The sequence below is a fragment of the Lates calcarifer genome, linkage group LG17 (genome assembly GCF_001640805.2).
Source record: "Lates calcarifer isolate ASB-BC8 linkage group LG17, TLL_Latcal_v3, whole genome shotgun sequence".
NCBI classification, from domain to species: Eukaryota; Metazoa; Chordata; class Actinopteri; family Centropomidae; genus Lates; species Lates calcarifer.
This window is the reverse complement of record NC_066849.1, coordinates 8965575-9223134: the sequence shown is the minus strand read 5'-3', so window position 1 is coordinate 9223134 and position 257560 is coordinate 8965575. Positions and strand designations below refer to the sequence as shown.

At 40.1% G+C, this 257560-nt stretch overlaps 15 protein-coding genes and 2 long non-coding RNA genes across 21 annotated transcripts; 3 read left to right on the top strand and 14 right to left on the bottom strand.

Moving 5' to 3' along the window:
• Window positions 1-26227: 26227 nt before the first annotated feature.
• Window positions 26228-31649, bottom strand: hsd11b1la (hydroxysteroid (11-beta) dehydrogenase 1-like a). The gene is given in 8 exon segments (XM_051077341.1): window positions 26228-27445; window positions 27563-27728; window positions 28562-28655; window positions 28748-28951; window positions 29149-29220; window positions 29222-29280; window positions 31092-31194; window positions 31500-31649. Coding segments are annotated over 8 exon segments (888 nt in total). The 5' UTR covers window positions 31506-31649; the 3' UTR covers window positions 26228-27261.
• Window positions 31650-31971: 322 nt separating this feature from the next.
• Window positions 31972-34744, top strand: micos13 (mitochondrial contact site and cristae organizing system subunit 13). Its single transcript, XM_018667316.2, has 4 exons — window positions 31972-32139; window positions 32586-32742; window positions 33973-34030; window positions 34263-34744. The coding sequence occupies exons 1-4, from the start codon at window positions 32111-32113 to the stop codon at window positions 34358-34360; spliced, it is 342 nt and encodes a 113-aa protein (XP_018522832.1). The 5' UTR covers window positions 31972-32110; the 3' UTR covers window positions 34361-34744.
• A 73-nt stretch (window positions 34745-34817) lies between these two features.
• LOC108877313 (spindlin-1) lies at window positions 34818-40748 on the bottom strand. 2 transcript variants are annotated; one of them, XM_018667314.2, is made up of 5 exons: window positions 39787-40748; window positions 39040-39082; window positions 38426-38673; window positions 38043-38276; window positions 34818-37036 (listed from the first exon to the last, which is right to left on the bottom strand). In XM_018667314.2, exons 2-5 carry the CDS (start codon window positions 39057-39059, stop codon window positions 36831-36833), a joined length of 708 nt encoding a protein of 235 aa, XP_018522830.1. In that variant the 5' UTR covers window positions 39060-39082; window positions 39787-40748; the 3' UTR covers window positions 34818-36830. The 2 variants fall into 2 exon arrangements, with proteins under 2 accessions (XP_018522830.1, XP_018522831.1); XM_018667315.2 differs by lacking the exon at window positions 39787-40748 and adding an exon at window positions 39573-39705.
• A 152-nt stretch (window positions 40749-40900) lies between these two features.
• Window positions 40901-42765, bottom strand: LOC108877312 (mast cell protease 1A). Its single transcript, XM_018667313.2, has 5 exons — window positions 42601-42765; window positions 42316-42469; window positions 41690-41819; window positions 41332-41586; window positions 40901-41216 (listed from the first exon to the last, which is right to left on the bottom strand). The coding sequence occupies exons 1-5, from the start codon at window positions 42641-42643 to the stop codon at window positions 41064-41066; spliced, it is 735 nt and encodes a 244-aa protein (XP_018522829.1). The 5' UTR covers window positions 42644-42765; the 3' UTR covers window positions 40901-41063.
• A 1747-nt stretch (window positions 42766-44512) lies between these two features.
• LOC108877276 (duodenase-1) lies at window positions 44513-84837 on the bottom strand. 2 transcript variants are annotated; one of them, XM_051077154.1, is made up of 4 exons: window positions 84288-84493; window positions 84064-84199; window positions 44910-45164; window positions 44513-44798 (listed from the first exon to the last, which is right to left on the bottom strand). In XM_051077154.1, the coding sequence occupies exons 1-4, from the start codon at window positions 84476-84478 to the stop codon at window positions 44640-44642; spliced, it is 741 nt and encodes a 246-aa protein (XP_050933111.1). In that variant the 5' UTR covers window positions 84479-84493; the 3' UTR covers window positions 44513-44639. The 2 variants fall into 2 exon arrangements, with proteins under 2 accessions (XP_050933111.1, XP_050933112.1); XM_051077155.1 differs by lacking the exons at window positions 44513-44798; window positions 44910-45164 and adding exons at window positions 82148-83036; window positions 83132-83395 and having other exon boundaries at window positions 84288-84837.
• LOC127143454 (granzyme F) lies at window positions 45105-46114 on the bottom strand. Its single transcript, XM_051077158.1, has 3 exons — window positions 45952-46114; window positions 45716-45860; window positions 45105-45558 (listed from the first exon to the last, which is right to left on the bottom strand). The coding sequence occupies exons 1-3, from the start codon at window positions 46007-46009 to the stop codon at window positions 45408-45410; spliced, it is 354 nt and encodes a 117-aa protein (XP_050933115.1). The 5' UTR covers window positions 46010-46114; the 3' UTR covers window positions 45105-45407.
• On the bottom strand, window positions 50992-52476 carry LOC108877322 (mast cell protease 2). The gene is made up of 5 exons (XM_018667324.2): window positions 52344-52476; window positions 52108-52252; window positions 51855-51981; window positions 51390-51644; window positions 50992-51286 (listed from the first exon to the last, which is right to left on the bottom strand). Exons 1-5 carry the CDS (start codon window positions 52384-52386, stop codon window positions 51128-51130), a joined length of 729 nt encoding a protein of 242 aa, XP_018522840.1. The 5' UTR covers window positions 52387-52476; the 3' UTR covers window positions 50992-51127.
• LOC108877281 (granzyme B) lies at window positions 55334-64883 on the bottom strand. 2 transcript variants are annotated; one of them, XM_051077157.1, is made up of 5 exons: window positions 64740-64883; window positions 64504-64648; window positions 64260-64386; window positions 63795-64049; window positions 63029-63691 (listed from the first exon to the last, which is right to left on the bottom strand). In XM_051077157.1, the coding sequence occupies exons 1-5, from the start codon at window positions 64780-64782 to the stop codon at window positions 63536-63538; spliced, it is 726 nt and encodes a 241-aa protein (XP_050933114.1). In that variant the 5' UTR covers window positions 64783-64883; the 3' UTR covers window positions 63029-63535. The 2 variants fall into 2 exon arrangements, with proteins under 2 accessions (XP_050933113.1, XP_050933114.1); XM_051077156.1 differs by lacking the exons at window positions 63029-63691; window positions 64260-64386 and adding an exon at window positions 55334-55637 and having other exon boundaries at window positions 63795-63996.
• On the top strand, window positions 58829-79038 carry LOC127143455 (uncharacterized). Its single transcript, XR_007814880.1, has 3 exons — window positions 58829-59359; window positions 75725-75809; window positions 77164-79038. It is a non-coding gene; the product is annotated as an uncharacterized LOC127143455 (long non-coding RNA).
• On the bottom strand, window positions 69216-70687 carry LOC108877280 (duodenase-1). The gene is made up of 5 exons (XM_018667253.2): window positions 70546-70687; window positions 70317-70464; window positions 70001-70136; window positions 69593-69847; window positions 69216-69490 (listed from the first exon to the last, which is right to left on the bottom strand). The coding sequence occupies exons 1-5, from the start codon at window positions 70601-70603 to the stop codon at window positions 69326-69328; spliced, it is 762 nt and encodes a 253-aa protein (XP_018522769.2). The 5' UTR covers window positions 70604-70687; the 3' UTR covers window positions 69216-69325.
• On the bottom strand, window positions 79174-79606 carry LOC127143456 (uncharacterized). The gene is made up of 2 exons (XR_007814881.1): window positions 79543-79606; window positions 79174-79459 (listed from the first exon to the last, which is right to left on the bottom strand). It is a non-coding gene; the product is annotated as an uncharacterized LOC127143456 (long non-coding RNA).
• Window positions 84838-92744: 7907 nt separating the features above from the next.
• On the bottom strand, window positions 92745-120841 carry fgf22 (fibroblast growth factor 22). The gene is made up of 3 exons (XM_018667281.2): window positions 119617-120841; window positions 96300-96403; window positions 92745-94797 (listed from the first exon to the last, which is right to left on the bottom strand). The coding sequence occupies exons 1-3, from the start codon at window positions 119987-119989 to the stop codon at window positions 94603-94605; spliced, it is 672 nt and encodes a 223-aa protein (XP_018522797.1). The 5' UTR covers window positions 119990-120841; the 3' UTR covers window positions 92745-94602.
• A 7331-nt stretch (window positions 120842-128172) lies between these two features.
• polrmt (polymerase (RNA) mitochondrial (DNA directed)) lies at window positions 128173-169169 on the top strand. The gene is given in 22 exon segments (XM_018667276.2): window positions 128173-128419; window positions 129162-129260; window positions 129673-130541; window positions 131039-131172; window positions 135707-135893; window positions 138490-138639; window positions 140580-140747; window positions 141248-141418; window positions 143307-143546; window positions 145047-145832; window positions 146149-146271; window positions 148185-148307; window positions 149463-149618; window positions 149620-149643; window positions 150675-150761; window positions 152228-152341; window positions 159916-159968; window positions 163268-163366; window positions 163680-163752; window positions 165277-165368; window positions 166799-166872; window positions 168761-169169. Coding segments are annotated over 22 exon segments (4014 nt in total). The 5' UTR covers window positions 128173-128277; the 3' UTR covers window positions 168811-169169.
• A 6545-nt stretch (window positions 169170-175714) lies between these two features.
• Window positions 175715-222235, bottom strand: hcn2b (hyperpolarization activated cyclic nucleotide-gated potassium channel 2b). Its single transcript, XM_018667277.2, has 8 exons — window positions 219704-222235; window positions 217314-217737; window positions 211873-212034; window positions 201796-202014; window positions 190729-190875; window positions 189839-190079; window positions 185319-185483; window positions 175715-181190 (listed from the first exon to the last, which is right to left on the bottom strand). Exons 1-8 carry the CDS (start codon window positions 220570-220572, stop codon window positions 180220-180222), a joined length of 3198 nt encoding a protein of 1065 aa, XP_018522793.1. The 5' UTR covers window positions 220573-222235; the 3' UTR covers window positions 175715-180219.
• Window positions 222236-222387: 152 nt separating this feature from the next.
• On the bottom strand, window positions 222388-234548 carry bsg (basigin). 2 transcript variants are annotated; one of them, XM_018667280.2, is made up of 8 exons: window positions 234309-234548; window positions 228189-228357; window positions 227091-227179; window positions 226264-226400; window positions 225767-226043; window positions 223895-223907; window positions 223726-223798; window positions 222388-223582 (listed from the first exon to the last, which is right to left on the bottom strand). In XM_018667280.2, the coding sequence occupies exons 1-7, from the start codon at window positions 234370-234372 to the stop codon at window positions 223738-223740; spliced, it is 810 nt and encodes a 269-aa protein (XP_018522796.1). In that variant the 5' UTR covers window positions 234373-234548; the 3' UTR covers window positions 222388-223582; window positions 223726-223737. The 2 variants fall into 2 exon arrangements, with proteins under 2 accessions (XP_018522796.1, XP_018522795.1); XM_018667279.2 differs by having other exon boundaries at window positions 223895-223919; window positions 234309-234547.
• Window positions 234549-236386: 1838 nt separating this feature from the next.
• On the bottom strand, window positions 236387-242453 carry LOC108877324 (E3 ubiquitin-protein ligase RNF126). The gene is made up of 9 exons (XM_018667330.2): window positions 242291-242453; window positions 240793-240851; window positions 240112-240172; window positions 239362-239597; window positions 239126-239194; window positions 238944-239013; window positions 238671-238764; window positions 237664-237779; window positions 236387-237526 (listed from the first exon to the last, which is right to left on the bottom strand). Exons 1-9 carry the CDS (start codon window positions 242363-242365, stop codon window positions 237356-237358), a joined length of 951 nt encoding a protein of 316 aa, XP_018522846.1. The 5' UTR covers window positions 242366-242453; the 3' UTR covers window positions 236387-237355.
• An 8024-nt stretch (window positions 242454-250477) lies between these two features.
• Window positions 250478-255325, bottom strand: fstl3 (follistatin-like 3 (secreted glycoprotein)). Its single transcript, XM_018667319.2, has 5 exons — window positions 255070-255325; window positions 254417-254602; window positions 252356-252571; window positions 252026-252253; window positions 250478-251916 (listed from the first exon to the last, which is right to left on the bottom strand). Exons 1-5 carry the CDS (start codon window positions 255137-255139, stop codon window positions 251864-251866), a joined length of 753 nt encoding a protein of 250 aa, XP_018522835.1. The 5' UTR covers window positions 255140-255325; the 3' UTR covers window positions 250478-251863.
• Window positions 255326-257560: the final 2235 nt, after the last annotated feature.

Genomic DNA, 257560 nt, shown 5'->3' with positions numbered 1-257560 from the left:
GATGCCATCACGTTGTCAGTGCAGTGCATAATTGTCGCTAACCAAAGAGATGATCCACATGATTTATTTGTAATGGATGGCGCACAGACAGACCATTATGTACATTGAATGGCAGGCTTTAACCAGCTGTGGACTCACTGTTTCCACACACACACACTGAATATTTTTAAAAGCACTCGTCCTATATTCTGGGAAGACGGGAAGTATGGATCATATGGGATGGTGATTTCTGACTTCCTCTGGAGTCTTGTCTAATGATTACTGGGGATAAAGGGGCCATCATCTTTCCTGTTCTCCCCCTCTTCTCTCCCCCTCCATTCCCAAGTGCTTCCTGTCTGCCACATGTGTGCTACAGCATCCAGACGTCCGTATACTTTATTCTTTTCTTTCTCAGTGGTTGAGTGAGAAAGCTGTCAATCACAGTGTTACAGGCCAAGATGAATTCTCCTAATGTTCTCTGTAGTTCTCTGTATTGCAATAAAATATTAAAGGTTTGTGGTGTTATATCAAATCAAACACTGCACTTCCATATTTTCCCTCTTTCTTTTTTTTTTCTCTGCTGCCTCCCCCTCCTCCTACTCTTCATCTTTCTTCTCCTCCACCTCCTCCTCTTCCTCCCTCTCCAGACAGGAGCATTACAGAGTAATAACAGTCGGCTAGGAGCGCTTTCGTAATTGCCTGGGCTCATGTGCTGTGGAAAGCCAGGGCAGGGGCCAGCGGCATCAAAGACTGACTGATCATTCCTCAGCCTCCCTCCACTGAAACAGGGGGGACAGAGGAAAAGAAGGGGGAAGAAACACAAATACAGATGGACAAACAAACCAGGGGAAGTCAAAACTGAAGCAGATGTGGTGATAGCAGTCGATGGACAGATAGACGGACGGACTAGGAACAGAAGAGCCTCAGCCGAATGTATCGCTTTCTCCTCCTCCTCCACTGCTCCAACACCTGTTAATATTTAACAAACAATGGGGGTGGCACCAGCAGCAGGGATGAAAAAAAAAATCAAGAAAAACCAAAAAAAGTGATGTTGAGGTGACATCATGGATTATTAAGGTGGGGGTGGGTCTAATAAGGGCCTGGTTTGGCCTGGTCGGTGAGGAGGGCAGGAAACTGAGGCAGAAGCAATTTGAGAAGCTGAGGCCTCAGTCTGCAGCTGTGCACTCAGTTTCTCTCTCCCAGCCACACAGCTGCAGGATTGACAATACTGCAAGTATTTACCCATGACCTCTCCTCTACTTCACAGTCCAATGCATGTTTATTTGACACATGTGACAAGACTATATATATATATATATATATATATATATATATATATATACACACACATACATACATACATACATATATATATATATATATATATATATAAGATACAAGATATACAAGATGTATACAAGAATATTTAATCAATCTAAGCTTGGAGAGATGAGATTTTAAAAAAGAACAAATCCTTCTTTAGCTGAGAAAAATCTCTTCTTTGCTGCTTGATGCAAAATTTAGAACAAAAATGTGTCAAATATCATCTAAAGTCTTTTTTTTTTAAAAGTTATGCTTGGCATCTTTTTCCAGAGAAGTTTGAGTCAGTGGAGCAGCTTACTTTTTATTCATGTCATGTGTTTTTCCGTGGAGACATTATAACACGAGCAGTGCTAACATGGAAAACACGCAGTCATCCCAACAGATGTTGTCCAGAGCGCAGAGATTAGCAAAGACTACAGTAAAACAATGAGGTGAAGATTTATCAGACACTGTTGCATGATGCTGCTGCACCACACACTGTGATCAGTCGCATGCCGAGAGATAGATCTCTGCAGACTGTGATGCTCTACTTTTGAACTACTAATCATGTGTGTGTGAAGAGGCGTGTGCACTTCATTGTGCCAAACACTGAGAATTTATCTCTGCGATCTTTTTATTGGCTGTGTTTAAAGTTGCCAGATTGTGAGCAGCTTTCCCCTTTGAAACTATGCGCTGCTTGCAGTGTCACAGTGCTGCATTCATCTTTGCAGACGCCTCAATTACAACCCACTGATAGCCTTAAAGTCAGAGAGGAGCTCAGGAATGCTCCGATGGGACAACTGCCAAGCATCACTACACAACACCATCAGCTCCTACAGAGAGAGAGGGAGAGAGAAAGAGAGGAGAGGGGGGAGAGAGTGGGATGCACATCAGTATGTTTGCAGACCAAACCAGGAGAGAGAAGGAGGAGGAGAAGGAGAAGGAGGGGATAATATGTGGCACCACTCTGAGAGCTGAGCCCTCTGCCACGGCGCTTTTGTTGCCAGATCACAACCAGATGTGCCAAGTGTGTCCAAACAGGAATGACTGTGTGAAGGCAATTTTCAGCAATTTGTCAGATTTTAGAGTTGCCGCCCCCTCCCCAACCTCCCTTCCCCCCTTTTACCCCATGCCTCCAGAAAGACAAATACAAATGTTCGAGGAGCACAACAATCATTTCAAACAGGCTCCCACGAATGCTTGCTCCACTCTTTCCCTCTAGCACAGTCATGTGCTGAGAGATATATACAGTGTAACGTCTGAGCGCAGAGGGGCAAGACAAGGCCTGTAGTATTGACAAATAACCACCCACCTAACTTTCATGTATCAGCATTACTGAATCTACTGATCCAAATGTGCATTTATTTACTCTTTGCTTGTAGAGTCAAAATCCCTGACAACATTTGCACACCCTAAATCCATCATCTTAATTCACTTTGGACAACACAACCAAAACAAAGAGAGAGATAAATAGAAAAAAGGGTTGTTAATCTCTCTCTAGACACCTCATAAATTACAGCTTCACTCTCCAGGTTATGCAAGCAGTCTAACCTCATGCTGGCAGCTTCATTTCCAGAACTTTCCTATTGTGGCTTTCAGGAGGAATTCCGATTTTACACAACAAAGTCTGTTTACAGGTCTTTTGGAGTACTGCTGCATACGTGATAAAAGTTGTATAAAGCCTTTTGTGAGTTCAGAGGGGGCTGTGTGAAATCTGATAAATTGCCTCAAGTGATGTCACTTGAGGCCAAAGAAGTTTGAAAGTGACAAAAATCAGGCGTGTTGAGTTAAAAAGAGGTGAGCTTACCGAACCTCTGTAGCCTGTTTCTCGTCTCTGCTTGAGGTTACATTAGCTGCTACTGTCAGAGCACACCTGAATGAACCAGATGAACTATCAGTGGTCAGGTTGCATTATGTTGACACCAGGTTTTGAAAAGGAAAGACAACATGTAAAATGTTTAAAAAAATATACATGGATATATCTATTTTTATTCTGCTGATTTTTTTGTTTACTTTTTTTAACTGTCCATTGTTTGTTATGAAGTGCAATGCTACTTTAAATCTATGGAGTTTAAGTTTCTTAACAATAGTCAACAATAATCACTTCCTAGACACTGGGAAAGAAAGTATGCTTTGTAGACCCTATTTAGGTTTCTTTCTTAAGAAATTGAGGGTAGTGTCTCGTCTTTATGGAAACCAGGCAGGCATAGGGGTGAGTATGGTAGGTATGAAGATAGACCCCATTTCCTCTCCACTTCCTCCCTCTCCATCTTGACAAAGTGCACAAACAACACAGTCCCTGGCTCTCACCTATGTAGAGGATCTTATGAACCCCGTGATCAGCCCCTCTGGGTCATGCTCTCTTGTTTTGCTTTTCATCAGATCAATCTGAAGAAATGGATTCTGTGCCATTAAAAACCTTTGCATGAAAGCAAGCAATCTACTGACAGAGGTAAGGAGGTATGGCCTGATGAGACCCACAACTGCATTTTTAGCTCTGATTGGTGGTCACAAAGGCCTCGTTGCAAACACACAACAAACCAGAGGCATCAGGCTGCACTGATTGTGTTTAGTGCAGTGAGAAAACACATGACACTCTTTCATGCTAATAAGCAAACATGTGGAGGTAGTTGGAAGCTCTTATAAAGCTACAGAGGGGTGACAAATTTAAGGAAACGTAATGTCTTGAGTAAAGTGTTGAACCACCACATGCTGCCAGAACAGCTTCACTGTGCCTTGGCATTGATTCTCCAAGTCTCTGGAACTCTGCTGGAGGGATGGAGCACCATTCTTCCCAAAGATATTCTCTTATTTGGTGTTTTGATCAGAGTGTTCAACTGGTTTAAGATCTGGTGCCTGCAAAGGCCATAGCATATAATCCACATCATTTTCATACTCATCAAACCGTTCAGTGACCTTTTGTGCCCTGTATGTGGGCATTGTCATCTTGGTAGAATCAGGATAGAAATGTTTCATCATGGGATAAAGGTGATCTCGAAAAAAATTGTATTGATTTGTAGTGAATCTTTCCTGTAAGGGGACAAGTGGACCCAAAACTTTCCAGCAAAATGCCCCCCAAAGCATAACAGAGCCACCAGATCCCGTCATTGTAGGTGTAACGGAGTTAATATATATAGCATGTGTGATTCCACTTGCCACCCCTCACACTGTTTATTTTATTAATTACAGTTTTATTTTATCGTCTTAAACGCAGCACCCCTGCTGTCTAGGGTCGTGCACCCCGGGGAGATAGCAACAGTTTTCCTGCGCTGTCTCCGTGGTGAGTACACTCTATGTTAGCTCTGTAATTATTTTGGATCATTCATCTTAATTTCATATGTAAGTGGTTGTTTTATGTTATTATATTTTTGTAACGCTTTAGCTCCCTATCGGACGAGCATGCTCCTTTGAGCATGCTACGAACTTATTCTTAATTGTTCGTAGCGTGATTAGCATGAGGTGTGTTAGCTAACATTTTAAAAAAAAATATTTTAGCTTCACAGTGTGAGAGCATGTTTGGTGTTTCTGATGAGACTGACTGTATACTTTCCTGCCAGGAATAAACGGCCAGTGGCCGCAGTGGTTTGGTCTCCGTTTGGTCATAATAACACTACCGCTACATAGGGATCAAACAGTCAGGCCTGTACTGTTCTCTTGATGTACGCCACACATGCATTTGCCCATTTGTTGAGAATATAGTGAAGGATGACTGATCCACATCTCTGTAGACCAGTGTCTATGATTGTTGCACCACTGAACTCTCACATGTTCATTCATCTTTGTAATTAGATGTGTATCCACTACAACCAGACTATAACATCCTTCTACCGACACTAGCCAAGTTGAGCAGTGACTGAAGTTCCTGCCACCTGTGTCCCAAAAACAAATGCTCTTTCAAAGTCACATAAACTTTGTTCAGACCGCAGGCAAATCAGATTTGTTACCGCAAATCAAATCTTTAGTACAGACTGTCTGCATTATTATTTGCAAGTGATAAGAACGGATTTGTGTGTCCAGACAACACCAACTGATCTGCATGGGTTGTTGTAGTAATGACGTAGGCATCAGTAACTAAGTGGCTACCTTCACTCGGGATTTGATGTCTGCGTTGTGTGCCAAGACACTTGTCTTTTTAGTTACTTTCAATTTGAGCAGCCCACCTGTTGCAACAATTGCATTTCACTCTCTAAAACCAATCTAGATATAATTTGGTTATGCCAAAAAATGGGCTGGCAGTCTGGGTAAGGTCTTATACCTATTGCTCTTGTCATCATGATATAAAATCAGAAGCCATACCACAGAGCATGATTAGATGTTAACTACATAACTGTACCACACAGTGCATCCTATGTGGAAGCATCTGCATTTGAGATGTCTATTCAGGTTTTCCTTTATGTCTGTGCATCACATCTCAGATGTTGCATCTCAGGAGTTTTGCTATGGAGTAAATTTTGCTGTCTGCTGTTTTTTCTCCTTTTTTTAATGAATCCCACCCACCTAGTCATAGCTCTCTCTCCCTCTTTCCTTGAGTCACACGTTTGGAAGGCAACAAGTCTGAATCCTGGGACCAATGAAAGGGACAATTGTGGGAGGGTTTGCATAACGTTTCTGTCAGTCATGTGTCTTGTTACTCTGTAAGAGAGCTCAAATTTACCCCTAATGCCTGTTTTAATTTGTTGCCTCATTGCTCTGGAATCCAGGATAAACTGCTGCTGTTGTTCTTCTTACTTACAAAATGGTCTTGCTTGGAAAGTTAGTGAGTGTTTACCATATTTATTAGAGTTTTTTGTTCTGGCTTATATAAAAGAGGGAATTTTACACAGGCAGGAAAAAAACAAATTTCAAACTAAACTCCTCCATATTTCAACATAATTGCATTTGCAATATACTGTATGCACTGTAACCCCTTGGAAATCTAACTCCATGTAATTAGATAAGTGAAGAAATGTACTGTTTTGGTATTACACCAGTGAAAAAGTAGTAAAATTCAGGATATATTCAGGATATGTGGGCTTCACTTTTTTTTATCAAAACTGAAATTGCCGGAGAGAAAAGCATGTCGACTGTTGCGGTGCAGACTGTTATAGCCCAGAAATTGAGTCAATTCCATCCTGTAAAACTGTTAAGTTGCGGGTTTTCCCTCCTTGGGGTGTGTGTCTAGCATTACAGCTGAAAGATGGACAGCAGCATTGGAGTTTCCTTACAGGAATCTGTGTGGGTGTGAGAATGGGTGCACATGAGCATACTGTACACTTTTTTTTGAGAGAGAGAGACAGAGGTACATTTTTCCCCTTTTCTTTTTCAAGTTTGAGTGTGTTAGTGTGTGTGTGTGTGTGGCTTGCAGCTGATGTGCAGTGTGTGCACATGTTTGTTTATAACATAGTGGGAATCTTTTTTTTTTCACTCCTTTGGTTTTGAGCGACAGGCAGGCTTTGTGCTGACATGTGTGCAGACCAGATGTGGGCAGAATATTTAAAATAATAGACTGGCGTGAGAGTGTTTGTGTACTGTATGCATCATTTGGCTTAGCAGTGGATTATGTTTGTGCAGGGAATATCTGTGTGAGTACTTGGGTGTATCTCTGTATGTGTGTACATGCAGTATATATTGGATATGTACGAGCAATGTCTCCTTATCTTGCAGTATCAGTCATGTATGTGTGTGTGTGCATACTGTGCCATGCATTTACATACCTGTGGTTCTATTTACGAGTCTTCCTTTGACACAATTATGTAGGCATGCACTGTATGCACTTATATGCATACAGTGTGCTGGTATTTGTGTGTGCGATAGAGTATGTTCAGAGAATGTGCATTAGTGCAAACGGCGTGTGTTTGTGTATGTAGACACATAGCAGCTGGTGGACACCACCTGTGGCCAAGCCCTCCCTCAGGCCTGTTGTGGCTCCAAATAGTCCCTCTGGGCTCACAGGAACTCAGCCTGTGGATGTCAGAGATGGCCAGGCACAGGCAGAGCCCTGCCAGTCTGGACTGATCCCTTTGTTCTGTCTGTATCCCCTTAGACTATTGTTATTTCTGTGCTCTAATGCAAAAGAAATTCACTCTTAATAGTCACTTTTTCTTCTTCTCTTTCCCTCTCTTTTTGTCAGTCTTGCAGGTTTGTTTCTTCCTCACCTCATCTTGCTGTGGCTGGCTGACAGATGTCAGTCAGCTCCATTGTTTACCCCCACCACAGTGTAGCTCCAGGCCCCACAGCATGACAAGAAACTGGCAGTAACGCCTCTATGAAACACAGCCCTATAAATGGACACCAACTATTCTGGCTGTCAAGATGTTCATGACATTTAAAAAGCCACTTTTTCCCAGCATAACATATTTGTTATAATTGTGATGATCTGAATAATAAACTTAGTAACCATAATCCCTCTGTCAGCAGTCGGAAAATTGTTTATTGTCCCAGTTTATTCCACGTGATCTCTTATTTACTCTTCCCTCACTGACTTGTTTTTAGCTGTGGTAAATACAACTGTACAACGTGATCAGAAACTTTCTAAACATGAATGCATTTAATGAAGCAATTTTGTGCTCCTGATTGTAAAAAGTTTACAGGCTCAGTTTTCATTCATTATCTCCCTAACTCAATTTCTGATAGTTACAGCCCATAACCTTTAGGTAAGATAACTAATAACCTGTAATTACTTTTATTTTAGGGAGAGGAGAGAAGAGAAGAGAGAAAAGGAATGTGACAAATAAGTTTAATCCTCCAGCTGCGTGATGGAATGCTAAACTGAATAACAAACATTTGTCTCTCCAAAAGAACAATCTTGTTTGTTTCTCTTATCTTTGTTTTTTGTTACAATAGCTTGCACTGTCTCCATTTGGTAAACAGATAAGAATAAGAGCACCTCGATAAGCAGTTGTTAAATACCTGAAATTGGACTTGTTGTGTTGGTAAGTCATACATTAGTGAGGTCTTCATGGGCCATTTTAAGCGAGATAAAAAGAAAAATAGGTGATGTTATCTTATTTTGTACTGAGAATTACATTCACTAAAATAAAAAAGTGCAGTCATTTTCTCCATTACTCAGTGCATTGATCCTTAATCTACATGTGCCTTACTAGTATCATGACACATTACACATTCCCATTTTACATCCATATTTGTCATTTTTCCAATGCTGAAATTGCAGACAGGTTGGAGAATGTATGTGTTAGTAATTTGGAAACTTAGTTGTGGGGGTTACTAGTGTCATATCCCACAATGCACTGCTGAATTCCTTTAACATGTGGTGAGTCAGGAAAGGGGTGGTTGACCTCTGCCTTCCCATGAGCCCCTTGGGAGCAGCTTTGCTCCGTTGCTCGAGAAATCTAGGATCACTGCACAAACTGCCTGTGCTAGTTGTGACTGGAATTGTAATCACTTTATTCTCCTTCTTCCCCTCCAAAGTGAACTCCTGCTGTTCTTTTTTCTTTTCTCTGTTTTGCTTTCTTTCACCACTGAACATTTTCTTATTTGTACCTGTACTTTTCTTTTTCTGCCATGTGTCTGTTATAATCCTCTTAGTATTCAGTGCAACACCAGCTCCGCACATGCAATCCATTACGGTATGCAGAAGAGGGAGAAAGTACAGGAAGCTGAAGGTGAAACGCGTTGCTCTACTTTATACTGTTTCTTGTCTGAACACACTTCTACTTTCTGGGGCTTCTCATAGTATAATATCATTGCCATATTGTTTAGCAGTGACTGCAGAGATGTGTTTTATTCTAAAATAGGTTCCTACTTAGTGATCCACTATACTGTAAAATAAGTAAAGGAACATCCACCATAATATATTCTTTTTCAACAATTTTGCACTCAGTTGGTTTAATCAGAGTATTTAGGAGACACAGTGAATAATCTCAAAATGTACTGTGCTTACTGTCAGAACAGTACTGAGGTACATTTCCCTTTTCTTCCACTTTATACTTTTACTTTATATTCCACTACACATCACAGGGCAATAACTGTAATTCCACTTATTCCACTACATTTTAAATACACTATATATTGACAGCTGTACTAGTTGCTTTGCAGGTTCAAATTTTACGTACAAAACAGTTTTTATAATATGATTCATTGTTGCATATAAAATCCCACCATTGTATGTATAAGTGCTTCAGATTAGCTCCACCCTGAATTGTCTTGTAATCTTGTATATATGATGTGTGATTTGTTCTGAGGTCTCTCTTGTAAACAAGAACTTGAAATAAACAAAGCTTACGTAACATTCATAATAATATAGAGCTGACAGGACCATTCTGCTGTGTAATGAGTACTTTTATTTACACCTGTTTTGTTTTTAATATTGCTATCTTTAAGCAAGATTCTGAATGCAGGACTTTTACTTGAAATGGAGTACTTTTAGGGATAGAAATTTTGGTCATTCATTCCACCACTTAAATACATCTACAAAAATCTTCCATTCATGGTCCCCAGAGGATGAACCCCACTAACTCTGGTAATCCCCAGACTTTCCTGTATCACCATCATAAGGTTCTTCTGATTTTGAGTGAAATATCTTAACAACTATTGGATGCATTGTCATAACATTTGGTTTCATCTAGCTTTCATCTAAATTTTTAATTTGTTCAGTATTTTGGTTTATGACCAAGTAGCTGAAAAATTGATGGCGTGCATCAGTCAGTATTTTGTGCTAATTGACAAATATTAGCATAGTAAAATGACTAAACTCAGATGTTGAACATGGTAAGCATTATATCTGTTTAACATCAGCGTGTTATCATTGCCATTGTGAACATGTTGGCATGCCAATATTGGCAATTATCCCAAGGTTGGCTTTTCCTAAGTACACCCTTTGGAGCCGCTAGCATGACTGTAGAGTCTTACTTTTGTTACATTGTTGTATGGATACTTAGTAAGGTTTCTTTATACTCCTTCCACCACTGAATATGCTCATGAATTAATGACCTGTTGCTACAGAATTATAGTTGTTGTATAATTAGGTCTTTGTCAGTTGCTTATAATCAGTGTGTATAATCAATACTAATGATATTGTGTGTAATGGATTTACTCTCTGCAGCATTCAAAGGGCCTGGTAAGGTTAAGATTAATTCAACATAGACTTGTGACTCCTGTCACATGCAGGTCTGTGTGGAGAAAGAGAGAAATCTAACTCTGCTCTCCCATTGTGTTTTTGTAGGAGCTTATAGCCAATAATTTAATGTAAACCTATTGAGTGCATCAATTTCATGGGCTGAATTAATATAACCCTATATACTGTACATGGAGGTAGGAGAAGCATAGTATCCAGTCTGTTCTTGCTCATTAATTAAATGCTCTTGGCCATAAAATCATAATGAATTTTTGGATGATGATCTTTTAGATGATGAAAATGCTATAGACAGCAGTCCACAGCATGTTGCTGCATTCTCTGAGCTTGAAAAATAAAAGTTTATTGAACTTTCAGTCACTCTCCAGTCATTATTTGTATTCCCATGACTGTGGACAAAAAAAGGAAGTATCATTATCAATGATACTTATTGATAATAATAATAATAATTTTAAAATAATTATTTTTATGTGTCAGCCTGCTGCCAGAAGTTTGATTTGATCCCACACTTCCTTCTATTAGTTGGAATATCATCAATAATCTATTGTTAATGACTGAAACAGTAGTAATTTTGATGGCTCCGTTCTGCTGCCATTAATGCACTGTCCAAGCAAGCAGACGTGAGTAGTTCCTTCTTCATACAGTAGATTATACTAGCACAAACCCATATCAAAAAAAGATTTACACTGTGTCATCATGGACAAGATCCTGGTTGTGAAAACACTTATTACACTACAGGTGCATTAATCTAGGCCAGTGGATCCCTAATTAGTGGAACAGCTTTTATCAAAGGGAACCGGTTAACAGACTCAAAGGTCTCGTAGATGTCACAGAGGCCTTGGGGCGTAAGGAGGCTAGAACGAGGCTTTGGGTCAGGGTCATGAGAGGCATGTGTCCTGATGGCTTTATTGTGGAAGTGAAAGGGGCTGTGTTTTGGGGCTGTGTTTTGGGGATGAGGAGCGGCTCAGCTCTGGTCCAATGGTGGTGGTGGTGGTGGGGGGGGAACCGTTGGAGGGGACGCAACTAGTGGGGAGCAGAGATGGGAGAATGGGAAGTAGACAGCTGCGCAGGGGTGAATAGGAGGTCCCTTTGTGTCCTGCCAACAAAAATCTGTGACCAATTATCTGTGTCTGTCTCTCAAGGGGGAATTCTTGAACACTTTGGGTGGGAGAGGATGCAGGGGCAGTTGTGGGAGACAGAGAGAGAAAAAGAGCTGGGGTGCACTGTTGATGGTTGTGGAACAGGGTGCTGCATTGGTTAGTTTCAGATCTTGTCTTTTTCCTGGAATTTTTCAGAGGAATAACAGGGAACATGCAGCATTTCTGTTTGCATATTGGGTTGCTAATTAACAAAAAAAGGTGCATACAAGTCAAGAAAATGTTTTGCTTTAAGTTCAGTCCAAAGGTAAACCCAATAAGAAAGCATCTACTGCATGTCTATTTTAAGCACAGGAAAATAACAATTTGTCCCACAATTGCTGAATTACACCGGCCTGTACCCCCCCACCCCCACCCCCCACCCCACTGAGAGAGCTTCCTATTTGTGTGGTTAGATTTCCAGCTATGTGAAAAGTGTGTCCTACAGAGAGACGGGGAAAGTGGTTGAGAGAAGGGAAGTTGGGCCCATGGATGGCTTGTAAGCCATGTGTTAAACATTAAAGGGCTAATTACAGTTTTAAAAGCCCCGTGTTTACCGCTGAGAAAAGCCTTGTTAGGTATATTTTACTGTCTCCCCTGAAATTATTCATCCTTGACAAGCTCAATTGACATTATCATAATTGCAAATGTGATTGCTGCTTAATCGCTCCAACTGCCGTTTTTTAAGTGTCTGCAGCGGAAGTCAGTAATGCTCAACTGTTCCTCTCTGACCATTCATCAAAACAGGAAAACAGGATACAGGATGGTTGTCTTCTTGTAATGGCACACTTGAAAGGAAAACTAACACAGTAAATTAACACAGGTACTTATATGGCTGACATTCATCATTTCTTGTTGACAGGAGAGAAGAATCAACACAGTTAGCAAATAAGTAGTGGTTCTCTTGTTTGATGTCTTTGGAGTTAAATCTGAAATAGTGCTGCAGTGTGTTTGGAGGAAGAGGATAAAGGCATGTTGTGAACTCTGCCCCAGTCGGGTGTGTTATTGCATAGGTATAGAGTAACTCTGCTGCTGCTGACCCCATGGCCACCTCTCCCCTCCAATCCCACACGGTTGCCAATAGCGATGACTCTGGTTGATCTTCACCTGTCAAAGCAAAGCTCTGACTAAAGACTTGCAGCTTGAGTGGAAGAAAGGAAAACAAGAGGAAAAGGACAAACAAGCCAACAAACAGCTTTGTGTTTGACTCAGATGGGATTTTTTTCCTACAAAAAGGGTTTGAAAGTATTGGCAAATGGCGAAAAAAAGATTTGCTTAAAAAGCTGTGGTTAGGAAAGATTTATTTCATGGTAATATTAACATGCATCACAGACTTCTAAATTATAACTTACACAATTTCAACTCTGTTTAAGTTAGAATTATTAATATATTTTATCTTGTTTCAAGAATTCTGGCAGCTGCGCATCCACACGTCAAGTGAAAATACCTTATTGCATTGGCAGCCAAATTTGCTTGTTTGTTTTGACCCCGCCACTAACAATAATATCAGTATGTAAAGATAATAATAATAGAATAAATCAGTATATAGAGAAGTAATTACTGGATGGAAATAGAGTACATTTAATGACTTGCTGATAAAATGACAATCAGGTTTGATTTCATAAAAATCTTAAGGATTATAACTTCATACTTTCTGTTTTGTCTTTATGTGAATTAACCCAGAAGTCTTAACTTACCCTTTCAATGCCTTGAGCAGTTTGAAAAGAAGACAAATGCGACAAGTCCTAATCAATCAATCGACAGGCAGCAGGAGGTTGGCATTGTTTTGCATTTCTTCAGTTTGTTTCTTCCTGGGATTTTTCTTCTCTTGACAGGAGGTGCCGCGAGCATACCAACAGTTGAAAGAGGAGTCACATTCCTTCGGCACAGATTCCTCTGTCCTTCCTTTGTTCAAAGTTTGTGTTTGTTTGAGGGGCTTTCCTCACCTTGAACTCTTTTTGTAGGATAAGTAGATTTAACCAACCACAGACAGGGTGGAGGCTCAATAACTACCAGGCTTGTTGGCCTCTGTGGCACGGAGGCCCTGCATTCATCCACAGGTCATTGTTACAGTAGAAAGTAGCATGGGGGCAATCACAATGGAGCTGTAGGGTGAACTGACTTTCTTCTTCTCCTTTCTGGGTCTGTTCACAGTGAGAGATCTACAGAATACCTTTTTTCTACAAAGCTGTGGGGGTGAATGTGGAAATTGAGGCTACCTGTTGCATGAAACAGCTCAGGCATTATGCATGCTGCCGGCCTGCCACCCTCAGGGGAAGGAGAGTGCAGGCTGCTGATGGAGACTTGGCTGTTGAGCCTAAAAGCACATCTGGTACACGTTGTGTGGACTACTTTTTTTGTCTTAAAAGTGCAGATGGTCTTGAATTGCTTAAAAAAATCTCTCCATTCTACAAAAAAATAATACTAAAAAATAGAACCTTGGGGAATTTTGACCTTCCCTTTGTGGTTTCTTTCTTGCTGGTTCAGTTCCTAAGCTGTTCCTGGACACAGAGAACCTGAACAGAAATACAGCTGCAGAGCTAAAGTCTGTAGAATAAAAACCTGTAGAAGTAACAGAACCACATTCAACTAGTTGTTCTCCAAAGAGGTTATATAATGAGCCCCAAACAGGTGATGTATGTGTGGGCAGGCGCACCAAGCTGTGGCCTGGCTCCTGTTGACATTGGCCATGTTCTTCAGGGTCTGTCTACAGGAACGAAATAAACCTGTGTTTAGGCCTCTCACCTCTTCTTTGCTGTTTCCCACTCTTGAAACTGATATATACTGCTATATATATAAAGCTTTACACAAACAAGCCATGAAACATATTATAATCTAATAAGAATGTACAATTAAGATTTGTAAAAGAAATTAAATGAAGAAAAGCAGAGTGCGCAGGCTAGAACAAACACCCTGACTTACTTGCCTCTGCATTAGTCCACAGAACATGGAGCTTTTCTGGCAGTGCCCAGTGTCTGTTGACTCACCAAGGTGCACCTTGCCAGCTATTCATACCTTCCTCCCACTCTCATTTTATTTCTCCAGCAAATCAGTCAGTTAGCCAGCTAACCAGGCCATTAGCCAGCCAGCCAGAAACCCAGATGGGAAGACTAAAACAAGAGCTTCGACTTCAGTCTCCCAAAAACTATAGATAATCTCTTTGTCTTCTTCTAGTAGTCAGAACCAGTAACTTCAACTATATGGCATGAATGATCATGTACAATATGTCCTACATCTTTAGCTAGCTGACTATCTAGCAATCCAGTCTTTAGAAAGACAAAACTTAATACTAACATCAATACTAACAATACTAACATCAGTAAGACAAGGTAGGTACCCTGGGCATTCTTCAGAGAAATGTAAAAGTCTTGAATAAAGGACATACCTTATTAGCTATGTCAGTTATTTGTCTTATTGATAGAATCATCTGATTTTGTTAAAAGGACATTATGGTTTATTACAACTTGGGTCTCACAGATTTGACCATCTTTTCTATCAGTTATAATACTCACCAAAGTAATTTCTGGTGATACTGGCAACAAAAGATAAATGAGGGTTCACACATCCAAGATCCAGATTATCTAAACTAATTTATTTGGGGATAAAATGTCCACAATAATTCTTCATTGCATGGGTAAGTGTGTATGCTAGATTAAAGGTGAAACAGGAAGTCACTATGTAAACAATGATTAATGCTTGTAACTGATAGATTGGGTAATAGTTTTAAATACTGCACATAGCTATAATGCATAAATACACAGGTACTGCCACCAAACACTAGAGAGTAATCTTTGGTTGTGACCTAATACTGCACACAGCTCATGGAAAAACAAAGTGCTGTGCTGTTCCAGAATGGACAGACTGTCCATAGACGTCTGTTCCAGTGATGAAGGCCATGATGGTGATGGTGGTGGTGATGATGATGATGATAGTCGTGCAGAGAGGTTTGTACATCCGTTTCCCTGGAGAACCATTGTAGAGCAAAGATGGGCTCTCCCCCACTGCCCCAGACTGAAGGCCCTGTCTGGAATGCAATCTGCCTGCCATCTGCAGGCCTCCACGGCTCTGTTTGATATTCAAACAAACACCTGTCAAAAGTCCATGTCTCATCTCACATAGCTCTTGGAAATTGGCAAAAATCTCAACTTCTTCCTTGCACCAAAAACAGAGGGGAGAAGGGGCAAATGTGGGTTTTTATTCCAACCATCTGTGCATGTGTTAAATATAGATTTTTATGGAAGGCTCAAAGGACTAGTTCTACTTTCCTCTAAAATGTCAAAGAATAATAGGCCATTCAAGGTGCTACATTCAGCGAGGTGTTTGCACAATAAATTATTTCAAATTCAATTTGTTTTTTTCTTCTTAACATCAGTTGGCACTACTGATTGAACTGTGGGTGTGCAGTCACGGTGTGATGATGCCAAGAGCTTTAGAGGATGTTCTCAGATGGAGGAATAGTCATGGAGCCTTTGTACAAAATCTATCCATGTCGCCCCTTCCTCCTCCTACTCCCTGCTGTTTTCCACATCTCTCTCTCTCTCTCTCTCTTTCTTTCTCCCTCTCTTTCTCTCTCCCTTACTCACATTGAGATGAAGGGTCTGCTGTAGGATGACAGGGCGCTGTTTGGCAGCCATCCAGGCCCCACATCTGCCTCACTGCTGTTCCTCTCTTTCTTTTCCCCCAGCAGCCCCCAACAGTATTGGTTCAGTTGTCAGCCCATTTCAGGGTCTGTCTCAAGGTCTGCAGATGTGTTTCTTAGAGCAGCAATGATGGACTCTTGCAGAGATCTCTAGTGTGAGTGACTAATGGCGCGGAGACATCTCTGAAGGCATTGAGGAATGGATTTATCCAATGTCATTTATCACACTGCCTGTCAGTGCCAATATAAATGCCTGATGGAAACACACACGTTCACCTCTTGAGTGGAACTGAGTCAGTTGCTCTTCAGAACTGGAGTGAAAACCTGCAGTGAATCACAAGATACAGTATGTATACAACATTTGACAGAGAAAGATTTGTATCGATTTTAATATTCAGAACAAATTTAGATAACAGGAACTGATTAAAGCACTTAAAGTATGATGATCATCACTTAAAGTACTTATTTTGGTTCAAAGACATAAACACATATGGACAAGAATACGACAGCTTCAAGGCCACCTGGTTTTCCCATGTCAGTGACTGCGGCCCATACAGACCATCTGTGGAGGCAATATAACTTTAGTTCTCCTCATCTCTTCTCTCTGGAAGGATTTTATAGCCTGCTTCATGCATCTGCCATCAGTGGGGTTTCGGGAGTCATCCTTCTATGAGGACAACCTTGAATTAGTCACTTACACATTTAAATTTATCATAAAAAGCAATGGGACGTAAAACAGCATTCATTAATCATCTGCTCTGAGTCTAGAAGAAAAGATTTCCAACTATTTGAATTTACCTGTGAGTGTCAGTGACAGACGGGCTCTGTGTGTTCTTGATCAGAGTTATGGGATATATGAATGTGTGAGCCAGAAAAAGGACATTTGCTATTTGTGAGAGAAATTATAAAATGTTGCAAGATTGATGCCAAAGAACAGTGAACCAGAAAGAAACACAGCCGAGCGCATTTTTTGGCTCGAGTTTTATGTAAAGATGTCCTAACTGGTAACAGGGAGAGAGACAGGGAGAGGGAGAGAAAGGTAAAAAGGACCTGACAATTAGGGACAACTAATCACCAAGTGTTTAGCCAAGCGCATCCCCCCACGCTGGTGCCAGCGCATGCACTGTGCTTGAACCTGTGCTGAATGCCAACGGCAGATAATTATAAACCCGCAGGGCAGGCCTCCTCTGTGCAGAGGGAGGGATGGAGCCTCAGCCAAGCCTGAACTCCTGACCTTCTTCACACACCAAGCGTCTGTTGTGGGCTTCGGGAGGTGCAAGATGGGTCACAGCAAGCCGTGAGGCAACGGGGAGAGAGCGAACGAGAGAGAGAGAGAGAGAGAGAGAGGGTAGAGGGAGGGGAGAGAGGTGGTAGAGGAGTGGTTGGGGAAGGGGAGCTGGTAGAAGGAAAGGGGGGATGGGTGAGGGACACAGAGCAGGGTGGAGGGTGAGGTGGGGGATGGAGGGATTTGAGGGAGGAGGTGCTCACTGGAGGGTCACTTTTTTGTTGGCATTCTTTGGTGAGTGCTCCTGACCAATCAGAGGGGAGAAGGAACCACTTGACAAATCAGAGTGAAACCCTCAGTGAGAGAAATCCCTTTTGTTATGCCTGTTTGGTTATCTCCTCTCACTTTATCAGCATTCATTAGGTGGGGAAATGTGGTCTGTTCAATTCCTTTGAATACAAAGAGGAGCCTTTGTTTGAGCTTGAGCATCTTTTAAAGTTTCCTTAACTTATCATCACACTTTCACACTTATCAGCAGTTAATTATTTAAATGCTCAACTCTTGATAGTTTTAATGTCCTGATCTCACTTATCACTGACCCATTGAACAAGAGGTCAAGTTTATAGTATCAGTCAGCAGAATATTTTAATGGTGGTGTTGGCCATGTTACTTAATTATTCAACAGCAAAAGCAATTATTACTTTACTTTTGTTGTTCAGCCAGCTCCATACCCACAAGTGACAACTTATATTTACATCTTATATATAACTTGGTTATTGCAGAATGTAGTGTTACCCAAAGACACATTCTGTAATTAGTAAAACACCTGTGGAGTTACCAGGATGTGTATTTCTCCTATTTTGGTGATGGCTCACTACATCGCCACAACTCCAGCCCCTGCATGTAGCTACTGTGTTTACGACTGTAGTTTACTACTGTAAACTGAACGCACAGAGATCAAACTGATATTAAACCTCCATCAAATTATGAGAAAGACAAACACTGAGCCCTAAATTGTTTACAGCAAAGGAGCATTACTGGTCTTTTATCGATGTCTAAGTGATGATGAAAAATAGATAGCATATTGTTTGTGATGTGGTGTGCATGGACGACATGGATCGAATCAACGACTCTAATCCACCTTTTATCATATTTTCTATTTTGCTTCAGTTCATGCTTTTATTACATAAATGATTACCTGATTTGTCAGGTTTTATCAACTGTTATCCATTCAGTGTGTTTTTCTTCTGCAGATACCATCATGTTTGACATTGGCAACACAGCCATTCTGTGATGTTCTTGTCATCTATCCTTAGTCAAACTATGAAAAAATTAGAATGAAAATAAAATAGGAGTGATTTCAGTCACACTGTGAACCACAACACACGGAGACAAGAAAAAAAAAAAAAAAAAAAAAAAAATAATAATAATACAAAAAATCGCAACTAGAGTCCCAATCTCCATTTTCCCGTCATCTCTGTGAAGTCAGAAATGTCGACGGACCACCTCGGCTCATCTGGCCTCCTGCTCTCATCATGAAGATCTCTCTCGCTTTGCACTTTGCCAATTTCCCATGATTGAATGTAATTGGGACCAGATAACCCCCTCTCTCTCTCTCTCATTCTCTCCCTCTCTCTCTTCTCAGGAGTCTTTGATCACTCCTGACCTGGCTCCAGCTCAGCTCTGACACACTGGCAACCATTTCTTGGGTGGTTTGTGATTGCTCGCAGACAGACAGCGAAATATATTGAGTATTGATGTGTGAGCCTCAAAATCCACCATACTGCAGGGAACATTACAGCTTTATTCTCTGAGATTGTTAGAGTTTGTGCAACATGCTATCTTCTAGCCGTGAATACATCTGGCCAATGGAACAGTGTGAGTTATTTGTGTGGAGCTATTTATGCATGTGTGTGTGCATTTCATGAGTGATTGTCTTGGGGGAATAGAACAAGATGTGCACAAAGATTCCCAAATTCGATTCAGGAGATTTGTAAATCCTGTGCAAATTACTGTTGCCTCGTTCTTTTTCTCCCCGCCGTACTCCTCTTTGAAACTTGTCTTCTGAGGCAATCACTCCCAGATGGAGAATATTAGATGTAATCACTTCCATTTGCTGGCTCTTTTACTCTCACTGCGAGGTGACATGCCGTCTCCCTCTGACATCTCCTCACAATGGACAATTACCAAGCACTCATCAATCACTTTCAGAGAAGAACTCTGACACCCAAAATCTGGCAGAAATCATCTCATTTGATAACCTGGAGAACTCTACAAATCTGCTTATGTGCATGATAGGTTCATATTCTCTCCATTGTGTGTGAGTGCCCCTATCATTGCTATTCTGTGCGGGCACTTCAAAACTGTCAAGTGCACGCAATATAACTTTCATGAACCCCTCACTTACAGTGTAGAACACATACACACTGGAGGAGTTGCTTTTGATCTACTGCTTGATACAAATGCTGTGTCAAGGGTATTGGTTCGGCTTTAAACATAGCTATGTGCTTACAGCCATTCTGTTGATGGGGAGCTGTCTTTCAGCCTGCCATATGGAAAGGCTGAAAATACAGATGAGGGAGACTTACATATGGAATCAGAGGTGTCCACCTCTCTACCTTTACACGTTAAACATTTTTTAATCAATCTCCCTTCATGTCAAATCATCTTCTAACCTAATTTTTAATTCCTTCTTTTTCCTCCCTGCTTTGCTCCTCTCTTGCCCCAACCACTGACCTCCCTCCTCTCTCATCCACCCTCACCTCCTACCATCCCTCTCTCTCCCTCTCTTCCCCCTATCCTTCATTCTCTGAGACAGACAATAAAGCAAGCTTTTCCATGGCTGACCTGCAATTCACCCCCTACCTCCACACCATCCCAAGCCACAGACAGAGGGGTGAGTTACAGCCCAAGATCCAATGTGGTGCAGAATGGTCCTGGATCCTGAGCCAGAATTTGGGTCCCACAGGGTTTTTTTCGGCCCCCGTGGCCAGTCTGCTCCGTTCTTCCCAGCTTTGCGCTCAGCGCTGATGGGGTCACACAGACTCCAGACATGCACACACACAACTCACATCATGGTCCCATTGGAGGAAATTCCTATGGGTTCGGAAGGAATAAAGAAAGAGAGATTGAGGGAAAAGAGAGAAGAATGTTGAAATGAAGGAAAGAGGAAATTCTGTTTCGCCGAGAGAGACCTGCAATTGCACTTAGGCCAAAGTGACTCTTCTTGCATCTGTCCGTTCTTGAGAGAGAAGCACAGAAAATTTTGACATTCACCTAATTCTAGGCACGTGCTCTTCCCCGCTTTTCTCACGACCCTCATTTGACACAGCCACATCACTGACCTTTGGATCTGTCATTTGGCAAGCAGAAATTATAGTTCATGTGAATCAGATGTTACAGAGAGGAGACTGAGTGGTTCTTTGCTGCCTGGCAGCTCGGCCAGAGGAGGAGCACCTGTTTCCAAATAAATCTTCAGATAAAAATGATATACTGTAGCTTGATCATATGTCTTGAAATATGTGGAAATATGATTCCTTGTGCATGCATACTGTTTTTTCACTCCCATGTTAATTCTTCATCTATCGCCTCAAGTTATAAGTTCCCATTTTGCGCTCCCCTTATCTAAAGTAAATCCTAGAATTCAGGATTTAAAGCAGAGGCCAGAGTCACATGTTTCTCCAGCCGCCTTCATCCTGCAGAGACTGCAGAGCCTTTTGACCCCAGGGTCTTAGGCTTGAGGTGGAGGCCCAGCCAACCCTACTAGTGGGACCATGAACCGTGTCAGGTCATGTCAGCTCCCCTTACTTGAATGTAAATAAAGGACAGTCTGGCTTGCTTCCACTCCAGGAGCACTCTTCACCCTCTTTTGTCAGGACCAACACATGACATCCTTTAGTCAAAATCTCTTGTTCCTCTTTGATTATAATAATTCATATCCTTGATGGAGAGGTAGGTTAGCTTTTAGACGCAACACTTAGAACATAAGTTCGACATTTTGAGAAATGCACTTATTCACTGTTTGGTGGAGAGTTAGATGAGAAAAAAATAATACCACCATATTGTCTGTATAGTAAGTATGTAGCTGTATCAAACAGCTATCTAGCTAGCTTAGCTTAGCATCAAGACTGGAGACAGTTTGAAGTTTAAATCCACCTACCAGCACCTCTAAAGCTCCCCTGCCTTTGGTCCTTTTGTAAGCTAACGTAACCAGCAGTTAACTGTGTTAACCTTATATCTAACACACAGACATAAAAGAGGTATCAATGTTCTTATTTAACTCTCCTGTGAATAAACAAATCTCCCAAAATACTGAACTATTCCTTTAAGTGGAACTTAAACATTTTCTCTATATTATATTGTGATCTAACAGGACTCATGAGGCCTTTTCTCAACAAAAGCAAAACCCAATTCAAGCTTTGCTCCATCCCCAAGAATAACCCATTTTAAGTGGGGACCTTATCCCAAAGTAAAGAAAGAGGAGAGAATAGACCTGGTCCCAAGAGGTCATAAATTGTTGAGGCAGACCCAGTTTGGGCAGGGAATTGAGTTCAGGCAGAAGCTCCCTTAAAGAGTCTAACGGTCTCAGTTTCTCCCTAGAGTTTAACCCTCTCACCTCTTCTCATTGGCCACTCTTTTATTCAGTTGGCTGATTTATTGGAGTTCACAAGAGAGAAAAACAAGCATAGTGCAGCCATCAGCCTTGCCTGTGATAAATGACCCACGTTGCTATCTTCATCTCAAGTGGGACCTACAGTTGCAACGGGTGAGAAAGGGTATGTTTCTGTGCATATATGCATACATGTGTGAGTGTTGACTTGTGTGTAAACTGGGGTCATGTTTGTATTTTTATTTTATTCATTTATATGTGTATAGACTGTGCTAATGATAGAGGAAGAAATGACAACCTGAGTCTATAGGTATAACCCATAACTTCAGTGACGGAGATTAGAGTGAAATATCATTTTGTACTTGTAAAAGAGGAACAAAGGTGTCATCAACACATGATACCAATATTTTGATACAAATCTTTTCACTATTAATTACTAGTTGTCTCTCTTTCTCTTTCTCTGTCTCACCAGGGTCCCCCCCACCCCCATCCCTGGCCCTGCCCCTGGCTGCCCCAATGCAACACAGCCCCTCTTCTCCCTAAATGAAATTCTTTGGAAAGTCATTTTATATCACCCTTTGACTGTGCATTGAACTGTAAAACCACCCCATTGGAAACAAAATAAAAGGATAGGAGAGGGAGAGAAGGGGGGATGGGGCAAGGAGGAGAATTATAATTCTTTGCAGGCCTTTGGTATTAACCCAAACACCAGAGCTGTCAGCAGTTCAGAGAGGGAGGTGCGAGGGGCAAACATTCAGTGTTAATTGGCACTTTGTAAGCTCTGAGCCTTCCTTTTGTGAGGGAAGTGGAAGAGAGAGTGAGTGAGCAAGAGGGGGGGGGGGGTCAGCAAGGGGAGTGAGGGAGAAAGAGAAAGAGATGGAGAGAGGGAGAGAGAGAGAGAGAGAGACAGCTCTTGTTCTTGTAGGTTTGTTGGGCCTTGTTGAGGGTGTTTACGGTTCACTTCTTATCCTTTGTTAATTGGGCTTTCTCTTCCCCAGTGAAAAAAAAAAAAGAATTCATGTAACCCCCAGCCTGCCACCCATGCTCCCTGTGACTCTCCCCACCAGCCTGATCAGCTAGAGAGGGATAAATGACATGAACATAACGAATGGATTGTCCTGTGAACGTCATTAAAGGCTTACGTACATACACATCTCTGCATAAGGCTCTGTATTTTATCAAATGAGATCCAACTGAAACTGTTCTATGTTAGGTAGAAATAAACACGCTAAATTTGGGGAAAAACATGCATAAAACCTATAATTTTATCATTTTTTGATGTTGATTTTGGAAAATTACAGCTGCCAATTATTCTTTCTTGTTTCTGCAGGTGCCAAAATATCAAAGGAGGAATCCTATTTTTCATTATTTCGGCAAACAAATGTGTGCATGAAGATTCTCAACCCTCCACACCCCTTAACTTTATCTGATGCCCTCTGTGTTAATAGCGATACAGATGAGCAGGAATAGAGCAATGTCAGACCATTAGGTACAGGATGTAAAAACACCCTGTCTGTCCTTTTTGTGGATCCTCTCCTTCCGCTGACATGTTTGGAGTTATCTAAAATAATTAGAGAGAAGAAATTGGCAGACGGGTGGGGGGGGGGGGGGGGGGGGGGGGGGGGGGGGGGGGGCACCTGTCTTTGAAAGAGACAAGGGAAGGTTGGGGGATTGGCATGAGGCTGGTGCACCCTGCTTCACAGCACCTCTGGCCTCTTTCTGTCTTTCCCTCTCTCTCCCACTGACTGATGTAAATAATAATAGTGCCAGTACTGAAAGGACACAGGTGTCAACCATTGTGCTGCTCTCAATGGACTTGGGGGGAGGAGGTCAAGGGTCACAGGGCCACCTCAGCCACCTCTCACACCCACAGTTTTTATTCACACTGACGCTCCCTTTCATAGGTTTTCACCCCCCCCAGGAAAAAAAAAAAAAAACCTTTCTCTGTCTCTCTCCCTCACTCTCTCCTTTTGTTATCATAGCTCAATGTTTTGTGAAAACTTTTCAGAGGTCATGCACAAGCTCGGTATTCAGGAAAATTAACATTCTTTTCAAAATTTATTGGCTCAGCAGATCAATGGCTGGTTTCAACTTGGAGAGCTAATGAACAGATGAAATTAGATTTTTGGTCATATTTACACCACAGACATCATGTAAAATATTTATGGCTTAATTTTATCAGTAGCTTACATTTACATTTACCTGCATTGTACAGTATGTTCACATTTTTGTTTTTATTCAGCAAAATCATGTTACAAGCTACTATAGCATGCTTGCTAGTGCATGCTTTTTGCAACTCAGAAGGTACTGCATCTTCAAAATAATCAAATAATTGTGAAATGATTTACAGCATATTGTGGAAGCATTTAGAGGAAAAGTTTGACATTTTGAGAAATACACCGATTGTTACCAAAGGTTAGGTAAGAGGATTGATACCGCTCTCATACCTGTCATTTGAATACGTTGCTGGAGCCACTAGCCCATTAGCTTGGTTTAGCACAGCAGAAGATTAGAAGATTAGAAACAGCTAGTCTGGCTCTTTCATATATTACAATATCAGTGTGCCAACACCTCTAAAGCTCACTAATTAATACTTAATATCTCATTTGTTCATTTGAAGTGAAGTGTAAACATGATAATTTGCTACTTTAATGGGAGTTATGTGGCTGACAATTTCTTAGCTAGGACCATTTGTTAGCAGAGACCACAGGAAGTTACTAGTCTTTATGCTAAGCTAAGCTAACTTTTACTGTACAAACATGAAAGTGGTGTCAATTCTCCCATCTAACTCTTGACAAGAAAACATATTATCAAAATGTCGAACTATTCCTTTGATGATCAAACTTCTTTATAAGAGAACAGTGCAGTTGAGAGACCAATAAAATTAAAACAGTATTGTTTTGTGTGAAACTGTGTTACACATGTGGACTCACAACATCATACAGATATGATACATTCTCTGTTTTACCTCCTGAATATGGTTTACTTTGTCATCCTTTTGTCCACCCTCACACAGGAGGCTCACGAATCTCACCAGCCGGCCACTCATTCTCTTGTCAGTAGGTGATAAATGTCTCTCTCACACACACACACACACACACACACATTATACACACTTACCAGCAAACATGCATGACACGATGCATGTGCATGCACCAAGGCCATCCTTTCTGTGGTGTTCAAAGTAACTGATGGATGAAGCTGGACTGAGATTTGTGGAGCAGTGTCCTTTGTGCTCAAAGAGGCAGGACAAGGAAGAATCATAAATTGGGATGGGTGCATGATGGTTGAGGTCCACCGTGCCATTTCCATGGATAGATAACTATTTATGGTCTGAAACGTGACATTTCTGCTGCATCAGCAAACTCTGCGGGCAAATATAAAACTGAGGACATACCGTATGCTACTTGGAAAAAGGTTATAGACATATTTTACATGTCATTTGATTTAACTACTGTAACACACACACAGATTGTCTTTCTTTATCTGTCGACATAGAGGTGAAATAATATGCTGTATCACGGATTTTAAAGCAGAATTCAACCTCCATTACAAACCTCTGTAAGCAAGAATCCAATTGGCCAATCAGTCTGCCACCTTTCAAATTTTATGTGTAGTCAGTAAAGCAGCCAACCTCAGCTTTGGTCTTGGCCTTGACTGTTTGCAGTCATAATGAAAATGTTTGATCTTGATATAGAGCCCAGTCTAAACCCTGGGGAAAACCTCTATGATACTAAAGCAATAGTGTAGCTATAATATAAGAGTAGTAGTTTAATTTGTAGCATGCATGGCAGTGAATAACAAGTGAGAGGGACAATATACAGTAAATACACCCATGGATGCATCAAGGTTTCACTATATTTTATCTGTGTGTGTGTTCTAGTCAGTGTTGTGGGTGGATGCTCCTCAGCCTATAAGATCCATGCTTGGTAGAGATGGAGATGCTAGAGAAGGGTGAGAGGATTTATTACCTAGCATTAGGAGCACTAATCTGTTGCAGGTGTTTCTGGCTGTTCTCCCAGGCCATGCCGGCTCTCTTCCCCAGGAGGCCCCACCATTTGTGTGTGTGTGTGTGTGTGTGTGACAGAAACAGAGACAGAAGGAGCGAGGGGAAGGGAGAGATTTTTTTCTTCTTTCCACAGCATCTGCAGGGCGATTATACCATCCTCTCAAATCATCAAGTGTGTCAAGATAAGGATGAAGAGAAGATATATTCCAATGACTTCTCCCCATCAGTCAAATCAACTGAAAGACTGTAAGAAAACGGTAGTTTGCAAACTTTTATTACAGATTCAAGGCCATTTATTCTTGGTCTTGGAGAATAATTCATGATTCCAGAAGAAATTGCTCTTCTTTTTGTTTCTAAAGTTTTCAAATCATACTGTAAGATTGAGTGAGGCTTTTTTGTCTCTTTCTCTTTTTCTTTTTGACAATGGCACCTCACTCCAGGTATACAGTAGAAAACTACTCTATCAGCAGGGTACAACCTATAGGGTGTATTACAATAAAGAAAAGACCACCAGGATGGATTGAGCCAACAGCTTCACAGGAAGCCTGTGGTGCCTTTGGGGATGATGAACAAAGGCACAAAGGAACCCACTGAGAAAGTCCTGCTCTGTAGGAAGTCTGCAACGCCTACTGTGGCCAGCTTTGGAAAGATGAAACTAAATGAAATAGAGAAGAATGGAGATGGGGAGGAATCCAGGGGTGGAGAACAGTGAAGACAGGAAAATGAATGGGGAGGGTGAGAATTGAAATGGTGATGGGGGGTTAAAATCCATGAAATAAATTAATAAAAATTAGACAAATCTTTAACCACAGGGGGGCCACTTATTTATTTAGTTTTTAAATGAAGACTTGAGCATTTGAGAATTTTTTTTTTTTTTTTAAATCAACCCTGTCTGCTACATGACCCTCAAATACATGATGGTCTGCCATTTAGAATTTTTTCACAATGGGGGAAAGGAGTTGGTTACTGTATTGTAAGGGATTTCACTTCACTACTTTAGTACTACTGCCCTCATGTGGATGTTCAAAGTACTACTCTATTCAGATTAATACCTCTCAACAGGTATTAGATATTGAATATATACTTCTTTGTTTTAAGTGTGCATGATTTAATGTTTTATTAAATTAAATCAGGGAACTGGACTATACCAATTATAGAGCTGTCCCCAGTGTCTTCATGCCCAGTGTACATCCCTATAGTATGTGTATGTCAAGCTGTCAAAGCTCTATCCTTCTTATATGTCCAAGTATTGACTCTGGAACATGTATAACAGTACTACAGATAAATGTTTTTCATGGAATGTAACTGTAGGAGTTCTGGATGAAATAGTTTGTGAAAGAAGGGAACCAGTCTTTGCTTAGAGTCACGATGTGGGTGAACCAAGGGTAGAAGAGCTCTTGCTGTCTCGTAGCTCCTGTAATGATGATGTTCAAGGCTGCATCTGTGGCAGGGTATGCTGGCACGCTAGTGATTCCCCTGGGATACAGAAAAATACCAACCTTAACCACTGTAGATAGCACACAGTAAAATCTACACAAAAAATATTAACAAAGCAAGATATTTTTGCAATTTTTACATATAAGTTTAACTAACCTGACTTTCTCCATAGCTGAGTCAGTGTCAATGAGCCCAAGTGTACATACAGAAATGGACACATTGCTCTTCTTCATAGACAGCTCATGGTAAAGGGCCCCAAAGAAACCATTCAAGGCAAATTTTGTTGAGGTATATGGTGCCACGAAGGGACTGGGCATTTTACCTGTGGAGCATCAGTAACTATTAGAGTCAGGTTTTCCAACACAGTTTACCTCTGTGTCCACATTAGCAGGTGTTCTTCAGCTTTCAATCATATCACATGACCTTCCTCAGAGGATAGTTTCAGTATACTGGACCAGTGGTTTAAAAAGTCAGTGCTGTGCTCCAGTGCAAGGTGGTGAAAGCAGACCCTGCCCATCTCATTGTATCATAGGCACACTTGCACATTTTTGATCTTCAAATTGTCTAATAATCCTTATTCAAACTTAGTTTAGAATTGTTACATAGAGGTATGAGTCAATAAACTCCATGCTTGTATAACTGATTTTTTATTGCATTGTTATTTATTTGCTAAATGAATGATATCAACCATGGTACAGATGACTTGGCTCACACAGCACTATAAATACTTATTATTCATGCTTATTATTCAAGTGTAGTTGCCCCATTAATGCTATTGACTCAGTGTTGTACAGATGCTTGAGGTCTTTTGATAGAATAGTGGCAAGATAAAATTAATTGATAAAGAAGGGTCTGTCTGTGCAGGTACTGAACCGTTGCATGCCCAAATACAGCTGCATAACCTATGGATATGGCAGTAATGCTCCTGTGGATTTTTTGAGAGCACTTTATGAACTAGTCGAAAAAGCGCCATTAGTCCTTATAGCACTCAAAGAGATAGCATGTCTGCTACTGAAGATCATGTGATTTGATCAAAAGCTCCAGAGCAATTAATAATATAATACAATCAATACATACATACATGTGAGTGTATGAATATGTGTATGTGTCAGAGTTTGCTGTCATCACCATGTAAAGATGCTGTGACAAACATACCTAAAAGTGATGAAACAATCACCAGTGATCCTTTACTTTGCTCAAGGGCGTCCAGAGCTTTCCAAGCCATCTGAACATAACTGAAGAAATTGACCTTTGAAAAGTACACACAAACACACACATATACAGAAATCACTGCATTGCCTTGATTTTATGTGTTGATGGACCATCAAAATGCTGCAATACCTTCATCAACCACCTGACGTGTTCTATATCTCCCTTCCACATGGTGAAGGGGCTTGGGCCAATGTGGTTGAGAACCAGGTAATCCAGCCCTCCAAGCTTTTCCAGAGCAAACTCTACCACGTTGTCAGGGTCTGACTCACTGGCCATGTCTGCTGCTACATAAAGCGCTTTCTGGGCTCCCAAACTCAAGCACTTCTCTACCACCTGTAAACAAGGATCATAAGGAATTGGTTAACTGTTGAATGCAGCAGTAGAAAAGAGTGTAGAAAACACCTATAACCCTATACTCATACTTCAACCAACCAAAGAATATTCTTTATAAACCTGATGTAATTTTCTGTCCTACTAAATTTCAATAAATACGATGTCCATTAATAGTGTTAGTTGTCAAGGTCACTGACCTGCTGTAACATTTTCTCCCTCCTTGCTGTAATAACTATCTGTGCTCCGAAGCGGGCATAATGATATGCCATTGTGTTCACCAATGCCTGTACTGGCCCCAGTCACCAAAACTCTGGCACCACGGAGAGATTCTGAAACAAATTCATTCAGTTTTAATTCAGTGCGTATACACAAAACACACAAAAAGCAAAGACATATTCAGTATACTTATGGTATAATGACAGCGGTATAACAGTATTGATATTAGGTATTTGTGTAAGTAGCTATATAACATGGACATGGTAACTATTACTGTGCATATATTCACTTTAATTAAACTTACTAAATTAAAGTTTTGAACTGAATTGAGTATAAAAACTGAGTTTAAGCCACTTGTTACATATTTGAACAAGACATCTAAGTTCAAATCTGCAAAATAATAACCCACATTTGACTGAGAATCACTCAGGACAAAGACTTTTACCATACCAAGATAAAGCAATCAAAGTCCTCCATATGTGTCCATAGGTGTGAGGACATTTAAGCACTTCTCAGCTTTTATCATCAAAACCTCATAAGTGGGAGGAGCTGGTATGTATACCCACAATTCTCTGTGCACACACACACACCACACACACACACAGTGTTAATAAAGTAGTTTACTATCACTGTGTGTGGTAGTAAAACAGTCAGATATAGTGTTTATTTATTAACCAAACACTGAACTCTTTTCATTTTCAAGAAACTTTTCAAGTATTCAATACCGTCCTTTTGGTGCTTTAACTCTTTGTTTGCTACTTTTAGAAATGCTCTATTCCCCCTAAACCTTCTCTGAATGTGGAGGCACATATCTGCACCCTTTTCCCCTTCATAAATACAGAGGTTATAGGCAAAACTGTAGCTTTAGGATAAGGTAGGCAAATCAAATGTCAAAATATTATCTTCATTAATCTGCAGCATCAGGTGTGGCAGCAGATTTTTTTTTATAAGGTGATATAATGCTGCAGTTGTTGGCAACTTTACAACATGTGTTGACACTACGCCATTGACTCAAACCGTATCATTTTATTACTTGTGGAAACTTAAATGTACGCCGTGTCCTCACAGTGTGAATAAATGCTGTGCTGTCCCTCTCTCTCTGATAAAGCCTCAGTCACAAGCGCAAAGCATGTCAGATTATCACCAATTACTCGCTCAGTTTGTGCTTCCTTTCCTATATTTCTCCAGGGGGACATTCAACTTTCACAAACCTCTTTATTATACAGAGATATTTTCTTCATTGTAGAGCTATAGGCATGTAGCGCATCCCATCACTCCCCACAGTTACAAGATAAATTTACATGGTCCATATTGCCGTGTGGACCATATAGTTGAGGCCTCACTGCAGTGTGTGTAGCCTGTAGCCCATTATCTGATGAGTGGGGTAGATGGAGCAGCAGAGATTGCTGATAAAAGATGAACATCCTACATTTTAGGATTTAGAATAATTTTCTTAAAACAATTTTTTTTCACACTTTAGTTTGTTGTATAAAATATAAATAAAAACCTGTAGAATTAATACAACAACACTAAATTGTGAATTTTTTTCTCTCCTACATGCCAGCAATGCAATTACAACAACATTATCTTGTGATATAAGGTCAGATATGATGAGGGATTCTAGTCAATATTTTATAAATTGGCATGTTTTATGGTTTCATTGTTTGGTCATCATATCCATGACTTCTTGTTCAAATTAGTTAAATACCCCCACCCACACACACAAAAAAAACCCTCTGTAAGTAGGCTTAAAATCAAATAATGCTAACCCAATTCAAACATTTGCGTAACTGTTCTAGAGGGTTGCATGCACAAAAGAAAAAAAATCCTGAATGTCAGTTACTGTGCCACACCACCTCACTGTATGTCAAAACCTCTATCTGTTACCTGTCCATTATTTTATGGTTAAGTTTCATTTTCTTACCTTCATTTTTTTCCTGACCAAAATTCCACATGATGTCTAATCCCAAGATCAAGACTTGGTTGTAGACAGCCTCTTGGATTTTGGGTGAAATGTCTTCAAATATCTACAAATATCTACAATCAGCTAACTCTTCAAATAATACATCAGATACTGTCAAATAATACATTATGACTATTGGCATGACAGGTTATTTCATTGTAGAAGATCTCTTGTGGTGATCCCCGCCCCCCCACGCATGGCCTGCATCTGCATGTCTGCTGATATTTAAGTGACCAAAAATAAAAATTCAGGATACAGAATGAAATACAGGCTATTAAAAACTACAGTGACAGACGTACCTACACTTCACAACAGCACAAAATCCACTAACTTTTGCACTGCAGTTCATCTGCAGTGTATCTGTCTTACCTGCATCAAATCTAGGTGCAGTCCATTTGGCAGCTAGGAAAGCAACACATATACTTGCAACCAGGATTTTTGTGAAAGTTCCCATTTTGTAAACTTGCTGTCTACAAACGTTTTTCGGAGTAAGCCCAGGCTTCTGCAATTCCACTTCAGGACTAACACAGGAAATATATGAGATCAAATGCCATTTATGTAACCCCCACCCCCCCCACCCCCAGTGTGAAGGGGGCGTGTTGTTCAAGAGGAGAGGTACTTTGAACTTGAATTATATACAGTCTATTATAACACCTGCCCAACGTCCCAAACAGAAATAGCTAAATTTTATTTATTTGATAACTAGAAAAACTCAATTTAAATAATTTCTTTTTTTAAGTTAAGGCATCAAAACTCTAATATTGCCTTTAAACGCAAAAACGACACGAAGTACGAATCTGCGGTTCTTAAATAACTTTAACGCTAGCTTTTGAAATAGCAACTTTATTGACACATTCCTTGTGAGCAGGGATCAAGCAGGGTTGTCCTTCAGTACAGCTAACCAGACAGCCTTCACCCTGGCTCATTCTTAGCCTACCTGGAATAACTGTACTCAAAAGGAAGTTATACCGCTGTGGACTATGGCGGCAAGGATTTTGCCCGTAGTGAAGTTAGTATTTTTTAATTTCGCCTAGGATTCCCCTTAATTTATTGCTGCTGTGGAGTGATGCTAGCTGCTCAATTAGCGAGTTAGCTAAAATGCTAAGTCCGTTGCCAGTCTGCCTAGTAGCTCTCCAGCTGTCATCTTTAGAAACTTACTGACCGGATAGTTATTTGGTTCAATATATTGCCTGTAACGTTATTGTATTCTGTACATATCCATTTGATTTGGACATTAGGCCCATGTAATCGAGTTTTTCGTAAGCTAACATTAGCTAATAGTTTACAGTGACTACTAGCTGATAATGTCTACCACGAAGAGACACTGTCTATTGGTGCACTGTAATAATAGTAACGTGTAACCGTGCTCTCTATTAGTTTGACATGTTTTTGTCTGGACACAGGGGTGAGTACTTCTGACAGACTTCCTGACATTCTGTGTACTTTCGTTTCCAGACTGGCCACCAAGGTGACCATTGCAGGAGGAGCTCTGTACGTTGCCTGTGACTCTGGTCTGTTGGGAAGCAGTGAGCAGGGCTCAGAGGCCCTGGAGAAGGCCAAGGCTGCAATACCCCCTGCTATTCAGGAATGGATGAAGTACTTTGGCCTGGAGGTACAGATAACACACACTGCTTAGACATCTCGCTTTCATGCAGGGTGACCCTGGATCACAGCTAGCAAGCATCACAATTCAACACAGGGAAGAAAATACGTGAGGTAGACACATTCTGTATCTTACAGAAGACAAATAGGTCAGTGCTATTGACACTTACTAGAAATTACTAGAAAGTATAAGTCATTAAATTGAAAAAGAGGCAATATTATTATTATTCTTATATAATAACATTAGATTTTACTGATATTATATTTTCTTCATTAACTCCCATGGATTCACTAAACAAGTTGCCAAACTGAAGATCAGTTTTTCAAACAGCCATTACAGATGACACAAATCATTCATGTCCAGCAACTCATTAGTAACCCTGATGTAATGAAACACAAATAAATCTTGAAATTTCCAGAACAAAGGATAGTAACAAAACAGCTCATGTTCTGTTTCACAAGGATCACACACTGGAAAAATTTGACTTTTTTCTTCAAAAATAACATGTTAACACCTCTCAGTATAAAAAGGTACACCAATCCAGCAGTCAGCAATCAATAAAGTACATCCGTTCATCCTATTCGTCTGTCCATCCTATTGTTTTTTTCTTTGATAGATTACACTCTGTGGCATCTCTGTGCAGTGTACTTGTACACTCTGAAGGCAATCCAATACAATCCCTCTGCCACATTCTAAATCTACAAGGCTTATAATGGCCAAAGTGTTAAGTCAACTATATGTTTATAAGTGAAGGCATAATTAGTGGTAGTGTTGTACTGAAATCATTTGTATTTAAATGTGTTCAGTATGACTACAATAACAAACATAGTTAAATTAATGCCTTTCTGCCACTGTCAAAACTGAACATTATTATCTTTGTAAAGGTAGAATTATTCATGACTGAGCTGTCATATTGAGTTGTATTAGATTTTATAGCTGTGCCTAATAAAGTAGTCACTGATTGTATAAAGAATATTTTCAGTAAACAACAATTTTCGGTAATTTTAATAATTGGTATAATTCAGAGCTAACTTGTCCTCTCATGTCTTGACAACAGAAGGTATCTTAGTGTAACTTAAGTAGTCAATAATCAAGTGATGGTATGTTTTCCTACTAAATATCCCAGTGATATTTCATAATGCTGTAACTATCAGTGTTGAGTTTACTTTGCAGTGTGAATGTGGTATATTGTACACTGTACTGTGCTGTTTCAAACTAATGGATCGTCCCTCTCCTCAGGCTCAGCTTCCAACCATGCCTAAGATTGAATTCTCCCCTGTTCAGTCATGGAACTCTGGTAAGAACTGAAAGGAAAGCTTGTTTTTTTTTTTTTTTTTTTTGGTTGTTGTTTTTTTTTAAATGTCATGAGATTGGGTTTTTAAATGGTACACAGATTTGAAAATCTTAGTTGTTTACTTCACTTGTTGGATGCAGTGATAGCGTTTCATTGGTGAAATCATCAGTTTCATCATAAACATCTTTTTGAGATTACTCACAAACCCAAACCATTGATTTTTATTTCAATGCAGGAGTGCGGTGGACAATTTCAACTCTTTCAGAGGCTCCTACAAAGGCAACTGAATACTCAAATCAGGGTCTGCAGTACCTGAAAGACCTCACTAAGTAAACAGGAACTCTCTGGGCAACCTGACATTTATTGACTTTTGCACTTGAGAAACAACATTTCTTCTTCAAAAGTTATAGCCCCTCGCAAGAAAGAAGAAACTCTCAACACAAAAGAAAACTGCTATATGAAATTCAGCTGCAAGGAGTGTAGTCTCCTGACTGGTACTGTGGTTCTCTAAATGATAGCGGTATTGGTTGGTAGTTGAACATAATGCAAAAAAGTAAAAAGTTTTTTTGTTTTGTGTATACCACAATTTTGTGTGTGCAGACTGATTCACTTCCCCTTTTTTTTCAAACCATCCAAATAATGTAATGAAGAGAGTGTCTGTTGTATATATGCAGTTTCACCACTTGTGACTAAGTAATACATCAATCTTAAAACCTGTCCAGTCTTTAGTTTGATTTATTGAGTCAATAAGATATACTTCATGTGGTGTGTTCAAAAAATGAGACCGAACAAATGTGCAAAAATCTTTATTACTCATGACAGAATAATAATGACACAAACTGCCTGTTGATGGTGCTACAACGTCAGAACAGGAGTAGGTGATTGAAAGCATGAAGAGGAGCGCGCAGTCATTCGTGATTCCTCTCTACACAAGGCAAACACTCTACAGCACCAGTAGTGGTGATGTACAGTGTTTAACCTGTTTTTTGATTGTTTTATATTGAAATGTGGCTTAAACAAACAGCACTGACTCTGGCACACATTGTCACCTCTCTACTTTCAACATAAGGTTCGAAAATCTGCAGGCACTCTGTTCAGATGATGCATGCAGAGTTTTGACAGCTAAAAATAACAGTAACAGTACACCTACTGATTGACTAGTTTACTGAGGGATACACTGAATGACCTGGAGTAGGCTGAGAAGGGCAAGACCATTTCAGTAGCTAGGAAGTGGTGGCAAAGTTAGGACTAAATCCATACTGCAAGCATACATGTCATTTTTGCAAGACTATGACACAGTTACAACAAACTAGAACCAAAGTTAGTTACTGTTGACAGAGTGGTTTGTCGGCTGGTTATACCTGTTAAATATTCAGTCTATAATTTATGTATATTAATGAACCTTTCACTAAAAGCTGGTGGTGTTTTGATGAGATACTCATATTAATGTGAGTAATCACAACAGGCAACGTCACAAGGCATTTTACACAAGCTCAGAATAAATACTGTCATCTGAATGTATTGCAACAATTTTTTTAAAAACTTTTTTTCTTTATCCATGTGATATAAAGCGCGTTATGCTGCCATGTTTGGCTCTTAAGGAAAAACCATTTTGGGGAAACTATACATAGCATACCATAACCTAAACATGTAAACTTTATACAAGTTAAAGTGCTCCCCACAATATCAACAGTGAAATTATACAACCAATGATGATGTGTGTTATATGTAAAGAACTTTTTCATTCTGCATTCAGAGCAAAACACAGCACTAATATAAACTGATGGTTGCGGGAACTTTCCTCAAGCTGTCAGTGTCGCCACTTCTGAATGAAAACCTAATAGCAGCCTTCATACACAGAGATTCATTAAGAGCGTAAATAGTCAGAGATAAAGTATGTACAATATTGCAAAATGACAAAGCCAGAAGGCACTTGATGATTTGTGTGGGATCAAATTCAAATGGGAATTTAGCATCTTAATTACCAGTACAAAGAATCTGATGTTCCTGTTAAACTCCGATCTAGAGCCTGTGCAGAAACCTTCCATCAAGGTTGAAAAAAAGATATCTAGCATGAAGATGTGGCCAGTTTAAATGAGTACAGCCATACATGGATACCACAATACTAAATATGGTGCAAAGGTGCATAAGTATTTCCACATGAGCATAATTCATCTGAATTGCTCTTGAAAATATAAGAGCCTCATTAGGGTGATTTTACAAATGCTGCTTTTATTCATCCCTTCTAGTACTAACACTGATTGATTTGACATTCTTGTTAGATAAATGCAGTACACATATCTGCTCATTACATATAATAAATGTCTCTATGGAAGGCATCAATGCAGAGGAAAATGTGTATACCAAGCATATTTCCTATGAAGTAAATCCAAAGAAATGTAACTTTAAAAGGATATTTCAAGCTGCTTTTTTAGTCACACTAGGAATTTAATTAATATAATTACTTTAGGACAGATCAGTGAGTATCTCAGGGACAACAATGCAAATGCAGTATCAACTGCACTTTGCAGCTATTGGGCAGTGCAATCTTGGACTGTTCAAACATAAAAGTATAAAGTAGAGCAGCAACAATAAAACAAGGTGACTCCCTCTCCTTGAAATAGCAAAGCATAGCGGTGCTACAGTTCTGCTGTGCATACAAAAAAAAAGATTGCACTTTCTGAACAATAAAGCATATTAACTATTTAACCCTGCCATGGCTTCAGATAACAGATCATAACAATGAGTGGAACAGAAGCAGATGGAGGGAGGCTGGAGATTGAGATAAAAGTGTCCACTAGCTCTAGGTGGTTTTGACCAGGTCATAGACATGGATATGAAAGTCATCATCATATTTGATGTAGTAGACAGAGGGCTTGGCTGGGACCTGGTAGATGACCAGGCCTGTTCTCTTCACACCCTTGTCAGTAACATACTCCACTTGTTTCCCCACCAGACTCTCCGTCTCTTCTCCTGGCTTCCTGTCTGCAGGCAACAGGTGCTTGTTTTCTGAGGAATGAAACATCACCACATTAGTATTACAATTGACATCTGAGTTAGGTCCAAACTCACCAAACTGCCACCTATTGAAGTATCTCAGAGTGACTATAACATAATGTCTGATTTGGTTTCTGAGCAAAACATGGATGAGAAGTATTAAAAACAATTTAATATTATTCTTTCACTATATTACAAAACGAAGGAATTGTGTTCTCTCTTGCTCACTAGTAGTATACAACCTAATACGGATTAATAAGCGATTTCTTTTCTCCATTACTGTCCTCTAAGTTTCCCCAATAACTTCTATAATATTACAGAGCTAGACATGAAGAAAAAACATTCTCCTAACAAAGTGTAAGAATCCTTAATACCTTCTTAATCACAACCTGAACATGATCACAGACGCAAATCTTTAATAGACTGAAATAAAAAGTATGAGTTCTTAGAAGCTCTGTATTTATGATTTCATAATCTTATTTAAGATTTCTCACTATCTGGATTAGACTGTGAATGTTCATGTGTGCCAAATCATTTCAATATTCTCAAATTATAGGTAGCAATTTGTGCATGTTGAAACATGCCCATTATTGTTGTCACTCAACTGTGAGAGAAATATTTTCATGGCCATTAGTAACTAATCTTTCAAGGGCAGCACTGCCCGATCAAACGCAAAAGATTTACCATGCTTTTGTGAAAAACTTTGTCTTGACAGCATATGTCAAGAATGATTGTGTTAAAATACATTTTTTGCCCACGTGCTACTGGGAGTCAAAGCCCCATGACTTGTGATGAATACAGACTTTTATGACCACCGTGACTGCTGATGAACTCACATGCTTTCCATGCCCACCCCCCACAAAAAATTATCCGAAATGGAAAAAAAAAAGTGGAAAACTGATTTACGTCACAAGTGGTCCCTCTTGATCTTATCCATGACGCCTCAGGACAAGATTGAAAACTTAGAAAACCTTTGTCAAATATCAATCCGTCTTTGTCATATGCAAATTAGGAGTACCTGCTTCAGGCAGAATCCTGAGGTCTCCGTCAGCATAGTCGTCCCACAGCTGGTACATATAAAGAACTGGGTCCTTTTCATAAGTGATGTAATACCAGTTGGTCATGATTGGAGCTCTGGAGAGGACCATGCCTCTCCACTCATTCTTCTCTCCATCCTCCTTTTCAAACAGATGCTCCACAGCTTTGCCAACCAGCTCCTCAGCTCCTGGAGGTATCTTGATTTTGTTGTTTACTGCAGAGACACAGACACAGTAGATGAATAATCTAACTGTTGCAAAAAGTGAATATCACCTTTATTATCTGAAGAATGCTTGTCTTCATTCACTTCAGAATCCAAAACATGAATTGACCAAAGTAGAGCAGAAGCTTCTCCTAACTCACCAACTTTTTCTGAGAGGACTTGCAGGTTGGACACTCTTTCATCCTTGAACAGCTCGATGCCATAGACGCAGTCAAAGCCATCATACTTCACCATGAAGAGAGAAGGATTTACACTAAGCCTGTCCAATACTGTTCCCTTCCATTTGCTCTGGTTCCCCTTCTCACGCCAGTTATGTTGAATACGGACTCCCAGAATGCTGTTGGGGTCTGGGCTCACTGTGTCACTCAGTTCCCCGCTACTCCGCTTTCTGGTAAAACAGGATGAATATGCAGGTCTGTGTGTCTGTGGCTAAGGTTTAAAGTACGCATCTTTCACAAATACAAAAAGCTTTATGATATCAGACTATCTGACTTGTGTCCATTATATGACCACATATGCATATTTGCAATTGAGACATTTCTGGAAAATTATGTTAAACTGAGACCATTTCAAATAACCAATGTGACTTACTCAGGTATATTTTGGCATGATTTTTAAAACCATAATGCAATATGATGTTTTGTCATTCATTCCAGCCTTTGGTACAACATTCATTCCAGTGGCTTATACACTTTTCCATGTAGGTGTTTGTGACATTATAGTTTTTGCTATTACATAATTTGTGTCTACATACCTGCCCCTTTTCTTGGACATGCCTCCAGCAATTCAAAGGCTGACTGATAAAGAGAAAGAGGGGGCAATGTTCAGTTATTACATGAGTGAGCATGACAGCTGCCAAACTTCACATGTAAAATGTGCTACACCATAAGAATGGTCCGTCCTGTCGCTGAGAGGCTCGCCTGTCAGAGCAGACTTGTGACAGGCTACAGCCTGCTCAGCAGAGACTGACAACTCCAGCAGCCAATGAATTAGCATGATGGAATAACTTCCTGGGTATTTACTTTAACTACACAGCCATGGAGGTCAGTGTTTGTAATACACAGCACTCTACGGCGAGATCGTGTAGTTTGTCATATGCCTTGTATTAAGATTTCAAAAGGCAATTTAAAAAATGGCAACTTCAAGAGAATACGTCAGCCATTTCACTGAGTCTGACAGATTACAGCATGTAAACGTAATTTCACTGACAATAACTCACACATTAGCAACATACACATAAATAATGATGAAATGATAAACTACGCGGTAGGTCATGCCGAAGCCCACCTGTCCTGGACTAAATCCAACACACCTACACCTCACTCAGCGGGTTGTCAGTAACACTCGTCTGTCTTGGCTATACCTCAATGCAGATGTGACTGTAGGTAAGTGGAGGCGGCTAGCTACATCCGCTCGTCAGTGTCCCCAAAGGCAGCTAACAAACATCAGCAACAACTGAGTGTTTACAGCCTTGTTCTCCCTTATATGTATATATTATTACCTTTACGCAGATTTCATATCAGTATTGTTCAGTTCGTCTGGCGGAGAAAAGCTCTCTCACACATACACCAATCCGTCAACGAAAATCTCGCGAAACCTGTGGAAAATGGGAAAGAGTGGGGAGAGAAGACTCTAGTTCCCAGCGAGCCTTCGGCTATCGTGGCCGTAGAGAGAGACACGAACGGGGCGCAATGAATAGTGGGAATTGGTGTTTTAATGACAAAGAGCTAGACTTTCAACCTTAGGAGTTTATCAGTTGTTGAAGACAGTGATGCGTGCTACATTCGAGTGTTTTCGGAAATAGCGTAATTGGGGTATTAGTGCACATGAGCGACATGAAAAGGAGGACAATACAACCACCCACAGCAGCATAACAACTCTTGTGACGCAAGAATTGCCTAAATTTAACTTAAAGGGGCAGGCGGCATAAGATAGGTATTAAAGTTAAAGCAATATCATCACCGAATATTGACTATTTGTCTATGTTCTCCTATTTTTAACATTTAGATGCTAACGTTTGGCCCGTGACAACATTTAATATCTTAAGTTTCAGGAAATACAATAACACTGAAATTCTGCTGCAGAACAAATTACACCTGATATCTAAAATAACATTAAATCCTCACCTTTCGCTCTAGTTTCACAATATCAACCAAAACCATAAGAAATGCACGACCTATTTGCATGATTCAAACCCTCAAGTATAGTTGCAAGTAGAGGGACTCAAAGGCAGCATACCGTTGGTGACGACCATGGATGGCGATTATCAAATGACTTCATCTGTAACACCAGTCTTCCATAGTGAGGCCGTCAAATCTCATCCCAGGTGATAACTTATAGAAATATTAGCAGTGTGTTTTGGTGGTTTGAAATGCCATTTGCTCAGCTTTAACAAACACACCGATGCACCGTACAGCTGCAGCCTACAAGTTAGAGAGTATATTCGCACAACCAAATATGCAAATGTGTGCACTGGAATTTACTTAACATTTTCATTTTTTGCTTGTTTTCTGCATTCACCTGAGTATACTTTTCAAACTTAAGAATGAGAAGAATTTTTCCCAACCCATTTCTAATGCAAACTCTGTAAACAAAAACAAAACATGACACCAGAGAAAAGAGCAGAATAATCTATTTCATCTCAACAGCCACAGCACTGCATTGTTAAACAGATGTTAAACAAAATAACAGCACATGTTTGTATATTAATAAAAGCCTTGCCTTGAAGTATACAATCAAGTCAAACACACTAACACATTATCAGCTGATCAAATTTGCCTAATTGTTGTTTAACACACTCCTAATCCATTCCCTGAAGGATGATATGCGTGTGTAGACATCGGGGGTCTTGGAGTCTCCGCATTTACGGCCAGAGAAGGAGACAACGCCTGCTGTAGCTCCATCACACACCAAAGGACCACCTGAATCCCCCTTTAAGAAAGAAGATACAAGGCACTTAACAGTAGGCGTTCTTTGTTTAAAACTCCCTGATATTTTTTTACGTTCAACATTGCTAGATCAATGTCCAGCCAGTGTACTTTCTCACCGAGCAGAAGCCTTGAAAGGAATGTGACCCAATGCCACAAATCATTGTCCTGGTGATGGGAACCCCCCTCCATCTGAGACGACATACCGGCTGTGACAGGGTGGTTACGTTGACTTCCTGAAGCGTCCTAGCTAAGGTGTTGTTATCCCCTATATCCCCCCAGCCAACTGTGAGGCACTGAGTGGCTACATTGATCCTGCCAGTTTTCAGAGCGATCAGCTGCACCGCTTCAGTCAGTTGGACCTTGCTGTTGAGCTGAGATGAGGAGAAAAATGGAGAAAACGTTAATCGTGTTAGATTCTTTGTAATAGTAACATCATGCTATGTTGTTTTTGTGAAAGCCAGAAACATTCCTCACCTTTAGGAGCATGATATCATTTGCATGTCCATCGTAGTTGGGATGTGGAAAGGATCTGACCGCAGTGAGTTCCTGCTTTGTAGCCTCATTACCTGACAGGGAATTAACTCCAACCACAACTGTGTATTGGCTAGAAATCACAATTGAAGGAAGACTGGACATTAGACATGATGTTAAGGCAGCTCTAGACAGAAATAATTTTTCCACATTGGCCTGTGTCTGTATTTATAGCTGAGAGAAAACATGACCATTCTCAAAACACAAAATACAAGTTTTTAAATCAGTTTCATATCTTCATGAGTAGTGTTCTTCATTCATTTCAGTGCAGCACAACAATCACCTTTCAGAGACTAGAAACATGTACAGTAATTCAATGGATTACTCATGGATGTCTGTACAAAAATTATTGTAGACAATGAGTAGGGATAAAGTTATTGTATACTTTGAGAAATGGTCATCATGTTATCTCTGAGAATCTCACAAAGACAATGTCATTACAATGTGGGGAAACATTCTACGTCAAGGGTGGCTTATTCAGCTATAAAATGATTTCAAATCCTAAGTCATCAGTTGTTGAAGTAATTATGTTATTGCTGACAACAAAGCAAAAGTTTTTGAGTTCTTACAGAGGTACCGCACAATGTGCTGCTGTGAGCACAAAGTCTTCTCTCACCAGCACACCCCCGCAGTTAGGGCGACCTTGGATTTGCAGTGAGGCCATGTAGGGGCGCGAGTGGGGAGCAGAATCTCTGCCTCCAACAATATGAGAACCATCAGCTCCTGAAACACAAAATCGTTCATGATTTACCCATGTTAATCCTATGTAATTTAGATTTGTACTAAATGTAGAAAGAATTAAAAAACACAACATGAAGAAAATAATGCTGGTTGTTTGGCTGCTGTGGGATTACCATTTAGGACAAAGAACAGCATGAGTATGAAGATGTCTGCCATGGTTTCTGGTCAAATCTGCTTCTCAGGCTTGGTCTTCTAATTTTTAGGGAAGAAAAAAACCTTGCTTACTTTGTGGTCTTTATTGCTTCAGTGAATTTGTTAACATGCTGTTGGGTTTTTTTGTTGTTATTGGTGGGATTACAAAAGACATCGGTTTTAGATTTTCAAAACAGGGTTTCATAATTGATGAAACTGAGGGGCGGTTGAAGTTAAACCATAGCTTTACCACATAATGTTCATCCGTGTTTGTCCCCCAGAATTAGTGTCACGATGAATCAGTCTAGTAATGAACTACTGACTAACAGTCGTACACTTGTTCAGCAAAGGTCAACATTTTCTATGGGAGTTCCACATTGTCAGAAAAACTAATATATCCAAATGACTAACAAGTAGAACCGGAGACAGAATCTGACACGTGTTTGTACATGTCTACTTGTGTGAGATGCTTACAAAATTGTGATTTATTCTACAGCGTTATTGCTTAGATTTAAATATTGCAAAGTGTTATGAGTTATTTCACTTTGCTCTTTTCATTTGGGTTATATCACCTTTGTTTTAAAGGTGTTCTTAAGGAAGAATCTGGTTTTGTGTCATCCAACATACTGTAGCCTGTGACTGAGTCTCTCAACTGTGTGAGACTGAAAGTAGAATTATTACATTCCCTGGTAAACATCAGCATGTTTGAATTGTCACTGTGAACATGTTAGCATGCCGATATTAGCAATAAGCTCAAACCACTGCTGTGTAAGTATAGCCTCACAGAGCCATTAGCATAGCTGTTGACCATTAACCTTATCTCTATTTTACTTAGTCAGGATTTTCGATAAGGTATTTGTCTTTTTGGTTTGTTTTTTGTTTAATCAGATATCAGGCTGTATTTATTGACCTCAGTTTTGTTTATTAATATATTAATTACTTGCAGATTTGTGTTCTACTATACTGTGTAACTGCTTATATTTTATTGTCTTTGCATCCAGTCCTGCTGTCTTTTTTCTGGTCTTTCTCTCTTAGTGTTTGTGGATATTTTTCAGCCATGTTTGAGACAGCCCACTCAAACATTTCTTTGCGTTGTGTGACAAATGAACTTAAGAAACCACAGTTTCCAACCGCAACTTTTTGAGTGTTAGCACTCACTCACACACACACACACACACACACACACACACACACACCACACACACACACACACACACACACACTTCTATCTTTGTGAGGACACATAATGCACTCCTTAGCCCCTTACCCTAACCTTAACCATCACAACACATGGTAACTCTATCCTAAACCTAATTCTAAACCTAACCCTAAAATCAAATCTTAACCCTTGAACACGCCTTACAAGTTGTGAGGACAGGCCAAAATGAAAATGTCCTCAGTCTGTTTGAAAAATACTTTTTTTGGTCCTCATTATGCAGCATTTACAAGTAAACACACAGACTTCATTTCTTCAAGTGTCATGACAGTTGAATCCCACTTAAGCCCTTTATAGTAATTTAAACATTATTTGTGTCTTCTGATAAGGAATTTGGATTTTTATTTGAAACATTTAAAAAATCTTTTTCCTTTTCCTGAATGAGGATGTGATTGTAATTGCAAAAGAGAAAAATAGCTCTGTCCGTTTTCCTGTTAGATTAACAGTTTTCTTTCTAATCAGTGTTTTCAACACACTGCTTTACCTCCTAACCTGAGGGAGTCCTCACTAACCAGTTCTCTGAACTAAAGCTACATTAAATGAAAATTTAACACAAATAGTGCTATTTTCAAGTACTCTACTGCATACTGCATCAAATTTACTTTACAAGAGGTTGTGGATATGCTGCTGGAAAGGGGCGTGGCAATTTTTAAAGTAATTCAATCAGCATCTGTGTCTTCTGATGAAAGATTTTTTTTATTTGAAATATTTTGTGTTGAAGAGCAAACACTGACAGAGCAACATCACTTTACTAATACAGTTCAAGTATGCTGAAGCAAAGCTTTGTGCAAGAATTTTACATTTTCAATCTTTACTTCTCAGAATCTGGTTGATCCAGGGAAGGTATTTGGAGATGTCCGTGTAGCCGTTGGGAAAATCTGGGTAGTCACAGATGGCATTACGGTTGAAAGACACAATACCAACAACTATCCCATTGCACTCCAGAGGGCCACCAGAATCACCCTGTGAAGACGAAAGAACATTTTAATTCGTTCAAGACAATGTTTTAAACAAGCATGTTTATACATTTTTTAGACTAGAAACTAGGTGACATGGAATGGATAGAAAACATACCTGACAGAATCCTTTGTTTGTGCCATATCCACCTGCACAGATGATATTGGCAGGAAGACGACCCCATCTGCTCCGACAGACTTGTTGGTTAATGATGGACACATCCACCATTCTCAGGTCATTAGGAGCCCCATTACCAGTTCTGGTGAAACCCCATCCAGCTACACGGCACTTTTGATTGTCCTTTACGTTCGCTGCAGACCTGGGAATTTTGGCAAGTTGCATCCTGTTGCCCAGTTGAACTTCTTTAGACAGCTGGAGACACACAAAATCAGGAGGTAGAAATTAAAAACAGTCTCTCTGAGCATGATTTTATCTTAAGACTTTAGTTAAGCAGAAGCTATAATTTGGAGCTGATGAATCATTTAAAGGAAGGTTTGTTTGTTGTTTGTTGTTTGTAGTGTTGCAAATATTACACTTAAGGAGCATTTTAGCTTAAAGACAAATAATTTGTATTTGATCTACTGGGTTGAATAAATATTTACTCACTTATCTCCATCAGACTTTAGTTAACACTTGCTTTGAGCTGAAGCTGATGTCCTTCCCATTTCCAACACTGTCATAACCTGGGTATCTGTACTTCCTTGCAATTCCTCTCACTGCTCTTTGATTGCTTCTGAGATTGTGGGCGCCGAGAACAACACTGTTCCTGAATAAATTAATATTGAGAGATTGTCAGTAGATTTTATAAATTTGTGCCAGCAACAAAACAAAATAAAATAAAACAAAATTCAAAATAACTATAATAATTTTCCATTTCAAATTACATTTAAAAAAATATTGCTGGAAGAGGAACTGTAACTCACCCATTACAGTGTGCAGCAGTCATTACAAAGTCTTTGCTGACAAGGAATCCTCCACAATTATGACGGCCATTTACCTGCAGGGATGCCATGTACAGCAGTGTGTTCTCAGGGGCTTTATTCCCATTAATGATTTCACTCCCGAGTGCTAAAAACATAACAAGAAAATTAAAAGAAAATAAAATGAGTTAATATACTTGTTTCAGGCTTGACAAAAGTAGTCAGATTGTGCAACTTACCCTGCTGTCCAAGACATGCCAGCACATAAATAAGCAGAAAGCTGTGCAGACCGTGCATGATGGCAGCTGTCTGCTCAACCTAGCATCCTGGGAATATCATGTCCACTCTTTTATACAAAGTGTCATCTGTATGATTTGGTTGCCATGTAATTTGGTTTATTGCCGCACCCATTGGCCAATACTGTTTTGCAACCTGTGATTAGTATGTGTTAACATAGTCTGTTACATTGTACTTTACACCTGGTCTTTCATGTGATTCACCAGTCATTTTTGTATTTCAGTTTGTATTTAGAGCACCAGCTTCTAGTGCCGCTATTTACTGAAAAGTCCTCTCTGCATTACTTCCCCTGTGTGAGCAGGATATGGCATATAAACTGGGGAGATGAAAGAAACAAAGTCAAACTGTAGGGCTTGTGTAGTGCTTTTTCTTCCTTGCATTTGAGTCCTTGGACAGACTGCGAACACAGGGGATATGTTTACCGATACTTTTGCCAATGTCTCTTCTATCATAAAAATCTATTCCCCACATTGTTTCTGTGTCATTGTAGCTGTGCAGTTGCCTTAGGTTAAGTTCTGCAGCTTTATTGCTATTGCTATTGCTAAGCCAAATGAGTAGTTTGACATGGGTAATTTCTTTCTTACTAAGAGGGTACCCCAAATTAATAGCTAATAAATCATTTATCAATGCTCAGTTTTAAGTTATTGATTAAATGTTTGGGTGGCCAGGATGCAAAAATCTTGTTGTCTGGTGCAAGACAAATGCATGACACCTTTTAATTATCTTTTTAGTAGTTTTTTTCATTCAAGAGTTTTAGATCATTAGACATGGATTCTCTGACCACTTACCTTAGTGCAGCAAAGCCTTTTGATCACAATCTTAAGAGATTTAAGGTCTGGATATGTTGGATCTAGTTGACCACCCAGACAAGACATGCTCCTTTATAGTATTCAGACCCTTTACTCAGTACGTAGCTGAAGTAATTTTGTCAGTGATTACAGCCTCCAGTCTTCTTTGGGTATGATGGGACAAGATTTGCACACCTGGATTTAGGGATTTTCTGCGAGTCTTCTCTACAGATCCTCTGAAGCTGTCTAAATTTAAGTCTGTCAGTGGACAAACATTGTTGATGGACAAATACTTTCATCTCTCCTGAGATGTTCAGTTGGGTTCAGGTCAGGGCTCTGGCTGGGCCACTCAAGGACATTTGCAGAGTTGACCCTAAGCCACTCCTGCATTGTCTTGTCTGTGTGCTTAGGGTGATTGTCCTTTTGGAAGGTGAACCTTCACCAGTGGGGTGTTGCAGTGATGGCTGTCCTTCTAGAAGTTTCCCCCATCTCCAAACAGGATCTCTGGAGCTCAGCCAGAGTGTGCACTGGGTTCTTGGTCACCTCTCTTGTCCCCTGATTGCACAGTTTGGCTTTGTGACCAGCTCTGGGAGGAGTCCTGGTTGTTGTTCTGTGTAAGAATTATGGAGCCCACTGTGCTCTTGGGAACTTTCAATGTAACAGAAATCTTTTTGTAGCCTTCTCCAGATCTTTACCTTGAGACAATCCTGTCTCTGAACTGTATAAGCAGTTCTCTTGACCTCATGGCTTGGATTTTGCTCCAGTATGCATTCTCAGCTGTGGGACCTTGTATTGACAGGTGTGTACCTTTCCAAATCACATCCAGTCAATTGCATTTACCACAGATGGACTCTAAGTATGGTATAGAAACATCTCAAAGATTATCATGAGAAATGGAGGTACCTGAGCAAAATTTCAGGTGTCATAGCAAAGGTTCTAAATACTCATGTCAATGTTAAGTTTTTCCTTTTTAATAATTTGATACTTTAATCTGAATGCACAGCATCTGTGTTGTATAAAGGTTTTTATAAGATAATCACACTAGAATGTGACACAGCATGTGCAGGAGACTCAGTGACAGTTTTAAATGTGTTAATAGCTGGACTCGGATATATGAGAATTTAGATGATTTAGTAGCATAGGTACAGTAATTCACTTAATTCAGTATGCAATGCATTATTGTAATTATTGTAAACAACCATAAAAAACGCTTTTTTAACTTTTCCAATGATGTTTTAAAAAGGAATTATCAATTATTTCAAAAGGTTACCAGTAACACATGATTTGGATCAAGTCTGGGAAAAATTCAGGATTAAATGGATTATTAAAGTCCATGCGTGTCAGAAAAACAAATATATCCAAGTGATTAACAAGTAGAATAGCAGACAGAATGTGACACGTTTGCATGCATCTGTGTATTTGTGTGAGATACTTAAAAAAATATGGTTTATTCCTCAATGTTATTGCTTAGATTTAAATCTTGCAAAGTGTTAAAAGTTATTTCACTTCTTTTTTCCACTTAGGTTTCATCATATTTGTTTTAAAGGTGTTCTGAGGAAAGAATGCGGTTTTGTGTCATGCAACATACCACAGCCTGAAACTGAGTTTCTCAACTGTGTGAGACTGAAAGTAAAATTATTACATTCACTGGTAAATGCATATGTAAGACTGATCATTTTTTAGATTTATAGAATATGAAGTATATCAATTACAGAACAATCAGCAGGAAAGAATGGCCTTTTAGAAACACTGTTGATTTTAAATTGAGTTTAACTAAACTTTGGATTTATTTTTGTGTTTTTGTAACATTAGACACAAAAATATCTCCACATTAAATGAAATATGATGAAGCCAAACTTTTTGTAAGATTATTAGATTTACTGGTTCAAAATGTCAGTTTGTGATCTGCAAAACTGATGATTCTCCCATCAGCCTCAGCTGTACTTTAAATTTAGTGCCAATCAGCAAATGTTAGCATGTTTACATGCTACACTGACATAGTGAAGATGGTAAACATTATACCTGGTAAACATCAGCATGTTTGAATTGTCACTGTGAACATGTTAGCATGCCGATATTAGCACTAAGCTCAAACCACTGTTGTGTAAGTATAGCCTCACAGAGCCATTAGCATAGCTGTTGACCATTAACCTTATCTCTATTTTACTTAGTCAGGATTTTCGATAAGGTATTTGTCTTTTTGGTTTGTTTTTTGCTTAATCAGATATCAGGCTGTATTTATTGACCTCAGTTTTGTTTATTAATATATTAATTACTTGCAGATTTGTGTTCTATTATACTGTGTAACTGCAATATGAAATGCTTATATTTTATTGTCTTTGCATCCAGTCCTGCTGTCATCTGGGTCAACTACGACTTAATTTCTTAGTAGAAAAAAAAGGTCAACAGTTTTCATCCAGACCAAGAATGAGCATTTCAGTCAAACTTCAGCAAACTGCTTTCAAAGATTTAATCCAACTGATTTGTACAATTAAGTCTGGAAACACACATCATTACAACAAATCCAATGCAGTCTAACTCTTGCAATGGTGTTTATAAAGAAGTTGTGTACTACCGTTTAAATAGATTTGTCAAGAAAATATTTGGAACCTCTTTGCAGAAGCAGAAAACTAAGCACTGGATGGCCAATTACTGTGCAACAGAATTTAGTCAGGACCAAAACAATCTTCTGTATTATATGCTGTGCATTATAATAACCAGTAGATGTCACAAATAGGCTACTTTTTGCTCTCACTGACAGTGACTGTGACACTCACCTCTTGTTTCTTACATCTGACACATATTATTTTCTGTATATGTTCATGTTGCTTTAAATTACCATTGCTATTGTAACAGTGCATGACTTAGTATCTCAGCTTTCTTTGTGTTAGCAGTAAGCTACAGTTCACATCAAAGCACATGAGCAGGCAAAAGCAAATATGTATCCATAAGTTAGTTTCAGTTACCTTCAGTTATGAGACTATTGCTTCAGGAGTTGGCTGCTCAGCATTTCCTGACTTTTATGATATTGGTGATCTCATGGTCGACATCACTGGGCCAAACCAAGTGGAGGGTTTTGATTTTTCCTGTTGGTTTATTTAATGCATTCTAAATTAAGGTCTTGTCTTACCTTTATAGAGGACATTTAGCAATGTAAATGAGCTGTTAATGAGTCTGAGGATGTTTCTTGATTTCCTATGTGGGTCAACCTGTGTTGTTATGGTTCTGGCTGAAGCAATGTAGGTGTGAGTTGAACAACCCATGTAGGCAGCTGGATTTATTATTTTTGTTCCTGAGGAGGAGAGGTAAGGCCCTACTGTCAAAACATGCAAAACATGTGCCATCCATCTACTTTGCCATTAATGTTTTTAGTAAGTTAGTAGTTTGGGTAATGGAGAGCACAGGACATAGAATATTCAAATCAAGTCTGTCTCTCTACCATCTTCCTTGACCATCAAGTCATAGTCAGTTATGGCAATTAGGTTCTGTGTGTTAAACATGGAAAGCATGTTCATCAAAATAAATAAACTTGTCTAAGTTGGCAAACTTAGCTGACTGGACTACTGACTTTCAGTGAGACTAAATCCCCATCTGCCAGCAGTGTAGCAATGTCCCATTGTTATGACATGCTGAATGGTTAGTTACACCACTTTCTCTGGGAGTTGACTTAATGTGGTTTTAAATGTAAAGTAATGTTATCATCTTAATGTTAATTTCTGTATTTTTCTGGTTCTTTCTCTCTTAGTGTTTGTGGATATTTCTCAGCCATATTTAATCACCTTCATTTGGATGAATTTAATACGTGAATAACAGATAGATTGAAAGACTGAAAGACATGAAACATGAAAGATTCTTTGATGGGGATCTACTTGAGACAGCCCATTCAAACATTTCTTTGCAATGTGCGACAAACTAGATGAACTTAAGAAACCACAGTTTCCAACCTCAACTCTTTGAGTGTCACCACGTTCACACACACACACACACACACACACAGAGAGAGAGAGAGAGAGAGAGACTTCATCATATGTTCAAGTAAAGTGTCAATTAGTTTTTGTATACCACACAGTGTATTTACAGTAATACTAGTGCTGCTGTTTACATCTTTTTCCTTCTCCTGAATACTTTACAACAGGTTGTGGATATGCTGCTGGAAAGGGACGTGGCATGTTTTAAAGTAATTCAATCAGCATCTGTGTCTTCTGATGAAAGATTTTTTTTTTTATTTGAAATATTTTGTGTTGAAGAGCAAACACTGACAGAGCAACATCACTTTACTAATACAGTTCAAGTATGCTGAAGCAAAGCTTTGTGCAAGAATTTTACATTTTCAATCTTTACTCCTCAGAATCTGGTTGATCCAGGGAAGGTATTTGGAGATGTCTGTGTAGATGTTGGGAAAATCTGGGTAGTCACAGATGTAGGCATTGTTGAAAGACACAATACCAACAACTATCCCGTTGCACTCCAGAGGGCCACCAGAATCACCCTGTGAAGAGGAAAGAACATTTTAATTCATTCATTTAAGGTGATGTAGCATGCATATACATTTAGACTAGAAACTAGGTGACATGAATGGATAGAAAACATACCTGACAGAATCCTTTGTTTGTGCCATATCCACCTGCACAGATGACATTGGCAGGAAGTCTAGGCCATTCCCTCTTACAGACTTGTGGGTTAATGATGGACACATCAACCACTCTCAGGTCATCAACAACATTACCATTGGTTCTAGTGTAACCCCATCCAGCTACACGGCACTGCTCATTGTCCTTTATGTTTATTGCAGACCTGGGAAGTTTAGCAAGTTGCATACTGTTGCCCAGTTGTACTTCTCTAGACAGCTGGAGACACACAAAATCACAGGGCATAAATTAATTTCTCAGAACCCTGTCTTATCTCCATCAGACTTTAGTTAAACACTTGCTTTGAGCTGAAGCTGATGAATTATTTAAATGAAGAGTAGTTATTTGTAGTGTTGCAGATAGGGACCTTTTAGCTTAGAGACAAATAATTAGTATTTGATCAACTGGGTTGAATGAATATTTACTCACTTTGAGGAGCATGATGTCCTTCCCATTTCCTGCACCATCATAACCTGGGTATCTGTACCTCTTTACAATGTGTCTCACTGTTTTACCAGACTTGTGGAGATTGTGGGTGCCAAGAACAACCCTATCCCTGAATAAGTTATTATTGAGAGATTGTCAGTAGATCATTTTAGATTCTTTTTCTTTTTCTAATCACATGTTTAAAAAAAAAAAAAAAAAAAAAAAAACGAATGCTAGAAGAGGAACTGTAACTCACCCATCACAGTGCGCAGCAGTCATTACAAAGTCTTTCCTGACGAGGAATCCTCCACATTTATGACGGCCATTTACCTGCAGGGATGCCATGTACAGCAGTGTGTTCTCAGGGGCTTCATTCCCATTTATGATTTCACTCCCAAGTGCTAAAAACATAAGAGGAAAATCAAAAGAGACTAAGATGAGTTCATGTCCTATTTTCCAGCTTGACAAAAGTTGTCAGATTGTGCAACTTACCCTGTTGTCCAAGCACATAAAAAAGCAGAAAGCTGTGCAGCATTGTGGCAACAGTCTGCTCAACCTAGCTCACCCTGGCATATCAAGTCCACCCTTTTATATGCTTGCTTCTCAGTCTGTTTTGCACTGACCTCTATGGCCACATCCTGTCTGCAATGGAAGATTGTGGCTTGTGATATCTTGATTAATTGTGGCCATCTAAAACTGTGGTTCTGTTGCCTCAGCTGATTAGTATATGAGAATTTAACAATTTAACACAGCCTGTTAACCAATTTTTCTTCCTTCATTTCATGAAATATTGAATTAAAACATTCACAAATGTCAAAAAAATATCAGAAGAGTAAAAGTCTTTCAGAGTAATGAGTGGAAGCCAGTATTCTCCAGGTCAGAGAAGAATGTGCATAAACATCTATAATGTTTTTGTCTATTGATTTATTTAGGTTATTTGTCTTGTTTTAGCTCCGGATACCCACAGTAAGATTAATAATACACATCACAAAACATTAATAGCAGGAGATTTGTGTGAACTAAATGGCTGCCTGTGATATCTGCCAGCTGATATCTATGTTGTGTTGTGGCTACGAAGTGCATTGGTAGATGTAGGCTATTTGTTACAGCAGTTCATAAACCCCAGCTCTGATCCTAGTTTGTCTAGGCAGGGTTTAATGATTTGATCATTTAAACTTGATTTAAACTTGATTAAGTCTTTGTGTCTCACCTACCTGACACATACTGTAGAGACTGAACCTCTGTTAGCCAGCAGAGGTGAGGCACAGACAAGCTTGTAGGTAGTGTACATTGTTGCTACTACCAGGTGAGTGGGACTATTTCTCCAGTCAGTCAGACAGGTTAAAGACACATAGGGAGGCCAATCAGTTACCAGGGAATAGGACTGGTCACCCTGGCCACCACTCTGGCTCCACCTCTGGTTCACTGGCACCAAATATGTCATTTGAACCTCATGGATATATAGCAAATTACTAAAATTATGATGATGATGATGATGATATTTGGGTGGATAGTCAAGTTCAGTAGAATTCATATGGCCATCACAAAATGGCAAAATCAAGCTGTATCACTGTGATGCACAGAAACATGTGGACTAAATGCTAAAAACTGAGACACAACTTGATACAGGTAGGGCTGGCTGATGTGCATGAGCTAGTATCCATAAAAATGAAAAATAATAATTGAATTCATTTCTAAATTAACCGTCTATGGTACAGTTCTAGCTTTTAAGAATAAAATGAGACATCTATTTAATTGGTCATTGCTATCTTAATGGAGGGGAACTGAAATACTAACCAATTAAACTGAGAAAAGGTGGTCAGGTGACCCACAGGGGTCCATTTTCTTTCCTTGTCACACAGCCCCATATTTACTCTAGTGAATTGTGAATTTTTCATTTTTGTTGTTTTCATCCAGATAATTACCCACAAAAACATGAGTCAACTTAATTTGTAAATAAAGAAGTATTTTCAAAAACTTTACATGAGATATAAAATGTTTCTTTGGAAATTACAAAAAACTGCATGTTGCCTAGAGGCAACACTGTATTGTAATAGAATCACATAAGGCCATACTAGGCATAGGTTGAAATACAAACAGGGTGCAAAATTAGCATACAGTATAGAAGTATATTTTATTTGTAAGGAAAAGAGTTTGAATTATCTAAATGAATTTGCCATGAATAAGATTTTGTAATGCATTTATAAGAATATGTAATTTACATATTATATTGCTAAATATTAGGAGATTAATCTGCATGTTCTTCAAAGAGGTATAAAGCACAGGGGGCACTGCCATCTTATGAGTGGGATTAGATGTCATATACAGTGTATATATCACTGTATAATGATGAGGAAGATGAGGTCATAATGACAATCCAGCAGTACTGTGCAAAAGTTCGAGGCACCATAGATGTTTTTACTCTTCTCCTTCATCAGTATCATCAGGGAGGTGTCTGATCAAGAACTATCCTCAGAGCCAAGAAGAATAAGGAATCCTGCAACAGATGTTCTGGGGGTCGTAGGAAATACTGATCTGATTTAGGTTTTTTCTGTTTACTGCACTTTGCATGAGGTTTATTTAATATTTATTTATTTTTCTGCATTAGAATATCAAATATTTCAATTAGTCAATTATGGTACAATGTTGCCTTCAGTAAAAAAAATAAAAAAATAAAAAAATAATGAAAATGTTTATTGATATTGTTAAAGTGTCCAATTTTAAGCAGGAAAAACATCACAATGAACATCTCCCCATATAGGTAACTATTAACCATATCAGATATTTCTTTAAAGAGATTATCCATGAAACATAAACACAAAATATCTCTAATAGTTTCAAGCTCTTAAAAACAGAAACAACAGCTGTCGGACTCAATTCATAATCCTCTGTTTATACTTTATGTGGCTGGATTTAATCTAGTGATGATTTTAAACTTTGATTCTTTAACCTTGGAAGAAATTGGCTATTTTAAATATTTATCCCTAATTGTTATACTGTTGTCATGTACTCAGATTTTTGTGTTATCAGGAAAAGATTCACATTTTGAAATTTCTCCATAAATCTGTAATCACACTTCTTATCACTCATGATCAGCTGACCAATTTGTAAATCTGCAGGAACTATACGTTTACTTTAATGGGTGAGTGTTCTGTATCAGGTGCATCAGTGGTATTGTTTCATATATTCGGCTGGATTCCCTGTACAAGCATTTTATATCACACTTTTCATTAAAGATGTTCAAGTGCAAGAAAACCGTCATGGCCATCTGTCCAATCAGTAAGAAAGATCTTTTGTTTTGTTTCATACCAGTTTTGATTGAAGGTTTTCCTATTAATTGTAATAGTTCTATTATTCCTCAAGGTGGAGTACTGTGGAGAGTAAAGGGGAAAAATCATCACCCACTAGTGTAGTATTTGTTAATGAAATTCTGACAACTTCACCACTTCTTCTTTTAATTACTTTTTATTTCAGTATTACAAAGATGAATAAATGCAGGATCTCTCATACATCAGGTCTTTTATATGTAGGGGGACAGTAAAGTGTGAGAAGACTGATTAAGAGAGGAAGGTTTTATCATTCTATGACACAAACCATGGGATATTGTGTGATTTTGAGTGTGTGTGGATGATCAAGATGATCACTGACGCTGTTGATCCACACAAGGTATTTGGAGATGTCTGTATAGACGTTGGGTACATCTGGGTAGTTGCAGTTCCTGTACTTGTTGAAAGACACAACACCAACAGCTTTCCCACTGCACACCAGAGGCCCACCAGAATCACCCTGTGAAGAGGAAAAACATTCATTTATGATTTCATTTCAGATGTTTATATCACTTCTATTGATAAAACTGGGTGACATTTTTAATGAAAGAACAGAAAACATACCTGACAGAATCCTTTGTTTGTGCCATATCCACCTGCACAGATGACATTGGCAGGAAGTCTAGGCCATTTCCTCTTACAGACTTGTGGGTTAATGATGGACACCACTCTCAGGTCATCAACAACATTACCATTGGTTCTAGTGTAACCCCATCCAGCTACATGGCACTGCTCATTGTCATTAATGTGCATCTCAGAACTGGGAAGATGAATTGTTTGAGCACTGTTGTCCAGTTGAACTTTTTTAGACAGCTGGAGACACAAAATCAAAAATTTAAAACGGGCAAAGTCTAATTTCATAACATCTTTTCATTTACCAGACTTCAAGTTAAAGACAGTGATTGTTATACTGATATTTGTATATTGTGTTTTTGTAAATCTCCTTAATAAAACCATGATGCAGTGTATATTATGGGACATTTTGGTATTGCTAGGTTGTCAAGATGTCATCTGAGAATATGTACTTACTTTGAGCAGCATGATGTCATTACCAGTTCCTTCAGACATAAAATGTGGGTGTTTGTATCTCCTCTCAATATTTATGTTTTCCATTATATATAAACTAACTAACGTCTTTGTAAAGAAAGAAGTTAGTTAGTTTATTTAACAATTTTAACAAATTTCTTACAGATTGATTCCTTAATTACATTAATTGAAAGTAACTCACTCTCTGTTACAGTGTGCAGCAGTGACCATAAAATCCTCTCTGACAAGAAATCCTCCACAGATATGACCTCTGTTGTTCTGTACAGAGACCATGTACAGCATTGAGTTCTCTGGAGCTATTTTCCCATGAATCACACATGCTGTAAAGATGAGTAAAAATCTAAATGAAATTATTGTCACATGAACTGGTTGGTTGGAGAGTAATATTCAAATTCTGTCCGCTTCGTCCGAGACATGTCAGAAGATGAAAAAACAGAATTTTGTACAGAACATGCATGATGCCAGACAGACAACGAACTTGTCTTCTTGGGGATATTGAGTCAACCCTTTCATACAGCAGTTTCCTTTTGCTTTTTGGCACTTATGATTATTATCTTTCTTATCTCGATTTATAACCACATCCTGTGTACAATGCTAGTATGATGATTTTCCGCATCTTTCAGTCTCTTGATTATGTTCACTCTGGGCCATTTTAGACCTACTTCTCCTCATTGTTTATAGTTCACAATAAGCAAATTTGAAAAAACTCTATTTTTACTGTTTGACACTGATGTACACTATTTGATTAAAGAAGAACCATAGATGAACCATAGATGCCAGTTTCCTTCTTCAGTTTTGAGTGACACAGACCATTTAAATTCACAAAACTAATTAAGTAATTTAAAGAAATAAAGAAAAAAGATAAATAACTGTAAACATTTCTGATCATATTGTAAGAAAATTACATTTGGTTAAAGCAGCTACAATCAAAATTTTATAATAACAATGTATGAAATGACAATGAGAAAATAATTAGTGAAAGGGGTCACTCACAGTGATGAACCTACAGAGAATTATCACCAGAATCTACAGCCTGGCTTTACAGAGTGTTATATTCAGTGTCACCCTTTTTAATTTTTAGTCAATTTTTAGTAGAAAAAAGGTCAACATTTTAGTCTAGTTTTCATCCAGACCAAGAATGAGTATTTCAGTCAAACTTCAGCAAACTGCTTTCAAAGATTTAATCCAACTGATTTGTACAATTAAGTCTGGAAACACACATCATTACAACAAATCCAATGCAGTCTAACTCTTGCAATGGTGTTTATAAAGAAGTTGTGTACTACCGTTTAAATAGATTTGTCAAGAAAATATTTGGAACCTCTTTGCAGAAGCAGAAAACTAAGCACTGGATGGCCAATTACTGTGCAACAGAATTTAGTCAGGACCAAAACAATCTTCTGTATTATATGCTGTGCATTATAATAACCAGTAGATGTCACAAATAGGCTACTTTTTGCTCTCACTGACAGTGACTGTGACACTCACCTCTTGTTTCTTACATCTGACACATATTATTTTCTGTATATGTTCATGTTGCTTTAAATTACCATTGCTATTGTAACAGTGCATGACTTTGTATCTCAGCTTTCTTTGTGTTAGCAGTAAGCTACAGTTCACATCAAAGCACATGAGCAGGCAAAAGCAAATATGTATCCATAAGTTAGTTTCAGTTACCTTCAGTTATGAGACTATTGCTTCAGGAGTTGGCTGCTCAGCATTTCCTGACTTTTATGATATTGGTGAGGTAAGGCCCTACTGTCAAAACATGCAAAACATGTGCCATCCATCTACTTTGTCATGAATGTTTTTAGTAAGTTAGTAGTTTGGGTAATGGAGAGCACAGGACATAGAATATTCAAATCAAGTCTGTCTCTCTACCATCTTCCTTGACCATCAAGTCATACTATTCTAAATGTGGACCCATTCAAAATCAACTGAAATGTGTGGGTTATGGCAATTAGGTTCTGTGTGTTAAACATGGAAAGCATGTTCATCAAAATAAATAAACTTGTCTAAGTTGGCAAACTTAGCTGACTGGACTACTGACTTTCAGTGAGACTAAATCCCCATCTGCCAGCAGTGTAGCAATGTCCCATTGTTATGACATGCTGATGGTTAGTTACACCACTTTCTCTGGGAGTTGACTTAATGTGGTTTTAAATGTAAAGTAACGTTATCATCTTAATGTTAAGTTACCTCAGTTTCTGTGTGGTGTGTCTCAAGGTGTCTCCTCATGTTTGTGGTTTTGTAGCTGCTTCTCTCCTGACCAGTGGTGGGCTGTCAGGGCCAGCGAGGCCTTCAGTGCTGGCCCAAACATTGTCACAATCACTGAGTTAGATTTTAATATAGCCTCTTCTATTAATAGTACATTGTAATGTACTTTAATTCAAGATCTCCATTTATACTTTTTTTGGTCCGGTGTCAGAGGTAAGAGAATATACACCACAAGACAAAAGCGTACCATACAAATAGAATTGCTTTTATTGACAACCAGTTCATTAAAAGTGTTCACCCTGATAAGAGCAGCACCATAAAGGTCAGCATGGAGGATACAAGCGGCCGCCCTTGTACCCTACAACACAGCACACATGTGGGTTAGAATAACGTTCACACACCTGAGGAAGAACACTGCAGGCAAGTAAAACACCGCAGTAAAACCGCACACTAGTGAAATACAGCATGCAATAAGAGCAGTCCAAACCATACACAGGTCAAGACCCTTTCAAACACTTGAGGGCAGTAGAGGGCCCCTTGACAACCAGCGTTCCCGAAAGGGAGCCCGTCACTAAAATCTACTTTTAAAAATAGCCTAACTTACATAACAACATAGGACAAAAACAATCTCAACAAGACAACATATAACACTAAGCATTAAATTATTTTAAAGTTCGTTAAAGTTTACTTGACTCGCTAAGGATGGTGTGAGGTGAAGAGTGCAGGATTGATGTCAATAGCCCCGTGAGCACCGGCCACAGCACAACTACTCCCCGGTCTCTCGCTACCTAACGGAGGCACCCAGCCTCCCCTCCTGACACAGGAACGGCTCCCCTACTCAACTATCTTCGCTGCATTAAAAGTTGGAGCAGCACCCTCCCGTCCCAGTGCTGCCGACACAGAGCCGGACGATAACAGGTACGTCTCTCTCACACACCACGCTGGCGGTCACTTCTTCTCTGCCTTCACCTGCCACCTCTCTCCACACATGGTAGTCATCTGTCATCAGTATTCAGTCCCTGCCGGGAAGCAGGAACCCCATAGCATCCACCAGGGGGAAGAGACCCTCCGCCTTATTCCCTCATTACAATATGTATTCAATTCCCAATAGTCTATTCTTTTCATCTCATAGCTTTCCTCCTGGTCGCGCTGCTTCCAATATAAGCTGTTTATGTTAGAGCTTTTATCCAATCAGATTTCAGCCCTGTGATGCCAAGTTAAAACACATCTGCCTTGGGGCCTTCAGAATCAACAGTGCATGCTCCGGTAAATTAAAATAAATGGCAATGAAACTGTTGCCTCGTGGATCCTTTAACCAATCAGATTTCGAGTTGGTGAGATCAGCTCTAGCATACCTACGCTAACATGTGATTTGATTGGATGCTCAGAGAGCGTCCAGGTCAGAGCCGGAAAACCGCATGTAAAGCTACTCGCGCAAGCTAAAACATTTTAGTATAGATTTAATAGCTGTTTTCTCAACCCACAATGGCTGAAGGAAGGAGTAGAGTTCAAAGACTGTTTCAGAGACATGTGCGTCTCAGTTCCAACAGTGAGTCCTTTTCTATCGCGATGGAGGCTAACGCTGAAAGTCGAGTCTGCCCAACTGTACTTCTCGGATAAGTTCTAACTCGCTTAAGGATGTCCGCAAATGTCTACAAATAATCAGCAGTTTCGGTGAGTAAAATGCATTTGATCCATATTTTATTGTTTACGTCTTTGTCATTTTCTAGTTAATATTGATGCTTCTGCTGGAGATGATGTGTGTGGCTCAGCTGCGGCTGCAGTGTTTGGAGACCTATTGAATTGTGTTAATTGGGGTTATAGCATTGCTTTAGTAATGGCATTTATTCTGGTTACATTACATGCCTGTCTGTGATGCAAAGCTCTGGTAAACTGCGTTTCTGTATATTGTTGATGGTTTCTATATCTGTGACATTAAAGTATGAAGGTAGCCTATTAAGAGGTGGGGTAGAACACCAGTGAAGGCCTCACTTTTCTTTTATATTTGAAGTGGGGCCAAATGTCAAACCATCTTGTTTCCATCATGTTCTTTCCTCATTGTATGTTATCTGATAACATCAGCCATTCAAGTGCATAGTCAGGTCCAGTTTAGCACTGTTGGCAGTGCATTCATGGTTGTGCTGCCGGCTAGTAGAATCACCAGAAAGATGATTCAAGTGTGCAGGAAAACAGATGTGCAGCCCGGCCATCAAAGGAAGGGCATTTAGATTCCTCCTCTTTTTCCTCAACGAAAGTATAGCAATATAAAGTATAGCATTTTATTCTTGTATTTTTTGTTGACGATATTGCTCAGTGATATAGTCCCAAGTAGTGTTTGATGACATCTGTGTTGTCTCGCCATCGTCTCATTGTAGTCATGGAAAAATGCCACCCCAAAGTAATTGTAACTTTGTTGTAGTGCTGTTTGTTGTGTTTCAGAAGGTCTAATGAAGAAATGCTGAGTCAGGGTTTGCCCTGAGTTACCGAAGCAAGTGGAATAGGAACTAGCTTGGATGTGATGTCATGACTTTGGCTCTTTACACATAATTTGCCTTAACAACCGGTTCTCAACACGTACAACAGCCAGGCAGAATGAGGCGTTGCAATGACAGCAGAAGGGTGTTCAGAGACAACATTAATGTCTCTGAAAAATGTACAACAGTGTAACACCCACAGCTTGATTGAACAATGCAGCAGGTGCTGTGATTAAAAATGGAAGGTCACTGCCGGGGTTGTGCCAAACAGCTATTGTCTGCCAGAAAGTGACTCCTTTGGAACATGTGTGGCCTGTTAAAGTTGTAATGCTTGTGGCTGTTTTTATTAGTAATCAAATGGTCATAAAGTGCTGAAAAAAGACACAACTTTTGTCCTGTAAGTAATAGCAAAGTCCCTCTAGGCAAGTCTTGCCACTCGGCAGCCATCTTGGCAATGCCCTCAGGCAGTTATTCCCTGACTAACAAGACCAGGCTCCTATCTAAATGATTTTGGAGAGAGTTATGACTCCACTTTTGATGGTCACTGGTGCATAAAAACTATAAAAACTACATGTGTAGAATCATAAGCAGTCATATCTGACTTTACAAAGTTTTAAAAGTGCATACTCCATCAGTGCAACTAAATATGTTTCCTGGTTCAGCAGACAGTAGGTTGGTGTTACAGACTATTCTATTCAGGATTCTTTTTGTGGTTTGTCTCTCCTTCAACAGCTAACATCTCTGGTAATTGTAAAACTATGGCTCAGTGAAGTGTCATCATTAGAGGAAATTGTAACTGAGTAATTATATTTACAGCTTAAAGAGTGCAGAATTTGAAATGTAAATTCAGGCTCCCCTCAGTTCAGTTCTTTGAACTTTTCTAAACAGCTGGAGACACAGCTAAAGACAAATAACTAAAAACTGTTTTTCTGTCTTTTAGTTCTCTTGATTTTGATTATGTGACAAAAATTAGTTAACTACTTAAATCCCTTTGATCAGCAGCAAGAAATATTATTATTGAGTCTGGCAGTAACCAGAATAGAGCTTGTGTTTAACCCATTAAATCCAGCATTTTTCTTAGATATGTAAATATCCAAGTATCCAAATCACATGTCAATAGTAACCCTAAGAATTTAAAATCAATCTTTTTTATTTTTTCATGGAAAGGCAGGTTAAAAGTGTATTTTATGGTCAGTCACACTTGTGATGGTGGGATAATGTGTTGTATTCTGAATTAACATATTTCTCCTATGCAGTCATCAAAATTCTCATATATTCCAGCCCAGTTATTAATGCATTAAAACTCTGTCACTGACAGTCTCCGGCAAATGCTCAAGCATGTTGTAGTGTGATTATTTTATATATCAAAAACCCTTATACTACGTCAATACAGTGCATTCAGTTTTTCACATTTTGTCATGCTGCAGCCTCAGGCTAAAATTCATTTTCCCTCTGTCAATCACACAATACTGCATAACAACAAGTGAAATCAAAATTTTGTGATTTATTTATTTATTTGGCTAATTTGTTAATAAAGAAAAACTGAAATATCACATTGACATAAGTATCAGATCCTTTGATGTCATGGTCAACATCACTGGGCCAAACCAAGTGGAGGGTTTTCTTTTTTCTTTTGGTTTGTTTAATGCATTCTAAAGTACGGTCTTTCCCTTATAGAGTCGTTTAGTAATGTAAATGAGCTTTTAACGAGTCTGAGGATGTTCCTCTTTTCTGCAAGGAGGTCTTTAAGTCAGTGAAAGGCTTTGTCATCAGTTTTGTCAGTCCAAGTCAGTTTGTCATGTCCACTGAGATTTTTTTACCATGAATCATGGACGAGAGGTGTGCCTCTTTTTCTTAATAGTATGTGTATGCAGTATGATGTCATTCCTAGGAAACTCATCAGTTGTTTCTTAGTGGTTGGTTTTGGCATTGATTGAACTGCCTGAATATGTTAGTGGAGAGGCATTTGCCCTCTGCTGTGATTACATGTCCATGATAAGCAGCAACACGAGTGTATCTGTTTTCCATCAAAGGAAATGACAAGTAATCCTACCTGTGAAATATTATTTGTGTCTTCTAATGAGGTTGTTTAAGAAAGAACATAAACATGGTATTTGAAATGCATTTTTTATTTTCAGCTCCAGTCACAGACAGAATAGTCTGAAACACTACAATACACAATACACACTGCATGCTGAGGCAAAACAAGAAGATTTGTACTGATAACATTTTAGGGATTTGATGATGCTGTTGGTTAGAATAATTCATATGTATTTCTTTTTTATCAGTGTTTTCAACACCCTGCTTTACCTCCTAACCTGAGGGAGTTCTCACTAATCCACTGCTCTGAACTAAAGCTACATTTATGAAAATTTAACATAAATTGTGCTATTTTCTAGTGCTCCACTACATACTGTATGAAATTTACCCTAAGAAATGTTGTGGATATTCTGCTGGAAAGGGACCATTGTATTTTTTGCATAAATTTAAACAGCATTCATGTCTTCTGATAAAGGAATTTATTTTTTATTTGCAACATTTGTTAGTGACAGAGCAACATCACTTTTCTAAAACAGTTCCGGTATGCTGAAGCAAAGCTTTGTGCAAGAATTTTACATTTTCAATTCTTATTCAGTGTCTGCTTGATCCAGGTAAGGTATTTTGATATGTCTGTATAGACGTTGGGTACATCTGGGTAGTTGCAGTTCCTGTACTTGTTGAAAGACACAACACCAACAGCTATCCCATTGCACACCAGAGGCCCACCAGAATCACCCTGTGAAGAGGAAAAAACATTTTAATTCATTCATTTAAGGTGATGTAGCATGCATATACATTTAGACTAGAAACTAGGTGACATGAATGGATAGAAAACATACCTGACAGAATCCTTTGTTTGTGCCATATCCACCTGCACAGATGACATTGGCAGGAAGACCATCCCATTCCTTCTTACAGACTTGTGGGTTAATGATGGACACATCAACCACTCTCAGGTTATCTTCAGTCCAACCACCAGTTCTAGTGTAACCCCATCCAGCTACACGGCACTGCTCATTGTCCTTTATGTTTATTGCAGACCTGGGAAGTTTAGCAAGTCGCATACAGTTGCCCAGTTGTACTTTTCTAGACAGCTGGAGACACACAAAATCACAGGGCATAAATTAATTTCTCAGAACCCTGTCTTATCTCCATCAGACTTTAGTTAAACACTTGCTTTGAGCTGAAGCTGATGAATTATTTAAATGAAGAGTAGTTATTTGTAGTGTTGCAGATAGGGACCTTTTAGCTTAGAGACAAATAATTAGTATTTGATCAACTGGGTTGAATGAATATTTACTCACTTTGAGGAGCATGATGTCCTTCCCATTTCCTACACCGTCATAACCTGGGTATCTGTACCTCTTTACAATGTGTCTCACTGTTTTACCAGACTTGTGGAGATTGTGGGTGCCAAGAACAACCCTATCCCTGAATAAGTTATTATTGAGTGATTGTCAGTAGATCATTTTTAGATTCATTTTCTTTTTCTAATCACGTTTAAAAAAAAAAAAAAAAACGAATGCTAGAAGAGGAACTGTAACTCACCCATCACAGTGCGCAGCAGTCATTACAAAGTCTTTCCTGATGAGGAATCCTCCACAATTATGACTGCCATTTACCTGCAGGGATGCCATGTACAGCAGTGTGTTCTCAGGGGCTTCATTCCCATTTATGATTTCACTCCCAAGTGCTAAAAACATAAGAGAAAAATCAAAAGAGACTAAGATGAGTTCATGTCCTATTTTCCAGCTTGACAAAAGTTGTCAGATTGTGCAACTTACCCTGTTGTCCGAGCACATAAAAAAGCAGAAAGCTGTGCAGCATTGTGGCAACAGTCTGCTCAACCTAGCTCACCCCGACATATCAAGTCCACCCTTTTATATGCTTGCTTCTCAGTCTGTTTTGCACTGACTTCTATGGCCACATCCTGTCTGCAATGGAAAATTGTGGCTTGTGATATATTGATTAATTGTGGCATCTAAAACTATTGTTCTGTTGCCTCAGCAGATTAGTATATGAGAATGTAACAATTTAACACAGCCTGTTAACCAATTTTTCTTCCTTCATTTCATGAAATATTGAATTAAAACATTCACAAATGTCAAAAAAATATCAGAAGAGTAAAAGTCTTTCAGAGTAATGAGTGGAAACCAGTATTCTCCAGGTCAGAGAAGAATGTGCATAAACATCTATAATGTTTTTGTCTATTGATTTATTTAGGTTATTTGTCTTGTTGTAGCTCTGAATACCCACAGTAAGATTAATAATACACATCACAAAACATTAATAGCAGGAGATTTGTGTGAACTAAATGGCTGCCTGTGATATCTGCCAGCTGATATCTATGTTGTGTTGTGGCTACGAAGTGCATTGGTAGATGTAGGCTATTTGTTACAGCAGTTCATAAACCCCAGCTCTGATCCTAGTTTGTCTAGGCAGGGTTTAATGATTTGATCATTTAAACTTGATTTAAACTTGATTAAGTCTTTGTGTCTCACCTACCTGACACATACTGTAGAGACTGAACCTCTGTTAGCCAGCAGAGGTGAGGCACAGACAAGCTTGTAGGTAGTGTACATTGTTGCTACTACCAGGTGAGTGGGACTATTTCTCCAGTCAGTCAGACAGGTTAAAGACAGTGCACACAGTTACCAGGGAATAGGACTGGTCACCCTGGCCACCACTCTGGCACCAAATATGTCATTTGAACCTCATGGATATATAGCAAATTACTAAAATTATGATGATGATTATGATGACATATGGGTGGATAGTCAAGTTCAGCTGGATTTATTTTTGTTCCTGAAGAGGAGAGGTAAGACCCTACTGTCAAAACATGCAAAACATGTGCCATCCATCTACTTTGCCGTGAATGTTTTTTTTTGTTAGTAGTTTGGGTAATGGAGAGCACAGGACATAGAATATTCAAATCAAGATGTCTACAGAGTCTGCCTACCTACCGCCTTCCTTGACCATCAAGTCATACTATTCTACATGTGGACCCATGTTTAAGGATATTGTTGATATCATGGTTGACATCACTGGGCCAAAGCAAGGGGATTTTTTAATTCCATGAAAATTCATGGAAATGTTTGTTTTGGTTTGTTTAATGTTGCTTATACTGAACGTGAGCAGTTCCTCTTTTCTGCTTCTTCATTTGTCACTCAGTTGTAGCTGGAAAACCACACTCTGCACAGATAATTTCTAAGAAAAGTTACACCCAGTTCAGAATTTCATAAAGTTTGTCAGAGATTGTGCATCTGTAGTTACTCCCTGATCTTAACAGTGTTCCTGCTTTCAAAGGGGAAACAGGAACTAAATCTAAACATAAACTAAACATAGAAGATAGAGGGTGCTAAACTCATATACCTGGAACCAAACCACATATGTCTTACTTATTAAGAGCGCACTAGAGGTCAATAATTCAATGATAAAAGTTGTCACAATAACATCCATAAGTCTGTTTCAGTTACCTTTATTATCTGGCAGGTTTGTTTAATTGTTTGTTCCTTTGTTCAGACCCACCATACAGGACTGATGTTTGGGAGGGGGCTGCTCTGCATTTCCTGACTTTTATAGTACTGGTGATATCATTGTTGACATCATTGGGCCAAACCAAGTGGGGGGGTTATTATTTTTTGTGGGAATGTTTCTTTTGGTTTGTTTAACGTGTTCTTAAGTATGGTCTTACTATTATGGTTCTGATTGAAGTAATGTAGGTGTGAACTGAACAACCCATATAGGCTGTTTGATTTATTTTTGTTCCTGAGGAGTAAGGCCGTACTGGTTTTTGTTAGTTTTTGTTGTTGGTGCTGTTATTTATTTATTTTTTTATAGTTTGTGTAATGGAGAGCACTGCAAATATCTAGAGATGTCTACAGAGTCTGCCTACCTACCGTCTTCCTTGACCATCAGGTCATATTATTCTACATGTGGACCCATTCAAAATCAACTGAAATGTGTGTGTTAAACATGGAAAGCATGTTCAATATATCAAAACAAATAAACTTGTGTCAAGGAAAAGGTTGGCAAACTTAGCAGTGTAGCAATGTCCCGTTGTTATGACATGCTGATGGTTAGTTACACCACTTTCTCTAGAAGTTGACTTAATGTGGCTTTAAATGTAAAGTAACATTATCATCTTAATGTTAAGTTACCTCAGTTTCTGGGTGGTGTGTTTGTGGTTTTCTCCCCAGTTTTGTAGCTGCTTCTCTCCTGACAATACCACACACTCACTTTTCTTTTATATTTGAAGTGGGGCCAAATGTCAAACCATCTTGTTTCCATCATGTTCTTTCCTCATTGGATGTTGTCTGATAACATCAGCCATTCAAGTGCATAGTCAGGTCCAGTTTAGCACTGTTGGCAGTGCATTCATGGTTGTGCTGCCGGCTAGTAGAATCACCAGAAAGATGATTCAAGTGTGCAGGAAAACAGATGTGCAGCCCGGCCATCAAAGGAAGGGCATTTAGATTCCTCCTCTTTTTCCTCAACGAAAGCATATGGAGATGTTTATGAAGTTTTTATTTTTCACCACATTTTATTCTTGTATTTTTTGCTGCACAGTGATATAGTCCCATGACGTCTGTGTTGTCTCGCCATCGTCTCATTGTAGTCGTGGAAAAATGTTGTGGATGAACATATTCAGTCATAGTTTTCATGAACAAAATGTACACAGTTTTCAGCTTTAACAAGCAGCTGTCCTGAGCAAATAAGAAACAGAATTTCTCAAAAGTATGTTGTGTGGATCTTAGTTCATGGAAAAAAGACACAGCGTTATTGTTTATTCAATATTGATGTTTTTCAGTTGCCTATAATGAACACCATTTCATGTAAGTCCTGGGTGTTTGCAGGCTAAATGTCATGACTGAAGTACCTGTGCTGCCGAACTTGTAGTGATTTTTTTTTATGTGTTCACAAAGTAATTGTAATTTTGTCGTAGTGTTGTTTATTGTGTTTCAGAAAGTCTAATGAAGAAATGCTGAATCAGCGTTTGCACTGAGTTATTGAAGCAAGTGCAATAGGAGCTAGCTTGGGTGTTACATCATGACTTTGGCTACTTTGGCTACACTAGGGCAGCACGATTCTGGAAAAAATGAGAATCGCAATTTTTTTGCTTAGAATAGAGATCATGATTCTCTCAATCTCACAATTTTTTTTTCAACATGTTTTTTGCACTCATTTACCCAATACAAATGGACCCGCCACAGGAATATTACTGTCACTGCTAAAATATTATAAAGTTGCAGAATACCTGGTTTGAATCTGAATCACATGGTGTAATGACACATTGTAATTGGCTAAAGGAGATAGAAGCGTTTGTTTTGATGCAGCGGGTGTCGCAATTTCAATATGAATAATTGTGCAGCACAGGGGTAAAGGTGAGGGTGACTAGATGGTAAATTTGCAACAACATACAACAGTGTAACACTGACAGCTAGGGCTTGGTTGAACGAAACAGCAGCAAAAACAGGTGCTGCCGACATTGTGTCAAAAATACAATAGAATAGAACTGAATCCGTTATTGTCATTGTTTGTAAAACAACAAAAGAAAATTTGGCAGCTCCTGAATTGACAGTGCAAATAAAGATAAAAAAGCTATTGTCTGCCAGAAAGTGACTCCTTTGGAACATGTGTGGCCTGTTAAAGTTGTAATGCTTGTGGCTGTTTTTATTAGTAATCAAATGGTCATAAAGTGCTGAAAAGAGACACAACTTTTGTCCTGTAAGTAATAGCAAAGTCCCTCTAGGCAAGTCTTGCCACTCGGCAGCCATCTTGGCAATGCCCTCAGGCAGTTATTCCCTGGCTAACAAGACCAGGCTCCTATCTAAATGAATCGGGAGTTATGACTCCACTTTTGATGCCGGTACACAAAAACTATAAAAACTACATGTGTAGAATCATAGGGGGAAATTCTTTTTTTAAAGTTTGGTGACTTTTCCTCAAAATGTTGAAAATTGCTTTTTTCCACAGGTTATATATCTACAACACATCCACATATGGATGCATCATGCATGCGCCATCAGTGCAACAACATGATTGGCTAAATATGTTTCCTGGTTCAGCAGACGGTAGGTTGGCTGTTTCAGGGGAGAGGTGGGACATGTGTCATGCAACTACCAACTTTGGTGTTACAGACTATTCTATTCAGGATTCTTTATATGGTTTGTCTCTCCCTCAACATCTAACATAACACCTCTGATAACTGTAAAGATATGGCTCAGTGAGGTTGTTAAAGAAAGAACTTAAACATGGTATTTGAAAATACAGTTTTATTTTCAGTTCCAGTCACACTGACAGAGCAGTATGAGATACTATGATACACAATAGTCTACTGGATGCTGAAACAAAACAACAAGATTTTTACTCATAATGTTTCAGGGAGGCTGATGATGCTGTCGATCCACACAAGGTATTTTGATATGTCTGTGTAGACGTTGGGTACATCTGGGTAGTTGCAGTTCCTGTACTTGTTGAAAGACACAACACCAACAGCTATCCCATTGCACACCAGAGGCCCACCAGAATCACCCTGTGAAGAGGAAAAACATTCATTTATTTATGATTTCATTTCAGATGTTTGTACTACTTCTATAACCATTTGACATTTTTTATGAAAGAACAGAAAACATACCTGACAGAATCCTTTGTTTGTGCCATATCCACCTGCACAGATGACATTGGCAGGAAGTCTAGGCCATTCCCTCTTACAGACTTGTGGGTTAATGATGGACACATCAACCACTCTCAGGTCATCAACAACATTACCATTGGTTCTAGTGTAACCCCATCCAGCTACACGGCACTGCTCATTGTCCCTTATGTTTATTGCAGACGTGGGAAGATGAATTGTTTGAGCACTGTTGTCCAGTTGAACTTTTTTAGACAGCTGGAGACACAAAATTGAAGAAGAAGATTGAAAACTAGCAAAGTCTAATCATTACATACTTATTTTCATTCACCAAACTTCAAGTTAACAAACAATTGCTGTAATACGGATTGGTGCCAAAAAACATGATGTCATCTGAGAATATGTACTTACTTTGAGCAGCATGATGTCATTACCAGTTCCTTCAGACATAAATTGTGGGTGTTTGTATCTCGTCTCAATATTTATTCGTTTTCCATTATCAGTATTCTTGAGATTATGGGTCCCGAAAACAACACTTGTAGGTTCACTGAATGAGGGATCATTGAGAGACTGTCAGTGCATTTTTTTTTAAGTGCTGACAAAACAAATAAAAGAAATAAAGCTGCAAAAAATTATACATCCCTTTGCAAAATAGTGGATTCTTTTGGTTTGATTTCCTATCACATTAAATGAATCAAAGATTGCTTGATAAGGAGAGGTAACTCACTCTCTGTTACAGTGTGCAGCAGTGACAACAAAGTCTTCACGGACAAGGAATCCGCCACAGATATGACCTCTGTTGTTCTGCACAGAGACCATGTACAGCATTGAGTTCGCTGAGACTTTATTTCCATGTATGATTCTACTCCCAACTGCTGAAAAAATGAATGGAAAAAAGCATGAATTAATTTCCCATTTATCCAACAGAAAAATATATCCAGATTTTGTAATCTTACCACTTCGTCCAAGACACATTAGAAGAGGGAAAAGCAGAAATTTGTGAAGACCATGCATGATGCCAGGAAGACAGTTAACTTGACTTATTGGTTGATGTCAAGTCGACCCTTTTATTCAGCTGTTTGCTTTGTTGAAATGTATGATTATCATCTGTTTTATCTTTACTCATAACCACATCCTTTGTGCTAGTTTGCAAATTTGAAACTGAAATTATCTTTGTGTCATCTTGTTCGTTATCTGGTTTTTCATCAGCCTGACACGCATGATGTTTATCAGCTTGAGCTTAGTTTAACACAGTCTGTCACATTCATTTATTCTTCCTTCTCTTACATTTTATGTCATATTCTTTATCTAAATGCCACCGTTTGATCATTTTGGGCTATGATACAGCCAGTTCAAACATTTTTTAGAATTTTCCCATTCATTCCCATTTGCACTTATGAAACTAATCCACTATTGCTGCCCACAATTTTACTCTTTGATGTATTTGAATGGTATATTTTTCTAGATAAATGTGTGTTCAATTATGTTACATTTACACATACACACACAATATATTGAGAGTGAGATGAACATACAGCAGGGTCAAAACAGGCCCACAGCTCATTTTTGCCTCGGGGGCCCCATAGTGGCTTTATCCAGCCCTCACCTTCACAAAGTCTGTCCCTAAGTCTTCAGTGACTAGTGCATGACCTCTGCTGTTACCCTAATCTCTGGGGCTCTTATCCCGCGCATGATGTCCCATTTTTCTTCTCAAAACAAGAAGCAGAAATTTGTGCAGGCCATGCATTACATTGGTAAGACACACTGACACCCATCTTCCTGTTGGTGGCAAACAGGTCGTTACCATCTATTTTATTTTGACGTCTAAGGCCACAACCCATCGGCAGTGTAAATTTGCAGCTTAAGATATCTATCTCAATTATCAAAGTATAACATTGCTTGCGGTTCTGCTGCCTCAGCAGCTTGGTGCACATGTTGTAGACAATGCGATCAGTATATTATGAGCTTAGCAGGGACTGTCACATTGATCCAGTCTTCATCTCTTATTTAATTCAATATTTGGATTATACATTATGTATTAATTTCACTTCTAGTCCCTGTTTTGTTCAGTCTCAGCCTTTGTGGATCTTCTTCTCTTCGCTGTTTGTGGATATTTCAATTATCATTTGAAGTGAAGTTAAGTTAGATTAAAAGTGCAGTTGCAGAAAATCTAATTTTCCAGTATACATGGACACCTGTGTCAAGTATGATATCTGACTTTCTCTTGTGTGCAACAGTGATGTTGACATGAATTTGGGTAATATCACTTAAGGTGGTGAGTGTAATAGCCATGTTGAGTAATGTCTTTTTTTCTTTCTCATTTCAGGGCTGCTGCTCACTGAGCAATAATGTTGATTTTGTCCTCCCTGAACTGGTTGGAATTCATTTTGTTTCTTACTCACTGATACAGTACCAGTGTAATGACGGTGGAAGAGTTTGATGTAATACATACAGGATATACTGGATATATGTGGATTCTCAGGATTTTGAGTTAAACTAATTTTTATAACATTATTCAAATCCTCTGGCCAGGGTCACCCTCCAAATTCTCTCTGAAGTATTTTGTTTAGGGAATTTTGGAGGTTTGTACTCTACTATAACATATAATCTGTAATATATCAGATTTTTTTCATGAATCTTTTCTCCTCTCTCACATTTATTTATTTCTTTTATTTCTTACTTTTGACAGTTTCATTTTGGTAATTCTGAGCTTTTTTTTTTTAATCACACATCAACACATGATGAACACAGACGAGAAACCAAGATTTTTTGGTGTAGAAATACTTGACACATCCCACTGAAGCATGCCTTTGAATTCTGTAGAAAACTAGTCAAACCACGGGCACCACAGCTTCCACAATCACATTTGAACATCAGTGTTCTATTTCCGGTTATGAAACTAACACCTTAGTTGATACACATAGGAGAGCACAAACACACACAAATCCAGGCAGGGGAATCATCACCTAGCTTTACATATAGCAATATATAATAAGCAGTAAAATGCATTCTTCCTGTCATGATTTGTTTTTGATAACTTGACTTTGGTGAGATGATGTGTCATGTAGTAAGTCACACAGTTGCATTTGTTGTATCAGTATCTGCACATGTAATTATCTGCACATTAATTGAGTGCACCTGAATATAAGCCGCACCCACTAAATTTAAAAAGAAAAAAAAAAGTACATATACAGGCCGCACTTGTCTATAAGTCGCAGGTGTCTACAGAGTAACATGAGATATTTACACATTCACGCTGCCGTCTCCAACATCTCACCATCGATTCACTGATGCCAAGCTTACACGCAGCAGCTCTATTTCCTTTTTCGACAGCCAGATCGATTGCCTTTGACTCAAAAGCTGCATCATATGCATTTCTTAGTGTGTTTTCCATGATCAGGGTGTGTGCATTAAGCGCAAAATGACTGATCTGACGAATTTAGTGTGAGTGCGTTTGATCTAATTCAAACAGTTTCCTTGGTCCACTGTGACCTGTTCGGTAATTTCATTGGTCTGATGTGACAAGGCTAAATGTTTTTGTGGCATTACGTTAGCCCGTAAAAATCTATAAATTAGCTGCATCATTGTTTAAGCCGCAAGGTTCAAAGAGTGTGAAAAAAGTAGCTGCTTATAGTCCAGAAATTACGCTAGCTAGTTCCGGGCCTTTTTATCTTGATTTTCGTGCCTACAACTCAGTCACATCAAACTTTAGTGGCTTTAATCTAACATGACAAACAGATGCAAAACCAAGATTCTTCGGTGTAGAACTACTTGACACAGCCCACTAAAATGTTTTTGAATTCTGCAGAAAACACAAACCACAGAAACCACAATCACATCTGAGCATCAATGTTCTATTTTCAGTTATTAAACAATTGCCTTAGGAGAGCACAAACACACACAAATCCAGGCAGGGGAATCATCACCTAGCTTTACATATAGCAATATATAATAAGCAGTAAAATGCATTCTTCCTGTCATGATTTGTTTTTGATAACTTGACTTTGGTGAGATGATGTGTCATGTAGTAAGTCACACAGTTGCATTTGTTGTATCAGTGTCTGCACATGTGTACAAATCTGACAACATTATTCAGTGTTTATCTCCTCCACATGCCATATCAACAAATGTTCAGATGTACAGAAATGCAAACTTTGCATCTCATTACGTGTGCTAAGTATGAGTTTCATAGTTTGTCTGCTTTTTGACCATTAGAGGGTGCCACTCTTAACTTAAAGTCTAATCCAAACTAAAGGTCTGTTGTCCCTCTACAAGTCATTCATTGTCCTTGTCATCCATACCTGCCATCTTGTAGTCAAATAACTTGCAATGTTTCCCTAACGCAGATAGATTTCTCTGAGTCAAGTGTGTTACAGAGTGAGCCTGTTACTTTAATAGAGAGTTGGACTATTGTGCTCTTCATTGTAGCCTTAGCTTTAGCCCTGTCAGAACATCATGTCTCCTTTCCTCTGTTCAGTGTTGTTTGAAAACCCTACAGTACAGTCATTCTGAAAAGAACAAAACATCATTTACCAGCAGATACCATACACTGAACTCACCCTAAGAACTTTTATGTCTGATTTAACACTTCTTTTCCTTGAAAAACATTGTGATCCAGGGCAGGTATTTTAATACAGTTATAGACACACCGGGTGTGTCTGGGTACTCACAGTTTAAGTTTGTGTCACCCTTCAAGAGGGAAATTTCTTAATGTGTTCATTCATTATTTAATTGTATAATAATATTTTAATAATAATATAATAATATTTTATATTTTTACGGTTTCCCCTCCTGGAAACAACAGATTTTATTAATTTCACTGACCACTTGACTTTGGTGAGATGATGTGTCATGTAGTAAGTCACACAGTTGCATTTGTTGTATCAGTGTCTGCATGTGTGTACAAATCTGACAACATTATTCAGTGTTGATCTCCTCCAAAATCTATATCCACATGCCATATCAACAAATGTTCAGATGTACAGAAATGCAAACTTTGCATCTCATTACTGTGTACTGAGCAGAGAGTCTGAGCTGAGGGCCCGAATAAGAGTTTCATAGTTATCTGCTTTTTAACCACTACAGGGTGTCACTCTTAACTTGAAGTTTAATCCAAACAAAGGGTCTACAAATCATTCATTGTCCTTGTCACATACACATTGGGTGCATCTGGGTAGTCACAGTTTAAGTTTGTATTGAAAGACATGACACCAACTGCTGTCTCATTGCACACCAGAGTCAACCTGCAAGAGGGACATTTCTTAATTTGTTCAGTCATGATATAATAGTTTAATAATGTTTGGAGGATGTCATGATGTTCATTGTGAGTATAAGGACTAAGAATACATTTTTTTACTTTTACCCCATCCTGGAAACAACAGACTTTTTTTAATTTTATTGAACCTAGTAGAGTTTAACAGGACAGGCAACTGTCAACTGGACAGTTAGGTTAAATGAATGTATATTTAGTCTCAGGATTTTTGCTTTTACTTATATTTACTTTTTGTTGTGCAATATACTTGTAAAATTAATAGCAGTCAATGTGCAAAGGCTGACAAATGTTAGCAAAAGCTAACATGCTAAATTGAGATGGTGAACATGGTAAACATTATACCTGCATAACATCAGCATGTTAGCAGTGAGCATGTTAGCATGCTGACAATAGTGAGAACCAAGTGGCTAGCATGGTTAAAGACTCTTGTTTTCATCAGTGCTAATGTCACATCAGATGAACTTTATTTGGTAACTGCAGTTGCAGATCATCAAAATGGTGGAAAATCTGTGATGGGATTTATTGATGATACTTGATGAATGGACTTGATGAGGACACAGATGAGCACATGCACAAACCTGGAAACACTGGAGTGGTGTCTGAAGATGTGTGTGTGTGTGTGTGTGTGTGTGTGTGTGTTAGTAACATGGTTGGATTTTGCAATTTTTTCTAAAGGTCAAAGGTACCTCCACCCAGCTGGTTCAAAGCTAACCGGCAGGCTAGGCACTTAACAATTTCTTTCTGATAAGCAGGTGATTCACAAATGATTTTTAGTTTTCATTTTACTTCATGAAATATTTAGAATATTTTGTATGCATCTGTAAACCTGCTAACTAGTAGCATGGACTTGTTTGTCTGTGCAGTGACGTGTGCTGTGATGGAGAAAACAGGAGCAGGAGGAGGACCTCACACAACAGACCCCTGTTTTCTGGGACACTGCCATGGACGGTAATGACACATACATACTACACAATATCTTTCACCAGGAGGAATCCCCAATAAGTCTGTCTACATCATACAACTCATCACTGTTGCTATGATTACGCCTGGTGTCCTGTGTTTTAGTCTGGATGGGAAACAATGACACAGACGCCCACGTTCACTTCCTGATTGAGTCTTACCTGTTGTGACGTATCCCTCCCTGATTGTTACTATGGATTCTGTTTGAATGAAAACTCTGATGTTTATTACAGTAGTGATGACTGTAGCACATTTTCAGTACATATTGTCAGTTTTTACAGTTTTAAAGAAATTTTCGGAAAATTACCCTCAAAATCATATCGGGCTAAGACCATGTCCAGATTTAATCATGAGAACAGAGAGAGGTGCAGTCTATTTTTTGGATTTTGTTCCAAGACTGAGGTCAAATGCTTCAGTTGTTGCCGCTCTAAAACTGATTTACATGTGGTTTTGTTGACATTTCAGTTATGGAATAATTTGAGTTAGGTTTGTACGTGAGAAAAATGAGTCTCAAGATAGAACTGAAAGGTTATCTCTGTTGCTGTGTGTATGCATCTGGTATTGTATGCATCTGGTAAATTTCTGAGACCTCGTGAGCGAGGGACTGTCGACCTCTGATCTGTCTGATAGATCCCTGAGTACAAAATGTTTATCAACCATGATTATCTAATAGTGAAATTTTGTTTTAAGATCAAATCTCTTTGATGTTTAAGAGAAGTTTAGTCAGAATTCACTCTTTGCAGTGAATAATTTACTTCAGTATTATATTGTTAATATTTCTTTAGGAACAGTGGTCACTATTCCAGTGATTCTAACTGCGGAGATCAGTATGACTGCTGATAGAGCTCACACACACATAAATATACTTAAAAATACAACTGCAATGACATTGATATGCACCCCTGGAGGAAGGAGTTCATGCATCATTCATGAACAGAAATGTTGTGGGGAAATGTCTTCTACTGCACACTGCAGGTCCAAAATCAACAAATGTCATAAAAACAGACAGAACAAACAGAATACGTCCACCTATCTGCTGCACAAACCCTCAGCCAGCTGCATCTTTTACCTTCTCAAGTCTCACCAGGGTGAGACAGAGAACAGACCTTCCTTTTGTTTTGTTTTTTTTTTGGTTCCCCACCAGCCCAAGGAAAAACTCCCCCAATGGGAAGAAACCTGGGAGGGGCAGTTCAAAGAGAAATCCTCCCTCCACGGATGGCTTGGTGTTAAGAACTTCAATCTTCCTACTCTTGTACGGCTCCTCCTCCTTGGCCTCCTGTTTTTCATTTCTGTAAGCCTGAAATTCAGCTCTTCAGGTCTACTCTTCTTCCTTGTTTTCCAGGACTGCTCTTGATTCTCGTTGTTGGACCTGCAGCTGTTCCTCGGTTTCCTTCAGAGCAGCCTGGAGCATGGCGATCACTGCTGCTCTGTCTCTGCAGCTCGGCATTTTTCTCCCCCATGATCTGCCTGACTGCAGTGTCTATGATTTCCTGTAAATCACTCATCCTGAAGAAGACCATTTTCTCCTCCTCTTTTTTTTTCTTCATTGTTAACATGGGGGTCTGATTTCACCCTCATTATCAAACTGAAGACGTTCTCTGTTCCCCTCCTCTGGGATCAGCAGCTCGGGCTCTGAAGCAAGTGTTTCTTCAATCTGCTGCTGCAGCTGTTGCAGCTGTTTCTGGGCCTCCTCCAGCTTGGAAGTGAGATCCACACTGATTGCAGTTTCCAGACTCAGTCTGGTGGCAGATCTCACCTGGACTTCCGTCAGTTGACAACGGAGATCCTGGATTGTCATCTCTGCTGCTTCTGTAATCTGGTTCTGCCTCTGGTGACTTTCATAAAGTTCAATTTTAAGGTCATTGACCATTTTCATGTGGGAGTGAAGGCTGTTTTCAGCCATCATGTACCAGACCCGAGAATCATGCAATATGAATGTCTTTCAAGAATGACTTATAAACTCTGTTATTCACTTGGTTAGCTCACAATACCACCCACCAAAATAACCTTTGCTAGCAAAGATTGCTGTTTACCACACGTACATCCACATTTTGATTTCAAGCTTGTGATTTGTTATGATTTGTATGTAACATGTTAAGTCAATGTCTACACTTGCGTTCAATTAGCTACTTAAATATCTATATCTCTTACCCATAGACCAAAGAGAGAAAGCGTGTTAATAGAACTTTGTGCACTCTGTTGGGTCAGTGTATGTCTAACATTGTGAAATTGTGAGTATTTGCCCAGGTGGAAGTACTGGACTGGCTTAGTCAGGCAATATCCTTAAATCTTAGACCTAAGGTCCTGCTCCTTTCAAGTGTTAGCACCTGCATACTTTTTTAAACCATGATGGTGAATTGAGTTCAAATATGTGCCTGTGATTTTGTGTGCAATCTCACTCCAGCCAGTTACCCAAAGTTGGTAACCCTGAACTAGATGAACCACAAAAACCACAGTTTCAGGTGTGTGTGTGTCAGTGTTCTCACAGTCACAGTTATGACAATAATTTTGTTAAATGCCTGTCACAGCTAAAGGTTTTTTATTTGGTTGTTTTATTTGGCCAGAAGTGAAGTGTCATAAAAATGTTGTCAATTGGCTTTGTGCAAATGCAGCCCATCTGTACATCAACAAAAGTAACTACTTACTGATACATAATAATAATACATGTTGTATGTTTGTTACAGCCAAGAAACAACAGTCTATTTGATATCTGTATTATTTTAATACATTGCAAATTTGACGTTAATACTCTGTCCTTCAGCTGTTTGATTTGCAGTGTTGATAGAGAATTGGATGTTTCAGGGCCCTGCAGGGCCTTTTCACTGCAACCAAAAATGATATATTTCATATTAAACTTATCCTAAAAACCTATGTGAATACAAGAGCATGGTGTTTTGGCTCATACATATCCACAAGGATGCATTATATCATATAGCCTTATGCTCTGTCATCCCTGCACATGTGGCGATCACAGTCTAGACTGTTGTCGTTTGTGGTTCCCCAATGTTGGAGTAGGCTCCCAGATGATTTCAGAACAGGAGTGTCTTTCTCTTATTCAAGAATCTCTTTAAAACTCATCTCTTCCAAAGGCACCTCCACTCCTGACACCTCTAACACAATAACATGTCTAACTAGCATTTACTGTGCACTTTCAGTTTACAACTGATTTTCTTGCACTTATTTATTTCATTGTCTCCCACCGCACTAAAACTTTAGTGTATTTTCCCACTTGTATGTCAGTTTGGATGAGAGCATCTGCCAGATGAGTAAAAGAAAAAAAAATGAATGTCATGTCAGGAAGTTCTAACTTAAAACCCATGTCTGTGTTCTGATGAGAAATGAGACGAAATGCAACATTTCAAATTGAGGTTTTATTTTGAGTTTCAGATGAAGAGCAAGCACAGAGTGATTGTAACACAGAAATACCTCTGCAATACAAGAGAAGTATACCATGCCATGTTATGCTATGTTACATTTAACAATTCTTTTGTTTGAGAATTTTTTTAATCCAGGGAAGGTGTTTTGATATATCTGTGTAGACGTTGGGTACATTTGGGTAGTCACAGTTTTTTTCTCATGTTGAAAGACACAACACCAACTGCTGTCCCACCACACACTAGAGGCCCGCCAGAGTCACCCTGTGAGGACAAAGAGGTCTATTTCGTTAATTCATTATTTAAGACAAGAAACTATTTAGACTAGAAATGACCAGAAAACATACCTGACAGAATCCTTTGTCTGTGCCATATCCACCTGCACAGATAACACCTTCAGGAAGATTAAATAAAAAAAAAAAAAAAAAAAAAAAAAAAACACCTTCAAGGAAGATTAAATCCGATTTCTGGTCCACTCTCTTTCTTATTTACAGACTTTCCATGATTAATCAATATGGCACCTCACCAATCCATGTATCACTTGGATGGCAGCACATTCTACTGAATTTTGACCACCAGTTTTTGTGAGACCCATCCAAGCTACACGACACTTTGCTTTTATCCTGCAAATGCAATTTATTAGGTGACAGGCTTATGATGGAAGTTGAATCGGCTAGCATAACTCTGTGTTTCATGTATGTTTATGCTTATACAAATGAGTAAGTCCATGTAGACAAGATAATTAGATAATCTTACATTTGTCCAAGACATGTCAGAAGATGAAAAGCAGACATTTGTGCAAACATGCATCATGCTGACAACAAAACCAACCTGTCATCTTTGGGGTTGTCAGGTCGACCTTTTTATACAGCTGTTTGCTTAGTATGAGACCCTGTGGTTTCAGCTGACTCTATCTTGGCTTCTTTAGCCGCATCCTCTCTGCAGTGCATGTGGTCAGTAAAGAAATGAGCGATCATGCAGTATTACCATTGTTACAGTAAATTTAAAGGTTGTTGTTCTGCGGCCTTAGCAGCCGGAAGCACATGCAGACATTATGTGACCAGCATTTGCCGAGTCTAACACAGACCGTCACATGAATCCATTTATTCTACAAGTAGTTATTTCTGGAAATTTTCAGAACTGTTTCGATACCACATTTCTGCTTGATCATAAGTAAACTGTGAGATGAACCGAAGTGAAAAACCAAAATTAATTGCTATGGATCAGAGGTGACTGCTGTTTTGGTCTTCACTCTGCTGTTGCACCAAGACCTTTGAATATTAGATGAGTAATGGAAACCACAGTGTCAAACTTCAGGCTTAAGTATAAGTATGTTCAGTCAGTTATGATGCTAATGCTCTAGTTATAGTCATTTAGCCAATGACAGCTACCAGTCTAAAAGCATCATGACTCAGCCTGTGTTTCTCTCGACCACAGTGGAACATGCCAGTAAGTGACGTGTATTATGAAGAGTTCAGTGAAATGATCTCACTGACTGAAGATTCTGTAGGTTGGCCCAGTAATCACTCAATGAAATTTATGTATCAGACATTTGTATATAATAATTGCCTCATAATAAGAACATATGAGAAAGGGCTCAAAGTGTGGAATCATGCAGAGAAACTTTCCCAGTTGTTTATACAGTGCACTGGATGAGAAAAAGTAAGAACAATTTGGAATTACCTCCATTTATGTATAAATTTGCATTTAAATATGTTATTACAGATTATTACCAAGTTGCATATTGAACCAACAATCTATGTTATCTAAAAACACCCAAATCACTATATTGCTCCTGTTCATATAGAATACATCAAACACCTTCAGTGTGTGCTGGAAAAAGCATCTGCTGATGTGAACCATGCCTTGCAAACAAGGGATCTCAGAATACTTACCATAGAGGATTGCTGATTTGCATAAAACTTGAAAGGGTTACAAAGTCATCTCAGAGAGTTAAGATATTCATCAGTAGTATTCATCAGTAACAACTAAAGGAATCGTTGGAGCTGGGTGCCATCTCTCCAACAAAATATCACTGTGCACCTGACGTTTGCCAAAGAGCATCTTGACACTCCACAACATTAAAAATGTTGGGAAAATGTTCTGTGGGCTAAAAACTGAATTGTATGAAAGAATATTCAGCACTGCATAACAATTTCTGAGGCTGGATGCTGACAGAGCCCAGGCCTCGACAGGATAGAGATGCTCTATGATGACCTGAAGACAGCCATTCACACCAGATATCCTGAGAACATGTTTGAGCTGAGGCCAAAACTCCTCCTGAATGTTGTGCATGTCTGATCTGCAGCAGCAGAAAGTGCTTGTTTGAGGTTGTCTGTGTAGGTTCTCAGTCATCCAGGTCATGGTAGTCTAGTGCTAGAGTTGAAGGCAACCTGACTTATGTCTTCCATAAAGTCAAGTCTGAATGAACGATTGTCATTGCTTTGTGTGTTACTAAGCTTAGGGTTATTGTGTTTTGATAAATTAGATGAAGATCAGTATCATATTTTATTAGGACCAATTAATAGCAGAAAATCAGGTAAATCTAAAGGATTCACTTACTTTTTCTTGCCACCATAGATCTCCATAGGGGCATCACAAAGTGACAAAACAATAGACTTGAGTCACAAAGCAATAGACTGATTTACTTGCAATCAGTTGCTGTGTGCAGTATGTTGCAGTCCAGTGTGTTCCGACAGATTCATGTTAAAAACTAGACATGACACAACTTCCCTGTCTGAAAATGGATTGGTTTTAGTGTGATTGTATAATTTGAATTAGAAATTTGCTAAAAGAGGTACAGAAACTTTCACAAATGTAAAACATGTCACACAACAGTTGGTGAGTGTGTTGACATATGTAACAGTAACTAAACAGTCCTATAGTGACAGATACTGAGGATTGCATAATTTACATATTGCTTGAGTCAGAGTCTTTAAATGAAAGTCAAACTCATCATATACACAATTTATTTCATTGACAACAGTGATCCAGTCATCGTCACGCATTTAATTCAAACATATATTGCCTGAATCTGTTTTCATTTTGCCACAATTCATTTTCATTTTCTGTCAGTGATGCAAAACGGTAATTCCTTTTCTCACACTTTTTATTCATAGTACTATGTAGCCACATCAAATGAGCTTTAGCTTAAATGTATTACACAAAAACACAAACACAATACAGCAAATGTTCTTCAGTGTGGATGTACGTGACACAACACAAACATTTCTTTGAAATGTCAGACAATCTAGATGAACCACAGCAACCACAGTTTCCAGCTGCAGATCTAAGTACTGACGTTCCCACAGTCAGTTATGAAACTACACTGCTTTTTTTTATTTTTAAAATTATATAACATGATAGCAGTCTAAACAGGCATGCCACAAGCGACCAATATTGAACATGTTTTTATTTGACTAAGGCTTTAAGCAAACATATACCATTGATAGCAGCAGGCCAATGTAAAAATATCTGCACCTCAAGCAGCAATAGGAGAACAATGAGGGACAACGTAGACAAAAATTATGTCTATATTGTTTTAGACAAAGAACCTTAACATTCGTTTTACTGATTATAGGTGTGACAGAATGAAATATATTTATCATTTAGCCGACTCAGACAAAGCTATAGATCCATAATACAATTCATAAACGATTAGTAACATTGTTATATTTAACATTTCTTTTTCTTGAGAATGTCATTGATCCAGGGCACGTATTTTGATATGTCTGTATATATGTTGGGTACATTTGGGTAGGTACAGTTCCCTTTGTTGTTATAGGAAACAATTCCAAAAGCCAAGGTTGCCTTTGCACACCAGGGGACCACCAGAATCACCCTGTGAAGAGGAAGAGACTCTGTTTGTTTATTCATTATTTAAGATGTTTATACCGTTATCGCTTTACATTCTCTACGAATGGACAGAAAACGTACCTGGCAAATTCCTTTTTTTGTATCATATCCACCTGCACAGATAACATTGGCAGGAACTTTGTTATACCACTCCTTCTGGCAGGTCTTCAGGTTAATGATCGGCACATCCACAACTCGGAGTTCAGCAACACTTAGACCACGAGTTATTGTGGAACCCCACCCAGCTACTTGGCATGTTGAGTTATCTTTTAGTTTTATTGGACGAATTGGAATCTGAATTGACTTGATTGATACTTTTTTGCTCGAGCGAGCTTTCCTGGACAGCTGGAGATATAAAATAAGAAAGTAGCAGTTACGAACTGACAACCCATCATTTTATAACATTTCCTTTTCCTCCAGCAGACCTCAACCTAGCATACTTATGGAAGATGGAGCTGGTGGAACACATATAATACATCTCAAGAGCTGGTAGCAGCATTCAAGTCAGGTCGATTATACGGGTTTGTAGTACTGAGGTGTCTCAGGAATGAGTGCATACAGCTACAGTACGCCAAGAGTCAGTCAATTATCACCGTCACTGCTAAAACCAAGCTAAACTTGGCTACAGAATTCAAGTGAGTTTTTAGCTGCTAACTAAGACACTGACACTTTCACTTTCACTCACTAGACCGTTAGAACTTTGTCAATGTCAGTCTTGAGTGCAGGCACATGGCTAAGTCTTGGAGGCAGTATGTACTAGTGCAGACCCAATAAATACTGAACTAAAAAAAATGGGAGAAAAGATTCTATAATTCCTTTTTTGCCAGCACTCACTGTAATCATTCTTGTGATATATTGGTTGTTGCTCTTAATCCCTCTAATAGTGCTGTGTTTTTGCCAGTTTTTGACATGTTCCTTCCCTGGAAAAAACTTAATGAAATGTAACACAACTTACATTTAATCTAGATAATTTGACCTTAAAGATGTACTCTGAGGAACAGATATCTACTTACTTTGAGGAGCATGATGTCATTCCCCTTTGCGATATTCACATAAGATGGGTATTTGCATTTCTTCTTCACTTTGTATTTCATGTCTTTATTGACCTTCTTGAGATTGTGAGTGCCAAGAACAACACTTGTAGGATCTCTGCATTAACAATAACAGAGAATTAACTAAATTTTTTTTGTTTTATTTCGATTCATCAAAAACTGTTTGAAAAGGAAAGATCACTCACTGGTCATCACAATGTGCTGCAGTCATTACGAAGTCCTCACTGACCAGGAATCCTCCACATACATGACCGTTCTTGTTTTGCACTGATGCCATGTACAGCATTGAATTCTCCTTGCTCTTTCTACCATCTATGATGTCACTCCCAAGTCCTGGAGAGAAAAGAGGAAAAATTAAAAAGAGATAATGTCTCATACCTACGCTGTAAGAATCAGATTGTGCGTTCTTACCGTTCTGTTCCAAGACATGTCAGAACATGGGCGAGCAGCAGTTTGTACAGAACCTGCATCGTGACTGTGCGACCATCAACCTGTTGCATTTGTGAAGTGAAGTAGCACCTTTTATGCAGCAGTTCGCTCTGTTGGCACCTTGGCTTCCCCTCTCTCACCCCTTCTTGTGTTCCATTCCACATTCATCTCCATTTTGCATTTTGTAATTATGATATTTTCTTTTTACGGCCCTGTTGGACTTCCACCTCTCACTGTGTAAGATAGTTACTTAGTCACATGAAGTTGATGAATTTAATAAGTTTAGAATAACAATACTTTTTTTTTGGTCTGGGGGTCTGTCTTTTTTCTTTTTTTCTGTCTTTTTTTTTTTTTTCTTGTCTTACACTTGTGGGTTGCTGTGAAGCATCCCCCCCGATGTTGCACCAAAACCTGTGAAAACTAGACTGAGTCAGTTAAACCACAGCCTCTACCTTCAACAACCATATTCTCCTCAAACACCTTAAATGATTAATTCACACTTAACAGTCTACAGCAACATCACAATTCAACATTGTTATGTTCTGTTTTACTGCAGTGCAACACCTCTGTAAGTCAAGGGTGCTATAAAAGTGAATTCATTTCATCGACTGGAGGAACATGAAAACTCATGCAAACATAAAGACCCCCAGCAGAAAAAATGATTGGTCCATTTCAGTGCGTGGTGTTTAATATGTCTCTGTGTCTGCTGCATGTACACATTTTGAGCTATCAACAATATTGTGGTGTTGTGTCAAATCAATCAAAATTCTGAAACCAATCCTTAAACTTAGTGGCAGCCACTGTAGAAATGCTAAAATAGGCATGATGTGATTATGACAGATTAGATGTGTATAGTTTAGATTTCAGACATTAGACATTAGATTCCTGATTAAGAAGCTTGTTGCAGCTTTTGAACCTCCTTCTCTCCATCTGGATACCACTTTGCCACAATAATTTAACTTTAGAATGATGAATTTGATATTTCCTGCTTTGGAATTTACTTGAAGAAGTTGACTATTTCAAACTGTTACCTTGGGCTGTTGCTGTTTTCAAAGAAACACGTAGTCTGTTAATCAAACCTGTAACAAAGATGAGTCACAGAAACCACAGTTTCAGTTTCAGCTTGAAGTGTTAATATTCTCACTGTCACAATCAAGAGACTATCAGATAATTCCTTCAATCATTAGCAGTCAGCTGACAGAAGTAGCATCATTATTATTCCTTTTTGAGTGTTTTTGAGTGCCAAGCAAAATGAATGTCTTTATATAAATACTTTATGTGTGTCTAAGCTCACAGATACACAAACCCAAGATGGTGTGTCCAGCATTTCACTGTGTAGTGCTTCTTCATCTTTATCATTGTGCTGTGTTGCATTCATAAGCAAACATCTGTTCTTCTTGCTAACATATATAAACACGTACAGAAACACTCTAGCTCTACACTGTACTTTAAACTACTTATATCATTTCTTTCTGTCATGTATCATTAAGTTTTATTTGACCCTAATTGTTTAATACAATCAACCAAGCCATTATTTCTTTTCTCGACCACATTTAGATAATCTTAGTGTTACTTTGGACAGTTTTTGCAGGATGTCCAGCAGAGGGAGCCAGAGTTTGCTGTAAGACATTTAAAGGTGCTCTGCTTTTCAACCATCAGAGGATGCCACTTCTCCACTAGTACAAATCTAATTTAAAGTCACAAATTGAGATGTCTAATGATTCTTCCTGACAGCATCTGTTTTCTCCCAGTGGTACGTTCAAATACAGTCCTTCATTTTAAGCGAAACAGTGAGAATGTCAAACCACAAAAAACACAATAGGAAATGTTTTACAGTCTGTGTCTGTGAGGTTATTTATTAAGTGGGATGGAGGTATGAAGAGGAGCCAGATTGATATGATAAAATGCAGCAAAGGCCAAGGATGTCCAGAGAAGCTCAGTCCATTTACTTTCTATATCTTTCTATATTTTCACCAGTACAAAGAATGATGGTGTCACAGATGACTAACTAAAATGTGACTGGTCTCTTACAGTCTGTCTAATCAGTGATACATTTACATAAACTTGATTTAAAAAGCAACAACAACAACAACAACAACAAAAAAAAAAACTGATTTCTCCTGAACTTTCCAAGTTTAGAAACTAATCAGTGTGGAGCCTCAGAGCTTGATCAATTTGAGCTCCATCAGCAGTAGCCACAAAGTCTGGTGCTGTGGCTGAGGAAAGTGCAAGCCAAGATGAGTGAGATCACTGCATACTAGATAGCTATTGTGTTGTTGTGTTTACCAGCTCATTAGCGGCCATTTGTGCTTTATGTATATGTCAATATTCAGTTGAGATTCATGAAATGTACTCTCCATATTTATCATAATCTACTCTGACTTGAGAATGTCCTCTACTAATTTGGTGGGCAGCTTCTGTGTTGGAGGAGAAAACCTTTAAAAGTTGTTGGACAGATGAATACTTTGGAACAATGCACACAGCACTGTAGAAATATGGTGTTAATGCACACAGGAAAAAAAAATAGAGATTTGTGTTTGATTGGGGTGGGTTTTCAAAATGAAGAAAAGAAACTTAACAGATTTCCCCACATTTAACATAATGGGATTTTGTGTTATGTTAAGATCCACAGACCACCTTTATATAATGTACAAAGGTGTTGAGCCAGGAGGTGTTTGCCATTGATCCTTTTGGCCCTGACTTTGGCCTGCAGTCGAACCTTTCTGCTTGTCTAGACTGCTTTCAGTCTACATTTCACTGTTGTGTTCCACAATCTGTCTACATATTTTTTTGATCCATGGTTTTAGCCAGGATTTGAGTGGAAGATTGTTTCCTTACAAGGCTTACAGTAGTTGTTGTGGATGTAGTTTTCCAGCCTGTGTCCAGTTTCTCCAACAACATGATGACAGACCTTGACAGAGGAAACTGACATTTGCACTCCATGCTTACTGTCTGATACAACTCGCAGATTTTTAATCCAATAAAAATAACCTTCACCTGCTTCATATCAAAGACTCCTTACAGGGAAAAAAAAACAGGTTTTGACGTGTTAAGGAAGAACTTCCACCTGTTAATCTTTGAATTGAAAAAAAAAAAAAACTGCAGTGTAGAAGAAATATCATCATGCATGCAGTGACAAAACACAGAGTCTGTCTGCTTTCACTGGCCTGAAGAATTACTTCACACTCAGCAGGGCTTGTGAGGCAGGGTGGATAGGCTTTGGCACAGCTCAGACTTTGTATGAAGCAGCATTGACTTTGGTCTTTTCCAGTCACTAACAGCCAAAGACAACCTCATGATGTTTACTTGGACACTGGCCAACATGTGGCTGGCCTGCCTCAGCTGGCCAAACTATATATATAAGGAGATGGCCTGTGCCCCTTTAGGATGCCACCACCTATGCTGTGATCTCATATTCTTAGATTTTGTATATTATCTTTTCATTGCTTATATACATTTTGCTCATATTCCTGTATTTTGACAGCTTAGCAGTCACATGCTTGCTGTGACTTTTGCTCGCATGTGTGTAAAAACCTACACAGTGCCACTAAACACTGGCCACAGCAGTGTGGCTAGCTAGCCTGATCAGTATTTTATTAATGTCTTTGCAGGGCGTGTGCAAGCAAGTCTGCTCTCTCTCCTGTGATGTCTTTGTGACACATAGAAGCAACATTATCTGTATGTAAAATTATGGGGATGTTAGTTTTTTGAGTTCCTGCGGTATGAATGTGATATGTGTAACATTGCATTCTGAGTGAAATGATGGTAAATATAGATACATTTTTCCAGCCCAGACATACAGAACCAACAGCAACAATATACTGAGTGGCCATTATACTGTACAATCTATGCAGTCCAGAAGATTATAATTGGCAGTTTTTGTTAAAACGTTCCAAGATATGTTAATCCAGCTACATGTTTATTACTGAAATTGTAGTTAGTGGTGGTGTTGTAATATTGATGTAGTGTTGTTGAAATGCACACGATTGTTTTTAATAATTAAATATGTGTGCTCTGACTGAATCGCAAATGTCAAGGTTGGTAAGGTTATAAAGGGCTTATGATATATTGGCTTTCTTGAGAAGGTAGATCAAACTGTACGCTAAACTGAGGCTGGATCGGCAGCTAATTAGCTTAGATTAGCATAAAAACTGGTTGCAAGGGGCTAGCCTGGTTCTGTCCAAAGGTTTTTTTTTTTTTGTTTTTTTTTAAAGCAGCTCTAAAGCTCACTAATTAACACATTATATCTCGTTTGTTTAATCTCAAGTCTCCACTGGGTGCTTGGCAACCTTACGGTGAAGATGACAAGAGTCCAGGAAGTCTCTGCACCAAGCCAAGAAATAGTATCAGCACATAACCCCCAAATTTTGAGAGGCCAGAAATTCAAAATGTTTTTACCACTTTTAACCAGTATAAGAATTTAGTCTGATGTCACCACACATTTGTACACCATCACTATGACATCAGTATATCTTGCCATTATAACACTCTTTAATTCCTCTTTCTTCCACCCATACTAGATTATAGTCATCTACTTTCTTTACTTTCCCTTTCATCCAGTCTGATTCACACAGTCCTCTCTCCATCCATCTCTTCACCTCGTCCCCCAGCGTCTGGCACGGCTGCAGGCATCCAGAGAATGCCTGACATGGGGTTTGGCCGGTCGGCACCACATACCTGCGGCGTGGCATGGCAGGGCTTTAGGGGAAATGTGGCGCATGTGCCACTCAGCAGCCCTGTCTAATGTTCAGTAAGTGGCTTCAGACATGAACACTAATCCACTCAGTGATGAGAAGGCCTCAGTCTGACGGCTCTGCTGCAAGCTGCCAAGACTTGTCTAAGCACAGTCTCAGGTTCAGACAGAGCACAATGGAGACAAACTCTAGGCTTCAAAGGGAATTGTAGTAACTTTAATGAAATTGTTTTTCCTTTGCAGGTATTTGACTGTGATGAATCAATTTGTTCATGTTTTTCCTGTCTTTTATGAAATGTTTGTTTTCAAAAGGAGACTCAGGACAGTGAACTCTGTCTTTGTCCTCTCTTTGTGTGAAAGTGCACTGGTTCATACACATACACATAGAATATAGAGGAGTTTTGAAAAGACAGAGCCTGGCTAAATAACAAGAAATTAATACCTAACTGTGAGAGAAACATAGTCATTCACATCACTGCTGATTGTATCTGTGTTAATACAGCTACAACAAATCATCTGCAAAAGAGGGTAAACTATCATTTTTGCATCATTTATCACTGAAATGAGAATTAAGGCTGAATGGCACCTTTATTCTCATGAATTTGGTCACAGACATAGTATATACCCAATAACCATACATTCACACATACACACACATGCACACTGGGCTCACAAACTCACATGCACACTCATCTGTCGTCCACCCTTTAGTCCACCTATTCAGCATTATAACTTGGGCTGTTTTTGTAACAAAACAAGGCCTAATCCTAAATTCAGGGAACTGTGAATGTGCCTCAACAAATGGCAGACAAATGAGAAGGATTAGCGAGGGCCTGTGAAAGAGTGAAAGGTTTGCCATTGATCTACGGTGGTCCTGTTCTCTTTCAGGGCCACTCGGTTTGAAAACCCCACTGAGTAAGAGCATACAGGGCCACTCCAGAGCCCCCTAGGCCACCGAGAGACACACAACAGCCACAATTAGTCTCAGGAGCTGTAATGGCAATTCAATAAGCGCTTTAAAATTGTGCCTTAGTCCGACTGCCACCCCCCAACCCCTCCCATCCCTCCCATTTTCGTCTACATACATAAGATTGGTATTATGAGTGGCGAGGGGCTCTTTTTTTCTTTCCCACCCACCACAGTTCTTTTCAGTCACTGTGAGAGAAAATGACCACACAGGGTTTCAAAGGTTCCAGAGGCTGTGGTTTGTTGTTGCTGAAGCAGCATGACTTGTGCCCCTGTAGATTTTGGCTAAGGCCCTCAAAATGGGCTTCTATTATTACTTTTTTTCTGTCACTCAGCTGCAAATTAATTTTGAAGGATTCAAAGTAACCTTCTCTGTAAACACTATGTTTTTTATAGGATCATGCAGGATACTTCTATCCAAGAAATGTTTTCATGGATGTGCAAGAGTGCAGACAATTTCCATCAAAATCACATTGTAATGCTACTCATGAGGCCTTTGCACAAACATAAAGACATGGCCTGCTGCAAAACCTACCAGGTGTTATCTGACAGACACTTTAACAACAACATCACTGCATGACTCACCCTCTCAGTCCTCTGCTTACACGAATCAGATCAAACACAGCCCAAACACCTGTGCACCTGAGCACGTCATAGCAGAGGAGGAGCCGAGGATGTCTTCTGGATGGCTGTCATTTCCATTCCCCTGGACCCTCTTTGGGACATTCCTTGTTGATTTTGCACAGTGTTTAGGTTTTTCCTTTTTGCTTCATGATCAAAGGCCAAAGCTTTTGATCAGGACTTCCAAAGGATCCCTCTTGTTTTGCTGGCGAGCACACTGACAGGACAGTGGTGGAGCAATGATAATTACAGCTCCCATTTGGTGTCCCTGGAACTGGCACCAACAGCCAGTCGCACCCTCAGGCCAAGAAGAAAGGAGAGATTCTTGGACGGTTAAAAGAGGAGAGAGGAGAGGTAGAGGAGAGGAGATGGAGGACACACTGACAAAGAGGCGAGTCAATCGAGAGACCAGGCAGAAAATGGGATTACTTTGTGGCGTGCATGCTTTAGTGTGTCTGTGCCAGCTGAGGGTTGGATAACGATCGTATGTTGAGAGACACCTGTAAAAATGCACTGTACTTCACACTGCTTCACACTGCTATACAGTACTGTCTCAGTCAGCAAAAAAAAAAAAAAAAAGATAAAATCAGTATATGAAATATATATATATATATATATATATATATATATATATATATATATATACATATAATATTCTGTTGTTTAAAAATTACCAATAAAAGTTAAAAGAAATGTTTTTGGGGAAATGTGCGTTTTTGTTTTTTTCCACCACCCTCACACCTGTACGGTAAGTATGAAGCTAGAGTCAGCAGATGGCAGATGGTTAGCTTAGCTTAGCACAAAGACTGGAAACAGGGGGAAACAGTTGGCCTGCTTCTATCCAGAGATAACAAAATCTGTCTACCAGCACCCCTAAAGCTCAGTGATTAAGACGTGTTTATCTTGTTTGCTGTACAAAGCACAAAAGATAAAAGTTACAGTACACTGTCTCATTGGGGGCTGTGCTTCCTGGAGTCTCTGCTGGTTTCCAGGCAGCTGGTAGTTTTTATTCAGTTTTTGTGCTAGTAAAACAAGATAAAATTTGTTAATTAGTAGCTTCAGAGGTGCTAATATGCTGATTTTGTTACCTTTGGACAGAGCCAGGCTGACTGTTTCCCCCTGTTTCCAGTTTTTGTGCTAAGCTAGGGAAGCTAGCTGCTGATGGTAGCTTCATATTTACTGTACAGATGTAAGAGTGGTATTAATCCTCTCATCTGACTCTGAGCAAGAAAGATAATAAGTGTATTTCCCAAAATGTTAAACTTTCCCTCTAAATGATTTGACTGTATTTTACAGTTTAAATACAATAGTGACAAAGGTAACAATTACAAGTGGTCTTTACTTCTCTAAATATATCAGCTCCTCAAGGCTGCACAGCTGAGAACAAAGGCATTTGCATGGTAACAGTATTGCCAGACCCCCCATACTGATATTTGTGTGCCGCACCCAGACCTTTGGAGCTGAACTACAGTGTGACTTCACACCACTCTGACCAGACATGTACCCCGTCACAGTAATCTCACATTATGACAGACTGAAAGGTTGGCCTTTATTCACCCCAAACAGCCACTATTCATCCCAGACTCTCCTTTCTGTTCACTGAAAAGACAGAGTGGCCTCCTGTGCCACTGGAGGGCTCGTCTGTGTGTAAATGACCTTGATGCTAGGTTGCATAGTTCATAACCGCAGACCTTTCATCAGACACGGGGAGGTCCTCCACATCAACGCCTCTCCTGCTGTGAGTTTTGTCATGATTATGATGGGGTGGGGGGGTTGGGGATTATGTCGGAGAGCTCTGATGGAGATGTTACCAACACTTAACAATCAGTGCCATGCACAAGACAAGATTAAAATGCCATTTCTGCTCCCAATAATTCTGCAAAGATGATTAAAAAAGGCTTGGTAGCATAAGCGAGTGAGCCATGACTCATGATTTATCCACATTTTTTATTGAAGTTTACCAAACTCAGTATGGACCAAGGCACTCAAATGATTTTACTTTGTTGAAATGAATCTAGAGATGCTTTTTGTTCTGAGACTTTGGCCTTATGTACAACTTGCTATTACTGGCCTATAACCAGAAAAGTAGTTTATGATAAATGGATCACAAATGTACCAATGTCCTGTAGTAATACCATACAAAATGAGTTGAATATGGAATTGAATACGATTACTTTATCCCTTTTTTTTTAAACAGTAGGACTACAATCCAACACAAAAAGTCAACAATAACAGTAAACATCAACCTCAAACAGTTAAAGAGTACAAAATGTTTTAAATATATTAAATGTTCTATTAGCAACAGCTTTGTTGTTGAGAAAATGTTAGCAAGAATTGACAGAGAGCCAGCATGTAATAACCGTTTACTATGGTGTACAAAATGAATGAAGTTGCTACTATGTGATGTCTGGCGTACCTACAGCCATTATAATGCATTAAATGACTCAAAACTTATATTAATTATTTCACGACTGAACTAAGGCTCAAGAATCAGAGATACTGATTTCTAACCTATTAGCAGTGGGTCGTTGGATGGGAGAAGCAGTCTGACAGAAGCACGCACAAACATACAAAGGTCATTGCAGGAGATCCAGCATGTTATCCCAGTAGTTAGCTTAGTCTCTGTTGTGTGCTTGTCACAAACATGTATATATAGACATATACAGACAGAACGGTTCATTTATCAATGAGTCAGTGGAGATTTTCATCCCATCTTATCCAGTTGTGTCAGTCTATATCCCAGGCAACAGTGACGATGTTAGGTTTATACTGTGGCCATAGCCAGGATTTTATAAATACTGAGGTAATGAGGTAATGAAATACCAGTTTTTTAATATTCATTTATTTTTATTTTTTCTCGGCCTAAATGTCATTAGATTTAGCCTTAAAAAATAGCTAATGTGAAATTTGCATTTCTCATATTACGTTTCACATGTGAAATGTCAAAACCCATATATGACTACATGTGCTACTATGTGAATTTATCATTTGTGAAACTGTGTTGCACATGTAATATTAAATGTTTCAGTTGTGAGATACCTGAAAATCAATTGATATGGGGATTTTTTTTTTTAATATGTGACATGGTGCTTTATACATGTTTAAGAAATTTTGTTTAACATTATGATAAATTCACATGTGCTTTTTTGTAAGGCTAAATATACAGTATTAAGACTAAAAATACTGGAATCAGCTCATGAACTACCCAATATATGTACGTTTTTAATGCAGAGTGTGAACTTACCCCCACCTCCGCATTGCTTAAGCCCCCCAAAATACCAAGGACAATACCTCAGTGTCCTCAATGGTAACTATGACCCTGATTTGTAGCAATCTCAAAGTTGCCTCTTATTTGTTTTAATTATGATACTTGCCACTTCAAATAAGTATAATTTCTGTACCGGATGAAATAGGGTAAATAACAAACCAGTGAGTCACATTTTGTTTCCAAGCCTTGCTGTCCCTTTTCAGTCCTCTTACAGCCTCATAAAGTTACCCAAACACCACTTTACATGAATTTCAGACACACAGACGTATACTGTAGCCAGACAGATGCCTGAAGATAGTATAATTCTACTGTACTGGACATTACATCATTAGAAAATGAAGAAAATAACTTAAAAGTACATATTATACTAACTCTACAAATGTTACAGACCTCAACAAATGTACATTTATGTGACAGGAGGATGGAATAATAAAAATAAAGATCGCCGTCACGGCTAGATCAACACTAGTATGAGGAGACAGATGAGCCAGCCAGTTGCCGGTCAGAGTTCAGACTTGGGCAGCTAGGATGGGAGCATAGGCAGGAAATGAGTAGATGGGTGTCTTCGCCGAGCCTTGTGACCTCGCCGTGGCTTCCCCCGTCCGTTCAGTGAGACAAACATCTGCCTGCCGCCATGCTTCCAGCGGAGGGAGGCGTACGTGTTGTAGCCGTTCTCCTCAATGCGTTCCTTGAACTTGCAGCTTGGGTTGTACTTCACCTGTGACCGGAGGGAGGAGGACATGAGAGGTTACAGAGGTTATAACAGATGAGTTTGTAGTTACTGGCTGCCGTGCTGCACTTGGCCGGCCTTTAAGAGGTGCACAAAGGTTAATGTCTGTTGTTGCAGTGAAAGATTTTCCAGGTGTTTGTAGTTGATAGGGTGAGAGTGGTTTCCATTACAAAGTATTTAGCAAAGGTTTGTCTTTCTAAGGCCACAATAGAAGTGTTTAGTCTTGAATTAAAGAGCTGGTTCTCCCAAATCACAAAAAAACACCTTTTCACTTATCCATGACCCATGGTCGTATTTAGCCATGCAGATGTGATGTTTTGAGCCATCTGTCTCTGAAACTTCTTCTGCATCTACCTCATACAGAGGAGGTAAATTACATTTTGCTTATGCTACTCAAACCACTAAAAAACTGCAATTGACTCCATTAACGATGCACCTTTCCAGAAACAATGTTCTGGTTACTCAGGATAATCCACAGACCTCACAGTTAAGTTTTTATTGGGACCAATCTCTGAAAGCTGATCTCTGATTGAAACTGATGACAATGAAGTCTGTTAAATATCCTGAGTAACTGGGACATTGTTATTGGAAGGACATTTTCATTTCTGTTGACCTACATTGTGCTGGGTTGGCAGAGGAATTCTTAGAGCTGATATCCTAAAACCCTGGCAAACAAAAGTTAAGTGAGAAAATATGTTTTTTGGGGTAAATGTGTGTATGACTTGGTGAACTGACCCTTTAAGGTTCTCAAATTAACCAAAATACAATCGCAAGAGGTTTTGCTGCATTCCAGATTGTTATCATCGCTGCCATGATGAGGCCCTCTCCATGATAGCATCAGGATAATATGAGCCTGGCGTGATTCACCTGCCTTTTTTTTTATTATGGGAGGATCCAGAGTTAAGTTAAAGCCTGGGTCGTCAGGTCTATTTATGTCCTGTTTTCAGTGTTAGCTTGTTGGAGGTACTTGTCTTATCACTGCTTGCCAACTGATTGCTTGTCCCTGATTTCTCCTTTTTCAGAGATGTAAATACTTGAGCTAGACACCACACACGTCAAGTCTGATGTGTGGTGTGTGATTTTAACAAAGAGAGGTGATTACTTTTGAAAGCTTGGTGTTGCAAAGCAACAATTGGCAGATGGCACGCAAAGACTTTTAAAGGAGCCCAGCTGGCTCTTTGTCGTCGCTGGTTGGGTTTCTTTTCTCTGCTATATCTATTTTGACAGTGTAACAAGCCTACTCAAGCTGCAGGTATCATCAAACATGGCCCAGGTGTACAGCAGTGATTGATAGTAACACTCTAACCTCACTCTGGACTTTTTCTCCAGCGGGAGATTCCTGAAATTTCCCTTCACTTCAGCTGAATCAAACGTGTTTGGGTAGACATTCATTTTGGACCTCTATACATATATACCACCATCACCCTCCTGCCCTTCCCAGCCATCCCATCTTGACCTCCAGAAACAATGTTGCCAGGTTGTATACGCACCGATCCAAAGAGCGTGCCTTTCTTGGACATAGCTAAGTACAGCCCGGTGCTGACAGATTTGATGGCAACAACTCCCACACTGACAGATCGGATTTCCATCAGGCCTGGAAAATAAAAGAGGGAACAAGAGTCTGGGTTAGAAACATCAAGCTTTGGGAGTTTCTCCATCAAAAGCCACTCTATCATTAGTGATTGGAATACCAGATACTCTAGGGACAGAGAGCCCAAGATGAGAGCGAGAGAGAAAAAAAAAAACAGGACATTGACAATGGCCTGAGAGAGCTTACTTTGTGAGGAGACCAACCAAGCTCAAAATATTTAGATCAACAGGTAAAAGTTTGATTAAGGCAGCAAGTTATAATTCTTTATATTGTAAGGGTAAACCAATCTCAGACTATGTCCCAAACTGCAAAAAAAAAAAAAAAAAAAAAAAATGTAACAAACACTACTACAGCAGACATACACAGCGTTTGTCTGAGCCTGCACAGTGTCAGTCTACCATGCCACATGCATCTATAAAACCCTCCTGACTCCAGATGTGACACTCTATCATGATGATACCCAGTGTTGTTTACTGAGGGACACAAAACCCGTGCCTGCCAGCCACTTAAGCAGCCTCTCTAACTCTCTTCACTCCATGAAAAAGCTGGCAAGCTGGTGGGCTAATTGTTTCCTCTGGGCACTGATTGCAAACAAGTCCCATGTGGCTCTCTCTTGATCTGGTTTTTGTCTGCATATGAAAATAAGGGCACACACCCATTGTCATGGCTACGACAGGGAGATGTTTTGGAGATGACCTGAAGGCTTACTGCAGGGTCCTGAATAGAGGCTAATTGCTGGAGATGAAGCTCTCTTTATGATGTTTTTCTGGCTTGATTTGCCCACTTACACCTTCAAAAGCACCCTGATGTGGCCTGCTATCTGATCAGAGCACGAAATCTTTTTACACCCTTGAAAATCTTGTCTGTGCACAGAAAACATGTAATCCTGTTGCTCGAAGGCTAGGCACTGCTGGATATTTGTGAAAGAGGATTTTTGGTTGAGGACAGATGCTGTAAACACAGCTCCAGCTCAAGGTGCTGAAGGACAGACTGACCCAAAGCTGGTAGGAAATGAAGGAGTCATTAAAGCAGTACCCAACTGACTAACCCCCCACTGCTTCAGTACAACCCCAGAATTTGTGCGAGGCAGTGACTGAGTTCCTGGATAGTCTCGCTGGTTAAACTCATCCAGCAATGAAAAATAAACACACACCAGGGGTTTTGCAGGTGCTACTCCCCCTGTGCCACAGATTTTATTTGTGCACATCCAAATTTTGTTTAGAAAAATAGTAAAATTGTTTTGTTTTTGACTAAGGTACTTTCACATATTTTCATGTTTATCGTAAGACACAAAAAATCTTTCAAATTAACTGACAAAATACATACACAGAAGCAGTTTCTGATCTGCTGCCACTATTTGCTGGATGTCATCATTTGTCTGTGACCTACAAAACCATTATCTAACCATTAACTAACCACTCGCTGTTGAAAAATGATCTGTCTTACAATGTGACAAGGCAATGGTTGGGGTTTGGTTAGATTTAGGCACACAAACAACTTGGTTAGGTTTAGGGAAAGATCACAGATTGGGTTACAATTAAGTGCTCTATATATATATATATGTGTGTAGTGTGTGTGTGTGTGTGTGTGTCATTCTTTGTCATTCCCTTATGTGCATTAAAAGAATTTTTGATTCATTGTTATTCATTGTTCCTCCTGTCAATACTGGCCACCATTAGATCCCTGTCAGACGTAATTCAATATAAAGAGACGGGGGGACAACATCCACAGTCGTAGTTCTTTATGTTTCCCCAGACAGTGTTTCCTTGTTGAGATACAATGGAAGAACAGTAAGTAAAGGAGGTAATTCAGCACTAGAAAGATTGTAAATCTGGTAGATACCCACTTAATTTGAAGCCTCATTGGTTTCAGCTGAACTTTAGAATGCAATTTTATAATGAACAGTATGAAAAGTGTGGATTTTGTCCCCCCCATCACTTACACTGAAATCATTTTATAACTAGTATGGACAGGAGCAACAATTATAGTATAAATGGCATAAATAAGTATAAATGGGCATGTGTGTAAATATACTTGAAAAAAGTGACCTATCCTTTATCCTCTGTGTCTAATATTATACAGTGGACACCAATATAATACTCCAATATTATCTCACGCAGTATGGTATGCAAATATGCACTAACTGCCTCTCTACAGGATGGCTGCTAATACCATCAGACTACTGTAGCTGGTTTCAAAGAGCACATCTCAAGGGCTCCAAAACTTAAAAACACACATCTGCTGCTCCCATCACTCTAAACATATAACTATCTCCAACTTTTTTTTTTTTATTTTTTTAGCTCTGAACATCACTAGTCATGCTTCCCAAGTGAGGTCATCTACTTTACGCACGGACACTAAGAAGTACAGGGGGTAAAAAGGAGGAAAGAAAAGATGGGGAAGGTAAACAAACACAAACTCCTGTTGAGTGTCTTTCTTCTCTGACAGGAACGTGTAAATGAAGCCCTCTCTCCGCTCGCCACAGCTGCAGGGAAGGAGGGAATGCCTCAGTCGAGTCCGTCAGTAGGTATCAGCCCAGCTGCGCCCCCATCATTCCTATGTTTTACCTCTGATCCTCCGAGGAAACATTAACACTTTGATGGCAGCCTCCTCTTTATGAGCTGTGTTTACAAACACCGGGTGTGCTATGGTGGCACCTGGAGCGTGCAAGGGACTCATAAGCAATTAGCTGAGGCCCGACTGGTGATTGGAGCACTGCAAGGATTTATGGGGGATTAGTCCAGGCCAATGAAAACCGCTGGTGCCTGAAAGTGGTGCCAGCAGTAATTGCCATTATTTGCTGGTTTGAGTTCCAGGCACAGTAGGTGTGTTGGAAGCATGTTTGTCACATCTGAGATATTGCAAGTTGACTGTGAAAAGTAACATGTCAGGTTTTAAATTTTACAAAATTGTTTGTACAAGAAAAAATGGCTTACATTAATCAAACTGTTAGAGTTGTTAATGCACTTTATTTAAAACTAGGCCAGGCTACTGGCTAATATCTATAGAGATATGTTCTCAAACTTGTGTCAGTAATCACCTTGTGAAGCACTTCAACAAAACTCCTCATGTCTTCCTAATGGCACATTAAATATTGTCCCTTCTCTCTGCAAAACTCATAGGTACCCTACGTGTCACTTCATTTTTACGTGGCGGTGTAGCAGCCAGCAGACACAAAAGATCTGGGGACATGAAATGGGGATTTCACATTGTCTGGAGGAATCACTTGGGCTCTGGACGCTTGACCACACATCTATAAAGACCAGTTAGATCCATATAACTCACAGTCCCCCCTTTGAAAAGTCACTCCATTGTGTTCAAAGCCTGAGAAATCAGAGTGAGGTATTTCAAGCTATTAGAGGGTTTTCCTAACTGCTGAAATGCAAAGGTCACTTTACTGGAGGGAAGGCTTAATGCTGAGTTTAGCCTTCAGACTTGAAGAAATGTATTTTAAGGGTGATATAGCTTTATAGAAGAACATGTTGTTAATTTGAATTGTTTGATTTATCATAAAAGTCTTTTAAAATCTGTCCAGAACATTAACTGAAATACCACACTTTAATGTGTCAGAACTGGTAAATCATGTCCCTTTAGCCTTTAAATTTTAAAGTTTAAAATGTGCAATCTGGAAATAATCTTCTCTTTTTATTCCTTCATTTTAACTCCTGTTTTTCGACATATGGTCTATGTTAAGTTGTTGAGACACTGATCTACACAGACAGGTAGGAATATGTAATTTGCTTTATTAAAATAACTAACTATAGCTGACTATATTTTGGAAAATGGAAGTGAAGATTTTAAAAATTTGACTCGTTTTTATTCAAGAAATGTTTCAGATCCTTTTAGCAATATCATGACTAGAAAGAACAGAGAGAAACAATGAAGACAAATTAACACTTTGTTCCTGAGTTACATTGGAAACTGAGGGTCACTTCTTCTTTGCTTTCTGCTGAGCAAGTATCAACTGATGGCCCTATTGAGCTCATGAAAAAGGTACTTTTGGCTTCCCACTTGCAATTGGCAAGATCTCTTAACCTTTGACATGTTTTGGCTGGGACTGTCAATAAGCTCAAGCTGCCATTACAAGCAAATCCTGCACTATACATGTCTAGTCAACTGTGGACTTGCCATTTATTTCTCCTCTATGGGATTTTTAAAAGCATAGAAAAAGTCTTTTACCCAGTCTTTTTTTTTTTTTTTTTTTTTACTCTTTCTTTTCTTTCCGTCCCCCATTTTTTGGACGTTAGCCCATCGTCAGATCATTCAAGCCTTTTCTGACCTTGAAAAAAAAGGGCAGAAAGGAAAGAGAGAGACACTCTCACGGGGTTCCCTTTTGTCAGACTCATGATATGGGGGAGGAGGAGGGAGCGAGTACAGGGTGAAGGTGCTGGTTATAAGATTGGGGGGCGGGGGGGCTCTGGATGGTGGGGGCAGGCGCTTGCAATGGCTACCCCCCCCCCCCGTAAGTCTTTGTCACTCACCTGAGAGGTGAAGAGCTAGACAAGATCTTATTAATGACCAAGCATTTTCAATAGGACTCTACAAAGTGTGGCAACATGGTTCCTTCCATCACAAATTTAAAGCCGAAAAGAGTGAAAGACTGCACAAAGAGAGTGAGGAAAAGAGATTTTTCTGCTCCTTTCCTCCTGTCTTCTTTTTGTTCCTTTTCCTAGGTCTTTAATTTCTTGGGTTGCCCCCTTGAACAGCCCTCCATGGCTCAGTGCTCGACCAGAGCAGAGCCTGGGAATCTCGGAGTTCCCGCTGTGCTCCTGCTCTTGATTGACATACCTTTTCAATTATTTCACAGTTTGCTTGCTTTTTAAATGAAGAGGGCCCTGTTGTTTTTTTCCTTCTGCCCTCCTTTTCAAAACACAAGCTTTTCATGTCGGGTCTGGGCTGCCGGGCCTAATGGCTGTGACCAGCACCTTTGATCTGCCATGACCCCCTCGAAGGGTCTGGTACTGGGCGAAGCAGCCGCCTGTGTGTATCAGCACGGACAAAGGCTGCATCACTCACTATTGCTTTAAACACCTTGAGAGATTACCATGAGAACAGGCGCCATAGTGGAGGCCTTCACAGGTGGCGTGATATGGAAACTTGCATGTTAACCCTTGAACGTACAGTAAAATACCAACCAGTGATTAGCAAGGACTTTTTGAGAAGGATGGTTTTGTTTGGTTAGTTCTGGGGGAATGAGTAACCTGCACACCATTTACATTTTCACCAAAATATAAATATATTTATTAAATATAAATATAATATATAAATATAATATATTAAAGCATTGACTCATGGACAGCGACCGTAAAATTTTCATTGTGTTTTTAAAGAACCACTAAACTATAAATGCAGGCTACTCTCACTAACGTTATCTGTGTGGTGTGTGTTGATATGCAGTAGAAGCAAACTAACCTGTCATTAATTTGAAACGCTTTCAAATACAGCTTACAGTTCGATAAACGTCGCTTTGAGTGTTGCTCAAGGCAACCTCTAGTGGTTGTAGTATTTATGACAGGAGCAAAGGAGGAAGTCAGGTGATGTAGCGAAAATCGTGTCAGGAGGTTAGGGTGAGTGGATGGATTGACAAAATACAGGACTTTCTCAATAATCATCATCATGAAATCAATAGTCATCATTGTTAACTAACCTTAGCCATGTGTTTATCACTGTAACCATAACGACAAAGGCCCTCTAAACTTAAGGAAGTGCTTATTTTAACCCAAACCACAATCTTTTCCTAAACCTAACAAAGTCATTTTTGTACCTGCGCCTAACCAAACCATGGCTGTTATATAACCATGTGTTTATTTTTGTAACCATGGTGATGAATGTCCAGTATTGCACTGCCACAGTGGTGCTACTTCAGGAGACGCTCCTATGGGTTGTATCAAAGGGTAGGGACAAACAAAAGAAACTGAGATACAAAAGTTACAAGAAACTGATTTCTTGGAGAAAGACTGGGGTGGGGTGGACAGCAGGGTGCAGCCAGGCATGGTTGTAATATTTCAGTAGCACCTTTGAGTGTAGCAAACACCACTGCCTTTACACAGTCTGATGACATGCTGTACGAGCTCATCGGTTTGAAACATACTGAGGCCGTTATGTGTCAAAAAACAGCCAACTCAGACTCATAATGAATGCATTAAATTAGCATGAATTTAGACCACATATAACAAAGGTCATTAACCAGAAATGCCAGTTTTCATGTGATTTTTCTAAACGTACTGTCTTTAAAAACTGATTTGTGGTAAGCCTCATGGTTAAGGTGCATACCACAACCGCAGTGTCCATGGCCAGGGAGACTTTTTCTTGTTCTCTCTTGCCATGTTATTTATTTCTCTTCAGGGTTTGTCAGATAAAGGCAAACACAAAAAAACAAAACTGATTTGTTTCACATGCAAGGAAAAAAAATCTGCTTTGTGTCAGTTTTACCTGCAGTCTGAAAGGCAGCCAAAGAAATTCAAGGTATGATTGCGCACTGCCCTTTCGTTTAATAGACCATAAAATGTAATCATGACATTGATTTGGGGCAGAGGCCATTGTTTATGCCCTGACAGCAAAACTGTGATTATGGCCCTCAGCATGTGGTGACTGATCAAATCTGAGGCAAGGAGTGTGTCAGCAAGAATCACTGCCTCTGTTTCAGTGGCTCTGAGGGCACACAGGGAGCATAAAACAAGCAAAGCTCCAAGTGCGCTCCCTGACATATATTTTCCAAATGAGATTCAACTGGGGCTGATTTGGTGAACTATCAAAATAAAATCTCATAACTGACTTCATTCAATAAATCCAATTTGACCAAACAGCACGCCTGTATTTATTGCTAATTCCCTGTGTAAATGAAAGAAAAATCCAAACACTTCATATCGACTCATAACTGACAGATGAAGGATTGTTTTTGTCCGGAGGCTCATATACCAGGAGCCTTATATTTCTACTTTGCGGCACATGATACTGGATCAGTGATGATCTCATTGCAATGAGTGGGTGATATGAAAGCTGATCTTCAATATCTTCTGTGGAATATGACAGTGCTTCAGAGAAGGAAAGAGATCATTTACAGAGAACACGGTGTGCTGGATTTAAATTGTTGCAGTTGAATATTACTTCCTTCAAATGGGAGAAGGTCAGTGAAATAGTTTGATACAAATATCTGTAGTTGAGCTACACCAACCTTTCCATACATTTGGATGGCTCTTTATGTTAACGAAGGTTTGTTGGAGCGACTGGGGCCACAGCCCATATTACTTTCCACATTCCCAGGGCTGTGAAGATCCATGTGACATAAATTTTGTCATTTTCCGATGCCTGCATTGGCGTGCAGCCCCAAAATTATGACCCTGTGGATTATATGCCTAGACCATACATGCAGACAAACATATGTGAACACAGTTTTTGCACAGGCACCACTGTTCACATGTGTTTTTGAACTTTATTGGGCTGGCTGGATGAACAGGCTTTTTACATTATTCCATGTTAATCTTGAGTCTTTGGCTACATGCCTCTCTAATAACCTGAACAGTACAGGTCAGTGAGGCACAGACTAGAACAGCACAGAATGCACATATACACAAAACACACCCAAACTGAGCGAAGGGAAAACATGAAACATGACTTCAGTGGTTGACTATCTGACTTTCTTATCATAGAGTATACTTTATCATGTATGTAAGTCAACACAGTAACTGATAAAAAACCAATGCAAACCTAGTTGTTAAAGAAAGGATTATTCCTTCAAAGAACACTGGAGTTATATCATGCTCACTGTCACACCTGTGTGCGTGCTCCTGTTCTGCCAGCAAACATTAGGTGCACCAGATTGCATTACCTCTCCCGTAGTCACACACAGCTACTAACCTATGACACTTTTTTTTTTTTTTTTACACACTCAGCAATAACATCAGCAGTAATGTTTAAGTGATGTTCTGGGCACATTGTAATGCACCACAGTAATTTAAATAACAATGTAAATACACACCTACAGATAATTATCACCTGGATCTGCAACTTCCCTCAGCTTTATGGAGCTTTACATTGAGAACTTAATTTAAAAGGTGATGATATGTTGATGTTGTGTTACTTATTTCCACTACTCCCAAGTAACCATAAAGGAACTCAGCTGAGGTTTACTGTAAACGTTTACTTTTTGCTACCAAATGACAGCACAGAAGAGATTTGAACAATGTCCAGTATCTCTAAAACTAATTCTCAAGTTAGAGATGAAAGAGATTTAAAAGGGTCAAAATAAGTAAGATAAGTGATTATCAGTCCATTTCATCGTTCTATTATTAATGAAAACTCCAGAATCCCAAAATTCATAAAAAGATCATTCAAGAAAAAAGAAATTATGGTGCTGCCAACTGTGTAATCACTAAGTGGTTTATGGGTTAGTTTAAGTTTAGTCAGAAAGTCATGTGGCAGTGCTCTACAGGCAGAAACCTCCGAGCATTGAGCTCGTGTGGCCACACCTCAGTGAGCGATGTTAGAGCAGGTGCTTTACATCTGCTTTTTAAACCTGTTCTGACATGACTGATTGGAGTGCCACCGTGATTTTCTGCCCTACACATTATAATTCAGGTTTTCTTTGATTAAATCACTTTTTGTGCCCAAACATTTTTTGGTTATCACAAGGATATGTCAGTTTATGAATGGTTGTTTATTTTCATGTAATTCTAACATTGCAGGTTGACTCTAATTTAAATGTTGACTTTTCACAAATGTATTATTGTTAGATTAGTTCAGGTTCTGTGCTTCTATGCCAACACACTGTCATGACCATTACTTGTGGTTGTTGCTTATCCTATGAAGGATCTGAAAGCACGAATCAGAATCTAAAAAAGCTAAAAATAATAATAATAAAAAAAAAAAGCTATGAAGCCCAGTTTTTGTGCACGTTTTAGACTGATCAGGGGAAACAGCTATTTTATGTTCCTCAGTCAGAGGTTAGACTTTATTATTTTGGTTAAAGCTGAGTGAAGGATTTGCGCTGGGTTTCCTTTATAAAATTTACAGTCTCTTTTAATAGAGGCTGTGACTGTGTCTCTGACTGCACTACTGTTCCAGAAGAGGATTTGTGTTTGATGTATGTGTGTGTGTGTGTGGCTGTGTTGCAGAGCAGAGCAGCTGTCAGTTTCAAGGCAGCACCTCCCTTCATTCCTAGAAACTGTACCTGTCTTTCTCTCCTTCCTCCTGTCTCCCATCTGCTATCCTGCTTTTCACTGCCCGCCTGTCCCTCACTTTTTCTCCTCCGCCATGCTTCTTTGGTCTCTCTGTCTCATTCTGGCTCTTTCGCCCACCTGGGTCACCCCACCAATCCCTCCCTACAGGGCCGTCTGCTCTGGGTCTCCGGACACACATCATACATATTAACTTTCACGGGACTGGGATGACTTATTCATCCCTTACCTGCAGCTATGAGATATATCTGCTCTGAGCCTGGGCTGTTCAGACAAGAACATGAAACACTGAGACACACCTGCAGTTACAAATCTCAGGTTTTTGAAATAGAAATAAAAAGATTAATAAATAAATTAATAAGGTGGGAAGGTTAAAAAAAAAAAAGTAAAGAAAAGAAAAGAAAAATAAAGGCTAGAAAAAATTTCCAAGGTACTTAGTAATGTAATGAGCAACCTCAGTGTGATTGTCCGCCACAAGTTAGTCAAAGCAGCACATCCAAGCCAACATGCCAAGTTACTTGGCCCAGAGATCTGATTCTGTTCCTCAAATGAGCTCAGACCGTCTGGATGTCTGAACAGTGTTTCTCTTGCCTAATTTAGCTCTGAATTCCTGGACAGTTAGGAATCCTTCAACTCGACTCATGCTGGCTTTGATCAAACTAAATATAAAAAGTACACAATTAAAGTAACAGCAAAGGAAATAAGAAACAGGATTATTTTTGCACCCTCTTTTTGCCTTTTTTTTCTGTCTCGGACACTTGAACTTTCACAGATCTAAACATGCTGTCACTGTCTAATTAGCTCTGTGTGCTGTCTTTTAAATAGGACTGTATACAGTGTTTTCTATACCTGAAGGAAGTAGGACACAGAGAGACTGGTCTGCATGTGTGTGTATTTTTGCGAGTATGTTCCCTTGTAGGTGGCCCACCCTGTCAAAAAAAACAAAAAACAAGGACGATGGATAGAAAGGACAGGAAGAAAGGAGAGAAAAGACTGGCAGAGGGCTGGTCTTCCCTGCCCACATATCACTTGCTGTTCCCACATTCCATTAAAATCTCTGGAGAGATGAGAGTGAAGATGAGACAGATAAGATTGTTCCTCTCCTGTCTTTTTAATGTCACTCTGTATAAGATGGCCTTTTGCTCAGCAATGATTTTCCTCTTATTGTGATTATTATCATCATTATTATTGTTATCAGTTACAACCATCGGCCCTCATGTAAGAAATTTTCGTACAAACAGTTTCATTCTTGTGATGATTTAAACAGTGACTGAAGAAATTTTGTGGCATTTATCAACGTTTCTTGCAGGTCACTGTCAAAGGGAACATCCTGCGTTATAACACCTGACAGTGTAATATCACCTGCTGCGTAATATTCACTCGTCCATCTCCATGACTGTTCCATCCTCTAGACCAAAGTCATGGACTACTTTGGATGTTTTTTAGCATCTAACTTGACCTCTTGATTTCTGTGGGATGAATATCATGTCATATTTGAAAACTGGAGAAAAAAAGCTTTGAAAGGTTGAAACTCAGTGTCAGTGTGAAAGATTAAATAGTTTTCAAAATAATGTTTTAATGCTGAAATATGATCTGCAGAATTGGACATATCAGTCTCTTCCATTACTGAATGCACAAAATGTCATCCGTGAAGAACTACATCAGCACAAATCACAAAAGGAATCTGGAAACAATTTCTCTCTGAGAGTTGTGCGCAGGCTGGTTTTCAGGCCACCCCACCCCCCGCCAGACCGAGCCACTGAGGGAGGTGTAAAGCAGAGACAATCTACTTCTCTACAAGCCTGGGCCCAGTTTTTTGAGCCTGTGAACAGGCCACATGGTGGTGATCTGCTGAAAGCTGACTCCCACACTCCCTCTGCCCCAGCCCCGGCCGCAAGGAGTGACATTCTCTCACACACAATCCAGAGGCTGGTCCTCTTTCAGGACTCGCACTCGGCCCTGTTACCCCCACCCCTTTCATACGGTGCTGCTGGGAGAAGTACTCCAGGGATTAGCCCAGCCAGGTCTTTCAAAGGCCATTAGAGCAAATTACAGGTATCCTGTTACCAGTGCGCTGGGACAGGCCAGGTGAGGGGCGCAGAGGCCAGGCGGGAGAGCAGGGGTCAGCTTGGGACAAAAAGACAAGGCCACCCTGGGCCCCACTCTATCGTAGTGTCTCCCTGGCTCCACAAACTGGTAGACCTGCATCTATGAATGGCTCACTTGATGGGACCTCAGAGACATTGTCTCACCACCGTAACTTTAGCCTTTTTTTTCTTAGTGCCCCTCCACCCCCAGACCTCACTCTCCCCACCCTAGTTTTTCTTGTATTTCGATTGATGTGGGCATGACTTGGACCAGATAAACGATCACATGGAATGAAAAAATGTACGAGTTTGACTGTAATGCATCACCTCTAGACCTGTTTGTATTGTATGACCAAAATGCTGCAAACACTCAGTCATGTCCTGGCTATATTATGAGCTCGCACCACAAAAGCCAAAAGCAAAAGCCCTGCCTTGGGTCAGTGATTTATTTGGAATTACATTAACCTTTTCTACTTCGAACCTAAATTTAAATTGTAATGGCAACCACACAACCATTAATGTGTGCTCTGTCAATGGATCAGTATGCTGCCGGCATCATGAGACTGATTCTGTTGATAAAGTCATGGAGATGGCCACAGGGAGTTCCGCATCCTGCCATTTTCTCTGGACTACACGCACTCTCTCGCCCGCACACACACGCCTCTTAGCCACTTGCGCCGGCCACACAAATACACACACATGCCTCACCCAATCCCGACCGGTGGATGACAATCTAATGGAGGAGATGCGGAAGTGTTTCATTAGCCAATTACCGCTGGTAGATAAAGCCCGTGTTCCCACAGTCCGCAAGGCCGGGGGTCAAATGTGACCAATTACCCTCCATCTCCTCACAGGACAGATTAGTCTGTCTGATTTATCCCCAGACAGGCTGACCCAATACTCCAGAATCACTATCCACATCTGGATGTGTCTGTGCATGTGTGTGGGAAGGCAGATGTGTGTATGTGTTTGAGCAATTTCACTGTAGGCACTAAATGTGGGTAGAAACAGAAATGTTTTCTGAAAGGCAATGAGAAATGGCAGTTTCTCTTCCACCACACACTCCCCATCAAACAGTAATTAGCGTACCTGCATATCCTGTCAGCACACACTCCATGGTACTTTTACCACTGAACACAAACCTCCTTGGACATGCTAAGCTGTGATTGTATGTAATGGAACATCAATCAGTTCATTAAGGACCTCCAGGATGCTGAATCAGAGGGCAAAGACCCTCCACTGATCAAACCCCAGATTTACAAGCACAGTGGGGGCAAAGGTAACACTAGAGGACAGTCTGAGGGAGTGGGCGAATGGTGGGGTGCAGGGCTGCTGTAGTGAGTCTGAGGGATAGCAGAGGTGAAAAAGGTTAACGAAGGCAGCGAGGACCCTGTCTGCTCGTCTGTGCCTGTGTGGTACTGAGGGGCCGCAATCTTACCGGCCAAGAGGCCTTTTTCTTTAATCAAGGAGGGAGAACGGGGGAGGGTAAACTGCCTCCAAATCATGCATCACATCCGTAACAAGCGAACGGCAAGCTATCAAAGGCTTCACAGATAGTTACGAGCAGATCTGCCCGCTGAGAGCTTTGTGACTCACGGCTTCTGCAGTTTCCTGCAGTTTGGTACCCAGGGAGGGGCAGCCCGGGGATGGCGGGATACACATTAGACTGAGGTCATTCCCCTGTGCCACTAAATTGCAGTAAGCTGGTGTGTTGCATCTGTGGCTGGTTTGGATGACTGTCCAGACCAGATTCAGCCACCCGGAGTGGAAATATTACCAGGAAAAAAACAAAAACCTTGTTTACAGTTTCCTACCTTCATCTTCACTGGGCTCTCAGTAGAAAACTCTATAGCCAGTTATTTAACAGCGGCCACATTTGAACCAAATCAGCAGCATCAGTCAGTTTAAAACACAGTGAATTGTGCCTACACTGGCAAATACTCCTTAGTTTAGACTTAGTTGTAGAAGCTGTTAAAGCCTCTTATTCGACAAACTCAGATTATGTGGGTGACAAGCATGTCCGTATGTGTAGACTGGTAATACATTTAAAAGAAAATCAATGCTTGAATGAACATGAGAATTTTCAACATCCCATTCTTTTCCATCTCCACCAGTAATCCAACATGAGCTGTTGTATATTTATATTGTCAGTAATTGTATGAATTAAACAAACAGAATTAACAGTTTGCTTTCTTTTTCTTTTTTCTTTTTTTTTTTTTTTGTATTAAAAAAATACTCTGGCAAACCATTCCATTTACTTTGGAGGGTGAAGTGCGTGCATGTGTGGCTCAGGTGTGCAGCAAGGTTCCAGTGAGTGAGCACCAGGACACAGAATATTCTCTGTGGCCCGAGCTTGCCCCATATTTACATTATTAAAATGCGACAGGCATACAGGGAGGTGACAGAAAGCACAACAGTGAAATCAGGGCCATGTCAGAGCTGTCACTTGCTCCACTGGTCAAAGGGCCCTGACCCCAATCCTATCCACTGCAGGGGAGGAGAGGGGGAAATGGAGACAGCAGGAGGGAGAGAGATGGTGATAGGTAGAGACGGGCAGACAGACAAAAAGAAAGAGATGAGATGATAGTGAAAGATATGTGTATATAAATATATATATATATGAGTACAGAAGGAGTGCCAGAAGTTTCACATTAAATCAGCTTCTACTTGTGCAAAACTGTGGCAAAAACCTGGTGCTTCATATGCATTTTAATATTTTCCCTGCCTGCTTGGTTATGGATGACTGCAGGCTGTAAACAGGAGAAAAACTTCTAGTGTGACAATTGCAACTTTTTCTTTCTGAGTCATTCAAAAAAAAAAAAAAAAGATGATATCACATATCTGGGGGGGAGGTGTTACAGATGAATGCTAAGATCTTGCATCCATTTTCTCTTTCTCTGAAAAACAAAATTAGCTGAGATGAAATGTGTTGTTCAGGAAAAAGGAAGATGCATTCTGAACAAAAGTTTCAACACGCAGACAGGATTGGCTGTATGATGTATGGTGCGGACTCTACTGCTTCAGCTATATCACTGCAACGCTCCTTGCCACCCTCTGTGTTCTAATGAGGAGCATGGCCTTCCAGACGGGGGAAAAACACCCGTGTGCGCACAGGCCTGCACATGTCAGCGTGCATGTAAACACACACACATGAATGCATCTGAATTGAGTGCAAGGTAAGGTCTGGTTCATATTAGCCATTAGGGAACGGAAACGCACATCTTTTTCAGTTTAGGGTCCACTTCATGCTCCCGCAGTGGCACAAGTATAAACACAGGCACATGCGTTCGAAATGTACACACACATTCAAAGGGCCCTGACACGATACTCACATCCTGCTCATGTTCATTCAGGCCTCTGGAGATAAAAAGCAGGTATGGGTGGATGTGTGTTATGCACTTCAGAGAGGACGCTGTATATAGTCTCAACCTGTTGGTATGCAAGGACCTGCGCTGGAGTCGTTGTTTTTAACCTCTCACATTTGCATTAATTATCCTACTTCTACTTTCAGGAAATGCATTTGCAACAGTTATTCAGTCCAGACAATGACTTCTCTGCTTTAGTCTTCAAGGCACAGGCAAAGAATGTCAGCACGGAGGTTGTTAATGTAATGGAGCAAAATCCCACAGATTGTTTGTTTGCTTTCTGTTAAATACCATCCAAATCCAAAATGCAATCAAAAATATATATTTTCTCATTTCATTCTTTTTTTTTTGTTTGTTTAATTCCAGTCCAGATAAGTGTACCCTGTTTCCTCATTGCAGTCCATATGGTCTGCATTTCAATGTTGTGACCCATGCACAAGGATGTGCATGACCCATATTCAAATTTGAACTCTATGGAACAACTAGAATGCAGACCATGTGTGTTTTCCAATGCAGACTGAAATTCAAGAATTTCTTACATCTCAGAGTCATAGATGGTAACAACGAAAACTGCTGAATGATGATGATTAACATTTTGAACTTCAGATTCTCTGTGCTTATGTTCTACTTTCAGCTCTGTCAAAAAAAAAAAGAGCCACTCATCACTTGAACTCACCACCTCCTCAGTTTGCTCACCATATTGTGTTTGGATTTATTTATCTTTTAATCATCTGAGCATTCAGTCAGTTCACCAATTTGATCCAGACTGAAATATCTCATTGGATGGACTGCTTCAAAGGTTAGTAGATAGATAGATAGATAGATAGATAGATAGATAGATAGATAGAATTAGAGTATGGAAGTAGAAATATTCATGGTCCCTGGAGGGTAAATTGCCAGTTTGACTTAGTGAAATCTTAAATTTGGTCATTCATGGTGCACAGAGGATGAATTCTAATGACTTTGGTGATCTTCTTACTTTAATGGATTGCCACACAATTGACAGTTGTAGTCTTTGTTAACTTTTATAACACTCTGACCTTTCATCTAACGCCATTGTTAGGCCAAAATTTAAATGTAGCCAATATTTATCTACCAGTTTGATTTTCTGTAGATAGAGCAGTACATCTTCACAGAGCTGTAGACTCTTAGTCCTGTATACAATTGCTTGACGTAACCTTAACTCGCAGAAGCACAGATATTCTGTACATGACATTATGTTTACATGATAAGTAATGTTGGGTCACCTCAGACTTTCTAGTGTGCAGCACCTTATTTACTGCGCCCATCGGTGTGATCAGTTAGAGTATATATGTCATTTCCAGAAGTGATTCTCAGTGTAATGCAGCACCATTTGCCCACAGAGGTGTCACGATTTAACAAATTCCCAGTCTATTACACATAACCAGGAGCTGTAAACTAGATTTTTATGATTGTATTGCCTGACAACATATCAATATTTAGCCATTCAGATTGATGGGCAGATTGTGCGTGTGTGTGTGTGTGAGATGTTTGTGGCTGAGTGAGTGAAAGAGAGAGAGAGATTAAAGCCTATTGAAAGTCCAGGGAGCTCCCATGTGCTGCTGTGGCTTATAACTTCAGGAAAAAATGGTGGCGAGCCCCAGATTTACCTGAATGTTACCATTGAGAAAGATTGACGTGCCTGATTTTACAACCTCTTATTGCCTCCTTTATGATTCAGACCAAATCCTACGGGGAGATATACCTGTCTTGTGGGCAACAGGTGCGTTACATTTCTGCTATTATTGCTTCCTTGTCCCAAGCTCCTTGTGATTTTAGGTTCAATTTGAACACCTCTAAACTCCTGTAGCTGTAGTCAGTGAGCCGTAGCTGTATTTAGGGATGCCAAGTTGTTTCTCCCCCCCCCGCCCCTGTCTACAGCAGGGGTTCTCTTTCAGCTTCTTTATTCTTCGGCCAGTGGTTAAACGCCTTCCAAGACATGATGTCTGGCTCAGTTGGAGCAGGGAGGTGAGAGGCTTTATTGGAAGGGTCAAAACAAAACCATTAATCTGTCTTGGTCTATCTAAGGTTGAGGCAAGACCTGTCTCCCCTGGCTCAAGTGGCTGATTACGTCAGCGCATGTGTGTGTCTGTGTGTATGTATGTGCATGTGTAGGGTCCGAGATGTGAGTGGCAGCTGGTCCTTGGTGAGTATTTCCTTTGGCAAATGATTTCAAACATGTGGTGCTGCATGAGTAAGACTAACTGGCCGACTGCTCCCAACTGATCTAATTAATACTCATTTTACACCTTTCACAAAAAAGCACTCACAGTAATAACAGCACTAATGTGTTCTCATTGAGGAAAAGACCAAACTCTTCACTCCCATTTTAAAAAGTTACAGTTTGGCTGTGACCCTGTTCAATATTGCTTTACCCTACTGTAATTAATTGTGGCTCATTACAATGGTGTATAAAGCACCTAAATCATTGAGGGAGTAGCTTTTGGATGGCAACAAATGGTCTGCTCATGGGAAAAAGATGGAAAATAGAGGTGAGTATAATGGTTATTTCTTCTGGCCCAAACAATATTTAGAGTCAAACCTCAATCTTGCTGTATTACACTCTGTAATCGTTTTTTATGTTAACACTATTTCATCCAAGAATTTCAAAATCAATGTATTTTAACCTTGTATTCATTTTCATTCTCGGCTTTGTTAAGTCTTTCAGAACATCAGTGCAAACATCTTTTATCAATGGCTCTAAGGTCCAAGCAGCTGGTTACTGGCACTGTGAAGTCTTCTCCTTTGTGTTCCCTTCACACCCACAGGATGTCCAGAACTGTGGGATGTTATAAAAGAATTGGCTGCTGGAGCCAAAGTCAGACTCTATAAACCTGCTGATGAACCCAGTAAATCCCAGAGAGGAGCCACAGCCAGACTGCTAAAGGTTGTTAGCTACTAATTGCTACATTTCTAGAGCCCATTCATGATATCAAACCCTGGTGGCAGAAACCAGGGATGCCCGGCTAATTAGGGTACACTGACACTCTTGTCCTGCAACGTTCCCAGGACAGTGATAGCATGCGCATTTATGTGAGGGATTTAACATGCATGTTCACCATGCATGCGTGTGCCAGTGATGTTTTATTTAGCTTTCAGCCCCTTAATACCAGGAACAGCTGGCAAAGGGACGATTTTCATTTGTCTCCCACAAGCTTAGGCCATGCACTGTCCTTATTGGTTGGGGGGGGGGGGATAATAGATGCATGATTCGTGGGATTCTACCCTCCTGCTGGCATCCAAAATGTCCACGAATCCCCTCTCAGTTGAGACGACCCAGAGGAAACCTTACATAATGCCTAATGAGCAACGGGAAACGCTCCAGCACTCCTCTAGCCTTTAATTTCCACCTCAATACTGAGCAGAGCACGCCCCAGCCCTTCTCCTAGCCTCATTAACATGTGTATTCTCCCGATTCAAAACACCAAAGCACTTCCTTCGGCCAGGTGCTTCCCTCTTTAGCCCCTCCAGCCCCGGTGCTGTTGATCCAGTCACACATCCCTGTCTGAGCTCTACCAAAATTAATGGTGAGTCATGGTCGGGATGTAGAAAGGCCAGGACAGAATAAACTTTCTCCCACCTTTAAAATGGCAGACATAGGAGAAGAGACATTTTGTAATGTCTGTCACTTTGGCATGTGAATGTGATTGTCTCCAAATTGCATCCTAAATAACACATGAGCTGATGATGAAGAACAGAGTCTGACATTTTGCTGATTTGAAAAAGAACACCCATGTGGAAAAATTGCCACTCAATAGCTTTGTATGCATATATTATTAGGGCTGTGACGAAAATATAACATTTTCTTCCATTTTAGCATTATAAAAGTGAGTACACATCTGACCTGACGCTTGATCAAAAGGTTGTTTCATTTCACCCTTCACAAAAATTAGACAATATACCTCAAATTACAGAATGTTAAATACTGTTAGGCTCAATGACCAAATGGTGTAGTTTAGGTTAGCATAAGCCCTCATTCTAAACTTAATGAATAATTCTGAAACCTACATGTGTATACATAACTGAAAAGTAATATTACATTTACAAAAGATTGGCAGTTCAGTTTAGTATATTTGAATATGTGGCTTATGTTGGTAGAGTCAGTACTTGTCAGCTCAGTGTATTACTTTTGATTGGACAGCCCTAGAAATGTCTCCTGGCAACCGATTATAGACAATACACTTTCCTAATTTCTTTACAAGCTGAGACATTCATTTATTTTTAATTGTGCCACACAATTTAGTTAATGATTCATTTAAAACTAGTTAGCAGTTACTAAGAACAGGAGGGACTTTACTCATAAATGGTAACAGATTTATGACTAGCTGGTGCAACCCAGTCCTACAGTTGGTTTGTTGCGTTTTGTTTTCAACGAAAGAACCATCCCCGCATCTGCAGTTAAAGGTACAAATGAATCAGTTAACCCATAAATTAAATATACTGACTGTTAACCCACTGGTCCATATCATTTTCATTTCACCATTGTATGTGCAAATGCTCATTTTTGTCGCTGCTTATGCTCTCAGTCCAGTCAAACCTTTTAGATGGATTTAGTCATCTGTCTGCAGCACTTGCACTGTCTTTTCCCAATTCAACTCAGTCTCTCCCTGGTGAGTGACAGTTTCCCCTGTCTACAACAAGTTTGAATAATTTCCACAACATATTTCAGTGGGGTGGAAGGTTTTCTTCCCATGGGTCCCGTCCAAGTCAAATACGCTCATGAACTCGGAAAACTCTCACATCAAACAGCAAGATGTTGCACACCAAGGGAAATTTTGTCAACACAACACGCCCTGGCTGTGAGGGTTGCACGGCTTTAGTGGCAGAATACGGAGCTGGTCTGGCCACAATGACTTCTGCGATTATAGCGGGGCAGTGAGGAGACCTTATTTCCAAAGAGGTGAATGGGCTGTCACTAACTGGAGACTGCACAAGCGTTTGATGCCTTCAGCCACACACACCCAAAATTTAACAGCCCATCTTTTAAAATGAGATTCAAAAAAATGAAACATAAAATAAAATATATATGCAGCACAGTGGCCCCAAAAGATACCCGGGGATTTGAAAAGAAAAACAGAAAGTGTAACAAATAGAAAACAGGATTCTAATTAAAGCCATAACATTACAATTACCCAACATGTAGCTATTAATCTACTACTCACTTGTATGATTTTCTGTTGGAATTGATCATGAAAAGGTTGCTGGGTGTGCCCACACAGCTGTTGTGCTGTTGCAGTGTCTAATTAGCAGGCTATGACCGATGACCCAGGACAGGATATGATGCGTACCTGCCTCTGGAGCTTTTATAAACACTTGGTTGTGTTTTTCCTCTCGATCATTTTCTGCTCTGCCATGAGCCAAAAGAAAAACAAGTTGAGGGCCTCCCCCTTCAGTCCTTCAAACTACTGTACTTTGTCTCTTCTTGTGGCTAGTTCATAAAGTTATTTTTAGTAACTCCACTGATCAAGTGGTTTACAGTCATAGGTGGATCTATATTTAGCGTGTGGCTGTAGTCAAATAGTAGCTGGGTCATTTATCTTGTCTGATTTCTATCTCTCTAGCTTGACTTGCAAATGCTTTACTCTAAATGTCCAATAAGCTTGCAACACGCTTGAGTCTGATAACAAATTTCAGGAACAGATAAATGAAATCTCAGTGTTTGTGTGTAATTCTGTGTGATGTAACTGAACATTCAGCCTGTCCTCTCTTTTGCAGTTAATAGTTTTGAATTTCATCACTCAGCAAAACAGAACATTTAATCTCTTATTCATCGTTTAATAACATCTGGAAAGTTCCTTTAATGACTCTGTGTAATATTGTTTCATCTGATCCTAATAGCTACTTCTTCATGAACTGGAATGCAAAACTGATCAACAAAAATGCACTTATTTGCCATGTATGTTTTGCATTTTGTATCTCCCTTCAACTCTGTCCAGCTCTCTCATCCTTTTAAACCCTCCATCCCTCTAAGTCACTCTTTCTCCCTCTCGCCTCTTCCCTCAGCTGTTCCATGCCCCTGCTCCACTGGGATTGATACAATATTTTCCGACCTCAATTAGCAGAAAGCCTGTTGACTAATTCCAACTGTTTTTGCACCTGAGAGGGAGTTGGGAGTCGGGGCTGGAAAAACTGAGCGGGGTGGAGGTGAGGTCCGGGGCCTGGGTGTAGCAGGCAGAGCTGTCGGGGTAATATAGCTGTGTCGACAAGAGTATAAGAGCAACACAGAGGATAGAGGAGGGGTCGGCCAGACTGCTGGCCAGTGTTCGTGGAAGCTGCGTTCAGGCTGAGGACAGAACTGAGCCTGATCTACAGTTTGTTCAACTGTACTGGGCAGCACTATTTAAAACAGCATTGTTTTGTGTCTGTATCTGAGCATTCAAACACATGTCTGCATGTTTACATTATATGATTTTATATCATTTTAGATCACTTAGAAAAATAGATTTCAAAAGTATTAATAGATCTTAAAAAGAAATGCATCCTCTTTCCTCTGCATGCACAGTCTAGTATCTGTGTCACAGCTCTTGTCATTAAATATGCACAACTTCCTGCTTGTCCTGCCAGTCTAATCTATAGCATGGCACCATATCAGTATCAAGAAACTGTCTGGGTCAGGAGGCTTTAAGTCAGATTGAAAACCTCTTTATGTATCAGTAGCCTCGCACAGAAATTGAGCGAGACCTCAAAATGGCCTTAAACCAGATCTGTCCCATTGTGAGGCGCAACCACAGACTGACCACAAGGTCCATTTTGTTAAATTTAAGGCAAAGCCTACATGACCGCCAGTTTGGCACCACACTCAGCTCAGGGTGCAGGTACACACCCTCGCTCTGTGTGAGCGCACAGAAAGAATCGTTCTTTCCACCAAAGGAAATGAGAGGATGATGGCTAAAGTGTATGAGGACATTACATTTAAGGGGACTGCACTTTTTCATAGAGAGCTACTGCAACCGCCAAAGCATAAATGACATGTATATGGCAAGAAAAGGCATGAGTTTCACAATGGCCAGACATCAATTTTGCTGCTTTCCAAAGACTTTGAACATTTGTACACTTGAATTTAAACCTCATATTGCCAAATTGCTACCAGTCTTCCAGCATGACTTCTAAAGTGTCAAATTGAGGCAAAGAGAGTAATATTTCATTATGGTAGCTGAGATATATTACCACTAATATGAGAGAATAATGTCTCAAGTTGGATAAGCCCACAGGACCAAATTCAACACAGTAATAATTCATCTCAACTTGAATTCCTACCAGCAAGTGTGTGTGGTTTTTTAAAAGATTCTGCCAGGTGACTAATCCTGACAGGTTAACAAATGTCACCCAGTCTGCAGCCTGGAGCTTACTGAAACAGTGGCATCAGACTGACTGGCCTGTTAGCTGGACACAGCAGCTGCTCCTGCCCCCAGTAGCTGTATGGAAAAATCTGACTCACCCACTTGTATAAAAAGGCATTAATGACCAAATACATAAATATTACCGTCAAAGGCATAAATGTCTCTGAGGGCTATCCAGCCCATCAGTCAGCTGGTGAGTAATGGAGAGGGAGGTCAGATCACGACCAGAGTCGGCTCATCTGACCTGGTCAAGCATCTAAAAGACGCCCAGCTGATGGACGCGTCGGAGAGGCGCTGCTGCTCAGTGAACAACCTCCTCTCAGGTGGCCCTGGACCACAGATTGAGTATAGATTATAGATTTATCAATAGAGTAATCTGGGTCTATCTGGATCTGCTGTGCTTCATACTGAACACAGTAGTTGGAACGTTAAGAAGTGTTGTCCAGTATGAGCAGGCACTAGGAGGCATGATGTGGGGTCCAAGAGAAAGTCACACTGGTAGCGGATCCTAATGAGGGACATAAAGCTGTGTGCACAATTGCCAGAAAAATGTGATGGCAAATGGCTTTCAGTAAAGTGCTTAGTAGAGAAAGCTCAGAGGTTAATGCAGGTTGCTTTTAAGAGGCCAATTCACTGCTTGAGACTGAAGTTACTACATGCACAGGCATACACTGATCAGCACATACAAAAAGCTAGCTTTAAAGTTTAAATCTGACTTCAAACTGTTGTCTCATTACTTATAGCTGATGAAACTGCAAACAGTAAATATAACTGTGTTTGCATTTGTTGGAAGAATGTGTTTCCGTTTACACCTGCTGCTTACAATTGATGCACTTTCATCACAGTTTTGACAAGTTAATCCCCAGTGAAACTGAAGCTTTCTTTTTTTCCAAGCCCAGTTTGCATTGCCAACTGATGCTCAATGTCTTTCCTCAAGTCAGCTTTCTTGTAATCTCAGTGCCGGCTGTCCCACGCGGGGCCTAAATCCACACTAGTGTATTCCCTTCTTACCTAGCAACGCGCCTCTCATGCTCTAAACAGAACACAAATAGCTCAGTTGTGAAATAACCACAGGGTATCCCTATGAACTGCTATAAAAGTGAACAGATAAGAAAGTCCAGCTATAACAATAAAAGTATGTCATAGGGCATCTTGTCTGCTCCCTGACACTCAACACACATTTAAGACACAGAACTTAGATGCACTCTAGCCGTGCCAGCTACTTACTGTCTGCGTAGTTTTTCCGCCGAGTGCCGTCCACCTTGCCTGTTTTGTCAATGCACAGGAAGAACTTGTTGGCAGAGTAAAGTCGCCGTAGTCGGACATCGCCCTCTAGGTGATTGTAACTGCGAGTGTGCCTTTCCAATGTCCATGAACAGTTGATGCCACTTGCGAGGACCTGAAGGGGTTCATGCCCTACCCCAGGAGGACAGACCCCTGTGGCAGTGCCAGCGGTGACCAGGAGCAAGGTGAAGCATGCCAGGCAAAGGGAAGCTGCACTGGGCAGAGGGAGAAGTCGCTCGGCAGAGGCTGTGGTAGTGGTGGTGCCAAGGGCAGGTTCAGGACAGAGATGAGCTACGGACGGCGTCCATCTGCACATGGTGGGTCAGACTCCCAAGGTGCACCTTGTGCAAGCTGTAGGCATGCTGATGATCAGGAGATGTCCCAGTGGAGGGATGACAAGAGGGTGGGAGTCCTGGAGAGAGAAGGGAGGGAAATGGCACTCACTGCAGATCCTCTGGATGTCACCAATGCCACCAGTCTCCACTCTGCAGGCCTCCTACAGCAACAAGCTTGTTTCTCCAGTTGTCATCTTCAGTCTTGTTTTTGATTCTCTTTGTCCAGTCCTTTCATTAAGCGTTGTTATTCTGTGAATCCAGCTTTAGAAGTTCAGTTTAGAAGACTTTAATCTCGCTCCTTGCCTCTCAGTTTGTCCTCCTCCTTCTTCTTTCCCGGTCCACAAATAAGTATGAGGATGCGCGTGTAAGTGTGTGAGTATTTGTTTGTCTGTGTGGGTGTGTATCAATGTGTGTGTCTCAGTGAGTATGTGAGTGTGTGTGTGTGCGTGTGTGTGTGTGTGTGTGTGTGCACCTCACGCTGCTCTGCTCTTTCCAGCTGGATAGGAACAAGGTGCCTGTCTGAGCTGCTGGCCCGCTCCTGAGAGGGAGTTGAATGAGGGTTGGTGACTGACTCTATGCGTGTGTGTGTGTGTGTGTGTATGCGTGAGTGTGTGATACTGAGAGAGAAAGAGAGGGAGTGAGTGAGTAAGTGAGTATGGGAGGGAGAGAGGCGGCGTGTGTTTGTGACAGAAAGACAGAGAGAGAGAGAGAAGCAGTGAGAGTGTGTCAGTATGTGTCAGGGTGAGTGGCAGTCAGCGAGTGTGTGTCAGCTAGCACGGGGCAGTGAAGCAGTAAGCTAATGGCCTCACGCTCTGCTGTGTGCAGTCAGTCAGTCAGTCAGTCCTCTCCTCTGTGGAGGCACCGGCTGAGTCGTCCTGCATTTTATCCTGGGCAGGGCCAGCATCTAGGGGGTTGAAAGGAGAGGGGTTGGGGGGGGTGGGGCCACCACACTCATTCATAACCATTTCAAACAAATGAGAGAGCCTGCAACAAGCACCATCCCCTTTCTAGTTTTCCTCAGAAAAGTTTATTCTGTGAGAAACAAGTCATTTGCTTTTCACCTGAGGGTTTTATTATCCTCTTTTCATGGGCACAGACACCTGGAAAGACTTACATCCTCTTCCTATCCCATGACCTCTGCTGTCTCCCCCCTGATGTGAATGGTGAAGCAGTTTGTAACGCAGTCAAATCAGCTCCATTACTGTCCAGTGAACCAGCTAGTAGACCGTTTTTTGACACCTTCGCTCACTTTTCTTCTCTCTGGCCACATGGGGCAAATTAAGAGAGCCTTTCCTTTTTTTCCTTCTCCTTTTTTTTTTTTTTTCTTTTTTTAAACGGCTGCTGGTTTGAATCATCAAGCAGTCGGAAACACAGAGCAGGTTGCAGGAGTGTCAGTGGAGTTAGTCCAGATGAAGGCTGAGAGACTTTCTGATCACCTGTGTTAATATTTCAATGAAACACCCTCTCTGATCTTTGCCATTTAATTTGGGAGAGCAGGACGGAAATGAAGAACACCTTTTTTGTGACTTCCCACACTCTTGTCTGTTTTTTACAAGTTGTACAATGAACCTGATTAGGACAAGGCACTAAAGCTCAGCCCAACCAGTCCAGTTATCAACGATGACTTTTTACTTCATGCTACTATATTATTCTCAGCAACAATGAAAAGAAGTAGAAGATCAAAAACATATTTTATACTGTCTGACAGGACGAGAACATTCATGGAAAATATTTGACATTTTTGGAAATATGTTTATTTGGTCTCATATAATAAGAAGAATTACTCTCTCATGTCTGTTAGCCCTAGCTTAGCATTAAGACTTAAAACAGCTAGCCTGGCACATAATGACAATTTGTCATTTGTTTTTTGTGCAGATTTAAGAAAGTAAAACATGTTATATGTTTCTATAGATATGAGCTTTAGGAGTGCTCAGGCAGATTTACCATTATGTTACCAGACAGAGCTACGCTAGCTGTTTTACCCTGTTTAAAGTCTTTGTGCTAAGTTAAGCAAACAGCCTGTTAGCACATGAAACAATGGACTGGCCTTAACTATCTGCAAGAAATGCAAAAACAGTTTGTTTTTTTTTTCTCAAAATGACAAACTATCCCTTCAGTGAAAACTAGCAGTTACCTCATGTGTCTTGGTGCAGATGCTCATGGAAAGATAAAATGAGAGACAAAAACAAAGGGAGATTGAAAAAGTGTAAGAAGAAAAAATGTGCAGAAATTCTCATGTGAGGCTGTCCAGTTAGCATTAGCAATTACCTCTTTTTTTTTTTTTTTAAAGAGTCCCTGTTTCAATTATGGTTACCACCTTGAGGCCACACTTGTGCAGGGCTGGAAGTGTGTTTGAGAAGTATGTGTTCAGAGAGGGTGACAGCCACTTCACACTCTTTTGCTTGTTAACTGCCCCCAGAGACTTGCTGTCCCCCCAGCCCCTATTTAAAGCTTACCCTCACAAAAAAGCCAGTATGCCAGTATGTTCTGGTCCTTGGTGCCCACCAGGCTCCTCATCAAAGCAACTTTCAGCATACGTGTATATGGGCCTTTTGTAAAAATCACAGTCTTTCACCCTCAGTTAAACCTTGCTGCAGTGTCTGTTGACTTCCTCTGGGTTTATCCACTTTTAGGTTCTTAACTCTTCTTTTCTCTTATCCAGTCACTGTCCTTCAAAATTGAACTGGGAAACAAAGAAAAGAAATAGAGAGGGTATTGGTGTCAGGGACACTGAGTATTTTGAATGTGTTTTCTGTTAGTGTTGTATGAAATTGTTCCCCCATCTTTAAGAAAAAAAAGAAAAAGAAAAAAGATAGTTTTCAGGACATCTGAGTGTTTGCAGGCTTGGGTCAGTATCTAATTTATTGTTCTGTCTCTATCAGCTATGTAATAGGAAATAACATCTCCTAACTAAGTCATATAAGGCTATTTGGATAATGGCTACCTTTGTGTTATGATGGACACTACTGTAAACTGCTTTTCATGAAAATATGTATGACACTAATGGAGTTGCATCATCATGGCCAACTTTGTGGAGCTCTTGTCAAACTAATCACTCAGTCACTAAGACATATTTTTTATTACAAGGTGCTGTTCCCTCCCATTCTCTGCTGATTGAGGCAGATTGTTTTGTTGCACGTGCTTGCTAATCAGATGATACATCTGGCTAATAGTCCCAACAGACTCCATATGTCAGTTCTAAACTTTCCAAACCCTTTAACCATTTGTTTTCCCAGCATGACATTGATAATGTTCAGAGCAGAGTTGCCAACTCTTTTACAGTACAGAAAGTTTAAATAAAGTTTGTGCTACTTGTTGGGTTTTTTTGATAGTCATGTATAGAAACCATTAAAACAAATCAACAAATGCTATAGAAATTTGTAATTAAGGAAATCTGAAAGTGTTAATGTGCATTTTATCATATAACAATGTGTTTTCTCCAGGAAAGTAAAAGTAATATTTTTGAAATATTCTAATAATAGTCTACTGCTCTCTTGGCCCATGTGTTAGCGTGTATATTCATTTGTATATACAATGGAGTTTGCTTTGAATGCTATTGTATACACTGACTGATTTAAGTTTACAGTAACTTTACTGCCTTCCAGAGTATTTGGAATACTTGTCATCATAAAATTAAAATTTTAAACTCCAATATATCTCACTTACACATATTAAAGATGTATTTAAAGTACTGCCCTTATCTACTGACTAGTGTACATGGTTCTATTTCTCTTCTGCGAAATAACATAGAAATGAAACACACATGCAAACAAACAAGGACAGAAAGAAAGAGAAAGTGAGAGAGAAAAAGAGTAGAAAAACCCCCAGGAAGTTCCAGTTGTCCTTCCTTTGTATGATTTTAATTATGAGGAATTTCAGCAATCATTCTATGTGCTGTAGGACTCTTCAAAAATCAGAGTGGCCCCCGAGGTCAACAGCAAAGATTGGGCCTCATGTGAACGTCAGATGTGGCAGCAGATTGCTTTGTGGTGTCTTGGAAGCAAATGTTTGGGCTCTGAGCTCAGTGCCAGAGCAGACACTAGAATAATGTATTTCTTTGTTATAGGTCTTAACGTGCAATGTCTCTCTGTTTTACAGTGTGCATCTTTGATGTTGAAAACTACAGTAATTTAGATTATTTCAATGTTGCAGCACATTCTGAGGATATGATAAATGTCCAGTTAAGCTAACCCTGTTTACAACCGTCTAGCTTATGTACAATTTGCAAGTATGAGTATAATCCATTGTATAACTTCTAATTCAATAGATCAGAGGCAGGTGCCAAGAAGCTTTAGGTACAGTTGTGTTTTCAGCTAAATGATAACATATCTTAGTTTAGTATGTTGTCATGCTAACATTTGCTAATTCGTACCACACCAGCTGATGGGATTGTCACTGGATCAGTAAATTATCACAGTTCATCCTGAGAGGAGCATGATTTTGAGTTTGTACTAAACTTCATTGCCATCCTTTTTTTCCAGTAATTGTTGAAACATTTCACTTAGAATGACAAATGTTAACTTCATGATGACACTAGATAACAATTTTCAGTTCATCCTCTGGGGAACATGAACGTTCAAAATGCCATTTTAATCCATTCAGTAGCTCTAGGGATATTTCAGTTTGGACTGATGTGGTGGACCAACAAGCTGACTGATATTACCATTCCCATGGCTAAAGAGATCCTTGTTCTGGTTAGCTAGTTTAGTGTCATCGGTCACTACCACAATGTGCCTGATATCTGTATGCCACAGATCGACCATTTCATGTCTTTATCTACCTCCTTTGGTTTAGTTGACCATGGTTTGGCTGTTGTTGTCATATCCTGAGCGAAGCGTTGAGTTTAACTGAGCCAAGCTGAGCGGGTGTGCCCTGAGCTGAGAACACCACTCTGTGAGCCAGGCACCCAAGGAGGATGTTCTCAAGTGGAGGAACCTAATCTTTCCCAGCAGGGATCCAAGCGGCTCTGTAAGTGTATGAATAGAGATAATATCTCTATAATGAGGCCTGTTTTGTACCATCAAAGTCTTCAAAAGGGTCTGAAACCCGACCTCCCTCCTAGCACTGACAATCCCTCAGTAATAGCTCCCTATTATTAATTGTTTTGCTTGCCTGCTAAGTCCATGTCTCGCTCTTTCTCTCTCTTGCTCTTGTAGTGGTGTTTTAGCTCACCCTTGACCTAGTGCTTTTAAGTGTACTGACATTCTGCCAATTTGCAACTCAGTGCTGGGAGGGTATTTGTTTTCCTTGTTTTAGATAAAACTGTTTCCAGATACATGACAACCTTCTTTCTCTTGACTGTAGATGCTGAGGTGCAAAGAGTTGCAACACTCACATAAGGAAATTATTCCACACATTTCAAACCCTGGCAGTGAATTCTTATAATTTGAGTGATTATGCAATTTATCCGTCTTTGTGCGTCCAACCTGCCTGTGTTGTTGGTTCAGACCCAACACAGGTGTGCCTGATACCTTTTGAGTTGTCTGCTGTGGTTGGCTGGCAAACATCCAGACATGGTTAAAGGAACTGACCAGACCACCGCAGCTCACCCCCACTGAGAACATCGCCCTTTGCATATCCTGTTTTGTGACCATTGTCTATTGTCAGTGGCAATATGATAAGTGGGTCGTCTATCTGATGCTGTGAAGAGCTCTGAGAGATACAGCCTTCCAGTTCTTCACAGGGTAACAAGCAGAGATCCAACTGACTGATAGCGTTTGATGATGAAAAAAATGCGACTTGTCAGGACTGATTAAAGATCTCTGCCCAGCTAATCTGATATATCAGATGCGTACAACAGAGAACACAGATAGAACGGGATGGTGCCTGTAAGGATGGAAAAAAAACACTTTTAAAATCTTTGCTGACTCTGCATTTCTTCACTCTCCTAATGAAAACGAGGAGTGCTGTTGCTCCCTTAGCTACGGTAGTTTTGTCTGAAGGTTGGGGTCGACCCAGCATCATTAAAGTCTGAAGTATACACGATTCTTTCAAATTATTCTATTAAGATGTACTTGTAAATAGCAGCATGACACGTCTTTTGACATTTTAACTGACTCAGTAATTGAATCCATCTTAAAATGCATGTGTGGGGAAACCCAGTCAGAGCTGTGTGAGTCACAGCAGTCCAGTAAAGGCCTGTAAGCCTGAAGGATCATTCTGGTCCATCTGTAATGGACAGTAATGGACATAAAGTGTGTGATGCAATGAGTAATATTTCATAATTAATGTTTGTATCAGTTCTATAGAAGTTTACAGTAGGCTGTACAAAGTCTTAATATGCTGCTGGTTTCAGCTTGAGCTCAAAAGTGTGATTTTGAAAAATATGTTTAATAAGGTTTCCAAATTCAGCTCCAAATATGACTTCTTTGTTGTCTCAGATGTCACATACGTGGAGGCTTGTGGGGAAGTTCCTTGAGAAGCAGTTTTTTCCACACAGGACAGGTCAGTAATTCCATGTAAGTGGTGCAGACACACACACACACACACACACACACACACACACCACACACACACACGCAAACACATGCCAAAGGCATTTACAAACACAAGCATCTCACAGAGAAGTATCTCCATCAAGTTTCCCTGGCCAGGTGAAGCAGTTTCAAAAACAGCCCTCTCTCCATCTGTTAAACAAATAGGGAGCCCCTACAAAGGTGTGCAAAAGAATCCCCATGATCAAAGTGTATGAGAATGGCAGCCTTGTCCTGGCCTGGCCATTATCAGGCCCCATGAATGCCTGTCTTCTCCTCTTTTGTCGGTCGGGGCATTGACAGTCACTCACCCGGCAATGACTGTCACACCAGCGCAAAGAGCCAGCCGCCGACAGGGGCCAACCACATCAAACGAGGCTGTCAAGGGGCCCTGCTCGTGAACCGTGGCAACAAACACCTCCTGATCCTCACCTACAGCTCAGCAGCAGACACCCACCGCTGTGCTCTCAGCCACTGCCTCCACTGAGAAAAGATGTACTGCCTGGACCTCATTTCCCTCTCTGCCCCCCTCTTCTCTCTCTCTCCCTCTCTCTCTGTCAAGTAGTGCTTGTGTTAACCTCCAGCATGCCGAGACACAAAAGGCTGCTAAAGTGTTGAAGAATGCTTTATGGATGCATGACAAGGGGAGGCTGACACTGCTGGGGGTCAGAAAGTAACCAGGATGTGAATGAGATCAATTCAGTTTTACTAACAGTTCGGAGCTGAGTCACACTTGATTTAAGCTGTATGATGTTTGAACTTCAAAAGTCAACTGGAGAAAGAAGACAATAATTTTCTAAGGGCCGTTACAAGTGCTTTGGTCAAGTCAGCAGGAGAGCAGGTTGCATGTGTATACAACCAGCTTCAGATTACATTACAGATGTAACCTCATATCCAGAGTATTTTTCCCCTGCAACTAATGAAAAATATAAATGGGCAAATAATTGCTACAATAACTGTAAATGCTAAACAAGTCCTGAGACAACCTACACATGTCTTTCAAGAATCTGTTTTTTTTAGCCAAAAGTTTCTATGCTCTCAAAGGCAACTTAAACATTGTGAACATCATGTTACATTTACATTCCTATTCATGAAGTTTGGAAGGTCTTTATGCAAAATCATTACCTCTTTAATATTTATGTCATAGTGTTTTCTTTAGTGTTCCAGTGACTTTAAAGTTGCACGAGCAAACATTTGACCTGAGAGAATCATGCTTTTGTATAGGTTTTAAAATGACATAAATTAGAGAACAAATTTCAAAATATGATACAAAACTTCTTTCATTATAAGACACTCATTTTCTCCTTGGCCTTCTGTTTGACCTCTGGCTCTACTTGGCTGTCTGTGGTGAGACTGCCACCTGCAGGCAAACATGAATAATTCACTATTCATTTCAAATTGCCGTGATGTGCGTGATATTTATTTCACTTCCGTTTGGAAACATATACAGGAAAATATTTAGACATATTGAACATACCATAGTTGCTGTTCTACCAATAAGATAGAAAATGAAAAATAGAAAATACATTAATAAATCCAACATAATGTTTGTAATATTTAAAGCTTGCTGTTGTGTAAATACTGTTAGTTCTATACATCTCTAATCATGTCCTGAGTGCAGTCAAAGCAACATCTGCAAGGAGTACAGTAGCGACAAAAGCCCAAACGCCTCACTCGATTTATCTACGATCTTCTAACCATGCCTTAAACAGCTATTACCTCTCCTCGCGACTAGCTTGGTCTCATTTAAGATGGCTGCCTAGTGCGGAGAAGTAACGCGGTTGTTACATGTCAACATGTCACTTCTTAGAGTCTGTGCTTTTGCCAAATGTCTGGGTCGTCGCAGTTTACTTGACAAGTGTGCTGTTCGCGTGTCTTTTGCGGACTGCTGTCAGCTGTGTGTGTCGAGAAGAAACGGCGCAGTCAGGCGAGTATCAGGTGAGCTGAAGGATACTCTGTCTCACACTTCTACCGCAGCCTGTGTGATGGACAAGTTTGTCCGACGTCGTCGAGGACTCTTGTGTGTAATGTTGATGCGTTGACGTGCAAATCTAACCCAGGGTTTACTCAACAGTCCGTGCTGTGCCGGAACTCCTCCTTGACCTCCTCAGACCTGTTTCAAGTTGCATTGGTTCCCTTTAATAACTTTAGACGATGTAACTGTCACTAACATAACTGACGACCTTATGAGAAAACCTTGTGGACTGCTAATGATCCACAGACCCACTCCTTCAAACGACTAGCTCAACTAAACGGTACCATTAACTGACGACAGCAGCATTGCTTTAGATCAAACTGTGTGATAGCTGAAGATAATAGATCAACCAAAAGGTTGGTCGTTTGATCCCAAGCTCCTCCTCGTCCTTGAGCAAGACACTCAACCCTCAAATGCTCCACCTATATGTGCAATGAAAATGTAGCTAAATTAATGTAATGTAACAGGTAATTGTTTCTTAATTGCAAACAATAAGCAGATTATTCTATTACTACTGTTGTTGTTAGATGTTGTACCAAGGCTCAGACACATCAGAGTCTGTTCAGGTATGCAGTAAAAGACAAAAGTCAAGCCTAAGCCTTTTAATACCATTGCATTGTTAAGGAAATTGATTTCTAAGTATGGAGGATGTTATTCAGCAATTTAGTAACCTCTTATGGTTTACAGCTGTTTTTGTTTTTACAGAGACACCGGTCCAGCTTCAAAGAAGAAACGTTTCATTTGTAATCCCAAAGTCAGAGGATACAAAGAAACGTGTACTGGAACAGTCTCAGCTGTTAGATGGTATGTTGTTGTAGACGCCAGGTTGTCATGCTGCAACATTTCTAACTTCCAGTGTCACACCATGCTAAATAGCACGTCATTAATAATTGCAATGTCGTATCAAATGCTGGTATGTAAAGAGTTATATATGCTGCCAGCCAAAACTGCTTTTGTTTACTGTTTTGTCCAAGTACTGCATTAGATTTTCTGATAAGTCATGAAGCGCCTCATGTAACAATAATTGTTTGAGAACTGTGCAGTATACATTGACTTACACTTAATCGATTCCTATATGTCATAGATTTTTATACTACCAGCTTGTGAGATGTTAGTGTCCCATAGCTTGTAGTTCTGCTCTGTATTTCAGTATATTACTGCTGGTCAATGATTTTGTTTGCTCACATTAGATGTCTTTATTATTTCTCCCTCTCAGTGCTTGAGGCCAGGATCCAGCAGCTCCAAAGTGACGTCGTTCTAGACGTCAAACATGCTAAGGTGCAGTTTGTTAAAGCCCCCTCTTCTGGAAGAGGGGTTTCATCCAGTAGGGGTCCCAAAAGCACGCCTCAGGAGAAAACCGACATTCCTAAAACAGGAAAGACTGTTGCTAAAGGAGCCTCTAAATCTCAGCCCAGCCGCTGGATGGAAAAATTAACTGAGGAGAAGAAAAACAAACTTAAGAGACAGCAGCATCTCCAGCAGAAAGTTCAGAAAACTTTCAAGGAGAAACCAACAGCCAAATCTAAAGGGAGCAAAAGCAGCTCTAAGATGCTCCCGTGCACAACACAAAAGACTATATCTACCAAAGCTAAAATGACTGTACCTTTGATTGAGACGAGGAGTCGTGTGACATTAGCCGATGAAATTCGTGCTGCAGCTTCCTCAACAGCTACTTCCACTGCTGCTACTGCTGCAGCAGCCATACCACATAAAGTCTCTAAAGGAAAGTTGAAGGACTCTAGAAATCAGCGTCTCAGTGAAAGCAGGAAACAAAAGCAGACTGTTAGTGATGCTCAGGACAGTCCTCAGGAGCTGGCCAAGATAGAGGAGTTGGAGAAGAGGCTTAGTCAGCAGGTGAGCCAGTGGGCCTCTTCTAGTAAACCAGAGCACCCACAGGCAGGCAGTGAAAGAACTGCATGTGGGGACATCCAGCTGAGCATCCGCTCCTACCTGGAGGCGTGTGTGTTCGTGGGGGACATTGACAGGGCCAACAATTTCCTGCTCAGCCAGCACAGAGTGTTGAGTCGACGTAAACATCTAAACACAGATGTCTACAACATCATGATGAGGGTGTGGGCCAAGAAAGTGAGTTCAAAAGTGTTTCAACACTGAGCCTTTTGTGGATTTAGCCATTTAACCATGACAATGTACTAGTGACCCAGCATGCATAATACCATTACCCTGAAAATGAAACAGCTCAATGAAATTCAGCCATCACTGATTTTATTATTTACACCTGTGATTTTCCTGCTGTTACATGTTAAAATGTTTCTTTGATGGTCTGTGATCACCCTGGTATGTAAATGTTTTAAGGACATTTCAAAATACCTGGTGAAAGATAACAGGCCAATTACAGAATTTTCAACATTACTTACATTGTTAAAATTGTAAGCATTCTTTGGGACAGTCTCATGAATGACAACAACTGTTGGAGAATGTGTAAGTACCAGTATTCATATTAGAAATAACAAGATAAGGTCACATCCAGACGACTGGTCATAGATTGGCAGTGGAGTAAACACTGGCATAAAGTGTTCTTGGAAGCAAAGTTTAAAGGCTCTTGCATGTCTCTCTGTTCGTAGGGTACATTAAATCAGATTGGCCGCATGTTTATTCTGTTAGAAGAGGCTGGTCTGAAGCCAAATCTGGGATCCTACTGTGCTGCTCTGGAGTGTATGGGCCGCAGTGACAGCTGCTCTCCAAAAGTCATCACAAGGTATGTGCACACATACACACCACATGTGAACAAGGACCATGAAGAGCTGTGCTTGTGATAACACATTTGTTTGGTATAATTTGTTATTTAACAAGAGGGGTGTAGAGACTAAAGAGGGCAGGGCGGTGGTGCACAGACTTACCAGCAGGTGTCATGCTATCCTCACATTTTTTTTCAAACATCATCTGTAACAACTTTCTTAACATCCTTTTTGCTCTGACTTTTTCTTTATGACTCTAGCTATGAGTGTCACAATTTTTGACCTTTTTCAATCCTAATATAATCAGTCAAAGAGGTCGCGTGGTGTTTCTGTAAGATAATGTACCATCTGATAGTTGCCAATAAATAACAGCATAGGCTCCATTTGTTTCTTGTTATGTTTTACTGATGTCAAATATCTATTTTATCACAGCATCCTACAGTAATTTAACTAGTGCTAGGGTTGACAATTACTTGTGCACTGGACTTGACATTATAGGTTGGCTCCCAACTACCCGGGTTACCAACGTGGTGTAAAAATGTTTCTCAGAGATGAAAGAAAAAGCTGATTGTGAAAATTATCACCATTATTGGCGTGCATAGCCTCACATTGTGTATTTTCCACATACTGATATTTCTATGTCCATGCTCAAACATCATACACATGCTAATATTCAAACTGATTACTGCACAGTGTTTGGATAGCATTTCACTACATATGAAAGTAATATATACTGCAGCATCTAAGTTTTCAACCACAAAAATGTCACATCTCAGTGGCACCCATGATGCAACAGGTAGTGTGTATCAGCTCAACAGCACTGTCACTAGTGTGTGGGAGTTGACTTCATCATAAACTCATAATACCCTGTTATTTCAGATCTCACCCCTAAATCAAGGCTTCTCATTCATGTATGCTCCTTTCCTATTATGCAAATAACCCAGCAATTGTTTCTATACTATTTATTGCGTGGTGTTTTTCTTTGTTGAGTTTTTTAATTAAAGCCTCACTAATGACACCTTGTGTCTGTAGTGTAGCAGTTTAGGTTGAATGTTTTTTTTAGTACTGTTGTCATATGGGGATTATGGAGCACCGTGACTTAAAAATGCCCTAGTGAGAGTCTTTTTACTCGCCTTAGTTGCTGATATTGTTTCCTCAGCAACCCAGCATCACACGTTAGTGTCTTAAGAAATGTAACTGTGGAAACCTCTATATCACTAATTGTTCCTTTCACAAGGCCAATTAAATTGTTACAAGACAGCATGATCTTACTGACAATGCACTGTATTGTATTTGTCAAGGACGTCCTCAACGACTAGTAGCCCAGTTGTGTCTCCACAGTAACTAGGTCATCCTGACAAATTACTGTTAAATATTATTAATTGCATTGTTATGGTACTCACTGCGCCACGCTGACGCACACAGATTTATTACATGACATTTAACACATGTAACCCTGCTGGGCGCAGCTCACAGCCTTGACACATGACTACATGTGTCAGAGTGTGTGTGCCTGTTTGATGGCAGCCAAAGCAATCAATTAGCCTGCTGCCCAGGCAGTGGCAGAGCTCATATTGAATTTTCTTTTTTTTTTTTCTTCTGAGGGGCCTGACATTAGTCTGGACCTAGCATAGTGGGAAAAATTACAGGGCGAAGTGACCGTTGGCTTTTCTGATAGCAGGCAAGAAATATGGTCTTTTTTGCCTGAATTTGGAGTACACGAGTGGTGTTTCCCTTGTGGACCTCAGAATCCCAAAATCCCAGATGTATTCAGATGGTCCTTGTTAACACTTTTTAAATCCATAAATGTAATTTACTAGGTAACCATAACTGTAAATATAAAATTATACCCCCTCAGCTGGAAATAGAGCACAGGTTCAGCCCACAACCCTCAGTCCTCAAGGGTTGACCTTAATAGGCTATGTCCTTTGATTAAGGTCAGCCTGTGATTTTGGACACACCTAGTTTATAATGACACAATGCAGAATAGCCCAATTCTACAACATGATTTTGAAGTAAAATGATGAGATGTCATAATTTCCCCTCCCATGTCACTTCTGTTGTTTTGAGAGCTTCACTAGCCTTAGACACACTAAGTACTGTTGCACAAACCACACACACACACACACACACACACACACACACAGAGATACACACATACTTTCCTCTTGGACCTTGGGGACATCAGCCTATGCAGCATGATCCAATAGCAGGACAGGTGGCAGGGCAGTAGGGTTAGTGGTAGGTGTCTGGTTGGTCCATCGATCTCTGTAAGCTGATGCTCATATGACATTACTGCTCTGCAGTGGTGCACTCCTGCTCAGTCTCTGGACAAGCAGCATCTCTTTCCTCTTCCCTTCCTCGCTATCATCATTTTCTCTGTCACTCAGTTTGTTTATAGTCTGCTGCCAGTTCTTTGCTTTACTTTGTAGTCTCCCTTTGTAGTCTCTTATTATGGCCCGACTGCCGTACTCTCCTGATATCTCACTTGCCTCTGAAGTCTCCCCTGCAGCATCCTTGCCCTCAACGTACCAATCCGTTCCCCTCTCCTCTGTCTCTCTCTCTCTGTCACACACACATATACACACACTGACTCATGCACACTTATCCCTTTAAGTTTTCCCTTTGTAAGTGCTGTGTCCTCTAGAGCTCTTTGCTCCCTAGGGTGCAGCAGGACAGTCACCAGGCTGATTATGCTCTATCTTTCAACCTCTCTGCCCTCTTTGTTCGTCTGGACCACACTGCTAGCACCCAGACTAATCCTCTCTTTGTTCAAGGCTCTCTCATTTACTCAGACCAGAATTGCACATTGCATCACAAGGGACTCAGAGGCATGAGTGAAAATACTCAAAAATTTGACCTCTTTGGCTTACTGTAGAAATATTTCCAAACACTGCATACCTTTAAACAATATGATTTATGTCTTGTATTATAGTGCCTCTTTTGTTTTATTCAATCATACATTCATTTGTAGAGCCCTGCTTACTCCTGTTTTCATTACGTTGATGGAAGTTACTGAGCCAGGGTTTCCTCCTGATGATAATTAGCGTGCTGTTATTTATAATTGTCTTGAGGAAAAGATGTGCAGGGTGAAGCAGAGCTCTCTCATCCTCTCTGGGCGATGATAAATGGGTTTTCCTCACTTCTATCTTTTGGCTTAGCCCATGTAGTTCTGTTGTTAACCTCTGGGGTGCAGTGCAACCCAACATGGTCTTTCAGCTCCTCGCTCTGTGTTGATCAGGGGCTTTAGACCACAAAGTGTGCATGACACTAACAAGCTTTCCTCCCTGTAGAGATACAATATCTGTACTCACACATATAAAACATGCTGCATAGTGTACACTGTAGGTCATACAAATAGCATACAGTAATTTGGTGACATTCAGTCTTCCAATTAAGCCAACATGCTATGAAGTAGTGTGTGAAATACACTGTAAATTATATAGTTTCTTACTTTCTGTTGCCAGACATTTTATTCATATAATTTATTAGTATATTATTTATAATACCCAGCCTTTTTGTTTTTGCTCCCCCTCATTGTTTTGCATATATCCTTTAAAGGCCCTAATTTATGGAGTAAAATACATTAATGTATAGCTTGATAACATTACATACCAATATTCATTTGAATAATATGCACAATATTTATCACTTTAGCCCCTGGATCACAGTAATCTCAGAAGAATAAAGAGCCACCAGACTGAAAATATTCATTCACTGCCCCTCTTAAGTATTAAACTGAGTTATGGAATAATCATGTTATTACACCTCTCATTTGTATTCCAGGGACTGATTGCACATCGGCGTTATCTACATTCTGCAGTCCAGTCATGGAGACTGTGCTCTCTCTAGGAGATTCTGTTTAAATAAACATTTCACTGATGTCGTCAGTGCCCATCTGCCTCTGGATCAAACTCGTACTCTGAGTCTGACAGATAAGCCTGTCAATGCAAATACTTAAATTGATATTCTACAATTGTTGATCAGGGTAGAGGAGACACAGATACAATGATCCCGCATACAGGGGAGTATTTTTTCCTCATTTTAATTAATCAGAGACCCAGAAAGTTAGATGATTATCTGAGTCCCATTCCCACATCAAACGACAGGTCAGAAGGTTGTGAACTCTGATCTTCTGATCAGAAGACGCCAAAGTCTGTTCCATCATAATATATATAATCTTCCAGATAAATGAAAATCTACCTCTTGTGTCATCTGATGGGCTGGTATTATGAACATTATACCTGAATAAGCATCTAGTGAACCTAATGGAAACGAGAGATATTGTAATTACTTTCTGACAGAGGATTGGTTGCTTAATCTAATCTGGTGGACTGATACATATATTTCAATAGTTACTGTTTTTTCAGTTCTTTTAGCCATAGTTGTTACACACTCATGTTCCTGTCAGAGATTAATAAGACAGGATTGGCCTTTTATGCTTTGTTTTACCTTGTGCAGGTATCACATGGCACAATACATTAAGCACCTGAGTGTTGAGTACATGACACACTAAAATCCTGATCCACTGACTGTATGTCTCTCTGCTTCCAGGTGCCTGAGTCAGATGGAGGAGGACGGTCTGTCTGTGGACGATCTGTTCAGCCAGTGTGTGTTTCGACAAGATGAGAGAGACATGGTGCTGAAGGCCATACGTGTCATCCACCCCAACTACCAGCCGCACCACAACATGACCACGAACCAGTGTTATTCATCGCTTATTCAGGACTTCTACACAAAGGTACCACAGGCAACATGATTCTTAAGACTGGCAAGACATACAGCACAATACAATGTTTTTCTAATGTTTGCTGAGGTTGTATAAGGTACATTGATATTTCAAATAAGACACTTGATGTAAATTTGTGTTATTTTAAAGTGCACATCATAGACTGTGAAGACTTCCGTGACCAGCATTGCTTTTTCCCCACTGTGTTTTTTGATACTATGGAATTTGAGTTTTATGACCACAGGATCTGGTTGTAATCCTTGTGGTGGTACACCAAAGTTATTTTGGAGCATTCAGAGATGGATTAGCTTTAAGGGACTTAAGTTTGTATAATTATTAAAAAAAACACTTTATGCCTTATCATCAGGATATTTGCTGGTTGGGGCCATAGCAAAGAAGATGACCACTCCACTCCACTGACATCATGATAGCTGAGTTAACCATAATTTCAGTGTTATTGGCTGACCTTTGTGCTTTGAATGATCTTAAACTAATGTCAGTGGATGACTTGCTTATGTTGAGACAGCAGACTGCATTTTTGGTATAATCAGCCGTATACACAGTTATACTTTAAGGGTATGATATATTAAAAGCCATTTTCCCATTACCAATTTCTCAAAGAATGGATTTTCAATCTAAAAGCAGTGTTAAAAATCTTTATGATAATTAGTTAAGAGAGTTTATTTAAACACAGAGTGAGGCTTTATGATAAAAAAGTGATAATGTGTGACTATAAATACAGATAAGAGTTATTTTTAAGGCTGAGTGTTGTGTATGTTTTGCCAGTCGAAGCAGCAGAAAGCTTGGAAAGCTGTCAGAAGGCTCCAGCGTGACTACGAAAGATTTGATTGTCACCCCTTCACAGCCAGACAGGCACTGGCCTATTTATAGTGCGCCAACTCTGCTTTCTAATGGGTCCTCTGCTTTCCTTGCCTCTCCTCCTCTCACCTCTCCTCACTTTTTCCCACCTCCCTTCCCCTCCTGATTCTCACATGATTCATTAACAGCTTTTTGTACAATTGCAGTATTTTTAGCCTCAGCCCTTGCACCATATTCACTTTGATCTTCATCTGAGTGACATATATTTCGTCCTCTTTAATGTAATGTTGGCCTGTGAGTGTGATGGTAGCTATCAGCTGGTCATGTATTTTTATCTTAAGAGTGTATGTGAAGCTATGCCACAAACAGGTCAAATGTGACTGCTCCACCGCTGCTGCTTCTGATTGTATTTGCAAGGCTGACTAACTAGTCGGTTATCCGACTTTTTGGCAGGTTGATTTAATGACTGAGAGGCTGGCCAAATAATTGGTCCACTAGATAATAGAGAAGCAGACTGGGTGGTCTCTGGAGATTTTGAATCAGCATTGAGAGTAGAAGCACAATCTAATTAGAATATTGTTTGTTGATTTGAGAGGGAATTTTGATGAAGCTGTAGATCGTACAAAATGCAGTTTGATCTAGTTTCAACTTGTCATCAGAGATTGTCTCGTATTCTCTCATTTGATTATTTTTTCATCTGGACACTGGCCTATATGTGTGCCCATTTGATTGATATAGTTCTAATATTGCTTACCCGATGCTGAGCACTAAATGCTTCTCACTCTCTTGGTCCAAACCTTGCTTATCTCCCCAGTGAAAGGACTGTGGGCCTGGCAGAGTACGCTCACTAAAGAACAAAAGCTTTTTGTAGGTTAAGAAATCTGAATTCATTCAGTTTCATGAAGTATTCAAATAAAATCACACAGCTTTATTTTAATAATAGTGCAACATAGTCCTTTTTGTGGAGCTTTTTATTTGTTACTTTTACACCAGAAGCTGCAAGTTTGTACCAAGCCAGCACATTTTTTACAGCAGCTATCTATTGATTCCATCCTTGTCTATGGATAATGAGGTGTTAGCTTCTTTGCCCATTTATTCTTCAAAAGTTGTAATATTTTACAAGAACTGTCTGGTGAGCAATTTATGTGCCACACTACCTTAAGCCTTGCTTTGGCTGCTGTCCATCCTCCGTCTCTCTGAGGCCTAATTTACAGTCTGTTGTTTCTTGTCTGCTGTCTATGAGCTAATAAATGTTCGTAAAGCTGTACTGCATCCACCCATGCGTACAACCTGTCTATGATGTGTACAGATAAAATCCAATGGTCTTATTGTGTTGGCAAGGTCACTGTGTTTTTAAACAGGAATTAACTTTTAAAGCACATTTTGTTTCTGTTTGGTGGAAATTTACCAGTGTCTGCTTACTAAATAACTTGGCCAGTGCAAATCACTTTGTTCTGGGATGATTTTAAGAGAAGCATAACATTGTTAGAAGATTGTTAGAAATTCATTCACTAAGCCTACTCACTCAGCAATGTATCTCAGGACTTTAGAAGATCACAGTGTTCTGGGGATCGAGGGATTTGATAGGATTTGATAATGCAATTTGGTAAATCGCGCACATCCCCAGGTCACGTACTAGCAATTTCTAGCAATCAAGTGGATACACAGGGTCTGTCGGTCTTGCTGTCTTAATAGGTTAAGACCAATGGAAAAAGGTATCTTACCATTCTACAGTATTAAGTAGTCTTTCTCTCTATCTCTCTCTGTCTCTCTTGTTTATGTGTTTTAGAGGGCAGACCACCGCTACCCCAAACTGGACTTCACTCAGGCGGAGCTCCAGGAGCGTTTCAAGCATCAGCTCAGCATGGAGCAGGCCTGCACTGTCACTATCGACTCTGTGGAGGCTGCCAAGCCAGTCACCGAAAACATGGCCAAAATGGTAAACAAACCAACCTGTTGCCTCTCTTTGTCCTCACAGTACAGACATCAGATTTATAGGTCTGCGATGCAAAAACAACTCAAATGTAAAACTATGGGGTGTTATGACATGGAGAGGATTTAGTTGTTAATAATAGATGGTAGTGTTAAAATCTATGTCCAACCTTTTTATCCTAAAATGTAAAAGATATAGTATTTTTAAACATCAGCATATTGTGAAATTGATACCCTGTATCTACCGTAGTGTCTTCGCAGTGTTTTCAAGAAAAATAGAGCGTTTCCTACAGACACTATTGCCTCCTGTTAGAGGGAAAACAATGCTGTGCCGGAAGAACATCAGTTATGTTCCTGTTTTGTGCTGTAGTTTTGTCCCTTTAAACTGCAAAAAATGCCTGCAGATAGCCCACAAAGCCCAACATGCTGGCACACAATGTAAGATACAGACTGTTGTGGGTGCATATCATCTTGGCTGTAGTCTGCTTTGTTTGAAGCAATTATACTAATAGACAACCATTTAAATGTGGTGATTTATTTAGATTTAAAATACTTCACATCCATGTGTACTCATTGTCTCCGATGAGTTAAGTTTCTCTCTTTTTGGTCTAAACTTTGTAATAATATGCATTTAGGTCTGACAGGTTATAGGAAGAAACATAATATTCCTGTGGTGTGCCTTCTTTCCAACTCTGGCATTTACAGTCCAGCCTGGCTCGTCTGCCTCTGCAGATGGGCTACGTGGGAAGCGAGCAGGCTGAGAGTCCCTGGTGGTCAGGAAGCATTTACAGACAGGCAGGGCAGAATAATAATGTATTGTAATGGAGGCCTCTGGAGACAACGCAGAGTCACCTCTCCATCCGAAATCCAGACTGTGTCTCTGCTTCAGTCAGACTGAGTGAAACTCTTCAGTTGAAGAACTAACACATACACACGCATGCACAGAACCACCATATACAACAGTACCTCCACAGACACGTGTATATTTCATACAACTGTCTTTTATGAATAATAAAATTAATAAACGTGCAAGTGCATTGGAAAATACAAGTACCGGTCCTTACTGCGGGCTTAAAAACAGATTTTCTTCTGGATTCAAAACACCTGAGAGCACAGAACAGTAGTTGTTAAGACGGAAGTCTGATTGAAAATGAAAAATCAATATGGCTACAAGATACTCGTGTCTCCCCCTTCATTTGCTTTGTGAAGGTTTATCAAATCTATTAAGACTTTATACATTAGACCAAAGAATATAGTCTTATCATTTATAATGATAAATAAAATAACTTTCATCACAGCAAAAATTCTTCTTTTATTAGTTTTATTGTAATGGATGGAAGTCACACCCAATACAGATGCAGTGCTAGCCTAAAAATTAGTGAGCTGCAAAGAGTAATTCTAGTCTTTAGCCACTTCATTTGATGGATGATTTAAATCAGTGACACTCTCTGTGAAGCAGCGCTAAAATACAAAAAATATGATTCAGGTTTTTTGTTATTAAAGGGGCAGTTGTCCAACTGTTGTTTTAATCTGACAAATGATTATTAATTGATAAACTGTATGCATTCAAACTGCAAACCCATCCACTAGGCCAAGACTCTGGGGAAGGTAGGATACATTTTACATCCTGTCGTATTCTTAGATGAATAAGTATGTGGCCCAGTTGTTTTATGTCTGTTTTCTCCCTGTCATCTGAGGTATCGGGCCTAACCGAGCCTAAACATCAAATGGAATTCATGGTCATGTTGCACAATAACTTGTGTCCAGTGAGAGGTGGCCCTCTCTGCTGCTTCACAATTTATGATGACTTTCTATTTGGATCACGCATCGTGTAATAAACAAAGATTTCTGCCGCATTTGTCATTTTATTTGACACTTTCTTTTTGGGTTTGGTGCTGTCAGTCACGGTCATGAGAGGGATGACTTACAAATGTGTTTTTGTTTCAGAGGGAGCTGCTGGCAGAGCAGTGGGCTCAGTGGCAGAAGGTCCTCCTCCAGGCCCTGAGGGAGAACAAGATAATCATGGCAAACACCAACACCAAGGACTACAAGCTTAACCTTTATCCCTACCTCTGTCTGCTAGAGGATAAGGAGTATGTTGACATCATGATACAGGTAATACAACCCACATAGCCCAGCCTATGCTTCCATGAAATGCCAGAAATCTAGGATTTAACAAAGACTTGTGTGTGTTTGAGTCACAGACATTTGATTGACGACAGCTTTATTTTACTACAACATGAGAAAAGATGTGTGGTGATGTCACTGTTGCCACTCCTTTGTTTTCTCGACATTGTTGTTGTGAAATACGACCAGACCAGCCTGGGAAACCACAAAACACAAATCAAGAGGCTGACAGTGACAACAACTGAAAAAGCATTAGGTTTTATCTTTGGCAGCAAAGGGGAGCATGCTTTTGATCAGACACCTTTGCTTCCTACGTAGACAAATTCACAGCGTATGATGTGATTTCTGAAACGACCATTTTCACTTTGATTTCCCCTCTGACTGAAGTGCTGCTTTTTTATTAAACTAAGCAAGATCTGACAAAAGACACCCTTTCACAGCTGTTTTCACCTGTTTGACCTTTCAAACTGTGTCCCGTTCTTGTCCAGAGTGTTGCCAACCTGCCTCCCAGTGGAGAGTCACTGAAGATTTTAGGCGGAGATCTGGGCAACAGGGTCTACACCAAGTACTCTGTGAAACAGAAACATCAGAATCAGACGGTGGAGAAGTTGGCCAACATTTACAGCGCTTACACAGAACTGCTAGCCAAAGATACCAAGGTAGAGAAATGGCAACTTACTTGTTCAGCGATGCTGCAGATGTCTTTCTTCATGCCCACTTTTCAAGTGTACTTTTTGCTTGTTGTGTATATTGTGTATACTTTAATTTTTTGCATGTATTGTGTATCCAAAGTGATAGAAATTTGTCAGAAAAGAGGGGAAGACTTCTCTCTTGGTGTATGCCTTATACATATAACAACCTTTTTGTATGTCATTCTCATTTCTCAGATAACTTGATGCTGTAATAAAGGAGAAAAAAAAGATATGCAGCATTGTAGCTATACAAGTTGAAGACATATATATATATATATATATATTTTACCACACAGCAGATGCTGTGTAGCCTGCAATTGTGGTGCCAGCTGAAGGACAGTGCAATTGTTACAGCTCTACTTACATGTGAAAACACAACACATAGCTCTTGATTCTGTTGCGCAGAATCAAACAATTCCCTACAAATTTTGTTTAAAATCTTGAGCAGTGCAGTAGTTGTTGAGCTGAGATGATACCTTCTGTTTTTGTCCACAAATGTGGCAGGTTTAATTCCAAAGCACTGTTTTTGTATTTTTGTCCTAGAAACCACACTGAATGACTCAGTTGTTTTACTCTGAAGTCTCAACAGTCACAACACCAACATATTGCATCAGACTGAGCAGTCCATTAACATCACAGCCCTGCTCTTTATTATTTTTGAACATTTAGGTTTAAATAGTGTTAGAGAAATAATGGCAGGTCCTCAACATCAGCAGTAAAATATAAAAATAATTTTTATCTTCTAAGGTGTAAGACATAATTACCAATTGACAGGTGATGAAATCTTTGTACAGACCTTGATCTCCAGCTCACTGACATGATGTTCATTATTTTTTTAAGTGAAATGAAGCACTGTGTTTCCTCAGTGGAATTTCACAGCCAGTATCACTGACTCAGTGTTCCACTAGTGTTGATGGTTCTGGTACGCTGGGTAAAACGCTAATGTCATCAAGACTATAATGAGCTCTTGCTCATTATATTCCAGTAGCTAGTTAGACTACACGTTAGTTAAGGTGTTTGTTTTATGTAAGTTATTTTACATGGCGCATTTGTAGTTAAATTTCTGCCTATTATGGCATTTTTTATGGTGTTGTTTTGACATCAATCGTTAGTCCGAGTTCTCAGTTTACTCATTTAGTTTTTCATGCATATATTTTGAAAGGTAAGCACCATAAATGTTTGACCAAACTACCTCTAACTTCAGGTCAATCTTATTCATATAGACTTTTATCACATACCTTAAGTTTAAAGAGTTTTTTATGGGGTTTAATGCTGTTGCACTGTGAGTACATGCTGGATGCTGTGCTGTTCACTACCATAGTTTATACCCGTTCAAGTTTATCTTCTAACTCATTCATGCTAATGAGATAGTATTACAGTGTTCTCTCCTGAACCAATTAATGTTTTATATGTTTTCAGACTCTCAAATATGAAATGTTCTGCTTTTCTCTGTGTTGTATATCTCTGTAAGCTGAATATATTTGAGTTTTGACAAAACAAGACAGTTGCATGCCTGCGCCTTTGACTTCGAGAGACCAGGATGTTTCACATTTTATAGACTAAACAGTCTATTAATTGAGAAAGAAATAGCCAAATTAATTGATAATGAAAACAATGATTAGTTGTATATGAGGTATTTTATTTTTTTGGCCAAAATTTATGTGGGCTTTTACAGTGTCCATCATGACTCTTAAAGATATTGGACCCATTTAAAAACTCAGTAGCTTATTTGGTGAAACTTGTAATGTCTCTTTTGCAAGATATTGATATAGTCATATTCCATGATGTTTTTGATATGAGGAAAATATTTAAATCACTACAAAAAAATAACCCATGTCTGATCTTCTCCCTCTAGGAATATGACGTCCTTCCCAGGGAGCAGTGGTGTAACCTGGAGATGGAGCAGAGTTCAGGTCCCATGCTGCAGGGGGGAGAGACAACCTGGCCATATGTACTAACTCTAGAGCTGGGTACTTTCTTGGTGGATTTGATGGTCAAGAACCTCAAAATTAATAGTGACATCCTGAACCCGGCCTACGACAGAAAGCTCATCCCCATTCTTTACCACATGTACACCTTCCGTAGCACCCGACAGGTACAGTGGATGTGCAAATCTCTCCAAGTTCAACTTGGCCTATTCTGCAGGGATATCAAAGAAACACATGGTCAGCAACTCTGGAGTTGGTAGCAGTTCTGTTAAAGCAGCCTTGCCAAAAATACGAGCCAGATTCTTGCCTACACTGAAGCATTAACACAAGTCCTCTGGGTTCTTAGGGTCCTTTGGCCTCTCTGATGAAACCATTCAGATCCAGATCTGAGAGAAATTGAACACCTTTGATAACCTGGTAATAGGATTCCCAAGCATTAACCCAGACCAAAAAAGATCCTTTCAGTTGAGTTTTATGTGGAAAAATGGTTCAGGATTAGAGTTATTGGGATCTCCTATAAACTAACATTCAGAGTATAAGTGTTTGAAAAGAAAACATTGACATTTTTAATTCATAATGAAAGTAGTCCAGTGGAGTAGAAACAAAGAAAATACCTGAAAACACTTGACCTTCACTTTGGACAGGAAGAGTGTCTGTCACTATGAAGCCTGTTAACTTGAACACTTGAGCATCCCCCTATCCAGTGTGAAGCTCTGAAGAGTGTGAATTATAAAACCATTTTCCCCCCTGTGTGAATTGGCAGGGGGAACAGTTGAGTAAGATGAATAGGTTCCAGGCTAATCCCTTTTTTAGTGTCCCCTTAATTGGCTTGCTGATATACTGCCATGGGACCCTGCAGGAGGGTGAGGCGATTGTGCCAGGGGGAGAGAAGCAGATAGGACTTTTTGGACTTGATGCACTTTGACAAAGGGTATTCCTTTAGCAGAATTTTATTTTTGTATATTTTTCATATCTTTGTCTTTCCCCCTCTCCTTTTTTTCTCTCTTTGGAGGTTAGCCCATCAGGGGAGCATCCTAATGATTTTACAGCACAGCATGACAGTCTGACTCATGCAAGCAAAGCAGAGGTGTTTTATTTTTCTGTCAGGTTACTGTATTTTTTTCCTTAAGATGGTCTTTATGCCCAGCTCTACATGCTCTAAACGTGTAATGTGAGAACCAGGATACAACAGTTCTTTCACATCAAAGTGAAAAAACTTGTCTATACTAGTATCAGAAGGTCAACATGTAGTTATCCATCTGCTACCCTGCTACTGACCAGGATTTCACATAATTAAACAAAGAAAAGAAAGAAGTTCCACCAGATCACCTGCAGTGTTGAAGCTCCACAATGTATGTCTGTGGCTTCCTGATGTCACCATTGTTTGCATTTGTACTCAGTGCAGAGGTTGTACATTGTTGCTTATGTCAGTTAATATTTAAACTGCTATGAAACAGATGTCCAAATTTATAGCACATCTACTTGTATATGTTGATAAGAATTACCCTAAAATTAAGTTAGCCACATTCTGTCATGATTAACCTAAACCTGACTTTAAAATAAACTGAGCTAGCATCTTTCATTTTGTCGTAATTGTTCATATTTTTTCATCTGTGTCTGCTCATTTGAGGTTTCTAATTGGATTCTCCTGATGTTTTACCCACCAGATCGGCTTCATCAAGCCCCACCCCATCCTCACTCAGATGCAGCAGGAAACCATGGAGACCAAGCTGACCTTTGACTCCTACATGATGCCGATGCTGTGCCCTCCTGTGCCCTGGACTTCTGTCAAGTTTGGAGCCTACCTGCTGACACCAGCCAAGCTGATGCGCTCAATGGATGGGGCCACCCAACACGACTTGTTATTGGAGAAATGCCAGAATCTCCACCCAGTCCTGGACTCTCTCAACCAGCTGGGCAACTGCGCCTGGAGGATCAACAAACCCGTGTTGGATATTATTATCTCCATCTTCAATGATCGGGGTAGTGATAAGCTAGACATCCCTCCTCCCATGTCAGAGGCCCCCAAAATACCCCACTTCAACCTCCATGATCCCAATTATACCGCTTCTGAGAAGGCCCACTTGAAAAGAGAAGTGATTACTGCCAAAAAGAAATGTAGTGAGATGCACAGCCTGCGTATGGATGCTCTCTATAAACTCTCCATCGCCAACCACATGCGGGATGAGATTTTTTGGTTCCCTCACAACATGGACTTCAGGGGACGTACCTACCCATGTCCTCCATATTTTAATCACCTTGGAAGCGATGTGACTCGGGCTATCCTTGTGTTTGCGGAGGGGAAGCCCCTCGGTCCCAAGGGCCTAGACTGGCTAAAGATCCACTTAGTCAATCTGACAGGGTTAAAGAAGCGGAGCTCACTACAGGGACGGCTGGAGTACGCCAACTCTATAATGGAGGACATACTGGACTCTGCCGACAACCCTCTAAATGTCAGTCCATCTTCATTGATCTTTGCCGGACATTTATAGTTTAACCATGCATTCATAGTTTCACATAGCAATTCTCGATAAAGTTTAGTTTAACAAGCATAGTTGTCAGTGCTGCTAGAAATTTGTCAGAGTAAAGCACACTGAAGCTAAAACTCACCTCTTTAAGACATACAAAGACCTATCCTGTTTTTAATTTCTGAAATATGCAGATTATAGCATTTTTTTAATGAGTGACAAAATCTAAAAAGGATATGAATAAATTTCCCGGCCATGTTTATGCATGTAGGATAACGTGCCATGTGCTTGTGTTTCTCAGGGTAAGAAGTGGTGGATGGATGCAGATGAGCCTTGGCAGGCTCTGGCCTGCTGCATGGAGATAGCCAACACTGTGAGATCTCCGGATCCAACACAATTCATCTCTCATTTTCCTGTTCACCAGGTACCATTGAACACTTGAAAGAGTGGTTTATTTATTATTTATTTTGTTAACAGAGCAATTTGAATCACGTTACATCTTCTACCACAATTTTTAAATAAGGTCAAAAATAGGGTGAGGTAAATTCATTGTCCATTATTCAGGCAAAATATGAGATGATTAGACAGATTATCCTTAGGAATTTACTCATTTAACAATACCTTAGGTCAATTATAGTTCTAGTTAATAGCCTCCTAAAAATAACCTGTGCCATTCAGTCATGTTTTATAGTGCTGTTTTAGAGGGCACATCAAAGTTAACAAGCCAAGACCTCCTGGGCCATGTGGGGCTGTTTTATGTCATCTGTCATAAACCTGTAGCTCTAATCTTACAGACCAGACCACAGCTTGAACTATCCTGTGCTGAAATCTCGCATTTAAGTCCCAGCCTTTTCTTACACAAACCAAAGCAACAAACAAATCCTCTGGAACACTGTCAATGTTGGGTGAATATTTGCTGCACTATGTAGCCCACTAACTGTGTGTGCCAGGAATTAAGTGATTTACACCTTCACACATAATCTGAGTTTTGCATCTCAGGGCCTTGTTTAATAGCCTTTTTATAATGTAGCTTTTATTTATGTCTCTCGTTTATTGTACTTTTAGTAATGCACAGTTCATCTAGTGATTTATACTAATTCTAAAAGCAAGTCATGCATCCTGACTCTGGATTTTAAACATATTCAAAAGAATTAAGACAAAAGAAAAGGTATTGCACCAGAATATACCGTGTACTGTAGTAAAAACACAGAGCAGTTGTTAGACAGATGTTAGTGTAATCAGTTTGGCTCAAAGAATTTAGCACCTCTTCCTCACCAGTTTTTAAAAGACAATAGCTCCAAGGTTTTCACTTAGTGCGGCTTTGAACCTCGACCTGCTCAGGGACTGCAGATGAAAATTAGCCTTTAGGCTAAATCTGACACATTTACATCAAATTGATGTTAATTAATGTGGACTGTCCCTGATAGATAAATAAATGAAGGAAAGGAAAGAATTAAAAATAGCCAAACACAGTCAGTTTGTGTGAGACTTTTCATTGCAGTTACAGAGCTTACTTGTCACCTAAGATCATTGAATGCCTGAAAAACACCAACACAATGCAGATACATTTATGTGTGTCAACAGTAGGTTAACCTAGAGAGAGTTGCTTATCAGAGGCCACATTCTAACAGGAACTGAATGGAAAAAGACAAATTCTTCACGTGGTTATGAATGTGGCCAGCCTGCGCTGTAATATTTATATTAGGGTTAGGGTCAGGGTAACCTTAACATTAGGGAGTTGATAATGGCCGCATTGCTAGTACCCATTCACCGCTACTCTTATTTAAACTGCTCAGTGTGGTGGGCAGCATAAAACATTATATTTTCAGTAACAAAGTAAGATTGACCAATTATTAATTCAATGTGAATGATAAAATGAATTGGTTGGTTAATTAATCAGTTAATTGTGTACGCTCCCTTCTTTCTTTCATCTGATGCCAAAACCAGTCCAGATGTTGCTTTGAATGATGCTCACAGATGGTTTGATAGTCTAGCAAAATTCACTCCGTTGCTTTAGGCGGTGGGACATGGCGATATGTTGTTATGAACTAACAGCCTACACCAAATCTCTGTTCTCATCTACTGTGCCGATGTTCATGTGTTTCATCTTACCCTTTCTCCTTTGTTTCTGTTTTCACTTTCTTCCCCTCTCTTTCCTTGGTGCTTTTTCGCTTCTACTTTCTTTAAATCATCTGTTCTTTTGTTTTGTTCACCCTTAACCCTTCTCCCTGTGCTGCCCTCTCCCAATCTGTGCTGATCTCTGTAATTCTTTCTCTGTCTCTGTTCTCCCCACCTCCAAATCACTACTGTAATCTCTCCTCTCCATCTCTCCTCCAGGACGGCTCCTGTAATGGTCTCCAGCACTATGCTGCCCTAGGCAGAGATGTTATTGGTGCCACATCAGTCAACCTCATGCCCTGTGACCTGCCCCAGGATGTGTACAGTGGAGTAGCACAACAGGTCAGCACCAGTGGGCATTTTTTTTTTTTTTTGTGGGATGGTGGGTGGGTTGGGGGTGGGGTAGTTTGCATTGTTTTTTCCTCTTCTTTGAGATGCATTCCCACATGAAGGTGCACAAGATAACTGAGTTGTTGCTGATTTCAGTTGCAAGGCATGTGGCAGTTGCTCAGCTCTAAATATTCAGATGACTCCTTAGATCCCAGAGTGAGTGACAGACTGAGCACTGAGAATATATTTCAAGTTTCTTACTTTAGGTCTTGCTGTTAAAAGTGCTTAGTTTCTCATGTCTTGCATCAGAATGCAGTGAGAGTAGACAGTCTCCTGCATCTGAAGGCTCAAAGTTCAAGTGTGCATACAATGCTATCAGAAGACCCTGCCAGCAGCATGCTTCTTTTTAGGGAGAAACAATTTGAAATTTATTGTGAGGTACCAACATCTCAGCACAGGAGGAATCAGAGAGTGTGCTGAGGGAAAAAGTTGAAACATTTCAAGGGCAGTGTCGTCAGAAGCTGGGGCTGACTGAAAATGGAGAGCAGTTTGTTGCAGGACACTATCTGACTTTTATTTTTACCTCTGGGCATTGCAGTGAGATGACACTGTAGATTATATCAGGCTTGTGAAATAGCATGCTACCTGGCAAAATAACTTGTTTACTCACAAAGATAAGCTGTACAATAAAGAACACTGGTGATAGTGATGTCATTGAAGGTTGTGTTACAACTAGTGCGGAAAAAATTAGTTAATTAACCATTAGCTAATCAACAGAAAATAACGAAAAACTGTTTTTCTAATAATCTATTAATTGGTAAATTAATTTCACACGAAACTAAACTTTTGTTGGTATCGCTTTGGGTTTCAGGAAACTGTAGTGGACATTTTTCGTTGTCTCCTGACATTTATAGACACATTGCTGCTGTTAATCAAGAAATAAAGGGCACATTAATAAACAATGAAAATAAACATTGGTTCCAGCTCTAGCTTCTGCCCAGATTAAATGTATGTGAATTTTGTAGATATTGACATGCATGTTCATTTACATGATAAAAAATGATCATGGTTATTGTGTGTGTGTGTGTGTGTGTGTGTGTGTGTGTGTATGTATGTGTGTGTGTGTGTACTTGCAACATTTCCTTCATGTTCCTTCATGTGTTTCAGGTGGAGGAGCTGCGAGCACAGGATGCAGCGAACGGTCTGAAGATTGCCCAGGTCCTGGAGGGCTTCATCAGCAGGAAGGTGGTCAAACAGACGGTGATGACTGTGGTGTACGGGGTCACACGCTATGGGGGACGCCTCCAGATAGAGAAAAGACTGAAAGGAGATTGATGAGTTCCCCAAGGTACGGTGGTTGGAGGGTGGTGGTGGTGGCTGAGGGGGTTCCCTCACACAGTGCATTGTTTTATTTTTAGCATTGTATGACAGAGTAGCCTTTTAGTGCAGGATCTCTTCTTTAGGGGCTCTTGTTACGCCTTCCTCTCAGACTATACATTCTTACACACACATTGAGCCTAGACATACTTAATGACATACAAAGTCTTCTCTACTGAGGTTTATCCTCCTTTTAAATTATTGCTCCATTTTCCTCTTCATCTGCATGAAAGTAGTTTGACAGTGCACCCAAAGGGATTTCTGTTAAGTTTGACCTTGACACAAAGAGTTCCACCGCTCTCGTCTTGTAGTCAGGTTTATTTACATATTGTCTTATCACAGTGAAATAAAATATTGCATGGTTGAATCAGGGAGGCCATATGTGTAATACAACAATAGGTATAATATTTGATATCCTCTGCACAGCCACTCTGGATCTATTTTTAGCTCAAAACCATTGCACTTCATTTGGTTGGACATAAATGGTCTGTTGATGGGTACACCCATTCTGTCAAATGACACCATGGCAGGAGAATGGAAGCATTTAATCTTCTTACAGCACTGTAGTACTTATTATCTGTCAAATAGCTGTATAGTTCCTTATGATAATCTCATCGTCTGTATAGATGGGATCAGCATGATCCTACTGTCAGTGTATCTACCATCTCACAGCCAGAGGATTGTGCTAAATGACTTCTGCATAATGTCCCTAATTGTTTAAAAAGGGAATCAGGGAGAAGTCTAATTGTGACTGATTACAGGGGGATGGATGGGGAGATGAGGCAGCTCCTACTGAGGGAGAGATCATATCTCTGTAATGATATGAGAAATACACCTTTTTCATTTTGTGCTGCAAATGTATCATTTATATTTGCATTATACATTTAAAAATTATTCAGTATTAATTAGATTGAATTGTTTTCATTTAGAAACGCAGTGGAACAAAATGTAAACAGTGTTTAAGGATGTGAATACACAAGTATAATAGTGTTTTTTTTCCAGGAGCATATATGGGATGCATCCCATTACCTGGTACGGCTGGTGTTCAGTGGCTTAAAAGAGATGTTTACAGGGACCAGAGAGATCCAGGTGAGTTCATTACAACTGTGTAAAGTCAAAAATATACATGCAGTTATCTTATCCAGCACATTATCACCAATATAGTGTAGACTCACACTTGTGTGTTACTAATTGCATAATAGGGCTATAAATATGCTGTTACTTTTCTTGTTTTCTCTAGAATATACTCACGCATGCAAAAATAGCATTTCCATTCAGCAACATACATCTGCCCATCATAAAACACAGTGCACACTTATACAGGCAATAAAACATTTTTTCACATCCGTGATGATAGAGTATATATTTCTTGGAAATTTTTCAGGAAATTATTATGAAATTACAGACCTGTTCTGACCTATTACTGCATATAGGATGTTATTTTATTTTTTATTAATGACTACTTTGTTTCACTATTACCTCGGCAAAGGCACCCATTCATCACACAGGCTCCATTTATATATGTGGGGCGAGCACCTGGTAGGAGATTGTACATTACCTCCACAGGCAGAGAGGAGTCTGGCGACCTAATAGCACCACCACCCACTGTGGGCGTGCACGTCCTTTGGGGGAATGTGTGGGGACAGCCTAGTCTGGGATGAAAAATCCCCTTCCCGTCATACCTCAGTGCCGACCTGATGTTCTTGTGCGAGTGTGTGTATGTGTGCGTATGCACCTGCTGCTTTTAAATAGGTCATATCCTCTTGCATTTCACAGGGGTGAGTTGAAGTATGTCATCCCTGACCTCCTCTCCTACATTCTCTGTAAATTTCCCATTTATTCTGTGCTGCTATTCATTCCCTTCAGATCAGGCTCTGTCCACTCTTTACTCTCCCTCTCTATCTTCCTCTTATCAGTCTATTGATTGATCAGTCAATCTCTCCAGCAATCTCTCTGGTTAATCTCTCACTCCCGTTTCTTTGCTTTCATGGTATCTTCATTTCATTGTGCCTGGGAATATATGGAGGGAGGTGATGATGAATGGAGCAGCTTTGGGCCAGAGTGCTACCTCGAGTTGCTAGGGCTTATTTATCTTTCCTACAGCTCTGTGTGTGTGTGTGTGTGTGTGTGTGTGTGTGTGTGTATGCATGTGTGAGGAGACACTTCTGGGACATTAATAGGGCTTCCATTCTTGGAGACAAACTGTGCCAGACGCTCCTGCAAACAGCAGTGTCGCACTTGCAATTTTTAGAATAAGCAACAACTCCTCACCTGTTCCTCAGCAAGTTGGCAACAATTGTTTGCAGCACCTTGAGGAAGAGCAGCAGGCCTCAAAGTATCGATCATCTGCTGATGCTGTGGAGGAGGAGTTTGTTGTTCCAGATGCGCCATAGTGTCTTTACATTTGTAGCCTTATTTATTAACTCCTTTACCCAGCAGAACATTGAAAACTGACATCCACACAGTAGACAGGTGTTCACACTCTTTCTTGGTGATGTGCTCCTCGATCCAGTGCATCCCCTCACTTTACCTCTGCTGGCATCCGTCTGTTGTAGGATTGGCTGACAGAGAGTGCCAGGCTCATCTCCAAGTCTGGCCACACTGTGGAGTGGGTGACACCCCTGGGTTTACCCATCGTTCAGCCCTACCATCGCACACGCAACCAAGTGGTAAGTCTGATCCTAAGCCATGTGTGGGTTTCCTTTACTAGTCTCTCTAAAGTGAAGTTGTAATAAATTGTACACACTCTGTCTGTGATGAATCACATGGTTTCACACATAACACAGTGGTGTTTTCATGAAGGTGAAATATTGGTGTTTTTCCTGCATTTAAACCAGTGCAGTAGGTGTTAGAATCGATGTCAGTAGTGGCAAAACTTACCTGTTATGCGCATGCACCACACCCACTCTTTGTATGTTACCACACTGTATGATAGACAGCTTAGCCAATTATAGGCCTGTCTACATTCTCTGAGTTTCAGAAATTAAGTAGCTGACCTTTCTGATGCTCTCCTCTTGTATCTTCACCTGTTTGTCCTCCTCTTCTTCTCTTTGTCTCAACTTTCACAACATTCTCGATACTCTCACAACTGACCTTTTCATAGCACAGAGTGTATCCACATTTTGACTCATAACTGTACTATAAACGGTACTCATTAATTTCATGGCATACTGACCAGTAATAGAAACCCCTGAGTGTACTAGCCTATTGCTGTTATATAATATGCGTTCGATTTGACTCATCATTTCCATGAGGTAGTGAGATGATTTGGATCATCACTTTCACTACAATCATCATTTCACAGTGTAATTTCCATGCATTATATGTCATTGGATTTTGATGGAATTTCTAATGAAGCTGATAATAAAGCAGGATGGCGGGTTAGCTGTGGGCATACAGTAGTAGTCAGTGCGCACATACTGTATGAGCCAGATGAGTATTTACACACATTTACAAGAAGACTAAGAACAGCCGCTCTCCTGATAGCTGTCAGCTTATAACAAGTGATAAGGCTGTTGTCCTCACACAGCCAACCCACAAATTTCAATTCACTCATTGTGGCCTGGCAAAACTCAGTAAACATTTGCTTAATTTAGGGGCACTGCCAGTCTGCTTAGACTAAATTACTTTGCATGTGATTTGTTCAGATTTTTTTCAACTGAGGAACATGACTGGATGCCCAGGTCTTCAAAAACACTTGAGGATCTCTAACTGGGAAAAAAATATAACTTTTATAGTTGAAAACTGTCAGGGCTCAGTGGATTCTAGACTAAAATCTCAAAGTAAAGTTTGCTTGTGAGATGTAATGTCGTCTGGCTTTGGATTTAGAGTGTCTACAAACCAACCCCTTTGTTTTTGCCACTTTTAATTTTCTCTCTTCTTCATTTCTCCCCTCTTTTTCCCTGCCTCAGTCTTATTTCTTTTTCTTCTGCTCCAAGGAAAATCCATCTCCCTCAAATAATTGTAGTCTCAGCCTTCTCATACACAGGACACCCAAATTATCATGAAGCTATAAGTACTGGATGCTTTGTGGGCAGAATGTCCCAGTTAGGCTTTCCAAGTCTCGATAGGTTTGTGATGTACGAGTGCACTACTGATGGTGCATTGTGATTGCTGTGAGTGTCTCAACTTTAATGGAGCTCTACAACATCACTAGAGTTGTTCGTCACTGTAGTGATCCTAACACTAGCATGTCTTAGAGATAACATGCCTGTGTGCCAGCACCTCTGCAGATAACACCCCTGTGTGTGTGTGTGTGTGTGTGTGTGTGTGTGTGTGTGTGTGTGGTGTGTGTGTGTGTGTGTGTGTGTGTGTGTGTGTGTGTGTTTGTGTGTTTGTGTGTTATTATGTAAAACCCATCCTGACCCCTGATATCCCTAAGCTCATTACCTAAGTGAAGGAGGAAGTCAGACGTATAGCATATGCCAAGCACAGGCAGACAGCTAGCTCATAGGTTGGCCCAGCATGCCGCCTGCTCTTTTAGTATGACATCAAGCAGACGGTTGGCTCAGAGGGGGTGTGACACCTCATAAGCAGGTGCAAGAGAGTGAGGGTGACAGATGGTGGGTCTTCTAAGGGTGCATCTCTCTCTATGGATATAGTAGGGTACGTTCCCTTTATTTGATGTGCTTCTTTAATGTCCTGCAGGGACAAGGTAGCTGATTAGCCTGAAGTTGAATAAATAAATGAATGACTGAAGAGATGACTTCATGGGTGAATGAGGTTTTAGCTTACGTTTCACAGATAACTTTCTTCATCCCCTGCAATAATTCTCTAATCCAGTTGCATCACTGGGCAACAAAAATGAAACTAACTTGCAGAAAGGTCACCTTTTCCCTGCGTAGCTGGATTAAATTCAATCTCCCAGTCTCCTCTCTGCCTCTTAAATCCAAGGCCACAGTGTTTCTGAGGGTCGTTGGTAATTAGACTCTAGATAGAGTGGGAAGATGAAGTGTGATGCACAGTAAGAAAGCCAAGGAGCAAAAGTAGCTACAGTAGCGTCACATAATCAGACAGGAGTGTGCTTGCATGCGAGCGCAGCTTTGGGTTTTTATTTGTTGGTTGTTTTCAGTGTGCATGCAGAGATGGATACACATGCCAAACTGTGAAATGGAGTATTTTCCATGGCTGATAGGAGGTGAGGAAATTAGAGTAGGATAGAGTAGCTGAATGGAGCATGAGCATACATCAGGGAGGATGCCTAACAGGATTTGGAGATACTAATCGGATCAGAGGTCACTCTGGCTCAGATTCCTTGTTTATTTTTCATTCCCCCTCCCAGGCAAGGTTACAGTGAAATCTCACTCTCAGTGGATGGTGACACTAGGGAGTTGTCAGCTGGATTGGCTGGATTTGACTGGATTTGTGAGTTTATAGTGTGACTAAAAGCTTGTGATCTAATGTCCTCTGTGTGAAAAGAATCAGTTCAGGTTACTTTGGGTTTGGTGATAAATTCCCTGGACATTAAAGAACTATGTGTTATTTCTTATTAGTTAAGTACAATAAAGTACAATAATTGCTTGTGGCTGATAGCAATACAAAAGTAAAATAAATGGTTGAATCTACTGTGGTACAAGTCCCAAGAGTTAACATATTTGAAATAAAAGTAAAAATAAATAAATAAATCATACTAATCATGGACACATTATGAGACAAAAAGCTCCTGGTTACAAATGAAAAAAAGGCACCCCACCCCTAAAACATAGAAACAAGACATCCAGACTGGATTAAAACACAACATGCTTTTGCTTTGTGTTTCTTTGCGGTCATTTTGTATTTCCTTGTAGTTGTTTTGCTTCTCTTATTGGCATTTTTGTATGTCTTTGTCATCATTTTGCACGTCTTGGTCATGTTTTATGTCCCCAAGACATTTTGCTTCTCTTTGTGGTCTTTTGTCTCTTCATGGCTTTTTGGTGTGTCTTTGTAGTTGTTTAGCATCTCTTTCTGGTTGTCTGTTTGTCTGTTTGTTTCTGTTAGTTGTGATTGTATAGCATCTCTTTGTGGTTGTTTTGCGTCTTTCTTCAGGTCATTTTTATCCCATGAATCTCTGGGCCTGTGCCCCGCAAGGCCAGGTCAGTAATCCTTCCATGTAACTGAGGACAAACCCATCTGTCTGTCTGGCTTTTTCTTGTTTTGTATGAAAGTAGAATTGCAGCAGACTTGAGGAAAATCTCAGGGCCTGTACAAGTCTGTACAATGAGTCTGCTTTTCATTCTAATTCTGGGGAACTACGTAAATGTCGGCGTGATGCCCTCCATGCCTTCTTTTGCCTTGGAACAGAAGCAAGCTGTTCCCAGGGGTAGCATGATGTTTCGTTGATCTTGCAGAATCTTGTGGCATTTTGGGGTGAAATAATAAATGCAGTTTGAATTTCAAGGACACCCCCGAGAGGCAGAAAAGGAAAGTTTGGTAGGAAGAAGGTCTGGAAAGAGGTCAGTGGAAGTGTGGCGAGACTCAGGGGTGTGTGCGAGTACTATGAGTCTGCAGCTGTCCTCATCTGTCTTGGAGGAGGGGGGGAGGGGGTAAAGTACCAGGTGACCTGGAACAGCAGGAGAAAGGAGGTGTAACGCAGAACTGATTCCACCGGAGCAGATGAGACGTTATTAACCACTATGTGATGAACGGGGATTCCCCTCTTGGCAGCATGGGTCCTACAGTGTGTGGTTAATGATGGCTGTTGTATCCGCAACCATATGTACTGCAACTCTCAGGTGATTTAGACTATAGGAGCCTATTCCCCACAGACACACATTAGGGTTATCCAAGGTCTCATTCATCACAGCTTCAGGGTTTCAGTCACATGTTGTACACAGATCATGCACATATTCATTAGAATGAACAGCAGTACAGCTCACAGTAGTGACCCCATTTACAGCGTGGCAGTCCATTACTCAAATCAAAGGTAACCTCACTTTCTTTCACTCTCCCTCACCCCTTTTCACGTCACATTCTCTCCGTTCCCTCCATCGAACTGATCCGTTAAGACACAAAGATGGGATGTTAAGAGCGGAATGATGGACAGATCTCCCCACAAGTCTTCCTGGAGCAATGATGGATGAGATAGCAGCCATGGCAGAAACTAATGGGGTTTCACCACATTACGCTTCTATTTTAAAACCATTTCTTGATTCGTGTGATTCTGTCATTCATCACACAGCGACCTTCACGCAATCGAGTGAAAACCGAGTGAAACCACCAAACCAAGTAGCTTGCTGGCCCCGGAGGCTAGCTTTAATGTACTTGCATCCATGTGAATACCTGTCACTTTAATCCCTATATATACCTGCCTTCTTTTGCACATGCAGTTAATAATATCAGTTTTAATTTTACAAATCTCAGTTACTAAGAAGTACCTCATACATTTATGCAATCTTAATACTGCCATAAAGTATTTTTTTGTACAATCACTATAGAGTATAAGATGTTGCAAAAATGTAATATGTAACATTATCTCTTGTGAAACACTAGCAGCATGGCTCTTGGGATGGCAGTGTGAACAATGTCAATATCTGCTAGATGGATTGCCACAAAATTTTGTGCAGACATTTTTGGCTCCCAGACAATTTATCCTGATGACTTTGGTGATCCTCTGACTTTTCCTTTTGTGCCACCTATGAGCCTGCCATTTTTGATTTTGAGTTGAATGTCTCTACAACTATCAGATGGATTGCGAATGGCTTTTGTTACAGACATTCACGTCCCCTACAGGATGGATTGTAATAACTTTGCTGGATTCCTTAACTATTCATCTAGCAAATGATGGATGAATAGATGTGAAATTTTCTTATATCTTCTTAGAGATTCCGGGTTCAGTTAAAATTCATCTGGATGTAATTTCTCAAACAAAGGTTCAGTGAACACACAGACACTGTCAATATCCCAGTACACCAATTTTAAGAAAGCATCACCTCATGTCCTTATAAATGATATCTAATGGATTTTTACAGTAAAAGCACCGTACCAGAGTACAGATAGATCTAAGTGTTTGTAGCACTCTGAATATAATTGAATTGAAATGACAAAATCTTTTTCCATTCAAAGCTGCTTTCCATCAGTGAAAAAATGTGCTCAGACAGAGTAACAGACTCGGAGACACTTAGATACGTTAGTGTAAGCTGAATGGAAGGTAAACACACTAATGCAATGTGCTCACTTTACAAGGAGTTGGCTGACTGCTGCCAGTCATATCTCTTACCTGATAGCAGCCTGTCGTTCCCACCCAGGCATGGTTCCAAGAGTCAGGGAAAGACTGCCCTGCCGCAGATGCCTTGGCACGGCTGGACTGGATGGACCCCTCAAGGCTTGGGAGATTAGAGTGCTAAGTCTTCTCTCCATTAAGAACAACTGTCAGTAACAGCTTGGGTGTTGGTCTTAGAGAGTGTGTAAAAAAAAAAAATGATGGAATGAAACAGCAGAGATCAAACAGAGGTATTTGCCCAGTGCCCTGGCAGTGTGCATGTGCTGTACATTGGTCTTCCTCCAGTGATGACTGATTACTAGGATTAATAATTGTACAGAAATTACTCCAGAAGTTGTCATCTTAAGAAATAGCTGACATGATTGATCAAGTAATATTTTGTGTTCAAGTGAGCTCTTTGTTACCTCCCTTTTTCTTTTCTTAACGTAAACCAATGGAGTCAGTTAAGCAGAAAGAGAGAGGAGAAAATGGATTTCTTAAAAAAAAGAAAAAGAGACTGTGATGACCTCTGGGTTTTGTTTACACTAACTTGTGTCGGATGAGGTCACTCTTAAAGATTTCAGGTGATAATAACAAGTGACTGTTTTCTAGAACATAAAATCCATTTTGTGGAATCTTTACAGAAACCTGTAAAATAACTGAGTCATGCCAGGTGTGACAAGGTCACCATGAAGTGCTCACACACACATCTCACTGACCCAAAAGCTTCTGTCTAGCCTAGAACAATTCACAGTACTGTACCTAGCATCCAAAAGCAGAACAATGCAGCTCACTATAATCTGTTTTGAGCCAAGATCCACTGGGACTAGCAGTGCTAAAAATATGTCCTCATGAGATGCTGTAAAATAACTATGGATAAAACTTTCCAAGAAAGGCTTTAATGACATTTGGTAGAATAACTATTAATCCTAGTTTGAAATACTGTTTCCATTTTAATCCACTAAAAATTGGCCACTACAGAGACAACCACAACTATTTAATTTAGTAAAGCAGAGCTGAACCTTTGAACCACAGTCACAGCTTTAAGGGTTCAGGTAGCCTGTGTTGACTTTCAGTGCCTCCTGACTCCCTGTGGCCACTGACCTAAATAAGCAGCAGGGAAATGTAACATGGATGGGTGGATAGGAGAATGGATATAATTCTATGTGTTATCAAGCATGTTTTGATAGTAAATTAATTTCCTGTCACCCTGGATTCTGGTCAGGATATGCTGAGAATTCACTGTGAACAGTCATAAGTCAAAACTGAAGCATGAAATAAAAATGGTCTAAACTTCTGTCCGTCAGGTGAAGTGACTCATGTCAGCTGTAGTCTTGTAGAGTAGACTTTGTAAACTGCAGAATGTCAAGTGCATCTCAAGTAATGAACCATAATAGTTTGGCAAATCACATTTTCTGCTGTGTTATTTAAAGCCTCATATGGAAATGACCTTATTGAATCACCCTCAGTAACACCAACTTCAGATATGCAGCTTTTTATTCATTGTTAAAGAAACATACCATACTTGGGGCTTAAAATAAAACATTTGAATTTCATGTGATAGTAAAGTGAACATAGAGGATATAACCTTGGGCTTAAGAAACTTGTAAAGGACATTTTTCTCCTTTTTCTATTATTTTAAAGACCAAACAAATAATCAGTTTATCCATAAAATAATTGTCAGATTAATCAGTAATGAAGTTGAAATAGTTGCAGCCCTAATATTTTTTTGTTTCAAGACTTAAATGAAGCTAAATCATACTTACAATGAGTGAAATGTTGAAACTTTGCATACTATTTTCTCATGGCTGCATCATATGGAAAGTATCCAGAGGTCTTTTACATAATTTCATGTGTACTGTCCCTCCTCAGGACATGTTTGTTGTCTAAGAAGCCTTCGTAATATAGTGAGTTTGTGGGGTCACTTAAGTTAAGGAGCTCTTTTTATCTTTTTACAGACATATGAGTTAGTAGTTATGTGCGGACCTCAAGTTACTGCCATCGTCAGCCTGATGGAAGTGAAATGATTAACCCTCTCTTTTCTTTGTCTCTGTTTTGTCTCTCCAGCTGAAGAGTACCATTCAACACATCAACCTCCAGATAAGCCATGACTCCAAAGAGTAAGCCCCCCTGTTTCTCCACTCTCACTGATTTACAGCAGATGTAATGTTACCACTTTTTGGTGCTCATTGACATTTTGCACTGATATCTGGAGTCTGATTTTAGTGACCTGGAATGAGGACAGAGAATAGCTGGTGAGAGGAACTGTGTTTACAGCAGGTCTTTAATTTTGTCATTGACTTTAATTACAAGTTTTCAAACATGTAGCTTCAGACCATTTGACAACTTTCTGTTCAGCTTTTAGAGGTGAATGAAAGTAGAAAGTAGAGCTCTCCTGAGGCAATTAGCTTACATTCTCAGGAACTTCAACTGCACAAAAGCACTGTCTCCAGTGGATATTTTCACTAATTGCCTACTCAAGCTCGGATATAACTTTGTATTTGTCATAAATTAAGAAATGCCATCCAAAGTGTTTTGAAAGCATAGTCTTACATGTCAAGTTTCAGTTGTAAGAAGTAGGAACTGGGAGTTTAAACTGTTTTGTCAGTGAGCGTCATTTAGAGATAAATAATAAAATAAAAAGAATCACATTACTAGCAAAATATCTCATTAATGAGAAGAAAATGGGATTATGCATAGAAAAAGGTTCAGGGGCCACAAAATCTGTGAGTCAAGTTAAGAAATGCAGCAATGAATGTGAGAAATAGTAAAAAATGAATTCTAATTTTCTATTATAATTAGAAGTCCTTGTTGCATTAATGATGTGTGACACAACTTGATAAAAATGCAATATAAAATTCCATTAATGGGTAAAATTACAGTTATATATAGTGGAGGTTCAACTTAATACACACTCCCCAGTGTGATCAAATGTGCATGTAATTATGTCCTTATGTTGTTGAGAAGAATTTCAACCTCAGAATGGCTGATAGTGCATTTTATTTACTGCAGCACAGTAATGCTTTACAACTGAGAGAGAAACTATAACCTGCCGATAAGTTCATCAGAGGAGGTTGAGATTTTACATATGAACGGATTCATTCCATTTCATTTTAAATTACTATTGTTTTCCACCTGATCTCCTGAGTATCTCTGACCTTTTGGAAGAAGGAAGGCCATGATTTGCAGTGAGGCAAGAGAGAAAAATGCTTAGATAGAGTAGTAGTTAGTTTGAAGGTCAGACAGAGGAAGGAGAGACAGCAAGAGAGAGGTGAGGGAAGACGAAATAAGAGCACTGGAGACAGAGATGACAAAGGCTGACAGCTGTCCTCTTCAGTCTGACATCTACAGTATACCACTGATCCAGCAGCATGAATACTGACACACCAGTCAGCTCAGAAGGAGGGATGGTGGAAGTTAAGAGTCGAGAAGGAAAGGGTAGAGTGTCGCTTAGAAAGGCTGTCCTGTCGGAAACTTGAAATCTGCTGTCAGAGAGAGCATCAGTGTTTAACAGGCCAACATTCTGAGACAAAACTTCATGACTGATTTTCTTCAGCTTTTACTTCCACAGAGACACGCACACGCACATGCACATGCACATGCACATGCACATGCGCGCGCACACACACACACACACACACATAAATGGGAGTGCTCACAATTGCACTTGCTGTAATTAAAGATCCTAAAAAAAGCTTGCCCAACATTTAACGATGTAAATACAGGTACAGATGAAGTAACAACAGCATTCAAGCCTTTGTTTTTCTTGCCTTTTCCTCTGTCCTTCTCATGCTAATTATACAAACATTAAATGCTAAGCCCTGTGTCAACTTTTAGTTCTCTCTTGTGATATGAAGTGAACCCTCATCCCGCTTGTGTGCCCCATAGGGAGAACAGTTACACTTCAGGGAGCTGCGGTTGCTAACCCTTAGAGTACTGACTATGCACCTTTCCAGCCTGTTAGGCCTATGGGATTTAAAGGTTATATCTTTGTTTTGTGTGAGTGTAGGTGTAAGACAAAGTAAAAGGAAAAAGAGGAAGACGGTCTTGCTCTGAGCAACACAGAGTGTGCTCACGAATAAATTTCCAGGAATCTTGTTTTTGTTCAGCTCTAGCCCAAAACAGCAGAACTAAAAGCACCCGGATAAAAATCAAACTTCTCCAAGCCAAGAATAAAACAGGACAGAAGGATAAAAAAGACTGATACACAGGCATGGTGCATGTTTGTTTTTTAGCTTGGGTTTGGCACAAGCTCTCTCTCCGCTCTGTCTGCATTTCCATTAGAGGAGCGTTCTGGTCTGTGGCAGCCCAGAGGATTTGAATGGCATAGGCTCAGGGTAATGGGAACATGGAGACGCAGATTGGCAGGATGTTTTTTTTACTGCCAGTCCCATCATCAGCGACACTGCATTTATATTACCTTGTTATATTTCTTTTATATCATGTCTATATTTGCATACTCTCATATTGACTATTGCTTAGAGAGTGGTGAGTCCCCTGTGGGTCACATAGCAGAAAGTAAATATTGATGTTGAAATCCATGCACAGCAGGCCTGCACAGCAGACTTATTGTAGGGAAAACACAAGTGTGACTAATAAGCCCTCAATAATATTCTTATTACAGCAGTGCTTTTCCTGCTAGTCTAACTACACTTAATTTTTGGTTGTATTAAATGGTGCACCATAACATACAAAATCTGTTAGTGAGAGTTCCCATCAGCATCTTACCTTCAGAGAAAAATATGGAAAAATTAAAGGCACTCTGTGGAGTTTTTGGCCTCTAGTAGTGCTATTATCAGTAGTCCTCCACAGCTCGTGCTTATATGCTCATTCAAGTCCTCTTTTTGATCCAATCACCTGCAAAAGGTTTGATTTAAATCCATCTCGTAATAATTCCCCACCCACCAGATCCAGTTCACTTGAAACGTTTACATTGTGGTTGATGAAGATGCTCTAATTTCCTTTTCTCTGTTAATGTAAATTTTTAAAGAAACATAAAATGGTGTAAAGTACCACACCCATTCAATGAAAGCAAATATTAAAAAGAAGCATTAGAATAATAATTACAACATTATTTGTGAATGTTGCTTGTAACAGAGAGTTTGGTTAAATGCATTCCAGTTTTAGCACTGTCCCCGTCATTGCACAAGTTATATGACCAGACACTTCCCCTGACCTTTACTTTATCTGCACATGTACCGGCTGTGGTGGCTATGTGATATGTAAACCCCTCTCGTCCAAGTAATACACAAACATAAAAAGAAATCAAAACAGGATTGCATGATTAATAATGAGGCCACTTCAGATTTGTGAGATAGCTTGGAGAGTATGGAGAGTATGGAGAGTATCAAAGTACAGGAGCCATTACAGAAAGAACTTTTCTTTAAATGTCTTTGCTTGGTTTTCTGTCCATTCACAGGAGGCCAGACACAGTCAAACAGAAGAACGCCTTCCCGCCAAACTTCATCCATTCTCTGGACTCCACACACATGATGCTGACGGCTCTCCACTGCTATAGGTATCATTTAATGTACTGCACTTATTACATGAATATTTTAAGCAACTGAGATAAAACAGAGACACGTGCCTGTATGTCACATTGCGAGATTAACCCTCCATGTGTGCATGACCTCAAATGGCTTTTGAGAAAGTGCCCCCTCACATAGACATTGTATGATATACTTTGTCCCATCATGAATTATCGCACCTGTCAAGGTAAATGTCCTATGTCCACTGTGGTTTAAGGTGTTATTGTCTCTGAAAAAAATCTACCTATTTTCAATGCCATTGTCTACCTTTTTAAAAGTCTTCTCCCTCTGATTTCAATCCAGTGCTGGTCTGACGTTTGTCTCGGTTCACGACTGTTTCTGGACCCACGCCCTCACTGTGGACACCATGAACAAGGTATCAATTTACAGTACATCCATTTTTCACTCCCACATTATTTCACCATTCCTCATCTGTTTCCATCCTGTCTGACTATAGAGCATATCATTGGGCGTTTATATTCTCCTCTTTTTGCTGATTAATTACAGCTAAAGGTGGCATTGGACATGTGAGTCTGCTCATCTGATCCAGGCTTCTCCTCAGTTTCTTTTTGGATCAGCAGAATGATTGTATGTGTTTTAAAGCACTGAGTACTGAGCTAGTTTTTTTTTAGCACTTTTCCAGTGGTGGCTGGTGACAAAAATAATTTGTGTAGCATCACTAGTGCCCCTGTTAAAGGAGAGGCATCAGCATTTCGATGCCAGTAAAACAAACTTTGTACCATCACTGCATCATAGATTTACAGGCTGCTGACTACAGGTAGCACCATCAGACAGACAGAGCCTGTCTTGCTGAATAAATGACTGTCTGCCCCTGCCTGCTGAAAGTAGCTTGTCAACAGGCCCAGACTGAGACACAGCGCAGAATAAAATGGATCAAATTACCATAAAGCCCCAATTTTCTGTAGATGTAGCTTCAGAGCACAGTAACAGTTTTTATGTCTTCACCCAATCTCAGAGGAGTTGCAACCAATGAAGCAGTTCCCTCTCAGTGCATTTATTCTCTCTCATATTCTCTTGATGTGTGAGTGTACGCCTCCCTCATTACGCAGGTAATTGAACACAGCGGCAGGGGAGGGGGGTATTAAATATCTTAGTCAACACCTAAGCACACGAAGCAGGGTCTCATTTTAATGGGAAGTGATCCTTCCTTCATCCGTCATCTGTCCATTTTCTGAAGTGCCCAGTTCCTGGTCAGCTTGAGGAGTTTTTGTTCCTCAAACTGCACAAACCACAAAAGTCCTGGGTGTACTGATGTGGTCAGTGTCTTGGATTTTAATGAAGTGGTGGTTGGTTTTACACAGAAGCTGGTGATGAAGAAAGCCTGATTTAAGGCTGCCCAGGGATGATGTGGGATCTATCTACAGTGGAGTTCTTTCTACCTGCCAAGCTGACTTCATGTAGTCTTGGTTAGCGTTGTCCATGCTAACAGATTAGCTGGCATTACTCTCTGGAGCTAGCTAGAGCTTCCAGATGTGCTACATACAAGTTTTCTGCTAAAAAGTAGTTTTACCAGCAAGTTTCTGTTTTTCCAAATTCTCCGCATGTCCATATATACACTATCCTTACATTGTCGCAACATGTTTCTAACCCCTGCTGAGTGTTCATCCTTGAATGTTCGTAAACGGGAGACCTGTCTACATCATAGGAAAGATCCTGATAACTTGCAGCCGGTACAGAAAATAATAGCACTTTTCTTTCCCAGGACAGATATGCTATTGTCTCTTTCTTTCTGCCCCCTTCATCCCTCTCCCTCCCACCGCCATCCCATCTTTTAGCCAGTCACCAGGCTAGGACAGTCTGGGGAGCTTGTCGGTCAAGTGATCAGACCAGAGTAACTCAGAGTGCACTCTTCTCTGCCTCTTCTTTCTCCAACTTTCAGGTCTGTCGGGAACAGTTTGTCGCCCTGCACAGCCAGCCAATCCTTCAAGAGCTGTCCAACTTTCTGCTACAGAAATACTGCACTGGGATCCTGTGAGTTTGCACACCTGCATGCAGGAACACATCTGAACACACTCATACACACACACAAGTCTCAGGAGTGACACTGTGGTTGTCTGTTTATCAGGTTTATGATGGAAAAAATATTTCTACTTGGCTTTTTCATTTTGTAGCATCTCCTATTCAGGGACACGTAATTACTGTGATACAGTGTCTATATTTCAGCAAAACATTATATAAAATGTTATATAATAGTTACATGTTCACATTTTTTACACTTTGTTACCCCCACCTGCAATCTGTCCCTCTTTTTCTGTTTGAATTGTTCTTGCTCAACAAACCAGCATTGCAGTCAGTCTCTGTCTGTGTGTTTATGCTACACTGTGTGATCTTTATGGACTTTTATGGTATGGTAGACAAACGCTATCATATACCAAACATGTGACTCCTATATGCACCAACATTATACAACAGTCCAGAAGGTACACATATATAAGATGTTATAAGATTGTTTAAGTTACACTGGTGTGCCACAGTTTTTCCTCCAGTTCTCTGTGACATTAGATATAAAAGGATTTTCTCCCCCTCTCTCCGTCTGTCTGTCTTACTAGCCCCAGGCTGGGTTATGCTCATCGTCTAACTTTGTTTTTCTCTCTTTGGGATAATTGGACACCTTCTCCACAGCCTTTACTCTGCAGCAGCCCTCGTCCTCTTTGTTTCTCTCCCTCCCTGTCGTGCACACAGACACATTACTGTTCCCTAAACCTCCCAAACATATTATTCATTCTAGTAGACGCCGGAGAGACGGACACATGGGACTACAAAGACATTTGGGGTTGCTTCACATGTCACAATATGAAACAAAACAGATTTTTACCATCTGCCATTTTCTTTTCAAGAATTTGTTCAAGTCTCTCCTCAAGTCAAGAATGTGTTTTGCTTATTGTTACATCTCTTGAATGTTTGACCTTCACTCTGCAGAATGATGCATGTGCAGAGTTTGACACAAGAGGGCTGTTTACACATTCATTCGCTCAAAGGGGAAAGTTTCTTTGTGGAAACTTGAAACCTCCAGCACACAAACACTGAGGATGGACTCCTCAGTGAAGTAGGAGACCGCTTTTGCTCAGTTGCCAAACTTTTAAAACCAAAAGTATTTGCATATCCTCACACATGAACAGGTGCCACTTCTAGCACATCACATTTCATGTACTAATTATTAATTTAGAAGTGTTAATTCACTACAGCAAGTGCACTTGTGGGACAGGCTGTTTGATCTGAAAAATCTTAACAACTCTTGAAGTGACATCCAGGTGCGAACAGCCAGCTGAAGTTGAAATACCTGGGGCCACTAGTCAGCAGAACTGATCAGGGACTGAAACTTATCTCAAAGTCCAGTTCCCTTTGACTCAGCACTTCTGTAGACACAAGTCCTAACTTCTCATTCTCTCCCTTTGTGGCAGGACTGAGGCCAACAACAAGAAGTACCAGGACTACAGGAGGCTGCTGCTGCTGCTGGGCAAAGTGCCCCAGACAGGTCAGTTTGTGTGCAGCTGTCTGGCTCCCAAACACCTGGCCTGTCTAAAGCTGGGGTATTGTTTTGAGAGTGGCAACATACAGGGAGCTGTTTTTTTCCTAATTGGGTTGTAGAGGACTTGTATGTCCCGAGGCTTCTCTTTGGGGTTAGCAATAGGCCTCTCTGATAGGGACGCTATTGAACTGGGTTCTTGCACAGTGTTGTACTTTCAATCCTGTTTTATAATTGGTCACTGTCATTGGTTTTTTGTGATTTTTATGAACCAGCAGCACAGCAACAGACATGGATGTGTTGTTGCCTATTGTCTGTACATTTATTCCACTGCAGTCTGTAGTTGTTTGCATAGCTGCCCAGACAGCTGACTCAAACAGGAAAAGCCATTGAGTTTGGCAAAAAATTCAATTTTCAACTTGCATGATGGGTTTTCATGTCCGCCCTCGTGTCCACTCGCAGGTCCAAATTCCCCCGTTTTCCTTTGACGCCAGTGCAAATATCTGTCTATTGTTGTCCACAGAGGAGAGTGTCTCTCTCTGTCAGTCAGGTGGATGGAGGCTTTGCTGTTATGTAACCTCTTTGCTCCATCTCCATCTGTACACTTACTGTCAGCTTGGCACTGACAGCTGGGTTGTATAAATTGATTACTGTTAATTGTGTCCCTCCTCTGCATAATCAGCTTATGTAGCTGAGACCAGTCAGGTGTGCTCTTGAGGGGCGTGTGTGTGTGTCAACCATGTGTATGTGTGTGTGTGTATCCCTGAATGTCCACTGTATTCAGTGTTCAATATGAGGCCCACTGAATCTAGGCTAAAATCCACCATAATCTTCACTATGAAGGATCCTGAATTTATTATTTAGGTGACCCAGGTTTCAGTGTGTAATCCAGGGGAAGATCAGATGAATCAGGTGATCTTATAAGCATAGAACTGAGGGGAAAAAAGGCTGGAGAGGACATTAAATAATTTAACAGGTGTTATTGTGTAACTTTGATGATGATACAGTGGCAGTTTGAGAGGGATAATAAATGCTTTAAGTTGTGTTATGTCAGCTTAAATGCTGTCGTTTTACTTTGGTTTATTGTAATACAACAAAAGGTGCACAGTTTGAAAGAATCAAGGAGGTTCTCAAGGCGGTCAAGAAACATGCCTTTTTACTTGAACAATATGTGCCATCACAGTGGTACACAATGCAGGACATTATGTCATCATGGTAACTGTCTGTCTCTTACCAAAGGTTACATAATATTTTCTCACAAAAGACAGCAACTGAAGAAAAATACAAGAAAGTGAAGCACAAAAAATGTATTTTGTCAAGTAGACTTAAGTTCCATGCAGTGATTATTTGCATATTAATGAGAACTGTTTTAAGACAGATTGTATATCAATACCACCCACATGTTATGTTTTGACAAGGAGACACATGTAACAAAAAAAGCTAACTTTGAGGCAGCTGTTGGCTGCCACATTTGCATGCGCTGCCATCACTGTGTTGTATTGGTTAGTTTCTGTTGGCTTAAGCACTGATGTCATGTCAACAGTAAGTTTTTTTATTCCTAACTTTTTATGGCCTTTCCTTAATAATTCACACTGCAGCTCCTGCTGGTGTATGCAGCTGTCAGAGAGGCAAAGAGCGAACGAGGCAGAGCACAGAGTGCAGGACAGGGCCTCACCCAGAGCTAAAATTAGTGTTCAAGTCGTGTATTAAAGTTCATAGAAAATTTACTGGTGCCCAGTAAAACTAAAAATGCTATGCTGACTGTTTCGTACCTATCTTGTATAGTATATAGTATAAGGTAATTGTAAGTTATTTTTATATTATATAGGTGCTTTACATGCCATTTTACTATCTACAGACATAACCCTGCCCTAACACTTGTCTCTTGCCTCTCCAGGTGATTTTGACCTCCAGCAGGTGAAAGAGTCCACTTATTTCTTCAGTTGAGAGGCTCGTGAGGGCGAGCCAGCGGAGGGAGATGAATGGAATTGACAAACTACAGCGGGGAACCTGCAGGCCCCTGGGTCTCAACCAGTTTTGTCTTCCTCAGACATCAGTACATTGATTCTGCCGCGCCCTGCCTGCCTCCTGGTTCACAGGGCTGGTTGGAGCTGCTGGAGGCGTTCACATACAGTGAACCTGCCTGATTAACTGACTAGTGATGGAGGGGAGGGTGGGATACTCATCCGGGCGAAAGACGAGGGAATCAGCACCAGATGGGAATGTTAAGACTTCAATCAGTGAAAAGTACCTCTTATTATAGATGCTTATGACATATTCAGGTGTATGTGTGTGAGTGTGTGAGTGTGTGGTGTGTGTGTGTGTGGTGTGTGTGTGTGTGTGTGTGTGTGCGTGCGTGTGCGTGTGTGTGTGTGTGTGTTTATGAGCCATACTGACTGAATCATATCTGAACTGTGTTGACCTCTCCGTCACTCAGCAACATTTCTGCTGCTCAGTAAGATTCAGCAAAAACTTTCTACTCACAAACTGTAATTGCTAGTGATTGATGGATTGTGTATGTGTATGTGTATGTGTGTGTGTGTGTGTGTGTGTGTGTGTGTGTGTGCGTGTGCGTGTGTTTGCGTGCGTGTGTGTGTGCGTGCACGCACATATTCATGCTGTGAAGACCTCCACAGAGAGATGACATGTCTTTGCTACCATCCCACCTAATCATCGATTCCATCACTTACTGGATGGCAGGATGCTCCCTGACACAATGTTCAAACATTTCAACTTTTTCTGAGGAAGTTTGAAGGAGACATTTGAGGAGGAAATGAAAGATATACTTCACTGAAATGAGGGCTATGAGACTTGGAGAGAAAGAGAAATGTGGACGGGTGAGTCAAGGGGCTTTTTAGATAACAGTGTGTCCCAATGTACTCTTGATTCTTACCTTCTTGGAGTGACTAAGCACTTGGCAGTTACCCTAAAATAAACGTGTTTCTTAAAATGTCTCCTTGTTCAGTTGACGGTTCAAAGAAATTGCTGGTATTCTTAGTGTGCTTAAATAGGATGAATGAGACAGCACGTTATTTAGTTATATCTGCATATTTCAATCCTATTGTGTATCATGAGATGAAGGCCTCCTTTTAGATGCACCACAAAGGGTTTGCAGGCTTCACTAATCAACTCAGATCTTATTTTTCTGGGCCAGTGCCACATCTAGAAGTAAAAATAGCAGAAGTGCTATCTGATCATTGCTGGAAACGTTACAGCAGTTTCAGACAAAAGGTGCTGTTGATGTTCAAAGGCAAATGTAGGCTCAGCCAAACAAAGCTGGCTGAGTGACAATGTAATGAAATGGAGATAATCTTCGAGGGGGGAAAGATAGTGTGCTGATTAGACCGTAGGTTTTCAGATGATTTGCTAGGCAGCACGCACATGCAGATGCTCCTCATATTTTATGATGTGCCTGAGACATGACTTGCGAATTTGATTATTTGATTATTTTTTTCTAAAATAAAAAAGAGCCAAGAGCCTTAATGATATGATTTGAAGTGAACTCTCCTTTGAACTATGTTTTTCATGCTTGGTGTGCTCTCTGTGAGAACCAGCCATTAATGCTGCCAAGTTAAAGGTATATTCACACACACTGAATATAAATGAGAAGTTTGAATTTGAAGGATTTCTCACTTGATCAGCATTGATAACAAAACCTGATTTACTTTTTTGTTTATAAACATGTCACATGAAAGCAAGACCTTTATTGCCACAAGAAAAATAATAACTTTGAGAAGTTGTTTGCTAGATTAGAACATGAGTTCAACATTTGGTGAGATATTGAATTCCACTATCATATCTGTATGCTAAATATGAGCCAACAGATGCTAGCTTAGCTTTGCATAAGCACTGGAAGCAGAGGGAAACAGATATTCTGCCTCAACCCAAATGTAACACAATCAACCAGCATGAATTAATATGTTTTGTTTGTATAATCTGCATAAACCTAATTAAATAGTGAACTGCTGTAGCTGTTGAACTAACTGTTGACTCACTAGTCAGCCCAGCCAGGCTACTGGTGTTTAGTCACAGTAGCTCCCAGAGCTTCTATTTTCTCTCAGCTGTTGTCAGCTGGTTACTTCTCTCTGGCATCTTGTTCAACAAAGAGCTGTCCCATAACTGTCTACAAACCATTGCCCTGTTTTACCAGAGAAGTTTAAATAAAACTGAACAGTGTGACACGGCTAGAAGCTACAATAGGGTCCTCCATCTTTGACTGTTCAGCTCTTCGTTCTCTCAAAGGTCAGTACAGTCAAGGTGGGTTGCTGTTGGTTGATAGCAGGAATTCATATGTCGAACTTCACCAAAGTTGAACTTGAGCATTTGGACATATTTATTTCACCCTGTCTGATCACAGCAAGTCCACTGGACTTAATTTTGTTCAGATTTTGTTGTGTCCAGGCTTTTGCCAGCAAGTGTCCACTGCAGGTTGCACTCACACGTCACAGTTTGTGCATTACCAACTCAGTCAATGAGAGTCATCAGTACTGAACCTCCCATCATCTAAATGGTAAACCAAGCCAAGGTCCTTCCCCACTTCCAGCAGGCATTTGCCCTCATGCCTTTGTGGCCAGTTGACAAGGACAGAGCTCTCTCCTGTAAAGTGCTCTCAGGATCTCACATACTTACCACATATCGCATTTCACAACTTAACTTATGACACGTGGCTGCCTGAGAAAAATGTCCTGCACTACATGACCTGAGCTCAGCATCCAGGAGTGGTCATGGCTGGATGGCTGGATGGATTGGTGGATGTTGAGGGTATAAGTGGCTCAATCAATAGCTGTGACTCATGCCAAAACCAGAGTTGGCATGAGAGCTTTGAATTAGCTTTAAAATGCTTGCGCAATAGCACTTAAAATTGCTCAACATGTCACAGGGTTAGTGTGGAGAGGCAGGTCAAGGAGCACACACACATACAGCCTGTTTTTGTTGGGATGATGTGTGCGTTGTTGGAGGTTAACTACCGCTGACTTTGGCTGAGGGAGTAAACAGGATATTGAAGATGTCCTTACAGCAAATTGCAGTTGCTGTGTACCTTGATGGGCCTGTCTCACTTTCTCTGGGGTGATTCCAAGGATGTCTGCTGTTAGACCTCAACCTGCAGTAATGGAGCACAGCTTGTAGCAGGAAATAGTCAGATAGCTTCCATTACAGGACCTCTCCAGAGATTAACACATCTTATTGATGATGATTTTGTGGAGGGGAAACACTTAGTGCAAAAGTGATGGAAGTGAGGGATAGCATGAAAAATAATGTACACTACCTGCACGTCTCCTACCTTTTTTAAAGTTTCTTTTCCACTTTTAGCCCACATATGCATTTTTTATGCCCAGCAGACAAATCTGCTTCTGTATGATGGCACTAGAATTTTGATTTTCAAGTGTCATTGTTAAGTGAACACATATAAAATGCTTTTAAAACTTTTTAAGGTCTCTGGATGTGCATAAACAGGTTCTGTTATAATGTTTGAGGCAGTCAAGTTCACAGAGGATATTTTAATGCAACTACAGCTGATTGTGGTCTTGGGTTATATGCTGTAATGCTGAATTTTATGTGCTGTTAAAGTTATTTATTAGCTTGTGGATAAAATATGTATTATGCAGGTGAACATGCTAGATTACTTTTGTTTTCCAGGACTCTTGTTCTATACTTAAGGCCTTTAACAATAGCTAATATGTGGTATATTTGGAAATTTGAATAGATTTTAATCAATCTGACAAAACAATCTTACTCAAGGTCCACTTGCTCACTTTTTCTAGAGTTTATAAGTGCCTGTCATGGTCTTCATTAGTAGATGGCGTTTGCTCAGTTGTTATCTGCCGGTAAAGACTGTGGAATTCAGCTGACAGCACTGGTCATTTGATGGTAGATGGACCTTGAGTTGCCCCTTATTACTCCATGACAAGTGAGGAAACTAAAACCCCTGAAACATACAGTTAAAATGTACAGTTAAAAGCCCTGGAAAAAAACAAGTACTGTAATTGGACTTTGAGTTAACATTGTTTCATTAAGCTACAATCTCTGAGTCAAAAACCTTCAAGCTAGGTTTTCAAACAGTTTCCTAGATTTGACATAATGGAGATTTGTATGACTTGATAGTTTAATCTGTTTTCCAAATAGCCCACAGACAATTCTTTTTATTTTTGATTTTTAAAAAATCCAATCAATATGTTTAATTTAAACCTCCTCTGACTTTTGGGTTGTAATCCGGACATTAAATAAATCAACCATGGCAGGCGGGTTCAGATAACTCTGCTTCAGTAAACACCTGACATCAGTGGCATAGACCCAGGATGACTTTCAGCACCCCGGTGGTGAACTCACTTGATTAATATTCATATTTTTCTTTAGTGCTCCTCTGCTCTCCAAGACTCTGGCACTCTTTTGCTGTCATCTCTGCCCCATTTTCTAGAATTTCTTTGATTTGAATTGTTAATTTTGGAAATGAGCAGCAGTGTAGCTAAGTGATGCCAGCTTGATGTTTTTCCATGTAAATTTAGGTTGTTCATCCAACAGTCTGGCTAGAGGAGTGTTAAATGGAGGCTTTAAATATAATGAGGGCTGGTCAGGGGTGTTTCCCTGCCTCACACCCAAAGCATACTGGGATAGGCTCCTGCCCACTCTAACCAGATTTAGAAATAAGTGTATAAAGAGAATTGATAGCAATGAATGAATTAGTGGATAAAATGTTTCCTTTCAAAATCCCAAAAATATGAATATTTGGCATGGGAGGCATGTTAATTTGCTAAACAAGACCTTGAATAATATATTAATATGTGAATCTACTGCATGTCACTGAATGATGCCACACCTGCAGCAGTAAGTGTCTCACATTTAGCACAGACAGTAGTGTGGGGCTTTTAGCGAGCTCTTTATTCCAGCTACAGGCTCATCAGAAAGTGGACACTATAGAAGTGTTGGTCGCTATCTGCCAGGCATGCCAGAGCTGGAAGCCACTCTTCGATAGCTGGACCACTCACTCTCACTGAGAGCACTTTGATTTCTTTGCCAGGCTCCCGGGCTCTCCCGGCCTATCTCCTGCCCCATGGCGTCATGAGTGGCCGACACTCAGCGGCACGAACAGGGGAGTAGAGTGTACAGACAGTCCTAGGGAGGGAGCAAATGGAGCCAGAGTTCTCTGACAGCAGGGGGAGAGGAAGCAGGAGGCAGCACAGTGAGGGGGGAGGCGCTGGTGTTGGAGAGACGAAGACAGGTGGTACAGTGCTGGAGCGTGTGTGTGTCAGGTATGTCAGTGTGAGTTTCCTTAGTCTGACCTTTATTCTGACTGACAGGCAGGGATGGGCTGATTAACAACCATCAAACACATACACTACTCACACATCTGGTGCCCAATGCAGTGGTGGTTCAGTGAACTGGAGTTGCTGTTAAAAAAAAAAAAAAGGTGTTGGAATTCCTCAAGAGTGTCCTCCTTGAGATGTTCAAATCAAATTTAAATCGAATGCCTGTCCTCTTTTAAGTAAACATATTATTTTAGGAGATAACTCTGTGTGGACTTCTACTGTGACATTATTGGCAGAAAGTACTAAACCTACAGAGGCCTCTTTAATCCTCTGCATTTAAACCTTGGCAAAACCCACACAGTTGTGTCTGAAGTCTTTTCAGTTTCCTCTTCTTAGACCATCTGTCCAAACTGTGCAGGAAAACCCTACAAGAGCAGCCACGTAACAACAAAGTGGCATCCCTAAAATTCCTTATGAAGGGTCACAGTTTTCATTCATTGTCGTGTTTAATTGGACAGTTACTTTGAGCTCATCTAATTAGTTCAATCTATTACCTATTTTGTCAAGTTTTAGTAACCACTGGACAAAATATAAGTGTGATTGATTTAAATTCTAATCAGTTTAATCAATTATTTGTTCACTCATTCAACTACTTAATCATTTAGCCCACTTCTTTAATGTCCTTTTGCAGAAAAACTTCAGTCCTATGTAACATTTTCTATCTCTGCTCAAGAAGCTTCTAAAGCAGCAACAGCTTCCTCAAGGATTAGTCACTGCGGTCTGTGACTTCTAACTTCTAACTAAACGGTGTAAAAGTCTGATCGAATGTAGCTTCTTAGGCAGCTCTACTTCTCATCCTCTTATGTTGGACTGAGGGCAGACTGGACGCTACAGTGACTCAAAGTGTTATTACAGGATAGGAAGGTAGCTAGCTGATTAGCATGCTAACGTCTGTAGAAGAGAAGAAGTGATAGAAATAGAGGAAAAACAAGAGTTGTTAGAGTTAACAAGACACAGCTCTAAGTAAAGGAATCAAGTTTGATGATAATATTGCAGTGTTTCTCCTAGACTTGTAAGTAAACAACTGTTAAAGCTAATATAGCAAAAACTTACATATGGCACCATTAATCGTAATCAGAGTCAGGCACATTTCTACTGGAACTTGGATAAATGGACTAATGGATGGATAAAGATCAGATTGCTGTATATAAAATAACCAGCTGCATTCTGCACTTACATAGGCTATAAACATGTTATATTTTATAATGGAAGCGTTCAGATATTCAACATATAAATCCAATATTTCACACAAGAAATATTGCAGTCCACTACTGTATTTGAATGTTTATCTATTTTTGATAACCACACAGATAATTAAATAATATTGAATCACCAATAATGTAAACAATTAACAACGAAGATCCAGAGGCCATTGTAAGCTTGACACATGTACAACATCATGACTAACAGAAGGCAGAGGTTTTACCATCACATGCCTTTATTGTTCTGTTTCTATGAATAATATGTATATTCATTAACTGATAATCTTTTTTGTGCTTTTCCAACATGCTAGCTAAGATGAATGACCTAAACATGAAGCATTGGAATCATAATCAAATACAGTTTATTGATTTTCCTTTTTTACATGTATTGCAGTGGGATATAACCAACAGTGATGTTTGCATTGTGAGGAGCTTGTATTTCTTTTTACAGCCACACACACACAGAGAATATAGTACATGTATGTGGAGACTACAATATATGCTAGGCACTAGGTATGCACAGTACATGATAATGGGATGTGACAATTGTAAAGTGACTCAAGAAAAGAAAATCAGGTCCCTGACAGACTGAAATGACAGAGAGTGACCGCCTGAGATCGTCTGTCTGCTTCATGGGAATTCATGGGTTGTGGTGAGGATCTCAGTGTACGTTAGCTGGCCTACATGTGTCTGTAGTGTTAAGGTATTGATTGGTTTTGGTATTGGCTTTGTACTAAGTCTCTGTATTATTGACGCTAACTGGTCTGGGATCTGAGAAAGAAAGTACAGAAGAGTTAGGCCAACAAAAAGCAGGGATGTGAAGGAAATAAATAGATGCTGACCGATTACTGTTTGGCATTGAGTCATATTGTATTATAGTATTAAAAAGTGCATTATATATTGTTTTAGTGTTGGTGTAGTCATTATTATTCAATAAGAGAGAAAACATCTGAGCTCATTAACGTAAATGTACATTTGTGACAAAGGTAGAGACACAAAATCACATCCTCGCTCAATTCAGATGAACAGCCCTTGTAAGTAAACATTTTAAACGCTCTGATCTCCATGCTTTACTGTCGATGACGAACCCAAAGACACATCTGAACAAAAATTTGAATGGAAAATAGTGTTAACTCTGGAGAAGCTGTAGCATTGAAGATAGGAAAAATGAAGAAGACTCTTTTTGAAAACAGCATTTTGAAAGCACACAACTTGGTAAATACAGATGCTTGTATTGATGCGGCTTCTGCTGCGTCTATGTGTGTGTGTGGCCCAGATGCCATCCTTACCAAAGCCTGGGGGGTGTAGTGAAAAAGTTGGAACAGCTGAGTTGTTGTAACATTTACATAACACTATACATGTTTGTAAAGTTGCAAACAGACTGAAAAGTGCATTTAGAGTTCTGGGTAACATGCTATTTTGGTAGCAGAGTTAACGGCATAGACAGAAAAATAAATCAGAAAGCAGCATTGGTCAAAGGTACAGGATCTGCAAATGGACTGGGATGTGAGGTTAGAAAAAAATAATTAAATAAATAAAGCATACACAAGAGAAGAAACCATGCAGACCTCACAGCAACTGGCACAGGATTATATACAAACTGTGGGCGGTACTGTGAGCGACTGTAGAAAAAGGAGTGATACATCCTCTGTAATGCAAATAGTTTTGTTCTGCTTTAATTATTATGTTCAAGTAATATCGGTTCATACCAGACGCTAATATGCATTTCATCAAAGATTAAAAAGATGTTCCTTTTTGAAACTTTTTTTGTATGTCTACAGTTACAGTAAACTAGGCTAAATAAATAAGTAGTCTGATTTACATGATGCACACTGTGTTTACACATAGAAATAACAACCATGTCAATCAACTCATTGTCACTGAGAAGTGTATTTTAAAACTGGATATCTGCTCACATTCTTCCAAAAACAGACTTTAAACAAATTCTCATTATAGTTTGGGAAATCAATCCAAGATGTGAAATATTGCATCTCTGTGAACATCTCAATGATACAACAGAACATCATTTGCATATAGTGACCACACACTCTTTTTGAAACAGTTATTGCTTTGTATGCTAAACTTCACTTTCAGACGAAATTAAGTAATGACTGAATGAGTTTAGTGTATTATTCTCTGATTGTACATTTAGTCAGAGTGAATGATTGAGTCTGTGAAATGATGTTCATACCTTAACATCCTGAAAGATCTGCATACAAAAAATAAATAAATCCCAGGCCTTGAAACTTTGGTTTCACTCTGTTTATTTTTGAGCTTTTATTAAATTGTGGGGTTGAGTTTGTATCATTTACCTTGAGTTACTAATATCTGATTATGGTTTGAGTTCAGCTATTGACTTGTTTCAGTCCCCTCTCTTTCTCCTTCTCGCTGTCTTCATCTACTGCGTGCTTTCCAGAAAAAAATGTCTGTAAACTACCACCATCACTAAATGCATTTGCTGTCCTGAGACAGCACCTCCAGGACACAATGTGAAGTTCAGTAAAAGACTATTCTCATAATAACAATGTATATTAATTATTTTTGAGCATCCAAATAGGTTCCACAGGGCATAATTTGGGCATAGAACAAAAACACACCTCAAAAACACCGTATAAAAATACTTATAAACCTTCAACTTTGTCCCGCTCAGAACTCTCAAGGTGGAGGACAACAACACAGGAACTGTGAAACTAAACAAAATGAAAATGCAAAATGATCATCAGGATAGGAACTCGTTATTGGCACTGTATAATGAAATCCAATCGAAGGAGAATAGTAACAGTCCCAAACAGACCCGAGGGATTCCAATTTCCACTCTCATTACCCAGTAATGGTTCAGGCATTAGTGAGACGAGGTGAATAAGAATGTCAGGTCCGGAGAGAAAAGGTTCTCTTCCTAATGCTTTTGGACACAAATCAGCGGCATTCGATGAACTCTTATTGAGGCATTAATGACAGAGGCACACTGCATTATACATCCTGCAAAGTATCTGCACTGTCCTTGGCTGCTGATCAAGACTGTAGCATTTACAGTAGGGCTGAGCTTTGCAGGAGTTTCATTATCTCTATGAATTGACTTTGGCATAGTGACACATTGCCCAAACTGCTGCTGCAAGAAATGTGAGATTCAGGGTTTAAAAAGGATGAATTTACATTTTGATTATGTGAATTTGAATGGTTTTACATTTTGACTGGTATAAAAGTCCTGATAATTAACTGGCAGTGAATTATCATTTCTAAGATACAATAGAATACTTTCACCAAGTGTGGGATATTACTACTCACATGACAACAGACCATAAACCCCACTACTGCAGAAATCAAATCTGCTTTTAAGAGGAAGTGGAATTTATTCAGGTATATTTCTTATTAGACCTTGTTTACTCATGAATTTTAAAGCTGCATTAATAAATTTTTTTCGCGCTTTGGGGAAGAACTCCAAAACAAGCTAATAGGCACACAGTCGCCAGAGCAAAAGTGTTAGCAAAAAACACCTCCAGCTGACCTGAGCAACATTATCATCCCACTAGAGTTAATTTTTGTTTCCACCTGACAGGCCACTTAGCTCTGGTTTGGTCTCTATCAACTCCTGAGGAGAATATCTGGCTCAAGCTTTAGCTTGCTAAATGTTAATTTTGTTTTTCTGCAGTTGCTGCTGTGCAGGTCACACGTTATTCATAATAACTTACTGTAGCTTTTTTGTCCTAAACAGTTGTTTGTTGAGTCTGGAAAGAACGCTGAGGAGAGCTGAGCTGTACCATAAATCTGTGGGTCTTAAAAACAAAATATTGGGCTAAAAGAAGCTAAAGCCAAGCTGAGTGATCATTCTCTATGTGTTCAATATTCCCTTCACATTGCACTTAGTCATCTGATTCACTGTTAATATAAAAATATTGATTAATGCAGCTTTAAAGTAAACAAATGTGCAGACATTTCCTGTAGAAATCGATGGCTTGGCTGGAACAAGACAATTTGTGCCACAGCTGTAATTTCAGTTTGAAGGATATTCATCATCTGTGATCTGAAGATCCTACAGCCTCACATGTTTACCCGTGGAGACTATCAGAGGCAGGGAAGACTTACAAAAGAGGCCAACTAGATTCTGGCCAATGCCAGTTTGATTTATAAATGTACTTGTTAAACCATTCATATCAATAGCCTGGGGAAAATATGGCTTAAAACACTGGAATAAAGGTAGTCAAGTCCAATTTTGTGCTTAAAAATTTGGTCTAATGATCTGTTTGAATGGATATTTAAAAAATAAAACAGGAAAAACACACCAATTTTAACTTTTTATCTTTTTTTAAAACCACAATTATTATGCATTTGTGGGGAGATTGTCTTTCACAGCCAGCCAAATGACAAAATGTGGTAGATACAGTAGTTAAACAACATAACAACACAAGTGCCCAACTTCTGAAATCTGAAGCAGGTCCCTGATTTTCTTTTAGTCCCATCCAACCCCAGGTTTGCATTACATGAGATGGATGAAAGGGGAAGTGAAGGGGATATGCCTGTATGTTGTTGGCTATATTGTGAAATACAATAAATAAAGGAGGGGGAGGTGGGCAGATGCTACTTTACCACTACTGTTCTGTGCATCTACTTCATCTGTGAGTAGAAACATCTCGATGCTGCAGATTCAAAAGTCACCATACAGACTTTATTTTGTTATAACAGTCTCCTCTCAGATTTCCCTTGCTGCCACTCACTCAACATTCATACATTCGGATAGTCAAACTGGAGTGGGTAGAGAGAAGATGAACTGTAGGAGGGAGGACAGAAACCCTCCCATGTTCCTGCAGTCAAGCCCCTCACTGAGTCACTCCCCCAGAAGAGTTTAATTAAGATCACAAGTTTGAGGATAGCCTGGATCTGACTTTGATGTGGTCTGTCTCAGGAAGGCTCACTATAGAGTCCTTCTTGGGTAGTCCTGATTCCCCCAGACTTGCTCCCACACCTCCCACCGCCAGACCTGCAGCAGCCCCAAAACTCTGCCCAGAACCAGGCAGGGATGCTACAGGGAAGGCCCCTACAGACATTTGGTGGGGCAGTACCACCCTATGTGGTATAGCGCTCCGGACGCCTGTGTGACTTGATGCGGCCTGAGGGGGTCCAATGGAGGTGGAGGAGACTCGTGTAGATTGGGGTGGACTAGGGGCGCCTGGTTGTGCCACCTCATGGGGCAGTGAGGGCTGAGAGGCTGACAGCGCCCTGGCGTCTTGGCTCAGACTGCCCATTTGCAAGGAATGGGTGCTCTTATGTGTGCTGAGCCGGTGTGCTGGGCTGGCTGTGTGCTGCTGGGTAAGAGAAAGCTGGGAGCCTGAGGTGGGACCAGCCAGGGCACTAGACCCATACTGGAATGATCGTCCTCCAACTGCCAGTGGGCTCTGGACAGGGGGGCTGGACAGGACCGGAGCAAAGGCACCAGAAGCAAGGAGCTGAGACTGAAGGGGTGAAGCTGGGACAGGGCTGGATACACTTTGCATCACCTGGAATCTCCTAACCATCCTGGGGGACTGCAGGTTCCCTGCTCCCATTGAGTTCCCTTGCATGGGGGGACAAAAGTTCATGGCTACAGCCTGCTGCAGGGTGGCGATTGCAGAATTCTGAGGCTGGGTGGAGGAACCCGGAGGGGTAAAGATCCCACCGTGTAGAGGAGATGTCATGGACATGGCTCGCGGTCGTGGCACATTCACCTGTTGAACCATCTCCCGATCGTATTTGACTATTTCCTGGATCATCTCATTCTCCCGGTTGTTGAAAACACCTGAGTTCAGATCATGCTGAACTTTGTGCATCAGGATTGAGTTCTTCTTGCCTGCAATAACACGGAGACAGAGAGTAGTATTGTTACTGACGTACAAAATCCGTCACTAACAAACACATACACACATACAGACAGATACTGAGAGCATTGCATCTCTTGCACCGATTCCCTGTCGTGGGGATAGGCAGCCAGTGTTTTTGCAGAGTCACCTCAGTGCTGACAGTGTGACAGAGAGACTGTCTACTGTCAAAACATTCACTTCTTTGTGCTTCTATGTCTATTTATGATATCGCTATTTGTGACTAGGTGATTCATGTTTGTGTGTGTGTGTGTGTGTGTGTGTGTGTACCTGCACATGCCTGGTACCACCCTGGAGAAAATAATAGTTATGGGCATCTAACAGGCCTCACTATTGCTTAACCCCAATAGAGAGACCCCAACCTCAGAAGCATATGGGCAGCTGACATGAGACCGAACAGAAGCATTACCGTCTCTGATTTGACTGTGATTAACCACATACTTGAGCAGTTGCTGTATTTAAGGTTGACGGAAAAACCCAGGCAGCAGATTACCAGCATCACATTGGCTCTACTTCCTGTTGTGGGGAGGCAAGGATCAGCCAAGTTGTCCATCAGAATCCCCAACCCCTTGTCTCAACACGTTAAAAATGAACAAAGAAAGGGACACAAAAACACACGAAACTAAGAGGATAAATGCAATATATGTACTCCGATGCAACAAGGAATGCAGAGACCTGCAGGATACATCAAGGAGATGCGAGAGCCCTGGACAGGAGCAAAACCCACGTTTAAAAAAGAAACGTCTTCCGATCTGGACTCAGCAGTCTACGACATCCTGATCCCCTCTCAAGCATTTTCACACCAGTTCACACTTCAGTTCAGGTGACTCTGATGACTCACATGACGTCACCTTAACAACTCACACGTGACCTCAACAACTCTCATGTGGCATCAAACTGTGAAAGACTCAGAAATCACTCACCAATAAGTAAAACTCACCAATAAGTAAAACTGATGAAGCCTCTTAGGGGGGCATACATAAGGCTAAACCAGGAAATCCCAGTTTTCCTTCTGACTTACTGGCAGATTGGAGAAGAAGGTTTGTAGAATGACCCTGAATGCATATGACTGATGATATTGAGGCGTCATAGCAGGGAAGAGTGTGAGAGAGTCCTCACATGGTTTATCACGGACCAAGGCTGTGCCGACAGAAGGAAGCGGTGAGTGCATCACAAAGTGTTCAGTTTCAAACTCTTCTCACTTCTCACTGCTGTCAGGTAAGTTAGATGAGTTTGTTAGAGACTGCTGTGTCTGAAACCTGCTGGGAGTTGAATTTACAAGTTCCTGCTCTCTATCCTGATGAGCGAGAACAGTGATGGAGGAGGTAAACAGAGACATCTCTCTTAGTGATGAAGAGAAAGAGGGAAAGTCTATTTGGGAACCAATTCTTTCTAGCCAGTGAATTACTTGCTTTGACGTGAAGAAAGGCATTTAATGGTGAACTGAGGCAGATGAACCCTCTTTATGCTTTTGTTCAGTTAAAGAGAAAAGTAAAAAGTCCAAAACAGGTGCTGTGCCTCGGTGTTAAACACATACAACATTCCCACAGCTCTATAAGGCTGAGATCTGGACGATGAAGCAGGAGAGGAAAAGTTTTGTTTTTTTTCCTTTATACTGAATTTCTTGCAGGATGGATGGAGTCTGGAGTATCTGAGGCAGTCAGCCATTGATGATTATGATGTTGATGTTGAAGGCTAGAGGGGACCAAATACAAGATTTGTGCAGCTTCCAGATTATCCAACATGTGTTGTACCTTGGAGACAAAGAGGGACTCACTGGGAATGGACACATAGAAAAGTGTGTGCATGTATGTGGGCACCTGAAGTAGCACATAGGATTCTTCTGCCAGGTTACTAGTTAGCACAACAGCCAGCCACATAACAGAGAAGTCAAAAAGACTGCTCATAAGTTTGATCCTTACTAACACAGTCATCCACCTCACCAGAAGGAGAGGGGAAGGCAGGAGGCAGATGCTAACTGTGGTGACTCTGAAAATGTTGCATGATGGGCTCCATCTGTAGACCAAAAACACAGGGACAGTTTGGCAGTCTAGGCTTGGTGACGACATCCTCTCTCAGGGTTTGGAGGGAGGAGGCAGAGGAATCCCTGTTTGCCGTGTTGGAGCCTAGAAAAACGTTGAAAGAGTTCTTCCTCGAGGAGCGCCACTAGGTCCCCTAATAGATGTGGCGGGGGCCATTCTTGTTTTACATCCTGGGGAATAATCAATGGCAAAAAGATGGTACAAGTGTCACCTAAGGGTGACAGTAACTCTCTGATGGCACTTGAGGGTGGGCTGAAAGAAAAGATTGTCTCAGGTGCCACCGTGGAGCTTCACTTGGGGGTCACAAAGTCCTTTAAAGGTCAGTGCCCTTAAGAAATTTAAACAGTTGGTGAGCTGAAGCTGCCTCTTTAGTAGAACCAACACAGGCACCCACAGATATAACATATCCACTATAATTACCAAGTAACACCTCCATCACGCCTTAAATCACTGCTATACGGCGTCCTCTGCTGATCTGAGCCGACGCTGTGCTTACAAGCATTATTAAAACATTGTATAGAATAATGACAACAGAACATTTACCTTCGGCCTCCTCTGTTTAACAGGTAAGCCAGTATAAATTGATGTGTTAAGTGTATGAGGACAGTGGTTGAGGGATTCACGCCTGTCTGTGTGGGAAAGGCTCATTGTTTGATGATGTTTGAAGCACTGGATTGCACAGAATTTTGATACGAGAATCTCATCAAGATGCATCCAGTTACCAAACTTTACAATTAAAATGAGCAACGCTTGCAACGTCATTGTGTCAGAATTTGTGTTTAGATTTCGTATTCTTAACACGGCTTCTGATAGCTCTGTGTGTCTTTGATCCAGATGCTTTTTCTGAGACTGTTGATGAAGCCAAACAAAAGAACACATCATTAGTGATTAATATGCATCGAGAGCACATGGAGTCCAGTGGGAATATTTGGTCGGTGGATAGGTCTTGAAGCAGACAGGTCAGTCTCCCTCCAAATATGTGAGCTGCCTGACTGAAGGCTGCTCATGTGTGGAATCTGGCTGCTATGGCAACAGCTGGCAGGTGGCAGGTGCGGGGCTTTTGTAAGCATGTGAAGTGCGGTCATGTGACAGGGGCATGTGACATCAGCAGCACTGCTGACCTTGGGGTGGCATGATGGCAGGGGAAAGTTGTTTGCATTGTGAGGAAAAGAAATAACATGTTTCTGTTCACTTGCTAACAGTGAGCTCCCAAGGCTTCGGGAAGATAAAGCAAAGTCTCTGAGGATGTTTGTGTGTGTCTCTGCATTCAAATGGACTGTGTTAGACAGAGCCACTGCTGAACAATAATTCTTGCAAATCAGTAAATTAATCTAGCGAGAGTACAGAGGTACAAAAACCCAAGTGATCTTGCTCAGCAGATTCAGATTCATGTGTCACATACAGTATGTTAAATAACAGTTTTCCACAATGGCAGATGACCACAGGAAGTATTCAATTTCTGTTATGCAAATATACTCAAGAAACGACGCAATTAACGATTCACAGACATGAATATATTTTCACCCTCAACTCCTTTCCTCCACCCGGCACATCGTCTCCGTTAGCATCATTCATACAGCACATCACAGCTGTCAGACAGCGCAGTGTTTTGACAGAGACATCATGTTAATGAATGAATACATTTTCTTTACGCTTCATTTCATCTTATCAGTGACTCATATGCTTAAGAAGACACCACACCTGTGGTGTGTATCAGGGAGGCGTAACGCTAATTATTCAAGACTAAATCTTCAAGACACATTTCATAAATCAGGACTGGATTTGTTAGATTTTCATATTTTGCTCTAAAGATACACTAAAGGATTAAAAAAATAAAAGCCTCATGGACTCACTTGAAAAATCTCTATGGTTTTATCTGAATGTATCTGACATTATGTTGCAGGGACCAAAAAAAAAAAAAAAAAAAAGTAAATATTTGGGACTTTGACTGAGCAGTTCTAAAAACACCTTTACACACCAATCAACATTAACAACAACACCCACATATTTCATGGTAATTCTGGTAAAGTTTACAAATCCTTTTCTTGGCAGTCTTACCTATCCTGTCCAATCTGTCAATGGCAACTGTCTCAAAGGCCCTCCTCATCATGGGGTACTCCTCCAGCACCTCGTTGAAATTGTCCACAGAGAGAGAGTACAGGCGACAGTAGGTGTCCGCTCGCACACTGGCCGTCCGTCTGCCTCGGGTCAGCAGACAGATCTCTGGTGGGATGAGAGAGAACCCAGACAAGATGTGAACGTTCAGATCAAAAAATGGCAGACTTGCAGACTTCAGGTTGTCAGACAGTGACAGAGAAAAGAACAGAGCTCTTCTGTAAATGAGAAGAGATGTGTTGTATGACACTGATACCCATCCACAACTCTGATACAAAATAAAATGTATATGTTAAAATATGTCTGGGTTGTATGAAACTCCAGGCCTTGGGCAAATGTGTGATCAGAACCAAAGTGGTTTATTCATGCAGTTGTTGTGTGTGTGAGTATTTCCTCCAGCACTGGCACAACACTGACAGCTAGGAAGGAAGCACACTCTATATTTGGAAATGTGCAGCTAAGCTTCATTACATTCAGTTGTTCCCTTTCCTTCCTCTAGTATCTTCTTCTCTTTCTTCTTCTATGGGGTTGGGGCTGTCTGTTGTCCTGACAACCATGTGCCTTAACACCCCCCCCCTCCACACACACACACACACACACACACACACACACCTGAAAGGTCAACCTCCTCTGACTTTCAGTTGAAAAAAAGGGAGAAAAAACAACAAAAGCACAAGGAGGCTCCATTAAGAATGTGCATAGGGGTACTGCACTACTACACTACAATGGACTGTAACTGACTGTTCATGACTGTGGTGTCTGTGGTGAGGCAGCGGGGGTGGGTGTGACAAAAGCATCAGAGGAATAGTTTGACATTTTGGAAAATGCTTATTTGCTTTTTTGCCAAGAGTTATTGTCCATTCACTATGAAGCTACTGCAGATGGTTGGCTTAGCTTAGCACACAGACCGGAAACAAAAAAAAAAAACTAAGTGTGATATGGACTAGGGTGGCATGGTGGTACAGCAGTTAGCACTGCTGCCTCACAGCAAGAAGGTTTCTGGGTTCAAGCACCAGTTCGAGTTTGTATGTTACATGTTCTCCCCGTGCCTGTGTGGTTCTCTCCTGGTACTCCAGCTTCCTCCCACAGTACAAAGACATGCATGTTAGGTTAATTGGAGACTCTAAATTGGCCATAGGTGTGAATGTGAGTGTGACTGGTTGTTTGTCTGTGGATGTTGGCCCTGTGATGGACTGGCGATTCGTGCAGGAGGTACCCCTGCCTCTCATCCAGTGTCAGCTGGGATAGGCCCCAGCATCCCCGCGACCCTTAATGGATAAGTGGTAAAAATAATGGATGGATGGATGGATGATATGTACTGTTCTTGGCCAGGCACAGTTTCTTTGGGGAATCTCTGCTGGTCACCTGGCTAACTCACAGTAATGAAGACTCAACATAATATGTTTTTGTACTTTGTACTAGCAGATTACATAAAAAAGAAATAGCATGTTATTAAGTGAGCTTTGGAGGAGTTAGTGGGCAGATTTTGTTACCACTGGACAGAGCAAGGCTCGCTGTTTCCAGTCTTCACGCTAAGCTAAGGTAAGCTAACTGGCTGCTGGCAGGAGCTTCACATTTCTTGAACAGATATGACTGGCACCTATCTTCTCAACCAACTTTTAGCAAGTGTCTTTCCCAAAATATCGAACTGTCAAACTTTTAATTTTTTAACATTGTACGATTAGTCATACTGATAGGATCCAGGTCACGGCTGCAAGACATTTTGCATATAAACACACACTGTCTCTATACAATTGACGCATACTGTACATACAGTACATTGACATACACCCATAGCGACTATGAGTCAGGACGCAGCAGTGCTTCATTCAGAGGTTATTTAAGTGTGACCTTGAGTATGACCATGTTTTCTGCCTCTCTGTTAAAGGATTTATATTTCCTCTGTAGATTAATGATTAATAGCCTACACAGATGGACGCCACTCTGCTTACTGTACGTTAGTGGTTATGCTCCTCACAGTCAGCTGCTGTAATGGAAGTAAAAGCTGTAGTATGCACTGCACAAAGCCCTTTAGATGGAACTATAACATGCAGTCATAGCATCAGTCTGTCTATTGATGAGCGCTTTGGTAATGCATCACATGTAATATGGTCAGAATATCTGAAATGTCAGCGGAAAGACATCTTTAAAAAGAAAAAACTTTCTAAAGTTGAGTTTTGTCCAGTCCTGTCTGAAAAATGAAGGTGAACATTTTAGATGCTCCAGTTTTGAGAGTTGCGGAAAAACTCTCCACAAAATGCCCCAGACATCCTTTCATAAAGTGTCTCTTGGGTTCTTCCTGGTTATACATAACACAAGCATTTGCATATTTCTGGCATCATTACTGTGCAGTGGTAAGCGCTGGGAGAGTATAATAATCCTAATGAAACCACTGAGACTGCATTAAAAAGCTGTTCAAAACCACTGGGTAACCATTTGTAGCTTGTGGATAGGGCAATTCTTATCCTCAAATATGATGAAAAATACAGAGAAATCTTAGCTGGGTAAAGTGAAATTTAGCAGTTATTTGAATATTCAGCACTCCTTGGGATCATTACTGCCTTAACCTTTTCCTTTAGCCTGGGTCACGCTGTTTCCCATTCCAATTAGTTTGATATATTATATATTATTATATATTGTCCAAAATTCTCTTCTGTTCACAGGGAAGCTCCTCCTGTTTATAGTAGTAAAGACACATTCTTTATCGTTGTCTTCTAGATTCAGAAGAATTATCCCAATCCATCAATTAACAGTTAAAGGTGAACTTCACCAATTTTACATATGGGGAGAAGGTTTTCGTCATGTGGAGTACAACTGAGACAGTCCAAACAGCTGTTTGTCTTCTGTGGTTCTGGACGAGCTTTATCAAGTCTGATAAAATAACCTCATCAGGGTTATCATGGGTATATGGGTGATGGGTGGGTATAATGGTAAATGTTTTTTAAGCTTAATCCATAGTGTGGACTAAAATCTTGGCCTCTGCTGCTTCAATTTGATCATTCTTCTCTTAATATGTCTCTTACCTGCCCCTCAACTTTATGTAATACTAAACTGCTGGATTTCCCCTTTAACAACCTTTCATCTGTACTTTCATCCACTTGAAAGAAAAGTGTCTCTGAAGTAACATATTGTGAGAGCTTCTGCACTTCAGACAGGTTTCAACAGCTACGCCACAAACCTGTACAGACTCACAGAATATGCAACTGTACAGAACCTTATATTCAACACATCCAAATTAGGATTACACAATTATTCTATGAGAAATGCTAAGCAATGAGATGACTGTGGCAGGACAAATGGTGCACTGTTCTGCCAGACAGCCAAACTGGCCAAAGGCTAAGCTGCAGACTCAGCTGCATTTACAGCCATAGAAAAAAAAAAGACAAAGCTCTGTCTTTTTCTAAATATATTAATACAGTAATGGAGCCAGTGAAGCCAATGAAAGATGTGTACAAAATATTGGATGACATGACAATAGTACAGGCCAAGAAATGTAAAACAACAGGAAATACTTATGTCAATGTGTAGCATGTATCAAACCTGTAGTCCTAACAGCTAAATCTTATTTAAAAAAAAAAAAAAAAGAAAGTCACATGTTTGGCTCGACATTGCTATCTACTTCCTGCTGCTTATTAATTCAGAGATTTTACCACAAATACACACTCCTGCAACCATGCCATCCCTCCAGTCTAGGCCCACTGTTAGTTTTGTGCATGAAGAGAGACCTGTGATTTCCTCCCTGGTGGTGGGGATGGCTTCGAATAGTCTATGCTTGACATTACAAATGGCCCCGTCATCACTGTTCTGCTGTGCTAATTAGCTGTTATTAATTGGATGTATGTGTGTGTGCCATCTTGACAGCACCCTGGGCTGCTGGCACATCAACATTACTGACAGTGAACTCTGGTTTGCTGCAGAGGCCACCGGATGTTGAAAATGCAGCCAAAACCATCAACCCGCCATGAGACTTAGAAAAAAAAACATATATATATATATATATATATATGTATATATATATATATATATATATATATATATATATGTGTGTGGTGTGTGGGGGGGGTTTATGGGTGGCAATGGTAGGCAGGAGCACCACATGTTTCTAAATAGCCACAGAGGAACAACAGCCTGGGAAAGTGGGGCAGAAGTGGCTGTGAGGGAAGACTGCACAAGCTGTCCAAGTACAATGTCAGGATGCTGGGGTTCTTTGTCATGTGCTTGTTGCTATGATTCTTATTTGAATAGTAAACACAATCTGTGATCTTACTGTAGCGGCTTCTGTTGGGATTTATAAGGTAAATAACACTTGTCTGGAGGCATAGAATAGAATAGAATAGACCATAACAGAATAGAAAATAATAGTGAATTAAAATAAACAATCAAAATAAATAGAACAGTAGAAATAAGCAGAATAAAACAGAAAAGTAAGAGATGATCCTACAGTGACAGACACAGAGACAAACCTCCAAAGTAGGAGCCATCCATCAGCTTCATGCCAATACTTCCTTTGGTCAGGACGCTGACCACCCCATGCTGGATGAAGTACATCTTCTTGCCGATGGTGCCCTCTCTGATGATGTAGTCTCCAGGTTGGAAGACTTCAAATCTCAGTTTGGTCAGCATGGCAGTCACAAAGTTGGGATCAGCATTGGCAAACAGCGGCATGGACGCTACCAGCTTACGACAGTTGAAGTTTACAATTTCCTAAACAGTGACAGCAGAGTTTTGACTTGATTTGGATAAGATTTGGATTTGGATAGATAGGGTTTTTTTTTTATTTTATTTTTATTTTTTTGCATTGGCAACTATTGATTGTGGGTGTCATTGGCTGGGTGTACATGCATGATAGGTAGAAGTTATTAGATCAGCAGATAAAGTAATTTGCCATTTTATTTAGAATATTAAAACAAAAGCTGAAAGTCCTGTAATAAAAGCACCATTTTCAGAGCAAGCAAGTTTTTTTTTTCTTTTTTTTTCTTTTTTTTTTACCTTGAGGGACCCTGGTGCAGCTCATTTGAATATTATCCCAAGTTTTCTCTTTTTTTCCTGTTACCTCAAGCGTACTTTGAGCTGCCCTTGGAGCAAGAAGACATTGTTCACTCTGAACTCAAGTAGGCAGCAGGAAAAACAGCTTTTGGGTGTGTGGGAGTGTAAAGTCCATGTGAAAATTACTTAAAAACCATCTGTTTCTTTCTTTTAAAATTTTGTTATTTTTCAGTGAGTACTGATAAAAACTTCACAAGATTTTACTGACTACCAGGTGGTATGTAAATCTGGAAATTACATATATTTAACTGTGGAAACTTGAGAACACAGTGACTGAACACATTATTGTATTGTATATATTCCATACCTCGCGCAGAGGCTCATTAAGCTCCTCCAGGATGCTCTCTTCATCAAACATCTTGCCTTGGTACCTGTGCTCGTAGTAGTCATGGATTTTCTGTCGGAAGTCGGCCGGTAGTTTGTGGAAGGACATGTACTGCTCCACTTGTTTGTACTAAAAGATGGAGAGAGGAATAAGAGATAGTGGTGATGGAGAAGAGATGGTCAATGAAAAACAGGACTCAGCAACTCCTTTGTTAAGTGTGACAATAAGAGGTTTAAGAAGTCTGTCCAACTTTATAATAGTGACGTACTGATGGCAACAGTTTTACAGCATCATGGTGTCACTTGACAAACCAAAATAAACACTTCAATCATATGATTCCTGCAGCATCATGGTGATTTTGCCAAGATACTGCAGCTGTCTGTGGAGATAGCACCCAGCTCTCATTTCTACTCAAGCTGACTTTCTCAGATTGTCTCATCACTGGCTCTTAAAAAAGCTACAGTCAGCGCTCATGTGTGCAGTTATTTAGATGTACAAGTCTGCAAACATGATGATCCTGTGACCCATTTGTACCTTGTAGCTACAGGAGGAAAACTGTGATGAAGTTGTTAAGGAAACATGACAGCTCTGTAAAGCCCGTGAGGATTCATCATGCTGTACTGTGTTTAGAGAAGAATGATGCTGCTATCGTACACCTTAACCACTGCTGGTTTCCCTTACACTCTCTCTCTGGTGGTCTTGGTCTATTAAAACGCTTTATTTTGAAGGGACAAACCCACAGAAAAGAAAGGCTTTCCACAGGGAAAACACGTCTACTATTGTTTTTCACAAATTGAGACAAATATATGAAACAACAACTCCATGACCTATCAAACCGTTGTAAAGAAAAAAAAGACACAGGTAAATAATTAAATGGAACCAGTGGGCATTTGTGTACTCAAGTTACTATTCTGAGAAAGGAAGACGTTTGTTATTTATGTTGGAATTGATAAATATGTAACTATGTGGCTGGAAAAAAAAAGAGAGCTGAAAGTGGAGGTTGGATGCAGCACATCATGTTTGTTCACTGGAGGGTCAAACTGAACCCAAGTGATTCACACCATCATGTATTCCCCATGTTTATCTACATCAAATGCAACCTGAATGTCCACTTCTCTCAACTCATTATGACACTCCATAACACATTTCATGCCTGGATTCCCTGTGAAAATAGAAGCAGCTGGATCTACTGTATAGTGTTTTTCTATAAGATGGCATGGCACTCTGTCAGTTGGGGAATAAATCTTGCTTCTTTTTCCTCCTCACCATACACAAATGGCTTTTGGATTGGTTTTTTGTTCATTCAAAGAAGATGGGGTATTCTGTGTGGTTTCACATGTCACCGCCTTCTTGTAAACAAAGAAAAAATGCACTCATACACAGCACACAACAACGCCCTGAAGGTGAGATAGTGGCCACATGACTCGTGTTTTAGTACAATAGGCCAACAAGATAAGACTTAAACTAGTTTAGGAGAGCTGCTCACTTCCTGTTACAGGTGTACACAAAAATGCCTGTATCCCTAGTATTACTAAAATATATCTTATTAGGTTAAATTAAATCATAAGAGCAGGAATAATATGAATGAGCTAAGCTGTTAACAGTGATCAATACTGTGCGAGAAGTGTAAGGAATCCATGTTGGAGTTGCTTTAAAATCTTACATAAGAGCTCTCTCTCTCTCCCAAGTGTGTGTGTTTGTGTGTGTTAAGCAGTGTGAGTCATCTCTCTGTGGAATAAACTGTCAATTGGATGAGTAGTAGGTTTCAAGCTGGAGGTCAAGGGAGAACCTCTCCTGTCCAACACCACACTTGAAAAATACAACAAGATGCATCTCAAATCTTCCACATAGACTTCAAATATGTAATGCTCATTGTTAAACAGCCTTGGGTAATAAACCGATGGTGTTGACTGTGCCAGTTAGTGCCAACGAAAAAGACACTGATTGCACCCTGTCAAGTAAAGCCGTCATTGTTTAAAGACTACCTGCGGGATTTACAATTTCTATATTAATCAACCGAGACATCCACCTGTTGAGAATTTATGGCTGTCAGTTTTCACTGGAACAAAGAAATCACATGGTAGAAAGAGCTGAATATGAAAAAACGTGAACTTTATATAATATGTAAGCTGATTAAACCCTTTCAGTTATCACCTGGATAGACTCAAAAAGCTAACAGCAAGGCTATTGTTCTAAGCCACTGAGACAAATTCAGTTGGCATTTCATCTGATGTATAGTTGAAAAAATGAAAGAAAAAAAAAACTGAATAAATGAGTGTAAACATTAGGAAGACTACAGGTCACAGTTTGGCCACATTAAGAGAGTTATAACAGTTACTTAGTTAAGAAAGGAGTCTGCCTTTGACTAACTCAGCAAATTAACTACCTGTCAAATCAAGGTTCTGTCCAACCAAATAAATTCCCCACAATGCCCTAAAACACCCAAAGATATTAAAGAGAGAGTATTAAATGCACGACAGAATCTCAGACGTCTGACAAACTGATTTCACTTCACAGTATAGATCATCATATCACCCAGGTCTAGCTTTGGCTGTAACAGTTACTAGATTTCAACCCACTGGAACACATATGGGAGATTTTGCAGGATGCCTTAGAAAGCGCTATCCACCACCAGCAAAACACTCCTCACTGAGAGCATGTTTTTTGGAAGAATGCTGCTCCAATAAAGTCCCAGAGCTTTGGAGAAGCTGTTCTAGATGCTCATGGTGTCCCAACACCTACCTAGACATTTTTTATTGTTTTTTAATTTGATTTGACACCTGTCCTAATCTTATAATGAGACTAGATGACCAATAAAAATACTGGAAAATTATTAAATGACTTGTGGAAATAGTGTAGTGACTATTACAGAGGTTGATCTTCAGCTGCTTGTGTGGGTACATAAATCCAGGAGAATCCAGTATCTTACTGCCTGCGAGCCCATGTCCTGACCAGACAATCACGACTTCTGACAACACATCATGTATAGAGGAACAGCCAGGGCGCTGACAGTGACCTTGCTTGTAACAGTCAATGACACACGCATGGGATAGGATGGCACGCTCTCCAGGAAATTACATTTTGTCACACTGTAAGGTGACATATGGGTTAGAGAAGAAAATGAAAGCTTGACCCTAATGGCTTGGGTGACACTTCAAATCACAATATCTTTAATACAGCACATACTGGCTGTCATGGTAGGACAGCATTAATTTTGTCTCTCTACCGGAGGATTTTCTCTCCATATGTGAAGCAGTGAGTGGTTCTCATTAAAAGGAAAAACTTGGGTTTATGTAAGAACCGCAATGTTGATATCGGAAAGTAACAGTAGTTCTTCTTTTCAGGAACGCTTAATAAAATATTAGAGGCATTTTTGTTGATGTTGACTTCTTAATTTCTATTTAGACTACTGTAAATCCATGCCTTCTCCTTCTCTTTCTGTTATTTATTACTGTCTAATAGCAGACTGTGAAGTTCATCCTGCAGAAACAGATCCTATGTACACATGACAAAATGATAATCAGACTGGATCACTTACTTTAATAAACCACATAATGAAATTACATCTGCAAAAACAGTTTACTGCATCCGATTCTTTCTTACGTAAACCAATTTTAATCTCATTCTCATTCAGTCTTAATTAATTGCCTCAGGTTGTGGTTCATTTTGCATGAAAAGCCATGGTGGCACTGAATGAAAGCCTCGCAGGATGTCTTCCTCATCCTGAAAGTAAACAGGTAATCCAGACATTGCAATTTTCTTTTCAAATTATAAAGATATATTTTGTTATGTGTTGTGTAAGGGGGTATTCCCCAGAAATGCTGTGCCTAACAAACCCAATAAAACAAAAAAAGGATTCAAGCTCTCACTTAAACTTGATAACAACCCTCCCGCATTTGCCTCATGTCACTAACAATAAAGATGCAGCAGACTTCCAGAGTATCCGGCTCATTCAATCAAACATGGGGATAAACTGGGAAGGCTCCTATTAAGTGTTTCCTGCCTCAGGATTCAGTGTGTGACAGTCTCAATTAAACTGAAATGACATTTCTGTCTATCTCCCTCGTTCTCCAACTCCTTTAAAAGTGGTTGTTGGTTGGAGGAGCTGAGTTTTATTGACTTTCTGATTTTCTCAGCATTAGACTTAGATTAGTGGCCATGTCACTCAAAGTCAGTGGGATGAGAGTAGGACCAAAATAAAAAATAAAAAAAATCTGCTCACTTCTTAACTACAAAATATGGACACAGTTGTCCCATGTAAGGTTGTGTTTTGGAAATCCATAATGCACTCTGTGTTACCACTCAGTCATGTTTGTTGCTGTTTGCGAAGGAGACAAAAGGGAAGATGCGAGAGATGACAGGTGTCTGTTACCTTAAATTTATGATCTGACTCACACTGGATAACATACGCAACACACACAAAAACACACTCAAAGGACCTGGATATATACTGTGTGAACAAATTCACGTGTATGGCCAGATACATACTTCTATGGTGAATATCTACCATCCAGCACTCAGAAACTGAAACTACATCTACAGACATCCTCCTAATAATGTGGTGTCCATCTTAGAAAATCAATCTTTATGGCCAGGAATGTAGAGAAGACTGGACTTAGATCCTACTGCTGTTATTTGTGTAAGACTAACAAATGCATTACATTTATGAAATCCAATCTGTTCCCCTCAACCAGTGGACTTAGTTAGTGGGGGGGGCAAAACAGAACATAGATTTTTTTTATGGGACATAAAGCCCCCAGTTGGTGGCTTATGCACATGATGCATGGCTGTCACTGTAAGCTGCCACAGAGGGAAGAGAGAAATTGAATTGGCCCTCCCATTACTGGGCCATGTCAGGATGTGACTAGTCTTATACTGTGTCTGTGTGTATGTGGTATACTGAGTGTATACAACCCGAGGCGACTTCAGCTTCAGATGTAGATAAATAAATACAGAGAAACAAAATATGCACTCACATACTCTGTGCATTAATGATGAGGTGGAGGAACTGAAGGGGGAACTGACACGATATTTTATGTCCTATATTGTTGTGTGTGTCTTTTCATAAAGTGCACTAATGACATGACTCAAGATAAAATCCATCATCACATTTTGATTTCTCATTTACATATAAACATGACATGAAGAAAAAATGTGGTGAGAGAAAGAGAGTGTGGATTGTGGAAAAGATGGAAAGAAATATCAAGAAGATGTCCAGAATACCTTGACAGTCTGTATTTTAAAGGGGCACTCCACTTATTTCACTCATCAAGTTCAGTTTACTTGTTGTGGATGTGCCTCTCAGCCTGCGAAAACAGTAGTGATAATTTCTTCTGTGGCTCTGGAAGGAGATCTTCAAAGTTTGAAAAATAAAACCCTGATGTAATCTGGGTTATTTTCTGTGTTTGGGTGTTGGGATTTTAAATTCTGCACAGAAAGCCTGTTATGAACCGGGGGCAGGAGTTTTAAAGATGTAGACATTTTTAAATATGACTCTCCTAAATTTGTTGCAATACTAAAATCTCTGAAGTAGCTCTTTAAAGTTATGAGAAGAGCCATGTGAAAAATGTATGTACCTCCCAGTGGGAGTATCAGAAAAGACAGTGACACTAAGAATGAATGAGCTGCAAGCAACACCACGGCACCAATTATCACCTGGTGTCTTTTCTACAAATGAAAACTGAAAAAAAAAATCATTGAAATAATGTGAAAGAAACAATCACAAAAAAATCTACATATAGTGACTTTAAGAAAGTAAATGTCTTGCATAAAGAGAGAATCAGATGACTGGACTGTCTTAACTATATAAGAGAACAACTCCAATTCAAATAATATTTGATGAAACTAAGCATGAAGCTACAGTCTTGACCCTGAAGAAAAAAAACAAAAAAAAAAAATGCTTTCCCATTTTCAACAATGAATTGTGGTTGAAAAAGCAAGTGAGTGAGACAACCTTGAGATGAAATCTATTGTCTCAAGATGATGTATTTAATCTATCAAACCTACAGTAAGTGTCAGAGACCCTGGTAGTCTAGGGCAGGCCTCAGTGATTGTCCAGATTATGAAGTGAGCAGTTCCTCAGGTCGCTGTTTGATGTGTCAAGGCCCAGTGGATCAGTCCTCATCACTGTGGGCCCCGGGGGTCACATCTCCCTCCTCTTACAACTAGTGGGACACGCTGCTCTATTGCTCTTGAGGGGGAGGAAGTGATGAGGGGAGAAGGAGAAGCGGGAGCGCAGTTACATAATGGCTAATGCCCTCTGTCCATGTGCGGTGTCCGCTGGCAGATGGTGTATTGCCCAACAGTCAAGGGCAAATGGACAGATGAAGCAGGGGAGGGCTGGAGATGGGAAGAGTGTTGTGGAGAAACACGGGATGAGGGCACCAGTCACCTCAACGTGAAGGAGGGGACAAGAGAGGGAATGGTGAGCTGCTGCCACTGCCTCATCATTTTCACTGTAGCACTGTTTGAGATTGTGTGAACACCCACAGACACACAAAAAGTAATATTACATCATCTAGAACTTCACATTTCAACAACCGTGGCCCCTCTCAAAGTGTGGCAACATCATATTCCTACATGTTTTTAAATGATCCCATATCCTGGAAGTGATTCCCAACCAGGGGTACTTGTAACTCAGGGGATACTTATGTTGCTGGGGGTATGTGGTAAAGATTGTGGACTGGTTCAAGTAATTAAAAAAAAATGAAATTTCATGATTCTGTTACAAAAAATACATATTTGTGTTTAGGAGGAAAATAGCTTTTCAATCAGGATAATAAGCTGGAGTGATGCTGATCTTTAGTAAATTTGTCACAAGAAGCAGGAAGGTACCAGCAACAACAGGCTGAGTGCACAGTACCTACCACCAAGTAAATCTGAGTAAGTTGTAACACAGAACACCACATGTTGCCATGGAGAACCATGTTAGCAAGCTAGCAGAGATAGTTAGCTAAAAGTAATAATAGCAAAACATGGTTTACATAGATAGCTAAAAGAGGATAAATATTTAAATAAATTAGGGAAAGTATAAACATTTGATACAATAATCTAAAATGAATGAATAAACATGTGAAGTAGTTCAAATTTATGGCTAGACAATTAAAATAATAAGCTAATGTACTAACGGATAAATGGTTGAAATAGACAAAAGTAAAGGAGGAGAAATATTTAGCTAAATGAGACAGTTGAAGTAGTTATCTAAAAGGAGATAAATGGTTGAAATAGGTAAAAGTAATGGATAAACTGGTGAATTAATTAATTAAATGAAATAACAATTGAAATAATTAGAAAGAAAAAGATAAACAGGCACGATAGCCTATTAGCTCAAACTAATCAATGAATGGTTGAAACATATAGCCTCTGACACTCCAAGTGTTAGTTGCTGAACACTGACAATTCAACTGTATGAAAAAATATAATACTACTTATTTACAAATCAGTTGAACACATCCAGAACATGATGGGTGGTGTCAATGAACAGGTACCTGAGGTAATCTGACAGGGATGTGAGGGTACATCAGAGGTCGGGAACTACTGCTCTACAGTGTGTCTCATTAACATGCAGCATCCCTCTCTTATCACATTTACTGTGTGTGTGTCTCTATTTATATTCTTGTCCCGAGACCTGCTAAACACATGGCTAATCAAACAACATGTGTCAATTCTGATAAAGCAGAAAAAATACCAGTGTGCTTTGTCCAGCTCTTGAACCCACAGCAAACAGTTTGAATCCACATCTCTCTTTGGTCAGTGGGGTTTTTGCATGCTCGCCTTAGAGAAGACGCTTAGCGGCAGAGCTATTATGACATTTCTGTCTCAACACTGAGCATGATGCTAACTGTTTACTCTGTGTTATGTCAATATAAGTTCATGCTGTCGCTAGCATTTAGTCTATCATATACAAAGAATCTGTTTTGTCAGTGAGGCAAGTTCCAACCCATAGCTCTGTCTCCAGTCTGTTATCTGATGGACCTATGGCAGAGCTCAGTGCAGCACAGTTCACTTCATTGGTTAATGATGAACAAACAGTTGCGGGGTACCAGGAGAGGGATGGGATGTTGGATTTGTTGTCTTAGTCAAGCCTAGTAGGGTGTTGCCACTCTGTTCATTATTTCACCATCGTGCATCATGGAAGAAGGGGAGAACAAGAGCAACGGCAGGAACTGATTGCTCCAGACGTCACATCACTGACAAAGTACAGCTATACGTAACCGACACAAAACAGAGACTCCAGCATATAGTCTGCAGCTCATTTGCCCTTTCTCTCAATTTTTCTCTTCAGTCTCTGTTTGAAGCAGAACTGCGCTCACTGCAAGACAACATCCTTAAGACTTATGGCATTAATGTCAAATAGCTCATTTGTAAACCAATTACAGTAAAATCATATAGCAACTTTTTCTCAGGTTACAGAGCTACATACCAAATTTGGTGAGTAATGGATGTCCTTGGATCTCACTTTCCACTAAATACCACTTTATCCTGCTAATAAGTTTTTGTGATGTATCTGCTGTCTAACAGACAAATAAACACGAATGGGACTGATAATATAACCTTTTTTGCTGATGCAATAAGGACCACAACAATGAGAAACATTTAAAAAATAGCACTTAATCAAGCAGAGTTCATTACAGGCAAGCTTAACAACAAGAATGAAATAATAAAATTAATAAAGAATAAAAGACAACTGAAACATAAAAATAGAAAACATGATCAAAAGAAAAGTAACTTGAGAAAATGAAATTAGATTTTAAAAAATGCATGGGGAAACAACACAAGGTTAAAAGTTGGCAAGATCAAAAGCCAATTACATAAAAAGCCAGTCTATGAGAGTGTATTTGGAGGAGTGGATTTATGAGATGGCACTGATTAGTGAGACAGTCTACAGATCTGAGGTTGCTGAATGAAAAAACTCCATCCATGGAGGACAAGAGGACAGTCAAGTGGATGTCAGATCTGGTCACGTCAAAAGACCTTTTTGTTAATGGGTTTGTTTGTGGTCCTCCGAAGACTGAAAAATGACATTTAAAAAGTCAGAATCTATGTGACAAAACACGCTGTCAACAATTTAAGAGGTGACCCTGTAAGTGACCCAAAGTAACAGGGTCATTGTTTCTGCTGAATTTTCCAGTGTCAGTTATTAATCCTGTGACCACCAAAAAAATTCCATTCACCTGCTTTGTATTGTGGTGGTGGCAGAAGTATCTTTGTGTTTTGAGAGAACCAACATCTTAATTTATGTTTTCTCTTTAACCAGCATCACTGATGTGAAACTACAGTGACACAACAACGACCCCTCTGTGTATGTTTGTGTGTATATCCACAATACAGATTTCTAAATGGAATTCAGTGGATGGTGTACCCCAGATCCATCGATAATGTATCTATTCCCCGCTGCACACATACATACAGCAGCTTCATTACAGTTTAAAAACTATCACAACCCTTCCCACAGGATTATCTGGTCTGCAATAAACTCAACAAACATCATCATGGATGCTCAGTGATATTGTGACCTAGAAAATGAAGCAACATGATTATCTCTCCAACATGATGCACAACCAGGCCACAGGACTCAGAAAACAAACATGAAACAGAAGAAATCCTGATCACCCTTTGTTCTAAACATTAGCCAGAGGCTCCAACTAGACAAGAAGGCTTGACCAATCACTCTGATGCATGGTGTGCATGTCTGCATGCATGCGTATGAGTGACAGATAGCATAAGACATCCCCACAACATCCAGGATCTAAGGAAACTAACAAGACACAGAGCACTGATGACACCGTGGCCTTATAAAGCTCGCAGACACCCAACGCTTTGATCTGCCGTTGTACAGAGACGACAGACGGGCCTCGGCCCGGCGAGCTGCAGCCATGAATATCGAACTAATAGAACAGGTACTGTTCTGATCAAAGTGCATTGGAATGAAATGAGAAAACCCTCTCTGTTCATATCAAATGTGATAACCTTATCTACATTGTTGTAAAGGACAAACACTGTAGATTAAATCTCCTTATGGAGTCTCCTTGTGGCATCTTGCTATGCTCTAGACAGTTAGGCCATCTGTGAACAGGTAAGGTAATGCTGAAGTTAACGCCCTGATGTATATCACCAGTGATCCAAAGATAGACTGAAATGAAATACAGAGCCACAGAATCACTACCTGGCCAGCTGTAGTAAAGTGGAGCTGAATTAAATTTTGTTTGTGATGTGGACAACATTGAAAAATACACATTAAAAAATATGAAAAACAACATCTCTTTCCAGGGAAAGCGTTCCTGGTAACTCCACAGAAAACACAGCTCTCGGTTTTCATAGGGTTTATAGCACAGTCCGTGGATTATTCAAAGTAACCAGGACATTGTTTCTGAAAAGAGATGTTGTCGGATTTATCAAAAATAATGGTTTGATATTGGGAATTACCCTCAGTTGCTTCCTCGCCAAGAGTTAGATAAGAACATTGATACCACTTTCACATCTGTCCATCAAGTATGAGGCTAGAGCCAGGAGCAGATTAGTTCAGTTAAGCGTAAAGACTGAAAGCGGGGAAAAATAGCCAGCCTGGGAGAAATTGCTGCTGCAAGTAACTTTCTGTAAAAGTACAACTTGTATCTTTTTTCTGCAGACAGATTAAACAAACAAGATATAATGTGTTAATTAGTGAGCTTTAGAGGTGATAGAAGGCATGTTTTTTTGTTTCTTTTTAAACTCTGTACAGTGCCAGGCTAGCTGTTTCCTCCTTTTTCCAGTCTTTATGCTAGGATAAGCTAAATGCCTCCTGACTCTAGCTTCATACACACACTCACACTCATGACTGGCAATTGATCTTCTCATCTAATTCTTAGAAAAGAAAGTAAGTAAGTATATACAGCTATCTGCTTGTCTAGATACTTCAGGGGTATGAAATAATCTTTTTTTTCCCTTCTTTGGTAATTTAGCTGAACCAACCACTAATCTGCTAACTTTTCTCAATCATAAGAGCTTTATGCAGGATGTTGAACATCCAGTCAGAGAAAGCAGCACACCAAAAACAAGACAAATCTTGACCTTTTCCTGGTATTGCCGTCTAGACGAGTCCAAAGACTGGATGAGCGCAGTGGCATGGCCGATGAACATGGCGTAGCAGGTGGCTCCTACGATCATACTGAGCATGGTCAGCCAGATGTCCGACATACTCTCTGGAGCTTGTCTTCCATATCCAATGCACAGCATGTGGCTCATGGCCTTAAAGAGGGCGAAGGAGTAGAGCTCGCTCCATGAGTCATTCTGTAGAGAGAGAGATGGAGGGAGGGCAAAGAATGAGAGAGAAGTGGAGAATGGGAGAGGAGAGGAGAAAAATCAGGGTTATTCTGTTCTCCCGGAATAGCTCCTCACTTTTGTATTTTTACCTTTATGCTACAGTGGTTTTGACCTGATGACCCGAGCCTGTCATCTCTGCCAGAGGTATACTGTCAAGACACACTGCAGTGAAAATTTATACAGGTTAGAGTGTGACAGAAGTGGTGATAGTAAGAGTGCATTAAAGACTGAGAGGGCTAAAGAGTAAGACATTCCTGAATAGTGTATGGCTCTGTGTCTGGTGATTGTTGCAGGTTTAGTGGAGAGCCTAATCATCATCACTGAGCGGCCTCGCCTTGTCTTGGCCGAACAGAAGGAGATGAGGAAAAAAGCAAGTGTTAATGAGGAGAGCGTACATCTGCCTGCTCCAGTCTGCCTTTGATTGGTGCTCACACACTCAGTCAACTCTAATTCTCCCATGTTAGAGTCATTAGAAAGCCCTCCACAGGCACCGCCGTACCACACATCCTCCCCTCAAACAGCTGTGTCTCACACACTGTCCGGAGTTTACCACTGTGTGTGTGTGTGTGTGTGTGTGTGTGTGTGTTCTTCTGGGACAAGTAGTGTCCCCAGTCACTGATTGACTGCTTGGATTCTTATCTGATTTGTGTTTTTCCAGGGTCATTTGCATTTCATTTGAGATTCAAATTTGGTTGGTTTTGGAGGAGGTGAAAGAGGACAAACTGGCAAGGCGTTGCCATCAGATGTTTGAAAATTAGTGTTTAGAAAGGTGATTAGAAGAACCATAAAGAAAGAAGACAAGATGTTAAAGGCACTTTACCCGAGCATGGCTCAAAGTTTCATATCTGTTTTGAGCTGTCAGCTGGATCAGTTGTTTGGATCTGTTGGAAGGGATAAACCAGGCCTTCTAATCTTAGATAAAAGACAGAGAAACCCACAACAACGGTTTGAAGCCTTCAAGATTTTAAGCGCCATCATCATATCTCCAGCTTTGTTGTTATTTCTATACGATGAAGCCTTGCTGCTGCAGTCCTTGTCTCACTGTCATCCACAGCCCTTAAGCCCATTATAATAAGAAATATTCCCTACAACCTCTGAGAGAACATTTAAAAACTCCAGCCTCAGTCTGAGCCTCATCCCCACTGCCCCGGGTGGTGAACAGACTTGGAGCTGAATCCCTACAGTCAGCCATCAACATGCTGGCCTCATCACTGATGGATATACAGCAGCAGTAGGAGGCCCTAACCCAGGGCACAGAAATAAACAGCTTTTTACACATGACTACATCTGCGTGTCTCTGTCTGTAGCACACTCAAACACATACACCACACATAGATAAATATACAACAAAAAATAGTACTAATAAATCAATCCACTGACACACCTGGGGTTGATGAGGTCATGACCACGCCCGCGATAAAATCAAGAAATAGCCTTTAGTTTGATGTCTGTGATCCAAACAACTCCTGGTAATGAAATTGGCTATCTACCACTGTCACATGCTATTGTGGTGTTTAGAGGAAATCATTGCTGTAAATATGTGGCAACCTGCCAGTGGACTTTTCACTATCTTGGCACAAATACAGGATGAGATAGTATAACTCTTCTGTGGGTTGCAGATGCAACACTCTGTTGGTATGACTACGAAAAGCCTGCAGGTATAAATCACTTCATCCCCCCCTAGAAATGCTTTAGTCTGCATCAAGGAGTACGTTGCAGGTGAGTCTGCTCTGCCCAGTGATATGTACATAAAACACAATCATAAAGTTGTCAGAAATAATGCTGTAAACATGGGTATTAAAACAAGTGGATGCAATTGTTTCATATAGTGCTTACATATACAGCAGTTAAAGTAAAAGTAAAACAATATATTGTGTCTAGTTACACGTAACCAATCAGCCACAACATTAAAACCAGTTACCAGTTTTGAACTGGACTGTTTCTTGGCCTGGTGCAATAACTTTGTAGATTCCCCACTGGTTGCCTAGCAACTTCACTGGGATAACAAAACTGCAGGAAATAAAACAAACAAGATACAAAGAATTTTGGAGGTGTTGGTAGGTGGATTTGTTACCATTGGACAGAGTCGGCCCAGCTGTTTCTCACTGTAGGCAATCTTTCTGCTAAGCTAAGCTAACCTGACCACAGCCTTATATTTAATGGTTGGCACTGATATTCTTATTAACCGTCTAACTCTCTGCAAGAAAGTAAATAAGTGTATTCTCCAAATGTTGAACTATTCTTTTGCATGTGACTGCATTAGCAGGATGACCCACACTGACCAGCTGTAATCAGTCTGAATGTGTTTAAGTTTGAAATAATAGCTGATTAAAACTGACACAGTGTACAGCTGTCTCTTACTATTGAAAATTACAACACTCACAGTAACACAATAAACTAATTCTACAGTGATACCACCCTGAGTGACGGGGGAAAAAGAAGGAGGAAACAGATGAAATTAGCTCTTGTGTTCATTTTATTTGCCATCGGTCTCCACTGAGCAGTGCGGATGATAGCTAATTGTACATAATACATTTAGGGAGGAACACAAAGGGAGTATGGGACATCTATGATGCATGATGGCGTAATTATAGAATAGTGAGTGTATGTGCATGCTGGCACACCCATCTGGGTATACATGCTGTGTATATGTGTGTGTGTGTGTGTGTGTGTGTGTGTGTGTGTGTGTGTGTGTGTGTGTTTGATTCATGCCAGTCATGCTCAGCATCTCTGACAGGGTGCAGTTCCTGTCTGACAGTCGACCGACCGACACAGGGAGTTTGGTTCATATGAAAGGACTGACATTTAGATGACACTGACATTTAGAATTTTAATATGTAAACTGCCATAAAAGAGCTTGTTAGCAATGTTAAGATTCATTATTTAGAGCCAGTGGGTACATGTTTGTATTCATAATTTAAAACCAAATGAGTACAGAAAGTTGCAAGATGGCTTGGTGTCTGCTGGAATTACTTAACAATGTTAATGAAGAGTGCAGACTTTAACAGAAAAAGGCACACATTCCACACTAGAAAGTGTGTGTTAGAACAGAATAACGGACTAATGAGCAAAATGTCAAGGCATCATTGTGGCTATGTTTGCAAAGGTAACTGCATATCCCAAGTTTAAATCCATAACTGGAAGTGATACAATTGCATCCTCTTTTGGATGCTTTGTCTGAATATAAGTGGCAGTCTGTTAAAAGGTCTTGCTTGACCAGATGCAGCAGTATTCTATTTTCTGAAAAACAAAGCAGACCTGTAACTGTAGCAGCATATTGGAGCTATTATTATTTCCCCCCTGAGATCCTGTCTCAAACAATATTGAATATTCTATAGTAATCACATTTAAAATGGTAAAAAGATCTGATTTACAGTGAAGCTGGCAGCTGTGTGAGGGTGTACTTGACACAGCAGTTTAGCTAAATGCTAACAAGCCCACAATCATAATGCTAACGTGCTGATGTTTAGCAAGTATCAATGTTTACCATGTTGAGCATCTTAGTTTAGCATATTAACATGCTAACATTTGATAATTAACACTAATGAAGTGCATTGAACCAAAACCAGAGTGTTGGACAAATTAAATCTTGACCTGATGAATGTCTGTACAAAATTTAATGGCAATCCAACTATAGATGTTGTGGTGGATAAACTGACCAACTTTATCCCTGATTGCTAGCATGACTAAAACATAAGTAGGAGCACTTGTGCTGTAAATGTAATTAATCTGAGTCTGGTTTATTCCAGTCTGATTTAAGGCAGCCTTACTCCACTAATGCCTATCTGTCCTTAATTGACTTCATCAGATGTGAAGTGGATGCTTGTAAATTGTGAATGTGTCAGGGTTGTGATATGAATTTGACTCAGTGGATCACAGCTTGCTGCCCAATAAACTGTGGTTATTGGGTCTGAGTTCATTAGCTTTTAATTGGTATTTCTCCTTTGACAGATATCAAGAGGAGAAAGTTCAGCATCCTGTGATAAACTACCACATAATGAAACACACTAGGTGAAATCATCTGTTTAGTTGTTAGCTATATGAACAACATTTCATGCCTCATATTAGTTGGAAGTGGGGCCTCAACAATCCCATCATTTATACATCAATGAGCTGCTACAAAAAAACAATTACAGCAGCTAAAGAGAGGGTAGTCTGAATTATGTGGGAGCAGAGAAGAGGGGCAATTTTTCTCTCCCCAGATAGATGTCAGTCCTCCCTCTATTGCACTTTAAATATTGTTAATTTCTTCCAACTGCCAACACAAATGACAAAAATCCAATCATCCATCATCCAGTCAGTATTAAATCCGTCCTAAAAATTGCAAGTGCACTTCTACAACTGCGAGTCACTTAAGTTTATGAGGCCTAACTCCTCTGCAGAGGAGGAGCAGGTTCAGTCTGGCCCTCAGGTCTTCCGAGGGCCACACCGTCGTGGGCTGTGTCCTTCAGAGGATCTAGCCTCTGAGCTGAGGCACAGCTGTAGATTTCAGAATGCTGTTGGTGTGCAACCATGTGCATCCGGAGAATGTGTCTCAATGATGATGCAAGCTGTGGCCATATGACTGGAGCCCAAAGCATCTGTTCTGCTACGATCATGACAAGTATGAGCTCTTTTAGCCTTGCTAACAGTGTGACTCAATGGATGGTAATGTGGTAATGCCATGAAATTTTATACAGATTATCATGCCCCACCCAGGATGAACTGTGACAACTTTGCTAAGCTTGTGACCTCTCTGTAAGCCACATCATCAGATCATAACCATCCGTTATTATCTATATGCTTATCTGTTAAGGGTCTTTGGGGGGGGGGGGGAGCCTGACTCTCTAGTATGGCTGTAAGGTTCCACACATCTTTCCATCCCAAAGAAATCTAACAGTTCAAAACTATTAAAAGTGCTGATTGTTTGAGTTTATCTATGTTTTGGAAACTTTACAGAGTTTTAGTTTCTCTTAATTCCACTCATGTTTCAAGATATAAAGATGCAACCTGTTTACAGAAAACTGCATTCACTGCATAACTAAATATGACAGGACAACTTTTCTTCTTAAAATGGGGTTGGTTTCAGAGGGGCAACTTGCCCCACTAAGATGGCAGCTCCAACCAGGCTGTGAGGCTATTTTCTTTTAACTAGCTACCACATAGTTTGACCTAGCAAATCAAAAATAAGTTCAGATTGAAGCTAATAATCCTTTTTCACAAACATACGTTTTAATGTAGTAATAACTCCATTGACTTAATTTACTTGGATTTAAAATGCATTTTAAGTAACGAAGAACACATAAAATAACTTCACTTCAAATTTCATGTCTCTACCATAAATAGTCCATGTGAGGCAGCATAAAACATTCATTCTCTGTACTAAATGTACATGAGCAGTCGCTCATAAAAGAGACACGAGACTACGTGAATAAATCAAGGATTCAGTCAATTTCCACATGCCAGCTCCAAATCAAACAAAGTAACCCACTAATTTTTCTTCTCTGAAAAATGTCTTTAAGAAATTGAAGTTGTGTTACTGAGATCACATTTTACTACATGTACAAAATTAGTCCTGAAAGAGGCTGTTGGATCATAAGAGACAGCTGTCACTCACACACACACACAAACACTAACACCTCCACCCACAGATCTCACGCAGTAACTGTCCATAATTCTTATGCGTGCAGACAGGCAGTTAGATTACTTCATTAATTGAATGAATGCAGGATATCCCCCATTTTCAAGGCAGGAGGGTTTCTTGAAGTGCACGTGTGCATGTGTGTGTGTGCGTGTGCCCTGCATACAGTACACATGCATACATAACAAAGCCACATAAATTGGCGTGCTATTGCAGTTACAGCAACTCTTCTTCTCCTACAGTAAAATGTCTCCCAGCAGCCTAAATATTAAATACAGCAACAGAGTTCAGACGGAAGTGGAGAGAAGTAGAGAGGAAGAAGGAGGCTTTATTCTAATGCCATTGATCTAACAGTCAATCAGGCTGAGATAGATGGGACAAAACCACCTGTCATCCATGTAACAGAGAGTCACTTATATAACAGGCCATGATGATCTGGTCTCTTGTGATCACTATGCTGCAGGAGCCTGATTATCAGGCTTATAGTAAACACCACTGTCTGCTGCGTGCACATCTTTTACAAGTCAAAGATAGTGTTTTTGAGTGTTTAGACACAGAGTTGAATACATTACAGGAAAGAAGTGAGTTATAAGGAGGGCTTTCGTTTTCTCTTACTTATCTTTCACGTATTTTTACATACCCACAAGGCTCAGACAAAAAAAAACAGACACACAAAGACATATGAGAGCAGGTATAAAAAGTGCACATGACAGTGTCACTGAGCAAGTGAATGAATCATGTGTTGTTTCTATACAAAGGTAATCTGGCTGTATATCCATAGCCTAAGTGCGTGGCATGATGCAAAAAGGAAAACATGGGTGGGGTCCAGTTAATGTCCAGTGCAGGCAGAGAATCAGTCAGTCAGCTCAAAGTGAAGCACAAGGATCATTTAACGCTGCGTCTCTCATACAAAGCCGCTCTGAAAAGGATCCCTGACCTTGATTACCCCAAGACGGCAAAGCAGCACAGCACACCAGGCGGCCACGCCCACATGGGTGCTCGCTGGCATTGTGGCATCGAGCTCGGAAAATGGCACACAGGCTTAAAACAGCACGCATCAATCTGAGGCATGAAAGAGAAAAGTGAACGTAAACACGGCGAGGAGGAAGAGGAGGAGACGAGGAATGAAACGAGTCAGGAACAAAAGGGAGGGGCGCAGGGTGAGGAGGGATTCATGGACGAGAGCATAGACAACAATATATTCTCTCTGCACTCATAGCCTTTGGTGATAATTAACATTATAGAAATTAATGTCACTGTGCTATACAGAAACTGCTTGCTCTCTGAGATTGGAAGACAACACGAAATGTCACTTTGAATTGGAGTTGAATGCTAATAAAAGACAATCACCACATTTATATTTCCAACTGTGAACTGAGAGAATGAGTCCAGATGCCAAGGGAGTAGACACGTTTGAGAGGAGGCAAGTGGGGACCAGTAACATTAAAACTGCAATCGCTTACATTTCTCAAAGTTTATGATATCTCTTATGTTTCCTGCATCTTAGTCAGAAGTGACACACAGGGCTGGCACATGGCAGTGGGCTTCTCGCTGGCATCCGCAGACATGGGAAAGACATGCGTGCGTGCAGAGAGAGGGAGAGTGAGAACAAACAAAGATGGCTGGAGATGAAACGGGAAAGGAGAAATGGAACGACAGAGAAGCAACAGTGATGTCCCCTAGGGTCAATGGGTGTGAGATCCATCTGTTCCTGGAGATCACACACCCCCAAACGCACACAAACACACACACTCTCTCTCTCTCTAATGCACACAAGTACACACACCAGTGTATCATAGTTACACAGTGATATCAGAGGACTATTTTCGAGGCCTGAATGTCACAAATCTATGTGCCAAAATTAGGAAGTTCATTCTCAGCATATGAAACATTCCTTAGCGACAGCAGCGTTCAGCAGCTCAGGAAACAGCCTGTGCTTGACAAAAGCATGAAGACGGAATTATCCAGTCTGCTGAACTTCCTTAGATGCAACAAAGATGTGATGTGATGTTCCCTCCGAGAAATAGTTTAAGCAATCTCACAAGCCAGTTAAAAATTATTTGAACCTCTGATCCTACAGCACTAAGTAGCAGTCAGCCAATGACATCCTCTGGCTCTGTCACAGTGGTGGGACGCTGATGTTAATGTCAATCAGGAAACTGTATTTTCCCTGCCAGTGACAACTATTTCTCCATAGTTTTCAGCATTCTTCTTGCAGTGATTCCCTTTCCTGTCAACGCGACCTGTCCTCTCCAAGGCTCAAATCATTTATCCTGTTAGTACAATTCCACATTTCTCTGTGGTTACACCCAAATCATTTCACCATAACCTTTTCTTCAAATGTATAGTGTATAAACTCTATATATTCCGTACAGGTTACAACCCTTCATTAAGTTCTCACCAGCACTTCTCACCTGCACCATCACTCAATTATAAAATATAAAACATTGCTGCCAGTTCCAGAGTTTAAGCATAATTATTATGTATCTATATATATAATTATCATAAGTAGCATGTATTATTGGTCTCTCTTGGTTTTATTACTAAGAGGCCTGCAATACTATTAGAATTCTAAAGAGTAAGAGATTTTTCTGCAGGCACAAACATATTGTGTGTGTGTATCTTTATATGTAAAATACAGCATGTAGATCTTTTTTTAAAAAGGAGTGTGAAAATGGTATGTATTGAGTGACAGGCTGAGCGAGCATACGTGTTACACTGCTCATATCCCCTGACTTCTCTGTGCCTCTAGCCATGTCAGTCAACTTTCAATCTGTTATCTCCAATACAGAGTGACGAGTCAGACAGGATGGAAGGGCTTCAGCCCAACATGATAAACACCCAAATGGGGAAAAGTGTTACCTGAGGTTCCTCTGTATTTCTGTGTTTTTCCTCTGTGTTTCACAAGTGCTGCTAAAACAGCAAATAATTTCATATTATTCCATTTATATGAAGCAGCATGAACATGTTTTTTGTGTTGGTCCTTGTATCATTTTTGGGAAAGGTCCTAATTCAAATGCTGAACACAGCAGAGGCACAAATCTCTGCATCACAGTAATGATCTATGTGTTAGCCCTGCAGAGCTTAGTTTAAAATCCTATGCAGTTTTGTGAAAACTTCTCTAAAATGCAAAAACATCTGGATATTCTCTTTAATATGAGCATCATATAGCTCCAACATAGTGTTGGAAGAAGCTGATAAAAAATAACCACCAGTTGTTGGTTTATCAGGTACACTGGGCTAAAATAAATTCAGTCTAATGCAACAGACCTCCAAGAAATTCCTCGCTCATGAATGTGTGAGAAGTACTGAGTCAGTTTCTGGTCATTTTGGAGGCTTAAGTTTATGTTCCTGTTCAACTGAGATGTTTCTCATATTTAGTCTATGGTTATTTATAAGCTGGGTTTACCTAATAAACTGGAAACCTGTACATACTTGTATATGTGGTATCATCATATAATGTGAGCTATCAGGGTTCCAGAGGTTAACTGAGCAAGCAATGGGTTTGTCTTGCTGAATCCTTGTTGGTTGATAAAGGTTGCAAGGCCAAAATGAATCTTCTTTTAATCCTGATTATTCATTAATTATCTGGTTCGATTATTGTTTTTTCATGCAGCTTGAATGTTGCCACCACTTGCTCGTCCAGAGAGTTTTCCTTTCATGCCAACAGTAATTTGGGAGGAAACCTCTCCTAATGGTCTGTCTATCAGCAGATGGCCAGAAGCTACCTGCCAGCTAGAAGGAGAGAGGGACATCTGAGAGGAGAAATAAACACAAGAGAGAGAGAGAGAGAGATGAAGAAGAGAATGGCTAAAGAACAAACCACATGACGTGCTGTATGAAGTGAGTGAAAACAGGCTCTTTTTTCATCCTTCACTCCTGTTTTCTGTACAGTGGAATGTCTCCTGGGTTTAACTAGAGAGGGTTTAATTGAGGCCAGGCTTGTGTGTGTGTGTGTGTGTGTGTGTGTGTCTGTGCATGCATGTGTGCAGCCTCAACTTTAAATAAATCCCATTTCCCCATCTGCCTGCAAATAACACACCTTCAGGCTCCACGGGGGATTTGTTTTATGCTCTAGTTTAGCAGCCATTGTTCTGTCAAACACCTTTGCCTATGTCCATGCGAATACCTTTAACATCTGCACGCACACATTTATGCAAACACACACACACACGCACAAAAAAAACACTGAGCATTTTGTTTACCACCATCTTGTTGAGGGAGACCCAGCAGTCAGATGGAAAGTCCTGTAGCATGGGAACAAGGAACTGGAGACAGCCATCCCAGTGACACAGCAGCAGCATCATACCAATCAGGTTGAATATTCGCATCACAGCGCTGGCCAGGTCATAGGTCATGTGGAAGATCTGTCAGGAGGAGAAGAGATGGGCAGACAGAGGGTTACAGACGTGGAGAGGAGAAAAGGCAGAGACAGATGTGTGAAGAGAATGACAAATCAGTGGATTCAGACTGAATCCACATAAACACTGAATCTGCTTTCACAAATGGGACATCCAGCATATTCTTATACTCAGAAGACAGTTTTAAACAGTGAGTCTTTCTGTATGTCCTTCATCAGGGGTAATTTCAGTAGATATAGCTTTTACAGCGGCTATAATCGATATTTTTACAGAAACAATGTATCAAATGACAGTGTGAAAAAAAGATGTAGTGGTAGACTCTTTTCTTCTTTTAGCTTTATACTGAGTTTCAAGTCATTTGCTGTCATTTCCTCAGCTTTACTGTTCTGGTTCACTCTCACCACTCTCATAGTCCTTAACGGCCGGAGCAGACAGCTGTTCTCAGGACGCAGCTTTAAAATCCACTGTACCCTACCTGTTGTCAGCTAGCTAATGAACATAGTGAAGCATTCAGCAGCTACAGAGCCAGATATTTCCCTCAGTGGTTGGTAGAGACCAAAAATAGAGGTAAAAATTAGTGACTATTGGACGTACATTCATCAGGCAACCAAAAAGACAACTCTAAATGAATGATAATGTTGCTCTGTACCTGATAGGTGGTAGTGTATATAAGGTTTTAAAAAACTGTGTCTGAAAACAACACTATGAGAGCAATGTAAAGCAGAAAAGTAAAGTTGTAGACCAGAAAACCAAAACAATGAGCTGAAAGATGCCAAAATGCTCAGTCTGATGATAATGAGAATGAGTTTGACACAATAAGCAACCCCTTTCACACCAGCAGTATTAAATATATACATTTAATATTAAACCTGTGGTTAATATATCAATATGATTAGTGCAGCTTTAAGTTGATCAGCACATCAAGAGAGCGAGTGGCAGGAATGGATAACTCAATCAAACTAGCCTTTCAGTAAAAAGTTAGATTTCCCAAGCTTATTCTGAAATGTGATACATGTCATTCCTTCTCAGTCGAAGTCAAATAATGTGTCATGCTGAGGTTCTAAATTATAACCAGGTGGGGAAAATGAACAAGCACGGAGTCTGTGGTCTGTACTCAGTCATGATAAAACCTCATCAGGCGCTGATGAAGCTTTGATCAGCAGCCCAGACTGGCCTCGCTCTGCTGTTTCTTAGCATTACTCGCCTCAGGTAAGAAGGCTCATTTGTGTGGAGCTGGTATTGTGGTCACAGCCTTGTAAACACCACACACTGTGGCTTCGCTGGCTCTTGGCCAGACCTTGTAACAATTGTGTGTGTATGTGGGTAGTTTTACATGCAAGTATTTGCACTGGTGTGAAATCCTTGCTTAGCTGTACCAAATGGATGCTTTGCTAAATCATAAGCAAAAGCCTATATCCCCACCAGGGATGAGCAAATTATCCTACAAGGAAAGTAGGCCAGACACTGTGTGTAAGTCTGCATGTGGTATATATATGGTGGTAAATATATATATATTTATACATACTGGAAAGCCCTGCTTTATGGGCCAATTTGATGGTTTCTTAGATCAAAAACAAAGGCTTATTTCTCACTTGAATCGTCCTACATGTGAAGTAGGCCAGATAGTATGTGTGTGTGTGTGTGTGTGTGTGTGTGTGTGTGTGTGTGTGTGGGGGAGCGGGATAAAAGAGCTGCCTCTGTTGTGATTTTACAGTTGGGGTGCAGCCGGGTCGGGATGTTTGGTGACTCATCCCGTCACCTCAGAGGGCTCTCTGCGCTCAACTCGCAGCTCACTTGAATGTCAAAACCTGCTCTCCTACTAAACCCCCGGGGTGCAAATATCTCTTGCTAGTTACAGTGCCAACACAAGAAGGCCAACCACTGTAACATCTTACTCCATGAGCACCTGGCTCATGTTGCTCATGTAGCCCTGGCCCCACAGTGACATGTTAATTAAATCCCATGATTTTTTTTGGACTTTATTCAATGTGTAATTTGCACACCAGGTGAATTAAACCACTTTAGCATGTGTGCCTTAGCTTAGTGTGTGTCTTAGCTGCCTGTGCATTAAACATCTCTTTTGACCAAATGCCAAAGACACTACTTTCTTTACTTTTTTCTGAGGACTGTGTCTCCTGTAATGGCGAATGGACTTTGCTAATTTGGAGAAGGAGAGAGGGAAACACACTGTGAGGCCCTGCCCTGTGATTAGGAAGCATTCCCATCATGATTAATGAGGCTCCAGGACTAATGTTCCCCTCGACACCAGAACAGCACCTGGCCATGTGTCACTGTCAGACCACAATCTGGGTCAAGGCACATTACTGTGACCACAACTCACAGCTTAAAAAAACACACATAAAATACTTCGTACTCCTCCTGTCTTCTGCACATGAAATTAGATCCAGATGATTCAGACGACAACATTTAGAGAAAACTGGTGAACTGAGTTAAAATGTAACCCTCACTACCAAAACCCCACCCTTGTGCATACACTCCCACCCATTCACCATCGTTGCGTGCCTCATGAAAAAGGCATTCCAGCAAGTGGAGAGCCTTGACACACACTTCCTGCCTTAGGAAGTTGCTCTGGTTATTCCTGTCAACGCTTATCTCTACTGCTGCGTCAAGCACACAACACACACACACACACATACATACATCTATTCTGAAATCATGTCAAAAATACAACCAGCATCATTTTGTCCAGTATTCTCCACTTGGTTGGCCTACAGCTGGGCTAAACGGTGAAATCATCACAACTCTGAGATGATCTTTCAGGAAACCCCTCTGCAGCAAGCTGAGCTAAGCTGAGCCGAGCTGAGCCATACTGGGGAGCGCGGAACTAACAGCCAGCCACGTTTGGGTCGAGCTGAGCAAAGCACAGCTCAGCTCATCTAAGCTGATCAGGGCGAGGGCTCAGTGGAAGCAAAGGAGCATTCAGTTGTGTGCATTTGACTCAGTAATTAGGGTTCTTGTCAAGCTCAAATTATCACTTTGTAATCAGAAGAGCAGTGGTTATTTTCAGAGTGCGGGAATGCACACATTTGATTCATAAATGCTTGGGTAGGCCAAATAGGGATCTTTGGTTTATGTAGAGACAAAAAAAGCACACACAGACAGAGTAGACCAGGGTTAATTGTGTTTATATAGCAGCATGAGACGATGCATCCATCTAGAGAAAAACATTATTTCCTGTTGTGTAATGTAATCAGTGAAGCTTGTGTTCCTGCGTTAGCCACTCTGAGAGTATCAATTTAAAACTGTTTTATGCCTTGATTGGTTGAAATGCATTAAAACAATTATAAAAATATGGAAAAGGTAGCTCTCTTCATGAGAAAAAAAAGCAATTAACATCTCTGGTGGCAGTGTTCAAACCTTGGGAAATCCCTTTTCAGTTTCCTACTGATAAGCACAAATTAATTTTTCATGAATTCCTAACTGCATCAGTACACTGGCTTATGAGCTATTACCCGGCTATCAGGCTTATTGCTATTCAGCACAGTAAAACCTTATTTTTTGTGTGTCAGGAAGTAATTATACAGTGGAGGATTGTTTTAATATACAAACAGAATTACTTGTATATATGACATAAACCACAGTACTAGAATCCAATATTGTATTATTAATGAGAGCACAAGATGAGTAGTTTCTCTTTTTTATAAGCAAACACAATTCAAAGTAGTGGGGCAATACTTTGTCATAACATCCAAGCAGCAGCTTACTTTTACATAAAACATCAGTGATCATCAGTATAGCTCTGATGGCAGAGGTTTTGCTGATGAGCCTTTTGTTAGACCCTAGAATTCACCAGCAGGATTCATAATATAGGATTCAAACATAGCTCTGTGTGTGAGCACTTTCTTATGATCTGCACATGAATGGTGAAGAAAGTAAATGTTGAAGAAATAGCAGAGTATCAACAATCCAAAAATATTGGATTTTTGAAGCTGATGTCAATATCATCATATGGCAGTTGAGGGATAACAATATATCAGCTGATAGTAGCTTTTAACATAAACACATGACATGAACAGCAATCTTGCTAGGAATTCTTTAGTATCATTATTATTATTATTTTGTCATTGCCTCATAGTGAACAGTATTTCTAAATTACTTAAAATCTACTTTGGAATTTTTACAATGCAGCTTCTTGCTTGTTATCAGCCAACATATACACAGATATGATTTGGCTGCAATTAGCTTAATCGACCAATAAATCATCCTGGCTGATTTATCTCTCTGGTTCTATTTATTTCTAGAACCAAGAGCCAATGGGAAGATACAAAAAAATGTCAATTTCATTTTCAATTTCATTATTTTTTTATGCAATAAAAGTGGTAATTTTGTGAGACTAAGACCATTAACTGCACTTTCACTAACAAACTGGAGAAATGGTGGGAATGGTGGCTCTGAGGGTTAAAACACAACATTTCACATTAAATGACAAAAAAGAGGTGCTGTCCTACTCTTTCTGTAATCTGAAATGTTGGAAATGGGTTTTGTAAAATGTCACTGAAATGTTTTGTTTTGACACTCAGAGTCACCATATCTGGAGGCAGGTATTATGAAAACAGATCAATATATGAGCAAGCTGATATTACTGGCTGATACTGGCAAGATATAGATATTCCCATATCAATATATGATGTGCAAAGATAAAAATGTTAATATAAATTACAGGACATGAATGTTTTAAACACAGATTGTTTCGTATTATTGACTCTCATTTTTCATTTTTTTAAAAATATTTTCTGTCTGTTTTTCTGCTTTTATTGATGATTATTATGGCTATGGTGTCACAATATATTGACTGTTAGACTTGGGAAATTATCATTCAACAGTTAAATATATGTAACATTTAACACAAGTCTTGAAAAATCTAATTTGATGCAGTATGGCCAAAAATGTATCTATGAGCTCAGTGTTTGCATAGAAAAGTGATATTGGTCAATATTTTATCCCTTAAGCTTATGGACAGCTGCACAGATGGTGCAGATTAGTGAGACAACTACCTCCTCAGAGATAAAGCAAACAACCTAAAACAGAGGTATCCCTTGTGTTTAAGCTGTGTGCTTTACTTGTGCATTTTGTATTTCTCATATACCACTAACAGGATTTTCTCATTCATTAATGAGTTTCAGGCCATTATGCTTGTTTTATACCTAATGACACTGAAATTAATTATCCAACCTCACCCACACTGCCTTTACTAGTCAAAGTGAAGTAAACCCCAAAGCCCCCTCTTTCCATGATTGTATACTAAATGTTGAAACTCAGCCTACCTCCTCCCATTGGTGGATGTAACGGATGAGTCTGGACAGCCTCAGCAGGCGCAGCAGACTGAGGATCTTAGTGAAGCGGACAATGCGGAGCGCCCTGGCCGTCTTGTACACCTCTGAGTCGATCCCTTTCTCCACGATGAGAAAGATATAATCCACAGGTATTGACGAGACAAAGTCCACCACAAACCAGCTCTTCAGGTACTTCTTCTTGATCTTTTTGGGGTCGAGGATGATCTCGGTGTTGTCCTCAAACACGATGCCCGTCCTGAAGTTGAGGACCAGGTCCATGAGGAAGAAGGTGTCAGACACCACGTTGAAGATGATCCAGGGCGTGGTGGTCTCGTCCTTAAAGAAGGTGATGCCCACAGGGATGATGATCAGGTTGCCCACCATGAACATCAGCATGGTGAAGTCCCAGTAGAACCTGATGGAGTAGAGGAGTGGGGAGAAGGTGGTTAAAGACAGAGTAGAAGACTATAAGAGGTTAGACGCCAACCACACTATGAAATACAAGGGGAAATGACACATGATAGTTACACAGTAAAGTGCACAATCTAAGCCAATTTCAGTGTATGAGCCCAGTCTGAAACTGAAATACAGATGTCTAGACAATCACAGCGTTGCTATTTGCTGTGCATATCACATGCCAACAAAAATGCTGATTGGGCTTGATTTACGACAAGTGGTATTTCTAGCTTTCTCTGTATCATAAGGCAATGCACTCTCAAGGGCCGCACACACACATTCAGAAAACAGCGCCACCCGAAACCACAGAGAGAGGTGGCAGATCTTGATGATGAAATGCCTGCTTTTTTTTTCACCAAGCGCTCCTGGTGAGAGAACTTATATCATTCGACAAAGGACAAGGTCAAACCAAGGACAAGCAGCGAGACAGGTATGGAGACCTGAGCACATCTGAGCGGTCACAGTTTTATGCTCCATCGCCCACAATCCGGTCATTTATTTGTCTAAAAACAGACACACCACACAATAAACCTGTGATACAATATTGGTTTATAGGAGTGAAAACTGTTTTTAGAGCTGAGACAGTTAGTTGATGCATTGATCAGTTGATCAACAGAATTAATCAGCATCTATTTTGCTAATTGATCAATAATTAATCAATTTGTCGAGCAAAAATTGTCAAACACACTCCGGTTACTGTATTTCTGATGTGAGGGCTTGCTGTTTTTCTTTATCTAACTGGATGGTAAACTGAACATCTTTAGGTTTTAGACCATTGATGAGACAAACCACGACATTTGAAGGCATCACATTCGGCTTTATGACAAGGTGATTATGGAAAATATGAGGCGTCACTATTTATTGTCATTTATTATTTTCAATAATCAAGAACGTTACAGACAGAATAATTAATGATAACAATAATCATTAGTTGCAGCTCTGTAAGTTTGTGTCATTCTTGTTCAGAGAGTTGAAGTTACACTGCTCTGTGATCAGGAAGTAAGGTGGTAGACTGCAAAGAGAAGGGAGGAACTGATTGAAGTGCTGCTGAGTCATGAATGTCCTGTTGTTAAGCTTTAACAGTTAGTGGGCATTATTCTCCTCATAAATCACTAATTAATATGTCATTTCATAATATTTTGAAAGAAAAATTTGAGCCGAGACTGTTTGGGTTTACCCTCAGACCACTGCTGTTTTTCATTCTTAATAACTGCAGGAGCTGTCCTTGGTGCTGAAACAGAGGTTCAGACGCATTCCGGCTCAGCAACGCAACTTTTTCAACTTCACGTCAAGTTCAACTTTAAAACGAAATCCATTAAAGGAGGCTTTTTTTGAGGACACTTGCCTGTTACGCATACATACATCACACTGCAGTTACTGCTTTTTTTTTTTTTTTTTTGCGAATGTAAGCAAGATTTGTCCGGACACCCAGTCGGACTAATGTAACCACTTGGTGTGAAACGCAGTCTCAACACTGAAAGATGTATTTCTGTGAGAAAAAACACATTTTTATTAGTATCTAAAAATGTGAGATATTACAGTTATCCTCCTGAAATGTGGCAACATGCGCTGTCATTTTCTTCACTGCTGAGATCGAGAGTATTTGCTCACAAGTTAAACCTATTTGGCATCGATTATTTAAGCACATCAACATCAAAATTTAAATTTTACGCATTTATTTACACTATTGTGTCTATCCCTTTGGGCTGATGTGTAGCCCGCTGTCGACTTCTAATGTGCATTCAGTGGAAAATATTCTTTTTCTACTCTATTTGTTGTATTTCCTCATATAAAGTTGTTTGGTATGGAGACGGGGCACCAACATATCCACAGACTCAAACATCATATGCTCTTTATCTGTATCGCAGACTCACTCAGTCTGATAGGATGCACTGTTTATGAGCCTAACTCAATTGGACCCATACCTGAAGTCGCTGTATGGGTGGATAATCCAATTACCCGCTGACTTTACGCGCTCTTGCTCTTTTTCCACTGCCTTCTGGCTGCCAAACATGCGCAGGGAGAATTTGTTAACTCCGGGCTGAAGCATGGAACTGAACTGTCGCTGCATGTAAGTCTGATTCCCCCTGGCATCTCCATCGTCCGGCACTATCTGAGAGCCGTCCTCGGCTTTGGAGAATGTGACAGAATTTCTCGACTGCTGACTCGGAGTCTGTCCTTTACTGGTTGGGGCATTGGAGAAGGAAACTCTGGAGTCCTTCTTCTCCATCGCTGCCGCCGCTGTCTTGACCTCGGCCCCGGGCCCCTGTGTCAGGGACCCCGGTGAAGTGACAGAGCCGTCCATGCTCGCAGCCTGCCCCTTGCCGTCTTCTGCTGCCGCTACTACTCCATCTGCCTGCTTCTCCTGTCTTGAGATGAGAGAGGAGAGACTCCCTGAACTGGTCGGGTCCCTTCTACAATCTCCGTTTTTGTTGCATATCATACCGATAGCTCCCTCTCCTATCACTCCCGCCTCTGACACTGTGTCTCCTCCACTCCTGTGGTCTGACTCTGAGCCGTCTCGACCGCCAGCAGCATCCCTCTGGCGTGACAGAGTGGGGGCTGTGCTGCCACTGGCACTGAGAGGTGCGGAGTCCTCGTCTTGCAAGAGCCAGAGCTCATTGTTGTTGGAGTTTTTGCGCGCAATGGACGCGGCTCCGCCTCCTGGCGTAAATTTCTTCATCTTGGTTCCTCCGCTGCTCCCATGATCCTCGCATCCGGTCAAGCTGGGTACTTGAGGTGGTCGTGGCTGCTGGAATTTGGGCTCCTCCTCGCCGTCTTCCGCCTCGTCCATCGCCGGCAGACAAAGACGGACAGACGGATTGTGTGTGTGGGGGGGGGGGGGGCGGATGGACGGACACTCCCGAACCTTGAACCTCCCGGCGAGACTGGGCGGCGGCGGAGGAAGGAATGTGGAGTTCAAAGCAGCAACGGCCCTCTGCTTTCCATTCACAACACTTTAGGATAACAGCGCACCGGTGGCGTTGCCATGGCTGCAACCTGGCTGCTGTTATTGTGTGTGTGTAGAGAGAGAGAGAGAGAAAGACGACAACATTACCCTTGGGCTTAGCTTACACAGAATACTGAAGAAAATACTGTATGTGAACGAAAGAAAGCAATTTTGTCAAACCGGGACACACCCAGCCTCACAGTGTATGTAGAATTTAAAATCTAATAAGTTCGTGAATAAACAAACAAATATTTTATCAAATACATAAATAAACTCACCTGCTGGAACCAAACAACATCAGGACAAAGGCTGACAAATGAAGGTCACAAGAAACCACCAAGTTCACCATCTTTTGCCATCCACTACTGACCTCAGATAACTCAATCAAAAAGGGCTCAGCAGCCAATAACATTTCGCCTCGCCATGGTCAGGTGATCAATAACAAATGCACTACTATATGTAGGCTTTCTTAACTAGACTGGGATCCCGTGTCAACAACGTCCGCCTGTTGCTTTACGTTGGTTGTAGTCTGCCTCAACTGTCGCGCGCTCCCTCTCTTGGTTAAAGGGCTCCACCTTGTGGACAAATCTACACATTGCACCTACTCAAGCTCCCTGCGTGACCATAAAGGCGTTTCTGTCTGTATTAGCACAGTGCGCATAGCCTTTTACTGTTGTGGCAGCAGTTGTATCTTCCCTACTGAATATCAGGCACTTAAAAACTGCATTTACTGTGTTTTTTCTGCAGAACTGACTAAAATGTTGAGTTTACAATCATGCATTGCACAACCTTTTTTCTCTCTTTTTTTCATTCTTCTTATTTGACTTTAACACATTCCAATGGGGTTACAGTGTTTTTACGTGTGGGTACAACTGCCCCATTGGTGTTGGTGTGTTTAAGCCCAAACCGTAGTTCCAGACAACTTCTTAGACTGTAAAAACTAAAGCCTCCAGTGAGAGTGGTTTTCTGAGTTTAAAGGAGATTCACACAGTAGTAAGGGGCCCACATGTATACTGAAAGTTTTTGTTGTAAAAAAAAATACTATTCTCAAGCTCATCTGAGGCTGATATGACAGACTTCAGCAGGCTGAAATGGAGATCTACTCAAGTTTGTTTTTTTAGTGTGAACCCACCACTTTGTGTTACTGTCCCTCCACCACAGCCCAAAACACTTTGGGAAAACACAGAGGGAATTTTGTACTTTTTGGAAGATTAACCGCTTGATTAATCTGACTCGGACTGCTGAGCCCCACGTTAACAACAGCTCAAGTTTTGAGTGTATTTCTGCACCATACAACTGTGGATTTTGCGTCCTATCACTTACACCGGAAGAGCACTAGAATGGGATCTTTTAATGGCGAGCATGGACAGGAGGAATGATTGCAAGAAGCAAGCTTTCAGCGATCAGATGGGAACCTGTTTTAAGACAAACATTAAAACTGTGAGCCTGTCCTTTAATAACAATGGTAAACAAGGTATAAATAAGAAAACAGTGAACACACATTTAACTTTTAGCTATTTCCCTTTGTGAATTAGTATTTTTTTTTTATAGGTTTAGTTTTTGTACAGGTTCACAAAGTCAGTTACATATTTTATACAATTTACTCCTTATTGCGTTATCATTTCATTTAAGTAAAAGTTGAGCAAGTGAACAGGTGTGTAAAATCGAATACCTTTATTCAGTTTGTGCAAGTTGTACAATAGATGGTGTTCCCATGTACTTGGAAGGTACAACAATTTACACAACTCTGGCTAGGTCTTTTTATTTGTGGAACTCTGAAATGGTAACATCCAATCACAACACTACTCAGGTTAAATGGAACATATGGCTTCTGAGTCATCTACACAGTGGAGGGAACAGAGACATGGGTCCAACAATCGCACAGAAAATGTTTTTTCTCAGATCACATGGAGTGAAAAAGAAGAAACATCTCATTAAATGTTTATCTGAAGCTTTAAACATCAGTGCGTAGTATTTATGTTGCATTCCACAGAAGCAACAGAAGTTACATCTCTTGCACTTGGTCCTTAATAGATTTTTTTTTTTTTTTTTTTTTTACAGTGGATGTGACATCGGCAACAAAAAAAATGGTGACTAAAACTTGAATTTTAAATATGTGAATGTTAAGATTAAATAATAGCATGATTTAAAGGACAAAAGCTTTCCTACTAAAACTGTAATTTCTTATGGCAACAAAACCTAGCAAACATTGAATCTTTCTGTCATTTCTGCATTTAATTTTAAGTGTCACATTTACAACAGATAATAAAATGCAAAAAGACAAAAGAGAAATGGTGCTTGTTAAGGCAAAGTTTAGAACTCTGCTAAAGGAGGTTTGTGGTGGTGTAGGGAAAGATCAAACGTGAATTCAAACGCACTCCAGTCATTGCTGTAAGAATGGCAGTGATTTATCAGAATCAAAGAAACGTTTCAGATCCTCTGAAACAGAACTTGTGCTGCTTCACTAGTCACCATTCCAGGTTGGAAAATATAAAAGCAGACTGACGACTGTGTGGTCAGTGTAGGAAGCATCAGCGTGAACAGAAAATAACCACAAACTAAGCATTCCTCACGTGAAACATTCTAATGATTTTACAACGAACACACACTTTTCTAGAACAGCATTTAAACTCATGCAATATTTGCCCCAGGGCCTTGAGCAGAAATTATTTCACACTATGTTCTCTGGCTGCACAATGTGGAGAAGAATATAGAAGAAAAACAAAACAAGAGGAAGTCACTCTGTTTCTTAAAACATTAACACCCAAGCACAAAAAGGTACTTAAAATTGCAGGGTGCACAGTATAATGTGCCACACAACAGCTGAATCCTGGACTGACATCTGCCCGTCCATCTAGAGAGGAAAAAAGGGGGCATGAGAGAAGTATGTTTATTTTTTATCATTATTATATTTTTTCTTTTTCTATTGTTCAAGAGCAGATTTGTTCTTTTAAATTTCATAAACAACTCACAAATTGCCCCCTCTTACATACGCACCTCTTTCAGCTTCTAGTTAGAATTCCTTTGCCTCACATTCTTGTCTTTGTGGTTTGCAGTAGAGTTGCTCTTCCTGAAAAAGCACATTAAAAAAAACAAACATGAGTTCTGCAAAAAAGACAAAATTCAAAGTGACAAACAAGGTACTAAAGGTACTGACAGTACTTACAGAGGAGCAGATCCTGAGTCGTCATCTAGAAACGATCAATGAAAGAAAGCAAACAAGAAAAACAAGGGTCAGTTGACAGCAGGTTTCATGACTGTGACTGGTGTGAGTAAAACATGCCCCCTACCCCACAAATAATGGAAGCAAATGTTATAACATAACATCCTCTGCAACATGAATCCAATGAGGTTATGATCAAATCCAACTAAACATGAACTGAAGCATGCCCACCTGTTGCATTTCTGACAATGAGTGATACAACAAAATCCTTGGAGGATCATTTATCAAGCACACAATCACTGTCTGTGATCAATCAATGACACGTTGCTAAATGTCACTTAATAGACTGCTATGTGTTTCTTTAGTAAATCTGCAGTAACATTTTTCATATACTGTCCAGAATCACCCCTCAGCATCACAGAGGCTCATGCAATACAAGCAAAGGACACCAAAGGAGCACTGCAGTGGCCATATTAAGATAAAAAAACAGTAAACATCTTTGAACTGGCAGAGCTAACACACAACCTGGCATGTACAGAGGCAGTATTGACACCAGAGCAAGAGCACGTATTCACAAGGTAAGGCAAGGAGTAGCCTCCCTTTGTGGCCAAATGGTGAATGACACAAATGGTAAATGGTATACTGGTCTTGAGAAGAGGGTTGCCTATCATTTATCATGCATAAAGTACAAGATGCAGAAGGCATGCAGACAGGATGCTGAAACCTCTCACTTTTCAACCTATTGAATTTCATGTCAAACCATTACACTAGTCTGAGTGTCTCATTTGACTCTTTCATTGGCTCAAACAAATGGTTTTTAAAAAGAACCAAGAAATGAAGTGGAGAGAAAAATAGCTGAAGCTTGCTCTGTATAGAGATTGCAGGGCCAGTGAAAGAGTGACCAGATCTTTGAGCACATTCCTCTTAGAAGTGGTGACTAGGAAAGCAGCTCATTCAGGCTCCCATTGAGTTTTCCACGCGGTCATCTCAGCCCAACCACTTCAGTCTGACATGCAGTTTTGTTCACTTACCAAAATGCAAAATCAGCAGCGAACAGAGAAGTAAAAATGTAAATAATAAAAAATAATATTTTCTAATACAGATAGTTTACACAGAAGCGAAAGCTAATTCCTGACTTTTAAACTTTAAATATAAATAATAGAGACAATAAGGGTTCATACTGAATGCATGCAATTCCATTCCTACATCTCCACAAACAGCAATGTCTGGACTTATTAGTCTCCAACTTCATACTGGAGGGCACTGAATCTTCTCAACTCACAGTTCAGCACACTTGGTTTACAATTTGATGTGTCTTTATCCTATCAGAAGTTAAATAACTTAAACTAGACTTCTTTACAGCCACCCACTGGCCTGTCCACAAAAAGTTGAGTGCAGGCTGGGAAATAGCCATATCCACCTTAAAATGTATATATAGTTTATTTATTTTCAATGTGAGGGCATTTTTTTCCTACTAAAACCTGTATAATTAGTAAAATAGGAAAACTGCCAAACTGTTTTGGAAAATACCAACAATTGTGGCCAGTTGATAAATAAATTTTCAGCTGTAAGTGGCTGTTCAGACCGAAAACAACACTGATTAAAAAAAAAAAAAAAGAAAGTAATGGAGTTAATAGCACTTCATTTTGCTAGGAGCAAAGATTTTACTTAATCTTATGTTTTGCTCATCTCAAGGTAGAATGGTAGAACTAACCTATTCAAGGTACAAAAGTGACTAACCTTTTTTTTTTTTTGCGTGAACCATCTGGAATGAATGCAAAGACTGCATTTTATCACACAGTGCTGATGTCGGTCTGAACACGGCCTGACAGCTGATCTAATATGTGGTGGTGCAGGCTGCATGGCATTACGTACCGTCATTGACCTCATCGGGCTTTCTCCTCTTCTCATAGATGAAGATGATAGTCACCAGGATAATGACTTCGGCCACAATGCCAAGGAAGGGCCAGAGAGCGGCCAAGCGACTGCGGACACGCAGGTGGATCTTGTCGCTGTTTGTGCCAAGTTCATTGGTCCCAGAGCAGACATAGTCTCCAATGTCATTTTCCATGCTCAGGTCATTAACGGTCAGAGTGGTCTTATTAGGAGTGCTCTTGATCTCATATTTGTCGCTAGTTCCATTGATGATAGGCTGCGGATTGCGTTTAAGCAACAAGTTTGTTAGGCAAATAAAAAGACAGATGTAACCATTCTGCATTATTTCATTTCTTTTTACAGTTGGATTACTGGACATGTATCATTTGCAACAGACAAACCATCACAATATTTATTGTGATTGAAATGTTTAGGTTTATGTTTTCTGGCTTAGAAAAACATGATAAAATAATAGATAATAAGCTTGAGACACATACCGTTTGTATGCCATCTACCTCTTTGAACCAAGTCCAGTCAGTGGGCAGTGGATAGCCATGACTCACACAGGCCATCACACCTTTGTCCTTTTCATTGCCATGCTCTGAGTGCTTGTAGGCAAAAACATGGGGGAGTGCTGGGAAAAAAAGACACATACTCAAATTAGAATATGAAAATCTGTGAATTAAACTGCCCTGTATCTTTCATCCCAGAGCACAAGACACCTTCACATAAGACTCTGAAACCAAGAACCAACTATAATGCTACATATGCAATTGTTGTTGTTTGCTATATTCCCAATTTTTTACTATTTAATCATTCATATGATGCTAAACTTTAATTTCAAACAATTATCATTTTCTGCAACAGCCGAACAAGAATAAAACAACAATAGACGAGATCTTCTCTATTACGTATCTTACAGAAACACTCGTGTCTCTTCACTATTCACTTTTATTCACACTAGCAGCTTGCTCCAGTTTGTTACTAATAGGTTGTTTAATCTAGCTCCATGTGAACAATGAATGACATGTATTCAAAGTTAATCAGGGGGGCATGGTCAACAGTTTATGGATACATAATCCTTGATGTTGTAAACAAATGGCCACACCGAGATCATGGACCAGACCACCAGATCAGCCAAGGCATCACCTTAAATGTCATCAGGACTAACGTTAGTAAAAACATAGCATAACTCAATGCATCCTGGAAAATTGTTGCCTAAACTGACAGCTGCAATGAGATACAATCTAAAGTATCTGTAACTATTTTTTTTACAAATCTAAGTTGCAACCATGATAGGTAAAAATCTTTGAAATGAACTTACTTTTGACTTCAATTGTCTTCTTCACCTCTGGTTCAGTCAGGAAGACACACTCATACTTTCCACTAGAACTGTGGGTGATCTTATCCAAACTGTGCAAAGAAAAGAATTCAGGATTTAAAAACACCATGCAACACTCAGACATCAGGTGTACATTTCTACGCAGACCTAATGACCTAGCATGTAGTGGGTAGTGAATCGTAACCAATTCTGCTAAAAACACTTTAATGACAGTGACGAGTTTTCCACTTAACTAAGTAGCAAATCCACAATAGAACCCTGGTTATGCTCAAGAGCTGCAGGTAAAAATAAAGCTGCTTGTTCCTGCAACAAATATTTCAAATTTCCCCTTGTAATCACAATCGCACTTTTGTTTGGTGCTGCTGTCCCGTACAGTTCTGCCTGCTCTCTCTAATGGGGAATTAAGGTCAGGCCAAGTGAGCACACTGCTAGGGGCGCTTATCCCTGCTGCCAAGACTACTGGCAAAGCTGCACGTCTGCACAGTCCATCTCTCTGCTAATCAAGAGTGGTGAATGGCTGAATGGCGCCCCTAGCTCTGCTGCTGATGGAGGCAGCCAGGGAGAAAGGGAAAACAGTGAGAGGGGGGAGGGAGGACAGATGAGCAAAGTGCGAGGGAGAGCAAGTCAGAGGGTAAAGATGGCAATATACTGTAGTAAAAGAGCCAGAAATGAACAGCATAACAATCAAGGGTAAAGAGCAAAAAAAGGGAAATAAGGCTAGCGGATGCTAGCCATGTAAAGCAAAGGGAGGTCTCTTCTAGGCTGAGGAATGGTTAAATGTCCTCTATATCAATCATATTTCAGCCCATAAGTCATCTAGAATTATTAAAGCCAAGTGGGCTTGCCATTTTCTTCTACAGTACATTCACTCACTACTGCTAATCAGTGAACTGTAACAGCCAAAACATAACAGTGAATTCTTATGCTTTAATAGCTAGCAAGAAACATTGCACAACCACTGCCAGATTCAAGACAACGGACATTTTTAGGACTATCAGAGGATGAGTGCCTATATTGTGCCATAGTAACTGCAGGGCACATACGTCCATATGGCACACTTGAGTGGATGCAGATACTTACGTAAGGGCTGTGTGAGAGGCAGAATCAGTTGTCTTGGTGGATTCAATGAGTTTTCCATTGTGCATCCAGAGAGATCCCTTGATGGGAAGGTTGGACTCTGTCAAGTTGCAGGTCAGGATCGCAGAGGTCTGGTTGCTGACCTCAGGAGGATCAGCAATGATGTTTGGGGCTTCAGATAAACAGAAAAGGGAAAAAAATAGATTATTATCATCCTTTTCTAGAAAGAAAATTTTCAGCTTATTGGGATTTAACAACATCTTTGAAGGTTTAGATATTAAAGCATGTGCTTATATTTACTTACTGACTCAAGGTATTGTCTTGAAATGTATCATTGTGGGAATCATTTTTTATCTAAAGTCTACTTTACATTTTGTCTCATGACACTCAACAGTTGTCTTCACAGAAATTAATAATTAGATGGTCATGCACATACCATGTACATGATAGCTCTATGCCCATTGCTAACACTCATTTATGAGCAAAAATTAAAATGTAGGAAAGGTGGAAGAAGACAACTATGAAACCACTTCTTAACTGTTTCTTGGTTATTCTTTGTCTTGTCACCAGGTTGTAAATACGTAAATACATAGTTTTTTTTGTTAAAGCAATTGTTGAGTGTTCAACCGGAAAGAAGAATTTTCGCCTAAGTATATGGGTTTATTCCTCCAAGTTTGAGAAGGAAATTATACCGGTTCTGACAAATTCAAATTCAAAAGAGAAAACAGTGTGACGCAAGTACAAGTTCTCTACAAATGCACAAAACTTTCCAAAAAGGGTGGAAAGAGCTCCCTATTTTGGGGAGCTCCTTCCCGCCATCAGTAGAATGAAGGGAAGTGTAGGAGTTGTACTGGAAAGCTAATAGATCTACCAAAGGTCATGGGGAAAAGATCAATTAATAAATACATGCAGAAGAAGCAACACAAGGGGAATGAAAAAATTCTGGCAGATTAACTGCCAATCACACGACAGAATGAAATAATTAGATAATAAAGAAAGTGACCAATACTTCCAAAGTAAAAAAAATACATAAATAATACTGGACCACAAGGCAGAAAGATGCCCCATGGCTTTAATAATTAGTTGCCATCTTCTGTGCCTACAGTTCAGTAGAATATAAGCCACAGGAATGGTCTACAAGCATAAACAAAGAGGGTATTGCCAGTGTTAGTATCAATTGAGGAAAATGCTAGCAAAATGAATATCTACCAAGAAGCAATACTAGCCCAGTAATCTGACACCCCTTCTTTGTTTTTCTTAAAATTAAATATTCATATTTTGCTCACACTTTTTATATAGGAACCATTTGCAAATTTCCAACCTTATGACCAGTATTATATACACCTAATCCTATAATAATGGTACCTTAACCTTGAAAAGAGGCAAAAAAAAGGCATCAGATTGAAGACGTTTTCTGTGTCAGGGAATACAGGATTAGGGTGAGGCCCAGCCACACTTTACAACCAGGTTCATACTCTACTACAGGACAACTTTGGGGCTTTTGAGGACAGGATAGGGAGAGTGTATACTGGGTGAATCAGGGTGGAGAGGGTACTGGACCGGGAAGCACGGGAATTGAGTGCAACGGGAGCTGAATGTCCAGGACTTCACTAATGAGGAGATAACAGTCAAGCTACTTTGTCCGGCGTCTCCTCATGTTTCCTCTGCCACTCACTTTCAATCACAATTATGTTTGCCTGCGAGCGGATCCACTTGATTTTTGGCGTCTTCTTCAGTTCATTGCGGTCAGGGTCGTTGGAAGCGCGGCACTCGTATGTGCCCGAGTCTTCGAGGGTGAGGCTAGTGAGGTGAATGGTGCTCGTACCATGTGTTATATATGTGGCATTTATTTGCACACGGTCATCCCGAGCCCCATCAAAGAGCTGGGTGATCGACTCGTTGGGCTCTTCACCCTCTATAAACCACCACTGCACCTCAGGGATGGGGTTTCCTATCACCTCACAATGCAGCTCTGCACTGTCATTGATCAGCTTCATCTGAGACAGGGGTGATTTGATAAAGCCAGCTGAGCACCATTTACAGTCAGCCCAGCAGGCAGAGATTTTCAGAATTTTTGAATGTGGTGGGTTAAAAGCAAAGCCAGGTGATTTCATGGATTGATGAAAAAAAAAAAGGCAGTGATGGAAGAAAGACAAGCAAACAGGAGAAAGAAAGAAAAAGAAACAAAGTTAATAAAACAGAAATGAAATGAAAATATGAAAGTAAGCACACAGAAAAGGCACAGATCAGAGTAACATTTTCACCCAATTACTTTGGGAAATGCTTCGATCACTTCTGGTACTCTGACCCATTAAGAGAAAAATGAGAAACGCAACATGAAGGATTATTAGGGATGACCCAAGTCTATTTCAAAGTGCAGCATCAACTCATACAGTCAGTTTCCACTTATGTGGCTAAAATAAATTTGCTGCGATACAGCAGCCTTGCAATTAAGGTTACCCCTATGAAGGTTACAGTGTTTAGTTTTTATTGAGCAAAGGTGTTATGATCAACATCATTTTATGGTTTGTGTTGCAGTTGTATTGAATTGTATGCATAACACTTGAAATTTTATAATTTTCTGTCCACTCCATTACTCGGTAATAAATGTTTGAACTGTTGAGACTTTTGGAGACATCCCTAAAGGCAGCTATAGCGACAACAAAACAAAAAACAACAACAAAACATTAAAAGCATCCAATAGCATTCCCATGAAGTCAAAACAATGTGCAATGAATGAAACAGAACATGAAAAGCAGATGTAGTTGAAATGAAAAACAAATTAAATAAAAAATCCATGAAAGCCTTAGGACATGCAGCAAGCATTTTGAACTAATAGGCTTTTCCCTTCTGCACCTAGTGTGTTACATCAGTCTAACATAGTAACACACACTATTTTTCAGTACATTCCACCAGTGATTTAATGGAGGCAGTGCACATGACTTCATTGTACATGGAAGTCACAGCAGGCAGGGTGGATTTGTTTGGCTACTCAGTGGTGGACAGGGGGTTTATTCACTTAGGTGGGTCCAGGGAGGAATAACATTCTGACACCACAGGGCAAAGCACATTGTTCCACTCCTCTCAGAAACATTTTTCTCATACACATACACACACCCTTTTTGTGCATTACCTTCAAGAAATATATGTAATTTTACGTCGGGTATGATCAATTTTTCAAAACACTTCAAATCAAAACTGTCAGACAGACCCATGAGCTTCTCAACAAGAGCCAAAGTTACTACATGTATATCAAGTAACCTTTCAAGCGCAGAGTGGCTTCCCCACCATTAACAAAGGTCACCTTCATAGCACACATTGTATGAAAGTTCAGAATCAAATATAGTCTAGACCCAAGTCCCCACTGTATACCACGTGAATCTTGGCAGTGTATTTTACAGCCTTTAACCTCTACCCTATAATATGAGAATCTCTGTGTGTTCAGAGCCCTGTTCAAAGAACAAATGTAATAGTCAGTATTCTACACTAGTGTACGGTAAACAACACACTAAATAGCCTTAACAGTGCACACAAAGGCCTGGAAATCAATGATTTTACCATGGAGGAAAAAAGATTAAATCCTTTATGTAATTTAGAGATAGCATGGGATTTGTTAAGCACAAAAAAACAAGAGGGGAGCAAATAAACCCAAACTGTGGGTATACATGCTCTATCTTCTTCATAGAGGGTTTGTTCGCTTTTTTCATTCAACTAGCTGGTTGAAAATTAACAACTCCAATAAGGATTTAGTCAGCCTTTTGAGAGGAGAAAGAATATGCAAAGATTGTAATCCTGAGGCCACTTTCGACACTCACGTAACAAAGTACATTGAAATTTTCACCCTGAACAGGAAAAGCCAGTACAATGTAATGTCCCTCCCAAGAGAAGATGGATGCCAGTGGCTCCAACATAATCAAAGAGGTGAAACACTGGTAAACATGCACATTGTTTAAAGGACAAGCTTTTATCTCAGTGCTGCTTTATTCAATCAAGGTCAATGTTTAGAAATAAATAACTTCTTATGAAGGGGGAAATACTTGTCACTTTCAGCCCACATACATGTACTGGATGTGACCTGGTCTTTCCAGTCTATCTGGGTGCATATGTGGAGTGCAGTGGCCCACTTTGTCCAATGTAATACTTTAGCTGTGGCAGACCAGCACTATTTGTCACCACTATTACAAGGATGTCAACTCCCACAAAACCAAAAAAATGCCACCCTCACTGCACTACTACTGTGACTGCAGGCTTTTATCATAAAAGGATAATTTAAGTAAAAGCAGGTTAAGCAGCTCGGGTCTCAAAATGATGGTCAATAAAAAAATGAGTCTGTATTCAACACCATTAACCAAATTGGGGGAAAAAGATCAAGTACTTAACATATGTGGAAAAAATGGCTTTTCCTGCTGTTTTATTTTTCACACAAAATAACCTTACCCACCTGTCTGCCTCATAACCTACTTTGCATGCCAAAGTTAAGCTGGAGAAGAAGCTGAAACTCTAGGGAAATCTAATTTTACTCCTGATCTACTCCAGTGCTGGCTTTACCAAAGCACGAAAGCTCAAGTTGCATGAGGGCTCCTTGTGTGCGTTTGTCTTATGTGCACAAATACATCTCATTCATTAACAATTTGATTGCTGGTACCAAATCTCTTTAAAAAATTAAGCTGTCCTACTTTACCCATCCTTATATGACTAAAGTCCATAATTTTACAACATCAGTGGATGTACATGCCCATCTCTCTTAACTGACTTGGGATGATGAAATACTGAAGGAGAAATGACTCAGTTTGGGTGTTTTATAAGTGTGCCTATCAAACAGAGAGTAACTCTTTCACTGGTAAAACTCTAGTTTGTTAAAGCAATCTTAAACTTATCACAGAATAAAATTCTTACATAACTGAGCACAATGACAACAGAATCAGCAAACTATCATAAATTTTGGACTATCATCATATTTTAAGTTACAAGCTCACTCAGGTACTCGTTCACATATAGTCAACACAATGACTGTCAAGTAGCTTCATAGTAAGACTAGAAAATTGTCAAGTATCACTATGAATACTGCTCCCACATAATCCCTAGGGCCATTTCAGTCGTTACCAGTGAATGTTTGCTTAAGACTGAGTGAGTCCTCCTATTAGTTATTAGCCATAACAGCTGTCACTACAATGTTGACACTCATGTCCATTGATACAGCCAATCGATAATTGATTATGATCACTGTAACCAACCAAAGGGTTATGTACGAATAAAATGTTGCTCTTCGTCGAATAACGTTAGGCGTCGAATAACGTTAGCATCATCTAACAGCGTATTTTAACAGCGTACTTCAGAATGTGAGAGGAAGCTCAAAATGCTGTGCTCTGACAGCTAATACACATGAGGCCGATGAGGCCTACTGGCTCACTGAATACGAGACAACTCATGACCGTTTCATCAGAACAAGCCACCAACTATCGTTTAAGTGGATGAGACTGTTAATTCTACGTCATGAGGCAGGACCTCGCTTCCTAAAAGCCTGTAATTTTAAGACTAATATTATGTTACTCATCAGTTTTTTATGGTAAACGTGTCCTGTGAAGACGACAGTTTATGTTTACTACTAATGGACACCAACCCTTTATAACGTTACGCAACTGCAACTTCAGTTGACACAAACGTAACAACAAACGTTACTGAATCACTGTACATTCTAAATTAACGTTGGAGCTCACATGATCGATCACATTAGGATACTTAACATTTGACAAACTCGAACAACATCAAACACTTTCTGTAAAACATTGGCAGACGAAAAGAGATTAGAAAACATAACATGTAACGTTAACGCTGCTTAACTGCAGTCACGAAACGGCCCAGAAAGCTTTAGCGACTGCAAATTAGCAAAATGTGTCGCTAGCATTACCGCTATACCTAATACAACGAACGTTAACACGGTAATGTTTGCTACTAACGCTGGATAAAAAGGTTTTTGTTTAGTATTAGTAGCAGCTGTAAAAGATATTCGAAAATCAATAGTGTCGTAACGTAAACAACAGGAGTCTGAATAAACATTTTTAATGTTCGTAGTCAGGGCAAAGTCTACATCTTCAACCAACATGGCTGACACAAAATTCTTACCTGTGGACGCATTGGCTCGCCAACAGCTCAACAGAAGGGCACTGATAGCCCACAACAACTTCATGGTTAATATTTTAGGACGTACTAAATCGTCGAATAAATGCAATATCAAATACAGTGGGTTGAATCTTCCTCCTTCTCCTCTTCTCGTGAAGTTCTAGCGGCGATGTAGGAGCCGAATGTCCGACACTGAGCCCGATGTAGTTGGTCGTCCTCTAGTTGCACCTCACGCACACGCCCTGATCAGCACGTAGACATGACGCACTGTTTAGAGGCGTGGTCACGTCAAATGACTTACGTTGGTCTTAAATTGAAACCGGTTAAAGTTATTCACTGATCATATTCTTAGATGATTTGGCAAAGCATAGATTCAATGTAATATATTTCATAGAGTGGTCGTTAAAGCTAGATAAAAGGAGAAATTTGGTGTGTTTTAAATTGACTCTTAAAGATATAACAATCTCAACAAATTAGAAACAAAAATATAAAGTAAAAAACGTATCATGATGTCGCCTCAGACACATTTAAGATTATTGAAAAAGAGACACATTTATATCGTACATTCACAGGCCTAATATGCATGTCACCCATCTCAGTAATGTGTCTAAAGTTAAAGTCAGAGTGCACAGAGCAAAAAACTGTGTGTAGGGAAACAAGGTTTCATCTCCTTGGATTTAAATAAATGACTTAATTCTAAAGTACTGAGTGCTCACAAGAGAACCGGTTTCATCTCTCTCTCACACAATTGATAAACTAGTAAGAAAAAATAAATAAAAATAAACATGGTGATCCCAGAAATCATGCTGTGGCATTGGTTGTCAGAAAATGGTGACTTGTAGAAGGGCCAGTGTGAAGGTCCTTGAGTGACCTGACCTCAGTCCTATTAAAACTTTGTGGAAATTAGTTACAGTTTACATTTCAATTTCACATTAACTCGGAAGAAGCCTGAATAAATGTATGAGACGATGTTGGAAAATCTATATGTGCCATGCCAACCTGTTAAAAATCAGTTTCTATATATTCCATGTTTTTGCCTGTCACAAGATATGATGTGCAGATTCACAAAAATTGAATCTCTTTTAAATTCAAGCTGCAACACTTGAAGAATCAACCCTTCTACATATAATATCTTAAAGAGCTAAAATGCTAGCTTAGATACTGATAAGCAGTAATTAAAGATTAAAACAGCTTATTATATTTCAAGGTATATAGTTTAAGGGTCACAAATACTGCACTTGCACTACGTTAACAATAAACTATGACTATGAGGCAGCACTTTCACATTGTATTGTATTTGTCTTCAAGCTAGACCAATGGACAAAACATCCATAGCAACAATCCACCCCACATTAAAGGCCTTTGAACCTAAACCCCAGAGGAGAGTAGAGGTACAATGTGGAGGAAATACACCCATATGGCTAGACAATAAAAGGAAGCTGAATTTATTGGCTTATTGATAAGATTTAGCAGGCAAGTACCCCACTGAAGGATTTAATATAGACTCTGTTTACTATCGGCATGCCTTTGGACCAGGCCTTACTTTGAAAGTACAAAACAATCTTAAAATCGTATTATGCATTGAAGTCACTTCCAGCAGTGTTTGCTAATGATGTTATTGTTCCCTGCAAGACGTCATGAAAGGAACAAATGATTCATACTGGGAAACAGAACAACACAGTTCATAACTCACCTGCATGCCAACAAATTTTTACCATACTACTATTTTGTTTATTTGGCATTAGGACAAACTTGTCACTTATTTTTTCATTCAAGTTTAGTGAATTTGCTATGCTCATGAAGAGGTTTTGGAAAATGTTCTACTTGTTTTCATTACTGCACTCCCATCTGGTGCCCATCCACAGCACCACAGAATCAGTGCAGCAAAGAAAACAGACTTTGCCTCAGTGGTTGGTTCCACAAAATTAAAACACATTTGTTTGTAGTTACTGTCAGTTCTTGAAACAAGAGCTGAAATTTACCATGAGATATCTCCAGGTCCATTTTAAGACCACTGTTGCTCATGATTTTGGCCTTTAAAGAATATGTATGTGTACATACAATTTGAACAATTAGAACAATTTGGAGTGGTAGCACCCAAACATCTTTATTTTCATATCAGGCATTTTTTTTATTTTTTATTTTGTTTTGTTTTGGTACACGATCATACTGCAAAATCAATTGTTTTTCAACTGGCAATTTTAGAAAATATTTCATTTACCTTTAAGTTAAAATGCACAAATGCACTGAAATGTTTCTAACTGTATAGTGTGAAAAGCAGATCCACATTTAGGCTCAAAGTTAAAAGAAAAACAAAAATCCCTGCGTGTGTAATTTAGTAATGATTATCCACATCATTATCCAAACAGCACAAAATTACTGCAATTTGATACAAGTGCAAACAATGGTACCTGTGTGGAGTCAGATAACCTTAAACCTGTAACAGGGTCTTGACTATAAAATAATTCTATGAATTATAGTCATTTACTTATCTAACAGAATTGAATGTAGTATCTTGCCAAATGATGAGGAAGCTTAGGTGCACACTTAAAGAGTGCACTACAGTGCACTTTGGGTCATCTGTGAGATATGAATACTAATTATAAAAGGTATAACTGTACATTTCTTTTGCTTCACTGGCAAAAGTGGGTCATTTTAAAATCATAAAAGTCAGGAAATTAAAAAAAGAACAGCGACTGTCTTGTTGTCCCAAGTCTTCAACCATTGGGTTCCTTTGTTTTCTCTTCCCTGTATGAGGTGATTGAGGCAGATGGGCCCCTAGAGGTTTCAATGCTTCTCCACGTCCTCCCTGACAGAAGCTGCACTCCAGGGCCTCCCCCGCCCTTCCATTGTTCAGATTCCTGATGAGGGTGGGAGCAACAGGATGGACCTCATGTATCAGTTACCCCTGAGTCAGACTTGAGTGCTCCCGGTGAGATGCACCCAGGTCTCTGCCCGATGGACAGGGAGAGACTGGAGGTCACCGCTCTGAAGTAAAAGCAGTCTAGGAGCTGTAAACAGCTCATAGGATGATAAGGACAAATGTTTCTCTAAGAGTTGTCAGTGGAGTTCTCATTGCTGGTCGAACTTGAGGACTGAGGGGTAGATGAGGATGAAGAGGATGAGGAGGAGGAGGTAAAGTTCATCCCTGATAGTTCTGGAGGGTTTGTTGCTGTGTTCTGTCCACTCAAGCTTTTCCTGCACACTGGACAAGTGTCATGCTGGAAAAAAAGAGTGGCAAAAATATGAGGTGTTTTAGTCTTTTTGCTGATGTTTCCCCACTAGTTCCCCCATAGTTTTATATAGCAACTGGTGAATACTCAAGTGGAAAGAACATTAAATAGGTGATGGCTAATACCTGTTCCAACCAGGGTACTATGCAATCATTGTGGAACATGTGATTGCATGGGAGCTGCCTCACATTTTCTCCAACACTGTAATCTTCTTTACACACTGGACATTCCAGCCCTGAAGCTGAAACGACAGAAAATGATAAAAATGTAGCAAAAATAAATATGATGTGTCAGGAGAATAGTTAAAATAATGACATCTAGAATTAAAAAAGAGCTAGAAATCATAATAGTTGTTGCAACTACATTTCAATGTATGATTTATAATCAATGTAACAAGTCTTTTTCCACAGTAGAAGCTACCATATAAAGGACGGGAACAGAAAGTGTAGAAAAGCTAAAGTTGAGAAATAGACTTCAAAGTTTTCAGGCTTCATTTTATGTCTTCTTAGACTTCCTTGGAATTATTTCCTGAGTCTAAAGCAGATTTTTATTATCCATGGTTGGATTTAGCCGCTCCCTTCTTTATATTGGTTAACATGAAGTCAGTGACAGTAAAATTGATATATTTCTATTTTAGAGTCTGTCTCTTGCTAGCTTTAACTGGATTTGGCTCTGCAGCCTTAGCTTTGTAGTTGACTGTTTGTTGCTTTAGCTGTGTTTTGTTGTACCTGCATACTTGCAATACCTATTTATGGCTACAAAAACATGTATATGGTAAAATAAATATCAACCAGTCAGATTCTGGTCAAAACCAAATTTTGGCTAAATATTTAATTTCTGCATTTTGGCTGTGTAGTGTACTACTGGCTTGTTTACTCTTCAATAGTTAGGCTGATTTATACATTAAGGTTTGAACTTTTTACCAGAGCAAACACTTTTGAAATTTCATTTTCACAAAGCTGCTTGGATGTTGTACTACTTGTCTGACTTGCCTTTAGTGGGCAGTTACAGGACCAACTTGTTGGGCAAATGCTGCTTTACAATGATCCTTTTTGAAGAAATTTATACTGCTTTCCAAAACTGCATTAAAAAATCATTACAGCAGTTGTGATTATTATTTATTCCAACTTACCAACATGCTCATCTGTAACTTGTACCGTAGGAAGACTTTTTATTTTATCTCTATCAGCAGGCGGAGGCCCCGTGTTCTCAAACTGGTTTAATAACTAAAGACAAGGAAGGAAGACAAAAATAGAAGAAACTGTGATATAAATTTCACACTCAATGTACCACATGTACACAAAATCAAACATATGTAATTCAAAGTAATAAATATAAATCAATTTAAAATTTTTTAAAATGTTTTAAAAATAAGTTTGAAACCAGCTGAAGGTCTTAAAAGTACCTGTGTTATAATTGCATCTAGTCCATTAGCACCCCAGGCATAATCCATGGGATTTGAATGAAGAACACCCCTTTAAAAAAAAAAAAAAAAACACGAATTGAAACATCAAACCAATTCGAGGAAACCAAGTGTACATTGGTGACTCCTCTCTGATTTATTACAGCTCTGTTCCAGAGACTCACCAGGGTCCGACACCAATATTTGGCATTGCAGTAGGTGCAATTATTCCATTCACTAGCTGCTGAATGATTCTACAAAACAGAACATATAAGAATAATACTGATATTGTGAAGAAGAAATCAAGCATGTTTCTACATTTTAAGACATTTAGCTATTAATTAGTTGGCAAATAAAGATCAGAGAAAGAGTGACTGGAGACAACATAAATCAAGAACATGTCACTGAGTGTATTTCTTACCCTTCTAAAGTGGGAACTCCCTCATGCCTCCCTGCTTGTCGTCTTGAACCATGACGACTCCTTGGTTGCCGGGCACCATATCGTTGCCGTGATGCTGCTTCCCTTTCCCTCCTGTTTTCAGCATCCCGGTTGTCCTCTGTTCCCAGTCCAGCTCCAAAATCAAAACTGTCATCAAAGACACCCAGGGCAAACTGACCGTAGCTCGAAGGGAACGTAAACAGATGCTGGTCCACATTCTGGCAGATACAAAGATAAAAAAAAAGACACACAGACTAGTGTTGTGTTGTAATCTTGATGGTAGAAATCAGTGCAGCTTAGTGATTTCTCCCATAGTACACCCTAGAGCTAACAGCAACTATTTATGGTCAATAAAACAAACCTGAAGTGTTACGAGTTTTGCTGACTATCAGGTCAAATTTCACCTCAATGGATACATACATGTTTTTTTTTTTATTTTGCACCATAATTTTGCTTCACAGCAGGTCCATAAACTACATATCAAGCTAAGAAGAGCATCATTGACTGAGCAAACCTAAAGACAGGCAAACAATCCAACAGAATATTAATGTCAAAGCTGAACTATAAAAGCAGAAGTGGAAACCCTTCCATTATGTCAAGTGCCAGATCAGCAAAAACGTAAATGGAAACAACTGTGAGTAATGCTGACTCTACTGTGCAACAATGTGAGAGACCAAAGAGAGGTTATGTGATAGAGAGAGGGAGAGTTTGAGTAAAGAATGAGTTAGAAACCTCAAATGGTTGCTGGTTCTGGGGCCCGCTGGAGATGGTAGACATGGAGCCATTGTCAGCACTAAACAGGGAACAGATTGTTGACAGATTATGTGACTTATCAAGATTGACAGGATTTTTTTCTCTTATCCTCATCTTTTTTAATTTCACATGCTCACAGTTTTAAGTTACCACACTGTGATAACATGATAATAGTTGAAAAAAAAGGACAAAGGACAGTAATGCAATGTTGATATAAACAAACAAAAAAGATAGCCCTCCATTCCATCACTGTCGAGTAGTGCAAGCAGTGTGTTAATTTCCTGTTTTGAAGGCCACACCAAATGAAAAACAAGGACTCTGCTGTACATGGTTTCACAAAGGCATCTATCAGCACAACCAACAAAACCTAACTAAGAAACACACGTGATCTAAGCCACACAAATGTAAATGTTTTTAGTTGTCACTACAATCATTCATGCAATGAATTACTGTATGGAGGCACAAATGCTGATGAGTGGAGGCAAAGACAGCATAATTTTTGTTGAGTGAATTGCAGAAAGGTGTCAAAGGCTGTGCTGGCAGCCATTATAGGTGCTGGAATAAGCCTGAGTTTTGCAGAGTGCCTCTATCCTAAATGTAGTTAGTGAGTGTTAGGAATGATGGTCATTAGTATTCTGGTAAGAATTACAATATACACACCTTCTCTCCTCCAGCAGCTCCTCAATGAATCCTGACTCACATCTTGGACATGTATACTCCTGTAAACAAAGAAACACAAAACAGTAGCTTAGTTAAGCTGTTGGATGAAAAAGACAGATGATGATAATCCTTTTTGTATGACTGTACCTAGCTCAAAATTCGTAAAAGAACTGTGAGTAGGGCATTGACTTTTGTTGATTAAAACTATTAGAGCTGGAACCAGTCTGACTAAATACAGGTTATTTTCAGTCCACACAAGTCTGTCTGGCTGACAGACAAATGGCTAAGTCAGACAAGCTGTGCAAAAGGAAGTAATGCCCAAATGTCCCACTTAGAAGACTTTCCCAAACCTAATCACCTTCTATTGGAACTACTGAAAGTGTCCTAACCAGCTGTGGCACTATCTGATATAGGAGTTGTAGTCCGTACACCCATAAGCCCCTTCAGCATACACTGATGGCAGCTGAGTGGATCAGCTGGGGTCTCCCGTCCCTCCTTTCAGGACATCTACAAAGACAGCTGTTTACAGAAAAGCCTTCAGCACCCTTCAGGACCCTCTCTGCCTCTACAGACTAGCTGACCCCTGCCATCATGAGCGCAACCCACCAAAATGAACAGTGTCCTCCACACATACATAAAATACACACACATAAACCTCATCACCTCAAATATTCTTTTTACATCATATACATGTTTATTAAACATTTTGTTTACTTTGCTGTGTTGTTTATCATACCCTGATCCTGAGGGAAACAAGTCATACAGCGGCATTTTTATACTTAAAATGACTAAATATAGTTAAACTACTGCACTGGCTATTCTAATGAATAAAGGCAGCAGTTGCACGGTTGTGTGAGGCGTTAAGCACAGGTCATTACCAGCACCCTTTCATTGTGAAGGGCACATGTACTCTTCTATGACAGATCATTCTAGCCTGTGACAGGCAGACCACTTGTGTAACTTACTGAATGGCAAAAACAAGAAAAGGACGTTGTAGCATTGTTGCCACTAGATCATTCACAGAAGTGATTAACAGTGTAGTGTACGAAGTCTTAAGAGAGATTGTTGTTAAGAGCGTTTCATTAATAGAATAAATATATGAATATCACAATTAACGTTAGACGCGATCACAGTGTTATAGTTACCGTTACTGCTAGTGAAAGTAGCTAACAGGCTAATGAGCCTCGTAAACCCACAGTAATCAAGAAAGATCCCACTGAGCCTGTTTTACACATTACGTAAGAACAGTAGCTGTATTCTGTGCGTAAGGACCGAGAAGTTCGTGTTTACATACTGACTGATCCTTTAGATAACAAGTTAACTGACAGTGAGTGGCGTTAGTGAGATAAACGGGAGCTCACAGCAGTCAGCTAATACTATTAGCATGCTAACAGTTGACGCCACTGCTACAATGGTTTCTACTGAAGTAACAGCCACTTTATATTGCTTTAAATTTATCCAAGGGTCTCTACCTTTACTTTCTGTCTGTGGTACTTACGGGAAGCCGAGGACTAATCTCTGCTGAGCATCTGTGACAGAAGAACCGGCTGGGCCATGGAGGAGCTTCAGCCATTTTTAGCCACTAAACAGGTAGAGAGGGGGAAAGACTACGGAGCGCCGAAAAGGACAATGTTGACCTCCTAGAAAATACGATGAGCATGTGACTTAACTACGTTGCATCGTAGATCATATTTAAATGTCGTACAAGGATAAAAGAAATGCAATAAAAGCAAGTAGATAAAAGAAATACAATAAAAGCAAGTGTTTTCTTCTTTAGTAGAAAAAGTAAAATGTATGTTATTATTGGATGAATGATGTATAGGCCATACAATTACACACTAAGATTAAAGTGAAAATGTAATGGGGTGATATGAAGTTAAGTACTTGTTTTACAAATTGTGTTAATATAAGGAAACTAACTAACTAACTAACTAAAATATCTTATTTTACTGTTAAGAACTGAAATAGTAACTTGTCTTCATTGGACAACCACTAACAATGATGTGTCTTATACAATATGGCCACATGGTGGTGCTTTCGTGCATCAAGTGTTGGAGAGTGTCACTGTGTTTCACATCGCAGCCGGTGGCTGAACACTCTTGGTAAATTTCCCATGGAATTTATGAGGTCTTTAGTCAGATTATCATACGTTAAGGTTAAGATGTCTCTAATTCATACTCACATGTCAATGCAGACACCCCAGGGAAGCAATGAACTCAAGACCTGGAAAAAGTAATACCCCCAACAAATCTGTATCATGTACCACCACACCGTGTCTCCACTGAACTCATGTGTTATCCCTGCAGGTTAAACCCCCCCTCGCTCTCCCTGTTCAAATGAAATCCAGAGATGTGTTTTTGCAATCTGGCAACGCACTAGATTTATTTTGACACGTTACTTTTCCATTGGACTCCTGTCAACCAAATCTTGAGCCCAACAGGCATACTTAAAGTATTTAAAAGTTGTGTAGCATCTGTTTTTGAGCATCACGTCTCGTCAAATGTGGATTTGTATTTTGTCCTTGATTATTTGACAGCAGTTGTTGGAACCATTCTATCAAGTGTCAAATCTGAGACATAAAACAGTAAATAAGAAGCCTCTCACATGGGAAAGACATTGTCTCCTTTTTATGTGAACACAACCAAGTTGTCGTTGGCAGCCATCTGACGGCCCTGAGATAGCAGTGAGGGTCTCAGAGATCATCTTAGTTACATAAGATCTGGAGGGAATAATGATTGATTTTATTTTGTTTTCAGGTCTGTTTTTATTTTTAGAGTTATAAATCAAAATTTCCTCAGTGTTTTTTTTTTTTCACAGGTACTCTTAATGTGATTACCACAACTGCAGATTGACAGCTATAAACATATCACACAAGTCTGGAGTACCTCTGGCACTTGGCACAACATGTGGAGAGTAAGTAGGAGTTCCCATCCGACTGCCCGACAGCCAATCACATCTCTCAAGCCATCTGGCCTGATTTTTAGGCACAAATGTCCAGTTTCATGCCCTTGAGGAGAGTGGCCTTGGATGCAACCAGCTCCTGTGGTGTTTCATGGGTGTACTGTTTTGGATGAAAAACACATGGATATAGCCATACATCCACATTACATCGAATATCAGCCATACAGCCAACACACTGCTCTGTATCTGTATTATGCAGAAAAATCTGTTTTGTCACGTGTGCTGAAACTACTGCAAAATTGCAGAGAAACAATAATCTCCCAACGCACAACATAGATATGATTAGTTACAATATGACTGGATGTTTCCACACGGCAAAGCCCACAATGTAACCTAGTTAGGTCCTAATGTCCTCTCTAGGTTGGTGTTGTGTCTGATGTGGCCATGTGGGAGCAGGAAAGATGCGGCTGTCCCATGGGCTGAGATTAGAGAGGGTCTGATAGCCCTGAGGTTTGCTATGTCTGCCTGGCTGAGGTAAGCTATTGTCTCTCTGCTGCGCCCAGTGCGTCACTGCCATTGCAGTCGAATGCTCATTGTAGCAATGCAATCTGGGGAGTGAGTGACTCTGGGTCAGAGACAGGTCATGTGAGCAGCAGAAAACAACTCTACCCAGACCGAGTGACCCTCCACATCACGTAGTTTTGGGTAATTGCTAATCTGGATTAAGGCTATAAAACATATTATTCTGCAAGGGATCTGCACTGCTCGTAAAGAAGCATAAGCATATTATTTCTTGCTGTGATGTGGATTAAAAAAACTCAACACATGCTGTAAAGCACAGCAAGTGGTGGAAGTAACTAATTGTATTCCTTCCTGCCACTGTAATTAAGTAGCTTTTAAACTGCACATGCATGTATGTGCACATGCACACATACATGCACATAGACAACAAAATAATTGTTGTTTTCTCTGCCTACTTTTTACAGTTTAATTTCTATTACGCTCTAAGGAGCAATAAAGTGTTGCAGTCAAGGCAGCAGACAGATATGCTGCAAGGGACACTGCTGCTTTTGTCACTCCATAGAGTTTTTCCAGACACTCCAGCCGGGATTGCCCCACACAGTCCCTCTGGGCCCCCGAATCACACTTACATACACACATAAACACACACATGCACACACACACACACACACACACACACACACACACATAGACACACACTCAGCAATAACAGCCGCCTGCTGGAACTTCCTGGGCCTCTTAGTCATGCGTCACTTGTTTTCAGTCCCACCCATCGAAGACTCTGTCTCCTCCAGACACACTCTGTCTGAGGCCATGTGTCACAAGACCTGTGCATCAGACACACACGGGCGCATACACACTCATTGTAAGATCCTTGGGCAAACAGCAAGAAGGCTGTGAAGATCAACATCAGTGATGGACAAAGCTGTCTTTAAAAAAATAAACCCGACACATCCGCGAACATGTATATACTCCTATCTGGATCACAGCAGGTATCCCTTCTGTTCTGTGCAGTGTTTTTCCGCTCTGCTTGTGTTCCAGAACAAAATCCCTCGGTACTGCAATGGTACATAAGTGTTTGGGATTACATCACTGAGCAGCTAACAAAATATAGATGTTGCTAGAGGAACATATGCGCATGATTAGAAGCCTAGTTTAAACTGTCTTTGTTGTAGCGGGGTGTTTGTGGTCACTCACTGCAGATGTTTCAGCAGTTCAGTTTGATTTCATCTGTTTTTAATGATCCATTGTTTCATTAGATTGTGGTAATATGTCCTGATTTTACGCAGTGCAGTTTTTTTTTTTTTTTTTTTGTACTCTTCACTCCACCAGTGACTCTTTGTGTTTACTTTGGTTACATGGTGATTTTTAGGCCCACATATTTTTTAACCATGATAATGGTGTTGATCTAGGAGCGGCAAATTCTGCCACTTTGGTTTGGAAGGGAATATCTGGACAACTATCGAACAAATTTTATTAAAAATTTATATGGACATCCATAGTCCCCACAGGATGAAACCTGCTGATCCCCTGACTTTTCCTCTTCTTTTCCTCTCATCGTGAGGTTCACATTTGGAGTTTTGAATAAAATGTCTTAAAAACGAGTGAATGGATTACCATAAAATTTGGTACAAATATTCACAGGTCATGGTCTCAGGATGAGAGGGTTTAAATAATTAAATAATTAAAGTCCAACTGCCCTCGATTCAACCCTTCTTGGATAACTATGACCTAGATGACTGAGAATCTTTGCAGACATCTCAAAAGATGAAATGATAAAACTTTAGTGACCCCTTAACTTTTCATCCATTGCCACTATCAGGTCAACATTTCATTTGTCTGATACTTTGGTTTATGACCTTCATGCCCTTGCATAGATTTTTAGTTTTGTTGAGTGATAAACACTCACTGGCCAGATAAATGTCATTTTGAAGATAATGTCTGAATGACCTGAAATTTGCATAATGAATAAGTAATATGACTAACAATTAAACAGCCACATAACAGAATGACATGATACAGTATTCATTCAAAGAAAAAACAAGTGCATAAAGCACAAGCACACAAAAGATAACATGATAGAAAAACATAGTGTTATCCACTCCACCAAGCAGATCCTACATACAGGAGAAACACCACCCACAAACCTACTCAGGGGACGAGAAGAGCTCCCAGTAAAAAGAATACAACCTACAGCATTTCAGCAAGAAAGTCCCCAGCAGGTGGCTGAGTAGCGAAATGAGGATAAAAAGAGGCGATTACAAAGTGCGTGTGGGCATAAAATTCCCTTCTGGAGTATCTGGAATATTATTTTTGGCATACATTTTATATTTATGTATGTGTTAATGTGTGTCTGTTTGTGTGTGTGAGAGTATGAGTGTAGATATGTCTCTGGTCCCTCTGAGTGGGTTTCCAGGGTGTGTTGTGAGAAGATTTTGCGTGCATACAATATATACAGTATGTGCGGGTGTCTGCATGTTTACGCGCTCTCTCATGCAGTTGTAGTACGGTACGTCTCATAGCCTCCACAGTGCTTGCCAAACAACACCAGGCCTTCTAACAGTATGCATGAGTGCAGCTACTCCTCTAATCTGAAACTGACCATCAGTCTGTTTATAAGATGTGCAGCTCTGTAGTCTGGGAGAATAGATACCATATGGGCCTCTTGAGTTCATTTGTGGTACACTGTCCTGCTTCAACAAGCGGAGGATCTCCTAACAGATGATTTAATTAAGTGTGTCCTATTGGCTATTGTGGCTGTTCAACTGAAAGAAGCTGTTGATAATGAGCGGGCAAAATCAAACGAAATCAGAACCAAGGAAACTTTCCCACTCTCATCTTTGCTGAATTTGCATGGCATACCTTAACGCATGACAGCAAATTAAATGCTCAACCAACCTTTCCATAATAACCGACCAACTTTCCATGATAAACAAGCAGGTATCTGGGCCAAGGCTTATAAAAAAAAAGGTATTTCTGCCTTGTTTCTATGCAAGCGCCACCTGAAAAGCTGATGTGAAATTATGGTCATGGCCTGGTAATCTTCCAAGCCGCAAATTGCACAATTGGACTCAATTTGAGTCAAGTTTAGGGTCTAACTGCAGCACAATTATCACACTTTATTGACTTTTTTTCAGTTATGTGGCCTGATATTTCAACATGAACTCAAACCAAAGTTAATTCAATGACACAGTCAATGCCAAGTCTAGGAGCCAACAATCTCAAATATTATACTTTAGAACGTTGTTCAGGCACATTGGTTCCCAAGGAGTCTCAGAGTGTACCTAAATGTTTAGTAAAATACCATAACAAAATGAATTCATCACAGATTACAATCAATATCTTGTATACATATTTAAAACATATCTTACAAAGCCTTACTGTACATGGTTTTGAGACCCAGTACATTTTATCTGTGGTAGACTCCGAACATGTGGGCCAGACCACACACAGTGCAAGCAGAGAAGCCGTGCCAGAGGTCACGATGAGGAAGTGAAACGATTCACCAAGAATAATTTGGAACAATTAGCATTTGCACAACTTCCTAACTCTGCTGATTTTATTGTTGATGAGCTGATCCTGACCAAATCGCTGACAAACACTGCTCATGATCAGTAATCACACTTGGATTTTCAGTTGTTGCTTAAGGTAGAGATGAAGTAAGCGTACTAAATGAGCCTAGATTCCCTCTGTAAATTGATCATTGGTTTTGTTGGCAGAAACAAAAAGTGAGGAGCCAATTTGTGAAAGCACCATCCTTTGCCTGACATCCACCCTGAAGCTCCGAAAGCACGAAGTGATGATTTTTGTTTCAAGGTGGCAGAACAGATCTATGGTGCAAAATTGAACTCTTGAGCATTACCTAAATCTTCATCAGGTCTAAAAATGGATGAAATTGACTGTGACAGCTGATTGGTGGTGTGTTAAGTCACAACAAAATATACATTACCTCACATAAGAGATCATAAAATGCCTTTCCGAGAAATCCATAAAACGTCATCTGTAACAGGACAAATGTTAAGACTGGAGTGTGGGTTCTTCTGTCAGTATAATGATCAATTGTCAGAAGTTAAATATCATGCATATGTGGAAGATTAAAGGACTTGCCGTATAACAAAGCAACTCTGGGAAATAATGTCTGGGGCAGATATATTGTGATGGAGTGATGGATCTGATATCTATTAGTTTCAGCTGTGGGACGGAGCTGTTTACAATCCAGTGGCGCGATCCAGAGAGTGGGTGGTCTCTGAAAACACTCCACAGCGCCTGGTTTCATCACAACATCATTTCACATCTAAATGTTGGCTGTTAACTTACTGGAAGTAGTATTGCAAGTTGGCGGAAATGATACCATGTGGATGTTGTTGAGAGAGAAGCCTGACATATCTGAGTAGGGTGATTACGCACCCCTGAAATGTCGGGTGTGGGCGTCGCATTACAGCCCCATGTGTTTTGTAGGGATATAAACAACTCAGCCAGAGGTTGTGACGTAATGTGTGTGACTGATCCCATGCTCATTACAGGTGAGCTCTGGCAGGAGAGATGCGCCCACGTTCACACCCACACACACACACACACACACACACACACCACACACACACTTGGAAGTGGAAGCGAGGCCCATTGGCCGCACCACAAACCATAACATATAGAGAGGAGGATGAAATATGGAGCAAAGCGGGCAGAGAATTCCTGAGGTCTCGTGTTAAGTGTAATTAGAATAGCTCTGAAATGGCTCATAGGTTTACTCTGCGGTCATGTCATTACCACCCCTGGTGTGACAGAGGTGCATCATATCCGACATCAGTCAGAGAGAAGGCTGTGTGGTAATGATATACAGATTGCTTCTGGTGAAGGTATTACACAGTCATAATGACAAGAGCAAATGGGATTTTATTTGTCTTGAACAACACGCATCTATTGGGACTGTTTGTCCAGATACATGTACCAAAACTGCTGTCTCAACTTATTTTTCACTTGTGTTTTTTACTGGAAGACCACAGCCATTTCGACATACGTGCCCAAAAGTGTGGCAAATGCTTTATTTTAGTGGGTGTTCATTGCAAATTCCTGTGGGGTTGCCACTTTTTAAGCTATGGCAAAAAAAACACTGGTTTGGTGCAGGTCAGGGAAGAATATACAGATGGCGTGTGCTCGTAAAGGTATGGGAAGAACTGCATTATAATACTTCTTGCATAATGAGGTGTATAGCGAAGAGGAAAAGCTAAACTGGCCTCACTGGACCGGAGGCCTGTGTCCAGTGGGCCGCATTGAGTTCACATCTGCATGCCTGATGACAAAAGCTGACCAATAGGCTTGTGTGATGCTGCTGGCGTCAAAGTTTCTTAACACATCTTTGGTCATCTATCAGCCATATGTGGCTTTATACACAATACACAGAAAACATTAAGAGATACATGCCTACAAAAGACACTTTTGGGTGTTTTATGTGTGGGCACAGCAACAGCACCTCAGTGGCATTGTTATTTGCCTTGTTCGAACTAACAAAACATCTAATTCCATTCCCAGCGTAATAAAAGGGTACTTGGACAGGAATATAAACATCTCCCTAAAGTTGAACCAGATGCTGCTACATGGCGGAGCACAGGATTCAAGAGACGGGGAGAGAGAAAGACAGAAAAACAAGGGAGGTACTTTACACAGGAAAGTGAGTCAGTGCCCAGGCCTCAGTGCATTCATTCCTCAGCTCCCTTCACCCTCCATCCCAATGACCCCTCCCGCCTAATCCAGAGCAGGGGGATATCCCTGAGGAGACAGCGGCAGAGAAGCTGCCCAGCTTGGATTTGATTCCCCTCTCGCACAAGGCCCTTAAGAGGCCTTGTTGGAGAGACGACTCAGCCGCTGCACGCACGAGGACAGGAGGTCTAACCACCGCACACATAAACTTGCCTTGCCTGGTTGGCTGCTGGAACCTGACCCGCCACCAGAAAACCCCAGCATGAGAGGAACGCTGTCCAGTTCCCTTGAGGGTGCAAGTATGATCTCATTTAGCTGGAAGTGACTGTGATTAAGACTGTGACACAGTTTCGAAAAATCCAAACATTAAAAAATGCACGCCAGACACAGTTCACAGTTGAGTATTGTGCGCATTGTCACTGACTACACTGTTATATTTCAGTTGAGACAACCAAACTGTGGAGGTGAACTGAGATATGATAGGAAAAGCAGGTTGCGAATCATACTCTGCAGCCAAGAATCAAGTGTGTAACTCTTTTAAAAGCTGTGAAAGAAAGAGGACACATTGTGACAAATATTAAACTTTATGTTGTTGTGAAGTGGCAGTACAAAAATACAAAAATATGTTGATGTATTTATCATTCAGATTTCACAGTAGGTACACAGGTAGGTACACATGAGATTGTTATTTACAGGAGAGTCATGAAAATGTTCCATAATACACTATAAAGATTATTTAAAGTAATCACACATCTGCTTTCAGTTTAAAGATTGAATAGGATCACTTGACCATTTGTACTGTCATCTACCAGGTTTACCAGTCTCAACACTGGGCAGATTGACTCATCTCTGATGGCAGTATAATCAGGTATGTTCAGTTGGCCTAAATTGCAGTCCATTCCCAGACAAATTAAATTTTCCTTTCAATCAGACGCCACTAATTACATTTGTCTGTACGGTAAGTTCTTTAAAAGAAGAATTTCCAATTGAGTCAAAGCAGCATCAGAATGAACAAGCATGACTTACAAAAATGCATTTACAAAACAAAAAGCAGAGTGTTCAACAGAGGAGGTATTGTAGAGGGCTTGGGGTTGTACCAACAGTCTTCCGAGACTACTACAACCAAACTGTTAATTTTAGTGATCGGCGGGTGGCCCGAGAGTTTGGATCAGGATCCAGAGTAAACATGTGTGTGGTGGGAGAAAGGGAGAGAGACTATACAGGTTTGTTTAGGCTGAACCCCTTCCTCACCTCCCACACAAAAGCTGAAGTACATACAGCACAGCTATAGTTGTCCTGTGCTTGTTTGTGGTGGATCAAAACCACACTGGCAGGCTATAAAGTGGTATCAGCTTTCCAGACAAATTAGCGTTGCTTTCCATCAGCTTAAGAGGAAAAACTGTTTGTTTGTGGGGATTGGAGACTGTAAAAACTGTAAAAAGTTGTAAAATGCCAATGCCAGTGACCGCTATTGTACATACACAATAAACAAAACACAATAAATACATTTGTTTTTTTGCATCAGCTTTCCCAAGGATATATGGAGTTGTTACTGAGATAAAAACATAAATAGAGTTTGATACGTTCTCCAATAAATAGTAGTGGTATTCTATTTACAATATGCACACATCTCCCAAAGAGCTCATGAGATATTTCTGTCTCGAGATACATGCGTTCTTCCGCCTCTACCTTCTAGACTAACACAAGATCAACGCAAATTGCTCACAGGTTTTTGTCGCTCTTTTTGAGGCAGTTACGCTAAAGTGTGTCTTCCAAGGCAGGTCTTCCGTATTAAATGTATCGTCATTTTGTGTACAAGGGGGGGGGGGAGTGATTGTCAAAAAAAAAAGAAAAGAAAAAAAAAAGAGGTCATCACGGGAAGCTGGTGGTGTGGTGTGACACTTGGAAACCAACTCGTCTCTAGAAAAGGGCTGCGTCAGGAATCGTCCGTCTAGACTGCGTTTTCCTCACTGCCTTCAGCGCTCTGAACTTTCCGAGGAGGACCTACACAGAAGACAGACAGGGAGTCAAAATGTACCTGCACTGTCATTATTATTTACATTATTCCGGATTTTTTTAAAAAGTGGGTGACAGGGTGTTTTTGTAGTCGTACTGTTGCAGTGGCCATAGTGGCGGACTCCTATGGAGCGGCCGAGGAAGCAGGTGGCCCGGCGGAGGTGGCAGGCGCTGGGGTAAGTGATGTTGTCATTGCCGCAGATTGGCTGCTCAGATGGCATGGGTATTGGGCAAGGTGTTGTGCGGCACATGACACAGTGAGCGCTGTTGGTCTGGTCAGTCACACAGGTGTGAGTTCCTGGGCACACCACGTTGGAGCATGACTCTGTGCAAAAAGAAAAGAAAGTCAGATCATTAGTAAAAGAGAATGTAGAGCTGCTTAGCATGGAAATCTGACAGACTAGATAAATCCAGAAATCCTGCTTACTTTTGCACTCTCCCTGGTACATGACCTCCAGGTCTGGGTGTCCCATGCAGCGGGCCATCAGCAGAGCACATTCATCCTTATATGTCTTTCCATCGCTGCCGCACACAGCATGCTTCCGGGAAATGTGAGAGCAGTCTGGAGAGCACACACACTGAGGCCTTCCTGTCTTCATCTTGCAAACCTTCCCAGGGCTGCATTTGACTCCCTCACAAGTCTCTACAAAAGCACAGCAAGCGGTTTCATATGTGCGTGAGCGCTGCACAGTGTCAGTGTAATGTTACCGTATTAACAAGTCTGCAGACATCAGGTGATCCGCAGGCATTTTCATACAAAAACAAGCCTGAAATCTGGGGCTTTCCCAGACCGTAACACAATTTTCACCTTGCACAATATTTACAATAATCACATCTCTTTATTGACCGTTACACACAGGGGTGCCTCGCCTAGTGGAATGTGAGGCTGGCGTGTTTTCATAACACATCTATGTGTACGGCTGCACGCAGAATGGGCTAAGCTCCTGTAGAGGGACGGAAGGGCTCTGAGGTAGACGGAGTTCAAATAGCTGTCAGAGACGTTTACGGGCTGAGAAACGAGGAAGCCCCCGGGCTTCTCTGACACCCCATAATGTCAGAGCTCGGGAGGAACTGTAACCCTATGCAATACAGAGTCAACATTAGACAATGCATACAGGTCTCTTCCCAGGACCTTTCTGAGTCTTTAGAGATGATGCCTGATCAGCTCTGAGGCCAGAGGATTTTGTAAACAATCAGGGACTTATTTCCTGCCTCTAACAGAGCTTCAATATCCTGTTTTATTCCATTGGACTTTCCTGGTTTATCTGCTGTTCTCTCTTTTTGCGTGCACATGTTCCCTCTTTGTCTCCAGCAATGAGGGGACATCTGAAAACAAACCACGATCTCACGATGATGTTGCTGTCTGTCTCTGAATCAATTGAATTGACAAGCCTTTATTAATTACGAGATATTCACGATACTGACATTTTCCTCCCACAAAATTCCAAAAGATCAAGATAGTGTTGCACATTATAAGTCCCAGACATCTGGGCATGTGGAAGGCATTTATCCCAGCCTGCAGGAATGTATTTTCTTATTTTGTTGATGGAAGCAAACAGGGCTTCTTTTTAACTAGCTTTGGAAAAAGTTAACACGTAATGAAAAGTGAAGGAGAAAGAACAAGGACTAAGGCTCTGATTTGATCAACTTCAATCATCTTTCCACGTGAGACAGCTGTTTACCTTTATGTGAGATTCATTTTTATAAATCTGTAGGCTACCTTTGACTCTGGTCCCTCAGCTTATTTCACGTTTATCTAAACACAAGCCACATCTCTGTTTCTCTTAGCCATGTGACAAGGTTGTGGTTGGTTTTCCTAAAAAAAAAAAAAAAAATGTCAGTAGCTAGGTCTTTTACTGGAACTTATCAACATGGAGAAATTCACATGTTTGGCCTATGATCACATAGTGCAAGTGCTGCTTATGAAAGCAGAATTTATCTGCAAGTGAACCTGAATGAACCTTGCAGAGATTCCAGAGGAGGAAGCGTCTCAGGACAGCTGGGTGGAGTTATGTGGAACGCCTCTCCACAATCCACGTCTGCATTTTGTTAGAAAGCTACATCGGGAACTCATTGTGTAAATATCTTGATTCACAAATGACGTGGTTCAAATTAACTTTCACTGACTCTCAAGGAGCCGCAAGAGTTATTTTATGTGACGGAGTAGCCAATTTATCAGTTATGACTGTGAAATCCTCTGTTTTAAGTCTGCACATGATATCTAAGCAGAACTCCCAGAATTTACCTCAAAATTTCTGACAGTAGCAACCTGAGTCCAGTCAAATATTTTTTGTTTTGTCTGGAATGTGACTGTTTAAATGTGGGTTTAAGGCTTTTTAACACAGCATTTAACCTTTCGGTTGGATGCAATGACTAATACTATGTCCTGCAGAGCTAAATGAAAGCAATGCACAAGAAACAAATTCTTTCAGTCTTGAACGTTCTTGGCAGATTCAGCTTATCAGAGTTTTTTTCAAGGTTTGTTTACCTTTGCATGGTTTACAGGAGACAATTCCCAGGAAGCCCAGCAGGCTGACCTCATTCATGGGCAGGCTGGTGTTGGACCATGCTGTGTCCAGTCGGTCCCCGGCACAGCACTCCTCTTTGGTCACCCCTCTCATCAGCACCATGTCGCACCTTTGGTCTTGACTCTGCTGCAGCCAGCACATCCCGGCTAGAAGCAATGAAATAAAAACATATTAAAAATGATTTTATTTACTCTAACACACATATACTAATATATAATGCAAATATATTATATTTTATCTGGATTTCCTCTAGTCAGTATCCATTATAACATCAGCTATCATCAGCTGATTAAAATAGGATCATTCTAGAATTGTTGTATTGCTTTTTTCTAATATAAAATGCTAATATATAGCCCCTGTCTGTTAGGATATCTTAACAGGTATTAGAATTGTACATACATATTTTAAGAACTATATAAACAAAGAGGTAGATAGAAGTAATACACTGTTTTTTCAAAAGGCTGTGGCAAAGACAGTACATAAATCTGAATTCTGGAAAAAGTAACTCACTACAATAACCACAAGAGGATTCATTCCATTATTTTAGAAGCATGACACACTATGGTCAAACTTTTTCCCAAAAAAAAGAAAAAAAAGAAAAAGGTCCACTCACCACTGGCCGGATTACTCCCAATCTGATACACAGTGAGAATCACCCCAAAAACAAAAATCCAAAAGCTCATGGTGAACTCTGGTTAGTACAAAACCTCTCTCTGAAAACTTGTCTAAGCGAATATCAGCAAGAAGAAGTGATGTTCCTTGTGGCAAACAGAGCAGATCACTCTAACTCAGCTCTGGAAGTAGCCCTCCCTTATGTGAATGAATGTGTTGTGGATAAGTGATGTCGTTCCCCCTCTGTATAAATATTTAGCCCAGATGGAATTATGCTGCTGGGATGGGCGATCCTCTCAGCCAGTAATAAGCCAGGGCAGGACACAGTTTGACTCTGACTCAGTTTTCAGAGTCGGGAAATGATCCATGCCCTCCAGCGTCAGACACTGGGCACTTATATGACCTCACAAAACATTTTCACACCGAATTCGGCTAATTTAAGGCTGATTAAGTCCTGGAAGACACTAAGTGGGTTTTAGATGGGCTTCTTTATTATTTAACTTTAAATTAGGTTAATTCTTGTTTCGTCATGCAGCTTATTGAAAGGACTGACTGAATTTAACTTATGCTTCGCTGTTCAAGTATTTGGGAAAATACTTTATTGCATAATAATCTTTATCTGTGACCTCATAAGAAGCAGTTCAAGTAATTTCTTATTTGTCTGATGGGTTTCGAATGTTTTGTTCTGTACTGTCTCATCTCCCTGTTTAATGTGGCGCAGCTCAGAGGTATTCATTCTCTTCACAGTTCATATACTCTCTGATCATGGTAATTTTCCATCTATGAGCTGATCTATGTGGTTTTGGAAGGTAATGTGACCTATAGAAATGACATACTTATTTCTTATCTCATAATGGTTTTCAAACAATGATCTTTTGAAGTGATGTGATCCAGCAATGACCCTAAACTGTGCCTCTTTGTAGTGTAAATGCAGGCGAAGGAAAGGACAGCCGAAACAAAGTGTTCTTCTTCTAAGGGTTTTCTCAAAGGGTTTCTGGCCATATTACGCTAAAAGAAATTAATGTCAAGTGCCTAAAAATATCCACAACTATGACACTTGGATAAATGAAGCCATTTGCCTCTCCAGTGTTGTCATACCTTGTTTTGTTGACTGTCTGGGCTTATCAATGAACGCTGATATTTCTCTCTACAGCTGCGGTTAGAATAAAACTGAGCGATGAGGGGAGGAGTGTTAGTGAAAGGTGGTCTGCCCTTGAGCAATATATCAAGTTCAATAAACAGCACTATGTTGGAGCTTATCAAGAACATTCATGTCTGCCCCCTCATTTTTTTAGTCTATGATCAAACACAGACAGCCACAGCGAGCGAGACTAAAAACACTGAGACACTGTGGATATATATACAGTATCTGTCGACCGTAGGGACAGGCATGTTTGCTTAACACCATCCAGTCTTCAAAAACAACTCACTAGAGGAGGTGACTACAGGCTAATCTGTGTTATCATCCTGTTTGATCAGAACATCTGTACTGCTCCTCTCTTCCTCCTGCACTCATTCACCCCCTGACACTGAGAGGTATGCACTAATGCCAAAGTAATATGAGTCTGGCCATCTGTCTGTCACAGTTTTTTTATGTTCCCCTTTTGATGGTTGGGGGGGTTGGGGGGTATGGCAGGGTTGAAGGTAGCATATGCTGTAGTATCTGAGTCTTTGTTAATGATGTTGCCTTCTTCGGCAGAGATCCCTAGGGCACCGAAGGAATGCTGCCTGACCTAGGAGGGGAGGAAAGACGAAAAGGAGAGCAGTGAGCGATGGCTGTGGGTGGCCTGCCTCCTCACTGGGTCTCTGCAGATCCACTCAGCCCCTCATATGGTTTGGATCATCACTGCTGGGCCATACAAATGAATACAGCATGGTGGGGACTTCGGAGCACCCACTAATGTATGATCTTTATTAGGGTGCAGCTTACTGTGTCACATTTTATTGAAACATTGGTCTCTTTCAAGTGGCTGGGGTCTGTGGGGTAGCATGAAATTGAAGAAGCCCATGGTGGACTGTCTAATGTGAAATAGAGTGAGTGTGTCTCTTAACAGGGCAGGTGTGGCGCTCACTCTGTTATACTGTACATGTGGCTGTAACATAACAGAAAAGACAAAAACACCACTGCCACCTACTGGAAAACGTTGGCACACACAAAATATATAATATCTCTGCAGCAAGGTTTGATTATGGTGCTGACCATTCAAGCAATGGGAGTAGTGTTTAAGCTAGTCTGAGAAATATGATTAAACTTTTAACAGAGAAATGTACACAGTCTGTTAAATTTAAGGGCAATAATGCTACAATGTGGAACGAAAAAACAAGTAATTTCAGAAAAGATGAACTTCAGCTGAAAACATGATGAGTGGTTAGTTAATGTAACCTCTTAACCTACGCATACCTGCCTTTGGTTTGGTAATTAGCCTTCAACTTTTATTTTTAAAATTAACTTAAGCATAAGAGTTTAAACTACAACATTAGTTAATGCAAGT

Excerpts from the sequence above, each read along its gene's own strand:
- micos13 (XM_018667316.2), top strand. The coding sequence starts at position 32,111 with ATGGCGGCAAGGATTTTGCCCGTAGTGAA. Across the intron at positions 32,743-33,972 it reads TGAAGTACTTTGGCCTGGAG|GCTCAGCTTCCAACCATGCC; the intron begins GTACAGATAACA and ends CCCTCTCCTCAG. Across the intron at positions 34,031-34,262 it reads TGTTCAGTCATGGAACTCTG|GAGTGCGGTGGACAATTTCA; the intron begins GTAAGAACTGAA and ends ATTTCAATGCAG.
- LOC108877313 (XM_018667314.2), bottom strand. The coding sequence starts at position 39,059 with ATGTCCAAGAAAAGGGGCAG. Across the intron at positions 38,674-39,039 it reads ATGTCCAAGAAAAGGGGCAG|AAAGCGGAGTAGCGGGGAAC; the intron begins GTATGTAGACAC and ends CTGTTTTACCAG. Across the intron at positions 38,277-38,425 it reads AGTCCTCTCAGAAAAAGTTG|TAAACAACAAAATCAAGATA; the intron begins GTGAGTTAGGAG and ends GTGTCTCTGCAG.
- LOC108877312 (XM_018667313.2), bottom strand. The coding sequence starts at position 42,643 with ATGGCAGACATCTTCATACTCATGCTGTTCTTTGTCCTAAATG. Across the intron at positions 41,820-42,315 it reads GCACATTGTGCGGTACCTCT|CCAATACACAGTTGTGGTTG; the intron begins GTAAGAACTCAA and ends TGTGATTTCTAG. Across the intron at positions 41,217-41,331 it reads CCTTTCAAGGCTTCTGCTCG|GGGGATTCAGGTGGTCCTTT; the intron begins GTGAGAAAGTAC and ends TCTTTCTTAAAG.
- LOC127143454 (XM_051077158.1), bottom strand. The coding sequence starts at position 46,009 with ATGCACGGTCTGCACAGCTTTCTGCTTATTTATGTGCTGGCATGTCTT. Across the intron at positions 45,861-45,951 it reads GGCATGTCTTGGACAGCAGG|CACTCGGGAGTGAAATCATT; the intron begins GTAAGTTGCACA and ends TTATGTTTTTAG. Across the intron at positions 45,559-45,715 it reads ACTGCTGCACACTGTAATGG|GAACAGTGTTGTTCTCGGCG; the intron begins GTGAGTTACAGT and ends TAATTTATTCAG.
- LOC108877322 (XM_018667324.2), bottom strand. The coding sequence starts at position 52,386 with ATGCTGCACAGCTTTCTGCTTTTTTATGTGCTTGGACAACAGG. Across the intron at positions 52,253-52,343 it reads TTATGTGCTTGGACAACAGG|CACTTGGGAGTGAAATCATA; the intron begins GTAAGTTGCACA and ends TTATGTTTTTAG. Across the intron at positions 51,982-52,107 it reads ACTGCTGCGCACTGTGATGG|GGATAGGGTTGTTCTTGGCA; the intron begins GTGAGTTACAGT and ends TAACTTATTCAG.
- LOC108877281 (XM_051077157.1), bottom strand. The coding sequence starts at position 64,782 with ATGCTGCACAGCTTTCTGCTTTTTTATGTGCTCGGACAACAGG. Across the intron at positions 64,649-64,739 it reads TTATGTGCTCGGACAACAGG|CACTTGGGAGTGAAATCATA; the intron begins GTAAGTTGCACA and ends TTATGTTTTTAG. Across the intron at positions 63,692-63,794 it reads CAAACAAAGGATTCTGTCAG|GGTGATTCTGGTGGGCCTCT; the intron begins GTATGTTTTCTA and ends TCCTCTTCACAG.
- LOC108877280 (XM_018667253.2), bottom strand. The coding sequence starts at position 70,603 with ATGCATGGTCTTCACAAATTTCTGCTTTTCCCTCTTCTAATGTGTCTT. Across the intron at positions 70,465-70,545 it reads AATGTGTCTTGGACGAAGTG|CAGTTGGGAGTAGAATCATA; the intron begins GTAAGATTACAA and ends TCATTTTTTCAG. Across the intron at positions 70,137-70,316 it reads GCTGCACACTGTAACAGAGA|TGAACCTACAAGTGTTGTTT; the intron begins GTGAGTTACCTC and ends TCCCTCATTCAG.
- LOC108877276 (XM_051077154.1), bottom strand. The coding sequence starts at position 84,478 with ATGAGACATTATCTCTTTTTAATTTTTCCTCTTTTCTCTCCAGGACTT. Across the intron at positions 45,165-84,063 it reads ATGACATCATGCTCCTCAAA|CTGTCTAAAGAAGTTCAACT; the intron begins GTAAGTAGATAT and ends GTGTGTCTCCAG. Across the intron at positions 44,799-44,909 it reads CAAACAAAGGATTCTGTCAG|GGTGATTCTGGTGGCCCTCT; the intron begins GTATGTTTTCTA and ends TCGTCTTCACAG.
- fgf22 (XM_018667281.2), bottom strand. The coding sequence starts at position 119,989 with ATGTGCAGATGGACGCCGTCCGTAGCTCATCTCTGTCCTGAACCTGCC. Across the intron at positions 96,404-119,616 it reads GCGGAAAAACTACGCAGACA|GCCTGATGGAAATCCGATCT; the intron begins GTAAGTAGCTGG and ends TTTATTTTCCAG. Across the intron at positions 94,798-96,299 it reads AAGGCACGCTCTTTGGATCG|GTGAAGTACAACCCAAGCTG; the intron begins GTGCGTATACAA and ends CTCCGGTCACAG.
- hcn2b (XM_018667277.2), bottom strand. The coding sequence starts at position 220,572 with ATGGACGAGGCGGAAGACGGCGAGGAGGAGCCCAAATTCCAGCAGCCA. Across the intron at positions 202,015-211,872 it reads TCTCCCTCAACAAGATGGTG|AATGACTCATGGAGCGAGCT; the intron begins GTAAACAAAATG and ends CTCTCTCTACAG. Across the intron at positions 190,876-201,795 it reads GACGGCAATACCAGGAAAAG|TACAAACAAGTGGAGCAGTA; the intron begins GTCAAGATTTGT and ends TCCATCTTTTAG.
- bsg (XM_018667279.2), bottom strand. The coding sequence starts at position 234,372 with ATGAAGTTGTTGTGGGCTATCAGTGCCCTTCTGTTGAGCTGTTGGCGA. Across the intron at positions 226,044-226,263 it reads AGGTAGATGGCATACAAACG|CCTATCATCAATGGAACTAG; the intron begins GTATGTGTCTCA and ends CGCAATCCGCAG. Across the intron at positions 223,799-223,894 it reads GACTCAGGATCTGCTCCTCT|GAAGAGCAACTCTACTGCAA; the intron begins GTAAGTACTGTC and ends GTGCTTTTTCAG.
- LOC108877324 (XM_018667330.2), bottom strand. The coding sequence starts at position 242,365 with ATGGCTGAAGCTCCTCCATGGCCCAGCCGGTTCTTCTGTCACAGATGC. Across the intron at positions 240,852-242,290 it reads AGATTAGTCCTCGGCTTCCC|GAGTATACATGTCCAAGATG; the intron begins GTAAGTACCACA and ends CTTTGTTTACAG. Across the intron at positions 239,014-239,125 it reads AATATTGGTGTCGGACCCTG|GGGTGTTCTTCATTCAAATC; the intron begins GTGAGTCTCTGG and ends TTTTTTTTAAAG.
- fstl3 (XM_018667319.2), bottom strand. The coding sequence starts at position 255,139 with ATGAGCTTTTGGATTTTTGTTTTTGGGGTGATTCTCACTGTGTATCAG. Across the intron at positions 252,572-254,416 it reads CTCCTGTAAACCATGCAAAG|AGACTTGTGAGGGAGTCAAA; the intron begins GTAAACAAACCT and ends GTGCTTTTGTAG. Across the intron at positions 251,917-252,025 it reads CCACTATGGCCACTGCAACA|GTCCTCCTCGGAAAGTTCAG; the intron begins GTACGACTACAA and ends TCTTCTGTGTAG.